At 41.4% G+C, this 215,959-nt stretch overlaps 3 protein-coding genes across 6 annotated transcripts; 2 read left to right on the top strand and 1 right to left on the bottom strand.

Annotated features, from left to right (window-relative positions):
* The first annotated feature begins 11,698 nt into the window (after positions 1 to 11,698).
* TXLNG (taxilin gamma) lies at positions 11,699 to 36,940 on the top strand. The gene is given in 12 exon segments (XM_048286955.1): positions 11,699 to 12,154; positions 12,156 to 12,276; positions 12,279 to 12,499; positions 21,144 to 21,459; positions 22,148 to 22,239; positions 25,461 to 25,631; positions 26,381 to 26,575; positions 28,010 to 28,129; positions 29,135 to 29,209; positions 31,829 to 31,921; positions 32,453 to 32,548; positions 33,558 to 36,940. Coding segments are annotated over 12 exon segments (1,860 nt in total). The 5' UTR covers positions 11,699 to 12,115; the 3' UTR covers positions 33,879 to 36,940.
* A 6,885-nt stretch (positions 36,941 to 43,825) lies between these two features.
* Positions 43,826 to 52,489, bottom strand: RBBP7 (RB binding protein 7, chromatin remodeling factor). Of its 2 annotated transcripts, none has more exons than XM_048286979.1 (12): positions 52,246 to 52,489; positions 51,822 to 51,966; positions 49,862 to 50,004; positions 49,241 to 49,414; positions 48,816 to 48,931; positions 48,106 to 48,266; positions 47,572 to 47,698; positions 47,405 to 47,482; positions 46,749 to 46,825; positions 45,781 to 45,838; positions 45,158 to 45,268; positions 43,826 to 44,358 (listed from the first exon to the last, which is right to left on the bottom strand). In XM_048286979.1, exons 1-12 carry the CDS (start codon positions 52,259 to 52,261, stop codon positions 44,290 to 44,292), a joined length of 1,275 nt encoding a protein of 424 aa, XP_048142936.1. In that variant the 5' UTR covers positions 52,262 to 52,489; the 3' UTR covers positions 43,826 to 44,289. The 2 variants fall into 2 exon arrangements, with proteins under 2 accessions (XP_048142936.1, XP_048142928.1); XM_048286971.1 differs by having other exon boundaries at positions 52,198 to 52,489.
* Positions 52,490 to 80,274: 27,785 nt separating this feature from the next.
* On the top strand, positions 80,275 to 178,049 carry REPS2 (RALBP1 associated Eps domain containing 2). 3 transcript variants are annotated; one of them, XM_048286998.1, is made up of 18 exons: positions 80,275 to 80,550; positions 116,206 to 116,329; positions 118,513 to 118,661; positions 120,170 to 120,293; positions 123,015 to 123,112; positions 124,791 to 124,929; positions 126,412 to 126,475; positions 128,757 to 128,899; positions 132,066 to 132,160; positions 135,479 to 135,545; positions 137,448 to 137,513; positions 141,807 to 141,849; positions 144,746 to 144,882; positions 156,073 to 156,137; positions 167,303 to 167,386; positions 169,973 to 170,118; positions 172,206 to 172,311; positions 172,904 to 178,049. In XM_048286998.1, exons 1-18 carry the CDS (start codon positions 80,326 to 80,328, stop codon positions 172,970 to 172,972), a joined length of 1,944 nt encoding a protein of 647 aa, XP_048142955.1. In that variant the 5' UTR covers positions 80,275 to 80,325; the 3' UTR covers positions 172,973 to 178,049. The 3 variants fall into 3 exon arrangements, with proteins under 3 accessions (XP_048142955.1, XP_048142966.1, XP_048142947.1); XM_048286990.1 differs by having other exon boundaries at positions 80,276 to 80,550; positions 135,476 to 135,545; XM_048287009.1 differs by lacking the exon at positions 167,303 to 167,386 and having other exon boundaries at positions 135,476 to 135,545.
* The last annotated feature ends 37,910 nt before the right edge of the window (positions 178,050 to 215,959 follow it).

The raw sequence follows: 215,959 nt of genomic DNA on the forward strand, positions 1-215,959 counted from the left end.
ATGGAGACATGACATCCCTCTTTCTTACAGTTCTTGGGTTTGTTCTTTTCCTGAATCTGGTCTTGCAGCAGTATGAAGGAAGAATGACCTTTCCTGTGGCATTTACGAGTGTGCAGGGAACAGTATTGTTCCCACAATCTATTAAGCTGCTCAGGGGTATAGGAAGCAGAAGGATCTCACTGATTCATTCCCACCGTTTGGTACAGTTCACTTCCATTAAAATGCCAATCAGTGGCCAGTTACTACTCCCATCGAGAGGTGGCACTTGGGTACAAATCCAGCAATTGTTGTTATTAAGAGCTTTGGATACATTTTGGACTAAAGTCCCACGCAGATCATGGGCCAACCCTGAGTCACGGTTACCAACTGGGCGGATGACAGACATGTAAAGAACAGTTTAAACCATATCATCCTGATTTGTATCAGTCTCTGTTTTACTGATGGTTTCGGGAGCAGAAGCCTTCTTCACTCTGGAGTAGTGGATCCACAGTCCTTTGCCAGCAACCTTGACCGCAGTAAGAGTGGTTAGCAAAACTTGGAATGGTCCTTTTCACTTGGCTTATGAGGGTCACTGTCCCACCATTTAATATAGACCCAGTCTCCAGGCTGGAATGGATGAGCAGGTGTGTCCAGTCCTACCAATCTAGATAACACGATAAGTCTCTGGAGCTTCTGCAAAGTTTAACTTAAAGCTGCTAAGTACTTCCGTAAATCATTTCTACCCTTCATGTGAATTTCCCCGTGGGTACGTGGAACCTGATACGGCCTGCCATATAATTCATTGGGACTTATGTTGTCTCTCTGCCTTGGTTGTATGTGGAATCTCAGTAAGGCTGTAGACAAGGCCTGATCCCATGTTTCTTGACAGATCTTACTGATCTGGGTTTTAAGTATTCCATTCATACGTTTGCCACTTGCTTGGGGCCTGTATGGTGTGTGTAGGTCCCAAGTAATTCCCAGAATCCTGGTAACTTCCCTGACCACTGTTGCAACAAAGTGTGGTCCCCTATCTGATGACATCCCCAAAGGAACCCCAAACCTTGGAATTACATGTTTGAGCAAAACTTACCACCTCCCTTGCTGTGTTGGTGCAACAGGGGTAAGCCTCAGGCCATCCACTGAAGGTGTCAACCAATACCAATACATACCTGTATCCCTCCTTACGTGGCATCTCAGCAAAATCTATTTGCCAATAATCTCCCAGGAGATCTCCTGTTTTCATTATTCCTAACACAACTCTTTTGTTCATGTCAGGGTTGTTCCTACAATAGATTTCACGCTTGCTTGTTATAGAGTGTACAGTATCAGCCATTCCTCTCCCTATTACTACCTTCCTCAGATTTTAAAAGATTTTCTGCTTCCCAGTGGGTACTTCCATGCTCTTGCTGCACTACTTCTTTAAGGAGCAGGGGTGGAACTACAACCTGTCCCCCTGGGGTGACAGCCCACCCACTTTCTTTAACCTCAGCCTTAAGAAACTTAATTAACTTGTGGTCGTCCTGAATGTATTTGGGGGTAAACTCTGACAAATCTATTTCTTTCTGTGATACCACTGCAAGAATGCCTTTTTCTGCAGCCCTTTTTGCTGTTTCATCAACAAAGCGATTTCCCAGTTCAGGAGGTGTTTTCCCCTTTTCTGCAATGCATAATGGCTACCTCTGAAGGCTTCCAAATACTCTGCAGGAGCGCAAGGATCTGTTCAGCATGCTTAATTTCATCACCTTGAGCAGTTAGTAGCCCCCTCTCCTTCCAGATGGCTCCATGAGCATGGGCAACACTAAAGGCATATTTAGAGTCAGTCCATATATTCACCTTCTTTCCCTTGGTCAGTTCTAGAGCTCTTGCTAGTGCAAGGAGTTCAGCTTTCTGTGATGATACATCTGATGGCAAGGCCTCTGCCTCAATCACCTTATCCGTGGTTGTCACTGCATAGCCTGTCACTCGCTTACCATTTCTCATGAAGGTGCTTCCATTGGTATGCAGTTCCAGTCTGGATTCTCCAGAGGCACATCCTTCAGGTCTGGTCTGCTGGAATAGGCCTCTTCTATTGTCTGTAAACAATCATGCTCAGGCATGTTGTCAATTAATGTAGATGACAAAAACATTGCAGGGTTTACAACAGATGTTGTTTTTAGGGTAACATCATCTTGTTCCAACAACACAGATTGATATTTAAGCTTTCTGCTCAGAGATAGCCAGTGTCCCCCCTTTTGTTCCAGCACAGTTATCACTGCATGGGGTACATACACGACAACGTGCTGCCCAAGGGTGAATTCACGGGCCTCTTGTATCAGGATGACAGTAGCCACCACAGCTTTCAAACATTCAGGCCACCCTTGGCTAACATTGTCTAGCTGTTTTGAAAAATAGGCCACAGCCCTTCGCTGGTTTCCAAGGTGCTGCGCCAGTACGCCCAGAGCAACATTCAGTCGCTCATGTGTAAAGAGTTCAAAAGGCTAAGGTAAGTCCAGCTGCCCCACAGCTGGGGCTGACATCAAGGAACATTTCAGCTGTTTAAATGTAGCCCATGTGCTCTCTGTCCACATGATGGTTCCTTTTTTGGCTGCTTTAAGGGCTCCATACAGAGGTTTTACCAGTAGCCCATAATTTGAGATCTATAAGCAACACCAATCTACCATTCCCAGGAAGGCTTGCATCTCTCTCATGGTGTGGGGCTCTGGAAGATGGCAGATGGCTTCCTTCCATTCCCTCCTGAGTTGTCAATGTCCACAGAAGATTTCTAGCCCCAAGCAGTTTTTCTGGCAACCTGTGCTTTCTCTCTCAAGGCTCTACACCCACTTAGTCCCAAAAAGTTCAACAGACTTACAGTGAGCTGGATGCAGTCATCTCGCATTTTAGCTGTTATTAGGATATCATCAACATACTGAAGAATAACCACTCCTGGTTCTTGTCTTCTCCACTCCTCCACTTCCTTTGCCAGCTGGTTTTCAAATATTGTTGGGCTGTTTTTGAATCCCTGGGGTAGAACTGTCCAGGTGAGCTGGGTTTTCCTCCCTGTCTCAGGACTATCCCACTCAAAAGCAAACAGTTCTTGGCTGTTCTTATGCACAGGAATACAGAAGAAGGCATCCTTAAGATCTAAAATGGTGAACCACCCTAATTCATCTGTCAGTGTGGTGAAAAGAGCGTAGGGGTTTGCTACAATTTGGTGTATATCCTCTGTTATTTTGTTAATTTCCCTTAAATCCTGCACTAATTGATAACTCTTATCATGAGCCTTCTTTACTGGCAGGATGGTGTGTTATATTTGGATTCACATTCCACTAATAACCCAAATTTAAGGAACTTCTCAATAATAGTTGCTAATCCTCTACGGCCTCCTAACTTCAAAGGGTGTTGTTTCTGCCTTACCAGTGTAGCCCCTACTTTGAGTGTGATACTCACAGGCTCAGTTCTTTAGGATCTCCCAGGGAAATCATTGGCCCACACTACTGGAATGACAGCATCTTCAACTTCTTTGGGAATTTCTCCATAATTCTTCTGTATGAAAATAGCAGCTGCTTCGACAAATTTAGTTTCAGGAATTATAACTTTCACTCCCCCTTCTTTGGAAAATTTGATTTCTGCTTCTAATTTCTCTAATAAATCCCTACGCAATAATGGCTTTGAGGAATCTGGCATATAAAGGAGTTGATGAGTCACCCAGTGTTTTCCTAACTTCAATTTTAAAGGTTGGAAGAAAGGCCTTGATTTGCTTACCTCTGTGGCACTGATCACATGTACAGTATCTTGACTCAGTTTCCCTTTTAAAGTATTTAAAGCAGAATATGTTACCCCCATATCCACCAGAAATTCGGCATCATCTTTCCCCAGCTTAGCTACAACTGAAGGCTCCGCTGGGGGTGACGCCTTCAGTCCCCATCAGTTCCCATTCACAGCTAATTCAGGAGCTGGGGGCATCTTTTTCGCCTGCATCAGACACTCGTTCTTCCAGTGTCCCTTCTTCTTACAAATAGCACATTTATCTTTGTCTAGAGGAAAAGGAGGAGGAGGGCCCCTTCTTCGTGGGCAAGATGACGTTCCCTGATCACCCCTTTTCTTGTGCTGGTGTCTATCCCTATCTGCTGAATCTCTATTCTGATACACTTCCCAGGCTGCATTCAACAATTTACATATGTCCTGCGTCGCATCCATCTTTTTCAGCTTTTTTCTTATGTCACCTGCAGATTGGCATATAAACAAATAAGCCAGGTAGGTCTGTTCTGCAGGTGCTTCAAGGTCTAAATATGTATATTTTTGTGCAGCTTCTTTAAGCCTATTCAAGAAGTCTGTAGGGTTTTCATTTCTGTCTTGTCTGACTTCATATAATTTGGACCAATTCACTGCTTTAGGGATGGTATGTTTTAGGCCAAATACTATCCAATCCTGATAACGTTTTAACTTTGCCATTTGTTCTGCCACATTAGGGTCCCATCCTGGGTCATTTAAAGGGAAAATATCATTAACTGACCCTTGAAGACTTCCAGCTGTAATTAGAATCTCTATAGTAGATATAACAGCCTTATTAACCATTTCTTTTTCTGTTTCATCTAGTAATGTGTCTAGCACTACATTCAGATCTTTCCAGTCTGGGTTATATATCTTAATAGCCCTTCTCACAAGATTAGCTACCTTCTCTGGATTGTCTCTATATCGTCCAACCAAGGCTTTCCACTGCTGCACTTCTACCAGTAAAAACGGTATTGTTATGTAAATCACACCTTGATTCCCCACAGCCTGCTTTGAAGATGTTTGTATGGTAGGCTCCTCCCTTTCTGATTCCCCTTTTTTAGATCTGGTTTGTTCTGCCACTGGATCTGGTGCTTCTGTGGCCAGAAGAAGCACTCGGGCTGCTTTTCCCCTCTTCTTTCTGGCTACAGTGGCTGCAGCAGCTTTGTCCTCAGTTTCATCTTCTGAAGAGCTACCTGTGTCAGAACCACCCTGCTCGCTTGTAATCGGGGCTGTCCCGCCGGTACTGGGTGTCACACCGGCTGAACGCCAGCTGGGGACAGCTCCCTCAGCTCTGGCGGGGACCGTGCAGCGGGCCGGGGGCAGCGCCCGGGCCCCGGCCCTGTCTCCGGCCCTGTCCCCACCTCTGGGGCAGTCGGGGACCGTGGCAGACCCGTCCCTGTCTCCGGCCCTGTCCCCACCTCTGGGGCAGTCGGGGACCGTGGCAGACCCGCCTCTGTCTCCGGCCCTGTCCCCACCTCTGGGGCAGTCGGGCACCGTGGCAGACCCGTCCCTGTCTCCGGCCCTGTCCCCACCTCTGGGGCAGTCGGGCACCGTGGCAGACCCGTCCCTGTCTCCGGCCCCGGCTCCGCCCCCGCGGCAGGTGGAGGTGGCCGTGTCGGGTCTCCCTCCCACCCCCACCAGTGGGGGTGGCGGTGGGGGTGGCAAGGGGGGGGTTCCCCTCTCCCCCCGCAAAGCCGGTGCCACCATATCCACATCGGGCATGTTGGATTTATCAGCACAGACTGGGCTAGGAAAAGGCTCCCCTTTTTCATCCTTTCTTTTCTCTCTTACGGCCATCTCAAAGCAGTTTTTCTCAGGTTTATTTGCCTCCGGTCTGTTTATGAATATTGCAAATAATTCTGCATATCTTAATTCGTCCCATCTCCTCTGAGACCTAAGATCTAATAACAATTCTGTAATTAATTCATCTTCTAGGCTGCCAAAGCAAGGCCAGCTCCTTCCCCCTCGTAACCTCTGCAATGGCCAGATCTGTGTCGAGAGGCGAATCAATTCTTCCATGATAAGAGGTGTTCTTTCCCTGGTTAGCAAATGCCAATGTTTTAATATTAGATCTAAGGGGCAGTCACGGGGTATCTGCGTGCCTTCCTTGGAATATGCACACCCCATGTCCTTATTTATAAACAGAAAAACCGCTGAGAAAAGAGCTGCTAGTCCCAGAGTCCAGCCCAGGATTCGAACTTATATTCCCCCCTCACCAGAGCTTACAAACTGATCTCTATACTACCCCTGGAGCCTACAGAGAAAGCAGGAGGAGCGCGCGCAAAAAGCTCCCTGGCTGGGATTCCAGCTGCCCCACTGACCCTTCAGCCACCGGAGCTTTACCCCCACACCGCAGGCCGAGCTGTGCACCTGCAGTCTTCATGTCCTGTGAAGAGGAAAAGGGCATCCCCCTCCCCCCCACAGCTTCCTTGCGGGAATGGGATCCCCCGCTACAACCCCCCTGGCTGCTCCCCCGCCCTACCAGGACCACCAGAGATCTCTAAATACAGAACCCCCAGATGCTAGCAGTGAAATACCCCTTTTATCGTACCTTCCTTCTGTGCAGGATTCTTTTGGAACATCGACAGTTTCGCGATTCCCTGGACCGCCGCAAAACCCCCGTTGTAAAATGCCAACAAAAGTCCGTGTGGGAGGGGTGGGGGAGCGGGATGGTTCTCAATCCGAGAAGCTGGATGCAGAAGTCCCTCCTGTCCCACCGAAGAGTCACCAGAACTGATGCCTTTTTCTCTGGTCCTAAAAATATGAGCCAGACACAGTTAGGGTGATAAAAAGGGGTACCTTTATATAAGGATCCTCAGGTGCACAGCTTGTTAGGTGGAAAATGATGAAGATACATACCCCGTGTGGCGCATGTACAATTTTTATAGATCCCGCGCATTAGCATATTTGACAAGAGTCCCCCAATTAACAACATGCCCTGTGGAGTAATCCCCCCCAGTTCTAAATTCTCCCCCCCTCCAGGGGGGACCAGGCCCTGTTTAAAAAAATACGTCTCAAAAAGCTGGTTTCAACCTTGGCCTCAAAGGAGAACCAAGATAGCACAGGGGTCCTGGAATTTGTTTTGTCTTCCTGCCTAGGAAAATGCTGAAGCTAAGCTACAATAAGAAGCTACAAAGCTGCAAATATATGTGTAAAGAACACAGAGAATATATAAAAGAAAGGAAGTAAAAACTGAAACAGCATCACCTTGATAAAGGGCTGGGTTTCAATTCAGCAGAAGTCTACAAGATGTATTGTCTGCCCTGATACTCTTATGTCTCACTAAGTGCTGACTGCTAGATCTGTAGCAGCAGTACAGTAGCCTAGCCTTAAATAACATTATCCATTAGTAGATTTTTCTTCCAAAATACTAATTTTCAATGCTTTTCTCTTTTGGAGTGTTTGTGTGTGTTAGATCATAGTTCTAATATTTTAACAAAATGGCAAGTAAACCAATTAATTTCTTGCTATATTTTCTTTGTATGTATTACAGTTAACTATTGGAGAAAACAACAATTTCTACAAAAATATCAAAAGACATGCATGGCTTTGTTTTATTCTCAGTATAGCCCAGCATTTGCTATAGATAGATAGAGAGATAGAGACCATGCATACATATAAATGCAAAACCACAGGTATCAAAGTGTCTAAATATATTAAAGAAATTATAATGTACTTTTCTGTTGTTAACTTTTAACTAGATACCATTGAGAGACAAGGGGCAACCAAAATAATTAGCATTAGTTTGTCACACTATCATTTGTAATGAGATGGCTCTCTGTAGATATTAAGAATGAAACCACTTGCTTCATTTCCTAAAAGTCTGGTTTTCATTATGGACAGGTTGGTGACATTTTCCTTTGCTAATTCAGGAATTCATGAATCTATGACAAACCTCTCCAGATAAACTTGGGAGGTATACTTAACACAAAACTACATGGGCAGATAGGTTGTCTCCGTGTGATTCTGGCAAAGTAGGGAAAGACAAGAAAAACACCTTTAGTTAAGGGCTTTATATAAAATTAAAAGAGTAAATATTTGATGCCTGCTCTGATATATGATGCTCTAAAGAAAACCATGCTTAGTGGGGGTCTTTTTACTTGTATGCCTGCATAAAACCTTAATTCCGGGGTAGTTTGTATTTCCTTGTTCTCATGGCTATGGTTTCCATATGCAAATGTGAAGGCTTCAGAGCCAGATAAAACTGCAGCTTTCCTGTATTTCCTCTCCTTCCAAAGTAAACCCATTTAACCTCACAATCAAATAATGGTCAGAGAATGGGTTGATTACACCTAGCTTCTTGTCCCACTTACTTCAGAAATGTTTTAATGCTGGCCTTGTGCCCTTTCATGACTTTGATGCCAGCAATTTAAACATCAAACAGTTTTGGTTGTGCTGTATCATCACCACCTTTCATCCTGTATCATGTGTAACAGGACTTTCAGGCCCATCATGTGTTGGGTGGATGAAAGGTCCTGCTGTAAGGACATTACTGGGGTGGAGAGGAGCCTCCACAGATATTTGTTGTGGATGTGGAAACAACAATCCCTTGGTGGGATGTAGTGTCAAAAAAATTAGTGGGCATGTACATGAAAAAGCAGGAACCATTGCCTAAGCAGGTGAAAATACTGGTGCAAAGGATCTTTCAGGTGGAGGAATGTTGTTATCCAACCCACTTGGGGTTTCTCTGGCTATGGATATACTTACTAGTCAGCTGACATGTCTGAGCACATGTTGAAAACAGAATGGCTATAAGCAATTAGAAAGACCACTAATAATGTTTGCCCTGAGTAAGCTAGCAATCTCTCCATCCTGGCCACTGCACTGTTCCCAGTGGAGCTGGCAAGCAACCCAGCTTTGGAGGTCACGTGCCAAGGGGTGTAGTAGGGAATGGTCTGCATCTCTTTGGCCTGGGGAAGAAAAAAAGAAGGAAGAAAATCACCAGCACATTTAAGTCACAAGTGCAAGAGTTGCTTCTGGCTTGGGTGTCAGGCCCCCAGTCCTGGGTGCTGTTAACACAGGAGAGGAGCAGTGTTAGAGTGAGCAATGCCAGGTTCACCAGAGCCCCAGACCAACCACCTGCCTCCTCACCATGGGCCAAGGCTCCCCTTCCTACCCCAGTGGCTGAAATCTGAATTCTATTGCAAAGTATGTTTGCACAAATATGCAAATAGATTTTGGTTTTATTCATTAAAAAGTACAGCTCCTTTTTAAAACAAATTCATTGCGTCCCTGGTATTGTGGGGTATTATTGATGTGTGAAGGGGGAAAATCTTTTTATTGGTTTTGAATATGCTGGGTTTTAATTTACCTGAGCAACGTGTAACATAGGAAAACAGAAGAACTTGACTTTGCCTTCTTTCCAAGGTAATTTATGTCCCACAAGTTACTTTCCTGAGCCAAGCAAGACATTTCAAACTTCACTCTTTTCAAATTTTAATGGGGGCATTTTTCCATACACCAAATAGTGTGTGGGAGCTTTCTTTAAAACTTATTCTCCTTCAGAGGTCATTTTCTGGGAGGGAGGTGCGACATGCAACAAGCACATACAAGAAAGCACCACCAAGCTGACGCATGCTGGTTCCATTTTCTGTATTTCTCCTCGTCTCATTCCACATGTATGCTGGCATCTTGTTTGTTTTTATCTATAACTATATAGTATGTTCAGCCAGTACATGTTTGCCATGTTGTCCACAATGGACCCCAGGCAACTTCCCTAGTAGCCATCACTCAATTTTAGGATCCTGTAAAGTGTGATGGTTTGGGTTGGGGGGTTTTTTTTGTCTGTATTTTTCTGTTTCCCTCCTGCCTTCATTTTCATATTTGATTAGTTACTCTGTGAAAAATAACACTGGAAGAATTACTGCTCCTACTCAGTGTCATGGATTAACGAGGAGGGAAATGTTCCAATAAAAATTCTGATAGTCCCGACCTTCTTCCAAGGTCCAATGGAAGCAATTATCATAATCATCATGAGAAAGGGACAAAACTAAATAGTTTCCTGACTGCACTGTATGTTGTTACAATGCTGCAAGAAAAGAAATTTTATTTTTATTTCCCAGTTTCTCAATTGTCTTGGTTAAAGATTTGAACGTCTTGTTCTAGTTGTCACCTTGCTGATGTGTTTAAACATAATGAAGGAACTAATTTTTCACCCAGTTGCCTGGGAGCCCCTCTGCAATGAGGGCAGTGAAGTAGCTAAGAGATGTGTCAATCTGGCTGATAAGAGTAGAGGGCTCATGAAGACAGACTACTCTTATCAGGGTGATAACCACGTAACTTGGCTATAGTTCATAAAAACAGAGTGCTCCAAAAATTTGTAAAAAGTTGATGACTAAAGATTTCTACCAAGGGATACTTAGTTATATCCTAAATAATAATTTAAAAGAACTAATTTTCCTAGAATTTCAGCTTCTTGCCTGTCAAAACTTGAGACCACTACACCTTCTTGGCAATGCCAATTGGGTGGAACAGCTACTTGGCTGCTCCTGGTGCATAAGATTGCACGAGCAATCTCCAGCAAGGTCATTTACAGGGCACAACTGAAAATATGTTCTCAGTACATGTATTTATTTGCAGGAATGGAATATAAATTTCCCATACTGTTGACATGCGCTTTGTTGGTACGTGCATTTTTGAGGGAAAGCAGTTCACAGGAACACAAGAGACACAGGGAGAGAATGTTAAATGTAATTTAAAATACTAAAAGTAATTCTTGTCATTCAATTTCTCATTTGTGTTCTCCAGAGGACAACAGCACAGCAGGCAAACAGTGCACCGGAGACCTGAGTCCTGAAGCTGATGGCACCTCTCCTACTACACCTGCATCAGCTATCCTCAAAAAAACCTGAACTTCTAGTAAACTGAGTTATTAGGGAGACCATCTTTCTTCACAAAACAATTATAATTCATCTGCATCACTTTATCAGCAGAAAAAAACCCAAAAGAACAGGCAGTTCATGTGTGAAAAGAACTTTTGCTGGAAATATATTCTCTGACATCTGATAATTTTTGAAGAAAACTTTATTCTCCTTGACAGAGCAGCCTTGTGCCTGCTTCTGCTGCACAATGTATGCTAACCTCCCTGGCACTGAAATTCACCAAAACAGGCCTCACAATTAATTTTATTACAGACAGCAAGAGCTCTGTGATTCTTTATCCCATTCTCTCCAAGTAGCTCATACTTGAAATTAATCTTCCTTCCATTCAAAAAGTGTCTGAGAGGGGGAAGGTGCAAAAGTAATTTATGTTTGCTATATATATATATATATATACTTTCATATAATGCTTGGGAGAAATTAAAAATAATCTTAAAGCCCTATTTAAGGATTGCATGAACTATCCAGGGATCAAACAGAGCATGTCTGATGAATGGATCTCTTGCCACTCTCAAATGGAAGGGGTGCATGGGAAAAATACTAAAACAACAAAATTCTGCTGCGGAAGAGGAGTGGGCCTTCTTTCTTTCTCCAAGAATTTTTAGCAGTATTAGGCATGTTTGTAAAAGAACAAGTGTTTTGGGGGGACAAAACTTCCATCTAAAGATTAGGATGGTACCAAAAAATGTAAAATTGTTTTTCATCTTGAAATTAAAAGTTGAATACTTCTGGTAAATATAGGTTTAAGATGTAAGGACAAGATATTTTAAGCAGTTACTGCCCCACTGCAGCTACTTTAGTCAACACTAACTCTAGACCTATTCTCTGAAGTAGTAAGTGCTTAGGCTCAGTAACTCTAAAGTTCCTGTCAGACATGAAGTGGGTACATTTGTTTTCCCGGAAAGCAGGAACATACGTATTTCTAGGATGTTTGTTTCCACCAGTTCTAAGTCATCCCCCTGCAGTCCCCGACACCCGAGGCCCACGTGTGCTCATGGCACGGACGGTGATTCACGGGAGCGCAGGTGCGCCTTGGCAGCTTAATTCCCCGCTTCCTGTGCTGAATCCTTGTTTCCACAGAGGCGATCCTGTATCCCGGCGCCGCCGCCCTCGAGCAGAAGCCCCGTGGCGGGGCGGACGATGGCTCACACGGGCATCTCCAGGGGAAGCGCTGCCTGCAGTCCCGGCCTCGGCTACACCCACAGCAATTCCTGGCACAACTTCCTTGCGCAACTCGCTCTCCCCGCACACACGCCCCAGTTTTCCTGCAGAAGCAGCAGCCGAGTATCACTGAGTACCTCCAGTGAGCCTCCCTGACTAGAGATATTCCAGAACCGCGTGGACGCAAGCCTGTGCTCTGGGATGGCCCTGCTCGAGCAGGTTGGACCAGATGCCCCACTGAGGTCTCCTCCAACCTGACGCACCCTTTGATTCTGCTGACCCTGGCCGCCCCGCCTCCTGTCCCGTCACGGACACGCCGCTGAGTCGGCCCCGACTTCAAAGCCATGACCAAGGCAGGAACAGAGACAAGGGAGGCAGGATGCAGCGCGGGCAGGGAGGGGACCGTCCGTCACTGACCCTCTTCGCCCGGGGCCATGCCGTGCCACCACTCCTCGACGGCGGGACTACAACTCCCGGCACGCCCCGCGGCAAGGAGGACACAGGCCTCCCACGTGGGCCGCAGGGCTGCGCGGCGATTGGCTGCGGCCGGGAGGGAGGCGGGTCCCCGGGGAGCACTTCCGGTGCCCCGCGCTCGGCACTTGTTTGGATGCTGCCGTCACATCATGGCGACGCGCGGGGGCGGCGGCGCGGCGGGACCGACCCGGCGGAGCCCGAGCCTCAGCGGCGGCGGGGACGAGGCAGCGGCGGCCCCGAGCGGCAACCCCGAGGTGAGGCGGCGGCGCGGTCAGGCCCGGCGGGAGGGAGCTCCACCTTCCCCGCCCCGCCGGCTCGCGACGCCGCGTTCCCCGCCTGCCCCGTCCCCACGCGGCCGCCCGGCCCGGGCGCACGGGGCAGGGGCGGACAGTGCCCGCGCCGCCTCCGCCGCTCCCGGGAGCCTGAATCTCGGGCTGCCACCGAGGCCGGACCCTCCGAGGCACCCGCGGGCATGTGTCGGGAAGGTCCCGGCGTGGCCCCCGGTGAGCCGTGGTCGCCCCGAGGGGTCGGGAGCGGCTCCTCCGCGCTGTCCGAGGGTCGCGGGGCGGTCCCTGCCGAGCGCGGGCCGCCGGGGGCGGCAGCACGTGGCGGGCCCGGTGTGCGGGGGGCGGGAGCCGCAGGGCGGGGGGAGGTTTGCCGCCTCCCCGGGGTCTCGCCGGCGGCCCCCCCGTACCCTCTCGACACGGCCGAGGTGCGAGGCGGGAGCGGACGGGGGGCTCTGCCCGCGCGCGTGGCGGGAGCGTTTTCTTATTCTCCGAATTAGTAAAAAAGACAAAAGGCCTTTTTTTTTTCTTTTTCCATTTTCTACCGAAACCACACTGAAAGCAGGGCTGTCCTCTGTGATTTTACAGTAATTTCGGTTTGCAGATCCGTGTAGGAAAAGCTTAAAATACCTGTGCTTGGTCACCCAACGGCAAAGACTTAAAATATGCTGTAATTCAGCTGCTGTGTGTAATATCACCAGCTCGGTGTTTTATGTGACAGAATTGCCTTGCTAATCTCACGTGCTGCTAAAGTATCTCATCCTGTGCCCTTACATAAATTCAAATGGCTTTTTAGTGGTAACTTTTTTCCATGGTACAGAGGGCAGCATCTCAGAAATAGTGACTTGGTGGTGGTGGAGGGTTATGTTGGCTGTTAGAGAGATCTAGGAAGCTACGGAGCTAGTTTTCTTCACTGAAAAGCACAATCTTCTGCAATGTGTTTTTTCTAAGATGTGTTTCTTTACTGAGAAGTAACTTGTAAGTAACTTCAGTGTCTATTATGAAAGCAGATGATGATGTTAAAAAAAAAACAAACCTGCGTTCCATATTATTTCAAATACAGTCAAAAGGGATTCAGTTATTTTAAAGAAATGAAATGTGGGAGGCAATGTTAAGCAAATTTTAGTTTGAACTTTTTTTTGTGAATTAAAAATTGTTCAGCACTCTCTTGCAGATTTCCCTTCCCCTGCCTTGATACTATTTTTAGGTTCCTTGTGACCTGTTTGCGTTGGAAATTCAGAACTTGTCTACCCTGCTTTTTCCAGAATCATACTGTGGTTGACTACAAAACTATTAAGTTTATAGTAAAGAGGAAGTGAAACCCCATTGCTGGAAGTGATTCATGCTATATTAAATGTTTTCTTAATTAGCACCTGTCTCAGATGCTTACATTAAAAAAAAGTCTTGTTAGATGTGCAGCACTTTGTCCTGTGTGTAAATGCGCTGAAAGCTTCCATGTAAGCTTTGGGTTCCTGCAGTGAATTTTTTGCTAGAATTACAGGAGGTGTTTGTCGTTAGTTTTTTAGGTTGCTCGAAGAATCACCAGCAAAAACAGATTTAATATAAAAGCAAAAGCACGACAGAGTTCCTTGGCAGGGTTCACTCTGCTACTTACTGTGTGGTTAAAGCATGCAGAGAAAAAAACGCAATAAAATCAGTCAGTTTAAAACTAAAATCAACCAAAATGATCCGTGTGGAGGTTGGGGATGGGAAAAGGGTAAGGACAGGAAAGGGTAGGGATAAAAAGAAATAAGGGGGACCCTCCTCTTGAGTCACAAGGCTCAGAGTGAATCCCCCCTGCCAAACTTAGCCCCAGGCTTGACTGATGGTTTAGGCACAAAGGTTTTAGAAGCACTTAAGCTTAACAGCACTTAATCGATGCCTCAAGTTAACGAATTTGACGAAAGTTTCTGCAGAATTTACTATCAGTACAACAGTAAGTCACTTACAGGCCTTACTTACTTAAAAATGTAAAGCACTTAAGAATCTCAGAGAGCAGCATTCACAGTACATTTGCTATAGTATAATCACACTCGGACAGACTCAGACTTGAAGAGTAGTACCAGGTACGTATCTGTGAAAAATTCCCCTCAGATCCAAGGAAGTACTCACGTTGGATGCCTGTCAGTCTTCTCAAGGGGTACAGAGTTGAGCCTTGAGGAGTGGTATCAGCCCAGGCTCCATCACCAGCGTTTGGCAGTGGTCCTCCAAGAATAGCAAACTTGGGAGTTGGCTGGGTCTGAGAGATGCCCCCCCGAGAGGGAAATGCTGGCCACAGCCTGCTGCAGTCCAGGAGAGCTCAAAGGATCTCACTTAAGACCACTGTTTATAGGGTTGCAACAGAGGGCTTTAGTCATAATAATTTTTCATCCTGGCGGCAGTTTGGGTTGGTAATTTTCTCTGAAAGTTCAGTAACAAAAATATTGTTCCACTTGGGTTGTTATTCATTTAAGAAAAATAAATTTTCAAGGATGTTTTTTAAAAGCCATGGGCTTGTTAGACATCACTAGTTCCTGGGAGCAGACAGTGTTTTTGATAAGCTCCAGATGAATTTATTCCAGGGTGCTGTTTGTCAAGGCCAAGGCCTAACAAGTAGGCCTTGAGATCATGGTGTGGCCTGGGGTGGGGGTGTGAGAGATGCACCAATACTGTTTTAATGTCTTAAGCGAAATGAGGGAAGAGATGGGGTTTTTTTTCCCCTTTGTGGTTGTGTTTGAGGTAAATTTAAAAGCTTTTCTTAAAATCAGGCATGTCATCTGTGTCAGGAGGCCACTGAAAGAGCAAAAAAACCCAGTGTGGTTAAGTGTAACAGTAAAAAGTAAGGACCATAAGCAGAGGTCATGTGAGAATGTTTCTGAACCAATATTGAAGACGAGGTCTTGAATTATAAGAGGAATCTTAATGGTGCAGTTCTAGTAGCAAAGAGTCTGTCTTGACTTTTATGAAGATAAAATACAAATTTAGGACTATTTCTTAATAGTCCTTCTGCTTTGTTGGGACTTCTAACCTTGCAGTGCTTTGAAACTAGTGATGAGCAATATTGCAGGTGCCTCAGTCCCATGTTTTGAAAGTAGACAAATGAGTGCATAGAACATAGTTTTTAATATAATGACAGAACATGGTGAAATGTTTGTTTGAAATGACTTTCAGATCTCACAGCTAAGATCCTTGTTCAGTGGGGAAGCCACCTCAGAGGCCATTAGGTTTTGAGAAAGGTATAATTAGACTGCATGATCATTCAGGTCAGCGAGCACAGTATAGAGAAATATTGCATGGCGAAATAACCTTAATAAGCTAGTCTTGTGGTCACAAGCATCTGAATAATTGTGTCTAGACCAGTGGATGAAGGTGCGCCTGCTATAAAATTCAAACACAAATTTTATGTCATCCTAAAATGGTGGTTTTCACACAGAAATTGTAAATAAAATTATTACCAAAAATGATGACTTTATTTATCATAGCTGTTTGTTGAAAAATCGATCTTGAGTATTGACACTGAGGAAAAGTATATTACATACATGTTTTCAAAATAAACTTTTCTGTGTTAGCTGGAAAAAATAAATTGCTGGTATGCAGGAAGCCTAGTATTTGTTATGAACCATAAATATTTGTGATAAAAACTTAAGTTTTTTGCCACAATATTTTTTTTTACTGCAATGGGTCAGGATAAGGGGTATAAGGCTTTAGTGACCAGCTGCATGTGCAGTAAGTTTGAAAATGTAGTCAGCTGAACAGTCCTCAACAGATGTTGAGGAATTGGTTATATATTCACTTACATAGTTAGGTTGTTTTTTACAGTTGTGAAAATCTGGTTTATGTACATATCAAAGCTTCCAGGATATTTCTTGAAAGTATTAGCAATTCCAAAGGCTAGGAGTGGAAGAGTCTTTTCACAGCACAGTCCAACTGCTGCTGTGGGGTATGTAGGAGTTGTTTTCATAGATTAATGCTAGTGCTTATGTTTTTTAGGATAATTAGCTAACATGCAGGAGAAAATGTATTCTGGTGCAGCTGCTAATTATGGTTTCTTTTATTAAAAGGTACAGAGAACTGTTTTCAGGTGGTTTAGGGAAAGATTGACTATGTGTATGCACAGGAGTATGGAATACAGGTAAACACGGTACTGATAATAAGCACGGTATATTTTAGGTAGCATTGTGTGCTATAGACCTGTATAGGTAGTAGAACAAAAAAAATAAGTGGGTTTGTGATACGTTTTGGTGTGGTGGTAGGACAAGTTCTGTAGGACAAGTGTCTGTTTTATCCTTATGTGCAGCACATGTTTCTGAAGCAATACTGCTTGAAGGAGAGCTGGCTTAGGCTCTTATGATCATAGCTATTTTCACAAATAGGGATATCTGTCTTGTATGCTGATCTTTTAGGTATGAAGTAAGGTCGAGTTTTCTTGATGTTAATCTTTTTTGATCAAGGTATAAGCTGAAGGTACAGAGCAGTAGTGAAAACTTCGGGGTGAGCAGGAGCAATGTTGCCAGTAATTTTTCTACAGTCATCCTCAAGTGGTTTGTCCTGTAACTCTTAAATAGCTTGAAGATGATGTGCTTATTCAGAAATCTCAGCATCTTGTAATAGCTGGTTTCACAGTTAGGTAGGTAGCAAATATCTTAGAATTTTGATAAATTTGTGGTCTTACGAAATTGCACATTACCTGTGCAACATACTCTTTTTGCTGCTCTGTAAGTCTTTCTCGGCATATAATAGTCTGACTCTGGGTTGTCAGATCATGAGCCACCTGTAGTTGAAGATGGCTGGAAGCTGGGGGAGCATGGTAGCAACTAGAAAAGGTAGCGGCGATTTCAGTAGAAGGTCTTTGCTGGGGTAGTTTTGTTTTGGTTTTATTCAGTCAGTACTGAGTCAGCACTATTATACAATGTGCTGTGGGAAGTGCTCTGTTCTGGCTGGAATGTTAAACTGAGAAGTTCACTAGTCTGATGAGCACACATTTGAAAAGATAAGAGGTAAGAGTTAGGGTTGTTCTCACCATTGCCTCAGTAACGAGGGAGCAACTTCAGTGTTTAATATGGGTTAGTACTTAACATTCTCAATTGTGTTGCTTATTATTGCTATACTCCCAGCTTGAAGCTTGATACAGACCAAATCTGAAACTACCTGTAGTTAAAGTGTTTTAAGAATAGCATTGAGTGTAAGAAGGCTCTTTAGACTTCTGGCTAATGTTTTTTAATATCTAAAGTTACAGCTAATGTAGAAAATTCTTTGTTAGTCATAATCAGGAAATCATTTAGATATTTGTGTCTGTGGCCCCTGTCAGGCAATAGCAGACTTCTGGGTTTTGAAGTTAAAAAACTTTCTAATTTAGGTTAAATAAGTTAGAATTTTAATATGTCAGATTTGCTAGAACTTACAGGCTACAACTTGTCACATAAAGTTTTAACTAAGAAGGGTTTTTTATTGTGGTTTTTTGGGGTTTTTTCGTGTATGCTGTCATTTTGTTCTAGCTGCTGGTAGAACCACTTTTTGAACACAGTATTTTAGCCTGTGGTCAACAATTTGTAATTGTATTTAAGATAAGAAAACTGGATATTTTTACAAAACCTGTCTACTGCTACACTGAGCTTTGGTTTTGCAGGGAGCATACTTGCTTGTCAGTAAGCTTGGATTTGTTCCATGTTCACTGGAAAACCAAAAGAAGGTTGACACGTTCTGTATATTTTCACCATCTTTTTAATTTTCAAATGTGTTGGAGATACACAGGACACTTGTACACAAACCTTTTTCTTCAGTTCAGTATTCTGATAGGTTGTTTCTGCCTTTGCTGTTAGACTTCAGAGAATGAGTCTGAAATTCTAAAAGTCCTTGTGGCTTTTTTGACAAAGAAAAGAGAATACTCAGAGTTTAGAAATTATTATTGTCAGTAAAAAATTGAACTGACACCTAATTTGACTTCAACAAAAAGCTCTGCTGAATTAATGAGGTGGTGGTGTTCACTTTGTGAAACTTCCAGATGCTTTAGAATATGCATGTGAATTGCCAGCTCTGAATTGACGTTTAGGTTACTATGATGGTTTGCTAAAAAAGAGATGGGCGTTTCATGACTTACTGGTCACATGTATGCCCCTGCTAATAGTTGTTCTTTTTTTCACTGGAAACAACAGAATTTTCTCAGATAAAAACCAGTGAACATCTTTCAGTTGACTAGGTTTGAAGCTGTGCTGCTCACAAACGTGGTCTGATTGACGTTCCAGTCCTTCAGTAGCCAGTGTTAACTGCGTACCTGTGCTGAGGATAAGGTATTGTGTGTTTAGTTCCTTGTGCTCTGACTGTGATTAGATTGACTTATTTTTTAGAGGCTCTTGTGCTTTGGCTCCTTTCCAATCATCCTGCTTTACACTTCTGTTGGCAGGATTGCCTATTGCTGTGCAGTGAACTGGGCTGAGGAACTGATCTGGCTATAAGCTGTGTTAGAACAAGTTGCATGAATGTTATTGCTATCCCAGGGAAGGCGGGTATGAAAAAGGAGAATGAAATGATAGTAAGAGCTGCTTGGGCACTGCTGCTGTTCAATGTGTGACTGCAGCCACTCAGACCTCCTCAGCTCTTGTTGGAGCTGCTGGCAGTTTTGTGCTCTCCTTTCAAAAAGAAACTCCAAAGTCTCTTTATGGATATCAGAAAGGCTGGAAATGCTGTGCCAAACCCGAAACTTTGAGTTTAAAGCAGACTTTCCTTTTGTTTTGCCAGACTTCTTGGGTACAAGTATCTGAATCAGAAGTTTGTGTTCTGTGCAAAGGAAAATCTGCTTGTTTCAGCTGTTCTGTTGGTACTGCAGGTACTCTTGGTATCATGTTGTGGTAGAACACGCTGATCTTTCTTGTCTTGTCAACTTACTGTGACACAGTGTCTTCAGCTTCTGTATGAATCATGGGTTTTAGACAACATCTGTACCATGGTTTCAGCCATTGGTACATACAGAGAGGTGAAGTGAGCTATGTTGTTTTCACATTTCTTCTTCTTTTGTGTTTATTTGGCTTACCCTAGGAGGGTAGGCCTTTCCTGGAAGACCCACAGTTCAAGACAAGCCAAGGGGAAAGAAATACGCATTTTACAGATGACTTTTTAGAGGTGTAAAATGTTGTAATTGGTTATTAGTTCCAGCAGTTCAATTACTGCTTGACCTTTGTAGGCATTTATCAGTATGCTGTCTGACATGGTTGGAGAATAAAACTGCATTGCATTTATATTTGTCCATAAAACACGTGCATCATTTCCACACTTGTAAAGAGCTGTGCAATGTGAGTCTTCCTTGGTAAGTCAGAAGTTGTTTCTAGTGTCTATACAGATTATTTGCAGTTAAAAAGCTTCTTGTCTTTTGAGAAAGACACTGTGTGAATTCCATCTACTCAAGAATGAATCTACCTTGAGATAAGGTCTAAAGAAAGGGGCTTACTTTAAGAATAGAGAAATAGAGAACAACAAAGCTGTTATGCATGAATATTGAAAAAAAAATTTGTTTAATGATTTTTAAAAAACTTTTTCAAGCATGCTCAACAAATTTGAAGTTGAAATACATCTCACTGGCTGCATTCCTTTGATGTTGGCTAATTCCTTTTGAAGAGGAAAACAGTCCTATGCAGAACATAAAATCCAGTGCAAACTCCTGGCTTTAAGAATTAGCACATTTTTTAATAAAAAAAGGAAGGTAATCTGAAATTAATTTGTGCTTAAACAGCATAACTGTGTACAAACAAGCTCTGTTTTACAATTCCTTGTGATTTTAAGAACATTTACCTTCAATTCACTAAAAATAAATCAACAAGAATGATCCCTTTACTTTGGCAATGAGTTCAGTTCTGCTTATCATGCTTTTAACTATCTGTGCACATTGTAGAGTGGGATTGCAAATGGACTGCAGAAAAACACCCAGCCACCTTCAAGTATTGTCCTGAGTCCCAGCCTCTGCAGTGTAGCCAAATAAACAAAACAAAAACATGCCCAACCAAACACTCTTGCAATTCTCATCAGCCTGAAATGTTTCTAGAAATTGAGAATGTTGTTCAGGTGGTGGAGAGAGAAGTCTGGAGATGCTTAATAAACTATAGTGTTACATAGAGAATTCTGCTCTAAAATATGACCATATCACAGCAGTGTTATAAAACAACTGGTGATATTTAACTTTTTGGTTAAGCGATTAAGCATTTAGCATTTTAGGAAATCTTTCGAGAAAGGTCTGTTTAATTGAGCAGAAAGAATGTATTGTTAAAAGTCATAGCTAGTAGGAGTCCAAGCCTGAAGCCACTTAATACTCTCTTTTTTTGATAATTTCATTGATGTGAATTTTTTAAAAGCAGATGTCCTTCTGGTCCTGTTTATCATTCTTGTTATAACAACCAGCTTTCTCCAGTTAAGTTTATACAGTTAATTTCTCCAGTTAATGCAGTTGTATTGGGCATCGCGATTGAAGTAGCTCAAGCTTCTGCCCTATGCCCTTGAAACAATGTATTTATGTAGAGTTCCCTAAACTTATCAGAGTTTCTTTTTTGCATTTTACCCTTATTTGTCCATGCAAAAGAAGGGTGGAAGTTGTCATTTTAAACACGTTTGCTTGACTGTTTACATCCACTTCCTGCGTTCCCTTCTGAAGGTGGTTGGTGGTGCCATGGAAGAAGAAGCTGGATCTCAGGAGATGGGGATGAATAACCAGGACCAGCTGGTGAAGAGCAAGTGCACTGAGTTGTCTGATACAGTGTTGCAGTATCCACAGTCCAACTGTTACAGCCTGGAAAACACAGGCGCATTGGAAGAAGCAGAATATATCACAAAGAATAGAAAGCACCCAGGGTCCACGTGCTGCTCCCAAGAGTCCCGTGAGGAGACTCCTGGGAGAGAAGAGGCCCGTACTGATCCGCCTGATGGCCAACAAGATCCTGAGAGTGAAAAGCACAAAGAGAAGACTTTGGGTGTGTTTTCTTTGGCATTTTGATTTTTAAATGGCTTTAATGTTTTTGTAAAATAGCTATGGATTTGCTCTTTGTCTCAAATTTACTCTGTAGCCAAAAACTTGTCACCCGTAACAGGCTATTTTGAGAAACTCTATGTGCACTTCTACTTGGGAAAGACAGTTCTTAATGCATATGTAAGACTCCTTCAGCTGGCAGTGCTATTTTTACAGGAATGTTAATAATAATAACGTGGTAATTGCTAATCAACTTTTTTAACTTTCTGATTTAAATCTGGGGTTGCAGTGTTCAATGCTGCCAAAGCACAGCTGATAATTAAATTCTAAATGCTTATTAAGAACATATGTGCCAATATCCTTTATTAGTGAAACTTAACCTTCTAGATGTCATTTTTTTTCGGATTTTTCTTTTTATCTGTGCAATTATAAAACAAAAATATTTTTGTGTTTTTATATTAAAGTAATTTTTGCTATCCTAGTTGTTGAATGGCACGTAGGGCAAGACAAATTTATTCTTGCTGTGATGACTTCCCATTTGTCATCAGTTAGGATTACGCAGCTGTCAAACTAGGGAACAACTTAAATCACACTAATTTCTCATGGATCTATATTTTACTTCTAAAGACAGGCTGCTTTTCTGGTATGTGGTTTTTCTTCCTCAGTATCATTGTCTTTCATCCATTTCATAGGAAAAGAAGTGTTATTATTAATGCAAGCCTTGAACACACTTTCTACTCCAGAAGAAAAGCTGGCAGCTTTGTGCAAGAAGTATGCTGATCTGGTAAGTAATTTGTAAAGATAGCAGAAGTTATTAATGTGTTAATATTAACTATGGAATGCAAGAACAACTAATGCAGGACAGTTAATGATTTTGAGTATTTTGCAGTGTTGATAAAAAAGACCCTCAGGCTGACTGAGTATTGCTTCAGCCAGACTTTCATGTAATCATTTCACTTCCACATGACTGCCCAAATCCAAAGAAAAAATAGGTTTTGATAACTTGGTGTTGAAGCATAATACTAGGATTAACAGAAAAGTTGTGTTCTTTTGGGAGTAATTATTTTCCTAGTTGTTGATAATGCTTCTGTGCTAGTGTTTTATCATTGTAGGATAAAGAGAAAGAACATACTATCATACAGAGATTTGGGGGGCGGAATGTTCAGTTATATTTAACTCTTTAGTGATTTTTGGGGAATGTGGGATGTTGGAAAGATCTAGGTTTAATTTGGTTTTGTGCTTTCTGATCATGTAAAGGAACGGAAAGAATGGGTTGCATTTCTTCAGTAACAAACCAAAAAGAAGCAGTTCATAAAGTTCCTGCCTCAAGTATGCTAAATGATAATTTATTCTCTAAATTGATCACAAAGTTGGGGAGTTAGAGGAGAGGGTTCATAAGCTTAATTTCCAGAATGTTCTTGGAGATAGCAACACTTGACTCGTTTGTCTTTAGACAGGGACAGACAGGAATGGAAAGACTGGAAGTCCTGTGTGTATATGTTTTCCCACCATATTTGTAGCTATAAAATGAATGTGAACTAAAGAGATTACAAAAGCATAAGTTTTCTCAAGCTGTCAAGTGTATTATATGCAAATATTTCTGAAAATGACATAATGGCTGCACAACATGGCATAACTCTTCTGAAATAATTTTTTTTCCTTTGAGATTTATACTATCTCCAAAACTTTGAGGATGATCTAGGAGGTAGTCTTTTTACTCACAGAGGCAATATTGATTACTTAAGAACAGACTTAGATTAGTTTTGTTGAGGAGATCGAGTCCTCCGTGGAGGTGTTACATTTTTGCTTTGTTTTCCTTGCTCTCTCTCACAAGCTCTTGGTTCACGTGAGTGCATTTCCTTTAAAATTAGTAGCTTCTCTAAGAAGTCACTTTCATTTAAATGAGAAACAATAATAGTTCTGTGTTGTAACTCAAGGATGGAGAACCCACCTAAAAAATGAGCTTTGATATTGTGAGAGGAAAAAAATGCCGTAAGTTAGTTGTTTCTTATGAGCAATTGCTCGTGCATGCGATGCCTTTTCTATTTAAGCAAATTGCTCCCATGTCACCTCACAGTGGTCATGAGGACCTGCATGAGGAGCTAGGCCAGCATGAATCTCTTGATTCTGCAGAAAGAAAAGAGTCGGCCCTATTTTCACTTCAAGTTTTATTATTGAAGGAAAGATCTCAAAACAATTAGGAAACAGCTAGACCAAATAAATTGTCATTTCCTTCAAGAAGCTTGGCAGTCAGAAGAGATGTGTTCTCGTTTTTTGCCCTCGCAGGAGAGGATCAATAGACCACAGGCAGAGAAAGCATTCACAGTCACCATCCTGGAAAACCACTTGCTTTCCCCATGATGCTCAGAATGGCTGAGGAGCTGGGTGGGAGCTTGTCTGGCTGTAAGAATAGCTCTGTTTCAGCTAAATGAGTTTGAGAGATGTTCCTGTTCCACTTAAAATGTTTAGGTTGGATCTGATTGTGTTCCTTTTAAGATGCATTCTTTTCTTCATGCTAGTGGTGGGAACCACTGGCATACGTGTCGGCTTTAATGCCAGCAGAGGTTTGAACTGTTTATGACAGTGCACCTACAATGCTTTTTTTCTTTTTTTAAAGATTCATCATCTTTAAAGCTCACTGTCAGGTTTTTCAGTGGTGTCTCATGAAAAGGACTGTACAATGAAGGTAGGAATGCCTCTCTCCTGGCAAAAGATCTTCCACAATTTTTTTTTCCGTAATTTGGAATCTATCAGGAGATCAGCCTGTGATGCAGGAAGGTTTGCATCCTTGATGATATGTCTCACACCGGCACACTTTTACAGGCCTGACGTTTCATAGGTGTGCAGACAGCACAGCCACTTGAAGTGGTGTTTTCTGGCCATGCAAGAAAAGGGCTTTTTATGTTTGGATGTGAAAATACTCCCCTAATATTCCTTTTCCCTAAACTAGATTAAAGACACATTTAATTTACTGTTGTTGTGGAATCCTTGACTTTATTCTTTCTTCTGTGCTTCAGCATTATTTTGAGCTCTTTCAGAAAACCAGCACTGTATTATTTTTCTGTCATGGTTATGTTCCTCATTGCCAGCCCTCTTTTCCTGTGGTGTCCCATGGCTGAGGCACTATCTAATAAGAAACAGTGTAACACTTAACATTGTTGCCTTCTTTGCAAAGAAACAGACTCTAAATAATACCGTTTCTCAGGGAGCCCAAAAATAATGTATAATGGAACATACTCTGTGAGATACTAATGCAAGAAACTTCTGTTCACTGGATATTCACAGAATAGATTTTTAAGTATGTATGCAGTTTAACTGTGTCATCTACCATGTAGACAGCCTAAAGGAAATAGAACAAAAAAATTGCGTCAAATGGTTGAGACTGCAGATCTCTTTAAGTCATCCAAGTCTGGACTATGTAGTTTTAATAGTAACTGACCTGATTTGTCAGGGCTGCTGGTTTTGTCTGTTCTTTTCTGAAATACCTTAGCATTTTAAGAACTTGTATCAATTACTGCTTCCCTTCGTAGGAGCTCCTGCTGACAAGGAGCTCTGTGGTTTTTCTTCTTGATAGCAAAAACAAGACCTGTTGGATAAACAGTTGCATGTGCTTTCAAGATAAGAGTGGGAAAAGTTGTGACTTGTTGAAAAGCCAGTCTCAGCTGGCTTTTAATTGTATCTGCCACATTTTCCTTTCAGAGGGCTACTCTTACCCCGGAGATGAAAGCAGGCTGATAGCTTGTGGTCAACGACAGGTCCATGCTGCCTGTTCCTCAAAGGCAAATGTTAAGTTGGAATTTGTGTATTTTCATCCTCTGTCCTTATACATTTAGAATTGTCTGTAGGATGATGGTAGTTTCTCTTTAAGATCAACTTGGGGCCTTAATAAAATTTTACTTCCTTGTTTTCATCCAAAATGCTCAAAAGTTTCTTCAGCGTGCTCATCTAGATGCATAAAGATGGTTTCACCTATGTTTATTTAACAAATTTACTCTCTAACTATAGTTGGAGGAGAGCCGGAATGTTCAAAAGCAAATGAAGATACTGCAGAAGAAGCAAGCACAAGTTGTGAAGGAGAAAGTCCACTTGCAGAGTGAGCATAGCAAGGCCATTTTGGCACGTAGCAAACTGGAATCTCTCTGTCGGGAACTTCAGCGTCATAACAAAACTTTGAAGGTTAGTTTACTTACATAAATGACTGTGCTGCTGGTGACTGAAATCTTACCCATCACTGCTTAAAATCAGGACTGCTGCTTTTTTCCTTGTCACTTTGCCCATTACCTGTATATGTAGGAGATGAGTGGCATGTAATGTAAGCATAGCTGATTTTAATGTAAAGAGTACAGGGATAGTTAACTTGCTGATCTTTTCCCTTTCACCCTGAAACGAGTTCATATTACTTGCAGTATTTGATCTTGTCATATTTGTTTCTGGGAGCAGTGCTGATGACTGCTGGAAAACATAGCACAAGTGAAATAACAGCAGCATGAAATAGTAGGGTAACCAAAAAGCTTAATTCTGTCAGAATATAATCGATGGGAGTGAAATGGAAGAGAGCCAAGAATCTGTGATTGCTGTATGAAATTGTATTATAGTAGCAATGCTGTTTTTTGCATCTGGATAATGCTGACATTTGCAAAGGTATTTATGTAGCACCTTAATACCAGCCTTTGAGTAATGTTGGTAGTGGTAAAGACAAAAGTTTCTAAAAGTTTTGCAATTTCTAGATTCTTTGTTCCACACACTTCACATGGGTAGCATTGGCCTATTACAGTCATGGTTTATATTAGTTCTAGCACTCTAGAAATGGAAACTGTACAGAAATGAATTACTGCCATTGTTTCTGACTCAAAAAGTGCATGGTTTGACCTGAACACTTCTAATATTTTATATTTAAATATTTAATGAATATTTATTCATAAAAGGAAGAAAACATGCAACAAGCGCGTGAAGAAGAAGAAAGACGGAAAGAAGCAACTGCACACTTCCAGATCACACTGAACGAAATTCAGGCCCAACTGGAACAGCATGATATACATAATGCCAAGCTCCGTCAGGAAAATATTGAACTGGGGGAAAAACTGAAGAAACTCATTGAACAGTATGCATTGAGAGAAGAGGTGCTTACAGTACTCTTGTAATGGGATTTTATTAGTTCCTCGACTGTAAGGATCAGATAATTATTGAAAGGGGAGCAAAACCCCCTCATGTTTCACAGCCATTTTGTATTTGTAATTTTTTAAATTATTCTTTTTACTTCACTACTGAGGAAAATTTAGGAGCTGTTTGGCTCACTGTCTGCCTTTTCTGACTGGTTTTGAATATCTAAGTTCAGGAAGCATTGGAGAAGGTCTTTCACAATAAAAGTGATCAAATAGAATTAAGTTGTCCAGAGATTGTGGAACCTCGGCCATTAGAGGTATTCAGAACGCAGCTGGGCAAGGTGTGAGTAACCTGTTCAAGCTTTGAAGTTGACCCTAATTTGAGTGGATTAAATGGCCTCCAAAGGTTACTTCCAACATAAATATGTATTAATAGTTGAAGTTCTTCAGAGTTATAATTTCACATTATAATGGGAGGGCATGTAAGACTTATTCTGTCTTATTTCTTCTACTTCATTAAGGTTGGGGTCTTTCTGGGAAGCTCCTTTGTGTACATAGCTGCTCTTGTTGGCACAGAACTGAAGTAAGATACCATGATGTAAGAACATATTTGACCTGGTGTCATAGAAGTGTCTCTACTCTAGGGCTAACTGAGCTGTCTCTAATTGGCACCAGGATGTGAGCTAGCTGCTGTGAGCTAGCTGCTGTAAGCTAGCATGATGGCAAACAGCCAGTTCTCCTTGTCCAAGAAAGAACTGAGCTGCATGGAGTTCTACAACTAACATTAGTTGGCTGCTGCTTAGCTGGCACAGGAGGTTTGGAGTATAATTTCTCAACTGTTTCTGGGAGGTTGTTTTTTTGTTTTGTTTTTAATCTGAATCAGTTAGTTGGAAAGCTCTCTGTAGGCTAATTCCATACCTTGTGCAATCATGGAATATTTGTATCTACCATGAGACTATATGGGGAAGAGAAAAGACAGGAAGCTGCCTTGTGTTACTTTATGGATGGAAGTAATACTGCAAAATGCAATGATCTGTGGGATTTCATCAGCTAAATAAACTGTTGTTGCAAACTTTGCTCATTTTGAGCTTTTTTAATTATGAAGACTAGAGCTTTCAGAAGTAACACAGTAAGGGTTAGAAGTAGATAAACCAACTTCAGAAGCAAGGATGTAGACTACTTGCCACAGGATTTTTGCAATGTCTGATGTGAAGTGACTGACAGTATTGTACCAACTTAGTGAAACAGGCATCTTGCTTCCATGAAAGACAAAAAAGGGTAATTACAGCATATGGAGATAAAGGGGGGGAAAAGCATGTAAATCAGTCTTTTACCACTTTCTCTTTTGCATGAAACTTTTAAACAATGTGCATCTCTCCAAACACTACACTTGCCTTCATTGACCAGCAGACTATCTATGTTTGACTGCTATGATTTTCTTTTTTCCTTTAGCATATTGATCAAGTGTTCAAACATAAGGAACTGCAGCAGCAACTTGTGGATGCCAAACTTCAGCAAACTACCCAACTTATTAAAGAAGCAGAGGAAAAACATCAGCGAGAACGGGAGTTTGTAAGTGAACTCTATATATGTTAAAAGAAATAAAACCCACCAAACCAGACTTTGCCTGATTTAAAGCAAATACAGCAAATTGAGAGGATTTTCTTTTAAAAGTTCAGATAGATTTCAACAAGGAGACTGAGATTTAAGTTTTGTATATGATGCCTTTAATATTGATGTCTATGCTAACAGGCAAGTAATGTTACCTGTTTGCATTTTCTCAGGAAATATGCTGAATATCAATTAAATTTCTCTTAGACTGGGGAACATGCTGTGAAACACCAAAAGTACTTTCTGTGGTCAAGAGTTGTAACCTTTGTTTTTATGCTATAAGAAATAACAAATACAGAATAAAGCACCTGTTTTTTCTACTCTGTTTGCCCCCCAAATTGTGTGTGTTGTTTTATTTCCATGTTGATAATCAGCAATGTACTTGCAGTCTTCTCAGAAGTTTTCTTCCAATGAATCTGTAACTTCTAGACAAAAAACCTTGTTTTTTCTGGATGATCTTAAAATGACCATGCAGTGTTGGATTCTTTTATTTTTTTTAATGTAATTTCTGAGTCGTAAGCAGATGAAAATCTCTTCAAATATGAACCTACAAAATGGTGTCAAGTTGAAGTAAAATTGTTTTGAGCTAATCTGCAAAGATAATATTTTGACTGAAGAAATGAAAGTGGAAAATAAATTCGAGCGGTTACAAGCCAGTTATAAATTACATACAGTTTGTTAATTAACTATTCATAATTTAGCAGTTCTAACTTTCTAGAGAAATAGAAACGCTGACTCATGTTACCAGTTAGAAAAATGTCTCAATAAAAATCTCTGCATGCCGTCACATGCTTTAAACTGTGTATATGAAAATACAGTGTAGTAATAAAAAAAGCCTATGTGAGAAAACATGGTTGAATAGCCCTTAGGTGATGTTAATGTTTGTTCATTTTTAATCATAGATCAAGTTAATGCATTTTTGGGAGTACTTTTGTTCATTATGTGGCTTTTTGCATTATTTTTTAGCTGCTAAAAGAAGCTACAGAGTCCAGACACAAATGTGAACAGATGAAGCAACAGGAAGCTCAGCTGAAGCAGCAGGTATCTTTTTTTAATGGAGAGATCTTCAGTAACAGTTCCAAAAAGAAAATACCAAGAGATTTGTGACTGTAGTGAACATAATGCAACATCTGAAAAAACTTAATATTCATCAGATTCTTGTGAAGAGTACTTTGTATTTTTTAAATTGAGTCTTAAATTTAATTTCCAATAGGTAACTTTTCAGTAGCAAAGCATGAAATATAAATTGTAAAGAATCAATGTTTTGTACTTGCTGTTTAATACATCTGGAGAGTACTGTTCCTGGAAGGTGCTAAACATTGAATTTCTGGAGTTTAGTGCTCTTTTAAATTAATAGTGTTAATACTACAAAGACTAGAATGTAGGAAAGCTTAAGAAGTAAAGCTTAGGAAAGCATGGCTTCTCTGAAAATATTGTTCTCTTGTGGCTGTAAAGAGTTGTGTGGGGATTTTTACTCAGGCAGGTTTTAGAATCTGTTTCCATCACCACCTGTTGTGGAGGATTGGGAGCAAGCAATGTCACATTTATCCCTGTAGTTATTCAGACTTAGTAACCTGACTATCTCTGTCCACAGACCCTGCTGTCTTCAAATTATTTTCTTGTTGTAATGTAAATGCTACAGCAAAATCCCCTCTGAGAGGGGAGAGATGGTCTCCAGTTTTTGTGCTTTGGTTCTGGATCACCTGCAGTCATTGACCACACGTGAGCTCAGCACAAGGCACAGGGAAATGGTAGCTCCAGCCAACACCAGAGCAGTGGGAAGCAGTAGCCATTCTGTTCACTGTGTGTGTTCACTGTGTGTCACTGCTTCATTTGAGGTTTTGTATGAAGTCTCTGTCCTGGTTTCAGCTGGAATAGAGTAAATTTCTCTTCTGTAGCTGTGTTTTGGATTCATCATAAGAATAGCATTGACAGCACACGGATGTTTTGGCTGTTGCTAAATTGTGATTACCTTGAGTCAAGGGCTCTTTTATGTCTTATGCTCTGCTACCGAGGAAGGACACAAGAAAACCCAAAAAACTGGGAGCATAGCTGGGACAGATGACCCTGTCCAAAAGGCCAAAGGGATATTCTAGACCAGAAAACATGCCCAGTATATAATATAATATAAACTGGGGGAGCTACCCAGAAAGGGAGTTGATGTGGGCTTGGGAATGGGGTCTGGCATGATTGGGCAATAGGTGGTGAGCAACTGTGTTGTGCATTACTTGTTTTTTCTTTTTTGTAATAATTATCATCATCATCTATTATTATTGTGTTATACTTTGTTTCAATTATTAAACTGTTCTTACCTCAACCTACAGTTTTGATTCTCCTCCCCATCCCACTGGGGTGGGGAGTGGGGATGAGTGAGCAGCTGTGTGGTGCTTAGTTGCCAGCTGGGCTTAAACCATGCCAGTGTCTTTGAAAGCTGTTCCATGCCCTTTTTTCACACTTACTGGACCCAGTTCTTTCTGAGGCTTTCCAGGAGTTAGGTTTAAAGCATGTGTGTTGTTAGATGTAATCATACACATCTCTATTGGACTTGAACACAGGAATATCCAGATACTTCCAAATATTTTTTTTGCCATGCTTAGTCTTTTATGATTTTTTTTCCAAGTTGATTACCCTTTATTTAAAATCTCACTGCCTTTTCTGTTGTTTTTAATAGTTACAATGGGTATAATTAGTGGTTTCTTGGGGACAACAGATCTTTTTTTATGGAATATGATGAACTAGAAGGTTCAGTGACAATAATGGCAAAGAGCCATGATGTACTGCTGACAAGCTAGGCCGATTCCTCTTAAAAAATTCCCTTTACTAATAGAGCAAAACACAATATTTCTATGCTCTGAATTGTATTGTCCTGCAACCCCCAGTGTAAGAATTGAGAAAACCTACTGTTCTTCACTGGGAGTAAGAAGTTACTGCTAAATGGTAATGTATTCTTAGAACATCAAATCCCACACTGATTAAGAATTATTTTTAAAAACGATGTTATTAAACATATTTTGCAATTCTTTCTTGGTGATTTATCTTGCAGTGCAGGGCAAGATGATTTTCTGTCATTGAATGTTAATGCTCTTCACTTTTCAAAGTGTAGTGCTTTTCACTGTTACGTTAATTTCTTTTCAATATTCACTTTCCATGATTTTTGCTCACTGGGTAGATTACATTGGTTGTGAATGTGTATTTTGATTTCTGAAATCAATCCTGTTTATTTTGTCCCAGCCTTGGTTATTAGCTTTGGCTGGTTAAGGTGGAAAGGTAGGTAATTCCTAAGTTTTAATTTCACTAACCAAGTGCTGAATTTCCTGTATATGTGTATGTCCACAGATTTTTTTTTTTTCCCCAGTGGGGAAGTAAAAATGAGGTAGTGGTGAACTGTGATGTCTTCCAACGTTTAGTTAAACATAATGCTCTCTTTACTTCAGAATACACTGCTGTTCTATAAACACAGACCTCTAGTTCACATATAATTTGAACAGCACATTTTCAGACTAGGTCTGCATGTTCCTCAAATGGAAATTGTACTGTAGTTTAAAAAAAAAAATAGGAAGTTCATGTTTTACTATTTCTAATTTCATTTTGTCTTGTACCTACATATTTTTGTATTTGTATACACTGTTCAGATTAATGTTCCTGCCTCTTTTCCAATAGCTTTCTCTTTACATGGATAAGTTTGAAGAATTCCAGACCACCATGGCAAAAAGTAATGAGCTTTTTACAACTTTCAGACAAGAAATGGAGAAGGTATTTATAGTATTACCTAATTTCATAAAAAGTCATACAGAAATGCATGCTGTTAGTGGGTTGCATTTTAGATTTTATAAGCATTTGCCTTCTGAAAATAGAAGGAGTATTCTTACAATTTCACAATTTCATTTGGATCAGAAGATAGGGTATAAGAATTATGGAAGAGAATTATGTCATTTTTTTTTCTGTTTTTTGACACAAATAATACCTAAATTGTAATTTCAGTATTTTACCAAATATTGCTTCTCATTCTCTTTGGCTGTGCTTATGTTTTAAAACTTTTCCTGGAGCTTTTTATTACTTGTACTTGAAAGTTGATAGTCTGTTTCTTTTAAGACTCAATCTTGTTTTCTTTGAATGCAGAATCTATATTTTTTGGGTTGATTTTGTTCAGAAGCACGTCTCCAAAATAACTTGTTCAAACTGGACTTGGAAAGTAATGCTAAGAAGTCAAATTACTCATGTAATATACTCATGTTGTGTTGCAACACAAGCCACAGAATTAAATCTTTTATTTATCTTTTGTAGATGACAAAGAAGATTAAGAAACTGGAAAAGGAAACCATTGTGTGGCGTACAAAATGGGAAAACAACAACAAGGCTCTTCTGCAAATGGCTGAAGAGGTAATCATGTTTTAAGCAGCAGTATGGCTCAGCTAGAGTCTGAGTCCTAGAGAACTTCATACATTTTTTCAGTTTTAGAGAACTGGAAATAATACACTGTAGCCTCTTCTTGGGTTGTCTGCGTTATATTTCTTATTATGTAAGGTATTGTCAGGCATTTCAGGCATGGGAAATGGAAGGCTGTTATGTAAATCTAAGCTGATGGCACAAGAAAAATTGAACCTCGTCTTTGCTTACTGTGTAATTGGTGGGATAATGTGTATGAAATCATACTAGCCGAAGGAATTGACTGTATTCCAATATGCTGAGCAAAGTTCAACCAGTGCTGTGATAGAAATCTGTTTGAAATACATGCGATTGACATGAAGGAAGTAACCCCTGTGTGAAGGATCGATTGCTTTCTTGCATTGCTGCTGCTTTTGAGGTCATGAAATGCCATTACTTACTTGTAGTCTGGCAGGAGCTGCCCAGTGCAGCTGTGCCTGCGCTGTCCAAGGCCTGGTTCAGGTATGTGAGGTCTGGCCTTGGCAAACTGTACTTGATTTGAGTAGGTTCTGCTGTACTGCTGTTTACCTTTCCCTCCCTTGTTATAAGGAGCTAATTAGGAGAGCCACGAGTATGGTACATTCTGGCTTGGATTCTGCTGATGGATTGGGGATTTCTTACTTCTGTGCCCTTCTCCTCCCTATAGTTGCCATTATTTGGGTTGTAGTTGATTGACAGTGTTATGGGATTTCATAGTTAGGGTCCTGGTTGATGCCCAGCCCTTACTTACAGTTAGCATTAAGTGGTTATGTAGTTCTCATTGCTTGTTTTTAAAGGCATCCATTTCCACTCCAGCTCACGGTTAGGTGAAATATTCTGAGGAATTGGCTCTAGTTCAGCTGGAATTTGGCCTACTGGATTATTTAAGACTTAATATTCAAGATTAAATAGTGGTGATTCTTTTCATTAATTTAGGGGGGGAAAATGGTTGTATCACAGAATTTTTATTTCCTTTGTCCTTCAGAAAACAGTAAGAGATAAAGAATACAAAGGCTTTCAAATAAAACTGGAGCGTTTGGAGAAGCTATGCAGGGCCCTTCAGACAGAAAGGAATGAGCTGAATGAGAAGGTGGAAGTGCTCAAGGAACAGGTTTCTCTTAGAGAAGCAGATGTGGATCTGGCTGTGCAGGTGTTGCAGTCCTGCACACTCAATTCCCATGAGGAGCTGGGAACTCCCATTGACACGGAACCAGGAATCCAACCCGATGCGGAATCGTGTGCGGCCAATAGCTCCGAAAAGACTGTCTCAACAAGTCCTGTTCCTGGCACTGAATCTGTAGACTAAAATGAAGTGTAAACACTGTATTGAGAGATATATTTTGTGTAAAACTTTCTCTGTTGGTGGTAACTATTTGGTTTTGTGGTGAAAATTTTCTTACTTTTTCTACCATATCTGTATTTTCTTAGAACTACTGGACTTATGTGGTACAGGAAGCTGCATAGCAGCTTTAAATAGCTTAAACTATAAATTTTCCACAACTGTGTTGCACATCTGCCTCATTTTTTAAAAGAAAATATTTTTCCATAAAAGGATGCATGTGCGTTTCCTCCCCACTACACAAATCACTGTCGTGGAAGACTGTGTACAGATCTAATATCGTTTGGGGAAAATGGTGACAGCAAGTCACTCTTTTGTTTTAAAGAACAGCACTCTGGTTTTGTTCATTGATTTGCCACTCACTATACTAAAGATGATCAATTTTTCCAGTAAATTTATCTACATAAGGATGTCTAATGGCCAGTAAAAAAGTCAGCTTTCCTCCTATATATGTTTTCATATATATGAATGGAAAAGTAAAGGTCCAGAATATAGTAAAAGATACGTTTAAAGGGTTTTATGTACTTCGTGGTATGAAAAAACAGCTTTGAAATACATTAATTTGCAGCTGGTGAAACAGGGTGTACAGCTTTTTGCAGATGTCTCAGGGTTGTGTTGTAAAGGTTAGTTTGGACTATTTGCCCTACCTGTGAACATGTTAAATATGTGTTGGAAAATGTACAGTGATGCTACCGAGTGGGATTTGGAGCTGTGGAGCTTGTTGCACAGGTGTTGGTCACATGCTTCCTTCTTAGCTGCAGTGTGTCCACCACATGATTATCCTGACTAGAGAAATCCATTCATGTCTGAGCAAACCTCTGGATTACCTGAAGAGCTGGCAAATAAGACACTTCCTGCTGGAGGTGTGGAAGACGGGAGTCTGGCATACAGACTTCCTCTAACAGCCAGGTATGCAATGTATTTAAGTGTTAGTTAAGATTATAGTGGTTATAATTGAACATGAAGATTCAGATACTTTTCCTGAAGTACAACATGGAATTTCCTGCATGTTCAACCTCAAAGCTGCACCAGTTGGCAGAGTGCCTTCCCAGTCAGGTTATCTATTAAAGATGGTACTTCACATTCTTAGGCTAACATACCACAAGCAAAGCCCCCTTGTTAACCTTAAACCATATTGTATTTTCCTAGAAAATTTGATATCCACATTATGACTTCTTTTCTTGAAAGGAACTAGGACCAACGTTTATTTTTTAGCAAGGCAATGTGATCTAACTACAAGCTACCCCGAACTTTAATTCCCATGCATTTACTTTCTAGTTTTGGTTACTGTCATTATAAGAAATATGAACATGTGTAGCCTTTTCTGGTACTTAAAGTTTTTTGCACTTACTTGGGAGGGGATTTCTGAATCAAGCACATCTCAACGAGCTTCCCACCCCCATTGCCCTTGGCAGTTCAGTGGCTAAGTTACTTAAATGTTCAGGCTGCACTGAGCTCCCAGTCCTTTTCCTGTAGTGATGTATGTTGAAATAACTTAGCTGTCTCAGAGAGAATGGTTATGTAAGGCCTAACACATGTGTTAGCTCATACCACTAAGAGGAACTGTGCAAAACTGACATTTCTGAAATGGAGTAAATGGGAAGCTGGCCATCTTTCTCCTAAATTTTTGTGGGTTTGGTGTTTGTCGTCCAAGCACAATGCAGGAATGAAAAGAAGTAGCAGTGAGCAGTCAGGTTAGATTCAGAGCTTTGAAATGCTGATCGTGCAAACCCTGTAGCATAAAAATAACTGGAAAGAAATATTTCAGACTTGCTGTTCAAATTACTTGCTTTATAGATCCAAGCTTGAAAAAAACAGGTGGTGTGAGAACTGGTTTTCAGCTAACACTAAGTATGATGTAATTTTCCTGAGGAAAAGTGCGAAACTTTGTATCTGGTGCATCATACCCTTGGCAAGGTAGGACATGCAGTTTTCTATTTTTACAATTTGTTATTTGGACATTTGTATTCTGAACAATTCTTTCGGTAGTACTTGTTCTACATGGAGGCAAGAGAGTTTTTGGACCCTGCTGCAAGAATAAAATAAAGGGCTTTTAGAGACACGACAGATGTATAGAACAGCAATACAAGTATCTTTGTCACTGGCTAAATATGTAAATGAAGCAGAATGCCCCAGCTGAAAGGCTTTTAAAACGGGGATAGCTTCTCTCTTTTCTACCATCAACATACCCTTATCATAGCAACTTATCTGGCCAAGGCAAGCTGTACTTCGCTTCCTGGAACCAGTCAACAGAGTTTCATGCATTGCTTAAAAAGTGTTGTTTTAAAAAAAAATACAAATTGATGTAAGGGATAAGCTCAGCACTGTCACTGATCTGCCATACTGCAGGCTATTGCACTGCCAGGCTGCAGCCGAACGGGCTCCAGTAGGGTTTTTAAGTAAACTTGTATTACTGCCTTTCTCCCACTACTACAAACCATTTAACTCGGGATGTAAAGTGATGCAGCCTGAGATGAGTGTGTCTGATTGTCAAAACTGGGGCCTGGTCAACAGTTTCACCACGATTAAGCTGCAAGAAGCTAAATTGTATGTGATTCAAGACCCAAATACGTGTATAAATACACACGTAAGTTAGGGCTGTATCTCTATTGTTTTGTCCTTCCTTTCATTACACCTGGTTATGTTACAGTTCAATTCTCAGGTGTTGCAGAAAATCTACCTCTTTGGACTGTAGATGGAAATAACTGTGAAAAAAGTGATGCAGAAATCTAGTTTGTGCTAAACACACTGCTTTATTTTTACAACCCATGTCTGCTTTCATGAGGAAAAGTGATAAATGAACAGGCAGTCTTTGTTTTGCTTTTCAAAAACATTTTGTAGAGATTTTTCACTAATGTGAATCTGAAATTTTATCTACTCAATTCTGTATAGATTAAGTAAATAAGTATGCTTAATATATTGGACTCTGAGTTTTTCTTTCACATCATACTCATGTCTTCTGACTGAATCTGCTGAAACTGTATTTATTTGAAAAGTCAAGAGTGAGAATTAAAAGATGTGAAATTTGATTTCAGGCGTATTGTTGGAGTGAGCTGCCCTGGGAAGGGGCTGTTCTGGGGTCGTGGCTGTGACTTGCACGTTCCTGGTGGTGTCTGGTGGGAGCAGCCCGGGGCAAGGGGTGAGTGGGTGCTGCAGTCTGCTCACCTGACCTGGAGTGTCTTAAGGTGAGGGTCACTTGAATGATGGAGAGCTGGAGCTCTGGCTGAACCTGCACCTGCCTGCTTTGAATTCTGCTCGTGCCTTCTCTCTCTAAAAACCTATCCATCATAGTTCACTTGGGTGCACTGTAAAAAAGTACCGGGACTTAGGCTAAAAAATGTTTCCTAGTGAGTTTATCAAGTGCTCCACACTGTGTCATACTATGTGGGATCATTTGTTCCTGACGTACACTCCCTCCTAGTTTCCTAATACTGAAAAGTGTTCTGTTTGCCTTTTTTTGGCATATTCTCTAACATTTGGCAACTTCCCTAAATTGGGTTTTGTTTTGGAACTCGTTTTGAGTTCAGTTTTCCTTTGTGTCTATTTTTTCTAGGTAGCATTTGGAACTGCTCTACAACAAAATACTCTGATGTGCTCTATGACTCTTTAAAGATAGTATTAATTTTTTAATTTTAAAAAGTTTATTAACTTGTTTGAAGATACCCATTGTATAAAAGGTGAGCAGCAGAGTTCCTAGCCCTGAGCCATTTTTAGAGCTGTGCCAGGTATTTTGAAATCCAGCTATACTGTCTGGTCTTAGTGCTTTCCTTGTACTTCAGAGTATTCCTTTATATCTGAGACTTGTCTCCTCAAAGGTGCTGCCTCTGCTCCTGTGTAAACACCTCTTTCTCTCTTTTCTTCCAGTGCATGCTGATACAGAAGTCAAATCTGTTATTATTTCCTTGGATCTTGCCAGTCTTCCTAAGTTCCTTATCAAAACTGGTCAGATTTGCAAGCTTTTGCTAGAGGGAAGTTTGGTCACAGTTAATAGCTGGGGATTTTGGCTTTTTCCTTTTCTTAATCAAGTGCTAAGTCTCTCCTGCTAATGCACGTGCAAACATGTACACATACATTTGAGCTGTACTTCTCTTGTGAAGAGTAGGTCTGAGGGGAGAACCTCTTTCACCAGCTGCATTCTGAGCCCTCCAGGCACACGTGTTTGATATAGTCAGAGATACTTGGTTTTAGGCCTTTAGAAAGTTACTCCTCACAGATACTTTTTGTTCCTTTCTGGTTTGATTTTGTTTGTTTTGTTTTGTTTGTCTTTTTTAATTTTATGTTTTACATTTAAATTTTGATAATTCCACCTTTTTCTTCTTGTTTAGACATTTCCTCTTGAAGGAGGGTTGTATTTCCTTCTAAGAGCTGAACTCAGCCTCATCAAACTGTGCTAGCTTTTACAGATCTTGCTGACTCTGGCACCCATCTAGCCTGAACTTTTAAGTGATTTAAGAATACTATGCTGCCCCTGAAGACTTTATTTTAATTTCCTTTAAAACTGTTTGTTATCTTTTAGCTTTGAGCTTGCATGTTGTTTTGAATTTCTTGTTCAAACAGGGATCTGGGTTGTGCCTGTCTCATGGACGGGAACACTTGAAGCAGGCCTTTGTGTAATTCCAAACTATGCCAAGGACACTGCTCCTACAGCTCTACTTCAAGAAAGTAACCTCTTAGAGCCTTTACAAATTGAAATACCCTGTTACATCTCATGATATTTCAAGCTGAGGAAATGAATTTAAGTCACTCATTTTTAAACTTAATCTAATACAGCCATGTGACAGATACTCCATATTGCTGTAGTTCACTATCACTTCCACCAATTTATGTCCTGGTGTTAAGGGTCAAAATACCTACCTCAGTTCTGCCAAGTCCATGATATGATACTGATATTTAATTCATGTAATTTGTTGGGAGTTGTTTGGTTGGTTGGTTTCTACCCTTTACACTTGTATTCATATAAAACCATTTGATCTTGGTCATGCTGCCTGTTTTACAAATCCTGCTCATCAAAGCTTTTGCTGGCTTTGTGCCTCTGCTGTTTCCTGCTGGGTGGTTGCTGACTCTCCTCCTAACCCTTTTCTCCAGAATATGGATTTTATGCACTCTTGATGTGTTAAAAGAGAGATCCATTGCCTTTTAAAGGGGAAGAACAGTCAAACTCTCAAAACCTGTTATCCGTGTTTGACTCTGCTCGAACTGGGGGAAGCTTTGGGTTTGACATTCACAGGACAGAAGTTGATGTTGAAAGAATTATGAAGAATCTACTCCACCAAACATCTCAGTGGCTGTAAAGGAACAAGTCAAACTCGGTGTTGACTTAACTACTTGTTCCCTGTAGAGAGTTTACACAGCTTTGTTCAGCTGTTTCAGTGCTGAAGAGGCATCGCATACACATGGAAGACAACAAAGTATAGTATGGATAATGGCATCAACTGTGTAGCTACATAGCAAAAATGACCTGGTGTCCAACAGTATTCTCAAGGGTCTTGCATTTTACAATTAAAGCAAATACAGATCTTTGTAGACAGTAAAGGAAAACCCCAAACTTGCTTTTTGCCACACTGAAGCAAAATGCAGGAATGTTATATGCACTTTCAGGTTTGTTGTTGTATAGGTATTAATCTTCCAAAATACTTCAGTATCAGTTACTCTTAAACCCTTGCAGCTCCTCACAAGTACTTCTGTCAAGTTTATCTTCAGAGGAGTTGGTGAGGCAAACCATCCCATTCTTAGGGAAGAGTGGGAGCAAAAATTTCTGATGGACACTAATAATGGCTCTTGGCTTTATTAGCAATAAAAGATCTCTCTGCCACAGTGCTGCTGCTCTCCCAAAGTACTGGTGTGGTCTGATGAGAGCCTGGCTGAAGATTTTTGTCATTCAACTTCAGAAAAACAGGTCTGTTGAAATAAAATGGCTGGTTTAAAATACAGTATATAGTTTCACTGTCATTCATGTTGTACTTCAGTTCAAAGAGGAATGAATTTAGATTTCCTTGGTGTAGGCTGAAAACCTTGGAGAGAAAAAATACTGAAAAATTGCATCAAATACATAGGTGTTGAGAACAACTAACGAAGTCACCCTAAACTGGCCGTTTTTCACTTTAAATTACCTTCTGTAATTTTTGTTATACCTGGTCTTCTGAGAACAGCCAATACAAAAAAGGTAGGTCTCAAAACTGTATACAGTTCCCTTGAAAAGAAGGGCCAGTGTATGGAAAGCCTGATAGTATGTCCTTTTCCCAGCACATATGAACCTCCAGGAATAACACATTGAACTAAGTGTACTCTGTAAGTACCGTGTGAGCACACCTAAAGTAACTCTTGTCTAATGCAATAAATAAATATCTTGCTGGAGCCATTGTTCAGGTTGAATGTTCTATTACTTTTCTTTTTTTTAAACTTCAAACTCCCATTGTATTTACTACTACCAAATCGCAGTGCATAAGCAGTTATCTACTTCCTGTGGGAGGCAACAGTTTTTAAAATCAAAATCTTAGGCATTCAGCTACATAGACTTCACTATGATGATCTTCCACTGTTTCACAAACATGCTACTCAGGCATTAAAAAAATACTTTGAAAAAACTACTTGCAAATTAAAAGCCATATTGGTTCCAGCACCACATTCTCAGTAATAAAACACTTTCAGCCACTAAGTTGTAGACTCTCCTAATTAACTTAGAGCTGCCTAAAAAAGATTGGTATGAAGTTGCTGCTACTGAAGGATGCTGTGTGTACACAGGTATGGAGCAGGACAATCCAGACTTGGGAGAAAGAAAGCAGAGTAGAGGTTTCATTTACTGCTGTGCTTTGAACTGCAGGTATAGTTAAAGATAATTTTGGTCCCTAATAAATTATCCCATCCTTTCAGCTGTAAGAGCAGGCACTGGCTGCATCCCTAGGCCCCCCAGGTGCGTGCTCCTCTGTGCTCTAGAGGGAAGTAGGGCTTTGTCGGACATTTAGGGTGCCACCAGTGATCCCTACACCTCCAGATCTGAGCTCTTGGTGTTTCAGTAAATAAAATCTAGAACCCTGACAAAATTTGACAGTCAGTGTCAAAGAGGGACTTTTCACAAGTGCAGGGAGTGATGCTGGGTAATTACTTTAACTCCCAAAAGGTAGATTTTGATTAGATACTAGGAAGAAATTCTTTACTGTGAGGGTGGTGAGGTACTGGAACAAGTTGCCCAGAGAAGCTGTGAATGCCTTATCTCAAAGCCCCATCCACGGAAGTGTTAAAGGACAGGTTCAATGGGGCTTGGAGCAACCAGTCTAGTGTAAGATGTCCCTGCCCATGGGAGGGGGGGTGGCAAAACCCATAATCAGAGAATGCATTCATTTCCATTTCCTGTGCATGGCATTTTAGTGTTTGTACACCCAGAACACCAGCTGGACCAAAGCACAGTTAATCAAGCAGTGGCCAAGATGTCCTTTGGCAGGTTTGACCTTTCATGCTGTTTAGCATGTCCTGTCCAGTTGTCACCTGCCTGCTGAACTCCAACAGCATCTCAGCCTTCCAGAGGAATATTCAAGCTCTTTTGCACCTACCTCCATCACTTTAATAGAAACCATTCTTGAAAAAGGTGTGGAGAGAGACAAGTCTGTGCATGGTGACTTAGTGACTACAAAGCAGGGGGTGGCCCCTGTAAGAGCAGGCGGGGAATTAAAAATAAGTAGCATAAGAAAAGCAATGACAAGAGCAGTGCAGTTACTACACTCCACTTTCTCCCTCCCATTCAGTTAGTGAGGCAGTAAAAAGACTTTAGTGAATAACCCCAACCATATTTCACACACAAAGCTGGAATCACCAATTCTAGAGATGAGCTGTTCTCTACATGCTAGTGCCAAGCAGCCAGGAGGTCTCCTTGAAGTGAGCACTGAAGAGGACCAGCAGCAGGGAGGGGTCATGTCAGAGAGCACTGCTCTATCTTCACCAGGAGGAACCACCACCATTCTCTCGGGGAAGTATTTCTGTTTTTCCAGAAAGTTGGGCCATTGACATTATGCTGTGGTGATTTTTTGCCTTTTCTTTTATATACCTTTTATATATTTTCTGTATTCTTAGTATACGTATTTGAAGCCTGATATTGCAACTTAGTTCCAGTATTTTTCTAGGCAGGAGGACAAAACGTTCTAAAAGTCTCCCAGCTGAAGGTCTGAAGCCTTCATGCTATCTTGGTTCTCCATAGGAACCAAGGCTGGAACCAGTTCTCTAGGACATATTTTTGTAAACAGGATACAAGCCTCATCTGAGGGGGGAGACTAGAAGTTGCCAGAATAGGGGGACACTACTTTATCTATTAAGCTTCTCATTGGGGAACCTTTGTCAGATATGCTAATTTGCAAAATACGTAAAAATTGTATACGCGTCAAGCGCCGTGTGCATTCTCCGGCATTTTCCACCTTATCAAGTTGTGCACCATAAGGACCCTTATTAAATGAGGTAAAACCCCTTTTATTCCCTTAATCATTTCTGGATCATAGTTCTAGGACCAGAGAAAAAGGCATCAACATCTTCATTTCCTACTTTTCAAGAGCTGTGTGTGTTATAATGACTGCCAAAAGAATGTAGGGCCTGACCAGAAACCATCTCTGAATTCAGTGTTTAATGCTTATCATGTGCTGTCACTTGCATTTCCCCAGCAGGGCGGTGGAGAGAACAGGAAGAAAATCTCCTGGGTACAGCTGGAGGAGGTTTAGAGCTGGGTGAGGAGGGAATGAAACCACTTGCCCCCTCCCTGACACAGGTCAATGCCCTGCCACCATCCAAGAGGGTCACTACCAAAGGCCCTCTTCACTTTCCTCCATCCGTTTTATTGCTGAGCATGGACCAAAGTAAGGAATATCCCTTTGGCCAGTTGGGGTCAGCTATCCCAGCTGTCTCCCCCGCAGCTCATGTCCCTTGCCCCAGCCTACACAGTGTGCAAGCACTGCCCAGCAAGAGTCAAAGTACAGGCACCTTATCAGCACCATTCCAGCCATAAATCCAAACCACAGCTCCCAGCACCACATCACTCTCAGATGGACATGCACTCCATCCCAGCCAGAGCCAGCACAGGCAGCTTCAAATATGCAGCTTGAGCCCAGCAGTCTATAACTTGTTACAGTCCCAGTGGAGAGGAGAGCAAGGTATCACATTTTCAGTATCAGTCACCACAGTCTTCTTTTTTTCAGCTTGAGCAGAAAGATCAGGACAGCCAGCAGTTCATTTCATTAAGGTCTTAAGTAGGTAAGAGCTATAAACTCCAGGCAGACACTGACATTTGTCTGACAGCTCCCAACGTAATCCATTACCTGTCTGTAGATCCATAAATACGGAGAAATTTTGTTTCTATAGAGTAAAAATTCTTGAGCTTTTCAGTCAGTGCGAGGTTTAGAAGCAAACTGTTGTTTGTCTTCTATTTGTTCAGACACTAATGTATTTCAGACAACTGCCCAGTTGCCTCACTTAAGTAAAAAATGCCCTAATACAGGTGTCACCAATTCACTGAGAGGTCACTGGCACCTTGGCACTTAAGAAAATGATAAAGGATAGTGCTTTTACCACCACCCAAAAAACCCCCATAACACACACACATAAACCACATCAAAACAAACAAAATCCAACCACTAACCACCCAAATACAAAGACGTTACTTGAGTCTGCTCAAGATTTATACTTGAACTTTACAAGAGATCTACCGGCTCGCCCCATGGATTCCCTAAACCTCCTCCTATACCCATTTCCTTTGTGAAGGAGTCAAGTTATCTATTCCAATTTTTTTGGCATGAAGACAACTCTAATCTTCCCAGGCCTTTAAGTGTGGGCTAAGTTATAAACTAAAAAATACATACCTTTATCACCAGGCAGCAATTAAATTATATTCAGGCAAGAAAGCATTCAACTTATGCCAGTGGACATTAAACACACCAAACTTCTTTTAAATAGATTTTATTTATGCAAAGACAATCCAAACGTGGTGTGTAAAAGTGGAAAGCTCTTTTTACATATTAATAAAAAGGGGCTTTTTTAATATAGTTTCTATGTGTGCAGAGTGAGGATTTGACAATTTTATTTACAGGAATCCAGTAAGTTTGTTTAAAAATATAGACATAGGTATCAAGTCATTCTTACTTTCTCTAAAGCTAATTGCTGTACCGTATACAACACCTCAAAGTGCCTACACAACCAAGGGTAGCCCACGACAACGTGATTATACAAGCTTTTTGTGCCTCATTAAGAATATTCTTGTTTTGATGTAATACTTCTGCCCAGTGATTGTGGGGGCTTTTGGTTTTGTTTTTTAGTTGCCCTTTTTTATTTTTGGGGCTTTATTTTTTGTATGCGTAGTTGAATTATGTTACTATGTCATTCCCAGTAGTTCCTTAAAGAAGAAAAGTTACATTCCTTGAGCTTCCAGTTCGGCTGCTGTTATATCTGGTTCTTCATCATTGTAAATGTTTTCTGCCTGAAGACACAAGACATTACATTACAAGTGATACACACAACTGTTTTTAAACAATCTTCTACACTTCATATAGAAAAAGAGCTTGATAATACCAAGGTGGCACAGCTATCATCCCCTCCTTGAAGGGACTTTCTCCCTGCCCTTTCTTAAAGGGCAGCCAAATTTAGGAATGGGCACACAGTGGCTACATTTTGGCAGTCGCCTTCTTGAATTGCTCCATTTCAACAGCAAAAGCCGTAGCCATTTAACCACTAGCCTTATTATGAACATTTTATCTGGAATTATTTCAACCTTAGTCTAAACACACAAAACAAGAACACATATTAAAAAAAAAGAAGCCTGACCTGTGGAACACACTTAAGTCCGTTACAGTTTTTTAATTTAATTTATTCCCAAATTACTTTATTCCACATTTCTAAGATAGCTGTTCCATTTCCTGTAATGTAATATGAACTAACTGGGGAGTTAAAAAGCATCCTGCTTTACAGCCAACATACAGGGGGAAGAATAAGTCTTGGCTAATACTGGATATAAGTTTTTAACTGCTTTAATTAAGAATAAATCTTAACTAGTACCTAGGACTTGGAATCAAGAATTAACTAGCAGTTGCTTTTATTCAAGTTGTTTGAGTCTTGGGTTTTCTTTTTAAAGTCTTACACTGTTTGATTAGAGCAAGAAGTATATGGCACAGACAACTTTCAGTCCTCAAAGGCACAAGCTGCCCTAAGAAGAACAAGCCTTTTCAGTTTCATTTATACACTAAGCTTCAGAGCAACTCAAGAGCTGTTGTGACACTCACCATTTGCCATATCTGCATTATATTGTCCTCTGATACAGAACAGATTACCCAAGGCTCATTAGGATTCCAGCTGAAGTCTGAAATTTTGGCAGTGTGTCCTCCATGAATAAACTGTTAAAAAAAACCCCACAAGCTTCAGTAAGCCATTTCAACTCTAGATAAATCTGTTAAAACCTGGGATTCTTAAGTTAAATTCATCATGCTAATGACTACACAAAGAAAAACTTGCTACTAGAGATTCACAACAGACATAAGGAAGGTGTGTGTTCAACTGCTTCCCATTCACTGGACACAGATGCAGCTGCTGAGACAGCATTTGAGGTAACAGTTCCTATTATTACAGCAACAACTGACATCCTCAAAATGGTCTCTCTTCACACAGGGCTGGGCTGTGAAATCCAGACATTTTTCATTCTGATTACATCTAAGAGCACTTACAGAGTCACACACGAAATGGGGAAACCTTCAGAACTGAACAGAGGAAGCCTACAGCAAATGAGAGCAATGGACTGGAAACCAGGGAGGTGAAAAGATTTACGAACAGCTGCAGTTTTAGCAGCACAGTGACAAGACATCACTGCCACACAGCATGTCAGCACACTGAAACCTGAACAAAAGGGTACCAGCAGCTCAGGAGGCCCATCTTCTGCATCCTCTGCAGACTGCTCTTCTCCAATTTTACTGTAAGAAAGTAGTTTATACTTTTTATTAAAATTACAATTGCATTTTATATCAACTTAACAGTTCCTGGCCTTTGTTTCCCATATTTGCAAATTGTTTTCCTCACTGTGAAATAACTATAATCATCTGGTATAAAACATCAGCTGTATGGCACTGTCATTACTGAAATAGAATCTTAACTTGTGAAGCACATGGAAGCAAAAATCACTTACTGATGTGATGCCTAAAGATTTTTACCCTTTTTCATATGTGTAGCTTTGTAGATTTTTAAAATATAGTTGTATGATTTCTAGTACTTTTCCTGCCCTCTCTCACATTTTAGAATAATGAGCTAACCCTTTCTAATACATTCCTGAAATTCTGTTTAGTCTTATTCTTAAGACCACAATTTCTGACAAGGACATCTTGTTTTCCACCAGAACTTGAGAGACATAACAAGAAATAGGGGAAAGAAACCCCTGGACCAACTCCAAAGGGGCAGACCCAAGAGTGGGTTACCGGGCCAACTGACCTCCTACTGAATATACCTGCAAGATACACTAATTAATTAACCTTTTAAAAACTGTAGAAATCCTTTACCACGCATGCACATACAGCTGTGTTTGTGCACCTGAAAGCTTTCATTGAAGAACTGCTTTTTATCCTACCACTTTAACACTGTTGCAAGTTTTTTCTTTTGAATCTAGGCAACAAATGGACAACAGAAAACAACACTATTAGCAAGAAATCCTGATGGAGAAGTAACTTTAGATGTACTGCGCTGTTTCTATTTATACCCAAAAGACCAGGCCTGAGGTAAGCAAGGAAGGCTTGAGAACAGCACAAATCAAACCTGCCAAATAATGCAGGCCAGCAGCCTTTTTTTTAACCATCTGTTCATATATGCTAACAGAAAGGAATTGCTCCTCACCTTAGATCCCATACGTTAAGCCGACGATCGGTACCACTTGAAGCAAGAATGGTTTCATTATGAGGAGACCAGTGAACCTATTAAAAGAAAACAACTTCAGTGGAGCAGTTAACTGATTTCTAAAGCATATCCTGTATAACCAGCACCCCGGCCACTAATTTTTAACTGTACTCTGCAAATCAGTTTCTTCCAGCACAGAGGGTATCTAGTAGCTCAAATAGACTGCTTTAAAGTCTTAAGGTTTCTCAACCTGAACAAACAACATTATTTCAGTGTTACAGATCTACCATATTTTATGAAATTTGTCTAAAAATCACTGTTACTTGCACCCAATTAATTAGGCAGAGTTCACAAAATTAGGTTTGAACCCAAATCCTCTGTACAGCACATCATTTTAGAGAAACCTTCTACCTGTACTAAAGGTACTTGTGAACACCCCGTATCTTTTTAGCAGCAAGTTGTTGACTACTTGCTTTAAAGGCAAGTGGGGAAAGGCAGAAATAAACTACATGGTACTGTCTGTAATTGTCAAACACAACATAGTGAGTTTTGGTTCAACAGATATATTTGTGTTGCAAGAACACAAATCTACATGTTCTTGTCCAACTCAGTACTCTTCATGGGTTTTTTCTACAGGTTGTGAGTAGTTTACCCACCTGAAAAATCTCATCCTTTTGAGACTCAAAAGAATGGAGTTTCAGCTTTAAGTTTCGAAGATCCCATAGAGCCACCGTCTGGGAGACACAAGTAACAAGAAATTGGTTATACTATAATGGCCTTCATCTGCACTGCTTGGGAATGTAAAATATACACAAGTAAAAACCTTGTCAGCAGAGCCAGTTGCCAGAATGAACTCGCTGTAAGGATTGAAGGACAGACAGTTGACCTCGGCTGTGTGAGCATCTACTGAGTGACTCGGCTTGGACGTGGCATTAGATCTTGTGTCCCAACTGTGGCAGTGAAGGGTTTGGGGAAGGGGTCAGGGGCAGGGAGGAAAGAGGGAGAGCAAACAAACTTCAGTTTTTACAGGAGGTTCTTTTTCACGATAGCTTTTATTACTAAACCCAACTCTGAAGCTACAGTTTTCATTCCAAAACCTTCAGTATTTTGTCTGTTGTACAAGAACAGCTTGCACCAGGAAGCTGACATACATATTAGTTACATCTTCTTTTCAAGTGATGGGAACACATTAAATGGCATGTAGATTTAAGTGATTCTGCACCATCACTGTAGCTGATTGCCATAAAGAGCTACATGAAATCATGTCAAAATTCAGACTTTGTTTTTTATCCAAGTGCTGTGGACTAGGTCCACTGGCAGCACACAGCATGCACTACCCAGAAACCTCCTAACTTACATCATAAGCTTCTGATCATCCGCCACGGATCCAAACAGAGACTCATGGAGCAGGTGCCATGCCACGTCTTCCACTACTGCAGAGTGCCCGGTAAAGATGGCTTTTGCCTCAACAATCTTGCCTTCTTTGGGTCCAGCACTTATATCCCATAAACACACCATCTGTAAATAAGCCACATTCTACTGAAATGCAGACTCTGATTGTACTATCTTTCAAATAAATAATCAATCACACTCGACAGAGACGACACTCCTGAAGCAGTTCTCTGCTTTTGAAAAAGAACACTTAGTATGCCACAAATGAGAGCTAAGTTATCAATCAGTTTTCTGCAAGTTCAAGGCCCAAGGATTATTTAGAAGGCCACAAAAGCAATTTACACTTTTAAAGTCCACAAAGAAATGTATAAGCTATTAGTTCAACTGATCTTTGAGAGTCTTATTAAATTATGGTCTTGACCCAAGCCAGTTTAAAGGGTTTCTTCCAGCAGTAAACTATAAAAATATTCTTACATCAAGAACCTTAAAAAGAACTCGTTGTTGATTACAGCCTAAAGCCAACTGACAGCCCTTAGAAATGTAATTACAATATGTGAGAGCTTCCCCACATAACAATACACAGCTGCACTAGGACAGGTTTTCTCCAATTTTCTACTACAGCATAAATTAGGAGGAGTTGGGTTTTTTAAGTAGGGGAAAAGATGTGGTTTTTACATGATCATCTGATGCACTGAGAAGATGTCCACTCAAATTTGAGTTCCATGATAAGCCATAGCCTTCCTTCTGGTGTCCTCTTAATCTAAGGTCAGGATTACACTCTCCACTCGGGTCTGAAAGACAGAAAATTCCTTCCCTTTAGCGTCTCCTTGCACATCAATCCATAGGAGCATCATTACCACCCAAGAACTTTGCTTCTGTTGCAGTAATTGTATTTTATACATGAACCTCTCCAGAGAGTGCTGCTTCTATCAAGATTCTCTTACAAAAGTGAGCATAACCAGGCAGTTGAAGTCCCTGAAGATATGGGCCTCCTCCTTTGGATTCCAGAGCCCAGCAACTCTCTCCCCATCACAGTCAAACACAAGTTTACCCTTCGATGACAAGAGGCATTTTGCTCAGCTCCAAGGAGTCTGACCCACCTGGTTTCGAAGGATGTTTAGTGTAGTCAAACACCAGCACATCAGCAGAGGGTGTTTTTGTTGCAATGATGCAGGGGTTCTGCGGCATGTATCGGGCACGGTTCACTTCACCCTCATGGTTAATTTTAATCTCCATCTCAATTTTGCCAGTCACAGATCCAAAGCCACCAAATTCTACAGTTGTCAGAAAAATTTCAGTTTATCACACCAATTATTTTAGACTACTGAAACAGCATCTTCCCTACTCCAAGATACAGTGGTAGCACCTCATTAAACACAAGCAAAGACTAGGAAAGACTCACACCATGCAACACAATAGCATTAACACTTTTGATATTTGGAATCCTCTTTCAGACCTTCAGTCTTTATTTGAGGTAGATGTATACCTGTTTTCACGACAACTGAGAGAGCTGGTAGAAAGCCTAGTAGGGATTATATACCATAATGTTACCTAAGCTCTTCTGAAAAAAAGTTTCCTCTTTTTAGTAATCTAGAATTAGTGTAGACTCGTAAGTATATGTCCACTTTAGTATTTAACAGCAAGTTAGAACACCATTATCAGAACAAGTGAAAGCAGCAATGATACTGCTCAATCAGAACCTAAGAATGCTGCATGCCCACCTCCTTTCTCACTGTCATACTGCAAAGCACCAAACTGATCATTGCTGGGAATCTGGACTCCGGCAACAACCAGGTGGTTCTGTTCATCAGACGTGTGTGTTCCCAAAACCAGCCAGTGCAGAGCATAATCCTTTCCTTCTGGCCTGTTTAGAATAATAAATGTTGGAATAAAAGTATGTGCTCAGTTCCAGAAGTTCCATAGCTTGCATTAACAACCCTCAAGATCCAAACCTCTTCAGGGAACTAGAAAAGAGAGACTCTGTAAGAGATCCTCCCCTTTGTTGCAAAGACTTGTGCAATAAAGCAAACTGGACTCTGCCATGAGCAAGCCAAAGAGACAACCAGCAAGGCTCGAGTGACAACACAAGCCAGTGAACATAGCCACTGTGGCTTGAAAGGGACAGTTACAGTTTGCACAGCAGTTAGAGGTGACACCAATACCTACTTCTGTCTAATTTCCCTGGAGTCTCACAGTATTGATTTAGGAAACAAGCAATAATCCTTTCCATAAAACATAAATCCTGAGGGGGCAAGTGGCAACCTGTTTTAGTTACTTCTCCTAGAAGCTTTTACCAGTTACCTTAACTAGAATCAAATTTCTCTTCTGGTGGTTGAATGTAACATTTAGTTAAAAGTGAACAGCTGGATGGATGGTGCCATTTATCTCTGAAAGGACAAATTTGAGCAGTCAAAACCAAGCAACCTTTGCATTCTTGAATGCAACAAATTAATTATGTTGCCTGAATCCAAGCAATCCGGAATCATTTGGATAATCACAAACAACCAGAGGTATTACTACACCACTTCCAAGTGTAAAGGGGGAAAAAAAAATACAAAACCAAACAAGAAACACACAATGCACATGCACTTACTTGCATCAGGAACAGGTGTCCCATCATGTCAGGTGCCATACAAAGAGGCAGTCCTTGCCTTAAATGGCTTACATATTTTGACACTGGATAATTGGAAACACCAGTTTTTAAACTGAATATTAAGTCAATCTGCAAAATACGAGGCAAGCAGAAGTGTTCCTCATAAGGGCTCCACACCCTCAAGTCCCCACTTCATTTTCTCCATGCCATGACTGGTTAGCTCACATCTCTCAACATCATCCCCAAACATTCTGGTACACCAAATGAAGTCATCACCTAACCAACACATATGTTACAATCCCATATGTGAAAAGGAACTTTACAGAAGAAAGAGACCATCCTCTGATAATTGCATGAAGCTTACACATAAGTTTTTTTTAAAATCTACCTAAATCCATGTTACATCACTACCTCAGTGGAGCCCCGAGTGGTTACTGCAACAATTTAAGTTCTGTAGTAGCTGGCACATGAAGAGATTCTATCCCCACCTTCATGATTCTTTAAGAAAAAGAAACTCAGCCCACAATTTTTTCAGGGAGATGGGGAAGAATGGGAAATTTAAATATGTGAAGTCAACAATGAACCAGGGACAAAACCAGAATGTGAAGAACCAGTTTTAGAATGTTCTCTTAAGTAAGCCCAGACTTAAAAGATATCAGGCATATACTACAGATCCTATAGCTTGGACAGAACAGTATATATAGTGCACGAGAGGAAAAACAGTCTTTAAGAATGAGCTAATTTAGTAGATAGATTTCTCAATCAGAATTAACTACAAATGAGCACTAGATCTCTTATTTAGAAATAAATTGAGAAAGACTTCTGTGTTCACGCCTCACAACACCTTCTGATAGGCTAATCTAGACTTCTGTGAAGTATCAACTTGTGACCTTTTTCCTCGATGCTTCTGCACACCCGCGGGGTTTTTAAAGCTGTAAGCAAAATAAAGGGCTACAAGCTCACAAAGAGAAGTTTAACGCAAATTATTCTCGTCTTGCGTGGTTTTTATCCCCAAGTTACTCAGCACACCAGGTTAATAGAAAAGAAGCCTTCCCGGTGCCTTCTCGGCCTCTCTGCCCGTCTCTCACCTGGTCACATCAGGCAGCCACTGCACCGTGAGGCTGGGCCACTCCAGGGCGTGTGTCATCACCAGGTCGTACAAGAAGGGGGTGTTCCTCTTCCAGATCTTGTACTCCTCGCTGATGACACGCTCCTCCACCGTGTCCTCCAGCACTGCAGTAAGGGAAGGCATGAACAGAGCGTGGAGGGGGGTGAAAGGGGGCGCAGCCCCGGCCGGGGCTCTACCGGGACGGGGCAGGAGCGGGGGTCCCGCAGGGCCCTCGGGGGCGGCCGGCGGGACGAAAACTGCAGCCGCTCCAGCCCCGCTCCCAGCTCCCGCGGAAGCTCCTCGGGGAGGAATCCCGGAGCGCCCCAGCTCCGCTGCGCCATCCCGGGCACACGCACCCTCACACCCCAGCGCCCGGCCGGGGAGAGCGGAGCGGGGGCTCCTACCGTCCTTGCTCGCCATGGCGGGCGAGACACGGCGCCGGGAGGGAGCCGAGGAGAAGGCGGCAGCGAGCGGAGAGGGCGGGAAGAAGCGGAGGAGGCGGGAAAGGAGGGAGGGAGCGCGCACAGGAGCCACTGGAAAGGCGGGAGAGAGCCTCCGGTGGCGCGGGGAGACCCCGGCTCGGAGGACCCCCAGCCCCAAAAGGGCTGGGGCTGGGGCGGGGCGGGCGAGGGGAAGGCCAGGAGGGGCCAGGGGAAGGCGAGGAGGGGCCAGGGGAAGGCGAGGAGGGGCCGAGGGAGGGCGAGGAGGGGCCGAGGGAGGGCGAGGAGGGGCCGGGGGAAGGCGAGGAGGGGCCGGGGGAAGGCGAGGAGGGGCCGGGGGAAGGCGAGGAGGGGCCGGGGGAAGGCGAAGGCGGCTGGGCCGCGCTGTGGCCACGAGGTGGGGCTATAGGTAAAGCAGCGCCGCAGAGGACGCCTCTATCGATATGTCTTGTCTAATGAGCCCTAAATCACAATAAAAACTTGGTATTAATCCCCCTTCGCAACTAGAAATGATAGAATCATTGAATCGTAGAGTGGTTTGGGTTGGAAGGGACCTTAAAGATCAGCTCATTCCAACTCCCTTGTTGGGCAGGGACGCCTTCCACTAGACCAGGTAAGTAAATCTCTAAGTAAAAATGGTTACAGTGGCCACAGCTGAATAGTTACTGTTTTTTCAGCAATGGTGCTGAACCTTTTGTAATTTTCTAGAAGAAATGTATGTTTGAACTATTTTTTAGCTGCAGTTTTAGCATAGAAGGCACTGAACTGCATTACTGAACTGTCACACACACAGGATCAGTCAGTGTTCCCAGAGACTTAAATTCTATTGCTCTCTAATGGGGTCAGTGGTAGCGTCTCATACTCTGGCAAGTGACATGGCTTTGTTTGAGCAGCCACGTACAAATCAAACATCCGGCCCTACCACCCTCCAAATCAAACATACAGCCTTACCACCATGTCTGCCCAGCCTTGCTGATCTCTCCTTTCACCTGCCAGTAGACGAAAGATTGTTCAAGGCCAGCTGGATGGAGCTCTGAGCAACCTGGTCTAGTGGAAGGTGTCCCTGCCCATGGAAGGGGTATTGTAACTACACGATCTTTAAGGTCCCTTCCAACTCAAACCATTCTATGATTCTGTGATTTAATTTAACTGCTTTCAATTCAGCTTAAATGAACAGAGCTTGCCTTAACCAGGGTAGATCTTTCTGGCAGCTAATAACACTTTCCAGCACAATAATGGAAATAGAGGCAGTTAAGAATCAGGTTAGATTCTCCCAAATGCCCCTGAAGATTCAAAGGAACTTTTGGTCTCCAAATAGCATGTGTTTTCTTGCCATGTTGTGACTTACAGTCTTAAGATGAATTCTTGCTTCAGAGTTAAACTCACAGAGATGAATCCTGTATCAGTGAGGCTCACATGCTTGGAGTTCCAGAAGGGAAGGAAATCAACTCTGAAGTGGAGCTCACTGTGCTCAGCTAGAGATGGTCGCAGGAGAGAGAAACAGCCAAATAATAGCTGGCATTTAACTTTAATTTCCCCTCTGTGAGGACACTCTTCATGGACTGAACCTTCTAGGGTCTGGACACCAGTTTTTCAAACAAGGAATCTAGTTATGGAAAATGTTTATGTCTAGCAAAGGCAGGAGACTCCAAGGCTGGTAACAGCAGCCAAAGGTTGTAGCATGGGAATCAGGGAAAAAGACTGAGGAAGGCAGCCAGCTCCTCTAACTGGAAGCTTTCCCTAATAAACCACTGCTTTTCTGACCAGAGTGTTAAAAAGCAGAAATCTTTTGGTGAAGTTAAATGAGTATATATTCATCTTCTCCTTAATCCGCACAAATTGGATTTATACCTATGCATGCCTTACTTACTCGAAATGAGAATCCTGTTAAATTGCATGGAAGCTGTACAGTAGCAGGCTCCATAGGAGTGCATGAGTTAACACAGACACAGGGCCTTGTCCTACCAGATGTGGCACCAGCTTCCCTTTGGCACTGCTTATTCAGTGCTTTGGTGGTGGCTGCCAAGTATGTGTCTACTCCTACGAGGTGCTGAGGCCTTCCTAAAATGTTTTCAGAGTGAAGACTGAACCTTTCAGAGCCTGTGTGTTGTTACAGAGCGTTGGTCACTTAAACCTCAGATAATGGATAAAGGAAATCTCTGTCAGGCTTCCTGGCTTTAAGTGACCTCTGTTAGCTCTCACTGAGGGGTGATTACATGGCCCCTTGAAAGATGAAGTGTGTATGAGCATTTGGGTAGGATGCTCTTTGTGATTGTGCTACAAACAGCAGTATTTGTGGCCACTGCTTACCTGGAAAGTGATAGGGAAAATGTGAATTAGTTTTGAAAAGTTATGGACAAAATTGTTCTTCAGTGATGTCTTGTAGGGCTTGGATAAACTATAAGTGAAGAATTGCTCCCCAACCCTCCACAAATTTTTGCTGACTCTGTTTAGGATCTGGAAATCAAGTTGGATTGTAATACGTTCCAGAACTAGTACTAGCTTTGGTGAACAAAGCCCGTCATGTCTAGATGTCAAAATAGTTAGTAAGGGACCAGCACAGTTCTCCTTGTTAACAATTACACTTGCACACAACCAAATTTTCTTTTCATTTAAATCTGTGCACCAAAAATCCTGTTATTAAGTGCTCTTCTCCCATTGAGATTATCATGGAAGAGACAATTTATAACACTACATCTATCAAAGACAGCACATCATCGACTCTTATGTTGCTTATTTGCAATTCATTGGCATGGTCATATCTGTGACCACACATCTAAAATGTATCCTTTGATTCCCACACTTTGTAAGGAAAGCAATTACCCAAGGCTGTTGTTCATCATTTGCAGTATGTGTAAAATGTACCATAAATGAGTTCTGAAGTGAAAGAGTGACTTGAATCATAAGCTTTATTTTTATTAAGCTATATTTCTTTCAAACCTAAGCATGAAATACTGCATCTTCATTTCAGTAAAAACCCACCATCTCCTGCATCCTCAATTGTATGTGCTGCATCATGCTTCAAATTGCAGGTATATTTATGAAAAATTATATGCACTTGTTAATTTTAGATTGAAGACATGTATGCTGATTTATTATTCTGCAAAGAATTAGCTGGCTTGCTGTTGCTTCTTTCTCTTATACATTATGCAGAGGTGATGGATGTTCTTAGCATAACTCAGCAAGTAGATGCAGGTATTACTGTGAACGACCATCTGAGTCAGAAAATTGTGTAAGGTAAAACAAGCACAAAACCTCAAAATTGTCCACTGGAAAAGTAAAATGGCAGCCTCAACAGTTACTATTCTGTAACATATTTGCTGTCATTGCATAGTCTCAGTAGCCTGTTTGGAATAAAGTATCATTTTCTTCAAACATGTAGATAAGAAAAGCACACTTCATTTTAATTGGTGCAAGCATTCCTGTTGGGGAAGATGAAACAGGAAAGCCTTATAAATATGATTGCCTGACAAAAGATTTTGAGAATATGAAAACTATAAGCGACATCGAAATGAAAGCCACCTTTTGAGATACCAAGTCTTAGTTACTGAACAACTGGAAAACAATGGTATGGCCGACTGAAGGTAATCCCCTCTTGATGGAACAATACCCTCTGCTTGCAGGCAGGTCCAAGGGTCAGAGCAGATCCTACTAGCTCAGCAGAAGGGGTCCAAAGAGTAGTTTTTAGAAGTTAAGATGTAACACTCTATGGTAATATAAGAACTCTTATAGGCTGTATGTAAATGCTATAGGATTTGTATCTTGTATTAGATTGGTTAGTGACAATTAGAATATTCAGTACAGAAGATGATTTATTGTATTGTAACCAGGACTTCAGACACTCTTACTACACTCTCTCTCACTTATTCTTCACTCTCATTCCTCTCTCTCTCTCTCTCTTTACTTACCCGCTTACTCTCTTGCTCTCCTGGGCCTGCTCCGAGCTGAGTCTGGCAGCTCTAAGCAGTGCCCCTGTACCCACGCCCTTTGCAATAAACCGCATGTTCCAAGATCTGACTTCAGAGATCTCTCGTCTCCATCCATCCCGACCGTCCGACCCACACCCACCCAAGCTCCCGCACATTCCCTCAGAGTTTCTTGAAATGTGACCATGTTTATTTTCTCCACTGCTCATCCAATATTTTTTTTAAATTTACCCAGCAATTATTATCTCCCCTGTATCAATCACGCCTAACCAATACCCTGCTGTCACAAAAAATCTTGAGCTGCAGCCGTGTCTTGGACATGTTCTCTGTGACTTGCAGGTTGGGATTTGTCTAATGACAGCACATCTTCGATAGTTCACTTCTAAACAGCCATGGCTGTGTTTTATCCTGATGTGCAACATCTGTGTGCTGCACAGCCATGTACAAATGGCAGCTTTTGCTTTGCATTGAATAAAGTGCATTTATGGGAGTGTCAGTTCTTAGGGGAAAGAATGACTCACTGGGATTATATCCAGCATTGTAGACAAATACTCCTCTTGCACCTTCTAGATGGCATTGTTCCCACTATTGGGATGCTGTACTGGGAACTCATGAGCTGCAGGGTTGGGATAACTAGCACTGTTTGTCACACTTTCAGCTAACTGCTGTAGATTGTATTGAAATTCAGGCCACAAATGAGAGGAAAGAGGCAGTCTTGTGGATTCCCTCAGCATTCAGGAATATACAGTGTTTTACCTTTGAAGTAGAGTATGTTTATTCTGTAAGGTACAAACCAAACTTGTTCTTATATAACAAGTCCCTCCTTCACCTCCCAAAGTAGCACTGCACTGAGCTAAGACTAATTCAACTGTGCTGAACACTTTTTTGTTGTTTGCATGGACATGGCAATATTCCCTCAACAACTAGGCTTGCTGGGCTATTTCTGTGCTCTGTGATATTTGTTTAGCATTTTGTATGTTTTGGGGGGTTTTTTAAATAATTCCATGTAGAATAGCAGGTAAAGTATTTGAGAAATAGATATCAACATTTACATAACTGGCTTGGTACATTTTTATTAATTTTGCACAGAGTACTGGAACTGGCTGAATTACAAAAGAGCAGGGAAATATGAGTAGTTTTTAACAGGTCGTCTTATGAAACAGTTGCTGCAATATGTGTTATTTTGCATGCTATATATTTCCAATATGTGTTTTCTTTGTATAGTCTGCTGTAGCTCCACAGCCTCTGGTCTGGAGAGGTTATTGCCCATATGTGGAGTTGCAGATCTGCAGGGATATTAAAAGAAATGGCAGAGAATATTTTGCTTGGCAGAAAATACTTTGGCCTTTTGAAAGATGTAGCAGATATGCAAATTTATACAACAAACAATCTATTTTCCTAGAAGTACAAACACTTAATGCCAACAGGGAGATTTTCAATAAAACGGAAGGAGAATTCTGACTTCTGAAGCTTCCAGCACTTGGCTTAATGGAATTCTTTGTTGCTTGTTGCCTTGGCCTTCCTCTTTGTGATCTTGGAGGAACTTGGGGAGCAGGACTTGGGTAGTTCCAAGCCTGTGTCTGGGTCACAGGAATCAGAGGAGACTGTAATCCAGACACTGCTGTTTTCAGTTATATGGAAAGGAGTCGAGGCAAACTGCTGCTCTCAATGATGTGCTGAAGCACAGGAAAGTCTCAGCCTTTCATGCCAAAGAAGGTGAAAGGGAGTTGTTTATTATAATCCATTTCCTCTTCAACTTCCACTCTAGGGCTTAAAAGCCTCTGCAAGTATTCAGTGAAGGAAAGTGATCTCTGCTCTTGCCTTCTAATCTTCAGGAATGTCTCTCCCCACCTGAGCTGCCTGGCCTTCTTTTTCAGAGACTTCTCTGAGGTCACCATATGGTTTCTTTCTGTGTTCTTCACTCTTACTCTTTTGAGACTTGAAGCAATTAATAACGGCATTATCTTCAAGGTTCTGGATATCTCAGAGGTGAATCCACTGAGACAGGAACCATGCCAAGCTGTTTCAGCTCACTGATCCTGTTTCTGTGGTAATGAAGATTTTTCTTTATGCTGTTTGATTTACTCATTTACATTATGGCAGAACACCCTCACGTGCAGTCTTTGGAAGCTCTGAGATCTTGATTTTTATGTTCTGTCTTCTTTCCAAGTGTTTTAAATACCAAGAACCACAGTCCTGCACAGAGTGTGCATTAATGGACAGGTGTTACATCAGACGTCTGTGCTGCTTTTTACTTTGGGAGGCAGAGGCTGTGGCCAGAGGACTATGGATTCACAGTGTGTTATGGATATCATGTAAGGGAAAAAGGAACAGGCAGACAAATCTGCTTAGACCAGGTTGGTGCCCGTTTACATTTCTGCAGTCAGTTCTAAAATTGGTGGGTACCCAAGCAAATAAACTTTGCTGCTGTTTCTGCTAGTTGCTTCCAGTGGTGACTCAGCTAAAGTGGTATAGCCACGGGTTCAGAAATGGGAGAAAAAGGGACAGTGGCACTGCCCTGTTGTGCCAGTACTTAACACATTCTTACATTCCCTGCACACCAGTTCAATGCTGCTAATGCTGTTTTGCTAAACATTTCAGAGAATGTTTGTATGAACAATTTAAGCCAGTATAAGACCATAATAATGTTAGCTGGTCTCCCCTCTTGCTCACCACTCTTCTGCTTTGCCCAGTGCTAACATTCACAAGGTCAGTGTGGAGCTGAACCAGGTCCCCAAAGGAGCTGACTTTTTTTTTCTTTAGCAGAGTTGATTTTCAGCCAGATGATCAGGCTGAGCATACTCATTGCATGTCTTCCTGGTTTAAAACCTGGCACCAAGGGGAGGACATAGCCATGGGCAAGAGCAGGGATGGTTCATTCAGATTCTGGTTTCAGATTCGTTTGCACCAGTTGTGAGACTGCACCACTGGCCGTGCAAGTCAATAGTTGTAGCACTCTACTGCTGGTTCACTGCCAAGTCTGGAGTGTTCAGTTCTGTGAACTGCCAGGTAGGAGTATTGTCTCTCTACCACTTGTCTGTCTTCTGCAGATGTAGTACCTCAAAAAGAAGGTGAAAACTCCATTCACATGCTGTCATTTGCTGACATGGGGGGAAAGCTTTAATATTCCTACTTAGTTACTGGTATAAGCAGGATATATAATTAGGACTTCAGTAGGAGACAACTGAGCAAAATACAAGTACAGGAACTCGCATTGTCATGGGACACCGTTGGGACCTTATTTGACATGCATTAAAATATTCTTCAAAGAGGTTTTTTAAAGGAAAAGGGTTTAACAAAATTGCTGCTTTGCTGAGAGGCAGCACAACTGGATCAAATTAAATAAAAGCTGAATTTTAAAAGCATCTTGTGATTTGAGATACTGCAGAGATCCTCTTTAAAAGGTATCTGAGACTAAGCATCCATCAACTGAGGAAATCCCTAGCACTAGGGGCTTTAGAAAAATTTAAGCTTTCATATTTGAACTATTTCTCCATACAGCTGGAAATCTAGTGTAAACAGGGCCTAAGCAACTTGGCCAAAGTAATTTAGGAAATCAGAACTGCTGACTGCTAATACTAGCTCAGGTTTCTAGCCCCATGCCCAGAATGCTAACGTTTGGCTTTATTGTTTTGTTTTTCCATTATTCTCTGCTGTGAGGTGCAGTGGGGGAAGAGTAGAGCAGTGATAACTGTTAACATAACACCTCTGCCCTGTTTCTTAGGAAGTACCTGTTTTTTGCTGAAGCTTAGGGAGATAAGTATAGACTACATGATAACATATTTCTGTGTGAAAAGTCATTTTTGGCTCTTCCTTTAAAAACCATTGCACATGGGAGGTTAAGGAGGGCGTGAATAATCTCCTTTCTTGTTTGGAGGAGTGACGCAGATGCAGTGGGTTGGATGTCAGAATAGCTCTGTTATTAGTTATGTGTTACTGTAGCATCTCCATGCCACAGGCACAGGGCAGCACCTCATTCTGTCAGCACTCTGCTGACACGAAAGGGAGATGCCAGTTATTGACCTGAAGATCTGTCTTTCTCTTGGATTCTGGAAACAAGACAGTTGGATACAGGAAGACGGGGCTGTGCAAGGTGGCAATTATTGGTGAGCAAAATAAGCAGTTCTCATGGTTGCAACCTCCCTGGCAGCAAAGAAAATATAGAAAGAGAATTGAAATTTGAATTTGAAAGAGACACAATGTGGCTTTCTGAATACTTATGGGAGAGCTGTGCCTGGGTGAAACAAGCAAGTAGGAAAAAGGGATAGATAACTTTTCAGGTAAGACCGGGTTGTTTCTTTTTTTAAATTTGGTTGCCTCTCAAAGGACTTGTTCCAGAACCCTGACTGCAAGTCTTCTGGGGTTAACATCAACACTTTAGTTTGGACCAGGAGTGAACTTTGAAGCAAACCTTGTGACTGCCCCCACTTAGTGCACTTTGGTTTACACTGCAGGCTGGTCACAGAGCACTGGTCACTGAATCCTTCTCGAGAGAAACAAAATCAGAAATATATTCCACCTGCCAATGAGGGCATCAGATGTACAGAATCAGACAAAAGAGAATCTAAATCATTAACAACCCCATCAAATATATTTAGCATGGAGTCAAGGGCCGCAAAAACAATTGTTTTACTCTACAGATCCACTCCTATTCCATGGTACTACTTGCCAGTGTTAGACATAAAGTACCTTGTTTCTTTGATATTTTTTGTTGAAAGGAATATAGCTTTTTGGTAGACTTTCAAGTGCTCTTTGCTTATATTTCTTAAGCATGTTGATATCTGATCATCTGTAATGCCTCAGTGGCATTTGCTTAGGTAGCATTATATGTTCTGCTTAGTATTTGCAGTGAAATGGCACCTATTTCAGAACAAAGTTTCTGGATTCGCAGTAAACATCTTGTAAGCTAAAATGATGTACTGAAGGTAAATCTCAAATGCCTACTCAGCATTTTGGCAGTGGCACATATGGAAACACACAGTTAAAGATACTGAAGGTCAGAAATTATGTCTCAGGGGATTTTGACTTGAAATGTGAGAGTTTAAAAAAGTATGTTACAGGTTTTAGCAGAACATTTGGAAACACTTTTCCCTCTTTCCCATGTGTGGCCTTGGAGTCATTCATCAGTCTCTTCTCTCCACTTACTTGGCTCAGCAGTGGAAATATCTAGGGGCAGTATACTGTTGATCTTGTATGTATTTTATTAAGGCCTAGCACGCCTTCAGATCCCACAGAAGAGTTCAGAAGAGAAATATTCTGGTAACATGTGGAACACAAGAAGTTGAGGTGGTGGGCTGAAATGTGGAAACACTCCCTGGTCTCCATACGCTTAAAGAAAGGGAAGAATTTACCGCAGGTTGTTAAGGGGTAATGTAGCACATTCTCACAATCAACCACAGGGAAGAGGAGGGCCCCAGAGAAGTGAAATCTGGTTCTTCCCTCAGACTTTTCCTTGGACTGGTACAGCTACCCACAGCCTCTCTTACAGTGAGGCATTTGTGTCTCTTAAGGCTTATATATGTAGGAGATGGTGGTCAGAGAGGGTGGTCACAGAAGAATCCCAGTTTCATTGGGACTGAACTACAAGAATGAAGGACAATAAATTTCCCCCCCTTTCACCACAAATCCCCGACACATTTATTTAACAAAGCTTTTGTGATACAATACAAATAAGTAGCAACATGGGAATTTAGTAGCAAGGGAGGAAAAAAGTAATGCCAAAATTGAAAGCACAGAACCCACCTCCTAAGAAGGGATAAAAGGATACTAAACCCCAGGTTATAAGAGCCAGGTCACACTTGTAATTCATTCTTAAGACTCAAAAGTGTGCCATGAAGACAATAAAGCTATTTTAATAGAATAGAATTCCCCAAATACATTGTATTTAAGTAGTATTTTTCTAAGTAACTGATAACAGTGTTTGTGTGTTGTTTACATAACAACACAAAATTAAGTCTGTGTAAAGACCTGTTCTGAGTGGGGTAGGGCAGCATGTAATAATATGCCATGATGCCTGGGTTTTTTCAGACATCAGCTTGCCCCTCTTTTTTCTGGGATAACAGCAGCTTACAGGAAGCCTGAAGAAGTGCCAAAGTAGCTACTGTCTCAGAAAAAAGTGAGCAATCCGCTGCTGCCTCTGAAATCTTGCAAGTGTTGGGCAACAGAGCTGATTTGGGAGTTGGTGCCGTACAGGAGGCCAAAGTATTATTCAGCATTCTCATTTATTTGTGTTTAGAATGCAGCAGGACCTTGGTAATGCCTACTAGGTGACCTTTCAGCCTAAGACACAGACTACCAATGGGTCTTTGACCCTTTCTGCTAACAGGATCATGTTTGATCCCTTCAGAAATTCTTACTAGCAGAGAGAACTTGTGTTAAAAGAGTACAAAGCCTAAACCTTTTTTGGCACAGGTATTGCTGCCAAGCTAAGAGAAGAGCAAAAGAAGTGACTCCATGAAAATTAATGAATATACTGCATAGCAACTAATATTTGGTTTATTGCATAGAGTAATGCTGAAATACGCAGAGGGCTTACAGCATTCTGCAAACTAATGTTCTCATGGGAAAGTGAGGGCTAGAAGCACTATACATCTGTGCCATCAGCTGGGTGAAGCTATGTCTAACTAAGCTTTACACCAGCAAGTGCTGTGGAGTTCTGTGCAAGTGGGCAATTGGCTATATTTCTAGATGCTTTTGAAGATAGGAAATATCTGGGTTTGTGTGTGTGTGTGCCCATTTCTTTCCACCAAAATTATCCTTTTTTCCCCAAAATGAAGCAGATATGGAAAGAACAAGCAAAGGAATGTGGAAAAAACACATCTCTCATAGCTAAAACATGCTGTTTCTTGTGATGTCCTGTTTCTTTGCTGAAGGGTGAACTGTGAGATAATTTCTGGGCCATTTTGCTCTACACAGCTGTATGATAATAGCATCTGCACTGATAACACCAATTCAGGATATTGATTTGCAAGAGTTTAACAGAGTTACCAGAGCCAGCTCTTTCTCTGCATAAGCAATCATGCCATATATTTCCATCCAAATTTGACCAATTTCACTTTCAAAACCATTAAATAAGTTTGACTTGCTATATATATTGGAAAACTCCATTTGCCCACAATTACTCAAACTTGAAATTGCTGAAGGAAGTGTTGTGAGAACAGAATCAGAATTTCTGATCCATTCAGCTCAAGACAACAACAAGTCCACAGCAAAGTATTACACAACTGGAGATACATAGTCCTCATAGGCTGCAAGTGTAACAAAAGAAAGTACAAGACCTTAGGCAGGCAGAACATGATTTTAATTTACAATTCCCTAAGTAAGTTGATTCTACCCACTCACACTCTCATGCGCACATACTTGCAAGCTCTAAGACGTGTGTGCCTGACCCGTTTTGCCAGGATCACCTGTATGTCATGGAAGGCAGCAGCAAATAGCTTTCAGGTCCTCACTACATCTCTTGGGTTCCTCTTCATTGGTGACAACAAATGGGTTTGGAGAGGTTTTTAAACTCTCTAGGCATCAACCATTATTATGGGACAATATTTTTGCTGAACAACCTTGTGTATTTTATCCTCCATAAATATTCAACAAGGTTGCTACCTGTTCTGTTTGCTTCTTCATTTCACGTATCTTTATGACTATGATCTGTCTCAATGCTGAGCTAACAGGGAGAGGAATGGCTCTTCCACTGTGCTGCAGCTTTGCTGCTTTGCTCTCTTGTTTCTTCCGGTGCTGTTGTAGATTTCCATCCAGACCAATTCTAGTATTTCTGTTATGTAGCTTCATACACTCTAATGGCAAAAAAAGTTTTTCCACTTTTTGTTGTAAAGAAGCTTGCAATACATCTGAGCATACTTGGCTGAGGATCCGAGGCTATGGCCCCAGAAAACTTTGAGCTGCATGCCAGATTTTCTCTCAAGTGCATTACCTCAAGGGACATCATTTGAGTGTAACTAATTATCACTCTGCAGTGAAGTCAACTGAACGTCTTCTTACATGCCTGGATACCTGCCTTTGACCCGAGGCTACTACTGCTTTCTAACCAGTGTTCCTCCCAATATCCCAAAGAGGAAGGTGGGTGAATGTCTCACAGCTTACATGAAGATACAAAGATTATATGAAGAAGTAATACTTTTTCTTGTCAAAACTGAAACTTCCACCCCTCCTCCTCCCCCCCCCCCCTCCCCCCCCCACCCCCACAAACCAAGCATTCAAACTCAGTTCTTTCAGCAGGTCACTCAGAGTACAAAAACATGTTAGTGATAACTAATGTAAGCCTTGAAAATACATATTTCAAGCTATTTCTTCTTGCTGCATATATTCAGGGATGCAGATGTGTTGTGTCAGGTCAGTTGCAGAATAAAAGGGAACCTTTCACACATTTTCCCAAGTTCTACATTTTTAGTGCACATGAAGAAATTTTGATAATGACCTTTTAAAATCTATACTTCATTATTTTCTCCTAACATTAGGCACACTAGGGTTTGGCACTATTTCAGTGTACTAGTTTGAAAACAAACCAGTGGGAGGCACCAAGTCAGAATAACAATTTAATGGAAATTAAAGAAAAGGGGAAAAAAAGGTAAAAGAAAACACTGTCAAACTGACAGAGTCAAGGTACAACCTGACACCCTGTTAGGCAGGGTGGTGGTAGCAGTCTGGTAGAATGGTGGCTGCAGTCCTCTGAAGCAGTGATCCTGTAGTAAAACAGTCTGCTCTTCCTCAGGAAGTCCAGTGGTAGCTGTGTAGCTCCTGTACGCTGGAAATCCAGTGGGAAGCTGGTGTCTCTGGTGTTCAGCCTCAGATTATATCCACGATGGGATGCTTGGTTCCTCCCTCTGGGTGGAGCATCTCACAATGGGGTAGTGAGTCATGAGGCCAAGTGTTGATTAGGCTCATTAACAGAAGATAGTCCGGAGGGAGTTATCTCTGAGTCAGGCAGCAGGACAATGATGGGCAATTAACAGAAAGATAGTCTGGGGGGAGGAGGCAAGGAAACACTGCCCCACCTGATTTCAACAGCTGATGGGGATGGTAATAGAATACACTGCAACCCAGGACATTCAGTTATTAGAGGTTATTGACCATTTCAAACTGACATTCATTGTCTCTGAAAATAAAGAGTATTCAGTTCAAATTGCAATAAATTTTAGTCACAAGACAGGAATTGCCAATGTAAGAGATTTACCTCTGAAAGATAGCCTGATGGAAAATGTTTTGTCATCTGGGATATGGGATTTTTATCCTGGCTTGAATCAGTCTAGTGGAGCTCTGTCTCAACAAATGCATCTAGCCAAGTAATGAAGGACTGTGGAGCCAAAGGAGTAGTTTTTCTTTTATGACTCTTAGAAAGGTTTGGTTTATTAGATTAGATTTATTTAAGTGGCTTGCAAGCAGTTAGTAGTCACTAAAATTACACAGCACTTAAAAAATGTTTGTGCAGTAACTAACTTGCTGATCAGCTGTAGAGTTTAACGCTGCATTTATTCCCTTTGGTTTTGCAAAATTGTAGCTTAGGTCTTAGAAACACATTCAGTAAAGCAATATCTGCAACAACATAAATTGTTATTGACCAACACTTTGTTGTCCTCCTGCCAGAGGTGAACACAACCACAATTTCAATGTCCTCCCTGGTGGAATCAGTAGAACAAAATGGTCCTTCAGCCACTTTGTTGTGAAATCTAAAAGTTTAGTAACAAAACCCAAATTACTGTGAGAGGCAGTTGATGCTGAGCTTCTAGATTTCATATGATACTGGCTTAGAATCACATAAACATTACTCGTAAGGGATTTGGAAAATGTAACTGGGTCTGGGCAGTGAGGAGAGTAAGGATTGGCATCATCTTAATCACTGCAACTGTTTCTGAAATGAAAAAGCACACAAGCCTTGGAATTCTAATCTGCCATCACAGTAATTTCTGTACCACAGCTTTTTGTCATCCTTTACAAACCCCTTGGAAATGCTGATAGGAGCGTTCAGAATAGATATGATGCTCGCTTACATCTGTTCCAGAAGTATGGCCATTAGTCACTCAGGAGATAGTTTAGGGAAAAGTTTCTCTTTTCCACCATCTGGAAAAGGAGATACTATTTGATTTTTGCCTTGAAATGCAGCTTTCAAAATATTGAATTAGAAAGTCTGCATGACGAACAAAAGGCTAGAAGTTCACTGATTCTAAAATTTAACAGGTGTTACGTTTTTGTGCCATAAATTGTCAGTTGTCCTCAATAAGAGGTAAAAAAATGAGTAAAGTCCTCCCTAGGATTTAATAAATTGTAATTGATAGCATGCTAGGGCCATGAAACATCTTCACAGAAATGCATCTAGGAGCAAAAAAGGTACCAGACCAAAGAAGCTTTGAGGTTCATTGAAAAAATGAGGTGCTGTTTCCCATTCAGCACTGTATATGCACAGCATAAAAGCCACAGAAAACTGAGGAGGAAAACTCTGAAAAGACTAGCAGTTATCTTCCACTGTATTTTTAGCGTGGGATCATAGCCAGACAGCATCACTCAGCAGCTTCCCATGGTGTTCCTTGGTTCAGCCAGACAATCTGAAAGCCCAAGGAATGACTTTGCACTTGTGCTTGTACCAAGCAAGCTGCAGGAGGCTTTCCATCCTTCCTTAGCACAGCCAGTGGTACTAAGAGTTGTATTTGTCAACAGCTTTGTATTGCTCTCAGTATCATGCCAGCTTTCCTTGCTCCTGAGGTTTCTGCTGGCAGCACTGTCCATGCTAATGCTGCTAACAGCACTGCAGCTGAATCACTGTGAGCAAGATTCTTTACAGTGCACCAAACTCAGGCTGACTCAAAATAGCAGTGATGCACTGTCATCAAAAAGAATCTGCAAGTAGAAGAGCTCTCATTAAAGCTGGTCAAAAGCTTCCCAGTGGGATTAGCTCTGCTTCTTGTATCTAGCAGGGGTAGAGAAAATTTCTCTTTTTGATACAGTAGTTTTGTCTAGAAGGCTGCAGCTATTTGCAATACTCACAAGTAAGTACACACCATTGAGGGTGGAAACATGAAAAAATACTTAGTGGGATATTTTTAGTGATGCTATAGTCAGAGTATTCACCTTTCCTTCACCAGCTGTGGGATCATGGTCAGGTCACAGAGCTCACTGCATCTCTACCCTAAGGCAAAGACAGAGGTATAACCTAAGTAGGTGTACTGAAGGTAGCTTGAGACTAGCTAGAGACTTTAGGAGATGATACACATAGGTCAATAAAGGTTCCAAATCCCATTTAAAAATTCAGGTAAACATTTGTGGCTGGCCACACCGAGATGCTGCAGCATCTTTCTCCAAACCATGTGCCCCTAAGTTCACTCTGGAGTGTCTCTGCAGGCTGTAGTCACACACTGATTGCAGTATGGACACATCCTCAGTACTTTTAGTGGTCAAGCTCTCTACCTGTTCATCAGGGGTGACTGGAAATCAGAGGGTATTTGTTAAAAGGAATTTTACATTGTCTGCCTAGGGGACTCTACCGACACAAGATTATTCTCAAATGATATGTGGAATAACAGTTCCTTTTCCTGCATTAGTATATTCAACTTTGCTAGTGAGTAATACAATATTAACAAACATTCCTAATTCTGTAGCAGTAGTTGTGCACACATGGAATCCCTCTGAAGAACTAGCCTGCAAATTCTCAGTGTTTTACTCCAGACTCATTTACAGGTTCCCTGGCTGGAAGGAGGTAGTTCACTGTTATTTCTAGAACAACTCCCCAAAACATTTTAAATAACTTTGATATGGCTTCCTCCACATATCTCCCTCTTGAGAGACCCCGACTGAAGGCCTGTGGCTCTTCTGCTGGTAATTCAGGATCTTCTTTGCTGTAAGTCCCATCCCAGCTTTTCTGTCTGTGCAATTTATTAAATACAACGTTTACTACCTGATTAAGACATTTGCCTGCTTCCTCACACCTGCCAATAGTAACATTTACATACTATGTGAGCTTTAGGGGCTTGCTTGAAAGCTGAGGTGTTACTGGATCTGAGCAGGCAGGTATTTTGAGAGGAGAGCTACAGGCTCTTACCTTGCTTCAGATCCCTGCAGCCTTCTCTACTGTCAAGGAAAACTCTGTGCTTCCATCCACATCCTGTACTAGCCAGAGCCAAATTGGCACTCCTGCTCTGCAGCAATTAACCAAAGTGGCATCTCTTATGATGCTGCCAGTGAGACAGCACAAGGATATTAAGTGCCTGCAGTTTATGCTCTGCCTCGGGTGTGTGTGTGTATGTGTAAGTATGCCAAGGATCTGGCTGGATTCTAGCAAAACCATGCTCCAGCAGGTGTTTGCAACCCACAGATAAGGTGCAGAACCACCCCGGAACACTGGCCCTGCTGAGCCAGCTCTGGGGGGAACCCCAGACACCCCTCAGGAACACTCAGGAGGGTGTCCAGCACCACCTCATACTAAAAAATGGCTAAAACACCTTGTATTCTGCAGTATGCAACTTCAGCCATATGTGTAAACAGGCATAATCTGTTCTTTTTCACTGGCCACAAGCATTTGTAATCTATATACCTGCTGAATTTTTTTACTTTGCATTATTTTCCAGAGTACTGAACTCAAGTGATTTTTATATTGAAATTACTTAAGGGGTACTGATAAACAAAAAGTTAAAAAAATTATACTGACATTAAATCCCACCTTGCCACCAACCATAATTCTCTGGGGTCTCAAAGGGAACCAACATAGCCTTCCTCCCGAAATCCTCTCACTGCCCTTGACAGGAGGCAATTTTATTTAATGAAGACACCCATACTTCATTATAAAGGTGTCAAGTGAATTATTCATGAGCTCCTTTGTCTCCGAAGCATTCCAGCTGCTTCATCTCATTGTAAAATTGTAAAAGAAAATTAAAGTTTTTTGTGAAAGTGCAGCTGTTGCTTTGAAAAGCATCTGTTTACCAACTATTACTGAGAGGCAGTAACATCCTCAGCTTTTGCTGTTAAGTAGCAGAAGTAAAAGACCAACAGAACTGGGCAAACAGATACACTGGAGAGAAACAAGCATAACTGATAGCATCAGCGCTGTGAGGCAATCAATATTCAGATATTTTTAGGTGCTTCATGTTCTGCAATTAATATCTTGAGCAGTATTGAAAAAAAAGGAAGCAGCTGAGCTTTTTTCCTTTCTGTATTCCCCTTTCTTTTAACATATGACTGTGCTTTACTGTGAGGAATGTTGTTACAGACCAGCCCTGTCATTAGTGCAGTACGTTGATAGGTATCTTTACTCGTGAGAAAACCAATATAGTCAGCACGGCTGTACGTAAACACAACAGTCTGCATTTCATCTGATTCGAGAGCTGAGATCCACATGGGCTGATTCAATTACAGAGTAGAATTCCCGGCAGCAACCATGGTCCTTATTCTTGCTGCACTGGCTACATAGTTACTTAAATTTGCACAGATGTGCAAAAGTGTTGCAAAAGAAAAGATGATTTTTTTTCTTGGTGATATTTTAGTACTGTGGAAGTAGAAGTAAGCTGTATTTAGAAATATGGTTAAAAAAATTACCATACCTTTAGAAGTCAGACCAGACTGCAGATATCTGTGCCTATGCATATTTCTACAGAGTAAGGCCACATCTACCAAACTGCAGATAATCTGGTAAATGCCATCACTATTTAGCAAATATGGCTGAAAATTAAGGAATTTATTTTACCTTTCACTTTTCAGCCTCTGTGCCCATAAAAGGCCAGAAATAACATTGTGTAGGCTTCTTGCTTGTGACATTTCCTAATTGTGAGGCACTTTATTTCTTAATCTCAATATTTATTTTTTGGAAGATGTTTTATCTAAAACAATCCTAATACAATGACATCTATCATCACATATAATTTTCAGTTATCAAACCAAAGTAACATTTAAAAATGTGATCATAATCGTAAAGGTTCAAACATAAAGATAAGAAAATATATATTCATAAAAAAATTACTCTCTTCAGTGTGGAAGTATATTTCAATTACTCCTAATTAATTCTGGTTCTGCCGAGATTGGTATCTGGTTTAATATATGCCAACTGCATGCTAGTTTCTTCCTCCTGAGCATGAAGATTTTTCTCAGTTTTAATTTAACTGATAGTATAGGATTTGGCTAATTGCTGCTGTGGCAGCTATAGTGCTTTCTCTTCCTGTAGCATAGAATGCTGAATTTCACAGATGATCCAGAGAAGCTACAAGCAAGTGCTTTTTGAATCCAAGCAATATACATCTGCCCAGGACAGAACTTCAGGAAAGGAAAGAGGGATCAACAAGCTGATTCTTTTCCATCAGCAACCACTGGACTGCAGAAAGCAAGAAAAAAACCCTGAAAGTTCTACAAAGGAAGAAGAAAATGTTTCAATAACGTTATGAGATTGCCGTGCACCGGCTTGAGTGACTGCTGCAAATAAAACCTAATGCTGACATCTTCAAGCCTTCAGAAGAGAAGAAGCTTTTTGACTAAAGCTTTCTGCCACTGTTGTGAAGGTAGAGACAGACCAAAATTAGTGTTCCTACTGGGGAAAGTCTGGGGGCACCCGAGTATCCAGAACAGATAAAAATGTGGGAAAGACACAGTTCAGAAATTTTGCTTCCCAAAATTCTTGGGGTTTTGCGGGATTGGTTGGTTGGTCTGGTTTGGTTTGATTTTCTTTTTTTTTTACATTAGGAATGCTGATAAGTAAATTACTTTCCATTTCCATATCACTGCTGAGTTTTCTCAGGATAATAGGATTTTTCTGAATCTATAGGATCAAAGATTACTACAGCTGACATTAAAAAAAAATCCAGAAAGGAGAATCTGTCCTTCTTGCAGACTTCAGCAGCTATAATATTTCTTGCACAGTTTTGATTTGTAACTACTCCAAGCAGCAGACTCTCTGAACATCTGTTCTCTGAATGTCCCAGAAAGACTGGTTTTCTAATGCAAATTTCAAGCACATCTGATATTACCCTGCAATACCATCATCTTTGCTCTCCTTGCTGAATTTTTTTTAATGTGGATATCTTAGAAGAAATATACTTGTCTGAAAGCTGATAATTGCCCATATATTTTTTAAATTCCTACACATTTTTTAAATATTGAAGGATTTTGCAGAACTCATACCCAGTCATCCTGCTTAGCTATTCTTTTTAGCTTTCCCTTTTGTTTGTATTTAATTTTCTTTCCATGGCATTTCTTATAACTGGAAAAGTTGTTCCACTTTTTAGATGAGGACTTTTCATTTAGATGCCTGCTCAAGATGCACTGTTCCATGAAAGCCTCAATGACAATTCACTAAAATAGAAAATCATATTGAGATCAAGCCTCATCTGGCATGCTCATTTATTATGAATCTATTACAGTGCTATCTATCTTTTAGCAAATTTTTAGACTATTAACCAGCACATGTTTAACCTAGCAGCTGTGTGTAGCCCTGTGTAAATTCAGTATTCCTTCATGGATTTTAAAGGTAAGCAAGTACAAAAAGATCTTGCTCTCAGGGAACAGGATTACCTGACTGTGTTTAAGTACCAAGAGCTAACACAAGAAAGACTCAGTTATTCTACAAAGCACAGTAAAATTTCCCTCCCCTCTGCACCCCCCCCATCCGATACTCTAGTTTTGACTGTAGATATTCATACTTTATGAAATTATTCATATTTTATTCCAATATGGCTAGTTAATACAACATTGACAGCATAAATATGACAGTCACTCTTTTCTAGAAATAAGTAGACTCTTCTGTAACTATATTAGGACATACATTTCATAAAACTGTATCTTATTTACCTTGAAAGACAAAAAAAAAAAAAAAATTAGCAAAATCCTCCACCAAAAGAAACAATCAACCAACCAACCAACCAACCAGCCAACCAACCAGCCAACCAACCAACTAACCAACCAACCAGCCAACCAACCAACTAACCAACCAACCAACTAAACCCCCCAAAAAACACAACCAAAAAAACCCAAACCAGGGTATCTGAACAATTCTTACTCCTTCAAATCAACTACACTGCAAATACATTCATTAAATTATAACCAACATGTTGGAAATGTTCCTCCCATAAAATATCCACAGTTTTAGAGAAGGCAAGTCTTGCCAAATGTTTATTATTTAAACTAAGTGCAAAGTACAACAGTGTTCAGAAATACAACTGTTCAAAAATGCTTGTCTGCTTGCTAGGAAAGAGGGTACATATTCACTAGAAACCCAGGGATTCCAGGAGCAGGGGCTTTGCTTTTGAGCCATCCTAGTTTGAAATGCTTCACCTGTCCTTCAGCAGATGCCTTTGAGGTTTCCACAAGGCTACAAGATATGGACACTTTTAATACCTTGATATGTAAAAGCAAAACCACCAGACATCCCTGGAAGTTTTAATGTAGAATGGGAATCTTTTGTAAAACCTTTTGTCACTAGCTGTGATTTTTCAGGACAGACTAATCCTGAATTTCACTGCAGTGTTCCTGCACCTGAACAGGAGGGATTGAAATATCGGTTATGAGCAGAACTGGAGTGGTATTGTAGGAAATATTTGTAAACTTCTAACTGACCAAGCATGAGAGAGTAGCTACACATCCTGTGGCCCAATTCCAATTGTTTTTCTAATATTAGGGCCAGGAGCAGCTGATGTACCACACCCAGAGCAGTAAACAGGAAAGGCTGCATCTATTGCTTTGTCCTGCTGTGCTGTGTGACAAGGGCAGACACAGGATATGTCCAGGCAGATCCATGCGTGCAAACCTGAGCTCTTCAGTGCTGTGCTCAGACAGGAGACAGGTTGCACCAGTGGAGAGAGCTTAAACTCTGCCTATGCAGAGATGTCTTTCATTCTTTTTTTCCTTTTTTTTTCTTTTTATTTGCTCCCCTTCACCCTTTCAGAACACCTCAATGCCCAACAATCTCACAAGAGATTGCATGTATCTCACAGGAGATTTCCTGTATCTCACAAGACTGGAGTATGATTGGAAAATATTTTCCTTTACTACTATTAAATAATGTCTACAGGGTTGCACAGCAAATGTAGCAAATGTTGGAGCAGTACCACACTCTTCTGAGTCTCACTAAGAAACACTCCTCAGTCATAAGACTAATTTATCTTTCTTGCACACACATTTCTTCACCATGATGAGATTTAATATCTCATCTCTGTACTGAATAATAATATGTCAGCTGCCAACTGCCTGGAATTCTTACACTGAAAAAATGGTGAATGTATATAAATGACAAAGCAAATAGTACTCTAACAGTATTTAGTCTTTCCCAGTCAAATACTGGCAATAAGAACACATGTAACTAAAAAGATAAGATTTTTTATAATAATTGACATGATATTGGCTCAATAACAAAAAGTATATATGCACAGACTAGCCTTTATTTTAGGTCTGATTCTATTCCTATTTTAAATTCTGGCTTTAGATACCTCAATATCAAATCTTTGAAGGACTTTAAATATATTGCAAAGAACAGAAGCCATTTCTCTTCTCACATTGCTATAAATTAAGAATACCTTTGGTGAAGCTGGGCCAGAGTGAGGAAGCAAGCTGGCAGTACTCTGTGAGGAGTGGGTCAGCCACCTCTATTCCCTCCTGGAGTCTGCAAGCAGGAGACATAGCTTGAAGTGGGATTTGGGGAGACCGTCTTGTTCAATGCCGCAAGAGGCTCCCAGGGGAAAGCCGTTCCTGGGACCATGCCATAAACCATTTGTGTTCTGTCTTCACTGTGGCCCAGGTCAAGGTGTGTAATCCATGTGGGACCTCTTGTGTTCAACTCTGCAGCTCTGCCTTCTACATGAGACAGAGGCAATGAATTACCTCTGTGGTACCTTCCCCTGCTTGCTGGCTGCTGACCATGAACAGGCTGGTGATGTCTGGGCTGGAAGTGACATTGAGAGGCCAGCTGTGGTCTATGTTATTTTTCCTGTGTATCTCCTGTTTGTGGCCTCAGGGGCTCTGACTGTCCGACGCTGCCCCTGATATAGGAGGGCTTTACTAGAAAACAAGAAGACATTCTCCTGTGCTGCTGAGAAACAAAGCCTGATCCAAGCTAACACCACTCAGGTCTCTCAGGTTTCTTGTCTTTGAAAACAATATCCCAAGTATCTGTTGTGAACTTAGAGTGGTGGTAGAAGGGAAAGGAGGTTCCCATATGACAGTGTTAGAGTGGCTGTGCAGCCAGGCTGTGGCTGGCACATCTTGGAGCTGTTCCACCAGCCCATCCATGCTCCTGAGCCCTGCCCTGCCGCCCTGCACCAGGCACAGCTGCCCAGCTCCGACAAACCCCACTTTGTGAGAGGTTGTGAAGAGGTAGCGAGGCTGGGGCATGGTGCTGCTGGGAAATATGAACTGGCTGTGTCTTTCTCCATCTTTGCATGTGGGATTTGAGAGTTGGAGGTTGCTATCACATTGCAGGACTGGCTGCTGTTACAGTGCCTTTTGTATAAAAAGCCACACAGTGACAGTACAGGCCCTCTCAGGCTGATGCTGAATGAAAAGCTTTGTCATGTGCAGGTTACAAGCTTTACAGCACAGTGCATGCTCCTGCTGAAAGTGCCTGCCACGATACTTTCTGCAGCTGCAGTGGTGTTGTTGAAGCTGGTTTTAGTCTGGGAAAATGAGTCATAAGTAGAAATTATTGTTGGTATATGTCCACTGTCTGTACCAACAGCAGAAGCCAGAGTGAATTGCAGCTGATTTGTTTGTGGTTAATATTGAGTTCATGAATGAACTGGAGGACAAGGTGGACCACTTGCTATGTTAAAATGTAACCAGGAAAACGGCATACGGGCATATACTATTTGCCCAAAAGACAACTTACTTAGGTCAAAACTACACAGGAAACTTGAGACTGCAGTAGCAGCGCTGAAAGCCCTTTATGGTCAATAGGTTATCTCATAAGTGAACACTTATTAGAACTTGTTTCCAAGTCTAAAGGCAAAATTTTGGGAGGCAAATTAGCTGCAGGACACACAGATGAGTAAACGTACAGTGATTTTTTTTACTTGTTATTTCTTCAAATGTAAAATACCCATTTTACTTTGCATTAATGGTTCAATTGTAGTGATTAATGTCTCTGTGCCTCTCTGTGATTATTTTTCACTTAAGAGTGTGGTTACCAGTAACAGATAAAAGAAACAAGCTATGGTACATCAGCTGCCACACAAAGCACTAAGAAATTTTCTTTAATTATTGTCTGAGCTCTTATAATAGCCCCTTCTTCCTAACATGTGTTTCTCTCTTTGTCCATGAGAATAGAGTTAACTTTCAGGATATATTGAAAGTTCTACATTTTATCTTGTGTCTGTGGAGGAAGACATTCATAAGTCCCTCTTTTATTTTATTTATTTATTTATTTTTAAATTTTTCTGTGTGGGACTTCCAGGATCATGTAGATTTTCCCTTAGCATCATTTCTTGGTTCAGGATTTCAGGTGTCTGATGATACGACCTTTAGGAACCATCACCCTGCAATACAGTAAGGTTTGTTGTGTTCTGGTTGAAACCTGGTGTTTGAATAGTTGCTGAAGGCTTTGTGAATTTCCTAAGTTAAAGGACAAATGATAGAGGAACAACATGTTCTAGTGCTTGGTTTGTTGAGTGACCTTTTGCTTCTGCAGAATACGAAAGTAAGTGGATAATATTCCAGAACTAAAACTAAAACAAACATGCACCTAAATTGTTTTTCAATTTCACATGAAGTCTTTATTTTAAAAGAAATAAACTGGAGGCACTGTGATGCAAATCAATGGAAATGTGGCTGTACCTCCCTGGAAAGTTACCTAAAAAGCAGTGTACTTTTTTTGTCCTTGCTCTTACAAAGATGTGTGCATGGGCTTTGCCTTCTGCCACTAAAGCTCATACTACATGCATAAATCTTCATAAAAGGACTTTATAAAAAGGCTCTCTAAACACAACTGGTTGTGACATCATTTTAGGTTACAAAGCTTTCCTGGAACCAAGAAACTGCACATACCAGTAAATCAAAACAATTCAAGTATTTATTGTTTGCTAGAAAAAATCATGTCAGTTATGTAAACTGGATTGAAATTTTACTTATGAAAGTATGGCTTAGATCTGTGTGTGGTCCTCTTTCCCTCCTTCCCTCCTCTTCTTGCCTCCCTTTCCCTCCCCTCTCCTCCCAACTAATTAATATATGGATATTTGTCCATCTAATTCTCGATTATGTATTCAGTTGCTTACAGAAAACAAACGACCTGCCACGAATTGCATCTTCCACAATGTGCAGTTTATGATGCCATCTAGATTTTGAAAACAATTAATTGGTCAGAGTAGAAAACAGTTACTATTTCTTAGGTTTTTTCATGCATTAAAGGTGTTAACAACCTGGACAACAGGGAATCAAATTTTACAGTTCATTAAGCATTTCTCCTGGTTTTCTTAGAAATGGGATCTCTTCATGTAAGCAACAATGCAAAGAAGAGTATGAGTATTTGCATGCTGAATCTATACACTAAACAGCAAGCTTGTCAAGTATATTCCAAGCATGTCTGATACCATGGCCAGGAAACATGCCCCACCAGTTGCTTGTCATCAAAGTCTTCTTTGATTTTGCAAAGAAAGTAAATAAAAATTGTTATGAGGAACAATGGGTGAGATTCACTTGAGCTGGTTTGGGAAAAGCTAAATCACAGTTTTCCAGCCAACCATTTGCATGAGTTTCCAAAGCTTTGCTTGGCGATATATGGAATTTTTCCACTGTCAATGGAAAGCAGCTGCCATCCAGATCTCATGCCTTTTGGACCAGGACAAGTCCAACATGATCTCAACCCTAAGACTAGTGAAATAACACATGAATTTGAGTGACTGGTGTTTGGTTGTACTGCTCAAATAAAAATTCCCAGGATCTCCTAAATACTAAAGTATTGGGAGAAATCTTTTACTGGAGGTTATACATTATGTCATATTATACATGACAATATATATATCAATATATATAAATTATTCCAGTTTATATCCTGAACAAAAATATACCTGTCAGAGACATTACTATTTATTTCCATTAGCACATCTTTGGAAGTAGTATTTATTTTGGTTTTATTTTTTTTTTTTCTGTGACCTCGGTCTCCCTCCCACACGTGATCACACAATTGTTTGCAGGACTGCTGCTGGCTGACTTCAGAGTAAGTAATTGCATTACTAGTTGGGTGGGGAGGGAAGGAGGACCACACACAGATCTAAGCCATACTTTGATAAGTCAGATTTCAATTCAGTTTACATTACTGACTATTTTTTCCAGCAAAAAATAAATACTTTAATTGTTCGGACTCTGATACTGATATGTAGCATTTCTTAGTTGTAGGGAAGCTTTGTAACCTTTAATGACATCACAACTTCCATGTAAACAGGAAGGTTGAATCTCTCTTCCTACGATATTTGTATGGCTTTTGTTATCATTAAGTGCTTCTTAGTCTGAGCTAATGTACCCCCACAGGAACTTTAACTTTTTAAAGGCTGTAAATGTCATTGCACAAGGCACACTGGACTGTACAGAAAGTGGCTCTGGCACATGGGGCGGATTAAAGCTCCCCATAAGCAGTGGGTGCAACAGAATAAGGCAGTGTGGTTGGCACTGCTGAGTGCAGAACACCTGCAGGGAGCAGGCAGACACCTGAGCACCCCAAAGGCGAACAGGGGTGGTCAGCTCACACCTGGTACACCTCTAGGCTCACACTTACTTTGCAGACATAAGAGGCATGGATTTCTCTGCCTCCTCCCTCAGCTTGTGGTGGTTCACTTCTTTCATGTCTTGGAGACAACATGTTGGAGATTACAATACTGGGGTAGACTGGTTGTGAACACAGCCACTGTGTCATTTCTGATGAGAGTGGGCTGTATGGAGAGAGGAATGCAAGTTTTAAAGGTCAAGGAAGAAGAGAAAATTGTCCAAAGGAGAGAAAAAAAAAAGCAGCTGTGTGTGTTGGCAGTAAGAGGTGTGGCTGGTGAGACAGACTATTGTGTTCTGGACAGTGTGTGTTTCCAAAATCTTCCTGCCAGGGTCCACCTTAGAAAAACTTCGAAGAACTGGCTGACACATCAGCAAAGATCCAATGGTGTTTGCTGGAGTGTTGGCAAAGGGCATATTTGTCGTGATGAGACATTAGCATCACAAGTATTGAGCTGGTCTCTTATCAGTGAGCATCTTCAGGCACATGAAAATGCACAGTTAACACAAATTATTCACAGTGTTTTCTTTTGTGTGTCAGAATAACATCTCTCCTGTTCAAGTTCAGCTGGAAGCCAGCTGTTCTTCCATAAGCTACTTTGAAGATATTTTATCACGAGAGTCATATAGTTAAATATGGCAACAGTTAGGTATGGCCCTACATCCTCTCCACATGGCTGGCACCATTTCCTCAGAGCAGTACCTTGTACCTGGATGAAGATACAGAAAAAGGCCAGTGACAGGACTCTCCAGGTTGAGAGTTGCAGTTGAGGGGTCATCCATTCTTTGCTCTGCAGAGCCTTCTCAAGAAGACTTGCTTAATTTTTTTTGAGCTACTATGGATATTTGCCACTTTAAGTGTGGCTACAAGATTCAGTTGCTGAAATAGTCTTACCCTCCTTCATAACAATATGCTTTAAAATGAGAAAATACCATGACAATCTTCTGTCCCTAAAAGAAAAAAGATTTCTCCATAACACTCCATCCTTAAACACAAGTATCAATTATTCACCTGCTAATAGCTGCATCTAACAACCCATTCAGCATTCCACACATTGAGAAGGCAGGAACAGATCTTCATTTCGAATTAGAGGAATTAAGACTTTGCATGTTTTGTGCAAGTGAGAAGGAGGCACAGATGTGTGGTGTGAAGATGATAAAGTAGCTTAAAAAAGATTTTAAAAGGAGGTAACGGTGTTCAGTTAACAAGAACAGAGGTGACAAGTTTATAATTTTTGTTTGGCCTTACAGACCATAAATGAACTATTTTCTAGTATAAATGTTATGTAAAATTATTACATTTGGATTTCATTTATTTTTAAGAGTTAATAGTAAAGAAGCATATAAAAGTTAAACCACACTGACTTCCCAAGTATTTTGCATTCAGTAACACAGGTAACAACGCTAGCCCGACATTGCTAACGGTACAGGACTGAAAGCAAACAGCAGGTGGTCTGATTTCTCCTGGGCCAGGCCATGTCTCTGCACCAAAGCTGCTGTGAAGAGAACTTGTTGACTCCTCTGTGGGTCACCGATATTTACAAGGATCGCCTTCAGGCTGATTAGCCTATTCTTTGAAATTCCCCAAAGAGCTACTGGGAAGAAAGGCTGCAAAAACCAGTACGACACACAACCAACCTCCTGGCTGAGATGTACCCAGCCCTCCCAGCTCGGTCGTGACCTGCCTGGCTTTTAAGGTGTTGCTCAACCTGTAAAGGGAACATTTACAGTGTCACTGCTGACAGAGGAGTAATAAAGAGGAATCTTGTCTCCATGAATAAGGGGCTCTTTGCCCTTCACCTTAAAGCAAAGACTATAGAGAACACAGTGAGATGCTTCTCTCTCAAACCGTCATGGCTAATTGATTAGGTCTCACTGCAGGGTATCGAATTATGGCATTTCTTTTCTGCGGTGCCCACGTGGGTGGGCAGTAGGTGGTACTTCGAAAACGCTACTGGTGAGCGATGCCCCGTCCCCGGCAGTGTTCAAGGCCAGGTTGGATGGGGCATTAAGCAACCTGGTCAAGCGGGAGGTGTCCCTGCCCATGGCAGGCAGGTGGGAACGAGACATTCTTTAAGGTCCCTTCCAATCCAAGCCATTCTACGATCTGGGGAGAAACCCGCGTGCTGCTGAGCGGTGGGCGCCGTCCCGCAGCGGGGCAGGAGCGGGAGGCCCGGGAGCGCAGACGGGCGCTGCCAGCCGGAGCGGCCGCGGGGAGGGCAGAGGCGGGGCCGGCGGCAGCGGCCGGGGCACTGCGGAGCCGGCGCGGCGCTCACCGGGCGGGGACTGCACCTTCCCCGCCGCAGCGCGGCACCGCCCCCGGCCCCCGCCACACCTCCCGCCCCACCTCCCGTCCCCCCGCCACACCTCCCGTCCCCCCGGCCGTCCCCCCGCTCCCCGGCGGCGCGGTACCCGCTGCCCTGCCGAGCGGCTCTGCCTGCGCCGCCCCGCCATGGAGCAGGGGCCGGCGGGGGGGTCCGGCCCCGCTGCTGCCGCCGCCGCCGCCGCCGCTGCCGCCGGCACCGGGGGTCTGCTCCTGCCCCTGAGCGAGACCGAGCAGCAGCGCTACTCCGAGCTCTTCTCGCGGTGCTGTCCGCCCCCCGAGGCGGCCGCCGGGGGCAGCAGCGTGGGCGAGCTGTTCCGGGCCTCCCAGCTGCCCCCGGACACGCTGCACCAGGTGGGTCCGGGGGTGTCCGGCTCCAGCTCCCCCCGGAGCTGCGGGGTGCGGGCGGTTTGGGGGGGTGCGGGACGGGATCTGCTCCCGCAGCCCTTCGGGAGAGGGACTGGCGCTGCCTCCGCCTGGAAGTTGGGGGCTGCGGGCGGGCCGGTGCCCCTGCGGTGCCCGCGGGGCCGGGACCGGGCACAGCCCTGTTCGCGGCGGGGCAGAGCGGAGCGGGGCCGGTCCCGCCCCGCAGCGGCGGTGCTGGAGCTGCTCCGTGCCCGCTTGCCTGCTCCAGACAGGCGCTGGCAGGGTCGGCGCGCAGCTCTCAGGGGTTCTGCCCTCCGGGTGTGGGTGCGTGAGAGGCCGCCCGTGCCCCTCTGTGCCGCCCGGTGCCGGGCTGGGCACCCGAGAGCGCTGCGCACCCCGCGGGCTCTGGGCGGGCTCTCCCTGTCAGGTCGGTAGTGCCGTCGCCTTTCTTGAAAGGGTCCCGAAAGTCATAAAGGCAGTTGTATGAAAGGACGTGCCATGTGCTAGATTCCTGGTTTACCACTGAGGGTTTTTCCCTAAATGTTGTTTCAATGGAAAAAAAATCCGTAGGTAAAATGATGTTGCGGTGTTTGTCAGTTCTTGAGCGCGAATACATCAAGGTGCGAAGTGCGAGGGTCTCACCCGTCAGAGCAGCAGAGCCCCAGAAGTGGTCCCCAACAGGGGCTGTGTGGCGGAGCCCTCCTGCTGTTTGAGGAAAAGCTTCTCCGGCGTGGGAGAAGGCTTGTGCCAGCCAGTTTCCAGGAAGAGGGAAGAAGTGGTCTTCTCCACCTGCAGATTAGTAATTTAGCTAACACACTATAGTTTCCTAATACTTCCTGAACAGAGATAGGATATTTCTGTTTGTTTGTTTATTTATTTATTTAACTTTTATTTTCAGGAATTTTGTTCTTCAACAGCTTTTACTTATCAAGCAGAAAAAAGTTAAGTTGAAATCGAGCTCATGTACCTTGGCACTGCCTGAGAGTATTCAACTCTACTGCTGTCCTGATAGCTGGTAGATCATTTCTTAATGGGTTATATAAATTCATATTGTACAGGGGATTCTGAACGAAAATTGTGGCGTTTCAAGAATATTTTTCTTCCTACTTGTGCTCTTTACCAGATCAATAAAACAAAAATATTACCAAGCACTGTATTACTACCTTGTATTGAGCCTCACTGTGACCTTGGTCTTGCAGGTGAATCAAGTGGTGAAAGTAGAGATTTCACATAGATACAGCACTAAGAGTGTTCTTCCTCTTTCCTCTTTTTGCAAAGAGGAAGCATGGGACATTTAATTTAAAGTAAGAAGGCTTATCAGAATAGTCACTTAATTTTTCAAAGAAGTATGGAAAAAACCTCTTATTTTCACGATTTTTCTTATTCTATCACTTAAGTGAAATTTATGATCATGTTATTATCACAGTTTGTTTTCAGGGTCGTTTTGATAGTAATGTGTGATTTAAGCCCGGAAATGGTGAGGTACCGATTTTGGCTTTGTTTTTGGATTTGTTTGTTGGTTGCTTTTAATGTTCTGGAGGTTTTTACTATTTTAGATTATTTCCAGGTATATTTATATGGTGAGGAGAACATTACTAGCAAACAAGCGTGTAATTGTCTTCAGGAATATTCAGATAATAAGGCCTGTGGGATCTGGGTCTGCTTCTCTTTTTCCTTCCTTCCTTCCTCCTCTTGTTTACAGGGTACTAATCACAGTGGCATTCTGCTCTACTGCTGGTGTGTCTGTCCTCAGAACCCACCGCTGTCAGGTATTCTTACATTTACTCAGACTTCAGGAAAAAATGAATTAAAATAATGAGTTAAAGAAAATAAATTGCAAATGGGGATTTTTTTGATAGGGAAAATCCCACAATGTTGTTTAAGATATTTTTCTGATGTTTTGTCTTATTATATTTCAAAAATTCAATTTAATATTTTCACTTTAGAAAATCCGACTATTCTAACAGTTAGAGGAGCAAGACACACAGATTCATGGTATATGTTTTCTGTTAGTACAGGAGACACCTATTTTAGGGTAAGAGAGCTCATTTGGGTTAAGATAACATGTTTTCTTTGAAATAATTTTTGACTATAAATGTTTTTTGGGGTTTTTTTAATGCTTTTAAAAATCCCCATCTGTCACTATTAGTGCTTCATATATAGGCAGCATCCCTACTGACCAACTGAGAAATGGTCATGCTGAGCTTATTCATGTCAGAAATGGGGAGATTTGGTTTGGAAAGCAATTCTGGATTTTTACTAAGCAGAATCTGCCCAGTCCAGAAGGTACTTAACGCCATTCTCTGGCCCTTGCATGGGCTATAGCAAGAGACAGTTGTAGATGGTTTTGTAAGCAATGTGCAATTTGCAGCTTTTTATTCTCAAGGCATTCACTGAAGAGTAGTTTTACAAATCAGGATGCTTCCGGAACTGACATCTAGTGCCGTGGCAGTTTCAAACCTGTGCTGTTGTCTTCAGTGTAATAAGTGGGATAAATCTTTGAGAAAGAAGGAGCTTTTCCTTATACATTCTTTGATTGAGATTTATTACTCATCAGGATGGTACTCACAAGCATTACAGGAAATCTCCTTCCACTTCTTTACCTGTAATGGCAGGGTTTGCTGTCTAGACAAATATCAGTGGGTGCATCCTAGATGGAGTAGTGCTGCTGATGTCAGTTTCTGTGGGAAAAGCAGTGGTGTGTGCTGTCAGACAGCAAACAGGGAAGGGTTTGGTTTGGTTTAAAGGTTAGTTGGCTTAATCCAAGAAGTTACATGGATGAAAGATGCTAGCTAACAAGAGAGCAGGTAGGGAATGCGAGAGCATGTGCCAGAAGAGGAAATGCTGGAATAAATGGAAAAAATCCAAAAGCAGCCGGGTCAGTCGGAGCAGATGGCGTGCACCCGAGAGTCCGGGGTCTTGCTAAGAATGAAGTGATTGAACACAGATTCATTACACCCAGGCTCATTAAAGCCAGCAATTCTGCTGGGCAGTAGGGTACAGCAGAGGTTATTCTGATTTCGCTTTACTTACAGACAGGAATTGAACAATGAACTCAGCAAGAGTTATTTCAGTTCTGGAAAAAAGGTTGAAGTTAGCACTAAAATGAAAAATGTCAGACACTTCACGGGACAGAGGCGGCCATGACAGGGACAGAACAGCATGGGTTTTTCGGACTGTATAATCATACCTCCCCCGTGTACTTAAAGTCTTTGGCTAGACATATTGTGTGGTTAAAGACAGAACCATTAAGATTTTATTTAGAATTGCACAAAGCTTGTGGCAGATCTTTTACCAGGGGCTTTTAAAGTAACTCCGCAAAATGTCTGTAATTATTTGCCTGAAAGATCTGTGCTGGGGTTGTTTTTGTTTTTATTTTTTTACAGTATTTATGTTGAAGGAGAAGGAGCAGACTAGTCATGCACCATGCACTTATGTACACTGTCAGAATTAGAAGAAATTCAGCAGCATCAGCTGGATTTATATATATACATCTGTGTTGATGAGATTGAAAATGGTGTTATCTATGCTTTAGGCTCCTAACAAAGGGGGAAAGAACTGAATTTGTGCAAAGAAAAACCAAATTTTGAGAAAAGTAAATGTTTTTGACTTACTGGGGCCACAAAAATACTGCTGAAGTGAAGGTGATCTCACAGCATGCTTTGTTACATAGATCAATATCAGTAACCCTTCTAACAAGGGGAAACAGCAGGCAGAGGTGAGGGAGGAAGGCAGGAGGTACCACTGTTGGCCATCAGTGGATGACAAAAACAGGTTTGCTTGCCCATGTGGGCAAGCTGTCTGGGGTTTTGGGCCTATTCCTTGGAAGATCTGTTGGATTATGCTCCCTGAGTGCATTGGGATGTCCGTGCTGCACATGGACGGCTGTGCTAGGTGCTGACAATGCCTGGTTTGCCTTGTCTCATTTGGGGCAGTTGACTTGTGACCCTATTTTGAAGCTGGTCACCAGCAAGTACATACAGCCTCTGCTGCTTGAGTCTGGGACCCCAAGTGTGTTTGTTGTGGGTGCCAACTACCAATGGGCTGATGTCTGCAGGCATTTTAGATAAAATAATGCTTTACAGGATCACTGCCCCCTGATCAGCAAAGGAGAGGTACCTTGTGCTAGTTCTGCTGTTTGTTGACATTACCGTTGTCACTGAATATTTTGTCGTAAGAAATTGAGGAGCAGAATTGGACTTCAGATTTACACTAAAATGCTTATTTCTTTTCATTAGTTTCTAACTTACTTGATTAATTCTCACTTGGTTTTCTGGCAGTATTTTTAATTCTCACTTTTATAAACCTTAATCTTATTTGTGGACTTGGCACTATCAGCGCAGAGATCCAATTTCCTAAGAAAACGCATTCTTTCCTCTGCAAATGAACACACTGTGTTATTATGAGCTCCAAGATGACAAGTACTAATTGTGTGATGCTGGAGCTGTACAGGCACTGCATTTTTAGCTGGGACTCTCCTTCCAGTACTGTGTGAATAGGGAACACAGACAAACGGTCGTGCTTTTCTTCCGCAGACTTCGTGAGTTAACTTGTGTTTATTGTGCCTTGTCTCTATAGTTACAATTCTACATTTTAACTGTATTATGCATTCAAAAAGCAGAAGTGTGAATAGAATAATAATAATAAAAAAGGTTAAGTTGATATTTCTTTGGAAAAATGCCAGTAAGGATTGGCTTTCTGAAATTTATTTTTCTTAATTCCGTAAGGATAAATTATCACCTGTGTGATAGCTGGGGTGGAACTAACTGTCTGCCTCAAATGAAAAGAAAAGGAACTGTAGCAGTTGCAATGCTAGCTGTTTGAGTGAGGGAAGTAACTCAATGTTACTTTATGTTACTTTACAAAAATAAAGTTCACTCTGTTGCAGCTGTTGACAGAATGTGGCATTATGCTTGTGCTGGCAGTGTGATTTTGCTGACTGAACAGTAGGTCCATCAAAAAGTGGTGTTAGAGAGAAGTTGCATCCTACTGATGCCTTTGAGTCAGGAAGAAACAAAAGTGTGGTATAACTTCATGTAAGCAGTGCAGCAAGAAGAGGAAAGGAAAACTGACATTTCAGTATCAGTACTTCTGACCACAATCTCCTAAACTGTCGTTGCCTTTCTAGAGTCACAAGCGAACTTGTGTTTATGTAAGTAGGAAAATGAAAAACTCCGATGTAAAAGTCAGGGTAGTATTGTTATTAAAAAAATTTCTAAATTGTAATGAGGGAAAGGGTAAAACTTCACATGGAGCGATCTTGCTGATGTGTTCTGTAAAAAAAATAAAATTGATGTCTTAGTACATCTTTAAATGTTTTTTTATGATGTAAACTATCACTTCATAGTCATTCCTTACAAGATTAGTAGTTTTGAGTACCTCAATGCTGAGATACACAGTAGATGATTTGTAGAAGCCATTCCTTCCAAGTGTGTTTCAAATCACATTGTAAAATAGACTCTTAGACCTGCTTGCCACAGACATTCAGTGGGATGGTCAGAATTAGCCTGGTCAGGGCCTGCAGCCTTCAGTAATTAACCCTCATAATAGCCAAGTGTCAATTAATTATGTAATTTCCCAAGAAAATAATGCTTTGCTGTGCCAGTGATTTAAAATGATGCTACAAAAGGTATGGAGGAAAAAGATCCATTGGGATTAGAAAGAGTTAACTTTCTTCATGAGGCGTTGATGCAGTATGAAGCAAGGACAATGATGAATGGTTTTTATGTTTTCAGTAAGTGGTTTTGTCATGGTACTTACATAAGTGCAACCAAAAAGTTGAGTATAACCCCTCCTTAGTCATATGTGTATCTACAGCAATCTGTTGTCAGTATTGTGATGTTTATACACAGATTGATGATGTTGCCACAGTCTGTTTTGCAAAGGAGATGTTGAATACAATTCACTTCAGTGGCTGAATCTGGCTCAAACAGCCCCTGTGAAAGAGGGATGGTATAAAGTCTGAAAACATGAATTTAGCTGAGCTGAAAAACTTAGCCAAGATAGATTCATGAAAGATGGAACAAGCATTTCTCTGGCAAGGAATCAGGATAAATGACCTATTTAAATTTAAAATACTACGATTTGAGAAATACATCTGATATAATATCTGTAAAGCAAGATTCTTTGATGTATTGACACCTAAACATACCAACAGTATGGTAAAATAAAACATTAATGAGCCATATGTACTAGTTCAACTTTTGAGACAGTCAAGCAGTTTAACAGCGAGTTAGTGGATAATTAACTTGAAAAGGTTGCTGGAGTAGAAAATCAACTGTGGACGAATAGTAATCCCCTCTTCCTGAACAGAGGGAGTATTTTCTTTATCTATTGTATTCAGCAGCATTATTAGGTGACACTGCATAAAATAGAGAACTCTGTTGGGAATAACATTTTTTTGTTTATCTTTTTTTTTTTTTTTTTTTTTTTTTTTTTTTTTTTTTTTTACTCCTGCCATTTAGATATGATGATGAGGTGGAAGGATATGGTGGGATGTGATCTGGTAGGACACAGTGACCAGAAATAATCAGAGAAATCATTAACTGCAAATTATATTTACTTCATTTATCAAGGTGTTTAAAAGACAAAACATGTGTTTATAAAGTTCCAAATCTTTGTATATATAAGAAATGTGTAGCTTTTGGTTTTTTAGCAGATGAAGACTATGTATTTTTAAATGAATTCCAGTTTTCAGCTAAATTTAACTTTGCATATGTCATACATACCCACACAAGTAGGTTAAAGATTATAGTGGAGCAAATTTCTTATAAAATAAGAATTAAGATGTATATTAGGTGATGTGGTTGCTCAAATACGTTTTAAATTATTACTTTGTTTTAAGAACAAAAATGCTACCATATTTATTTTTAAAAAGTAAGAATCTTGTTTTAATGATGACCAACTGACAAGACATGTCTTTATCTAGATAATTATGAAATTAGGGTCTTATCTCTTTGGACTTAAATAATGTTTTTAATAGCTTATTTTTTCCAAAAATCTGCCCTGCAAACACTGAAGTTCAGACACTTGGTGCTGCCAGTTGTTTCAGACGGGGTGGTACGTTTGCAGAGGGGTGTTGAAGATGCTCCTCTGATATGTGCCCTGGGCACTCTCTGGTCAGGAACAGGCTGCTTAAAACTACCCCAAGGTTACACAGTGGCTGTCTGTTAAATCATCTCTTGTGCCTATTTGAGCCATGCAGGCCTTTGCACCGAGCACACGGTGCTGAGCAGAGCTACAGGAGTGCCCCACATACATCACCGTGAAGCCCACAAAAAAAGGGGGGTCTTGAGAAACTTTCGATAGCTTGACTACCAGAGCACATCTTCGGTGTTTTCTTCTGCTTTATTTTTTATGTCTGTAGGATATTTTTTCTGCCCTGCAGTCTTTCCCCCCTCCAAAAAAGCTGCAAATGTTGGTTTTAGTATTTTACCCCTGCACCTGTGTAGTCCTACAGTCTGAATAATGCAGGACTGGGTCGGTCCCCTTCGTTATCAGGAAGTGGTGGGGAGATGCTCCTTTGGGCCGAGCCATAATAAAATGCTGGATTTGAGACTCATAATTCCCACTGTCTTGGTGTCAGTAAAATTTTAGAATTGGCTAATGGGAAACACTTGGCTGAGCTTGAATTCAAACTGTCTGAACATGGTCCATGGTGTCTGCTTGCTCACTCCGGTATGAGTCATGGAGCTGAATTCTACTTTCAATAGCAAATTTCTGTAGCATTACTTTATTATTATGATTATAAATTTCAAGTGGTTTTTTGGTGTCAGCCTTTCAAATCAATTTACCTTTTTTTTTAATCTTTTCTTTTTCTTAAAGTCTCTTTCCATACCAAGAAACATTAGATCAGCTTTGGCATAGGCAACATTTCACATTTCATGCATTATTTACTTCTGGCATAATTTACACAATGATGTCCTATGGAAGCCAAGATGATGGTATTCGGAACAAAACAATGTGTCTAATCATTTGCAAAACAGGGTGACTGCTGTGGGCTAACAAATAGAGTCAGAATTATTTTGTTGCGAACAGTAACAGCAGTGGAGAAGTAAAAGGTGAAGTACTTTGAGGTTCCAAATGCCAAAAATAAGAATAAAAGGGGAGGGAGGCCAAAACTCAATCCTGTGATTCTGTATGTATTTAAAACTTTTTTTTTTTTGCTTTCCCTCCTCTGAATAATTGCTGTCTTTATAAGAGCATCTGTATGTTTTAGTAGCCATAGGCCACTTTTCCTTTACTGGGTACAGATAGAAATGCAAATACAAATCATGATAGAAGATGTGCTGTAAATGCTGGCAGACTGTGCATGGGCTCTGGAGACAGTGTTGTCTTTGACTCCAGTGTTGCTGCTTTGAAATCCTATGCTCTTTGGCTGAATCGAGGGAGAACTCTTGGTTTGGACAAACAAGTAGATTCTCACCGACTGAATGATGCATTTCTGCACATAAGGTGCCAGCATGTTGGATGAAATAGTGATAATTTTAGTGTTTTGGTGTGGAAGAGAAAAAATTTAACCTGCTTTTCCAAAAGATGTGTTGATTCCAACTACAGGTAAATGTGATATAAGATCAAGGAAGGACAGGAAGTGTCTTCTGCATATACCACGTGCAATGGAATTAGCTATTAGGGTATACCTTCAGTTAAGAAAACTTTTGACAACTCTTCAGTCTTATAAAAATAGTCCATAACTCTCAACTAAAGAAGGGTTTTAATGATATTGATTAAGATAACTGCACAACTGTAGGAGATAATGTTTTGTCTGTTTGCTGCATTGCCTTTAAGAGGACCTCTGTAGTTGTAAGTGCTAAGGCAGTGAACTCAGGAAACATGCCAAATGTGATAAAAGAGGAGGGGTACAGGAAGCATCAAGGTTTTTTGGGGTAGCCAGTCTAAAAAAATCACATAACAGTAACTGTGGAAGAAAGATGCTCATTTTAGGAAAAAAAATATTTTGATGGAGTAGGAGATATATCTGTAAGAGATTTGTTTGTGGCAAAAATGCATCATATGTCACAGAATTTCTGTTTTCTTTTATTAGTTAAGTCTCATTTTGTCTGAAAGCAGAACAAAACCCAGAACTGCATTATTATGGGAAATGCCAGAATGTCTTCTGGTCTTCTAGGGCAAATTTAACAATGTTTGCAAGAGAAGTTGCTTTGGAAATGTTTAAAAACTTGTAATTCGTTGAAATAAAGAAAAACACTTTTGTTTTGAAGTGCTTGGATGTTGAAGCACTGTGACATCTTAAACACATGTATTTTGGGCAAGAGATTGTTTGTGTGCATCATTTCTAGTTGCTTTCTGTTCCTTATACTAATTCTGCCATTACAGATAGAAGTGATGGTGGCCAGGCAGCCTGTTCAGAAGGGAGACTGTGGTGCCTTGGATGTCATCTGCTGAGGAACCACAAAGCTGTGAAACATCAAAACAACAGCTTCCATGGGGCTCTATGGTACCTTTGTATTTAGGTGACCTGGAAAAAACCCATTTCATTTCGTGGTAGAAATTTGGAAGGTTCATTGGAATTGTAGTGGATTGTTGGTTTGGTTTTTTTTTTTTTTGTTTGTTTGTTTGTTTGTTTGTTTGTTTTTTTGGGAAGTGCTTCAAGATGTTGCAGTATTTTCATTTAGTCTAGGTCAAGGTGACTGGATCTCATGGCTGCCATCTAGCTGGGGAGGATTCCTCACTTTTTCGAAGTGTTCGCCACTTCTGGATGTTAACTCCAGTGGTTTTTAAAAACTTTAAATGCTTTCTGCCACTGCTTTCAGAATGATGGACACCAGCTGTCAGATCTGCCATGCAGAGTTGTCCATAACTCATTCTGATAAGCAAGAATCAAATGTTTTAATCTCTGAAGAACGACCTTTTTCTCTATTATTGCTGAAATTTGTGGAAGACCTATATAATTGTAACTGCTATAAGTGTTCTCGTATTTAGCTACCTGGACTTGTCCCATATGTTCAGGCTGTCTCTTCTGTAAACTCTGACTTCAGTATTAGTGGAAACAAATTTTCCTTTGTACCTAATAGACAGTAATACCCTTTTAAAGAAGCGTGAGAAGGAGAAACAAACCTATTCCAAAGTAGGTAGCACATTTCTGCAGGTCATGGTGGGCTGATGTCTGGGTTACAGGCCGGGTTCCTTTCTGTGTTTGGTACCTGCAAAGTTCATGCCTCCCAGCAGCTTTTTGTGCTCCTGGTACTTACAGGAGATCCCTTATGGTGCTGGTTGGAAGCATGAAGAATAGATAGGCTGAAACTAGTTTTCTCTTATAAGAATGTATAAGCGGAGACCTTACCTGAGGTTGAGGGAGGTTAAGTAGAAGCAGGACAGCAGTGAATGTCATTGGAAGCAGTGGATGTGAAAGAGGAGAAGCCTGAAGGAGTCATTGAGGTGGCCAGTGTTTATTGGGGCTTGTCTGGTTTGGGAGGAGATCAGAAGGCAAAAATAAATAAATCCCAATTATGTTGTTAAGAGCTGTTGTCTGTTGTTGAGTAATAAAAGGCAGGGTCCAGGAAGCTGCTTGTTTCTGGTTTTTATTAGATGCTGTAGGTATCATGGTGATGAGCAGGTTATAAATATAAATGGCTGCTGCAGATGGAAGATGAAACAGGCTAGAACCCAGTAACCTTTAAAGAGGGATAACATGAGGTTTAAAACTCTGCTGAGATCTGAAGCTTCCTGCAAAGTCTTTGGGTAATCTCAAGGAAAGCCTGGCAATAGCAATAGAAGGACCAAACGCAAAACAAATAACCAACCCCCCAAAATGCCCCAAAACAAAATTTGGAGCCAAAATCTTACCCAATTTTTAGGTTGAGTTTTTCACGAGGTGCTGCCAAGGTTAGAAATGAAGAGAGCCTCAGCTTTCTGTTTTCTATGCCTGATATATGGTGGAGATGTACCCCTGTATCAAATAGTATGCTTGGGGTTTTTTTGCAATTGTATTGTTTCCTGTTGCTACTCTCGCTAAACCATGGACTTCTTTTTAAAAACAGCACTGTATTATTATTCTGGAGATACAGTATACCTCTATAATAGTACAGCTGTGAAGTCGTGTCTGTCAAAACATCTTTTAAGTGTTGTGAGAGGAAGGAACCAGGATGGGGAGCCTGGGGTTGACGATGTTACAGCACCTGCTACCTCACAGCATGACAGGTCCCAGGTTCACTGGCCAGAGCAAATGTTTCAGAACAAGAAAGAACAGCACTGGGCAGTGCTGATGTCAGCAGGAAAATAATTCTTAGTGTTATTTACATCAAGTTATCAGTCCCTCATTTTCTTTCTCACTCTCTCCACCCCCTCCTCCACCCACAGCTGTATTATAGTAATTATATCTTTTATTTGATCTAGTCTAAATCAGGACTGTCCTTGAGGAGTATACTCTCCAAAGGAGTATTTTTCCATAGGAAATACTCATTAGCTGTTTTTAGATTGCATTACTTACTATGCATATATTTGATTGCAGGGGAAGTGTGCAAGAGGTAAAGCTTTAGTTTACTAAAGTCTGGCAAGGCACTTAGTTTCAGTATAACTACTGAATTAAAGCCCTGCAACAAAAGAGGTTACTCTGGAAGTGGAATGAAGGTCTTCTGTTCAGGTACTGAAGGACAGACCTTAAAGTAAGCATCTCTGAGGGAGTGAAACATCCAGAAGGGCGAAAGTAAAAGAGACATTTGTGAATCTTTTTTCTTTCTTTTTTTTTCCTTACTACACAGTTTAAATTTTATAGTTTAAATTATTTGGCAACATATAAGTGCAAATATTAGTAACCATCTAATTAATAGTTGAGCACCATAATACTTTTATAGTCCTTCTAGTAAGTTGGTCTGTTGGGGTCCCTCCCCTGCCGTGTAGCCCTGGGAGAGGGGCCCTGAGGGCACAGACATGGGGCTTCCATGTCCCTGCTCAGCCTCGTTCCCATTGGTTGGTTTGTGTTCCCTGCGCGGGCAGAAGGACCCTTGGTCCCGTGACTGGGACAGTTCCTGAGCAGAGCTCCGGCCATGCGGCTGGAGAAATAAACATCTCTGAAACAGCTATCAAGAATCTGTCTGTCCATATATATTTCCTTTCCACGGGACTCCTGGTTTGATATATGCGTGTTGCAGGATCCCCACTGCAACAAATGGTGGAGATTTGTGAGCAGAACGATCCCCGATCCCTAAGCGACTGATTTGTGTGAGTAAACCCTGGAAACTTTGGATTCCTCTTCTTGGTTTTGCTTTGCTATTCCATATCTAAACTATGGAGGAACCGTGGGAAGACTCTTGGCTCTCAGAGCCGCATATGGACATTTATCTTAAACTTAAAATGATTCTTGAACAACGATTTGTGAATTTTAGCTTGATTCAAGCTCAAAAAGAACTGAAACACTTCCTGGCATGGTTGTTTAAGAACTTTTTCTATGTTTCTTGGGATTTAATTCTTACCAAGGGCTTTTGGAAAACCGTTTGGACACAGTTAATACTGGAGTCAAAATATATGCCGATGGAAGAATATTTTCGTGAATATTATTTAGTTACCGAGACTGTTGAGCAATGTCAGCTGTGTCCTGGTGAAGGGAAGCGTGGCGCAGGGACCGTGCGGCCCAGGCCACGTGCACCGAGCGCTCTGCGAGCAGCAGCGAGGCAGTTCCCGCGCGCGGGCGGAGCCACGCGAGCCGCAGTGTCGGTGGCGGAGCGAGGCGCGGCGGGACCCGGCGGGACCCGCACGGCCGCGTGCAGCGCGTGGTGGAGCGAGCCCCGTGAACGCCCGACCGAGAGGGGCGGCACGCGGGCAGCGGCTGGCGGCGATGGCGGTGGAACGGAGCCGCGCCCAGCCGAGACGCGCGCTGGAGCAGGGCGCGGGGGAGTCGTCGCTCGGGGGCCCGGCCGAGACGTGGGTGCAGCGCCCGACATCGGCAGCGAAGCTGCGACCAGAGGAGGCGACGCACGGAGAACGGAGCGGCACGGCCCGGCCCGGCCCGCGCAGCCCCGAACGCGACCCCGGGAAGAGCGCGCAGGCACCAGCAGCCCCGAGAATTCCAACACGGGAGCGACCGAAGGAGAGAGCAAAGACGCAGCGAGACAGAAAACAGCAGCCACTCGGAAAAAGGAAAAGATCATAGCAACTAAGACCTTAGGGATAGTAAAATGGTATAATGTTAAGCAAAATTATGGTTTTATAACAAGGTATGACAACCAGCAAGACATATTTGTGCATAGAACTGCTATTAAAAAGAATAACCCTGAAAAATGGATCCCAAGCTTGGGAGATGGAGAAGTGGTGGAATTTAATATTGTACTAGGGAGAAAAGGGTTACAAGCATCGCAGGTCACTGGGCCTGATGGTGTTCCTGTAAAAGGCAGTATATATGCAAAAAATCGTAGTCATGTTAGACAGTATCTCCATTGTAAGCCCCCCCTACAGTTTCCCTTTCCTAATCCCACCTTTCCCTTTTACCCTATGTCCTATTACCCCCAGTGTATTCCCAATCCGTTTTTTCACCCATGGTTTCCCTCACAAAGCCATGCTTTTGCCAATTGTTTCCCCAAAAATCCCTTTCCAATGCCGAGTGGGGGATGAAAAGGGGGAGGGAAGAAGTTAAACCCTCTCCTGCCTCAGTTTCCCCACAAAGCATGCTCAGAGAATTCTGTCTCCCTTCTGTCAGCCCTAAGATGTTCCAGAGAATCTGTTTGGACATTTAAAGACTCAGGAGGGTGGCTTGTTTTGTTTTGAAACTGTTCTTGTTATGTTTATCCAGTTGTTTTCATTCTCCTTTTATTAAAATAAAACGGGTGAGGTGTTGGGGTCCCTCCCCTGCCGTGTAGCCCTGGGAGAGGGGCCCTGAGGGCACAGACATGGGGCTTCCATGTCCCTGCTCAGCCTCGTTCCCATTGGTTGGTTTGTGTTCCCTGCGCGGGCAGAAGGACCCTTGGTCCCGTGACTGGGACAGTTCCTGAGCAGAGCTCCGGCCATGCGGCTGGAGAAATAAACATCTCTGAAACAGCTATCAAGAATCTGTCTGTCCATATATATTTCCTTTCCACGGGACTCCTGGTTTGATATATGCGTGTTGCAGGATCCCCACTGCAACATTGGTCAAGTTAAGTTTCAAATTATGAGTGTTTGACATTTTAATGAAGAGAAAGAGGAACGATGTGTCAAGGGCTGCAGATGGGAAATACATTTAAATGAGTGGATGAGTAGTGCTGTCTAGCTTTATGTGTTCCTATTCCCTTCCATATGGAGAATTCTGGTAATATATAGGGCCCTAAATCTAGAGTTGCAGGACCATCCTATGGTCAAATTGGCATTGGCCCAGAACAGCATTTCTACATTTTCCACAGCACTGTCTCGTTGAGGGGCTTGGGTGATATGTGACTCTGTGGAGAAAAACTTCTTTTGGAGCAGTGATATTATTTGGGCCAACTTTAAATACCTGAAAGTTTGCTTTGCTTCCTGATGACACTTTCAAGACAATATGTCTTGCAAGAAACATTGTACAGAAATTTTCCTTTGTAGGAGAACATTAAGCCATTTCAAAAACAGTTCACCACTGCTGTAAGATGGCCAGTGCTATAGTTTCTTAATGAAAGAGCTTAATGGAGTTGTGTTGTTCCAAGGAAAGGTGTTTGAATCATAAGCTAATATATATTGCCATAGTGAACCACTTCCCAAACTTTACACTTAAAAATTTTTTAACCTCAAATGGATTTTTAGTACTATGTAATATAAAATGTTTCTTTTGCTCTGCTCCTGATGTTTCTGTTCCGTTAGAATTTTCTGTCAATGCTTTTAATAATGATAGTCTCACTCTCTGTTAGAGTTCCCCTTTTCTTGTGGTCTGTCTAGAAATGCTGCAAGCACAATGCTAGAAGTACTAATTTGCAATAGAACATTCAGTTTACCCCTCTGTAGCAGCAATAGCTCATTTATTGCCAAGGTTGCAAGGATAATATGAAGGCTATTTTTATCCTTATGTGAACACCCATCAGTCTCATTAACCATTAAATGGTCAAATGGCTGAAGACACCTTTGGGTTTCTGAATGTGTAATGTATACTGCAGGAAAGGCATCCCTCATCTGGTACCACATTAGGGGTTGGCTTGATGTGTCACCCTGTTCTTTATTCAATTCAAGATTTTATCTCCTGCTAGGAATGACCTATCAACTAATGGTCTTTTTGTTATCACTATATGACTAAACACAAACCTATATTCCTGAAAGGTTTTGCCATTTCCTATATAGCTGTATGCTTTCAGCTAAAAAAAAGAGATGGTCTCCTTTATTGCTACTTACTCTACTTCACCTTTCTTACTGTAATGTAAAATTTGTCAATTTCCTATGTCATGGGCTGAGGTTTCTTTGGTCCGATTTTCGAAAGAGGTGCGGCTTGTGCAATGATGCTATTAATTCAGCCCAGTAGTAACTTCTGAATTTGTTAACTATCTCAACAAAATTTCAAGAAAATTGAGAGACTTTGAAGAGTTCCTGAGAGTTATGTGGAAGACTAAGTCATTTGGTAAAAGAAAACCCTATTAATTTTGCTGCTGAGAGGAAGGTTCCAAAAGGAAATCAGCCCATGTTAAACATTAAAGGAATGTCACCTCAAGACAAGGGTCTAGAGAAAGCTGGGGTTTATTGGTTTTGCTGCTCAATGACAACTCCTTGACTGATGTAGGCTGCCCAGGGAAGTGGTCAAGTCACCATCTGTGGAGCAGTGTTGGGCTAACAGTTGGACTCAATTAGGGTCTTTTTCAACCTAAATGATTCTGTGATTCCAAAGAGTGGTGTGGGGATGAGATAAAAGATGGCTGTAAAATAGCATTTTAAAAATCACTGTAGTAGTGAGTGGAGAAGAGCAGAAGGGACAGGCGGGTGTCTCCATATCTGCTCTGTGCCGCTGTTTTTGTGCCCGTCTTTGCTCCCCCTGTCTCTTCCCACGCGGCTCCACCTGCACTGCTCTTTGTTCCCCTAGTTTCCAGCTGGCGACTTCCACCAGCCAAGAGAGCTGCTGCTTCAACACTTCTCTGCATCTGCCAGGAAATAAATAAATAGTGGGATGAGAAACGGAAGGGATGTGTTCTTGTTCTTTTTGTCAGCTTTACTTAGGGCTTTTTTTTAATTGTATGTCTTACTAAAATGTATTACTTTGAGAAGATTTCCTTGAAACTAGAGCTGAATCCTGTCGCCTCCTTGGTTTCCTTAGTTTTCTGGCATTAAGAAAAATGCAAGTGCTTGGACACTGGTGGAGATGGATTCTCATATATTCTGCTATTTAATAGGTCACAGCCACTGAGAGGTTTAATGTTGTCCCCTAAGGGCTTGCCAGGAGTTCTGTTTGCAGGTACCCCTTGCCCACGGAGTGCTTTGCAGGATCACCTGCACCCCCAGCTGATCACCTGCAGAACCCCCAGCTGTCTGTTCTATAAATTCCCTCTAACTCCCCGTGAAGCTGGAGACAATGTGCCCCAGCACTATTCTTGTTCCTTTTGTGCCAGTTCTTTCTGCTAGTGTTTCCAGCCTTTGTGACTGCCATCTGCCTGGGAGCTGGAGAGAACATGCCTGCTCCTTCCCCCCCCCCGTTTTTTCTTTTAAATTGTACTTAGGCCCAGGTTCCCTGTGACCCCAAATGATGTATCATATTGGGGATTCAGATGAACAGGTGGGTTATCCTTGGCACAATAAGGAGATGAGCCCCTCACACAGTGGGCCAGCTCAGCATGTTGCAGCTGATGGCTGCTTCTAAATTAAATACCCAACATCTTTGCCATTTTCTCATTCCTCACTCACTTGTGTGAGGAGGCATTAATTTCTTCAGCTGTGTCTAAGAAGTCTAGATCATTTAGCAGTGGTTTCCCTGCAGGAAGTTCCACTGCCTGTGGTGAGGAAACTGCCCTAGTTGTGCTGGTGTGCAGGAGATTCTTCTGCTTGCTTAAGTCTCCTCAGCAGCAAGATTGTCTTATACAAAACATTTCTTTTGTGATATATCTATCTCATTAATTATCTCCATATCTATTTCATTCTTAATTAAGAGGATTGTGGAACATTCAGAAAGTATTTACAGATTATTATTTTTTTAATCTTTAAAAAAACAAGTGTTTTTACTATGAGTAAAAATGACTTTGCTTAATTTCTCACTATTTCTCTGCTGTTGTTCTTAACTTGGAAGGAACATTTGTCTTACCTTTAAATTTTTCTTATAGAAATGTTTAAGTATAAACATTGCAGGAAAATACTTTCTTGTACAAAACCTGCACAACTACATCCAGTGGAATTTAAAAATAACAAACTCCACCATTCATTTCATGGCAGAAATGTTTTTGCTGATACCAAATCTTGGAAAAAATTATGTAAGGTTATCTAATTATGAGCCAAACTTTCCTTGACCGTGTACCTTTTGACTTTGTAAATGTGTTCCAGGTCTTAAGCTGTATAAAATGCTTGCAACGTGGTTTGTTTGAAAGACTGTTTGGAATGGAAAATAATTTCAGAGGATGTATGCTTGTGTTTAACCAGCTTCCCCAGTCTAGAGAGATGTTTGTGCATGTTCTGAAAATGCCAGGGCTGAACTTCCTCTGAGAAGCAGGATACAACTATGGGCAATGCACACCGTTGTCCCTGTAGCCCTGCTCAGCTGGGTCTGAATATTTCTCTGCTCTTATTACTGGCTCTGCTGCTTTTAGAGCAAGAAGCCAGTAGGGAGGAAGACCCGTGAATCTGGAGTGATCGTGGATCCTTTTAGTGTATAAAAGGAAGAAGGTTTGATCATTAGTAAGAAGGCTGCCCAGTAAGACAGGACTTTGTAATTTTCACTGTTCAAGGTGTGACAGGAAATAAAAGAAAGGATAATCAGTAAGAGCATGTCTGAGGTTTTTGTCGATGTTAGGTGTTATTGAAAATTAGCAATCTTTCTGTAGTTTTTTCTTGAAATGGCTGCTGACGTAGGGACCAGTGGACACAATCTTATCTTTCAGGACTTAGGACTTGTGTCCTAAGAGTTGCCACTGGGCTGCCATCCCTTGCTCCTGGTTTTCCACACTGCCTTTTCATAGGAAAAAGGCAAGTGGCAGCGTGAGCACAGCATAGCACTTTTCATGGGCCAGTGGTAGCAGAAACATTAACTGGTTCAGAAACAACTCGTGACATCTGATGGCTGTGTCAGCATAGGGAAGGGGCTGAGCTGTGTCAGTGGTACTGATAAGACCTGTGAAAATCATGGTCTGGGAGATGCTTTTCTTGACACCTCTGCCCTTCTTTCAAACCAAGTGGGCACCAAAGCTAATGAGTTATGAAGTGTATTGGTGAGAGTATTGTGTGGTGTGATCACATTAGCCACATCTTTAAAGGAGGCTGAATAATCTACAAGCATGGAAAGAACCTTGGATGATCCCTAAATACCCTTTCCTGTCCATAGCAAAATCCCATTTCCATGTGTTGAGCAATTTGTTAATCCTTGTGCTAACTCTAAAACTTTTATAGGTAATGGACTCTACTGCTGCCTTACCTTTGGGTTTAAGGTTGTTTTTAAGCCTTATGTTGTTTATATCCTGTGTACAGAGGATATAAAGAACAGATTATTCCTCTCCTTTTTTAAGCCAACTGTTACCATGCCTCCTTTTAGTTTAGTGCTGCAAACTGGAATTTACATTTGGACATTTCTCCAGGAAGTCTTGGGAAGGTGCAAGTAAATAAAGTTTTTGGTCAAGAATCCTGAGGTAGCATTTGCTAATAAGACAGAAAACAGTACAAATGGTCACATTGGACAGAAGAATAAAGCCCATATGGGAGTGATTCTTCAGAGAAGTGGGAATTTCACTGTGGCTTTCCTCTGAGTTCTCAGGGGGACTCCCTTGTGTCTGAGGCACACTGGTATGTTTTCAAAGGCCCTGGGGAGCTGCAGTGCCAGGAGAGGTCCTCCCTATGGATAGGGCTGTACTACCCATTCTGGTGATCACAACCACAGATCATGACTCTGAAGACAGCCAAAATGCATCAACCAACTGCAGGATCTTTGCTGTCCGTCAGTGAATTGTGCCTGCCCCAAAACTGTCTCCTTGCCCCAGTGGGCTAATGCATAAAGAGTTCATGAAGATTTTGAGGTTCATAAAAGCACGTTAGTTTCCAGCAAGGCAGGGTTGAAGTTAGAGCTCCTACAGAGATGTTGAAATGGTGTATTGTGTTGCATGGTGTGTTCACCTGTGTCTGTTTTCTTTCCTTTAAATTCTAGTTTTAAAAACATACAACTGCTAGTGGCTTCCTCGTGTGGTCACAGACACTTTTTGTCCCTGAAACCAGCATCAGTTGTGGACCAGAAAATAAAAGCCTCATAACAGTGCCCAGTGTTCAAAGGGCCCTCAGCTGGAACTAATGGCACCAAACTGAAAAAAACAACCCCAAAATTAAAATTAAAACTCCCTCTGTAAGGGAATAAATTCATAGTACATTCCTTTCTGAGTAGGAAATGTTTCTTATTAATTCCTTTAAAAACAAGTCATATAATAAATTCTTGGGGGCAAAACAAGTTGGATGATTGCCATCTCAATGTCTTTCAAGACTTACAGAAGATCAGCAATTACTGTGAAAACAATTTCATTACAGAATGTTTAATAAGGAGACTTAGCAAAAATGTTAAACTCTAGAATTGTTTGTTTTGTTACCTTCCATTCAGCTCCTCCTATTCTCAAAGTTTCATCTGATGTGGGCTTGTTCAATGTGTTGGGTTTCCATATGCTGTGCTCTCATCTGTGGGCTGTGTTGTAGGTTGGGACCCAAATGGATTGTAAATGTCTTGCTCAGGAATCCAAGCTGAACCCTTCCCAAAGTTTTTGTAGAAAATCAGTTTCCTGTGGGGGTGTCAAGGTTTTTAAGGTTAATACTACATGGAAATGCCTCCAGCTTTTTTAGTAAGCAGGAAAAAATAATTCTGGTATTCTTATGCAATCTGGGTTAAATTTGTGCTCTTGATGTGCAATAAGTACAATTATATACCTCATTAAAATGTCTTGTTAAAAAGGACAAAAGGTTTTGTATTCTTTGAGTTTGAATTAATTCCTTTTGACATTAAAGTATAGTGCCAAAGATTTTCAGTGTTGTGGGAATTATTATTGTGAAAGCAGTTCTGAGGGATTTAAAACAGTAAGAGCCTGGGTATGCTGCCCAAATATTGTGACATTAAAAAGAAAGGTACAGAATACAAATAAATTCTATTATAAACTGTAGTTCAATTGAGTCATTTTTGTGTGACTTGTTCATTGTGAACGAAAGGTTTTCTATATTTCTGCATCTGGAAGGATGAAACATACAGGTAAGCAAATAGGTTTCTAAAAGGGCATGTGTATTTTAGGAATAAGGTTATCTTTCTCAAAAATATTTTTTAATTGGTGTTGATAAACTGTATTATTTATGTGGCATTTTGAATGCTTTTTGCTTCTTAATGCATTGTGACATTTGTGATTGTCACAATGTTTTTGTGATTGTTTGCATAGGAACATACCAATTCTCAGTAGGTTTATGTAGTTCTTAGGGTTTATTCGTGAGGAAAAGGTAGCACAGTTTGTCATTTGTTGGAGTTAAAATCATCCTGGTTTTGCATGTACCTCAAGATCACCTGAATCTATAGGCATAGGACTCCTCACAGCTGTATTTTATGTTTCAGTATTAAATACCCTCTTTGTGCTAGTAAGATACATACAATGCTGAGAGTCAGAATTATTTGTGACATCAATCCCAACAGGGTTTTGAAATGTAGTAAATACAGTGTATCTGCCATACATGTTGAGAAAAGGCTTTTATTTTTTTTTAATTTTTCTCCCAAATATTTTAAGAATCTCTACTCACCAGAATTTTATCTGAGAGTTAGGAAGTTTACATTTTTAAAAATGTATAATGGACAGTGCTGCTTTTAATTTCTTGTTGCTAGTTAGAGTAGGCAAGTTGTTTTAATTCAGAACTGGTGTCATAGCATAGATTTTTAAAAAAATCATTTTATCTTGATGTTTCACTTTTTAATAAAATCTGAGAGTCTTTCAGATAGCATTGCAAAATATGTATACACTGATTTGTTTCTAGGGAGAAAGTTCTTGTGGGCAAATAGTTTGATCTTTTTTTCTACTTGAAAGAATTTTTTCTAGAGGTTGAAACTCCTCTGTACAGATGCTGTAGAAGAACTTAGAAAGTTAGTATGTCAAAGGACTTGAAGAAAGAAAAAACTGCCAGTCATGCTTGTCAGCAATGAGCCCACAACTGTGGGGAGAAGCAGATCATCAGTGGAGGTGCTTTTTTGGTTTCTTGGTGGATGGGTCACCAGGAGAGCAAATGTAAAACCGCTCTCCCTCCCCTATGCAAGCCCCAGCAACTTATAAGGCCTCCCTCTCCCCCCAAAAACCTCCAGTATCTTGCATCAGCCCTTCTTTCCCTACCCTCAAATCTAATGATGAAATATAATCTAAATCTATTATAAGATTTTGTAAATATTACACATGGAAAAATCACTCTTGCTTTCTGACTGTAGACCCAGTTTCAACAGCAAAATAAAACTAAGCCATAGTTGAAAAATTCCAAGTGAAGAAATGTGGCAATAATGTGTCTTATGTTGTATTCAGATATTTTCCTGTTCCATTTAAACTTGCTTTCAGTAAGTTATCAGTAATAAGAGCATCTGAAATTTAATTTCCCAGTGTAAAATAAAACTTGAGATAATCCCAAACTGACAGCACTTTCTGTGGCAGTCTTGCTGGGCAGCAGCTGGGGTGGTAGAGCAATATTTGTTAGGTGGGACTGGAGTGAAGGGGAATGTTGGGAATAGGACTTTCCTTGTTATCTTGCTTCTCGTGCCTAACAAAGTGGTTGTTGTAAGTCTACTAAGCCAACAGATTCCTGTGCAAAAGCACCAAGGGAATTAAAAGCTTAAGCAGTTTCTGCACTCTGAGGAGTTTAAATGGTTTAGTCAAGGAAAATAGGGGAAAGAATATATATTTGCTAAGCACTTTTGCTTGTTCTCAGTTAGGCTTCAAACTTACATAGTAGTTAAGAAACTCAGGGGTTTTCAACCCTTGAGCTTTCCTAGTGAATTCACATGGGGTTGTTTTAATGTGAATCTGAGAGAGAAATTTAGAAGAAAAGAATTTCTAGCTCAGGCATTCAAAGAGTATGTGCTTAGTAAAATATAATTTCTGTCTTCTGCAGTTTGGGTTATTTTTTAAAGCTGCTGCACTTTGGCTCCTTTTGTGAGTGTGTTGTGGGGTTTAATTGCACGATAAACTATTTGCACTGCAGGACTCTTGTTTCATTTAGTGCAGAAATTGTGCAGAGTATAAGGCAGAGGGTTTGGAGAAGGAAGAGAGGCTGCTGCCTTTAAGACATGAATTGGCATGCAACACAGACTTGGGTTCTGGTATTTAGCTTTCATTTACTTTAAGCAATAATTTGCCTAGCGACTTCTGCCTAAATATAAAACTTCCCAGTATTAAAGAACAAGAAAGAAAATAAAGCAATTGAAAGGAAAAATGATTGCTAACTAGTTCATTCACTCTCCTGGTGCATAGGCTTAATTTTCAATATTGAAGCAAAATAATGCTAAAAATGAGCAGATATTTAGAAAAGCTGCATGTGACAAGCTTTTGCAAATAATTTTTTATTCTGATATGTAGTAATGTATACAGATGTCCTTTTGTTTTTCTAGATTAATTGAGAAAGTCCTGTGAAAGTCATAAAAGCCTTACAGCTAATATTCTTAAATACTTTGCCTGCTGTGTTTTCTCCTCAATAATGGAGGTGCATCAAAATAAGCATGTTGTTAATTGTTGCATTAAGAGCAAAGAAATGAGAAACTGAATAATTTTGCATTTCAAGTACCTTGTGAGCTCCTCTTGCACACACAACTGTGCCGAGAGCTGGAGAAGGTGTTTCAGCAACAGCCATGAGTGGAAGTGGTACATGGTTGCTCTTTCCCAGTGCATCTCTGCTGAGCTCCTTTTTCTTGAATGATGGGGCAATGCAAAATAATTGTTTAATATAGTAGTTATTAGAGCAGATTGTAAATACTGAGTATGCAGCACAACAGAAGACAAGCATGTAGCTGTCTTCCTAAGGCAAATGCGGACTTATTGTCCTGTTTTTGGGTTATGCTCCATTTGTGAATTGTCCCATTTGATTGCAGAAGGATTTCTTGCAGGGTTAAAGATAAGTGCTAGGTCATGTACTTTGTGTCAATCACAAACAGATATGAGCATAGCTATTTGTGATCCAGGTCTCATTTGATACAGAATTCACAGAGTGTTTTGAATTCTGTATCAAATGAGACCTGGATCACAAACAGCTATACTCATATCCTTATAGAATCACTAAGATTTGACTGGACCTTTGTTTCTTGATTTGCAGATAGTAGTATGTTTCCTGAAGTGATCATCAGTGCCTTTGGAGATCTGAAATCAGCATGCAACACTGGTCACAGATCACTCTCCATTTTACCCATCTCTTCAGAATCAAATAAATCAGCAGTCTTTTTTCTGTGCAATATTTTAATTTCTCCCTTATTTATTTGCTATTTTGAGCCATAAATGTTTGTTGAAAGTTGTGCCAAGAATGGAGAAATGAAACTGGGATTTGTGTATCTATAGCAAATCTTGGCCATTGGGTTGCTCCCCTTGGCTGTGCAAGTGTGCGAGTTCCTTGGTTTGGTGCACAGATACCCTGTGTGGAGAATTATTGGTGTCTTAAAAGTCCAAAGCAATTTTTGATAGTCTCTTGCAAGTGCAAGTTAGGCCATCATTATCTTTATCAGAATGTGAGAGAAAAGTTGAGCAGAAATGGCTGCAGCAGTGATGTGTGATGGATCACGCAGCATCTCTGATAGCTGAAAAATAGGCTGCACCATTAAGTGACTTTTGCCTTTCCAGAGTGAACCAGCCTAAGCTGTTCCACACAAATTGCCACTGACCTGGTGGTTAGAAAATCCTTTTACAGAATTTCACCCCTGACTTACCTCTTTGTCAGTGAGTTATGCCCATTTCAATTGAGTGCAATGCTTCTACTAACATATCAATTAATTTTAAACTGCACAAATCTTTACTCTGCTACCACGACTTGGAAAACACGCTTCATCAGTTACTCCCTCTGGGGTTTTGGAAAAGGCATAATTTAGAACAGTTTGTAGGACTTTTGGTCTCCTTTTTTAATGTACAGAATTTAATTTTTGTGAGTGGTTAAAAAAAGAATAGCTTTTCTAAATAGTGTGCTGAATCTTTAAAACCATGTTGCTAAAGTTTAATTCTGGACCATTACCTCTTTCTGTAATGCTAAGGAAGATTTTGCAAGACAGTTGGTGTTCTTAGGTGATATATTATTTATTTTTGAATATTGTGATGTTTGGGTCTTAGAGTTGTTTTAAGCCATTAAAGATTTGGGAGGAAATTTAATGAAAACAAGCATAAAGGTGTTGCTGAACTGAATGTTTCAGCACTCATCTGTGTTGCACTGGCCAGAGTGAAAAAATCTGGTGTTATAAATCATATGTTAGACAAAAATGTGTAAGAAAAGCCTTATTCTATTTTTTTACTGGAACCAAGGCCCACTGAAAACAAATAGATCCAGAGGGATCAACGAGAGTTTTGTCTTGTAGAAAAATCTTGCTATTACAGAGTCTTGCGTGGGAGAGGCCATCCAGTTTTGATCCATGTGCAAGTCTTTCTGAAGTTCAATCCAGAAACCTGGAGCTGATAACTTTGCTGCTGTATTTTTTTGGCCAGCTCTTCTATGTTTCATCGCTGGTTGGGTTTGGGTCATTGTATTTTGGGAATATTTCCCAGATGCATGTCCTGGGAATGCCTTATGCATGGAAGTAGTGAGAGGTGCTCTAGGAGCCTGCCTGTCCCCCTGCTGTGGGCTTTTGGCAGGGCAGCCTGTGGATCCCATGGGCAGCCACAGCCACCAGCAGTTGTGCAGCCGATCCACAGTTCAGCACGGGTGCACAAAATTCAAGTCTCAGCTCAGTTTAGGGTGACTACTTCTGCTTTTATTTCTTTCAATAATAGTTGAAGCTAGTTACTTCTCCTGCATTTTTAAGGGTTTATCCCAAAAGTCATGGGAAAGCTGACTCAATTGCATATTATTTTGAGCAAAGTGATTTAGGTCTAAGCCTTTGTCAGCACATCTTCCAAGGGAGGGGTTTTCCAGTCTCCTCTGCAAGCCCTCACTCAGGGATGTGAGCTCACGGAGGTGGAAGGTCTGTAGCTGTGCGGGCGCTTCTGGGTACAGCCTGGCCATCTGTCCCCTGGACTGCTGGGGCATTCTGGAAGGGGCTCAGTGCTGGCAATGTGAGAAGAAGTGGAAGTCTCTTGAGCTTTGGGCTAGGATTTTGTAAGAGTGTGTGGGAGGAAACCTGAAGAGTGAATCAATGAGCTTGTAGTCAGCAGTGCTACTGGTGCTTGCGGTCAAAAGAGCTTGGCAAAATGAGTAAAGTAGTGATGACTGCTGAAAGTGGAGTTTTGATTACTGCCTCTGCCAGTGACCTCTGCCTGTGTCTTTTTAGTTTTTCACACTACCTCGTTATTTGGGTAATATCCTGTGTATTAGAACTCAAACAGCAGAAACTCATGTTTGTGCTGAAACTTAAAAGATTTTGAATTTCTTTACAGGCCTTGTACTGCAATGATGCAAGATGTCACTAAAATGTAAAAAGCTAAACATTGGATGTTTTTCTGTAATCTTTCCAGACTACATTAGATGTCCTCTGTGTTTGATCTTTTGTCATCTACAACCCGCACAAATTTATCCTGCACAATTAAACCATGACCCACGTGGCTCAGCATCCAAATATTTTGTCCCTGTGCAGAGGGAAATTGTGTGAGGTGCCTTATTTGAGTACGATCAGAGGTGAAGAATTTATTTACATCTTGTTTGTGACTGGGTACATCAGGACTGCAGTGGTGGCTGGAGGGGTTGTGTCCCATCAACAAATAGGAGCACGCTTGCTAAGAAGAAAAGGCTGCACGCCTTTCAAGATAAGTAGAGAAATGTTTTTGCCTGGATATGTAAAGATAACAGCAATTGTCATGAGGTTTGCTGTCGGTCGCTCTTGGTATGCTTTCAGCTGTGAGAACGGCTACAAATGGAACAGATCATGAAGTTATCCTGGCATAGCATCTGAGAGTGAAACTCCTGAAGTATTTCCATGTAGTTACAAAGAAATGTGGAAATAATAAGGCAGCTGTTGTAGAGGCAGCAGGAGCATACTGCAGTACTACCATCTGTAGGCAGTCCTCTAGACCTCTCAGTGGTGAGTTAAAACAGCTTTGTTTTCTGGGGTTCACACCTAGCAATGCAGTTACTTGGACAGAATGGGAAAAGAAAGATTTTTTGACTGTAAAGGCACATATTTTGGGTAGCCTTGGCTTGAGTTTAACAGTGGAACTGTTGAAAGAAATTTCTGAAAACAGTTAATTTTTATACTTTTGCAAAAAAGCTTACAAGCCTTTCTGCCCGTTTTCCTCACTATACTTGACTTCAGCATTTATCTAGCAGTAGTTTCCATTGTTTTTCCTTAGGTGTTGAAAGGGTCTCTGATTTTGACAAGATCTTTTGACTGTTCGTAACGAATTGTCCGTGTGTCCACAGGAGATGTTATCTCCTTAATGCTAAGCTTTTTCAGCCTTTTTCAAGATAGCCTTTGCACTTTGGGTGAGTTTGGCAAGCTTCTTTATGGGTGTTTGGGCAATGATTGCACAGATTGTTACTTATACTGAAGCTTTTTATGATGATGTTTTAACATGAGAACAAAACAGTTGTATTGCAGAGCTTCATAAATTACTCATTTACTGAAGAGTAAGTAGCAGCAAAGAATTGATGTTTGCTTCTTCAAAGAGTAAATTAAATCCTGTCTAGCAACACCTTGTGGAATTTTCTGTAATACACATTTGTTTGGTATGAATAATACCCAAACTGAATTTTTAGTCCAAGAAAAAAAGGACACCAACCCAACCAATGGGGATTTATTTTTTTCTTCAGAAAAATCTTTAATTTCTCAGTCTGTGATATGCTGTTAAGAGACTGAAATTTAACAAAGGTAGGATAAGGATTCTCTGTATGAATTGCAAACTACAAGATTCATGCTTCTGTGCAGACTTGGAGAGTCCAGCATTTTAAATGGCTTCAAGTTCCATTATAAAATGTCAGTGTTTTTCAGGGTTTTTTTAAAAAAACCCTCATGTTTTAATCCATATCTAAATTGCAGCAATGGAGAGACAATTTTTCGTTTTATAAAAAAAGGCTTGGACAGATTGCAGAAACCTTTCCTTCAAAGGTTTGATTTTTAAGGCTGAGTTTCAAGTTACATTTAATTTCAATTTTGCCTGTGTATATACACATAGCATTTTGAATAGATTTAAAAAAAACATGCATTTTGAAATACATTGGACTAATAATGAACTCAAGCTTATAAATGAGTACCATATTTTAAGTCAGTGAAAATGTACTCTCAGGATCAAGATATGCTAATGGATACGCTGCTTGTGTAAAGTATTATTTGAAATAATTAACAACTTCATTGCTGAAGTAGTCTAAAATGCCCAAACCACAAGGATTTTGCATGATAAAAGTAGTGTTGGCCTTTAATATTCCATGATCATCCTGTATTTTCATTCCCACAGGATACTGGTGCAGCTCCTGTGCAAAACATGGCATTTCCACTTGAGCTAAAAAGCAGCTCCTCATTCACTCTCACTAGGAGTAAGATTTAGACATTATTTTCAGTTCAACCACCAGAAAATGAAAGTTTTAGGAATAGATGAGTATTTTGGTTGGCCTGGTTCCAGCCCCGGCCACATTTCAGTGTGGATATCCTGCCTCCATCAAGCTCTTGCAATATCAGTTGCTTGTGGGTTAGGGGAGTTCAGGACAATGTCTCTGCTGAGTGGACAAGAATTAGAGAGTCTGGGTTCTATTCTCTCGTGTCCTGGACCTTCTCTGTGTTATGTCCCTAGGTGTGCTCTTGAAAGAGATGAGGTGAGCAGGAAAACGAACAGAAATCCTGGGATGACTAGTGCCTTTAAAGAACTATACTTGCAATGTATAGCACATATAGTGCTAACCATCTGTAGGATGGGCTTTATGAAACTCATGGCCAAGACAATGAAATGCTCTTGGCAGTGACATGCATCAGAAGAAATTTGGATAGCCCTTGTGGGAATTTTCTGCTATTTACTTGTTTGAATGGGGCAGTGTGACAGCTCCGTGCTTGCCATTTTACTTGCTCTTACTCTCTTGCTTCCACAGTCAAGATTTGAAAAGCAGATAAAGCATCTATAACTCAGTTCTGTGTACTTTGAAAATTTCTGTGGGTTTTCAGGTTTTAACAGTGATATTTGGCAAGGCTGTGCATGCAGCATTTCAGAGAGTGGCCTGCTGAGTATCTGTCTTGCCATATCCAGATGCAAACTGATTATGTACAAAGAATGTGAAGCAGTTCAGTGAATAAGTGGATTTAGCAAATGTATGTAACAACCTCTGACCTAATGCTGTAGGCACTGTTATAATGAAAATAATTTACTTGGTGTGGCAATTACCAGATATTTCTCAGGAATGGGGCTTCTTAAACTCCCCTGTGAGACTGACATGAGATCAAAGTGTAGCTTTTCCACGTCACATGCAAGTAAATGATTGAGTAGCCTTTGTATATTAAAAAACAAAAGGTTGAGCATAGGGGATAGCATTTCTTTCAGGTATATTTCAACGGTTGTAAATACTAGCATGTATCAGCAGCCTTTATTCCCTGGCAGACTTTTTCTTGCCAACACTCCTTAATAATTGGAATCTTTTGATTATCAGTGCTGACTCACATGTCCTCATAGCTGCGTAATTCAGATCAATGTTTTTGTGACTCGTGGTATGCTGGCATTACCAGGCTTCCCACTTGAAGAGAAGTACTGGATGATTCACACGCTTGGGTTTCCTCAGGCATCCACAGCTCACTGTTCTACAAGAGAGAGGACTGGACAGACCCTTGCACTGACCAAGTGTGTCAGCCCTGCTCCAGCCCTGCTCCTGCTCACAGGCTCTTTACTGATTGAAACCACTTGTGTTACAGGTTGGGGTTACTTTTAACCTCTGCTAAGGAATCAACATTTTCTAGTATATAAAATGGTTTTACTGTTAAGCTTAATTGTTAGAGTTGTTTGAACCTGGTTTCGTGTTTGTTTGATGCAGTTCTGTCAGTGGTCAGTGGCTGCACATGTGTGCACGCACAGCGGGCCCTGAATCATGAGCCTGGTAGTTCTCGGTGTTGGCATAAAATGCCCTGCTTGGAGCTGACAGAAAAGTGTCTCCCTGTTCCCGAAGTGAAGTGCTTTCCCCCCAGATATGCAAAGGTGAGATGGAGCACCAGTGCAGGCAGATGTGAATGGTTCTGGGTTGTGGCAGGAGGAGGGAGTTTAGGGAAACCCTGATGGTGCTGTCGGCAGGCTTTTGCCTAACTCAGGGGGTTGCTCTCTGCTGCTTTTAGCACTGTCTTTGTTATGTGAAGTTGTGAAGCTTTGGCAGTTTATCTGTTGCTTGCCTTGCAATTTAAAATTAACGGTTGTCATAGGTTAGCAAGCTGGTGTTCTTAAATGTAAAGTGATGATCATGCAGAGCTTAAACCATGAGAATGTATTATAGTTAGGTCTTTAAAAATATACTATGTACGCATTGTCTTTTGTGCATAAACTAAGCTGTTTTAAATTTTGTTTTAGACATTGGAACCCTGCTTGTTCAAAATGGCTTGATTTTTAGTAAGCATTTCATGTGATGTTTAAAAAAAGTCTAAAATAGATGAAACATCTGTTTTTAAAAGACAAGATGATGGAATAAAATAAATAGTTACACTGATAGGAAGGAGCAGAGGTAAAGAACCTAATCCATGGCAAAGCCTCTTCCTATGTACATCTGGGTATGTAACACCCCAGCATGTTCCTGTTGTCTTCCCAGTCAGTAATCCTTGATGTGTTGTTTCTTACTTTGCTTTAAATATTGAAGAAATAGATGTGTAGCCCTGGGCTCCAAGTCATTTTACAAATGTCTGAACAATGATCCATTGAGAGAGAAATACCTGTTTAAGAATGTAGCAAAACTTGTCTGTAACAAGCAGATCAAAGAGTCTGTAAACACAAATTAAAAAAAAAAGAAAGGGTAAAGTGGGTCAGATGCATGACACAATTTTGAGATAAGCTGTTGATAAGCCACTGCTACAAGTATTTGTTTTTGAAACTATTATAAGCAGCTGGTTGAAGGGAGCCTTAGGTCACTCTGTGGTTGAGGTCTGAACAGTGGCATCAGAGTTGGTCGTCCTTGGGAGAGCGCTGGGTGAGGCGTGCATGGGTAGTGGCAAAAGCTTTTCAACACCTTCCCTAAAATTCAGAGGCAGTTGATAAACTGGAAAATATTTCTATGTCATCATAGATTGAGCAAGGACAAGTAAAATAGCTGTGCATTCTGGGGTTGGGCTGAGATGGAAACTGTAGCAAGAAAATTTCCTTTAACATAGGAGCCAGTGATGGTCATCTTCTTTTTCTCTCTGAATGAGGTGACTGCACTGAACTCACACGTGCTCTCACAGGGTCCCGCATGGAGGTGTGAGCACCTTTGAGCTGGGTTTGCGCATGAATGACCAGCAGTGACCATCTATGTGGCAAGTAGCAGCAGGGTGACAGAGAATGGACAAAACTGTGTGCTAGCCTGATACAGAGGCTGCCACAGCAGTGTTAATGGCTGAATGAAAAAGCAGAAGTCCCAGGTCTACCTTTGCCTTACAGGTGAAAACCTTTCCCTTGAGGCTGCAGAATGGCCATTTCAGCCTGTCCACAGGATTAGAGTATAGTTATTTCTGATTATACTTCTTTTTCTACTTACGGAAAACAATCTTTTTCTACTTACGGAAAGCAGCTCATATTCAGTTTTTGAAGTTTAGTTCTTGCAATCTGAATTAGACCTGCCCAGTGTGTTTGCGAGGTCAGTGCTCTTGGAGACTGCAGTGGAAACTTGTCTGGAGAGAGCTGGGGAGAGCTGGAACAATGTCAGATTGTGCTGGGAAAAGCTGCTTCATGTGGGATGTCTTCAAGGAGCAATTATAAAAATAACACTTGCTGTCAGCCAATAGAGCAGAGAGTGAGTGGATAAAAAGTACAAAAATCTGCTCTGTGTTCTAGTATCTGAAGATGTAGGGCTTTTCTATTAGAAGTTTGCATGGAACACAGTAGTTTAAAACAGCAACTCTTCTGAACAGAACATTTCAGATTTTAAGATTTATGAATCAGAGATTTGTTTTTTAATAATTGCTAAAAAGTATATATTTTTACAACCATAGAAAAACTTCTGACCTGTCAGAAGGCGTGTAGGCTTACAGATTTTGCTCTTTCTCTCCTTCTTATGGATGTTTGGTAGGGAACGTGGTGCAATTCCTCTACAGAACAAGTGTGTTAAGGCTACCTGCTGAAAATGCATTTTCCACTCAGCATAGTGTTCTTGCCTCACAAACCATTGAACAGGGCAATTTTCCATGACTGGAATACTGCTGCAGGCCACCTGATCAGGAGAAGGAGTCGATGAGGCCTTCTACAGACAGCTGGAAGTACCCTCATGATCACAAGCCTTCACCACTTTCTTCAACCACTCTGGTATCTTCTGGGAAGACAGCATAGCTGGGCACACCGGCCAGGAGAGTCCTGCAGAGCTATCAAAAACTATCCTGGTGATAGTTTTTGACAAAAGTGATGGAGAAGCCAGCATGGAGAGGTGTGATGCTAGATCTTGTACTAACAAACAAAGAAGGACTGGTTTGGGATGTGAAGGTTGTGGGCAGTGACCATGACATGGTGGATTTCAGGATCCTGCGTGGAGGAAGCAGGGCGAAAAGTAGGGTCCCAGCCCTGGATTTCAGGAGAGCTGACTTTGGCCTCTTCAGGGAGGAATCCCATGGGTTAGGGCTCTAGAAGGTATGGGGTGAGTCCAAGTGGTTAAAGTTCAAGCATCACTGCTCCAAAGATGACCAGGAGACTGGAGCATCTCTTAGGAGGGGACTGAGGCACCTGGACCTGTTTAGCCTGAAGAAGATGGAGAGGGCATTTTATCAATGTAGGTAAGTATCTGAAGGGAGGTGTCAAGAGGATGGAGCCAGGCTTCTTGGTTGTGCCTCGTAACAGGACAAGGGGCAACAGGGACAAAGGAAAACACAGGAAGTTCCATCTGAATATGAGGAAAACCTCTTTACTGTGAGAATGGCAGAGAACTGGAACATCTCCTTCTCTGGACATATTTGAAACGTTCCTGGGCACAATCCTGTACAACCAGCTCTAGGTGATCCTGTGTTAGCAAGGAGATTGGACCTAGAGGATCTCCAGAGGTCAGTCACTTCCAACCCCAGCCATTCTGTGATTCTGTGTGATTTTTGGACTAATTCTGTTTATCATCCTGAGGTTAGATTTGGCAAGCAACATCTGTAACCTACCACCATGAAAAAATTATTTCCAATACACTCTTCATTACACTTTCCTTAAAAATTTTGCTGTCACTGGAGGATTACAGTTTTCTGCTGGAGAATTAAAAGAAAAATTGTAATGTAAATTGACAGCCTTAAAATGCCTTGAAATATCAAGGCATGCAAGTTGTTTTGATTTATATGTGTGCCTGTTCAGCAGTGCACAAGCAGAAAATACCAGTTCTTTCCTTGCTGGCTTGCTGAAAAGCATGCAGCCCAAACTGACAACAGTTTTAAGGATTTAAATGAAAAATTACCATATCACATTCATATGCAGTGTCTTTAATTTGGATGGATCTTGGAGACTCCTAATAGTGTCTCATACAAAGTAGCTTAATTTCAGAATTGCATATCACTAAGTGTAATCTGCCCATCAAAAAGCTATGTGCACTGACCCTGTGAAAGGTAAAACCAGGAAACAAAAAAATAGTACAGTGTTCAGTTTAAGCTGCTGGGGAAATTTGAGTAGGCAGCATGTTCTGAGGATTTACTTTTGGATAAAGGCTAATCTGCCACTAACCTCTGTGGTTGCTGGTTCTGTTGGCACTTCTGAGCAGGGTCCTGATGCAGACAGTGTGAAATGCTGGCTGGAAGGAACCCAAGACCATCTCCTTTAACTGGAGAAGGAACCTGATGAGAGTAAATACCTGTACCTGCAATTAATCTGTATAAATACCCTTAATTAATTGTGTAATAAATTTGACTACTCTGTCAGCTTCCATCTTTTGCTTGGAACCATTAACAAAGAACTCAGAGTCTGGTTGCGCAAATAACAGAGAAGCTTGTGTCTACAAAATTTATTTCTATTGTTATCATCAAAAAGCAAAATTACAGAGAGGCAGTTTCAGGTTGGTTGGCTGTATGTGTGCTTGAGAAACATCACTGTATTTTGAGGGATGGTATATCCTTGCTAAAAATTTTTAGTCTGCTTGTTCAGAATAAAATGTTCATGTTTCCATATGAGGAGCAAGCAGAGCATTTGCAGCATTAAACAGCCTTAATATTTCAAAGTATAGAAAGTATATGGAAAGTTAACTCTTCGGGAAGATAGTAGCATCTATGTGAAAGTCCAAGCTGCTCAATATTGCCTTTTTCCAGCAGCCAGCGAGAGGAAACACATCATGGAAATGGTGTTGCTCGGTGTCAGCAAGCATAGGCACAACAGGAAGCGTAGCCATGACAGGAAAAGAGCCCAAGAGGAGAAAAATCCCTATGGGGTACATCCCGGGACACCCAGGGGCTTTGTGTGCCATTTCTGCCTCACAGCAGGGGCCATCCCAGGCACTGCCCATGGGTCACACAGGAGCTGAGCACCCATGGCCTCCACGGGAGGGCCTGGCTGCCAGTGGGTGCCCAGCTTTTGCCAACTGCTTGGTTCAGCGCTGGCATTTTTTTAACAAACGTCTCCCATAACAGACCAGAGCTGTGAACTCAGATTGAATTTCAGCTTGGTTGTGCCTCTTCTCCATCTGCTTCTCCCTAGGCTGTTGGATAAGCTGATGGCTTCTCACATACCTGCCATAGCAGCGTTGTCCCCAGAGCTGCCAGAGCCTGGTGTGCCTGGGAGGTTGTGCCCATGGGGAGCAGTCTGAAGTGCAGCTGCTGTGCATGTTCTGTGTCTGGGGTCCAGTGCAGTCGCCTGTGCTCCACACCACTGCACCAGGCAGAGCCAGGGCTGCTTGCTGGGGAAGGACCATGCAGGAGCGGGTGGTATGGGCAGTGAGACTGAGTGAATTGGGAGCATCCAGGGACAAGGGGAAGAATGCTGCTTTGAAGCTCAGAAAGGGTACCAGTAGTGTGCCCAGACATCCATCTGGGGCGCATCCCAAGTGCCTTGCTTTCCCGCCGGAAAATAAAATAAGCAAGGCCAGTGATAGAGGGAAGGGCAGAATAAAAAAGGCCAGAGTAACTAAAGAAAACAGCAGAGGAAAGAGAATGGCAAATACTGCTGGTTAATTGAAGCTGTCCTTATACAGAGACTCAATCTTGCTTTTCATCAAGCAGTAAGATAAAAAAACTATTTGATGTATCTTGTGACCAAGTCTGAAACCTGTAGGAAGAGAAAGTAGCGAGAGCTCATTCAGCTCAAAGCAGAGGCCACATCCAGAGAATAAAGGGCTTGCTTGAAGACATTTGTCTTTGATTAGAAAGAATTACCATTCCAAAACATTTGATTTTTTTCAGTAATTGTTTGACCTGACATTTTCCCACTGTGTATGTACGTGTATATATACATATAAAAATAAATCAGAAAAAATAGACTATTCAGTTGTGCTGTTTGCTTATATGCAACATAATACTTTCTGTCATGCTGTTGTAGCTTGGGAGCCAATCCACGAATGTGGCTTTTCTGAAGCAGCCCTTGCCCATGGAGAACTGTCACAGAGACTGCACCTTGCCAGCCAGGAGACATTGCTAATCTAGGTGTATTTTCAGGAAAACAATTTGAGATTTCCTTTTATGTCTGGGGCAAATAGGCTTTGTTCTAACCCCAGTGCCTGTCTGAGGTTTGTTTGTGAACATCTGGGAGCTCCAGCCACGGGAGAACTGGCGCTCGTGCTTAAAACCTTCTGATACCTGTTGTTTGTTTGGGCGTTGTCTGAGTGTGTGAACATGGTGCTCTTTGCTTCATAAAAGTGGCAGAGTGAAGCAAATAACAAAGTTAAATTTCAGTGCTGAGACCATGGTAATTTTTCACACAAGAAATAGTGTTTGCTCAAGTGGTGTGCTGGGGTCTTTTATTTTGTTTATGTTCCAATAATGGTAGTTACCTGAACTGTTGTTGTTAGGGCTAACATTAAGTACAATTTTCTAAAGATATCACAGCTTCTGTGGTGGAAATGTTTTACTAGACAGGGTACTTCAGAAATTCTCGTTTCACCTGCGGTTAAAATCTTACATAGTATGAAAACCCCTAACTTGCTTAAGGATGGCAATGTTAACTAGCAGTGCTTCTGAAAAGCATAGCAACTACCAATCTGTCTCTGGTGTACTAATGTTCTGAGTTGAAACAAATATGCGTAGTAGAAAACTTCAAATACAACAAGCGTTTTGTGGGGGTTTTTTAAGAGTTTTTTCTTTGTTTGTGTAGAGATGTTGACATCTCCTGGAAGAGTGAAATGCATTTAACCGACAATGTGTCTCTTCTCTCTTAGATTACAGAAGTTTGTGGAGCCAAGCGCGTGGGTTATTTTGGTCCTGCTCAATTTTATATTGCTTTGAAGTTAATTGCAGCAGCACAGTCAGGGTTCCCAGTACGGATTGAGAGCATTAAGAATGGTAAGTAGCAAATTTTGCTTGCAGTGCTATGCACTTGTTTCTCACTTTCTTTAATGCTTGTCAGCTCTCCATGGTGGTAAACTCTTTCTTCTTATGTTTCTATCAACAATTTTAAGGAGCAGAGAAAGAGTGGAAGGTAATGTTACTTGCACTACGTGAGTGGTAGAAAATTTCAGTGAATTACATATATGGCAGATCTGTGATGACATCCACCTCTGGAAAAGGCATTACAAAGGAATGGCAGGAATGACAGATGATCAGTGTGGGAGAGGCATTTCTCTCTCGCCTTCAGCCTCTAGTCTTGACAGCTGTCCAGAGTAAGAGCTGATAGGTGCTTTGGGTGGAGGCACATGGTGGGGGACATGGGCAGGTCAAGAAGTCTCTCTTTGCAGGGCAGATTGTAACACTTGTCTGCTTCAGCAAATAATCCCACTGAAATAAACGGGTAATGCTGATAAAATCATAGTGCTTACTGTGAATAGGTATGAAAATGTGTATTAGATGTATTTTAAAACAGCTTTATTCTTCCCGATGAATTGACAGTAATATTAAATGTACCATTTTTTGTGGAGAAGAAGGCTTTTTGAAAGAGTCTTATCTAACTCAAGCGATGAAGAGAGGAAGCAGGTCCCTTCAGCTGTGAAACCTTGATAGCACCTTGGAGGGAACTCTGTGTTCTTGCCCTGGTGATGCACACTCTGCCTCAGCAGAGCTTGGGCTTCAAAACACAGGGCTTTTTGCTTGAGCTTGAACAGGTTTGAACCCTTAGCTCCCATATCCCAGGTGGGCATTCAAGCCATGTCCTGAGGCTGTGCTTGCACCATCTCAATGGATGGAGGAGCAATGCAACCGGCTGCTAGATCAGAGAGAAGGCCGGAAAGGCAGGACCTACTCACAGTCCTGCAATCAGGTCACTGCTCCCAGCATAGCTGTCCCTGGTAAGGGCAACGAAATGTCAGATTCATGTGTGTTGCAAGGCACAGGGAGATGGTTCCCAGCTCTGCCCCATCCCAGGGAGGGAAGGCCAGAATGACAAGCACATGCTGACCTGTGTACGCTGAGCTCCCACGGTGCAGAGCTCCTGACCAAGTGGAGGGGATCAGATGCAGCTGGCACAGTTTGGTTCATTGCCTTGCTGGAACAGGACTTTGAATCAAGGGTGAAGAGGAGTGGATTTGTCTGTCAGTTTTCCTTACAGACAGTTTGTGCACTCTCTCTTGCATTGCTGTCCTTTTTAAAGATGTTAATTAAAAAGAAAAAAAAAAACCAAACCAACAAAAAACTCTCAACAAACTAAATTAGAAATCTGAACTGAGATTTACTCGGTTTTACAAGTTCAGCATATGCAAATAATCCACAAATCTGAGTGAAAACAGGTACTTGCAGTCCTTGTATTGATATCCTGCTGACTTACTGTTTCAGTACAATTTCTGTACAACTGCTTCCAGTGCTAATTACTTTTTTTCTAGAAAATATATGAGTGCCTTTAGAATGGGGTGAGTAGTGTACCAAACTGCAATTGATTCTTTTTCTTCGTGGTTATGGATGAATGGCTTTGCTTGGTTTTGAGCATTCTGTTAATTTTAATTGTATTGATCTTGTAGGGTGACTGTGCTCAAAAATAAATGGTGTTTCTGCAAAATAATTGAGAATTGTCTTAAAGAGTGACAAAGTGTCACTCTCTTGCTCTGCACAGCAGATGCAACATGGGACCTTTTGACACAGCTGTCTCTCTAGGCCTTGGTGTGATCCCTGAACCCTACCATTTTTGATTTGTTCCTTTTATGATGGCAGCATTAAGCGTACTGTGATCCTGACTGATTAATTCATCCGTCCCGCAGTTTCTGTGGGAAACTATTCTTTTCATTACAGGCAAGGTTTTGAAGGCAGGAAATGAGTTTGCTGCTTGCTTTAATAACATGCACAAGGCTTATTTCTTTCTCTTTCTCTTTGCATGAAGAGATTATATATTAAGCTAGTGAATGTAGCTTTGTGTAACATTCACATTTTTATTAAGACATAAAATAATCAAAGGAGTCCCACACTTAAAAATGTTACAAAATATAAGTAGCAGTCTTTTATAGATAAACTTTTCATTGGTTTTACAAGACGATACTGCTTAAATGTTCTGTAGTCTTCTTATGTCTGTAGTCTAAATTGAATTTTTCTCTCTCTTCATAAAGAGTTGCCTCTGCCGCGATTTATGGCGCTGAAAAATGACACTGAAGTACGATATGAGACTCCAGCAGAATTCCACGGAGTTAAATTTCAGGTTCCACATGCAATTTTGGAAAAAAATTCTTACAAAAGAACAGATGAAGGGGACAAACAGGTAACAGGCTTGTCTCCTTCAGGCCAACATGTCATTATGCATCCTCCTTTTGGGTCCAGTCCTGTAAATGATTACACTCACAGGGGCTTATTCAATTTTCCAATACTAGGCAGGAGATGAACTCCTGATGTGCAAATAATCCCCATCACGCTTGTATTCTGGTTTTGATGCATCCCAGTTGCTTCCCTGAAGAAAATTCTCTGTATGAGCTAGTATAAAGCTGTCAGCCCTGTAATATTCTGTGTAAGTTCTTTCAGTGTTGTCCTCCTACTTAATCCAGCACTGTTTCTTGGAGAGGAGTAAGCAAAAGCAGCAAAGAGAAATCTGTCTGTGAAACAGAACAGGAAAGTGAGTGATTTCCCATGGCCAATATGGTTCTTAGTCACTCTAGAAATACTCAATTGGAGATGAGGTATTGAATCATGAGCCGCTATTTTTGGGTGGGGTAAGGCCCCCAAATTTTTTTTCATTTCTCTCTGCCCAAGGAATAGTCCAGAAGAAATCTGCTCTTCTTTTGTCCTGAGTGAAACATTGTCCCAGCATCTGTTGTTCTGAGATGCCAGTTTCATAAAGCATCCAAGGGACATTCGTATTACCTGTGTTTAGGAGAGTAGAGAGCACTTGTTCAGATACAAGAAGCTTCACAGTGCCACATAATTTTCATAAAGACTGATTTGCATAATTTTCCCCAGGCTTGACACCTTCTCCTCTGGTACTGTATCAGGTCATGTTGTAAGTGCCTGATGGAAGCACTTTTATCTTCCCAAAACACGTGCTCACGTTTATCACACGGTGCGTTGGCATCAGTAACAGCATTCCCAGCCTGAGGTCAGCCAGCAGGAGCAAGCTGATGACAAGATACACAGGTGGAATAACAGGATGAGGAAGATGAGCATGTATGCCTGTCTCTCTGTGTACTGACACCAGGGCAGAACACTGCCCTCAAACCCCTGGCTCCATCTGGGTTATCTGTGTTGTGTTGTATTTTCCTCTTTATTTGGTAAAACCTTTCAGGCTTATATCCTTTTCTCAAGCAATCTCAGTAAGTCAAAGGAAAGAGAAAGCTTACCCAGTGACCCTACAGATCAACAGTGTTTAAAATACTGATTCAGAGATATAGTTTAATTTTTTTGTACATTTTTTTTGTACAAAAAATGATCTCCCACAAAGAATGCACTCACACTATGTAAATTTAAAGCTATCCACTCACATTGAGCCTTCTACATATACTACTTCTGGCACCTTTGGAAGTAAAATATATTGAGTGGATCATTGTAAAGCTTTGCTATAGTACTGCCATGCTTTACCCCTTAAAGGCTCAGTACCAAATCCTGTCTTGTCTGTTTTAAGCCTTTTCTTGGAAATAAAGGGCCTAAGGACGCTGCAGTGTTGGTTTCTTGTTTGTCCATCGTCTTGTATGCACTTGGACCACTTTGCAGCATTACTTGGTTATTTCTTACAATTTTTGTCTCAGAAGTGTGTTTTATGTTGGTATGTTTTTGAAATAGGAACCCAAGTCTCCTCCGATGTCTCCAATTTGCTCACCTCCTGCTTCTCCGTCTACCTACCAGAGAATACCCCTAAGTTATGGATATGGTAAAGCAAGAAGTGGGCTGGAGCAGCAGCATGGAGGTAGGATAAAAATGGCAATACACATTGTATTAATATATTTTTTCTTTTTTTTTTCCCTTATCAGAAGTATCCAAATTCTAAATGCAAGTGACAATCAGCCTAATGATTTTAAAATTCAATTAGACTTGTGTTTTGGAAAATTATTTGATCAATTTATTTTGATTGTTCAATCCTGTCTTCCTCTTCCCTTTCTATTAAATTAGATTTATGTGTGACTGCTCACAAATGCTAATACCTAATCTCTGACAAGACTACATGCAATATACCCCAGTGTCAGAGAACCTGCAAATATTGTCAGAGTGCACGATGGTTTTGGTTTCATTAGAGGGGGAGAAAAGCCTGCTCCCAATTTCAGTAGCCGCATATTAATTTTCAGATTGGAAGCAAACCTTCCTTTGCAGGAAAGGATAATAATATCTCTGTTTTTGTAACAGAAATAATGGTAGGATGAGAGTATAAAAGCAGCCCCACAGTGTAACTTAGGCAATTCAGACAAATACGAGGCACTGCATAGATGTTCTCTCCTTCATTTTGATGCCATTTGAGTAGGAGGCAAAACATTCAGATTTTAATAAGAGGCTAATGGGGCAGAATACAGTTTAACTATGGCTTTACAAGTTCATTTTAACAGTAAAGCACCTGTGCTCTCATAATTGCAACATGTGGTGACCAAGTTGGTGGCAATAGTAGGCACTGGTGTATGCCATCATCCCTCTTGCTTTACATTAGTGTGTTTGCAGTGAGTGAAGAGTGAAGCACGCTAGTAATTCAGCTTTTGTCCTTATTTATAAATGAGTGAAAAAAGAGCTATTCAACATGTTGAAACTCAGTACACCTGTGATAAGGATGTGTTTGACGCTATAAAGTGGCCTCCACCTGAAAATTGTACCAATACTGAGTCACAGGCATTCCCCTGCTGCTTAGGTAAACTGCAGCTTGTTCAGAGGCAGGATTAATTCTGAAACAAGCACACTAGTGTGGTTGTTTTCTGGTACAATGCATGTTCTGCCCCAGTGAAGAGGACACGTGGCAAAGAGGCCACACTGTGGTGAGCCAGGAAGGGTGCATCCGTCGGGATCGGCTGACCAGGTACCTGTCAGGTGCTCTGCTGGTTTCTGGGACTCTGTCCCAGATCTGTCAGTGCTATGAGGGAGTATTTTGGGTGTTGGGGTTTTTTTTTTTCCTTCTGAATTTGGTTGCAAATATAACTTCCGTGAAATTTCTCATGGACTCAGCAGCCATGCAAAGTGAGCAGGGACAGCAGTGTCCAGTCCAGCTGCCAACTTCTTCCAAAATTAATTATGTTAAATAATTAATTTTGGAAGAAGTTGGCAGCTGGACTGGACACTGCTGTCCCTGCTCACTTTGCATAGCTCAAATTTTCAAGGGAATAAAATTGCTCAAATTTTCATTTCATTGCTCAAATTTTCAAGGTAATAAAATCTTAGAGGTATAGAACAATGGTTATTTTTCAGAAAGGATTTCTTCCTGTTTTCCAGAACAGTGATCTGTCCTATTTTAATCCTGCTGGGAATACTTCAGCCAAACATGTTCTCAATGGCAGTGAGCAGTTAACATTTTATGGCCTGTGCTGTACCAAGTGCCAGGCCTAATGCAAGACCTGCTGGTTCTTCCTGTACGTGACTGTGTACATTTTTCTTTATAGTTTTGGAGGTTTTTCGTGCTAGCAAGCACACAGCAATGTGGCTTCATGCTTAAATGTCCCCTCTGAGGGCATCTAAATGTATCCCACGTTCCACCTTCCTTCCTTTTCTTTTTTTAATCTGAAATTAGTAGTTACTTGTGCAGGAATAAAAATAGATACGTATACAGGATAGGAACCCTTAGGAAAACAAGGGGGTTAGGGATATAATTTTTAAGGTCTTCCTGAGCTCAAAATTTTTAAGATTTCTTGGTCTCCTTTTTCATCATGAGTCATTAAGGTTCTGACTGTCTAATGCAGACTTTGTAATGGTAAATTTTAAATAGGCTGGCAGCAGTTCTCAGCTCTGTAAAAGTTTGAAAGTGAGTTGCCTTTTTGTTTACATACTTGCCCTATTTTTAAAACATTGTTCCTAAATGTGCTGTTGTGTCACTGCTTACTGTATTTGCTGCAGTGGAGCCTAGGTGACTTATTTTAGCAAAAGAAAAAGAAATTGTTACTTTCCTTCACTAACTTTATTCCAAACAGTGCCAAGTGGTGTGTCATGTATTTTGATTTTCAACAGAAATTAGGGAAGGGAGAGGAAGAGTATATGGAAAAGTAATGATTTGCTACTTGATAACATTGTCAAAACAAATTTTTTTGCAGCTCACTTGAATTACTTCTTATTTAAAATATATCTTGTGCTATATGGGGCTATACATATATAAAATGTATAAATGCATGGACAGGCTATATAAATGTATATTTAAACATGATGAACACTGATTTCTGTTATCTAGAGTATATAACTGGCAATGTCTCAGTAATGTCTGAAGAATGATGCAATGGGAAAGACAAGTATGTGGCTGGAATTTTGTTGCATAAGACAAAATGGACTTTGATACTGTGATACCAGGTTCACTTGGTAGATGCTTGACAACACGGACTTTGATGCTCTGATACAATGTTCACAAGCTACACTCTTGATCTTGTGGTATTTATCTATTTCCTTTAGCCTAGCCCTAATTTTTTATTATCCCATAATTTATATATTTAATTTTAAATGTCTAATGTAGCTCCTTATGAAGTCAGACACTCTGCTCACCAGCAAGATGGACCATCATCAGGGAATTATGGAGCCAAATCTGCACCCACCTGTTCAACTCCTAACCGGGTAATGAATTGCATATTTTTCTTTAGTAGTACTGCTAACAAAATAATAGAGAAATTCTTTAAAAAGGCAGAAATATTCTCGCTTTGAAAGTGAAAAATGTTCTTAATGGTGTTTTTAGACTGGAGACTGAAGCGTGCTTTTTTAGTATATGAGGAAAAAAAGCTGATGGGATGGAGAAATTAAAATAAATAATTAAATTAATTAAATTGCTAACGGTAAGTAGAAGTAAACCCTTTTCATATAAAGTACATGTGATTTCACAGAGATTCCTTCTTGATTTAGATTCCCATCTGTAACACGTGCGTAGTATTTATGGCTAACATTCTGCATATTTTGGTTTTTTACCCCAAGTGGTTAAATTGCACCTTAAAATAAATTAATTTCTGGGCATTTGTTTGTTTTTATGAAAATGGGTCTTATATCTTCCTGCTGGTTGCAAAAGCAGATCTTTCCTGTGTTCCAGTATGCCTGCTGTGCATTTATTATGCAAACAAGTAGTTTGCCCTAAGGAAGGGCAAAACTCTCTTAAGCAAGAGATTTTCCTGAATAAGTAAGACTCAGAGACTCTACATTTTCCTGTGTGCTTAGCACCTCACACCCACAATAAAATGTCACCTGAGCTTCCAAAAGAGATCTACAGGTAGTGTCACATAATTTGTGCTAACTTGAAATGAAATTGGGTGCATTTGTGTAGCACTTTGAAATGAAAATTAATTTACGGCTTCATGATGTTGCCTGTTTCAGAGATCTTTTGATGTATTTCAGAACTGGTGTTTTGCATTTGATTCTTGGGAAATAGACAGGTATGTCAGAGAAATGGTTTCACAGCTGATTGTTGTTCATTCTTGCCCTCCCTTTTTAAGACTGTTATCATCCCTGCTTAAATATTGAATACTAATTTATTCCATTTTAGCAAAGTCACCAGCTGTATGGGCAGCCCTCTTGTAGGTACCTCCATCCAACCTTGCAAAAGTTACTGGGCTCCCCTTAAGCAAGTTAATCAGAGAGCAAAGACAGAGCAAAGATGTAATTGAATTAAATACCCTTCTCCTCCAGAATATTCCTTTACCCAAAGGAGGATTTTTACTTGAACTTTGGGAAGTGACAGAAGTCTGAGGGGGTCTGTAGGGGCTTGTATGTCTCCCTGAGTTGGCATAATGAGTGCTGAGTTACTGGGGTGAGCAGAGGGTCCAGAAAAAGTGGAATATTTCCATAGTTACAGCACCATTCCTAGATTAAATATGTAGTTTCACAGCAAAGATAAATTTTCTTGCACAAAGCTGCATAAATGCAGCTTTAGGTCCTTTACTGGCTCCATCCATTTGAGGTGTACAGTGTGCAGTTCAAGGTCGTAATGCATGGCAGCCAAAGTGGACCCCCAAAATGAATCTAGAGGTAATAAAGTATGACTTGGACTTCTAGTGGTCAGCAGTACCAAGATTTCCTTTGAGCTTTGGTCATGTAAAACTTCCTTTAATTGCCTGGGTAAAGATACATGATTATAGCCTCAGTTTTTCAACAGGTAAGTAGTGGGATGGTCATCAGTGTGGCCATTTCTGCTTCTTGTCTTCTGAAAATTTGTCTCTGCTAAATAGAAGAGTGTAAATCTGGTTTCTTGAGGTTTCCAATGCCCTTCTGGTGCCCTCCCTGTGGCTGATGCCAGTGTCCCTCCCATCAGTCTCTTTCAGTGGAGCGGGAGCAGCAGGACAGCAGCACCCAGTACTCAGATGACCCTTGGAGGATAACGGAGGAGCAGCGAGATTACTACATTAACCAGTTCAGGTCCCTGCAGCCCGACCTCAACGCCTTTATTTCAGGTAATTTTTACCAAATACTGTGCACATCAAGTAGGGGGACCAGGCTGGGAGGTGAGAATGTTAAGTAAATAAATGCTTTTTTCTCTGGCAGTGCATTTTTAAGAGTTGATTGTATCTTCTTTTAAAAGGCAGACTATTCAAACCAATACTGTGACCCTTACATTTCCTCTTAAATATCCTGATTTTAGAGAAATAATTACATCTAAGAAAGAAGTATTGGCAATTTGGTAAAAATTAAAATGAGCTCTCTGTATTTGATGTGCTGTATTTGTGGATCACACCTGCAGTGTATATTGAGTTGAAAAACCCCTGAGGGCTGTGCTGGCTTATCCAGCAGAACTGTGGCAGTGTCCATCTGGTGACAGTGAAGCATGCAAAACTGCCCTGTGCAGTCAAGCCTGAGGGTTTATGGTTCTGGGGGACTGAGATTTTGACGTTTAGGTAATTATAAAACAATCCTGGAGAGCACACACATCGTAGAAGTATTGTTAAGAGCATACTTAGATGGCTCTGATCATAGTCAGATTTCCATCCTGAATAGAAGGTCCAGGCTGGTTGTGAGAGGAGACTTTGCCGTGTACAGACAGTTGGTCTGGCAAGGAATATGTCACAGGTTTTAAATTGAGGAAATTGTAATGAGCCCTGCTGTATCTCCGGGGCTTGGATCCAGCCAAAAGTTTACAGAAATGCTCTGCTGCTAACTGAAGTTAGTGCTTCAGCAGTTCTTCACCTCCCTTAAGTCTCCTTTATGCAGTTTGCTTCAAAGAACAAATGGTTCTTCAGTGTTGGTTCTTTCCCCAGTGGTTGCCCTAGGGGAAGAGGATTATCATCCCAGAAGTCTGTGCTTTGCTTCCTTTTGATTTGTAAGCCTGTACCCAGGAAGGGCTTCCAGGGTACCCCTAACAGCCTGTGCATATGAGATGGTGAAGAAGTGGATTTGTTAACTAGAAGTATGAGAAGGGCTGCTATGGCAGGGTGAGTGAGGATGCCTGCAGTAGGACAGGAGCTGTGTGCAATCTGAATCTTCTGCAGTTTCTTTTTTCTTTTTTTTTCTCTCATAAAATTTTCACTGCAGGGAAAAGTCATAGTTAAAACAGCATCTTGGGAGAGCAGTGCAGTTGTCAAAGCACTGTACTGCCATACACATGGCTTCTGGTGAAGCAGGGCTGTTTGTGCCTGTTATTTCATCATTGGTGACATACTTATTATGCAGGTTAGAGTTACTAGTACTAAAGTGGGTTTCCCTTTATTTATTTTTCCCATATGGAGGGAATAGAGAATTGAGGTCAACAGCTTTGTCGGGCTTTCTCTATCATTTACTCAGAAGGAGACAAATGGTCCAACATCTCTAGTAGCATCTGATTAATCTGAGCATCTCTCACATGTAAATTAACTGTCTGCTTCTGGCACGTCAGACCTGGTAAAAGGGAAGAATTTGGAGAATTAATTTCCAATGGTTGATGAAGCATGCTTTCCCAACAGGTTCCGTAGCAAAGAATTTCTTCACAAAATCAAAGCTGCCCATCCCAGAACTTTCTCACATCTGGTGAGTACTGTAATAGTGTTGGGGGTGCATATCATGTTTGTTTTTTTTAAATACACTTAATTCAACAGTTCTTGTTAAATTTTAAAAGTGTCTTCAATTACAATTACTGCTCTTATCTCCAGAATCACTTTGAGGCCCAAGCAGCAGGGTGCTCATTGATCTTCCTGACACACTTGTTTTCTGGAGAGATGTTTGCCTACTCAGCAGGACTGGGAAGGTTTGAACGGTGACGTAGCTGAGAGCTGTTCTTAAGTGTATTGTAAGCAGCATCATTAGCTCAAAGAACTGGTATTTTTCGTGAAATGACACAAAGGAGAAGCACCTCTGGAATGTTTTAGATGTGTTGTTGGTTTTATGTTTCTGTCTCTGTTCTGTCAAAGGAGGCCTAATTAAACAACTACATAATTCATTAGTGCTTTTCTAATGAACCAGTGCATTTACTTTTAATGAGCTTATTGAGAAACAATTGCAGATGGAACTGTACATGATAAAATTTGACAAGAATTCTTTTATATTTTCATAAACAACATGGTGCTTTGTAACTTGTTGTCATCCTTGCATCTCTGTTAGGGGGAACAAACAGTTTTAAACATGGATCAGAAATGCTGATAGTGATTTTATTTTTATATATGCTTTTATGAAGAGAGATGAGACGAAAAGCTTGCAAGAGCCTAAACATCTGTCAGGGTCAAAGGATATGTCTGGAATCTTTTCAAAGCGGATTGTCAGTTGTGAAAATAAAAAAAAAAAAACAACTCAAGAAACATAGTGGTGGGGGAAGTGAATTTTGGAATTTAAATTTAAGATTACTTAAAAAGAACGGCTTAACCTAATATGGTGGCAAAACAGATTTTATTGGTGACGCAACTTGTTCTCTGTCCAGAATTTCAAGAAAAGTATTACCTTCTAGTAGATAGTTGTAATTTTGTGGCAGTGTGATTTATCAGGTTGTGTTGCTCTGTTAAACACATGGGATGTTTCAGTCCTTGTCACTATAACCTCAACAACTTGAGAAATGCTGGTTACTTTCAAAGAGCAAGAAATTATATGTTTATTTTAGACCATGTGCCAAAGATAAAATATTAGTCAATTTTTGCAGAGTTAATTCACAGAATTGAATTATTGAATTCAGTTTTAGTGTTTGTGAAGTGTGCTAGAATTAGAGGGAACTGCTTAGTGAGAAGTTAACAACAATATTTAAACTTGCTAAGAGCATTAATTTTGCTCTTGTTTTAACGTTAGTCAGTGGTGCTAAAGTCCATATTTAACTTTTTCTTCTTGAATTGTTTTAAGATCGTGCATGGATTAGCCAAAAGTGCTTCCAAATATTGGAAGGTTAATTTCACCCTTGGAACAATGTGCACTTGCAGCTCAGAAGGCCAACTGTGTCCTGGGCGGCATCAAAAGAGGTGTGGCCAGCAGGGCAAGGGAAGGGATTCTGCACCTCTACTCTGCTCTGGTGAGACCCCACCTGGAGTGCTGCATCCAGCTCTGGGGTCCTCAGCATAAGAAGAATGCGGACCTGTTGGAATGAGTCCAGAGCAGGTCCACTAAGTTGATCACAGGGCTGGAGCATCTCTCCTATGGAAACAGGCTGAGAGACTTGGGGCTGTTCAGCCTGAAGAAGAGAAGGGTCTGGGAGATCTTCTACCAGCTTTCCAGTACCTAGCAGGGTCCACAAGAGAGATGGAGAGGGACTTTTCACAACGGCATGTAGTGATAGGACAAGGGGGATTGGGTGTAAGCTAAACTAGGGCAGGTTTAGATTAGATATTAGGAAGGAATTCTTTACTTTAAGGGTCATGAGGCCTTAGAACACATTGCCTAGAGAGGTTGTGGACTCCCCATCCCCGTAGGTGTTCATGGCCAGGCTGAATGGGGCTTTGAGTAACCTGGTCTAGTGAAAGGTTCCCTGCCCATGGCAGGGGAGCTGGACCCAGATTATCTGTGATGTCCCTTCTAACCCCAGCCACCCTATGATTCTGTAAGAATAGGTTATGTATTTCACATTCTAATACACACATACCATCATATTCATTGGCATGATGTATTGAAGAAATCTACTGAAAAGGAAAAAAGTGGCAAGTCAGTACTAGAAAATCAGCTTCCTGCATCTTTCCTGAGACAACTGTGCAAGTCAGGATCAAGTGTACATGACAGAGGTGCTTGTCTTGGGTTAAAATACCCCTTCTTGGGGTTGCTTTTTTGTCTCCCTTGTGATGGCACGCATGTGTTTCCCTGAGGTAACACCTTGGAAAATGTGTGCCTGTTTTATCCACAGGGAGCTGAGTGACGTGGATTGTGATGGGGCGCTGACACTCCCAGAGTTTTGTGCTGCTTTCCACCTTGTGGTTGCGAGGAAGAATGGTTACCAGCTGCCTGAGACACTGCCAGAGACACTGCTGCCCGAGTACCTTCAAGCAGGTAAAGTTTCTGCAGCAAGTCATGTCCCTGTAGCCATCTCAGAAATCCAGCGTGTGTTAGATAGGTTCACTTTCCATCTTGGAATGGGCTTCTATGTCATGTAATGATTCTCCAGCTGCATTTAAGGCATGTGTTTTTAATTATGCTTATGAGGTGATTGCTCAAGAAGTAATATATCAAAGCACAGAGATAGAGATGCAAAGTGCAGCAGTTACCTGCCTCTTAATGTCTGCCTCTTTCTCCATTGTGCTTCAGGTGTCAGGACAGGTAAAGAGGCAGATGAGTACCTGTAAAACAAAGGCAATGGCTTTAAACTGAAAGAGGACAGGTTTAAGTTAGATTTTAGGAAGAAATTGTTTATTGTGAGGGCACTGAGTCACTGGAATAGATTGCCCAGAGCAGCTGTGGTTGCCTCACCCCTGAAAGTGTTCAAGGCCAGGTTGGATAAGGCCTAGAGAAACCTGGTCTAGTGGAAGTGTCCCTCCCCATGGCAAGGGAGGTTGGAACAAGATGATCTTTAAAGTCTCATCCAATCCAAACCATTCTATGAATCTATGATGTAGCTTTTAATTCTTTTGATGATCTTTCCTGAAAGTATCTGTCTCTTTAAGATTTGTTAAAAATGATACTGGACTGCATTAGAACTTAATATACTAACGTATTTTGTCAGATGGTTGTATTTTTTTGTAATTTATTTTATGTAATCTACAGATTCTTCTATGGGTAGTTTGCATTAATGACAGGAGGATTACAACAATTTGTGTAGCACAAGGATGAATTAATCCAAAATATAATATACTTCAGTAACAATGTGCTGTGAAAGACCTGCCCTTTCATTTGTTCTCTTCAGTTATGTCTATTTTAATTATAAATGAACGTTGAAATATATACTATTACATCTAAAAAATGTGCATGACTCTCGAGGGCAAGAAGGATTAATCACAGATGATAATTACAGTGCTCAGGGATAATATTTAAGACCTAATAAAATCTCCATTAAATTCGATGACACTGAATATATTAAAAGGCAGGAAAAGAAAAAATCAAGCTGCAGTTAGGAAAAATTAAATGTTGACCCTGTATCAGATTTGTGAAATAATTTCTGATGGAGTCATGTTCCCTGTAATCCACTATATTCATATCCAAAGCAATAAGCTCCTGGAAAACCTGCATTTCCAAATCTTCATCATTTTTAGTCTCTCTAATTACATTCCCCTGTCATAATTACAGCTACTCTTTTCCCCCCAGGACCACCACTTTGTTCACTTCTTTCATGCCTGGTCTCATGATAAATTGGCTTGTAAGCTCATCCATGCAGGTTCTTCTTGGCGTGTCTTCACATTAAGCTCTTTTGGGTAAAACCGCAATGGAAATAACTATCTCTAGTAGCAGGGAATCATTATGTCAATGGGAGAAACAGCATGGTAAGCTGCAGTTGTTCCCTGGGAGTTGTCTTTTTCCCTATTTGTCCCTTTCAGCACTTAGTTCTACCATTTTCTTAGACGATTATTGTTTCATGCTATTGCATGAAACCAACCATTTCAAGCAAATCTACGTGGAAGAGGTGAAAGGACTAATTGTTTCTTGTGGTTGCTTTAAATACCCCAGCTAATGACCTAATTCTGGTTAATTTGAGGGTCTGAAAATATCTCGTGCTCATTCTGCTATCTGGTCAGGATTCATAAATCCATCTTTTGAAAGACTTGCATTAATAAGAAGCAGAACGTCTCAACGCGCTGTAAGCCTGTGAATCACAGAAAAGCATAGAGCCCTGGTTTTATTACTTCTGAAATAAAAGCATTGATAAGTATGCAAGTGCCTCATACATTTACCTAAAATGTAAAAAGCAATTTTCAAGAGAAATCTTATGTTTTCATATTTTTGTAATTTGTTTCATGTGAAATTTATAAATTCTTTTCAAATATTTTTGGCTTCTTAGGACCCCAATGAAGATTACTGAAACTTTTTCATTAGATTGTTGTATTAGTTTCAGAATGAAGCATAATTTGGTTCAATTGAAGTATTTGCATCAATAAGGGTGTTGTTAAAGCTTGAAGTAAAATGACTTGGAGGAAAAAAGCATTTAAGAATGCATTAATCTTGCTAGTTTTATGACTTGTACCATAAACTAGGAGCACAACTGGTCCACATGCTCTCCTGGCACAGGTCCATTGACAATTTGACCCACCACCTTCTTTTTGGAAACTTTTTATTAAAACTAATTTGCAGAATCTCAAAAGCTATTTGCCCTGTGCACAACCCACTGTACTGTAAATTAAGACTGATTTCCAAGAGGTTAATTTATTGAGATAAAATAGATAGCCAAAAACTAGAACTGTGGTTATTCTGCCTTTTGATGTATTGATCCTTAAAAAAAATGTTTTCCGCTCATAAAACAGATTTATCTCAGAGGAACTAATCCCAGAGTGATACCAGCAGAAGATAGAAATTAGTTTGTTGGGAATATTCCTTTGAGAAGTTAGATTTGATTTTTTTCCTTTTTTTCCCCGTGTTCTCAATGTTGTTTAGTTGAAGATAGTATATGCTACAGCATCCACTGTATTTAGTGCTTTGATTTTGCTGGCCTTCAATTTTAGTGTATAATTTAGATTCTACACTTTTCAGTATTCAAAAAGTCAAAATTGCAGCTGAAGATAATGTGAGTACCTTTAACATTGTTAAGAGAACAAGGTATAAAGTATCAGATCAACTCAGTTGATACTGGACTGCAAGAAGGAAAAATTTCTTCCAAATTTCACGATTATTTCTATAACAGAAATTATACATGCTGTCCCTTTCATGACACGGACCTACGATGCAAGATAGAAAGATTTTCTTCATGGTGTTTGTCATCCATGTCTTATGGATCGTGTCTGAGATGTAGAAATGAAGGGCAAAATTATGCAAGAACAGGCTTCTAAGAAGTGTGTATTAACCAAAGACTTGGTGTGTCTCTGTGTTTGGTTTTGGGTTGGTTTTTTGGTGTTTTTTTGAGGGTGGATGGGTTGTTTTTTTTTATTGTTGGGTTTTTCTTGGGGGGGGGGGGGTGACCTTTTTTTTGTTTTGTTTTTTGTTTGGGGTTTTTTTGTGGGTTTTTATTAGTTTGGTTTGTTAGCTTGTTTTTTTGTGGGTTGTTTTTTAAACTTTTTTTTTCTTTCCCCTGCAGCTTGTTTGAAGCCCATGCGTGACTGTGCGTTGTTTGATTCTTATTCTGAGCCATTGCCAAGCAGTCAGCAGTCTCGGGACTTCAGTCGAACGGAGGTGAGAAGGTGTAAGCTGGGTCCTTACCTTGCAGAGGGGAGGAGGCTGGACCAGCTTCATAGAGACTGTGCTATGTGAGCAGCAGGAGTGTGAGTCTCTAAGAGGACCTTAGGAGTCTCTAAGCTCCCCATTAAGCCATCTCAAACCCTCATCTCAGCCATTTCTTCTGTGTGTGGAAAGGCCTGACAGGCTTTTCAAGAGATATTCCCACGTAACAGAGTTCACAGTAGTCATTGAGGGACTTGTGAGATGCTGGAATCTGCAGAGAAATTCACTCTACCTGTTGGTGTCCTGCAGGGCTGCTGCAGGAGAGGCAGAGCGGCACACAGACTGTGTTTAGGTGAAGTATCTCCTGAGTCTGAATTGGTTGAAAATAGGAAGCTTCAGCACAGAGCTAGAATGATAAAATCCTGTCGTTTGGAAAAGACTTCCAAGATCATCAATTCCAACTGTTAGGCCAGCACTGCATTCTTTCAGATAGTTGTAGAGAGCAATAAGGTCACCCCTGAGCATCCTTTTTTCCAGGATAAACAACCCCAGCTCCCTCAGCTGCTCCTTTTGTGCTCCGGACCCTCCACCAGCTCCACTGCCCTTCTCTGAACACATGCCAATGTCCTTTCTTGTAGTGAGGGACCCAGAACTGAACACGGTAGGTTTGGTTGGATGGAACAGGGGTTTTGGACTAGATCTCCAGAGGCCCCTTCCAAACCCAACTGTTGTATGATTCTGTGAAGACTGCTGCAAGAAAAACTGAATTGAGGAGAAGAATTTAACACTGAGGTTAAAATCCAAAATATTTAAAGACCCTATAGAACTGAACGAATGATGGCCACTGAGTTGTGCCTGAATATTGCAACTCTCAGTATATGTGCTGAGGAATTTAAAGGTTTAGTGTTAAGGTAGTTAATGAAATGGCAGACTTCAGGAACCAGCCCTTCTGACACTGCTTCCAAGTTTAAAAATTATGGTATGTTATGGCAGCTCAGCAAGGCTGTTCTCCAGTTATTTCCTCCCAATGCCTTGCTCTGGGGAGTCCCTGGGTCAGAACCTAGCTGCTCCCTCATCAAATCCTTCTTGGCAGTGGTACCACCAAACAGAATCTCCTAAGCTTCTATGGAGTACAGTGTTCACTTTGGGCAATGCTGCAGCCAGTGCGTTGAGCACCCGGTGTATCTTCTGGAACTGTTAAAGTATATGTGGTATCCCTAGGAGGTGTTGCTCATCCTACAGCAGCTTGGCCAAAGTGCAGCAGTCACACTGGGCTTTGGAAGCAGCACTGCAGATCTGGTAGTGCAGGGTTCTGGTATGCTGGCAGTGTAAGCAGGTCTGTTACCAGAACAGCCTAATCCCTTGCTTATGACCTTATTTTGGGTGGCTTGCAACATAAACTATAAAAGAAGATATAGATATAATATAGAATTAAATTATATTTGAAATGTAAACAAATATATGATTTTGTATCTTTCATTTGCATAATTAAAAAGCTTCAGTTTAAATTGTCCAAGATTAATGGACTTTAAATCTCCTCAAAAGTGATTTGAGAATAATTTTGACTTGATTTTTGTTTTGTTCAACTTGTGTTTTTACATTCAGAATTAATACACCGAATGAGTATATTTTGGAAGGTCAGTAATTCGTCTTCCATTCATCTCCCTCAATGGGAAGTGCAGCAATTCACTGCTGCCATTTCATTTGTATCTTGGCTAGTTGAGGAATTATACTTTAGATACTTGATCACTACTTTAAAAATATTATATTGTCAATGCAATCTGTTATGCGTTACCTCCATGTCTTTTATAATTTCCATCTATCATCCATTCAGGTTATTTAATTTCATTTGAGATGCCTGTTTTTACTGTGACTGCTGAACTATAATACTGCAATAAAATGGAAGCAGTTCCTGAATGCATTCATAAAGAAAATAATGGCAGGAGACACGTCACCTGCATGCTAGGCTTTGTTAAACTTGCAAAACACACCAAGGCTTATATTGTGCTTTGAGAATGACGTGGGTGGCTGATTTTTGTTTACCAAGGAAGTTTTGTCTTTCACAGGTAGTTTTTGTCTCCCACTCTCCTTTGGTTCTTTTCGACAAGCCTTCTCACTACCAAAATCTTAAAGTTAAAACATGCATAAAATGACTGGCTGGGGTTCCTCTGAGCTCCCTCTGAAATGTCATGCTCACAGTTCATTGAAATTTCTGAAAGCTGTTCTATCGATTAAAGTGTGCACTGAGTTAGGTCTGTGGTCTCATGTTCTTCACTTGAGTGTCAGGGCTAGCTATGGGTGTGAAATGTTTTGTTCATACATTTTCAGAGTCCTCAAGCCATATTTTTGCTGTGTTGCTTTCTCAGAAGTATTAGGGTATCCCATTCCTCAGAAACTTTATAAAACACATCTCACAGACCTTTACTGTGGAGTTTTCCTTTTTGAACTACTGACTTGAGATTTTTGTGGTCTTTTAAAAATGTCTATGGAATCTAGGTTTCTCGACTCATTTGCTTAGGCCCAATTTATTTCAGGACATTTTTAGGTCAAACCTCTTCCATGCTCCCTGGGAAAAAAACAGCCTCACTTAATATTTAGAGAAGTTTAGGGTTTCTGGAATTGGCTTTAATGTTTTATTTGGTTGCAGAGTGTATCCTTGTTCTTACAGATAATGGAGGTAGAATTTGTTCCAGGTTCCATCTTGTGGGCTACACAGCAGAAGCTCCAGGAACAATAAATTCCTATAAGTTGCTGCTGAAATAACAGAAAATTAAGGAATAAGACTGGGGAGAAATTCCCTGTTTTCCTATCAAAGGCCTGAATGAGCCTCCAACAGACTTGCTAATGAAATTTGATTTTCCCATCTTGATGACTGCATGTTGGAAGAAAGGAGTAGTTCAAGGATCAGCCACATCAGCCAGGAGCCTTTAAAGCATGACCATCAGGCTCTGCAGTACAGCTGGAGTTTTTGTCAGAGGCTTTCCTCATGGACACCGGAGAAGGTTTCATCCGTCCTAACACAAGTGTTACATGTGGCTCTGCTGCGAGAAGTCTTTCTTTACACATAGTCCTTATCTTCTTCAGTGATTCACTGTTGAAGTGTTCCTCTAACTGATTTCAGGTGTGGAATTGCTGTACCTTGAAAAGCAGAGCTATATTGTCTTTCTGTAGGTCCTTTATGCTTCTTTACGTAACAAAGAAATTGTGGTGCAAGAGCAAATGTCGCCATTATTTGTGTTGATCTGTATTCTTAAATATTTGACTGTGGAAAGACACAAGTATGAGCTATAACAATGAGTGTAATTAACAAATCTTTCTTCTTTTAAGAAGTCATCAGCTGAAGAGGTACCTGATAACTCTGCCCTGTTACAAGATGGAAAGAAAGATGACAAACAAGGTATTCAAGTAAATAACTTTCTTTTTCCCATTGGGGATTAAATTGTGTGTTTTCAGTAAGCCACGGTGTTTGCTGACAGAAGCAATGGTATGTTTAATTTCTAAGCTGGCTATGTGTTGCTGTAGATTTAAAGAGGCAACTCACAACAGCTGAGTTGAAGACAAATAAATGGAGGGGTATGCTTCAAAATTAGTTCTATCATATGTGAGTGATATGAAATGTACCTTCTAAAATATGTCTAGCCCTAAGGCAACTAGTGTTGCACTTCTTACTTAAACAAAATTCCAATTATCAGGAATTTTTTAAGAGTAAAGATTACACTGTGACAAATTTTGAATTTCCATTTTTGCATCAACACTCAAAATTAGGTTTTGTTGCTATTTGAAAAAAATAATCCCTGTACTTTCTTGCAAAACAAAAGTTTTAGTCAAATTGGACTGAAAAGACTTGATTCATTCATTTCACTTGAAATCCATCAGCGGCAAGCCATGTGAAATTGAAGTGATCTTTCCCTTTTTACATGCAGTAGCTTCTATGGCTTCCAGAATTGGCACTGGATCATCACACAGCCATTCATTGCCTTTTATGCTCCCTTTTCTCAGTTTTTACTTGCTGTCCCTCCGCTGTAGAAACAAAAGAGTTGTGGGTATTTTGTTGCCTGATTCTCAGAGCTGCAGATTATGTATTAATTAAAATAAAAAATATTTTTGCCTCCCAGATGTCCACATGCTAAGGTTGCATCAGAGCTGTTAGACCAGGTAGTCCACATTCCTGATTCACCTTCAACACTCAGGTGTGACAGAGTTTGACAGATTCCCAGTGTCCCTATTTCAAAGAAATTTTGTCAAGAGTTGACATTCGTTAGTAAAACATTTTGACACATCAGCATATGCCAAGAAATCAGTGCTTTGTTGACAAGGTTTGTTTTGTTGTAAAATGTATAATGAACCAGAGAAGGACTTGAACCTTGAAGGTGATTGCTCTGAAATGTCTAGGGAACATTTACCTTTTACTAAGGGAATATTTTTTCCCTGTTTAGATGATGAAGTCGTGCTTTGATTTTTGTAGCTGACATGTTAAGTCACATGGGAACCTGTTTTGAGACATGCAGTCCTCCTACAGGGCTGAGGATATGCTGTATTTATGACACAGATTGCTACCTTTCCAGCCAAAGAACAAATACTTTTGTTGTACCTTTTATTACTATTCTGACAAACATGAGAGCAGATCACTCTCCTGAGTGAGGGGATCTCCCCAGAAGTCAAGTACCTGCAGTTCAGGACAGTAGAAGCAAATTTTCTTGCATTTTCAAAAGTATAGAAGTAAATTAACTTCACTTAGGTTATAATGTAGTTGAATTTGGAAGATAACCTAAACTGAACTGGGTTACAAGACCCAGAACTTTTTGCACGTTTTGTTTGAGAAAGGCAGATGACAGAATCATAGAGCAGGTAAGGTTGGAAGGGACATCTGGTTCAACCTCCCTGCTAAAACAGGGTCATCCTAGAGCAGGAGAGGTTTCATTCCAAGTGGTCATTTAACACAGAGTATTACAGTATATCAAAATACACTATGGTGCATTAAGAACTCCTTCAGAAAGTCACTAGAAAGGATGTGTAGGGGAATGTGGAACGGGAATAAGCACTCAATCCCACAAATTCTCAAAATTTGAGATTACTTGGCAATTTGAGCATAGGTCTTTCTGTTCTTGACTTTTGTGCTCTTAGAAATTGTTACTTGTTTGAGTGCTTTGTTTTTCTGAGGGTATTTGGCTACTTTTCAAGTATGTTTGGTGTTATAAGATGTCTAATACCAGTTTAGGTGTTCCTTTCTCAGGGGTGATACTTGTAGATTTTACCCACACATACTTAAAGTAATTATCATTTCTTTATTTTTGTTAAGCTCTTAAAGTAAGCACTACTCTCAAAACTATACCAAAGGAATTTCAGCACTTGACTGTGAAAGCAGGTAAGAAAAAAAAAAAAGTCCATGTGTTACTTGCATGAGAATTTTGATCAAGTATTTGTATATCACAGTAAGCCTAAATTAACGTATCTTGATTAATTTTTGAAAGAACTTCTTGCTGTTGTACTATTTTCCTACTGAAATTAGCTTTTACCTCATCATGACTACTATTTGTAAAATAAATATTACTTACTACTTCAGGTTGTTAAAAGGTTTTCTTGCTTTCTTTCCCTCATTGTTAGTGTATGTGTTCTTCCTGTGTGGGAAATATTTTAACCCAGCCGTTTTAAAGAATCTGAAGTTTTTCTGTGCTACAAGCAAAATGCAAGAGCGTGAATGTTGTACCTCTTGGTAAAACCTCATTGAAAGTATCAAACAACTATGTAATGTTGTAGTAACTATTCTGAAATGCCCTGTTTCCTTGTGAAAGCCCAGCTTTCCTATTTTGTGTCAAGGAGTTACAGGACAGAGAGCCTTTTGGAAACACAGACATTGAGGCACTTAAGATACTGACGCAAGCTTTTGACTCAGGGCTTGTTTCTTTGTTGAAACCACTCCTGATCTTTCTCTCTTCAGCTCTAACATACACTCCTTGTTCCTATCATTCTGGAAAATGTTATTTTTGGAACAGCATATGTCAAAATTACTTAGTTGCTCCAGAAACTTCCCCTGCATTCAGTTCAGTTCATCAGACCTCCCTTGCCTTCTTCTTTGTTAATCTCTGTCCTACAGTGCTAAGAATGTTTGTAAGCCCTCCCTGGTCCCAGTCAAGCTAAACTCTTGCTTTCTTTTCCTTTAGCATGAATGTTTTTACTCATGAAGATATCCTTGATTAAGAAAATGGACCCCACATGTCTGTCACAGCAGTTTTGTCTTATAGCTTGATTTATTTGTGGCTGCTCAACAGCTGCATGCCTCATTTTCCGGCTCTTTTTTTTCCTGGCTTCTTCCCAAACACTTGGCAGCTGCCAGATTTGCTATCTTCAGCTCCTATTCTCAAAAGATTGCTGCTTATCCTTCACACACACACACACACACACACTCTTGCACATCCCTCTCAGGGAAAGGGGAGGGTGGTTGCATGACTTTCAGTTCTGTTCTCATTCCCCCTGGTTTTGCCCAGGAGCACAGGGGAGTTATACTTTCAGTTCAGCAGTTCCATCTTTTGTACATTTAGGAAAAAAACTTTCCGTCACCTGCACATCTCCTTTGCCACCAACCTCTTTTCCTCCATGTCTTTCATTTCCTAGTCAGGGAGGTCTTCCCAATGCTGCTGTGCTCCTCCAGTGGAGTTGCATATCAAGGGGGACAGTGGCAGAATTTCTCTCCATCAGCATGGCCCCTGTAGGGGTTCCACTCTTGCTGTGCTGCACATTGAGGATTTGAGCCAGCACGTTCTCAAGTTGCATGCTACAACTGATGTGAAAAGCAGAAATGTTTATCTATCCAGTGGAATAGATGCAGCACAGTAATTGAGTGGTTATTCCAGAATCACTCACCATTCTGAAAGGTTATTGTAATCATTAACCTCCAGCATGAAAACTCATTTGGGATAAAGTGGGAGAAATTTTACATGCTTCATTGGTTATTCATGTGGGCTGTTTATGTAAACTCGGGAAAGATGATAGTGTGTGAAAGTTTTCTTTGCCATCAGAAGGTCTAGAAATTTGCAATCAGTGAGAACTTTATATGCTCAGCATCTCTGAATATCTGGCCAGTTTATTTAGACTCCTAAGTGCAGGATCATTGTTGACCTTAACCTTTTAAAGGATTGAGGGCCAAATTTCCAAGCTTTTAAATTGTACATTTCTCCCTAGATGACCAATAACAGATGAGTCACTGAGGTTGATTTTGACCAGCAAGGAATGCTTTGGTTTTTTTCTTTAGTCTTTCACCTTTTATAGCACATTTTCCCACCTGATCTTAAGCCTGTAAAGCAAGGAGGCAGCTGTTGAGTGCAAGATGTTAGGCTACAGTCAAAAGTTACCAAATCAGCATCCTTTGAAATGTTAAAATGAAGTTGTCCTGAAAGAGGGCTGTAGGAGCAGCTCAACACCCAAACCAGGAACCTTCACACTCTCTCTAATTACTGCAGACCAAGCTGCTCAGTCCATCAGGCTCTACTACTCCAGGAATCGTACAAACTTTTGAAGAATCAATGTAAATGATTTACTCAACAGCTTCAACTTACCTATTTCATGAAAGTTAGGCTTGTGTAACCATAGCAGTAGAAATATGGAAACTCAGGAACTGGATAAATAGTTTTGTATCATCTTGAATGATTTTGTCATGTATGTGTATAAACCTGCACCTCAGATATGAAGTGTGCACAGACTGAATGTACCAAAGAGCTGCACGTTTCTTGGAAATCCTGCCACAATTATTCAATAATGAACTACCTGCTTTACACTATTTTTTGTATTATACTACTTCTTTTGAGAGGAAAGCTAAGTCTGGGTATTCTGTAATTGTAGCCTTGAATTCCCTAGTTTTTCAAAAGCTTAAAAGAAAATCCTTGGCAGTGGTATTCTGTTGCTGTCATTTTTTATTAGTAGTCATTTCGGAATTCTCTCTTCCTTATGTGCTTTCCTGTTTACCTCCACAGGATGTCCTTGGAGAGTTTGAATGTCAGTTTTACCTATGGGTTTTTATATGAAAGACTTTCTGAAAGAAGTATGAATAGAATTACAGTCTCCATAGGAAAAGGAAAATTTGAAGATTCTTAAACATGGTTTAGCTTGGAAAGGATTTATACTTTCTATTTCTAAGTGGCATATTTAATAACTGTGCATGTAATTTAATAATCAGCAATTTCAGCATTGGAAAATTGGGTCATATGGCTGTAGGGAAGCAGTGTCTGAAGTTGTATTCTCTGGGAGTTTGACACAGAGAGACGGAGGAGGATTATCACCACTGCATATTTTAATATTAATTCGCTCTCCCTGCTTTAGTTGCTAGGAAGAGTTTGTTGCAGAGAAATCTGGAATGACTGTGAACCAGTTTGGTGATGACAATCTACTAGAACTTGGTTTATAAGTGGTCATTCTTGTTACTGCCAGCTGCAGTGGGGTTTATTCCATTCAAAACACCAACTAGCTCTGCACAATCCTGAAAGCAGTTTCTTTTATGGAGAGCTGGTGTGTGGCTGTACATGTGCCATATGCTGCTACTTGTTTTCTGTGAGCCTAAAGCCTCCTATGGAGGGTCTGTGCAGTAGTACAGTGCAAGCCATTAAAAACTCAGTATTTGCCAGCTGCTGCCACAGGCAGCTCCTGCTCTGTGGTTTGGAGGATCTGTTGTATTCTCAGGAAATGCTCTGTAGTAGCTGATAATAAATGTCTGACGTGAAAGCAGGCATATATCTGAAGGAAGCAAGAAATTCTGACAATTTTTTTTTTCCCCAACCTACTTGTTTCTCTTGAGTGTTGTACCTTGATTAGCAGACTGGGAAAAAGACAAGGATTCACTTCGTGTATGCACTGGGATCACTGATGCTGCTGTTATACCTTGAGGATATCTCAGTGGGTTGAATTTGAAAGCAATCATGCAGATATGTTTTCTCAAAATTATCTGATACTAGTAAAAAGAGTAACAGAGAAGACAATGCAAACCAAGGAATAGCCTTGAGGAATTACCCAGAGAGGATAATTCAGCACTGTTGTTTTCCTATCACATAAAACCTGCATGTGGCAGGATATTTGGAATTCATGCAAATAAAAGAAACTCATTTTTACATTGATGGAAATGTGTTTGATCAACATTTAGACTTTAAAGCTTTCTACCTTCAAATATCTTTACTTCCCAAGGTCAAAACAGTCTTAACATGACATGTTAATTTTTTGTAATGGGTGATGTACATTTATACTAATTAGTAAAGTATTTAGGAAGGACATAAACCTTTGTGCTTTTGGAAGCAGGACAACTAATAGATACCTAGACTAAGAGCAAGATGTTTTCTGTAAAAATTTTATGCTGTTCCTTATGTTGCTTTATCACAACTACATCCATGACTACAGGTCAGAGCTACCAGACCTATTGCTCTTCCTGTGTTCTGGTAACCAAATTAAAAAGGTGAAGCTCTCACTACATGGTGGCTTTTGAGTTCTTGGGACATTCACACACTACAAAAGCAAAGGGGAAGGAGAAGTGAAAATCAATCCCCATTGCTTATGTGAGATGAGCATACTCTCGCATCCACATTTGCAACACTCACATTTAATGGATGCTGATTCCGAAGCTAAAGACATTTATTTAAAATGTGATGTTTTAGCGGTTCTTTTTTCTTTTCTGTTCCAGCTGCTCAAGAACCTAATGCACTCAGAGCCAGACCACGATCCAGGTACTGCTTTCATTCCTATTTCAGGAAAAGGCATATGTTCCTCTGGTGTTAGATACAAGGTGTCAGAACTGGTGTTGGATTTTTTTTTTTTTTTTAATTGGTGTTGTGCTGGAAGTACAGCTCAGATCAGACAGATTTAGCAGGAGGAATCTGTAAGCTATAGACCCTACATAAATACTGTGCTAGGGCCCCATGATCTCTGGTCATAAGGTGCTGGAGGTTTTGCCTGTCTGCCCAGCCCTGCTGCCTTGTCAGGGTGGTGACTGCCTCCAGCCCAGCCCCAGGGGTGTTGTGGCAGGACAGCTGGGACCACCCCATTGCAGGGAACATCCTCAGCGGTTCCGTGCTCTTGCAACCTGCATGGTGATTTCATATGGAGGGAGGCACTGCACAGTCCCACAGAAACAGCAGCAGTAGCTCAGCTCTCAGGTGTGGGTGAGTGAATCCTTTTGTTGGCATGCATGTGCTTGGCTATGGGTGGTTGGTGTGTGATGGAAGGACTTACAGACTGTTGTGTGCTAGAAGTGACACCTGCTGAATTCGGATGTTCGAAAGGAAAGGGAAACCTGTGCCAGAAGATACTGTGTATAAATAGATTACATCTTGGGTTGGTTGTCACCTACTGGTGTATAGCCATATTCTTAATTCACCTTAAACTTTTCATTTTTAGTGCTAGTTAGAGGAATCTGCTTGGGATTTTTTTGCTTGGGTAATGAGAGTATAATCAGAAGCTGTCTGCTTACAAGCTTGTCAAAGCCTGCTAGTAAGAGAGGATCAGCTGTAAGCATGATGATTGAGGATTGAAGTCCTCTGTTCCTAGGACCTATATTCGGGAAGGCTGAACTGCCTTGTGTGCTGTTTTTCTGCTGCTAGCCAAAGCTTTTTAGTTTCTGCAGAGTTTTATATTTTCTTGCTGTGTTACTAAATTGCAAATATGCAAAAAATGTGCACAAATACATAGAATACCAAATGCTTAAACAAGCTCAAAAAAAGTCACTTGAATGTGACTACTGTGTCACATGTGGCTGTCTCACATCTGACTGTATGTCACTGCTTCAATGCAGAAGTTGAGACTAAAGGTGCTTGAGCACATCCTTGAACTCAGGCCTGCTGTGCTTGTTGGAAATGGGATGAAATACCATCGGGAGATTTATTTTTCTCTTTAAAGAATGATTGGCATATTAGGAAAAAATGTGTATTAATGGACTTCAAAATCGAATTGGAATATATTCAGTAATGAGAAAACAAAATGGTGAAAGAATTGGTGGTATTAAAAGTAAATCTCATTGGTGGTGATAATGAACAAGTAGAATTGCTGGTGCCTCCTCTGGTCCTAAAAACTGATTCAGAGGGTGAGGAGGACTCTGATAGTTCTATTAGAGAAAGAAGTAAATCAGGAAGTCTTGTCTCTAGCAGAACTAGGGCAAGAGGATGGAGTAAACCAGTGATTCGGGCTCCTTTAAGACAAACAAGTGTGACTGCTGGGAAAGCCGTGTATGTGCATGTACTGTTTACTCACTGTGATTTATTGACTTGGAAACAGGATGTAGCATCTCATTGTAACAATCCAAATGATATGCATAGCATTATTAAATCTGTGCTGATGACACACAACCCCAGCTGGGGAGATACATAAGTTTTGCTAGAAATTTGTTTATTTATGAAGAAAAAAAGAGCAGTTCTAGAAAAAGCAGAGGAAGGACTGAGTAGGAGAAAAGTTGAGGGGCTAGATCAGAAAATTGGGGGAGTAGGAATACCAAGTCTTGATGATCTTCTGCCTAAAGAAGATCTTGAATGAGATTTGAATAAAGATGTTGGATTATAAGGAGTAAAAACGTTGATTTTATATGGAATTCATAATGGAGTGGAAAAACCTAGGAGTTTTGCGAAGTTGTGTGACATAAAGCAGGGAGACAGAGAACGTCCATTAGCTTTTTGTGAGTGGTTGTGTGAAGTGGCTCATAAATGGACAAACTTGGACCTGGAGAGTGAGGGTAATAAGATATTGCTCAATATACTTTTAATTGGACAGCTGGCACTGGATATTACGCACCTGTTTGGCAAAGAAAAATCCGTTTGCCATTAGTGGGAGTTATTTCTGTTCTACTCAAATGTGCTTTTGGTCTTGTCCTGGCACGCAGAATGTGTTCTATTAAGTGTAACATCTCACGTTGTCTGTGCTCGTTTTGAACAGTCTTGGTCTTGCTTGGTCTTGGTTTTTCTAAACTGATAACTACAACAGCTGAAAAATATTGGACAGTATTTAGCAAAATCAAAATTCTTAGCAAATGCACCACATTGGGATAAATGTGCTGTGGGAAGTACTGAGCCATGTATTTGACCAGTTGCAGTCACTTTGGAGCCATACTGTTTTGCTGGATTTAGTGGAATTTGGCGACCATTTCCTATGGAAAATTTATTCTAATAGTTAAAAATTTATTCTACTAGTGAGAATATTACAAATTATGAAATGTGAATTTGCAAGAGGTAGGTTGAATCTATACCTGTATAAACACTACCCGTGCAGTTGGGAAAGGCAACAGAAACTCCAAGGGGTGTATGTGGGGAATTCTACTTTGGTTTATTCAAAATAGTTGCTACAATTATCCTGCTGGCAAGGTTACATAAGAAGGCCTCAAGCTGTGTTACTAAAAGCCTTAAAAAAATACTAGCCCTGTAAGCGTGACTCGTTCCTTTCTCCACATGCTTAGGTCCTTCTGTTGCCAAAAAAATCTGTGTTGTTATAAGAGGGAACTCTTAGTCATTAGGGCAAGGAATTTCCACCATGAACCTGAGTTCTGGTCAGTGTATTTTTAGGTACTATTCACTATAGTTGTTTAAAATTAATTTTTGAAATAAAATATTTTCTGCTTTTCCCTGACGTGCTTTACCTTAGGTCTTACTCTAGCACATCAATAGAAGATGCCATGAAAAAGGGAGAAGAGCCCCCTACTCCACCTCCAAGGCCACAAAAATCACATTCCAGAGCTTCCTCTTTGGATCTGAACAAAATATTTCAGCAAAACACACAAGGTAAAGTTTCCTTTCTCTGCTCCTTCTGAGACCATTCAGGTTAGCTGTGTGCTTGGCAGTTTGATCTGTTTGCAGAAATGCTTGGCAGTATGTGCATATGCTGGCCTTTGCTGCAGACAGTAATGCACTGCAGAGCAGGAGTTCTGCTTGTGCACTTGCTTGTGTTACATTGCCACTGAGGGGAAAAATCAGTGTTTCTATAATTAAGGTGATTATAATGTTTTCTGGCACAGTAATGGGAAGCTTAACATATGGTAGTCTGTCATCACTGACTGTTTATAACTAGTCTGGCTGTTTAGACAACTCTCATCAGTAGCTGCAATACAATTGATTTTTATTACTATTTAGTTTTTGTAGTTCAGAAACAGGAAGAAAACCCTTAATGTTTAAACTGGGAGAAAGAAAGCAAACATTTTTGATGTTAAAGTCGAACATATGTGTGGGAACAATCAGAAGCCACTCTGAGTAAAAACAAGGGGTAATTTCTTTTGACACGGGTGCACATTGAGGGGAGAGAAAGAAAATGTAGAATAGCAGCTGGGGTGAACTGAAAGAAAATGGCTTTTCAGCATGTTACCCTTCGAGTGTGCCTCTTGCCTTCAAGTGGGAAGAGGAGCTGTTTGTTCAGGGCAGCAGTCATCCAGCATGACTGTGCTTCAGCAGGGTCCTTGAACCAGATCAGAGGTTTGTATGCTGCACACCAATCATGACTCAAGGACTAGCTTAAACACGGTCATGCTTATGCTTCAGAAGAAAGCCAAGGTTTGACTGTGTCAAGGAATGTTTAACTGGGCTCTCTAATGTGGTTCCTGGAGTAGAAAAGAGTTTTACCTCTTGCTATATGGACCTTTTTTTGTGCAAACAACAGAGAGAATTCGAGAGCCCTGCTATGTGTGCTGCACCCTGAAACTCAATAGGAATAAACTTTTTTTTTGCCTTACACAGAGGAGTAATTCTTTATCTTTGTTCCTGTTGAGGGATTTGATGCCTCCAATTTTGATTTTGTTATACATCGAAATAAAACCCCCAAACAGAGCCAAGTATACATTTTCTACTGCAGCAGGTCTTCTTGGAATCCAGATAACAAGTGTAACTGGAAGGAAACTGGAAGGAAATAAACTTGGATTAAATTTCACTTGGAACACAAATGAAAGAAGAATGTAAATTCTGTGAATGAAAATTAACATTTTGCTTTTCCTATGGATCATTTTGAAAGTCACAAAGTGGTTTCTTTTGGGGAACTTAGCAAACTGTGCAGTTTTGGGTACCACAATATAAAAAAGACATTAAGCCATTAGAGAGTGTCCAAAGGAGGGCAACAAAGAGCCTTGAGGTGAAGCCATATAAGGAGCAGCTGAGGGCACTGGGTCTGTTCAGCCTGGAGGAGAGGAGACTGAGGAGAGGCCTCATTGTGGTCTACAACTTCCCCATGAGGGAAAGAGGAGGGGCAGGCACTGATCTCTGCTCTGTGGTGACAGTGACAGGACCCAAGGGAATGGCCTGAAGTTGTGTCAGGGGAGGTTTAGGTTGGATATCAGGAAAATTTTCTTCACTCAGAGGGTGGTTGAGCACTGGAACAGGGCCCCCAGGGAAGTGATCACAGCACCAAGTCAGAGTTTGAGAAGCATTTGGACAACACTTTCAGGCACATGATGTGACTGTTGGGGTGTCCTGTGCAGGGCCAGAAGTTCGATTTGATGATCCTGGTGGGTCCCTTCCAACTCAGGATATTCTATGCTTCTGTGTATATCCAGCATGACTAGAATAATCCTATTTTGGTACATTAATTTTTGTCCTACTAATTCTAGTTGAGAAATAATTTTAGTTTGGGGAGATTGGTGGATAATCTGCTTCCAGACCCACAAAGGAATGCTCAGTAGTATTGAGTTTTGTTTTCAGTTCCACATGGGTCATGTTGATGTATAGGTATCATTTCTTTAATTGTAAAACCATCTGTGCTTTGAAGCATTTGTTTTGTTTATTTCCTTTTTTAAAGGGCAGAAAAAGAAAAATATCTTTTCTCCAAGTAAATTCAGTTATAGACTGGCGAATCCCTGTTGTGGGCACTGGGATTTTTTGTTTATTTTTTGTGATTCATTTACTGCTGCTATATGATGTTTGTCACCATCATATTATGCCTTTCTCCTGGCCAGTGTACACACAGAATATTTATATGTGATGGCTGGGATGTCCAGCAATGCATTAGCCACAGAAATGGGCTTTAAAATTGTTGAATTGGAAGGTAACTGGACTTGAAGAAGGCACCTTCATTCATACTTTATAGCTGCACTCCTCTGGGATGCTGTAATGAGTGTTACCCAGGAAAAACATAAAAAAGCATGGGAACTTATAGAAAGGCGCCACTTTCTGAAATATCCAAGTGAATTTCTGTTAAGAGACAGAAATCTCTTCTATTTTGTTTTTATTTATGTAGTCTTTATGTTAGCATCTGAGAAAAATTCTGTGCTGCTAAATTCTCAATGTATTTCTTTTTGTTGAATATGTAATCTCTGGTATTTGGCCTGTGTTCATATTAAGAAAATACTTGGCTAGAGTTTATGCATTCCTGGAAGGACAACAGCAGGTTTTAAGTAGAAACAGAAATGTCACTTTAAATGCATACATGACCTAGTTTACTTCTTTATTTCTCCCCTAGCCTAGTCTCTAGTCAGATACAAGACAACAGCTCCCAGAGTAAGACCTGGGTATTGATGGGGCCAAAATTGGGGCAGCTCAGAGTCCAGAGATCCTGCAGCAGAGCCCCAGCCACCTTCTAGCCTCAACAGCAGCAGTAAGCTTGAGTCTGCCTTGGGGTGACTCTGGGGCTGGGGCAAGTCTCAGTTTAAGTATTAAAACCTGAAAATGCATCCATTGTCTTCTGATGTTTTGTTCAGTTCTGTTTGCTGCCCATGACAGTTGTTAAAGAATCACTTCTGGGCAGTGACAGCAGTCTGAGTGTTGTTAGGTTTATACAGTTGCCCCTGAAATACATTTTATTTCTCATTTAGTTTCATTTCTGAGTCACATAACTACTTTTAATTAACACTTCTGTTGAACAAAGGATACTTGTTGGGAAAAGAGAATTTGCTTTGATGAAACAACAAAATTGTTATGAACAGTGTAGTTTTGTGTTATCTGGAAGCAGATTGAACAAAACAGCCATATAACTATTTACAAATGAATTTTTGACTGGAGGTTTTCAGCACTCATTTGCTTTTGAAACTCACCTCCTGCTGTGGCTGTCCCTGTGGTGAAGAACGCGTGGAATGCAGGCACCATTTTTTACATTGGCTCCTAAGGAAGCACTCACTGTAACCTGGATTCTCTGCTTCTGGGCCACTGGTTTCAGCCAGCAACAAGGGGCTAGTATTTTGGAGGTTTTCTCCCTTGTAAAATGTGAGGTGTTAAGTTCCACACTCGGTCAGGTGGAAACACAACAAGCATTTTATTGCAAGTGCAGTATTTTCTGTTACAGATGATGTTTTCCTGACTACAGTCAGATCTGTAACCTCTACTTAGCATTGCTGGGTAGTGATGGCTGCCAGATAAGAAAACGTCCTGTTTGTTCTAAATCTGTTGTTCACAGGAAAGGAACAAGGGAACAGATTTTACTGGTGTGCATCAGCATTCCCATCAGTGATGTAAGTGTGTCTCCACATCACTTCTGTATTCCTTCATACATGTGTTTCCCAAGCAGTTTAAAGTGGTACTTTTATCATTAAGACTGAATTAGTACAACTGTCTTTCTGCACCCTCCATTTTCATTACTGCTAAAGGAAGACTGTTCAGCATCACATTTTACCCTCTTTTTCATAACTTTGAAGAAGACTTGTCATTACTTCTTTACTTCATCAAACTTCCATTACTTCATTCAATTAGCACATCCTTTCCTTGAGCTTACAGGCTTGGTGGGTTTTGTTTGCCAAATGTAGAGATTTGTGAATAGTTAAATGTGTTTTGAGATATCTTAGTTTTTTCATATTTGCCTAAATCAAATTTGTTGTATTTCTGAATGTTTTTAAGTCTACATGTAAAATGAAACAGTTCATAATTGTGTAGGAAAGAAAATTTTGAGAATTAAAATGATTGTTACTCTGATGTCATAGATGTTTTGATACAAACAGGTCCAAACAGTAACCATAATACTGTTTTTCCAGTTGTTTTCAGGAATATCTTTCCAATTAGATTGTCTTTTTCTCTTAGTGAGCCAAATGGAAGTGACTTCCCCTTTTGTGCACGTGAAACTGAGTGCAAAAAAACCTGCAAAACTTAACCTAGATAAGCATGATTACTGTAGTATTATCTTCTGTATTCTTTTATGCTTAATTGTATTTGTTAGGAAATGTCTGTGCCCATTGAGGTTAGCTGTCTGAAAGATGTAGTTGCTAAAGACAAGCTTTTAATGGGTGGTGCAGTTATGTTTTTGTATTACCATAAGTGCAGATTTCTTAACTAAAATTTTATTGGAAAGCCAAAGTGACAAGGGGAAACTTAGAATAGTTATGTTCTTTTTTTTAAGGATGAATTTAATTAAGTAGTTAATTTTCAGGACTCATTCCTCTCATTGCTCTTACATTAGTCTTGATTTAGTAAAATTCAGCTACTTTCTTGGGATTTTGTTCATGCTGTAATACTGTACTGTCTTGCATGTTACTGTGTTGTGTTTATTAATCAGACCATTAAACATTAAATTAGGAAGCTGAGAATTCTGAAGGACCTTTATTTTAGAGAAGAGATAATGGCAAATACCCTCACCAAATATGCCACTTCCTGAATTATTGCTTGCATGGTGTACAAGAGCTCTAATATTGCAAGCTTCATCACGTGAGGAGTGTAGAGTTAAGTTAGTTACTGGTTGTAAGGGTTGTGATAAAATTAAAAATGTCTTATGCATAGAGCACAGGGAACACAAAATTGAGCTGCTATTCATATTTTTCTCAGGCTATGAAATAAATTTTTAAAATAATTGCTGAAAAAATACTTTTTAAAATCAGAAAGTATTTTTTTTTCTTTTGGGACTAGCCCAGCCCCTGATCTGTTACTGGAACTGCTGGTTTTTTCTAGTCTTGTTCCCCTTCAGAATATATTTCATGACTGAACTTACTCTGAATGAAATATTCATGTCCTCCTTCTGATTTGAATGGAGGAGTTTTGTGCCTCTCAGCCTTTTAGAATTTTATATGAAGGATTTATGTGTTTACAACTGTGTAACTTACTTCTTTGCCCAACTGGACAGGAACACAATTAAGGTTAAATAAGATGGAGAAAATAGTAATGATATAAGTGGATGAATAGTTATTAAGTGATAGGAACCTGATGGGATAACTTATTTTTGCATTTTTAGATTTTTATGTATATCTCTAAGGGCTGAGTCCAGAGAGTACTTTACTGGGGTAAATCTTATCAGCCTTTCAAGTGTAGCTGTTTTTTTACAAGTTGTGTCAATAAATTGAACTTTTAAAAAATTGTATTTTCCCATTTATCTAATCTTAGCTCTTTCAGGAGTTGAGGAATGATTTGCAGTCTGTTTTGATCCTGTTGCAGGTTGTTAAAAATTAAATTTTCATCCAAAAACTCTTCTACAGAAAATTGTGAAGGTTGAAATGTACTTGACTAGCACTACCAGCCCCACTGAACTTTTTTGTGATCCCATGTGGGTTACTCTGTTCTGTGAAAAAGATGTTCATCCATCATGGAACAGCTTTGTAAGTTAAACAAGATAGGATCTGCTATGTTTCATGTGGAACAGGGGTCAAGCTGCCTCCCTTGTGGGGAAGACCCTGGAGATGCAGATGTCCCCAAGAAGTGTGTGAGCCACAGGTGGGACCAGAGGGGTGATGGCTGGTAGCCCCCTGCTCGTCCTGGCTCCCACGTGCCTGTTCCAAGTGTGTCCATGTTGGAAGTGGTCACAGGTGGCCAGTGCTGGAACCTCCACCACTACCACCCAGATCTCCAGAGGGGAGAAGCTCTGGTAACATGGATCTGTGGGAAGTAGGTGGAGGGACTGTGCCTCCCTGTGGGTGGAGAATGAAGCTAAAAGTGAAGTGAGACAGAACAAAATCTTGGGTAGTTTTGTTTAAGGGTGAAGGGAGGAGGGAGAAACAGTCCCCAAATAGAAACATGCAGAAGAGGAGAGGGTAGAGAAAACAGGAACTAGAAAATGCAATGGTTTAAGGAAAATGAGGGACAGGGAGGTAAAAATACAGATGTTGTGAATATGTGATGTAAACCAGAAAATAGATGTTTTAAAAAAAAATCTATTTTACAGGTTTTCTTAACACATGCTGAAGTTCATGGATAGGACATTAAAAACAGACATAGTAAGAAAACCTCTAGTGATATTTTGCTTGTTTGATTTGGAAGTGACCCATCAGATACGTTAGCACACAGTGTCCTAAATGGTCACACCTGTGAGTTCATAGCAGAGAAACATTAATTACTTAAGGTCTGACTAAATCTCTTCCTAATTACTTGGAAAGTATGTGGATAATTCTCCACTCACTTAAGGTACAAATGATGTTCTGTATGATGAGCACATGAAACAGACCTGTAGCATGACTGTGTGTCTGTGACATCAGGTGTGTGTATTATCTGCTGTGACACATGAAACTGCCTGCTGAGTGGGTTCCTAAAACTAACTGTGGGAAGAGAGGTCATTCTGCCACTGGCAATGCTTTCTACAGCATTTCTACAAACCTGGTAACAAAGTTAATGTCAGGAGTCTAAACCAGTTTTTTTGCAATGCTGTTACCTTCCGAGGAGACATTAGGAAGAATTATTGAAACAGATCCCTGGATCAGTAGGGATTTCACAACTACCTTACTAGAATCCTTTATTAAATTTATATTCCTGGCTACAGCTTTACAATTTTTTTGGTTTGGGTTTTTTTTTTTTTTTTTTTTTTTTTTTTTTTGTTTGTTTGTTGTTGTTGTTGTTGTTGTTGTTTTTTAGATGTAGTAGTGAGAATTAATAAATCAAATCTCTTAAGAAATGGTTATTTCACAATCACTTACTAATGCTGCTGTCAGGAATGTATATAAATGAAGTTGTGCAAAGAATGGTGTCAGTGTTAGGGGATAACCAAGTACCAATTTCACTGAACAAGAATAGAAGTTTAGTAAGAAGGAGGTAAACAGAAACCAGCTTAGACACAGGACTTTTCTGTGCTCTGCCTTTGGCAACAGAAGCAGGAAAAGTGTTTCAAAAAGCTCTCTGGAATAGTGTCAGAGTGGTGAAAATGCTGGCTTCCCTGAGGAACCAAAGCCTTAGGTAGTTGGGGGAACTGAAGAATAATTCATTCTGTTAGCTTATCTATTTTGAACTGATTGCAGTATCTAACTCCCTTTGCTTCCTGATAAAATTAATTGGTTGGTGTTTTGTTAAACCTGATCTGGGAGCTCAAGACTCGGAAGCAGCATAAACTGATGGAAATCTACCATGCAACCAGCCTCTCCTTTGATCCAGCTGTGCTGTAGCATCCACTTGAAAAATACCAAATACATCAGCCAGACTCTCTCTTTTGACTTGAGATGAGGTCAGTCCCCTTTGGGAGGCAAGATCTAGTTTCACCTTGGCCAGCAAGGTACAAAATGGCCCTTGACCCAAGAAAAGCACCCTTCTTTCAGGACACTGCTTACGTATGTATTCAGTTCAGACGGGGAGGAGGGTATACATTTTTTCCACCCAAAGTTTAACCTGTCTGAGGTGATACTCAAGCTAAGGTGATAGACATCTAAAACCAAGACGTCATCCACATGTAGGGAATTAATATTAAATATCTGACATGGAAATATTTCAGGAAATGTAGTTTTGTATGCTGCTGTTTCACTATTAATTTTCAAAAATAGCAGGCATCCAGAAGCTCAGTGTATTATGGTAGTTTTTTCTTCAGTACTGAAAACCAAGAGCATAAGTGACTGTCATTGGGTAAGAGAAGTACAGCACCTTGCTCTTATATTGCACTGAAGAATCCCACGCACCCAGACTTGCTCATCCTAGTTTTGTGAACCTCCACTGCTGCTGCGCCTAGTGACTTAAAGATCTACTTCCATAGGTTTGTGTGGGCTGTTACAACATTTATTTTTCCTCCATCTCCTCTTCCTACATCAAATAAGTAAAAGAGCTATCTGAGTGGTTCCTAGGATTGTTATTTTTCACTACCACAAGTAATGATTAAGTGCTGAGTGTTGTTGTCTGCTAGGGAGGCTGGAGGCAGAGTGGTCAGATAAGACGGCATAACCAGTTCTCAGAGTGTACAATTGCAGCCTGGTGTTTGTTTTAAAATATTAATCTACCCTCAGATTGGAAAACCTGTTTTTTTATCTATTGTGATGTCTTGTTAGTACTATCAGACCTTTGTGGTTGCCAAAATAGGGCAGAAAAATGGTCTTGGAAGGTTCCCATGTGGATAATCCGTCTTAAAGTGTAAACATGCTAAGTAAAGAGCCATGATTTTTGAACTGAAAACCCTATCTTTGTGGGAGTAACTAGTGCATGAAAGGGCTGTCATTTACTGGAATACACGTGATATGGATACTTAAATCTGTTTTACTGGTACCTGTATGGGCTTTCTACACTGCTCTCTGTGGGATTTGCCTTCCATGATGGGGCTTTAAGCAATCTGGTCTAGGGGAAGATGTCCCTGCTCGTGACAGGGGGGGTTGGACTGCGCTGGTCTTTAAGGTCCCTTCCAGCCCAAACTGTTCCGTGATTCTGTGGCTCAGCCTGGTTTGAGTGCAGCAAGTTGCTCAATAGCAAGAGGACCTGTGCAAGGCCCATCCAGCTCCCTGGGCTTCTGCGCAGGGTGTGAAGACTTCTTTTCAAAGATCAGGGACATCAACTTATCCAAGCTCTGAGCCGTGCACGTGGAAGCATGACATTTGTCTATTTGTCTGTTTGCTGCTCGGCACCAGGGTACTTGCTTTTATTTTGGAAACAGACCTTCCCCTGTGTTTTGCTCTGAGGACTAAGTAGTGCTGCCATCTCTAACAGCAAGAGCCGAACTGTGCAGGGCACTCCCAGGAAGGAGAGTATTCTGGAATGGTAAGAGTCACCTGCCAATGCACATGAAAACCTACAGGTATCTGTTTATGTTGTCCTCTTTTAGGGTAGGGACACTAGAGAAGGCTGAAGCCTGGGGGTTTTTTTTATAAGTTGTTGTGAGTCCTCCGAAGTCAGCTAACTTTCGCTAGTAATTGTGCTCACATAAGCATGATTTCCTTCTAACAACAGGCCAAAGATCTTCTGCAACAGCAGGAATTCTATGAATATTTCATGAGTAGCTTAAGTTAGAATTTTTAGGATTAAAAAGAGGAAACTGGGTCAAATGCACATGTTGTAAGCATGTAACTTCTTTAATGCTAGATTCATATATGTTGCATTTTGAAAGCTGCATTTTGTGGTGGCTTTTTTTGTGTGGTGGTGTGGTTTTTTTCATTTGACTATTTTATGGAACAATTACTTTTCCCTTTGGAATTTTGTGGGCCAAATCCCAGAAGACTCATGGAGTTTCACAGTGTGTCCGCCAACTTCAGGAGATGCTTTTCCAGCATGTGGTGTCTGAATTGTTGTTTTCAAATATTGTCACAAGCTGTAACTGCCAAAACCACTGCCAGTGCCCAGATAAATGAAGTAATAACCTGAAGCTCAGATTAAAGGAAAGGAAGGTTTCTTCCTTTGTAAAGATCAGTTGCATGGGAGAGATGGAGAATGTATTTACCACATCATGCTGTTATTGCAATGGTCTTACAAACAGAACTAATGAAATGCAAGAGAAAGGATCCTGATGACTGTTTTTTCAAATCTCTCTAACACCTGTAGGTGTGTTAGTGACTTCCTTGCATAACTTCAGTTCTGTTTTAGTTGTTCTAGCTCTCTCTTTGGTATTGTGTGCAATATTAGGTTTCATTTTACAAGAGATGATGAAACAGACAATGGAAAGAACCTCCCAGTGTATTACAAGTCTCTTTGGAGCTGTAAATAGTCAATTTGACTGTTCTCAATATTTTCACACACAGTTTTACTCTCATGCCATAATTATCTGTAATGGTTAGTATCTTTTTTCTTCATATTTTCAGCCATGTAGACATTTTTAGATTTGGTGTATAAAATATATAAATGGCTAAGCTATAACAAGGCTCTTAATGGTCTTTGTGGTCTTTTTAAAATATGCATGGAAATAAAAAGTGTATAAATGTAATTGATTGCTTAGCATTATTGTGGTAAAGGGCATTTCTAAGTTTAATACTGTTGGGGGTTTTTTGTTACACAAAAATACACCAGTGCAAGATGGACTGTCTGGTGTTTTTGCCAGAGCAAGTGCTGAGCAGTCAGTGCAACAGGAGCTTGGGAAGGGTAACCCATTTAGTCCTGGTTGATGTCTCTGTGCCAGCCTAGTGCTCTCTGTCTGCTCTCAGTTGCCTTTGGAAGCTGTCATCTATCCTGTAGTTTTGTCCCAAATGGGTTTTAGGTATTTTAAGAAAACTGAGAATTACAGCATTGGACCTACATGATTATTACCCTCCCTTTTGCTGGCTCAAACTCAAAGCTGACATTATATTGTCTTATAAGGGCTTGAACTAACTGTTAGGGTTTGTCTTCCTCCTCCCTCTGAAATACCTCCACTGAGTAATAGCATGCAAATACAAAATATAAAACCAAAGAAATGGGTTTCTTTTTGGTTCATTTAGGCTTTTGTGCTTTAATTACATGACAGATGTTTTCTTTTTAAGGCTATACTCCATCACAGAATGTGTTTTACCCAGAGTGACTGCTAGTGTCTACGTTGGGAGCTAAGGTGTCACTTTTAAGAAGGGCGGTATTTTTAATGACAAAGAGCAAAGTCCAAGAACAAGTGGACCCTGTTTCTGGGTTTCTTTAACTGGAATTGGATTGCTTTACCTACAGGTTTTTTGGCTGACTGGCTTCTTTCTCTGCTTTTTATCATAACATTGGGGGTTTACAGCAATTAGGTCACTACTCATTCACTACTCATGAAGTTATTTCAAACCAGCTTTTGCTCAGTAAAAATCAGGTTTGGGTTTTGTTATTAAATGTTGAATACTGCCTCTTCATTAGGAGGAATTTCCACTTATCCTGGGAATTAATTCTGGGTTTATTTGGAATTAAATTACAGTGGATTTGTTTGGTTGGGGTTTTTTATCAACATCTTCTTCTTTTCCCACTGTTCAGCTGTGAGGTCTGGCTGGCTGCCCCCGCCACCACCTGCACTGCCCCCTCGACCATCTGTATCTCAGGTATGGACAAAGCTTTAGTTCTTTGCTGTGTGTTATTTGTTTATTTATGTTACCATCACAGTGGTTAGCACAAGTTGGCTTGGACACAGCAGCTGTTCTTGCTTCCAAGTTCAAAAAATCGGCAGTTTGCAGTTCCATGTCCTCCTTCATTGGTCTGTCTGGCCAGCGTGTTGCAGTGTCAAATTACAGACTAATTAAACCTCTTTGCAGTGGAGCTGACATGCATCCACTAGACCTAACTGTAAATTAAAGGCTAGCAAAGCTAGTCTGTTAAAAAGGGTTTCATGCCTGAAGGCATGGGCTTGATACCTGCTATTGCTGTTTGCTTCTTGGGCTTCAAATGCACTGAGGGCATCTGCTAAGGGAGCCACGGCATAGAAGAGTGCATTGCACCCATTTTAAACCCATTGCACCATGGGTTTAAAAAAAATAATGCTGAAAGGAAGAGAATGCCATGTCAGTTATGTTTTAAAGTTTCAGACCATTAGTGGTGTGCTTTTATTTTGCATTTTGGGTAAGTTTTTGGGTTTTGTTTTTTAGAGCATCACACAACTGCAGCACAGCACAAATTGACAAAATCATGCATGTCTGCATCCAGATAATTGTTCATGTTTCAGGAAATGATGGAGGATCGTCATCTTTTTCTTTCTGTGTTGTTGGCTGTGTTAAGTCTTAGGCAGCAATATGCTTCATATAATACTCCTTTAGATGAAGTGTATAATAGGAGCGAATCCACAGGGGAGCTGACAGCCCTTACATACAAAAAGCTGGTGAGATACCTTCCTTGGGCCAGAATGGTCGTCACTTGAGTTTTGGATCTACCCTTAAGAGTGTGCTATTGAACATGTCTTACTGCACAGTGCTTATGATAGAAATGTTTAGAGGCCTGTTGCTACCCCCAGCTCCACCAGCAGCTTGTTGTGCTCTTCCTCCCCCCAGCCCTTGTTAGCACTGAGTGCAGTTTCTGCCTTGAGGACTGTAAAACACTGGTTTGAGCTGGCATGTTTCCCCAGTCAGGATGCCATTAACCATGCTGCTAACAGCACACACCCCTTAGTGCATCCATCATGTTCATGCTTTTTCTGACACTCCCCAGAGAGCAGCATTTCCCTCTGGCTTCCCCAGATGCCACAGCACAGCCCCCTACCTCCCAATCCCAGATCCCACAGCACAGCTCCCTACTTCCCAGCCGTGTGCCTGCAGCAGTTGCTGCTGCAACCCACGCCAGCCCTCCTGCTGCTGCTCCAGCTTCCCACAGTGCAAGCCTTCTTGCTGCCATTGGGAAAAGCACTAACTGCAACAAATCCTGCTCTCAGAGAACAAAACCATTGGTTTCAAGCAAGGTTCTGTTAATTGTCCATTCTCTTGTCCTGTCATCAAGTTGTATCTCCTTAGCAGGGGAGTGACAACTTGATTTGTTTATGCATGTCCAGCAGCTTCCTAACCAAATACTGAACCAAGTGCTCACCCTACACTGGGACATGCAGAATACAGGGCATTTCTAAAATGATAAACACAAGAAGATTCTCATGTGAAATTTTTGATCCAGTCCTCTCAATTACAAAGGTCTGGTTTCTAAAAGCAAAAAAAAAAAAAGTAGTTTCTGTGTCTGCTCAGTAATGAATATGCAGCTGATGCTTTGCTAACATGCATCACTTACGTTTACTTAATTTATTTCTGATTATATTTAAAGATATTGAATCAAATGTTAAAATACTATTGTTCTCATGTCTCTCAAAACTGTATATAAAACCAGTTCTTAAAAACATAATAAAGTTTATGCTCATCACACTGTTTATTTTTTATCCAAGCATGCCTTTCTGTGATAAAGGTAACAGACAGTAGGGAAGTACATGTGATGGGGTCATAATTCAGCTGAGCTGACCTTTGCAAATAGCATGTAAGCAATAGTGAGCATATAGATTATGGTAGTCCAGTGGGGCCCTTGATTTAAAGAGCACAGAGAAGCTGGAAGAAGGGATCTGCTTTCAAAGCTGAGACAGGATCAAGAACTGAAGAAAAGTCATGAGGCTGAAATTGCATATTCAGCTTTTTCTTGTTTCAAGATTTACCAAACTCATCTTAAATTTCTGTTTTAACTTATTTTTCGACAATGTTATTGAAAATCATTCTTTGGTTCATTTTGCTGTATGCCTGCAGTGAAGCACTGTTAATGACAAATGTACCTTGGAAGTGAAGCAAACCCTGCATATTTCAGGTGGCTGTGCACCTTATAAGTATTCTCATGATATGCTTATTTTGGCTCAGCTTTGGAAATTAGTTGATGGAGGAGAAGGAAATAATTTCTTTCTGAGGACTATGGTTTTCTGTGGATGACTGAGAAGCAGCTTGAATCAGCTTGCTCTTTAGAATGAGATTAAAGGGCTCATGGGATGTAAAGACCAAAGTGCATAAAAGAGAGGTACCAAGGGGTAGGTGTTACATTTCAGTGGAGCAGAAGTCCTCCTATGAGCTTAATCAATAGGAGTATAGAAATGGCACCTTGACTTTGGTTCTGTGTTGCAGTGTTTTTTAGTAGAATGTAGTTCAGCCTTTCGGAAAATGTTATTTTTCCTGTCAGAATCTCCAAGGTAATCAACCTTGGTGGTTATTGAATCACTGGTTATTCAGAGCATGCCAAACATCTCTGCTCATATTGCAGACTTTCTAAATTATGTCCACGTCCAACTCTGCTTCCATAGTCCAGGCAGTTGAATTTCAAGGGACAAGGACTGTATCACTGGCTGAGCAGAGCACAAGGTGATACTTAGAGCTGATACTGTTGTGGCCTTGACTTCACAGCTCAGGGGATGCACAGGCTTACTGTGGCAGGCTCAGATCTTGGGATGCTGTGAGGACCTGGCCAGTTTATGACAAATAGCAGCAGAGCTGGCTTCTCTGCTCAGCTTGCTGCTGCCAGCCCATGCTGTTCCACACCTCTGCTGGGCAGACACCTTTGCAGATGGTGGCTGCATCTCCTTTTACTTCTAAAACAGCTTTTGGAGTTGGTGGATTTAGCTCTTTTTTCTTGATGGCCTCTAAAAGGCTATGGTAGCTCCTTCTCAGGATGTCTCCATTGCCAAAGTCAGCATTTTATTGACTTTGTATCAGTCCATAAGCTGTACTTGAGATTTCCTCAGAGCTTTCACCAGACACTTTTCTGATGCAGTGATGCTTTTATCTGAGGTCCCTATGGTGACTGTTAGTAAACTTAATAAAGAAAGATGGATGAAATGTCAGTTTAAATTGTGTGGACACACCATTATCTTCAATTTGTGATCTTTCAACCCAAATTCCAGCCCATACCTCTCTGCACTGCAAGCCATTTTGAATTTATATTTACAGTAAGACATTGTGAATTGCAGTATGAAATCTTTTATTAGATTCATCAATTCATATCGCTTTCCTCTTAAAAAAATAAGTAATTCAAGTTTTGCCTAAATTCCATAATGAGTGCTTTGAAAGATTATGTATGGAAAAACTCTTATACATAGATGAGAGGGTTTTTTCTGGATATGTTATTTCGAAGTGCTTTCCTTTTGTGCATAAGCCTGTGTGTAACTTCACTGACACCTTCTGTGATCTCTAGTAGCACATTTCACATCTAGCAAGTCTGCAGTAGCTTCTTGGATTTAAGGATAATTTTCTCCGTATCAGTTTCCCAACTTTTTTGACCATAAATATTTAATATACTACAAGCTGTTGTAGACTTAGGATACTAGCAGTGCCTTACCTCTGCTTATTTCCCATGGCATGCTGTAGTATATAGAACAGATAACCTGTAGCTTTTGGAAATACCTACTGTGTTTTTTTTCTGGGCTTTTAGAGAATGGGATGCAGTGGCTTGGGTAGGTCTTCCTCATCCTGTGTTCCTAACTTGACAGTAAACTTGAGTCATCAAGGAGGAATGGCGTTAAGGTGGCCCCAAAACTTCTTCATGGATCCAAGGCTGTACAGAGAAAATTTGTGTAACATGGAGGTGCAAGAATCACAGCAGGAAGGCAATAGCTATGCAGCTGATTTGCGGTGACACAGATTTCAGATAGAAAATAACTTTGGGTACTCATGAATAACGTTCCACTGGAGCCAAACATGTATGCATGTCTTGTATAAGCCCCTGTTGTTATTTTTTTAATGGAAAACAAAATAATACTTTATTACTGTTGGCTTTTAAGCCTACGGAAGTCATTTACCACAGCTGCTTTCTCTGGGAGATTTAGTAACATTTATGGTAATAGGAATTATGGATGAACACTGAAGAACAAATATAACTTTAGGATTTTATCCAACATCAGCTAATTATCTGCAACATTGCCCAATTATATCAACATCCCTTTATTTAAATTACTGCATTTCAGTACCTTCCTGTCCAGTAGTGAAGATGTATCTTCAATCCTGCCTGTGCTGTATAAGGGAATTTGAAAACAGTGGGCCTGGAAGAAAACTCTGTGTATCTTGGCTGAAAAAACTGATGTTCCTGATCTCTTTTCCCAGAGTCACAACTTTAAGCCTGTTGGTTTTGTAAATTCACACTGGTTTGTGCTGCACTTTTCTTTCTGGAAACCTTGGGATGGGTTTTTCCCACTGATTCCATGCCGGCAGTTTTGGCTGGCACTGAAAAAATTGAGTGAAGGCAAAGCATTCAAGTGAAGTAGAGTAGGTAGGCAGCTGTTAACATTATCAAATTGAAGTACCCTGAGTCCAGTGCAGCTCTGAAGATTAAAATCTCACTGGGTTATATGAGCTCAGAATTTGGCTGTCAGTTTAGTAACCATTGTTACCATTAGATGTTACTGATTTGGTGAAATGCTGAAAATGAAGCACTCTGAGGGATGATGGGTGGGTCACCCTGCCCAGTTACAGCACCTGGTGGTGTTGGAAAGCAAAGATGTTATTCTTTTTAGCATATTGAATGTTCTGCTCTCCAAATGTTACTTGATACTTCATAACTCCTTGAAGCTTTTTGGCCATTCATCATGCAGAATTGCAAGTGAAAACTGGGACCCAGCTCAAGAAGTTGTCTCTATTAACATGCCTCCATGTCCTGCCAAATCCATGGAGAGCCACGAATGTGGGGTATGCTCAGGCTGCGTTTGTAACCATCAATTACACGCGCCCATGCTGAGGCCAGGAGGTGGGGAAGGACGTCCATCTGTCCTGCTGAGACCTCTGGGCCTCCAGAGCAGCATAGCCATGTGCAGGCTCCGTGTTGGGAGGTGGTCCAGGCATCCCCCCCACACCAGCATCTTTGGCTAAAGCAGAGATACGTGGAGGATGAGGTTGGGCTTGCTTACAAGGTTGTTTGGAGAAAATACTCAGATATTCCTTTATTCTGTAAAATTACATGAGGAATTTCAAGTGCTGGCAGGATACCTGGAATTTTACAGGAAGGAAGTTTTCTGTTACATAAATAAAAATTACCCCCCTTTTACCTCCCCCTCCAGAAAGTGAAGATTTTGCTTTTGGTACCCTGCAATTTTATACATGATGGTACTCTATCAAACAACTATTTTACATTAAATGAAAGCAACACTTTTTTAGCTTGCATTTACAACTACTGTGCAAGGAAGGGTTGAGGGTTTTTTGATCATCTCCACAGTTTTGGCTGCAGAATAACTTATGTTGTATAAGCTGTGCAATAGGTACTGAAGAAGCCTGTAACAGTAATGAAACTGAAAGTCTTCTATAACATGAAAGATTTTGCCATCTGCCACTTTAATATAATACAAATGGATTATCTTCCTCTCATGAAAATTATATATTAAATCTAAGACACCCAGACAAAATAAATTACAGTTTAAGAAGTGGTGGAAAGTAGCACAGTTAAAATTGAATTTGAGGAGTAGTTGATGGATGCTGTAAAATCCTTTCTAAAGAGGTTTCTGGAAGAGTGGAAGAAGGCGAGTATCTTAATTAAAATGTGTTGTAACAAATTTTTAATTTGGCTTCACATTTATCATAACAACAAAATAAGAAGCTAAGAGCCCAATGCCTGTATCTCTAGTGGAATGCACATATGCCTTTCTAGCTTATGTTAATCTGGTTTTGTGGAAGTTGAAGTATTAAAACAGATTGTTAATGCTTCCATCTGGGTCCTATTCTTTCCTTGTGAATGAGCTGAACATTGCAGCAATTTGTTTGTATTTACTGCCTTTCTCCTCAACCTTATCACCAGCCCTCAGATAACTCCGGGAAAGAAAAAGCTTATCAAAACTTCAGGGCTGCACAGTGCTGAGAAAGCAGGCAGCACACTAAGACCCTGGCAGCTTGTTGCATTTGCAACCCTGTGGGGTTTTTTTCTGTCTTACCATTTTCAGTTTTTCTAATAAGCAATAAAAAGAATTGATGATTCTGGGTGGGATGGAGGAGACTCACAGAAACTGGAATTGAGATGTCTCGACTTCCCAGAAATTTGCTTTAAGCACAGAAATACGAGTGTTTAGAAGGGAGCAAAATACCTCTTAAATGAACTTACGTAAAGATGATAGAAGATTGCAATGGGCACATGCAGAGTGTTAAGCATATTTAATATCCTACTTTTCCTTACAGATAAGCTGTTCTCAATACTTTTTTTTTGCAAAGCTAAGCAGTGGCACTATACAGGTACTGATTATGGGCTACTCCAGTGAATGCACAGAGATAATTTCATTTCTGTGAGTAGTACCAGTGACTACAATGGGTCTATTTCCATGTGTAAAGTTAGCCTGGAGCATAAGTGTGGGCGAAATTGAATTGTGGGAATGATTGAATATATATACTTCACCTCTTGCAAAAAGGCTATCAGGTAACAGAAATATGAAAGCTTGGTGTAGATCTTCCAGAATGGAAGATCAGTTATGGATTGTCTTGAAAAGTGGGTGTGAAATTTACATATAATCCAGCATTGCAAAGCAAAAGAACTGGAAATGTAAGTGAAGAACCAGTTAAGATATTGTGTTCTCTTATGGTTATGAAAATCTTCCATCCGAGGCTGTCGAAGCACTCAGTGCTCAAGTAAGAGTTACATATTCTTTTAGAAAGGTACTGGTAAGTATCGTCACATGGAGCAGTGAGGAGATTATCAGTGGCTGGTTAGGGATCATGTGATGAAATAACGAGCATTTGCAACTCCTAATACTCTCCTTAATGATGAGGAACTTTTTGTCCTAATGCTCAGTGTTGGCCATAGGCTGCAGGTTGGGCTCTGTCTGTGGCCATTGCACAGAAACTTTGTGGGCCAGTTTGACCTTCTGCCAGGAAGAATGAGAAGGGTATGGGTATTCCTAGAAAATTTGAGGCTGTGCTGACAAAACAGGAGATACTGTCTGTTAATAATTGGACTGGTTAGACAGTTCTAAAGCGGTTCTCTGCAAAGAGAATCTCTTCAGAAGATTTGGAATAGGACACTCTCATGCTCTTTTCTGTGGTCACTTACCCTGCTTCCCAAAATCAAGATACCATTAGGCCTGGTCTGCAGACTCTGCGCTGCTGATAGTGCAGATGACCAGGGTATTCTTTGCCCATCTCCTGTAATCCTGGGTGTGTTAGCAGCCATACCAGGCAGCACAGCAGCATTCCCAATGTCAGTAGTTTACTCTGTTCTGAGGATGTGAGACACCTCCAGCAAAGCACTTCTACACTACCATAAATAGAGTTTCCTTTGGAAGACCATACTGCATAATATATAATTAATAAACCAATGGTGAAGAATTTAAATGCAAATATAATTGTGCCAAGATGTGTGAAAATTTTAAGACATTTCTGTGGTTGGAGGGAGGTAGTTTATTGCCACGTTTCTGAATGAGTTGCCTGCAGACTATGCTAAGCATGGCATTAAAATGATGAAGAACTAAAGGGAACTCACCTCAGCTGCTCCTGAAGGATCTCCTTTTCCTTGTACTCCACTATAGGACCAGAGGACTGTTGAGCCAGGCTCTCTCTGCCCAATACCAGAAGGCTATAAAATACTGACTTCCACCCACGTCCAAATCAGTGAAGGGAAGGAAATCTGCAAAGAATCCCTCTGCCAAAAGAAAAGGCAGGAGTTATTTTTCCTTTAAAAGCTATGTGGGGAGACATCAACTTGCAGATGTGTTCGTAAAGCCTCTCGGAGAGGACTTTGTTGGTTGGCTGCACCAGCAAACCTTTGCATGGATGCATGATGCATATGCCAAGCACTCAGAAATGGCCTGTCCCACGTGCCACTAGGTGGCAGCTTAGGGACATGGCAGTCACTTGGTTTTGTTGGTCGTGCAGGAGCTGCAACACCAGAACTAGGGTGGTTTTTTGGTTTGTTTTTTTTTTTTTTTTGTTTTTTTTTTTTTTTTTTTTTGTTGGGGTGCGGGCAGATGTAGCTATTTCTTTATTTTTACCAGCCCCTGCACTGCTGGCTGCCGAATTTTGCCATCCTCATGTCCTGGCAGCAGGGAGACGTGGCCAGCCCAGTGACCCAGCCTCAGACAGCAGGTACCACAGCCCTGAGCATGGGCTGCAGGCTGTGCCTGACAGACACATCACAACACTCAGCTTGCAAAAAATGTGTCTTGCTCTCACAGATTGTGAAATCTCACCCTTTTTGACATTACCACCACAATTTATATTTGCTTTCACCAGAACACAAGGTTTACCCTTTTTTTCCCTTTTCAGTTCCCTTTGGTTTAAAACAGTATTCTCCTGCAATGAGAGCAATTAAAAAAAAAAAAAGAAAGAAAGAAAGGAAGGAAAAAAGAGAGGGTGGTTCTGCAAAAGTTTGGGTTCCATTTTAAAAAAAATTTTTTCTTTCTACTCTAGACCCCTTATCTGACTGTGATTTCAATTTTTCTGATTTTTTGAAACTGACATCATAGAATACCAATCCGTTCAGTTACTTCTACACTGTTTGAACACACTGGTTCTTCAAAAGCTGCATTTTTTTATCTATACAAAAATAACATGGAGTTGGTCAGGGTTTTTTTTTCCTCTCCATTCTGTGGAATAAGTGAATATATTTTTGCTTTTGATGCAAGGTAGGCTCAAAAAAGAGTGTGAGCCCCAGAAACTGCCTGCCTGGCCAGGTTAAGGCAGGTACCTAGTGCTCCCTGTCCAGGAAACGTCATTAAGACCTTTCTCTCCTGTATCCTGGCACTGCTCTGTGTTGTGCAGCAAAGCTGTGCCATGAGGACTTCATAGTGTGTGTATTACATGTCTCTCTGAAGGGCTGGGTTTATTCTTGCTGTCCCTAAATGAATGAATGGGTTGTCAAATTGATGTGGCCCAAACTTACTGTGTGGTTCTGTTCAATATTTGAGTTTTGCCTACCCCAGTCATTCATGAAACCCTTGTGGATTTTGCCAGGCTACTGTTAGCTCTCCTTAGAGTCTTCATTTCTTTCAAATATATAAAAAGTGGTTCTAGAAATCAGGGAGGTTATGGGCTATTCACCTTGCTGATAAAGAAATGTTCTGTTGCATTCAATGGACTTTTAAAGGTCTTTGATTTTTATAGACACACAAAAAAAGATTGCTTTTTTCCATTTCACTCTATTTGACCAGAAATCTACATTTACAGAGGAAGCCCTTCAATATACAAAAAGCTTTTCAAAATTCAAATGTTAGCATCCAATAGTTATTAAAATTAAAAAAAAAATTAAGATATTAATATTCAAATACTGGAAAGATTACAATGTGAGGGGTTCTTTGTGGGGTTTTTAGCCATCAGGTAATAGTACAGATGTAGCACACTTAAAAAAGGGTGGGAGACAAATCTTGTCAGTTTTTCCTCCCTCCTGAGGAATTTCACATGCATTTAAAAAAAATTTATTTCAAGACTTCCTCCTCTGTGCACATGTTTGATACAGTATGGTTGGAGAAGAGCAGTACCACAGAACCACATTTCCCCTGCACCTTTTTCTACAGCTCTTATTGTGTCTATTGCGGAAAAAATGAAAATGGTATGGAAAAGTTCCTCCTTTTTAAAGATACCAAATTCTGTGCTTTCTGTTGTTTTTATTTAACTTAGAGTTAAGCCCTTGGAAACTTGTGACTGCTGCAGAGCTTGGTGGGCCTATGCAGAAGCCTCTTGGCAACAGTGAGTTAGGTTCTTCGGTGTGCAACAAATTATTATTATTATGGCTAAAATCCTGGCCCCTTAAAAGTTTGAGGTTTGCTTTGGACTTGGTTTTAAGCACAGGCTTTCACCTGTGTAGAAACAAGCCTGTTTGAGGAAGGAACAGGATGGCAGATGGCCCTTCCTGCCTGTGGACCATTGCCAGCCTGGCTCCAACTTGGCAGAAGCTGGGAAAGAGGAGAAGAGGCTGTCTGTCAGTGCCAAATGCCCTCAGCCTCCTGCTCCTGCCTGCCTTCCCCATCTTGGAGAGCCAGTCCTTACCTTCTGGACAGACAACAGCCACACCATGTTTATAATAACCATGTTTGCTGCTGTGCACCTGGGGACAGGCAGCTCTGAATCCTGCTGCCCTCCCCAGTGCTGTGCCCTGTCCTGGTGGAGGAAATCAAAAGGTACAGAAAGCTTTCATGAGAGGCATAGCAAGGGATTAACCCTCTATTTTAATTTGCTTCTCGGTCAGATATGTTGGGAATCAGGTGTTTTGTTTCACAGATGTGTAGATCTGGGTGGTGAGTGTTCAGCTGGGTTTCTGTTTGAAATGTGAGAAGGGAGGAGGGAAGACTTGTCTGCTTTTTTATGACTTGTGTTTTCAGTAACTTTGCTGGAATTTTTGATATGATTTAGGCTTTGTCACTCCAGCCTCGCAAACTTCAAAGACAGAAGCTCACTCCTATGAATTTTCATCAGTTTCAGGTGATAATAAGGTGACAGGGCATATCCAAGATCTTTCTAGCTTTTTTCCACACTCTTAGTTTTTATCTGAGTATTTAGGCCATAATGGTAATTCTAGAAGAAATTCTGGGTACTAGATTGTTTACATTCAGAGACATGGTTCCTAATGCTTCATTAAAAAACTTTTCTCCTGTTTTCCCAGCACAATAAAATGCAAGAATATGGTTTCATTAAAAATCTGCAAAAGACATATGTCATCCACTCAGCTGTCACTCTATATCTCCGTTTTCCCTACTGTTGAATTGTTAAAGTAACTTTCCTTTTGTGCATAACATTTCCTTTCATTGACTTTATTGTATGTGACTGCTAGTCATTTTCAGGGTGTAGCAATGACTGATTTGTTGTTGCAGACAGAGCAACCATCTGAGGTTGAATTACATCCTCAGATGAACAGACCCCCATCCCAGGCAGAAGAAAACAGTTCAGCAAAAAAGGTGAGATCTGCACACGTTGTACCATTATGGAGTGACTTGCCTTCATCAACAAATGCGGTTGTTTAAAGTTTAAAAGCAATTAAACAGAGGGTTAGGATTATGTTTTTACATGTTTACCTGCTCTGGAGGTCAAGATGCTGAAGAGAACTGTGACATCAGTTGTGTGACATCAGCTGAGATAAATTGTTAAGAAACCTCTTAGAACATACACGTTGATGCTTTGAGAGAGGCAGCTTGCCATTTATTTCAAATCAGTAGGGGCTTGTGGAGCCATAGAGAAAACAAAAAAGGGTTTTACTGTACTCAACACCTGTCTCGGTGGAGTTCCTCCAAATTGTGATGCACTTCTTGGTCTCAGTTGCTGAGGATTTGATTTTGATGTATACACACCTGTTTGCTAGAGATCAGGATCTGCCACTAAATGTCCATAGACTGGGAGAGATTTGTTCAAGATGTGCAGTTTCTAATATGTTTTTGTACAAACCTACCATTTGTATAAAGTAAGCACTGAAATTAAAATGGCACACTTGAAAGGGCCTTGCTTAGGGATGGAGTGGCCTTAGCAGTGGCTGTGAGCATTTTTCCTCTCCTGGTCATGCTATGACCACCTCTTTCCACCAGACCCAACCAGAACAGGTTTGGATAGGGGGCAAATACAGGTCCTCCCCACTCTGGCCCCTCCTGCAGCCAGAGAGCACCTGCAAGACATTTACTCAGCACAGCCAAGAACTTTTGGCAGGTGCTGAATGGAGTAGGTACCTTGCCCCGGGAGCATCATCACACTTCTTACTGTAACAGGGCACAGACAAACATCCAGTGTCATCATTTTCTGTATGTGACAGGGCTTTCTGGGCAGTGGCCTTGCTCTGCTTGTGCTCATGATATGCTACTTCTAGCCTGGCCCTGCTTCTTCTTTGCTCTGCTTTGTAGCCCTGCTGGGGAAATGAAATCCTTGTGGTCCACCTACTTCATGCTCACCCTCATCCCACCTGGTTCCCTAAAAAGCAGCAAAGCCTCAGGCTGTGGGGTGTGGGAGGCAGGTGGTTGATGCAGTGCTGACCCACCTTCCAAAGCCTGGTGCAGGAGCAGCCAGCCAAAGAGCCCCTGCAGAGGGATCTGCTTTTAGGTATTGGACCATTGCTTATAGCATTGTGTTTGAAAGGGAAGAGGGGTTTATCCTGTGGATTTGGTAGGGTTTGGGCAGTTTAAGGTAGACTGGGATTGTGTGTTTGGCATTATAGTTGTGGAAGGCATATGCAGGTTCCTCCCTTGCTGTACATGGTGTGTTTGCAGGGAGCTGTGCCTGTGCAGAGGATTTCAGAGCATGGCATTACCAGAGATCTGTGCAGTCATGATGTGCTGACATCCTGACCAGAATATCTGATAGTATTTTTAGATTTTTTTTTGCAGTAATTACAGAACTGTTTTTTAATGTTTAAACCTTTTTCCTTATAATTAAAATTCTTTTAAAAATTGCAACCCTTCTAATGTGAAAGATTGATGGTCTTATATCAGTTACATTTTGTATCACTTGTACTAGTCTCTTCTCGTGAGTCAGGCTGCTTTCTACAGCATTGAGTTTTATCCTTGTTTTTTTATCCTTTGCAATTGCTTTGTCATTAAATGTTTCCCCATTAATTTTTTTCTTATTTTATTAACATTTGGCCAAAACACAGTAGTGAAGATAATCTAGCCCAGTAAAATGTATGATAGTGAAATTTGGTCTTTGGTTTTGTCTGTGATCCTGAAAAAACCTCAAGTCAATTCAACTTTTTGAGTCCTAACTTTCTCATTTATGAAATGAGGCAGTAGTAGTTACATCCCTTGTAAAACAAACCTAATAATAAAATACACTGAGGAGGATACATTTATATTTATAATTTCAATCAGCTGTAAGGTGGTAAAACTACTTCTCATTGCAAAAGAAAGGCTGTCTTAATTTATAATAATGAAAACACCACGGAAATCATAAAAATCCAAGGCTCTGCTTTGCCTGGAAAACCCAGACTATTTCTTTGATGTAACTTATCAAGAGAAATAGCTGGCCTTCTATACTTCCAGCATGTTAATTTTGCATGGATAATTTCATGTATTTTTATTTCAAAACTATATTCATTGTTGCTTCATGTAAGAGAGGAGGGGAGAAGGGAGAGGCTCCATGCCAGACGTGTGAGGCAGTAAGTTGGGATGCAAGTGATTGATTATTGATTCTTTCTGACTGAGCATAGTCAAAAATAAATCTTGCTTTGTTTTTAATGCTTTTGGGTCAACTGGGGGCTAGTACCTGTATTTATACCCCCTCCCTCCACCCAATGCACACTAAGTTATACAACCCAGTTCTGATGAGCCTGTCATCCAGATGAAGGCAAAACATCCTTTCATTCATGAAGGGATTGCAGGAGTTGTTGTTCCTTTTTCAAAGTCAGAAACCTTAGAGGCTATTACCAAATTTGAATTGTGCTCTGTACCTCTTTAAATTATGAAATCTTAACTAGCTGTCAGCAATTTATGTGTCACAAGTATTCTCCAGCCTAATGATGGGACGCATATGGCCTGACTTAACATTGCTGTGCTTTTTCCTTTCAGGAGGTTGTTCTTGCTCAGCCACCCTCCAAACCTGCCCGCAGGAAGCTCCGGACGGAGGTGCAAGGGCTGGAGACCCCCGAGCTTTCTCCCACTATAAATGTGACTTCTTCCCTGCCAGCAGTCAAGCCTCACCTCCCAGTCCAAAAGTAAAAACCTGACCCAAGCATGCCAAACTGCAACATGAGATCTGATGTAGCAGGGTTTGCTCTTTGCGTAGCTCTGTGCTTAATAGTTCTGTTTCTGAGAATGCTTCACAAGATACAGGTCTCTGAAATCTTCATCAGTCTTCTCAAAGGCAGACTAAGCCTGTAGTGACTATCAGTAGTATTTAGAGGTAGATAGAGGTAGATAACCTCTTCAAAGGTGTCCTACCTCTCTACCTGGTAGACACAGCTGAAGAGCAAGCCTAGCTGTTCAACCATCTCCAACACCAACTTCTCTAACACAACTCCTTTTATATGTGAAGGTGTATGTTTCTGCCTTGCATGTATCTTCTGGAATTTTGCTCCTTCACGTGGACAGATATGACCAAATAAATGCCCAGGAAGCTGAGTCATGAAATGCTTGATGTTGGTCATGTCCTTGTGATATTTCTTCATTGCAAGGCATGTTGGAAACGGGCTTGTCACTGGTGTGAGTTGAGCCACAGACCACTTGTGGTCCATCCCATAATGGCCAAACCCAACATGTGTTACTTGCTCTCATAAACACAGCTGTTGAAGCTGTCAGCAACAAAGACTTGTAGGAATTTCACTCTATGTGTATTTAATAGTGGTGGAGAAGGGGCTGTAGAAATGGTAAGTGAAGGCACTTGAAACCCTATTGGGTCTGTGCCTCTCCCTCAGTTGAAGCACTGTGCAAACATCATACCCCACCATCACCTAGGGTCTTGCAAAGACATCTGACTGTCTGAAACAAAATCAAGCTGCCCAAATCAATTGAGTGTTTCTTGGCAAACTGCTTATCAGTAAACTGAATCGGTGCTGCATAATTGGAGATTAGAATAAGTAATAAGACTCCTAGGATGCTCTTAAAGTACTATTTTGTGCTTTGGGAGTGCATATTCCGTAGTGGTTCAAAGATGTTTGTTAACATCTCAATCCTGTCTTGTCTATATCTTTCCTAAAATGTTAAAATGACCACAGAGCTATATAGCCCTGCTTTTATTTTTTTTTCCTATCATTTATTACTTTATAGCCTATGGATAGTAGTTTGCAGCAAAATAGTGAAGCAGAAAACTGATAGTTCACTGGAAGATAACAGCATAAGTCCTGTTGCTGTGCTGTGAGAAAGAGTCTATTGCAAAAATCAGTGCCATCAGCTCTGTTAAGAGAGAAGAGCTAATGGGGACTGTGTGCCACTGGACCATATTTAAATAGGGTATCTGTTTTAGATCACATCTGGCATTAAAGAGCTCTTGTTTACTCATGTAAAACTTTAAAATAATCTATTTGGAAAGGGGCTTGGATATTCAGTCAGTATTTTTTGTATTTTCTTTCTTTTTTGCTGTTATCTCTCTTGCTTTGAATAGGTTGGTCCTTATGTACAGCTGTCTCTTTTTATACCTGTTGGCATAGATGTCATTTCCTCCAGACCAGTTACTACAGGCTATAAAGTAATAAAAATTCTTAATTAATAAAATAAGTTCTTAAAATAAAAAAGATACATCCTTTATTTTATCAGCAAAAGACATGAGGGAAGTCCATCAGTCATCTTCCTGTCTGTGATGTCAGACGGTTTTGGTGGAAATGACTGCTTTGAGTAAAAGAAGTATTAAATTTTGAAGTAAAGAAACATCAGAAGCAGCAAAAATCTGAGACAGCATTTTCATGCCAATGTCCTTTCTTTCTGTATAGAATGATTTTTGTATTTTCTGTTAACCACTCCTGACTCTAAAACTCTACAAATGTCTGAAAACAGCTAATGCAAAGATGCTGCAATAAGCACAGCTCTGCAGGGATCATTCTTAAGCTCCATGAGAATGCAGTGATTTTGAAATTGAGACAGCCTAAAGTATTTCTGTCATTCAGGTTAACAAGTTTCAAACACTCCACCTGATTCAGCCATCTCATTTCAGTGTTACATTCTTCTTCTCTTAAATCTGTAGTTTGTACCTTGTCTTTGAAGCCTTGTCCAGGGTGCAGAGAATTATGCAAAATGGGTGGGTGCTCTTCTGGCATCAGCCAGTGTCGAGGCTCTTAATTGAAATGTTTTGTATTTATCTGTCTGGCAGGCAGTCTTCCAAGCAGAAAAGGGCTATTCAGACTGCTATACGAAAAAACAAAGAAGCCAATGCTGTGCTCGCCAGGTTGAACAGTGAGCTCCAGCAGCAGCTGAAGGTAAGGAATGCATTTAAAATCAGTGACAAAGCTCCCTACAATCAGTTATGTGTTACCTCCAGCAGTATTGAAATCAGAGCAAAAGACAGGACAGTAATTGAAATAAGCACAGAGATGAAAGCTTTCAGTGACAGCACATTGCCATCATTCCTTGGGTCAGGTCTTACTTGCTTCCATCTTCAGCAGGCCAGTGCTGTTACCTGTGTTTTACGGCAGGAAAAGACAGAGCACTTTGCCTAAGTTCACACGAGAAGAAAATTGAACTTGTCCTTCAAGTTACATTGCTGTTTTGGAAGCTTTCTGATAGAGCAGAGCTCTGCTGTTTTTATGGAGACCAGAAGACTTGATGGGTACTCCTCAGGCACATCTTGCACTGAGGCTTAGGGGGGTTCAAGTGCACTCCCATGCTGGGGCTCTGAGCCTGCCCAAATGAGGAAGCAGACACTGGAGGAGTTGTAGTCCAGCCCAGCTCCCACACCTGCAGGGAGCCCTTTCATGGGGGTCAGCAAGAGCCTGCCTGGCTGCCCTTTACTGGAGCAGGGTGGTGCCATGCAAGCATCCTGAAAGTTCTAATGCACCTCTCCTCCTGCAGGAGGTTCACAAGGAGCGAATTGCCTTGGAAACACAGCTGGAGCAGCTACGTCCTGTCACCGTCTTGTGACACGCACGGCTGTGCATGAGCAGGAGCAGAGCAGTGCTCAGCAGCTTTGCAAGGAGAGGAGTTCTGTGCAGCTGAGCAGGGTCTCTTCCAGGGCAATGGGGAGGACTGGCCTTGCTGAGTCTCTCTTCACCCTATTATGCACATTTTGCCTTTGCAGGTGAGGAAGGTACAGAAAACAAATACCTGACTGTGGAATATTTCTGCATGGGGGATGCTTTGCCTTCTTTCCTCCCCCTTCCCAGCCTAATGTGTAAATGTGGTTTATCACTGAAATGAATAACTGGGAGTATTTTATTTATGTAAAGAATTCCTGATTTATATGTGTTTTGGCAGCACCTCCTGCCCTGATCATTAAGAGGTACAGCATTCCTGAATTCTTGCTTAAATTGAAAACTCATCCTCTGAGTTGTGCATCTGGATGGTACTGATTCCTGTAGGATTGTATCATTGTAGAGTACCTGTGGATTTAACATACCATAGGAATGGAACTTACAAGATGTACAGAATCTTTATCCTCAATCACATGTCAAATAATTATTTTCTTAGTACTGTTTATTATGCAATCACGGATGTATTTTAATGTTAGAGAACTTGTATTTTATTAGTTCAAATCATATAAGAGAACAGTAAAAAATACTAAAATATAATTATTTTGGAAATTAAGAAAAAAAAAAATCTTTTTGAGCTACAGCTGTTTCTAATCACCAGTATTTGAGCACTTGCTTGCAACTACCAGTGTCTCTGCATTCCTTTAGCATGTTTGAGATGGCTGGTGTATAGCTTTTTTTCTTTTCTTCTTTTTCTTTAACCAACAGTATATTTCTAACAAGAGGTTAAAAATGCATTCAGGGCATTTTTATAAAAGCTATTCTATGTACATTTGTATTAGTCTGCTTTGTTGTCTTAATAGCTGCTGATTTGTTTTAAGGATGTGTGCAAGAACTGTACTTCCAGAAGAGGAAAGATAGCAAAAGTGCTATGTATGAGGCTATAAAATGTGAGATGGAAGTAATTGCCTTTTACAGCAGGCTTTTGTTAAGATTCCTTTGCACATCAGTGGAGATGCTACTGATAGGAGAAAGCTGCTAATGCCCGTCTGTTTTCTAAGAGAAGAAGCAAAGATTAATGTTTAACCTGCGTTTGATCCAGGACCAGCTGACTCCCGTGGGGATTTTTCCATGGATGCAGTGGTTGGTGGCTTTGGTGTCAGTTCTTGCAGTGGAAGCTGGCTAACTAATGTCACTTTATTTCTTGGAGCAATACTGTTGGACTGGGTGACTTCAGACATAATGTCAGCCCTGCTCCCACCATGGGTATGATGTGCTTTACTGCAAGGGCATGTTGCCTACTGTTGTCCACCTTAAACATGACACTGCACGTTTCACTGACCTAAGTGTGTGTGTTCACCTTGCAGAAACAGTGCAGCAATTCTGTCACCCTTGTGGGTGTGGTGCTTCCTCCCTTTAGCTGTAGGATGGCCCTGGGGCTGAAGAGGAAGGAGAAGCAGGTTTGAAGCAGCTGGGTAACCTCTCCTTGGGGTGTGTCATGGAATGGCTGCCGTGGCATATCAGAGGGCACCAGAGCAGCCAAAAGTTTTGTTGAGAGATAAGAAAGGCATCACTGGGAGTGTTTAAAGTGATAAGGAAACAGTCTACTCTTGCTGAAAGGAATGTGGATGGGGGACACGAATCCAGAAATCTGCAGGTGAAAATCAGCATTTGCAGAATTGTTACTGAAAGTCTGTTTTTGTGATACACTAGTGTTGATTCAACTAAAGATCGCTATGTCAACAAGCAACAACTGTTCTTCTGGATTTGAGACTTCTCTCATGTGACTGTTGCATAGCTGGGGTCAGATGGTCATTCCTGGTCAGCGACAAAATGTGAGGAATGCAAGCTTTTCTGGGAAGCTGCAAAAGAGCCACTGCCCTCTTGCTAATAGTGGTATTGTTGAGAGTTTATCATCATTTATTTCATTTGTTCATAATACTACTGAGTCATTCCTGAGATTTAATGAGGTTAAGTGCTTGCCCTGTCTGCTTTTTAGTTCATACATTGTAATTTGGTTAATAAGCCCTTACTATTTCATGGGAAATAATCATATGGCACACTTGTTTTTTCTTTTATGGGTGAGTTTTTAAGGAAAGCTTTTAAATGATTACAAAGAAGTGTGCACATTGCATTTTTAAGGCAGTGGAGGACTTTTTCATGTTTGAAAGGAGCTTCCTTTGAAATAATCTCCCATTTATTTCACCTGAGTTATTAATGGAATAGATGCTGTTCAAGGGAAGAGTGAAAGAGTCTGCTTTATACTGTCAGTTTCAAATGCCTCTCTTCTAAAATCCAGGAGGTTTTTTCATTCACTGGAAATTATGATACTTTCTTAGCCAACAATGAAGTATTTGCTTGGCTGTTACTTTACCATTGGATTAATAAATAAAAGTATTTAATAATCCCTGCACTTTTAGTGTTGCAATCAAATACCGCACTCAGCTTCAATGACTGGAATGTGAGTAGATTTGTATTCTTTCTGGTGAAATGTCAGCTATGATGACGATACACTGCTTCACACATCAGTAAAGTGAAATGTTCAAGGAGAGGTGTCAATGTGTTATACATATGATGCAGGAGGTTACTCTTCTGTATGTCCCAATGGTTAAGCATTTATGATAGCCCACACAAAATGAAAAAGTATGTCTGTTCTTGGGAAGCTGTTAGCATTTTGAGGGGTGGAGGTGGCATCATGAAACTATGACAGTGCTTCTGGCAGTTGTTCTGTGCAGCCGTGCTCATGGCTACTGTTAACAAGCCCTGGCTGGCCCAACTTCACGTCTAAATCCAGTATTACAGATTTTCTTCAAAATTATTTTTCCTTTAGAAAAATGTGGATGTAGCAAAATCATAATTTCTTGCAAAAACCTTTACATTCTCAAACCTTGGATGGGAGATGCTCCTGCATCCAAAACCATTTAGTCAGAGAGGGAGACCTCACAGGCTTAATGTTCAGGGTACTTTCTTGAGCTACAGGTGAGTGATTAGCTTTAAGCCTCTGGCATGCCTGACCCAGAACAGCAACTAAGGTCTGCCTGCCCCAGCTGTCAGCCTGACCAGGGAGCAAGATCATGTTCCCATGCATGAGCTCTCACTGTCCTCAGTTCATAGTTTCTGTAGGTACTTGGGCAGAGCACAACATGCCCAGCAAGAGAGGATAATGGGAACAGGAGCTGGAGCACGGCATCCTTGCATCTGAGAGGATATGCTGACCGTGAGCCTGGTGCCCCTTCTCAAGTCTTCAGTGGGCAATTAAATATTTTTTGTCTGCAGAACAGGGCTAGGCAGAGCAGATAAGGATCTTCCTCAGTGTGAGTGTAAGTGTGCACTCACGTCTTCCTTTTGTTCATGCATTTCTTTATGGGTCTGTTAACACTCCTATCACCTGATACCTATATTTATTTCAATCTACAGTAATTCCATAGTGAAAAAAGAAAAATGCCCAGCTAAGTGTAGTGACTGGTTGCCTTTGAAGATAAGCCATTTTTATATGAGCCTTTGAAAATAAATAATGACCTGGTAATTAAGCAAGGAAAACAGTTTCCATTTCTGAGGCATTCCTTTATTAAACAAACTACCTGTGAACACACATTAATCCTTAAGGATCAATGTCCTTCTCCTAGTTATTAATTTTATACTAGGATGCAGTGGAAACATTACCAACTCTTTCCAGAAAGTCCTCAGTTCGCTCTTCCAGAGAGTTTTGGTGATGTAACAAAAATGTAAATGTTTAGTCAATGCAGCCTTGTTACTGGTAAATTGTTGGATATCCTGTTAAAGTCAAAATATTATCTTCAGACTGCATGGCAGTAGTTTTGCTGCTGGGAATTCTGTATCCACATCAGGGAGAGGAATTTGTTTGCTATCATCCAGACAGTTCCAGCTTGACAGATGATCAGAGGGCTGGAGCACCTCTCCTGTGAGGACAGGCTGAGTTCAAGTTGTTCAGCCTGGAGAAGGCTCTGGGGAGACCTTATAGCACCTTTGGGTACCTAAAGGGGCTACAAGAGAGCTGGGGAGGGACTTTTTACGAGGACATGTAGTGATAGGACAAGAGGGAATGGCTTCAAACTGAAAGAAGGCAGGTTTGGATTAGATACAAGGAAGAAACTCTTACTGTGAAGGTGGTGAGACGCTGGAAGAGGTTGCCAGAGAAAATGTGGCTGCCCCATCCCTGGGAAGTGTTCAGGGCCAGGTTGGATGGGGCTTTGAGCAACCTGATCTAATGAAAGGTGTCCCTGTCCACAACAGGGGGATTGGAACTAGATGATCTTCAAGGTCCCTTCCAATCCAAACCAGTCTCTGGTTGGAAAACACTCCCAAGGCTAGCCAGCATAGGGTGATGAGGCTTTGCATGGTAAAATGACCACAAAGGGATGGCTGAAATTTGGAATCCTTCACAGGAAGCATTTAGGATGGGCATAATGTGAAAATTGCCTGTTGGTGATGCATAGGTTGCTTTCCTCCCAGCTGAGCTTCCAATCAGGAGGAAGAGATCCTGTACAAGTTGCTAGCTGGGAAATGAGGGATGTCCACTTTCCAGTACCATCAGCCTTTCTGTCTTCAGCATACACAGTCCTTGACAAGGAAATACATTGGTTCATGATGCCACATATTTTACTGACTAAAGAGTAAAATACTTTTTTCAAGAAAAAAAGTAAATCTTAGTGATTTAGTATCTTTGAAAAGAGATGACGTATTTTGAAGCTTTTTTCAGCTATCTTGATATGTGCTATGACCATATGCATTGTTTTACTCTGTTACTGATTTTTTGATATAAAAAAGTTGTATTGCAAGCATTATTGTTGTTAATCTAAAAAAAAATACCCCAAGATTATTATATATTTGAATTTTAACTTATAAATTAGATAGCCAGATTTAAGTAATTTGTTTTCACAGCTGCAGACTGTCCCCGTGGTAAGCTGCAAAATGTATAGTGTTCTATACTATGCCCATCTAATTTTGGAAAATGTATGTGATATAAAGCTGGGTGCTACGTTAAAATAAAAGTGTCCAATGAGTTCAAATTGCCTTGATTTTGTGTTTTATTTAGGATGTTGATGGTGCAGATCTGCCAGGAGACCAGAAACTGTGACACTCAGTGGAAAAAATACCATGTTGAAATGGCTGACCTTCAGCTTTGAAAGATGAAATCACTTACATTGGGATTGTGTGTACATGATAGAAACAGAGATTTATTTGAAGTGAAATCATATTTCCTTAGGCTCCAGTTAAGTCAAAACTTCATCTTTGCTTTGTCAGGCCTTGCTTTGTCAGAATTCAGACGTTAATGCCCTGATTTAGCCCGAAGAGGGACACCCTTTCACCACCATGAAGGAAGAACCGTTCCCAGCCTCCAACAGAGCCTTAGTCGGAGGGTGCCCAGGCAGGACCTGCAAGAGAACTCCAGGTGTTCCACCCAGCATCCTTGTGATCAGTGGCTTTGGCCCCTTGTCAGCTGCAAGAGTTGAAATTAAGCTGGGAAAAGGAAACCATTTGAATAGCTGCCTTTGTGGCAGGGAGCCAGAGGCGACAGAGTATTCTGCTCTTTAACTAGTGTGATTTTTAAGAATTATGTCACAGCTATCCAAAGAGCAGGGCTTTAAAAGAGGAAATAATGAGTGATAAATTAATTCTTCCAGCATTAAGCCATGACAAGGGATGTTTTATTGGCCTAAAAGTATGTCTCTGGTGCACGTGAGGCACAAGGCCAAGGCGTTAAAAACTTGTAAATATCCTGTGGGGAGCTATTCTCCATCAGCAGTGGGATGGATTTAGATGGCTCCTCCATTCTTAGTTTTTACAATTAGATGGTACTTTGGGATGCCTTCATGCAAATCTAGATTGGCTCTCTGTATTTAAATTCATGTTCCCAGTAATCTTTCTTAAAAATTAAAAATGCATCTTCCTGCTCCAGAGAAAAGTTCTTAGTTGAAGTGGGAAAGAAAAGAAGTAGGAGAAGCTTCAAAAGTCCTTTTTTATCTGTTTTTTAAGGTAGTGCTGCTTTACAAGCGTGCCTCCTTCAGTGGGATGTTTACATGGATTCTGCAGTAAAGCAGAATAAAGGAAAATTAACAAAGAAATGGAATCCCTGGGTATCTGTAGCCTGTAGCCAGATCAGAGCTCCTTCACCTCATGGTCTGATCGCTCCTCCTGTTTTACAGTGCCTTCAAATGCATCTTGGAGCAGGAGGCCTTGGGGACGTGAGCTCAGCTTGCAGCAGGCTCTCATGTCCTCAATATCGCCTCAGTACCCACCATTTTGGGCACACATCTGGAAGCAGTGCCATTAGCTGTGTCCCAGATGTGTTAGCCCAGTAGTCCCCCAGCTACATGCCTAATCAGTATTTCCAGTTAAGTCCTGGGTTGGTTTATGTTTATTGATTGTTAACTTAAATTGCACGAGGTAGGAAAAATATCTTACCTGAGGACGTTTTGAGGATGCTTTATGCATCAGAAATGTGATGGGCTAGACAAGACTAAGGCTATATATTGCATCTAGTCTGTTTTTTGTGGGAGGGAGAGAGGACGGGAGGGAGAGGGGGAGATTGCTTCCTTAGCCTAGGCTGATCCCACAAGAAATGTTGTCTTTTTACATGCCATCCTTGGTTCATGTAGGGAGCTCATCAGTGTGCTGTGGTTTTCAATAAAACATGGGTATAACAGCTGGGAAATGTGCAGGTAATGCCTCACTGCCACAGGCCCTCCACCAGGACCTCAGTGCCCTCCAGAGATGAGCAGGAGCAGAGCAGCAATAGCGTGACAGCCCTGTGACAGGAAATGGCATCCAGAGCCCAGCAAGGAGGAAGGAGGAGAAGGAGGCAGTATGCCAGCTCTGGTAGGACCATGATGGAGAGAAAATGTGAGTCCAGAAAGTTATCATGCCTCTAAGGTGGCAGGGAAGTCAGTGTGCCTCTGCCACTTTGCTCCATGCTTAAAAACGCTCCACTGGACACCTTGCTAGCAGGACGCTTGGAGTAGGGCTGCCACGTGATACATGAGCTATTCCCTTCCAAGGTCACTTAAGGAATTCAGGAGTTTGTGCTGCCTGTCACAGGTTCAGGTTGTGTTAAGGCAGCGATACCGGTGCTGAGCAGACCGATACAGAGCCCGCATTGTTTACTGCAGTTTTCACACTGAGGGGAAAAGGCCAGCACATAATTTCACCTGGGTTTGTTTTCCAGCCCTGTGCTGTTTGTAAAGGACACTGTATACTTGGTCAGAAATAATGGCTTCCTGTTTCATTAATGAGTTCTTACAGCTATTTCCCTTCAGAGTAATCACCTTGGGTGAAGGAGGTGTGCGCTTCCAAAAGCAATTGGCCCTCCCAGTGGGTCATACTGGGGGCACCATTCTCTGCCAGCAGAAAAACCACTCCCTTTTGGGTGTCTCAGTTTGGATGCTAAAGAAACCAGTGCTGCCAGAGTCATCAGTCACCTGAATCTATCAGTCAAAATGTCTCCTGGGATTAAAAAACCCTCCTTGAGAAAGGTATGTTTCCAGCGTGTAGTACCACAACACATGGGGGGAAAAAAGCTGTCACTTTGATGGCTCTCCAAATATCTGGTTGTATTACTCAGAGGGTGCCTCTTCAGGGCTGTACTTTTTGAATTTGTTGATGCAAAAATCCTCAGGAACTTTGATCCAGGCATCCCAGGACTTTTGACATCCCGGGACTTTTAGGCGCTCTGATTTGGCACTGACCTTCCTGTTTCACTCCAATCTATTCACTCCAATCACTCACCCAATCACTCACATTAGAGGAAATAGTAACACATATGCATTTATTCTTACAGCCTTTCAAACTGCTGCTGCACGTATGTCATGCTCCAATTAGAGCTGGCCATTAAGTGCACTTGGAGCAATGTCAGAGTGAGAGCAAACAAGTTATGGGTGTTTGGGTCAAGTGTGGCAGACTCCAGAGCTAGTGCTGGACTGCAGGGGCTGAGGTGGAGGCAGGCCAGCAGCATCTTCCTCCTGCTCTGAATTTTACCACCATAGGTAAGCTCTAATTTGAGGAAGAAAAATGCAGTTTAATTTCCCCCACCTTAATTATAAATCTAACTTAGCCTAATTCATATTTTAATGAGTTGGATCCTCAGCTGTACTTTATTACTCTTCTCTCTAGTTTGATTCATTGCCTTATTTTCTAGATTTGGCACGTGCTTGGTGTAGCAGAAACTGGGAAAGCTGGGCAAAGCACAGGTGCTTACTGGCTGGTCCTGCTTTCAGCCCATAGCCTGGGGGACTCATCTTGCTTTTGTTCTCCGGTAAAATTGTATGGTAGGGTTTACGACTTCGCTCTGATTTAGTTGTCTCTGGAAGTGGCTTTGGCTGCAGGTGATGGAGCAAGGGGCCTCTATGACACATTGTCTGGATGGACATGGTCTTATTGTAGACTCATAGCTCTGCAAGCTGAATATTGCAATGGTCAGTGGAAACCTGCACTCAGCTCAAACTGAGCACAGAAACCTGAGAGTGCATGACACAGTTTGGGAGAAGTTACAGAAATAATAATATCTGAGACTAATAGCAACACTGATGCAGGACACACAGGGCTGCAGCTCCAGCTTGGGGGAGGACCATCTCATTCAAGATGTCACTCTGACATTATGCAGTGCTAAAAAGTGTTAGGGGGAAAAGGAAGAGCCATAAAGTTGTCAAAAACAATTCAGTAAATAGAGTTTGGGTGACCACTGCCTTGGCTGACATGCTGGTGTTTCTTCTGGCATCCCTGGAACCTGAAGCGTGTGCTCAAGGCCAGCCTCTGCTTCACTTCTGACCACAGCCATTTCTGTCAGCCTTGAGTTGAAATACCTGTACTGCACACTCAGCAGTATAACCCCTATACAGACATAGATACAGAAGTTTCTGCTTTACTTTGCCTTTTGCAGTTCATTATTTGATATGGGGTTTTTTTATCTTTTCTGGTGTTATTTTTCTCCAGTATAGACAGAAGAATTCCCATCTGTTCAGCCTGTCTTCTTCCAGACATTTCTTTGTCTCTAGTTGGTTCTGTTGCTTCTCTCTGGGGCATTTTTCTGCTTTTTTTTTTTTTTTTTTTTTTTGTAGTAATAGTATGGTAGCCAAAATTGAAGCCAGTTTGTTGTCATCTCATTTCTAAAGCGGTGACTCTGTAAAATACAGCATCATGACACCCAGGAGTTGATACCTATTTTCTTTCTTCCCTCTATCTGGCAGCCCTGCAAACATCAGCTGGCATCCTGGAATGGTGGGATCATACTAATGAATTGAGAATTTGTAAATAACACTGTACAAGTCTGTAAGAGACAGTGTTAATCTCTGTCTCTCACTCTTTTTGCAATGTTTGCATCAAACCTGAGGCATCATTTTAAAGTAATAATATTTTTGTAAACCATCAGATGCATGTGTGAGCCACCCTGCCCCATAGCAGGGACATTCTGTAACTGCATTTTTCAGAGAACTGCATTGAAAAGTTTCTGCGAGAGCTGGAGAGGCAGGCCTTAGCTGACTGAAAGCCTGTATCTTCCTGAAAACAGTGCTAATAAAAGGTGTCTCTTCAGATGGATAAAAACTGTCCTCTGGCCTTGTGCTCTTTGATTTCCAGTCCCTCAGATAACAGCATCTCTGTGTGCGTCTCCTGAGAAGGCAAATCCCAAGCTCATGAGTTGCTCTGGAATGTACGGTAATGGTGACTGAGTGTGGGCTTGGGAAGCTCCCAAGGAAAAGAACCATCTTGCAGGTAATTTTACATCCTGAAGTGTCTCATTAACAGACTAATCTATTTAGTCTCAGGAAGAAGAAGTGAGATCAAAGGCAGAAGAGGAGTGAGATAACAAAATCAGTTCTAATAAAAGTAATGGATGTCTCAATTTTCACTTCCCTTGAACAGGAGTATTTATTGCTCCTCTTTGAATTTTGCAAAGCCTTTTGGGAGTTGCACTCATTTTTGTGCTCAGACATCACAGCACATTTTGCCTTATGCAGCTGTCTTTTATCATTAGGGAAGAAGTAATAATTCAGGCCTCAAATTTAGCTTTTGTCTAAAAGAAATGAGGTTGATATATGCACTGCCTACACAATTGGATACCATATAATCCCCTCATCTGTTAGAAGGGCACAAGTTATTTATGTTAATCCTCAACCTAGATGTATATGTGTGTAGCTGCTACTTTCTGACAGTAGTTTCATTGTGCAGCTTTTACTGCAATCAGAAGTGGGTGATACACAAGGGAAATGTGAACTTGTTTGCTGGATGTGTAAGTTTGCTGTAGGCAAGTGCTTTAGGTTTGAAGCAGTAACTGTGCAGGTCAAGGGTAGCCACAGTACTCAGAGGGACTGGTCTTCTTTCATTGTCTGGGTTGACTAAATTGCAAAAGTCAATACACATCACAAAGTGGCAAAATTAGATTAAATTCTAGAAGTTCTTTAGGACCTTAAGAAATTAGCAGGAAAAACAATTTTACGTAAAAGAGGTTTAATTTTCACTTTCTCTGTGTCATGTTGGCCAAGGTGTTACAAATCTCAGTGACTGATATTTATCAATCCAGCTTTCAAAACCATGAGGTGAGCTTAAAAACAGTGAGATCTAAAAATTTGTTTAAGTTTGCTTAATGTGACTTCTGGCCCCTGAATTTTTACTTGGGGCCCCTTTTTTATTCTTGACCACAGATTTTTCTGAATTAAAGCTAAGCTTACTCTTTTTTTAATGCCTTACTTCCAACAGCTGGAGCTTTAAGAAATACAGTCAGTACTGGGAGAGAGCAAATAGGCAGCAGTGCTGTTCAGCTGTCAATACTCATGCAACAGCATTGCTCCCATCCTAAAGCATCATGTTCAATGCGTAATAACCTAAAGGTCCTTCTGCTGGTGGAGGGTTCAGTAACTGTGACTTCCAAAGACCTATTGCAAAGGGCTAAACCTGTGTGTCCTGTACTTTGCTCTAGGACCAAGGCTTACCTTCTTAGAGGAGACTCCCAGAATGTTTGGGACCATTAGGTGCCCAGTGGCAGGATGAGAGGCAATGGGCACAAACTGAAGCACAGGAGGTTCCCTCTGAACATCAGGAAACACTTTCTCACTATGAGGGTGACACAGGTTGCCCAGAGAGATTTGTAGAGATTCCCGTCTTAAAAATATTCAAAAGCCATTTGGACATGGGTCTGGGCAACCAGGTCTAGGTGGCCCTGCTTGAAGTGATTCCCAGAGATCCCTTCCGACCTCAACCAGTCTGTGATTCTCTGATAAAATAAGGTAGATATTGTCCCATTAGAAATGGGAACATCCCATCCACATTGACCACCATATCTAGCTCTATAAAAGAAATTAGAAGACATTCATTGCTGTATTTTGCTTATGATTTGTAGCCTGTATGTATCTTATGTTTAGGCAGCAGCTGATCATAATTATTTAGCTGAGTGTTTCTCCAGGGAAAATTAATGAAACTGAATTCTTGTTTCTGTGCCCTGGAGAGGCAGGAGAGCAGTGATCTTCCTTGAGGCAAACAGGATTGGCCTCAGCACATAACCCACTTTTTTGAGGACTGTAATTTTTCAGGGAGACTGAATTATTTAATCAGCAGTGACCTAATAACATGTATGTGGCAGGTGCAACAGGGCTCAGTGAACTAATGAAGTATGGATGGCCCTGGCTCCAGAGTAGAGGGGATGAATTGGGAAGCTAATATGGGATGAGCCATCCAAAGAGATTATTTTCTTGCACAGGCAATAGGGAGAGCTCCACAAAGCTGTCTGAAATCCTGCCTTCCTAGAAATCCACTCCTTTAAGCTTGTGGACCGGATTCATTGGCCTCCAAAGTGAGACAGGATGCCTTTCCCCTTATCTGTAACCAGCTGACAAGGAAATAGAGACCTGGATTTTATTCAGCACTAGCATGAAGACAACTGGAAAACCTAAACTGATGGGACTGGCTGGGGGCAGGTGCTGAGCATTGCCAGCCAATGTCCCGCACAGTGCACAGCAGCAGGAGCCCCTGACAGGAAGCCGCTAGTAAATGTAGGTATTAATGGGGTGGGTTCCAGTTACATTCATAAAATATTACCCTGAGGAAATAATCTGTTTAATTCTGGGAGGGAAAAGTGCTTGAGGCTGTCTTTGCTGTCATGATGTTTGATTCTTTGCCACTGACACTGCAGACAAGAGTCTGGCTCCCAGACGCCTGCATCCAGAAAGGAAAGATTGTTCAGGCATTAGGGCATGAGCCACGGAAATCTGGATTCAGATCCTTTTCTGTGGTCTGGGGAAGCCATTGGAGGTCGAGTTAACCTTTCTTGATTCCTCCTGGTTAGGAATTAAAGTTCTGGTGTCATCTAGTTGCCTGGGCTCCCTCTGCAATAAGAGGGAGAGGAGAGCACTTTTGGAGGGCAACGCTTGCAATGCCACCTTGTTGGTGAGCACGGGAGGGCTGCCAGCACCTCACCTTGGCCTGTCTCTCTTGTGTCTTAAACCAGCACTGCTCTCCTGCCTTCCCAGCCCTGCAGCTGCTCCTTCCCGCCATGGCAATGCCCCGTGAGCCCTGCTGCCGCCACGACGGGGGGAGAAAAACGAGCTAACACCAGCCTGGCAAAAAATGTACTGTCTTACCCCAAACTGATTGCTTCCTTTGGCTTGCTGTGAGGCCATTCGTGCAGCCAGGGCTGATGAAAGGATCATCAACCAAGCCGAGGAGCCCATGCCATCCCCATGTCTACACTCAAAAGCCAAATATCTTCTTCTGCAATCAAGGCCATTATCTGTGATGGGCTCCTGGAAAAGAATTAAGGGTATTTGACCAGGTAAAGGCAGAGCCACATCCTTGCCCAGCACTGCAGAGATTTACAGCAGCACGCTGTGGAGGAGCCCTTCCTCTCGGCGTTTGTGCAGAGGCAGGGTACCACAGCGTGGTGTCACGGCAGTGCAGCACCATGACTCATCGGCTCAGCTGGGCTGTGTGTGCTCTTAATCCATCCCAGCCTGTTTCTCACATCGAGTTGCTTTGAAAGTTTGAGAAAGTTTGCTTTACTCCTGATTCCCCATTTTTGCACAGCTCACTCCATCTGGGCCTGAAAGTCAAAGCACTGAAATGTTGCAATAACAGCTGTGCTTGCAAGCCTCCTATCCCAGCTGATAATTAAATGCAGAATATCTCAAGAAAAACTCATATCTAGAGAAGACAAGCCCAGCTGTTTAAAAAAAACCAAAACAACTGAAATAAACATCTGAATCTGCAGGTGCCTGTGCAAATTAAAGCTGCTCTCCCCTTCTCAGGTTAAAGATTTAGCTGAGGTCATGAAGGACCTCGCCTATTGTTTAAAGCTGCTGGTGCATAAACTCATAGTTGTGTTAAGCAGCTATTGGCAGGGACACAAAGTGTCCACAGCCAAAGGCATCACTCCCAACATCTATCGCTTGAAAGCATGGATTCTCTGCAGGCGCTGCCTGAGCTTGTTAGCTCGCCCTGTACCTTCCCAGCCTGACAGCCAGTGCAGGGGCATGGATCAGGGTTTGCAGGCCCAGAGCTAGAGGGAGAGGTTATTTACTCAAGGCTGGCTGAGGGTAGGGCTTCACCTAGAGCCAGCTGGCTGCAGCCAAGGTAGGATTTACGGTGCCTGCATGTTAGCGGTAAGAAAAGACGCACTTGATTATAGATGATGTCTGTCATGTATCTCTATGGCTTGCATGGGGCAAAACATGAGCAGATCAGAACAGCTGACCTGAACAAATGTTTATTTTTCCTCTATTCAGCTGGGTCTTTTTCTGGGTTTAATTTGCTCACAGACTGCAGTACAGTGAGCAATACCCGAGACTGGGCTAGCACAGTGCAGTCCTCCCAGCAGTGGCAGTGGGGGACATAAGCAGCACTTGCCATGAGTGAGTACATATTGTCTAAAAAATATGTGTGTCTTATCCCTGATTTCCATGGTCTGTCTGGGGACAGCTCTAAAAGGTGGAAATGGCCTGGGACTCCTCTCGTGGAAGAGTACGTCATTTTCTCAATTGTGACATTTCAGTGTTTCAGCTGAAAAGCAGGGTTCTAGGTGTGAGCAGTGTGAGCAGTCTGGGGTCCAGGTGAGAGATCAGGCTGCTGGGGGCACCCAGCACCCCCAGGACAGCTCTCCAGGCAGCACCTGACAGGCTGGAGGGTATCCAGTGCCCACCAGGGTGGGTCCAGGCAGAGCTGCCACATAGAAGTGCTCCAGCTTCTCATGTATATGCAGTAAAGACACCAGAGCATTTTCAACAAGAAGTCTTTCTGTTCCTGCAGTCTATAAAATCTTGATCTGTTAATTTTTGGACAATATTTATTCCTTCAGGCTTATGTGGGTGGGAAGAGGATGGTTTGGTGGGAAGAATGGCCAGTGCTTGTTCCCAGGGGCAGGAAGGGCATTTTGAAGGACATGCTGCACATCAGCGCTTTTGTGGAAGGTACACACACTTGAACTCTTGGAGTAGTGTGCTTCATAAATCAAGGAAAAGCTTTCCTGAAAATAGAAAGTTGGAGCAAACAGGGGAGGTGATGGGTAAACACTTGTGTAGTTCATGGCTCCCTCATGCCTAAACAGAATTAACTGTTTACCTCAGCATTAAAATGTTCTGCAGGAATTAAAAGGAGACATATCTAGCCTTTTTATTTGTGAAATGAATTTTGAAAACTGTGGATCAAGTTTAAACTGCCATTGGGTTTGCTTCCCAGGTCTACAGAAGTCTTGAAACCGCAGTTTTGAGAGAGGCAATTAACTCCTTAACCTCAAGATGTGCATTGACATGCAGCGTTGTTAAGGGTTCCCTCACTAATCACTTCTGTGGTCTTTAATCAGCTGACACACACATTCCTCAACTCCAGACAGCTCCTCAGACAGCCAAAAGTAACGACCCTCCTCTAAAGCAACCTCTGCAACACATCCTTAATACTTTCCATATTGCACATATTTTCTTAATATACAAAGCTGTGGTATACTGAGTTTGTGGGGGCAGCATAAAATTAGTATAAAAACAAATAACACTGAATCTACCATGCTTATTTTATTACTCTGGTTGCATTTTATTTTTTAAAATGCCCTTCTTTTTTTTCCTTTTTTTTTTCACTTCAGTGAGCTAGCTGACAAATTCCCCAGCTCTTACACTTAATCTTTGCACAACTTAGGGGATTTATTGGAAAATTTAGTATGAACTTACAAACCTCTTGAGACAGAGGGCTAAATTCCCTTTCAATGGTGAACTCTAGATGACAGGAGACTTCAGCAGGAACCTCGATCAGACTGTTATCACCTCCACTAACTTCCCCTTTTCAGCAAGGCTCCAGGGGGTCAGGTGTCTCCTGACATAAAATAATTCCACCTCCCAATGCTGAGCTTCTGGGTGTTCTGGCTCCCATAGGGAAAGGTGGTCCATGGGTTGCCATTGCTGTTCCAGTTGCCTCTCCAGGTAAAGGTTGCTCAGATGAGGCTTTTGCTGCAGCTGGTAAATGCTGCCATTAACCACCACTGCAAGCTTTGGGTCCTGGGAGTGGAGAATGATTGGCATTTCTCAAGGTAAACACGGGGATTTAGTTGAGAAGTAGCTGCTGCCACAAATGTTAGCCTGGCTTTCAGCACCGATGGTGTGATTGGTGTGTAATGTCAGCTGAAGATAAGAGGCCAAAACTCTCCAGGGAAAAAAAAAGAAAGAGGCCAAATGAGCATGAATGAGAAATATGCTGCATGCTGGTTAATCCTCCTTGATTTAGTACTGACTGGAGGACCAGGAAAGCTCCATTTTGTTTCCACATTTAAATAAAAGACAATTGATGCAGTTTTTTCCAATATATGCAAATCATTACTGATTTAAAACATTAAAAAAATACTCAGTAGATAAAACTAGTTGTAATTTCAAAATAAGATTTTCTAAAAGTAGATATATTTGGTCATTCCCAGAGTGGCCTGTAACTTTAGCTCTTTACATTTTGCCTTTTCACTATGAGGTGCCTTAAGGGGACTTGAATGTGAGAGGCTTTGAAAATTGAAGGCTTTTGCTTTATCTGCATGACAGATATGGAGGGTGAAGTCAGGGCTTTATGATCTTCATCAAGCTCATGGCGATTTATTTTTCCTCAGCCTGTCCCCTATCTTGCCCCTCCACCTGCCCCCAGCCCCTTGTTGCTTTTGATTTGGATATCTCTGAGGGTCACTAGAGGTTTTAAAAAGCTCTTTTTTACCAGTCATACCTATTGAAAGGGTGCTCAAGTTTTGTTTTCCTCTCATTCCTGATGCTTTTCTCTGACATTATTTTCAATTTTCCTCAGCTTGCACAATTAAGTGGGCCACTGCCACCTCCCAGTTCCCCTGCATATTTCCTGCTGATCCTGATGAACTGTCAGTAGTTACCTGTGTGGGTTGTATGTACACAGGGCAGGGTTTGCTGGCTCAAGGCATTCTATTATTTTTCCTTATTAGAGTAATAAATCCATAGGGAGAGTTTGCTTTTTGAACTAGAACTTGTTTTAACTGAAAACTTAGGAAGCCTTGAAGCCTATGAATAGCACATGCTCAAAAAAATATGGGAAGGGAAGGGAAGGGAAGAAGGGCCACTGACAGCTGACAGCAGTGGTCCTCTGCAGTCCTCTACATTCCTGTTTTTTTCTTTGACCGATTCTTTAATGACCCTGTTTGATGTCATCATTGCTCATGGTCCTTATTTCTTCTTCCCATCAAAGACTAACCTTCTCAACATTAATCACCTCCCGCAAACTGGTTGAGTATTTTGGGTGCTTGGGAAGCAAAGCCAAGCTGGCCTCTTCTAATTTGCTTTTTCAATAGCTCACAGCCTTTCTCTCGTGAGACTCCCTTCCCAAAGAGAGGAATGAACCCTAAAATAGGGTTAGGAAAAAAACTATGCCAACAGCTTCTGTGGTCTTTAAAAATACATACCCATTTCTACACATTTCCATCTTATCAGGGGTCACCCAGCTTCTCTAAAGCCAAGTCTATGGTCTGAAACCAAAAAATTCTGCTCTCTGGAAGATATTTCCATGTGCACTTCCCAGATCCACCACACTTTTGCAGAAGCATTACTGCTGGAATAAAGCCCTAAGGCAGACTCCATGCCATGCAGGTGGGAGTAGATAGCAGCAGGTACTTGAGCAGGGAGAGCAGACTGCTGAGGTGGCAAAGGGGGTACCAGGGACAGAGCAAGGAGGCTTTATGGTCTGAACACAGGGGAGATGGGAACAAAGGGAGACTGCAGTAAACTTTCTTGCAAGTCTGTGTTCTCCAGTGAGCGGCTTCATATGTGAAGGTTAAGCCCTGGTATAAGCACATGGAAACATTGAGGATGCACCAAAAACCAGTTGTTTTTCTGTTAAACCTGTTGTGTTTGTTTGAAGGGGTTTGCTGCATTGCCTTGACCTGTTATGGTAAATTTAGCACCGGCTTGTACTTTTACCACGCTGAGTTTTTCACATCCTTGCTGGCTCCTGTTCTTAGTCAGGGCATACCTGCATATGGCACAGGTGATTATGCCACAGACAGACAAATTTTTCTCAACACATGATCTGCTCTGGGACTTCTTTCCCTGTAGTACCTGAATATGCAGCAGTCCTGAAGGTGAACCAAGCTCTATCCCCTCTGTTTCACCAGCTGTGAAAATGAGACTCCCAGGGGCTGCACCAGCCAAGTGCAGGTAAGGTGTCAGTGGGTGGTGAGCCCTTGCTGCATAACCCTCTCAGCACCAGGGACCCCAAGCAACAGGTGGCCTGAGCACCCTCGATGGAGGCAGGTGCCCAAGGCAGTCTGCCAAGGGACACGGGTGGCTGCTGGCTCAGAGGATGGAGATGGCCCCACCTACCTGCTGCTCTGGCCAGTCTTCTCTGGGCAAAAAGCACTTGTGGTTTGGAAGGAAATGAGAGACACTTATCACACAGAAACTATCTTGGCTATGTAATTCCTTGCTAGAAGAGGTAGTCGGGCAAGATAAACATAACCGACATAATTGGGTCCAATTTCTTTAAACACACTGCCCTGTATAATGAGAATAACTGAGGCCTTTTGCTGCCAGGTTGTTGAGTCACAAATGTGAAAGGAAGAAACTCAAAATAAACAAATTACTGAGGGCCTTGAGCTGGCTACTTTGGATCTATTTTTAAGCAAGACTTTAGCTGTAAGAATCTCGAGCTTTAAGATTCTGCCTGTATCCTGTGTAAATTGCATTTGGCACTCCAGTGAAGTTCAGTGTTCAAAATTCAAGGAATAGCTTGGGTTTGGGCTCATCTGTAGATGTATTGTCAGCAATTGTTGGTTTTTTGCAACACCCACAGCATCTGCAGTTGTGTAAAGCATGTGAGTTTGTGTTGGCCTTAAGTAAAAGTGGCAGCTATAGCAGCCAAGTGCTGTTCACAGCGTCAGCTCAGATAAACCTCTCTTTCTTCCTCGAGGGCAGCCCCATTTCCTAAAAGTGCAAACCCCCACAGTTTGCATGGGAGTGTGAAACACAAACTGCTGCACTGTAGCTAGGACACGTTACCCTGACCCTTCGCTGCTTCTCAGCTCCTTCAGCAGAGAAGGAGGGTGGGCTTGAACTGTCTCGTCTGAACAGCTCGGGGCTGTTTTTTGAGCAAAACCTGACAGATTTGTGAATATCTACAGAAAAGCTCAGATATGACCCTAAGTGAGATTTCCTCACTTTTACAGACTCAGAGATGAGGGCAAAAACCATCCAGCCCATCTCTCTGCCATCTCAGGTTTGTTTTCACTGTATTTCCTCCAGCAAATATTGCATGAGTTGTCCTAGTTTAAGTCAAGGTGAAACTTGCCTGCCTGTATAAAGAAATGTTGCTTTTTTTTGCAAAATGGCAGTCTTGCTTTGCAGTGCCAACACAGCTGTCACTCACCACTGGCAGCTCACACTGAGTGGCTGCAGGCCGAGGAGCCCATTCTTCAGACACAGAAGGCAGCTCTGAATCCATCCAACTATTTATTGTAATAAAGCTTTGAATGTCATAAAGCTTCATTTCTTGGCCTGGGAGCACTTCAGATGGTATAAAGGGCAACAGACACACAGACATCCCCCCTCATGGCTCAAGCCCACTCTCTGCTCCTTAAGGCTGTAGCAGCAGGGTATCTCACTGGTCTCGAGGCAGTTTTTATTTCATGTGGGAGCAGAGTTGGGTTCTATGCAGTCACGAACCTATCCATGGGACCAGGTGGCCAGGATGCAGCAGCCTGGGTCCTGCACCAGGTTCCAATCATCAGTCTTTGGCTTGCAGCTATTTAAGGGCAGACAGGAGTAAAACAGATTTGGAAACAAGTTATAATTTTTTACCCTGTTCCTTGCTGCAGCTCATTGCACATCTGCACCAACATGGGCTTGAGTGGGTCTGGGCCCACAGAGACCCTCTGGCCTCAATTGTGTGCCTATCTTTGGGTGACACATGGCAAAACCAAGACTGTAAGTGTTCCAGGGGACCTTTCCTGGCCTCTGTCAGGTGCCACAGGGCTCTCCTGCAGCCGTGGCTGGGGGCACTGCTGTATGCTGACAAAGCATTCACATTCTGCAGGATCATTCACTCTTTCTGAATATTTGAAACTGTGAAGACTGCTTTTTATTGATCATTACCTTATATTGGCAGGCAGCAGGGGCACATAGTGAGGGTGAGAGAGGGGGTTTGGACTCTGCCCTTCTCCTCCAGCACCCCATGGTCAGGTGCCCCATGGAGACCTCTCCTACAGCAGGGAGCCAATGATAAGGGGAACTGGAGCTTGCTTCTGTCAGGAAGTGTTTGCAGAGCTCAGACTGACATACCGAGGCAAACAGCAACGCTCCCGGACCACATAAATAAGCCGTCACTTTGATCGAGTATGTAACTGAAAAGGAAGCAGATTGGAAAATTATCTAAAAATAGTGGAGCAAAGATTAGCAGCACAAGAATCAGCTCAGAAGCATCAGGACACTCCTGGGCTTATTCAAATCACAAGTTCTTACAGGAGGATTGCAAAGATGTTGAAAATACACAGACATCTCTACACATTACTTGGGTTTGCCTGAACTCCAGGAGAGCATAATATTCCTTGAAGGGCACAGAGGCTACCTGGGAAGTCTTAGCATTTTTAATGAGGGTTATGAAGAATTTTATTATCATGGAAAGGAATATAATAATTTTCTCAATAAAAAAAGCTCCTTAGTTAGCAACTACTGCCTAGCACTTAGAGGCAATTCAGCCGTCTTTAGCTGTCATTTCAGAAGACATATGGCAAGAACAAGATCAAATTCATATTGCATTTCATATCAGGAAAATTTCCCATTAATAATAGGTTTGTCTTTATAATGTGTGTCTTGGAGTAAAATAATTTGAGCTATGTGGGATTTTATGAGACACTCGAGAGAGAGAAGTCTGCAGAAATTTCTGACCATCTCCCCCCTTTACCTTCCCCTCTTCAGACTTCATTAAGATTTTCACAGTCTTCCAGTTCGTTTCAGTTGCACTTGCATTTTCTCCCACCTTTCTGCAATCCTGTTTAGTTTGGTTTTGTTTTGGAATCATTATCCATTAAGTATTTATTGCTTTATTGAACCAGCTTGGCTCAAGAATGCATATTTTCTTTCCCTTGTTTTTCCCTACTTTTTATAGTGTATCCATTAAAACTTGCATCCCTTGTTGTGGGAGTACAACAGCAGCCTATAATACTAATTGCTGTTGCAGGATCTTGCCTTTGTTTTCTCCTGAGTAATGAGGCTTCCAAGCTGACACCTCTCTTGCAGTTCTCTTTGAGTCCTCACCATGGTGGCCTGGAGCAATGAGCTTGCCATGAGATCCTTCAGAAGCTTTCCCCCTGCACCTGTAGAAGTGACTCAGTTGTCCAGACACTGCTGTGATCTGATCTCTCTCTCTGGTCAGTAATGGCTTGGCTATGGATGAGCTGAACTAGAAGCTACTCGCTGCTACAGGAGGGGAAAGCCTGCTCTCCTCCACCCTGGATCCCCTCCACGCCCTCCTCCAGACTCCAGTCTGCACTGCACACTCCTCACCTCACAGATTCTCCTTGCACCAGCTCTGGCACTCATCTGATTGTAAGATAAGCCAATTTGGACCAGCAAAACAGCAAACCTGTGAGTCATTCATTCAACTTGAGGTGCCTTGTGAAACCATACCCTCCAGCTAAAAGCACAGCTGGGCATTAAGTTATATCTGGACACAGTTTGCACCATAACAAGAAGAAGTGTACAACCTTTCATTTCTTAAAATTGGAACTATAAGTTCTGGAGGGTATGGAAAAACATGTCAGCAGTGGATCTGAAACAGCTACTAGATTATATGATCACTAAGAGCCAACTTCTGTGTCATTTCTCATGAGGTGACATTTCAGTGGGCCAGCTTGGGCAGCTACACCAAAATTACCCACCCCTGTCAGCAACACAGCTACTTCTCCTGTTGGTTTGCCCTGCAGCTTCAGATGGGATCCCTTTCAGGCCGTCTGTGTCTCCAGCTGTGAAGCTGCTTTGCACCAGGATGCTCTATAGTCTCTACAGCAGGCTAGGAACAACACAGGTGGCAAATTTTTAAGAGTAAGATGTTGTAGTCCTTTCTCTCTTTTTGACTTGCTCCCATTGTCTCATGCACACCCTTAGTTCCCAGGAGAAAAATCTCCTGAGCTCTGGCAGAAATTATTAAGAGCACAGCAGATAAGCAGTTTCAGTAAGCTGAGCAGGGATCATAGGCCAAAGTGTGTACCTGGGAAGTTATGGAACTACTTTTGAAAAGGGCTTTAAAGATGAAGCATGCTTCTTCGTGATGTGTTCTCATTATTATGGCCAGTCTTTCTATCCACAAAGGAGCAATGGCACCTGCCAGGTCTTGCTATTGCTCTCCCTGTGTTGCTATCAAAGTAGGGGGAGTCAGTTTAGAGAGGCTGTGCTGACAGCTGGAGCTGGGTGTGCTGCTCTGGCTGCACCACTGCCTTCCCTTGCTGTGCAGGCAGAGCCTTCTGTACCTCTGTTTAAATGGGGACAATAGTTACCTACAGCTTGTCTCCTCGGTGCCGTGAGACCGGACTCATTAGCACTGGCAAGGCACACAGCCACCTGGATAAAAGGGAGAGACGAGTGCTCGGTTTCGTTATTTGAAGACCCGGATCAAAGAACCAAGGGCGGCCTTGATTTACCACTGGAGGTACACCTGCAAGAAACACCCGACTAGAAATCAAGCAATAAAACCACTGTCAGTAAAAACAACAATGAAGGCATGAAAAAAGTTTGCAGCTGGTCAGCTGGAACACAATGAATCAAGGAAAACCACAAAGCAACCGCTGGTTTTTTTTCTAACACTTTTTACCATCTTGTTGCAAAGACTTCTAAAACAAAACAAACACTCCACAGGATATGTAGCTTGGGTTTTTTGGGTTCTTTTAGAGGAAACAAGGAAAGGGCATAAAGGGCTTTCCTTCCCCTCTAATAACTGCAGCTTTGGAGGAAGGAGGTTCTACGTAAGATGTTAATGATTGAACAATAAATTCCTGGTAGATAAAGCAGGGGTGAAGCACAGATCTGTCTCTGCCTCTATTCCCTGCCACTCTGACAGCCAGCAAAGGTTGTCAGGCCTAAAGCCACCAATAAATATTCATGCTCCCCAGCAGCATACTGTAGTCTTCATGCCCCAGTGTTTCCAGGTAAGCACTTTCACATGATATTATGTAGAGGCTGACTTGTTTTAAACATCCCCTCTGGTCAGTATGCACTCACATTCCTGCAAGGTTAAGAAAGGGCATTCATCCCATCAGAGAGAAGTAAAAGCATGCATAAAGGTAGGTCATGGTTATCGAGGATGGGAGAAGAAGTGGCATGGACTTTTCTGGGGAGCAAGCCCTGGGTGCTAGAGGGATCTGCAGATCTCTGACCTCTGAATGGCAGGCATCCCTCCACCTGGGCTTGGGGCAGGGGGAAGCCATCATTTCCCACCTCTAATGCCATCCATCAGCATGACACAATGAGTTTCCTAGTCTGTAAGACACCTCAGGACAGACACGAGGAGCCACTGTCTGGAAAACAGCCAACTAACGAGAAGGGAGAGGTGAAGGGGAGCTGCTGGTCATGTAGGACATGAGCTGTAAATCAGAGCTGAGTGTCAGGGAAAGGGATTTTTCCCTTGGAGCAGCAGAGAGACACCCTTTAGCTTTACTCTGTCAAATAATCAAGCCTACTTCAGTCTGTTTCAGTGCCTTATGAAGGGAAGACCAGAGGGCTGGGATTGCGTGGATTCAGAGGGTTGTGTTAAAGATCCTTGCAGGACAGGGAGGAACAGGCAAAGCAGACATGAAAGCTGGTGGTCAGGAAATGTCATGGAATCACTCAGCAAATCTAGGAAACTTGTTTTGATTAAGTTTATACAGAAAGACTTAAAGAAAATAGAGAGAAAGAGACCACCAACACAGCGAATCCAAGTTGAGCTAATGGAAAGAAATGAGTTTTTATTATTCTAGCAAATATTGGTGGGGATGTGATTGAAACAACCCACTGAATCTAAGCTCCCCCCCTTCAGGAAGCTGATCAAGCCCCAAATTTCCCTGCTGGCCTCAGCTCCTCTGAAGGGCCAACCCAAAGTCTTAGAGATGAACAGTGGGAACTTGAAGAACATCAGGAGCAGATCCAGCTCTGTGTGGCTTTGGCTTGTGTCCCAGCAGACACAGTAAAATAGGGGAGAAATCAAACCTGTGGAGGCTGGAAGGGGTCGAGACACCAGTGGGGCTCCTCTCTTCCTTTAGCAGTCTGAAAGTGGGGTACAGGCTGCCAGGCTGTCTCAGCTCTCTTTATTGGACCTGGAGCCACAAATACCTCCACAGGATGATTCATCCCAACAGCTTGAGGTGCCTTTGTGCTGTCAAATCCGTCACCCACAGTGCCAACATAGTAATTCATGTTGAGACCCCCCCAGACACCATCTAAAATAAATTTCAAGAGGAAAGTTGGCCACAGCTAACAGGACAGGTTGCCCCACACCTTCAGGGGCTGTCCCCCAGTACTGCTGTGGCAGAAAAATACTCTCTCATATCCCTATGCACATCCTAGGCTCACAGTACCAAGCCTTACCATCCCATCACCAAACACTGGTGTGACCCTGACGCTCATCCTCTGTGGAGCAAGAAGGGCATCTTGTCCTTTCATATGAACATCTTCCCATAGAGACCATAGAGAGAGGCCACATGGCTCCCTCAGAGCAAACACCCTGCTTGCTCCTACCCAAAAGGTTTAGAAGTTGTCAAGGGGCAGCCATTCCAGCAGCATTGCAGTGCTCTTTAACGGAGCAGCATTTCTGTGGTGCTTAAAATAACTGTCCCTGACGCTAATAGCACCTAGACGGCGTCTGTCCTTGGTATTGCAAAAAACCCCGTGCTTCATCCACGGAAGGTCCTGCTGAAGAGGAATGAGTATGGCTGGGGTTTCAGATCTTCCTGGAAGAGGTGGATTTTTCATGAAGCCAACCCAATAAACTCCTTCCACAAGCAACGGCATCAAGGCTTAAATGATGATGAGGAAACACAGGGAATGAACTGGAGGGGATATGAAAGACGGCTGGTTGATCTGCCATTCCTCTAATTGGAAAGCTGCTGGATTTTACTCTGTGATGGTTTTACTAGACACCAATAAATTTCAGTTGTACTGCCAGGAGGAAAGAAGGCTCTCTAAGTGTTTCCTGTACCAGATGGGACTAAATAGGTCGTGCTGATGGGAGGGGAGGGATTGCAGGAAGCTATGCTGCTCAAACACTGAACACCCAGGCCTTCAAACATGTGGGGCATGTCAAGGCTGCGGAGAAACAGTGTTTCTGAGGGAGTTCCTTCACACACAATTTACCTGGCCTTTTGAACACAGTCCAGTGAGAAGTGAGAATAGCTGGTTGAGAAAAAGGTTGCAATATGACATAAATTCCTAAAAATAATAGACACATATATAACTCTCTCCCACTGCAAACCCATCCCTGCTCACTACTTCCTCATACTTCAGCTAAACCAACCAAAACCAAAAAGAGACTGTATTTCAAGAAAAATAAAGTGGCATAATTAAGTAGATTACCATACACAGAACACTATTCAGGAAATTACAGTGCAGTAAGTTACTGTAAAAACATGAGATACATGTGCTCTCAATGACTACCCATATTTGTACCCTTATCCTGTGCCAAATTTGGCAAAAGCAATATAGTGTCCCCTTCCCAGCTGAAGGTAAACTTCCTCATCTTAATGGAGGATTAAGAAGTTTCCCCCTAGGGCTATGCTTATGTCACTGTGCTCCTTCTGCCATAGCTCTGTGGGCCTGCCAAGAGCCGTGGATGCTGCTGGATCTGCTCCCTCCCTAGGAGATGGAGAGACCAGTATTAGCAACAGGTTATCAGTGTTGCAGCCATTTTTAATATCTGCTTTTAAAGAAGACTATTATTGAAACAATGCATGTGATCTTAGTTAAAAATAGCATTTTTCTGTGAATTGATATTTCCTCTGAAGTTTATTTCCCTCTCAGCTTATATTCCTTTCTAGATGCAGTGCCTTTCACTGAAGAATATGGCTGTCATGGTGCACCATTTGCCTTTATGCTCCAGCCACTTGTAGCAGACACTGTGTAAACATGTCAAAAAGAACTTACAGTGCCTCCACAAGACCAAGAATGAAATCCTTTCAGGATTTCAGGTCTTGACAGCATTCGAACCAGTCTCTTCCATAGCCCAAAATTATGGGTACATAGCCAAAGATGGAAGAGCCACATTTCTCCTTACATGCTTATTATTCCCCTCGAAATTAATATGAATGAAAATGAATCAGATCAGTCATCAGATCTGATAAGCTCTGTGATACAGATCGCATCTGAATGAGCAGTAGCCGATAAAATACCTGTATTTCAAGACACTAGCAAATTCTCTTTTATAGTATCAGATCTCCTTTTATGTGCTTTCCACCAACATTCAAGTAGATGAATTTTCTTATCTTTTTATTGTTTGTGTTTTTTGGTTTTGGGTTTGTTTTTTTTTTACCAGAAAATAAGCCTGTAAAATGAAAAACATGTGAAAACTCATCTGAGAATCATCACCTGGGGACTCTCACTGGCAAGGCTGGTGGCACAAGACTGAAACCTTTTTTATGGTCTTGGAATTGTTTGGTCTGAGAGAATAGATATGAATTATATGACCAATTACACGGATCACATTTCAGATAATAACCAAATTGTAAATAGTCCCATAATTCCCATCTAATTCATGAATGAGAAAATAGTTGAACTGTGCAAGCAAAGTTGTGGGTTTTCACATTCCCTTCCCAGTTATGCTTGACAGCTAGAAGGGGAAAGCATTGGGCTTGATAAAAAATACAGTCTGCAAGAACAGCAGAGTTTCTGAGCCTGGATGGGAATACTGTCAATTTTCATGGAGCAGTATTTTCAGTGCTCAAGAGTTTGACCTTTTGTCCACTTTGGACTGGCATAATTTTTTTTTTTTTTAATATTTTCAGATAACCTCTATAAATGAGGAATTCCTCACCTATGAGTACACAAATATAAAAATATTAATGACCACAAGATGAGAAACAGATGAAGGACTCTTGAAGCCAAATATTCACATCTCTGTACAGGGATCTAGCCAACATAAGCATGTAATTTGCATCTACATTTTTGGCACCTAATGAAATAGTCTTTTTAAAGTAACCACCTAATTTCCCTATTGAGAAGTACCTGCCTTTGAAGGTCTCCCAAGGAGATACACTCCATGGAACAGAAGCACCTAAATTTCTCTCCTTCAGATGAGTAGGAAACTCTGGCAATATTTGTCTGCTCTCAAGACACCTCTTTGTCAGTGGCTGGAGCCTCTGTGGAAGATGCCTCTCAGTTACTGACCAGGAAACCTAAACTAGTTTTAGCAACCACCTCAGCTCTGCAGTCTGCAGCCCTCCCTACCTGTTTGCTGAAATAAAAGTATGTTTAGGATATTGCATGAATGTGTGGGCATGAAAAACTTTGGCAAATCAATGTTAGTTTTAAATACGTCAAAATTCAACTGCTGAAGAGAACACTGATACCATAATGCTCACATGTATTATTCCTTTTTTTCCTTTCACAGCCAAGAAGTTTAAAATACTCAAAAGCATTAATTGAAATAGGGTGGGTAATCATTACTGCTTTTATGCCTATAGTTGTCTAATTAAATGCCTATTTATGTATTTATAGGACAAGACCCAGCAAAATACACACAGACACACAAACATACAAACTCATATACTCATATTGCTGAAATTGCATAACAAGTTGGGAGATTAGACCAGAAGTAGAATCCAGATCTCTTGATGCAAAACCTTTTGGTTTAACCATTCAAGAATAGATCCCCCTAGCCTCACAGACTGTCAGATTAAAATGAAAGAGGAAAAGAATCACAGAAACTTCAAATCAAAGCATGAAATTGAAAATCTGTCAGATCCATAAAATGAAAATTCTCTCCAAAGAAAAAATCTGACACGATCATATTTTCTCATGAAATTGCAGCTGGAAATAAGGTCATTCTGAGGAGAAAAGAAAAAGAATAATATTAAGGAAAAAACCCTCCAGAACAGCATCAGCCACTTCAGTAAGAGAGTCTGAAGGGTTTTGACAAGTACTGTGTCTAAGCCAAAAAACCCCAGGGCTAGATCCTCCACTAAAATCAGAAAACTTAAAGGGACATTGTCAAAGTTGGTAGACCAAACATTTGAGCTACTTTAAACTCAGAGTAATACAGAAAAATTCATCTTTTTCTTTATTAAAAAGAACGGCTGAAAGATATTTATTAAGAGTATGGTGACATCGTTTACATATTTATTTTGTAACTAAGGATAACAGGCTTTGCAACATTTTTTTTTGCTTGGCTTTAAATCCTTGCTTACATTGTAGGTTGAAAGATTACTTTCTAATTAAAACTTAGCAATTTTTTTCCTTTACTCATACCAAGAAAGTTATGGAGAAAGTCAAATGAAATAAAGTAAGTTAAAATGGGACACAGAGAGGGGGCATGAGGGGGAAATGTTTATTTTTAAGTGCAGCATGGCATCATTCTGTTATAAAAATCTGGTACAAACTGATTTTCTGAAGTGCTGAGAACCTACAAATCCTTTGAATTCAACAGGAGATCTGAGCACTCAGCTGACTCTCTGGGAAATCAGGCCACATTTCTTTAGCTCCCCAAGTCTTAATCCTGCAAGAATTTCTTCACTTGTCCAGTTCAGTGTATGTGGTACTTCAGCTGGAGTTAAAGTGACTTCATGGTGGCTCTGTTGGTGTGTGTGCAGAGCTCAGTGTCTGGATATCTAACTGAGATAGCACACATATAACTCATCTGCTTAGAGATGAATAAAGGCTAAAGCCAGCAGTGTGAGAATCACTTGGCTCCAGTTAATGGAGGAAATCAGTACTTAGTGGGCACAGGCCATCCCTCCCAAGCCCAGCACACAAACTAAAATGCCAAGGCATTGAGGAGCATGTGTGAAGCCAAACCACTGCAGGAGATGGATCCCACTGACTTACGTGAATTTCCTTCTGGGTCTTGATGTATTCTCTGCAGCATTTTCTACAACATCTATAAGGAGGGTCAGTACCTCAGATGTACTTCTCAAAAGCCACCATGTTAACAAGATTAGACAAGGATTTTAAATTACAATATTGCTAAATAATCTGGCAGCATGTAGTTGGTCCAGTTGTTACTGCTGAATTAGTAAATATGTAAACCAGCATTTGCACTGATTGGTACCTTGTGTATTTATGCACATTTTCCCCATGATCCTTTTTCCACTGGCATTTCTAGCGCAATTTAAGTTGTGAGCCCAGCTGCACTGTGGGGACACTTACATAAGGAAGACCAAAACCTTCATATTAAGATAAGACCTATGGTGGGACATTGCACCTTGGGACTGCAAGGCTTCTGTGTCTTTTTGTTTTCTTCACTGAGAAGAGATCCTAGAAGATTGCCTGGCTCCTGGCCAGGAGTCTCTATCTCTACAAGTGGGTCTTCAAACCAGGAGCTGGAGGGTCAAGCGGCCACCCTATTTCCTGTGGCAGCTTCAGCCTGTGGAAAACAAGGCGGATGTGGCCTGAAGAGCCACCTAGCTGTAGTGAATATTGAAGTGAAGCAAAGCAGGGCACTGGAGAGGCCATTTACCAAGCTGGCATCCATCATGTGCCACAGTGGCCAAGGGACAACTGATGGGGTGACTGACACTGACAAAGTGTCAATGAGTGTGTGTCACCCCTGAGCTCAGCTCAGGGAGCACCTCTGAGCATTGAGAAGGATGCCTTCATCTCTTCAAGTGCAAACCCCATTGCCAGGGTGCTTGGGAAGGCAACAGCACTGCCCAAAGCTGTGACTTAGTAGTGAGGTGCACCAGCAGGAGCTCCTTGACCCACAGCACTGCAGAGATACAGAAGACCATTGCAGGCTTAGCACACAGAGGTCTTCTCCAGGGAGTTGATACAGCTGACTGACACCCATCCCCTTGGTTTCCAGCCTCAGATTCTTATGAGCAAAAGGACACACGTTTTGCCACTGGGAAAACTGATGGAGGAGGCAGGTCTTACTCTCGCTCCTCTCAGAGATGTAGGCTTCGTCAATCACTCAATGAGAAAGTTCTTCCAAGAAAAGATCTCTCAAGCTTGAAGCTGTCTCACTTCACATGTAATCAGTAAATATTAATTAGGCAAGGAAGAGAGGTAAAAATAACCCCCTCACCATGGAGATTTTTTTATGAAATTTACAGATAATTTTTTTAAGCAGTGCCTGGATCCTCTTTCTTCTCACCAAATAAATGTCGAATTCTCTGTGATGAGAAGAAGCTATTCTCCCCAGTATAGTCCATCAAGGCAGGATTGAATTTGATTGCCTCAGGCTGTCTGAGGATGAATTGAATGCAGATCTCTATTTTTTTGAGGGGTGGTCTTCAAAAAGTGACTGTTTCCACCCCATAGCTAGAAGGCAACCATAGAGATCTCCTCCTTTCCAAAGCAAGTGCTCATATTCTTTGCCCACTCAAGTCTCTTGTTTGGAAAAACAGGGAAAATAAAAAGGGGGGTGGGGGGGAGGCAGAGGGGAGGACCAGCTGTAACTAGTGCTGCTTCTAAAATGTCTTGTGAAGGGATCTTATACATAGATTTCAGCTTGTGGGTTCCTAACCAGAGCCTGCTGGGAGGATTTCTTTGCTCTGTGAGTATTTGAGGAGAGTGCTTGGTAAGTCCTTGTCCTAGTCCTAGCCATGGGCTGTCTTCCTCAGCTGGTGAGCTCTGCATTTACAAAGAAACATGGATTCCATCTGAAATGACTTTTCTTCCTCTGTGAGGAGTAAATGGTATACTAAAGACTACACTTTTCCCAAATGCAATTCCACCTGTAGAGACATGGACATGGATCAAAACATAGCTCTCAATTCACACAACATCACAAATGCATTTCTTTGTGCTGACCTAATTGTCAAGTCTGATTTGGAGGATAAACTCAGAAAAGTACAGAGCGATTTTTTATGAACATTTGTATATGGTCTCCTTTGTTAAACTGGCATTAACTACCTCCTAACCAAAAAGTGGAGATAACTGGGACACCTTGGTTGAAATAAAAAAATAATCAGACATCTATGGTTATGTCAAGTCATGCTGGAAAAATAAAAAAGGACAAGAACAGCGTAGCTGAGTCTGAAGCCAGGGATGCAGAGAAACCTGGATTTATCTAAACCTTAGGAGTATGTTAGGATATACTTATGTTGTTGTAGTAAAGCAATCCCATCTATGGCTGTAGTTCAGGTTCTCGTGCAGTAAAAAGATATGAAACAAATAGCAAATAAGGTGCTTGAACTTTAAGAAGGTCTTGAATAAAGATGGTTGAGAGACCAAGAGATAAATTATGCTGAACTTTGAAAATGAGTTTATTTAATTTAATATTAATCTGGATCTATTGTTTTTTCCCCCTCCCTCATTTATCACTGGGATCATTTGCATAAGGTTCACCAGGGACCTCTGTGTTGCTGCCAGTGAGCAGCCCATGGTGCTGTATTCCCAGTGGGGTGTGACACGTGTCTTGACTCCCAGATGATGGGAGAAGAGCAGTGGCAGTGTATATGGTGTCATCCACCTCTCTGCTGCACGCAGAAGGGTTCTTTATGACATTATAATTACTTCTCATACCCCAGACATAAAGGGAGACACAAGGGAGAAGAGGAAGCCTACCTTATAAAACTAGGTTTTTAGAAGTATTTTTGGCTTCTGGAACCTATAGGATTTTTCTGTGGGGGTAGGGATCCCTGCAGGGGGAATTTAAGTCTGCTGAGAACTCTGTTTTTTCTTTTTTTCTTGAGGAAGAGGCTGGGAAGCTGTTTATGGGCCTTAGAGGGTCTGTTCATTTTAATCTAATTTTAATTTATTTCTTTGAAGAAGTACACCAAAATCCACATGTTGATCTTGACCTAGTGATCAGTGTTAAGTCTTCAGTCAGTGAGGTCACTGATTGGGGTGAGCGGGAGCAGAGCTTGCATGTTTTTATGCAAAATTGCTGTAGCAATAGATTTACACAAAATTACTATATATGAATATTTCTTTACAAATATTATGCAACAACAGAAAACACACAACCAGAAAACACAAATTGTTCTATGTTTTCCTCTTCTGAAACAAAATATGATAATAACTCTTGAAACATTTTCTCAGTTAAAGAGAAACCTGCTGCTCAGCAACAGGGTTTCATCAACCAGAATCATAGTCCTGTTCCTGCTGGTGAGAGTGGGGATGACAAAAAGGTCTTCAACCCCCTCTGTAGTCAGCCAACAGAGTTCATTACTCCAAGAATGTAAATGTTGTTGGATTTTCAGACTTGCAACTGCAGAAGCCATGTGGCTGTTGGCCTTGGAGTAGATCGGCCCATTTGGTCCACAGCCACTGTGGTCAGCATGTGCTTCATTTGCTTACAGGAAAAACTGCAGTTCAGATCTGAGGTTCACCAGGAGCCTTGGCAGGATGCCATAGGAAAGCCTGTTAGGCTCAAAGGCAGGATTTTTTGCTACTCTTTGGTGTAACATTTATCCCACAGTAAGCACCTCACTTACCTAGCACCACCTACCAAGGAAAGTGCCCTTCCTTGCAAGTCACAGTATTCCCAAGAGGGTAGAGATGTATACAGTATCCCTCCAGCTGTGGGCACCCCATGGGTAGCCCTGCTGTTTACAGGCTAATTCCACTGCAACACACACCATAGGCCTTGGGCAGACGCTGTGACACTGTGTCCTATGGACGCGTGGGGGAGGATGCTGTGGTCTGGAGAGAGCCCACAGAGTTCAGCTTCCAGGGATTTCACTTCTCAGTCCTTCAAACAATAATTGCACTCATTGCCAACAAAGCAAAGACTGTGCATGCTCCGAAATGCTGATGGATGTTAGCACTGGAGCCGGTCAAATGCTCCTTTCATTGGCTCAGGAAAAATAAATGTGAAAATATTTTTGAACTTTTTATCTTAAATTGCCACAGATTGAGACAAAAATTTTGCCATTTGTTTTTGTGTGGGTAGACTTCTGCAAATGTCAGGCAGCAAGGAGGTTTCTGCACAGATGCTGAGCTGGATGAAACCATTTGAGAGGTCACAACTTCCAGTCCTCCTGTAGGCTTTCAAACACAGGCTCTACTTTTCTGTACAGGGAGCAATTCCTCTAAGCCAAGGAGGCTGTTCACAGTACAGGAGTTTAAACATGGGTGTAAACTTCTGCATGACCAGGTCTGAAGTTACCATCTGTGAAATGTGGCTGACGCATTGTAATTAGCAATTGTTAAGAAAAGGGCTTAGAGATAGAATCACAGCTCTAACACCAAGGATTATACAACAAAATAGAGACAAAAGGGGAATTATTTTTCTTTTATTATATTTCTCAGTGCAAGAATTATGAAAGGACTCTACATGCATTTTTCATAATTTTCCCATAGTCATTTATAATAATCTCTTGGAAGAATCAAACTAAAACTTCAGTCCTCACAGGGAAAATTTGCTGACTCATGCATTTGTTTTGTTATGTACAGTTGTTCATGTGGGCTCAAGATGGTGCTATGAAATGAAGTTTATATCTGACCTTTGAAAAGTCAAAACTAGTTTGGGGAAATTGCATACAAAATAGTTAAAATGGTCTCACAGAGTGTACCCTAAAGCAGGTACTGAGATGCTAAATCCAGCAGTTACAGTGAGTCCTCTACATCAGACTCGAGACTGTAAGATGCATTTTAGAATTGCCCAAGGGAAAAAAACCAACCATGTTTTTCCTATATGGGTCAAAAACACTAATTAGCTGGAATTGTTTCTCATGATCACTAACTCAGCAGTTCTCTTTCTGCCTCTGTTAGAGAACTGAGTTGAAGAGTGGTTGCATTAAAATAGCAACAAACAACATCCAAATTCTAAACACTAGTCAGGCTTAAATTTATCTCCCGTAGTGCTTCCTTGTGACAGTGGCGATGACAGCGTCGATTAGATAGGGCTGGCACTTCACACCATGTGTCACTCCTCATTATCTGATGAGAGTCCCTGTATGAGGCAGGTGCTGGGGAATGAAAGATTAGGTGCAGCTCCTGTAATCAGGCTAAATCCTGCACTACCTCCACCAAGCGATAACAAGCAGCTTTCTCCTTTCCACAAATTCTTCCCCACTTTTGTGTACTCATGAGTCTGTGGGTGTAATTATCCCAGCTGTGGCTGAGAAACGCCACTGCAGAAACCAACGTTTCCAGGATGAGGTTGATTCTGGATTGCATACCTGTATTCCAGACAATTTCTGTTTTCCCAGGAGTACATACAGTCCTAGTCATGCAGCCTTAAGCCAACCTGAAGAAGTGCCCCTCCCTCCCTCCCTCCCATCTGTGCAGATGTTCAAGCTTTTCTTCCTCAGTTTCAGCAGATCCTCTTTAATTCCTCTTAATGGCTCTATCACTCTCCAAAAACAAGCAAACAAATTTTGCAAGTGAATGGACATAATGAAAAAGCAAGGTGTGAGGCTTGGAGACATAGACTGAATTTTGACACTTGCTGCATTTTTCTAATACTTCTTAGTGTGCTGATCAACATTTGGCAGCATGGCTATTAGAAATTAAGTTCCAGTAATGAGATCTAACAAACTTCATGGAATAAGGACAGCCATCTTTCAGTGCCAGTAACTGATGAGAGCTACTTGGGCTTTTTGAACACTTTCAGAAACAAATCACTCCTCAGATTTGAAATGAGAACACTGGCTTTTTGGGAGAGAGCCAGGTCATGCTGAGTAAGACTCAGACATCTGGGTATGGGAAGGGATTCATGTATGCTAGATACAGAAAAGAAAATACACAGCTAGCTTTGGGTAAGAATCAGCCACCACTTGCTGCCTTCTTGAAGTGTCCCAGATAGAGGCTGTCTGCAATCAGCTCTTCTATAGAGATACATTTGGGAAGCCAAGAAGGTGGCAACCTAAAATGAAAATTTACAGGCCACAGGGAAGTGAATGGGCAAACCTGAACCATTCTGTACTTGCCAGCAGTCACAGATGCAGGTTACAGCTGGTGAAATGGCAAGTGTGATGAAAGTAAGTGTTTCACTGGAGGGCTGGGATGTTAAAGAGGAAGAGGAGCAGAAAATACTTCTGTCTTTCAAAGAAAGTAGCCTAAAGCCAGCAAGGGAGAAGCACGGTGGTGTGTGGGGAAGGTAAAGAACAGCACTGTGGCAGTGGCCAGAGGCATTCAGAATCACTGGCGACAGTCAGCACCTGTGGGCACCCCTGCTCTGTCACGCCAACAGGGTCCCACACCACTGACCATACAGTTTAACCATGACTGGATGAAGCACTAGAGGATGCACTGTGGAAGGCTCACACTTCTGGGAGCTGAATCCCAAGCTAATGTTGACTTTTTTGTCATACTAAATGTATATCTGTAAAACCCACATGGCTGCTGCTTGGATAGAGGGTCCCCACAGTGCACTGGTGACACTGTGGTGCCAGGCAGAAGTTTAACTGCCTGGTTGAAATGCCTCTCTAAGCATGCCAGCCTTCCCAGGAGCTCAGATGTGCCAGCAGTCTCCTTCCAGAGACTGAAAGCCAGCCAGGGGCTCCTGTTCTCTGCTGGTGTTCTGGAGAGTTGGCTGAAAGATAAAAGGATGCTTCTGTTTTACACTGTGGAGAGGTAAATAACTATACTTATTACAGTGTTATGCCTGAGCCATGATTTGGGAGGAAGAAGATTTTTCTGCGTCACTCTGACTCACCTCATGCCCCACATAGTGGGCTCAGAGGAACATCTTCCCCTCCCCAGCAAGAGGCCATGGCCTTGTGCTCACTGGGAGGCAGGCAGGATTTGGCAACAGCTGATGCAAACATTTCCCAGACTGCAGGGAATAACATTTAGTCATACAAAAATCCCAGTTGGTTCCTTCATGCTTAAACCACTGCCCTCTGCAGTTGGAAAGTTAATTTGGGAAAAATGACTGGATGACAAAGCAAGGAAAATATGGTAAAATGGTCTTAATTTTATTTTTAACAATTGATGTCGCTGTTGAAGTAATACTGGACATAACCCTTATTTAGTACTCTACTATTTGATCTTCATGGTTACAAAACATGTGTTTCTGTGTACTGAAGTTGAAAATAGGGGGAAAAAAAATCCACTGCTGACTGTCTGCTCAGGAATGGGACATGAGCAAGAAGAATGCATGAAGTGAAATACATGTTTTTATACATGGAAATTTCTTCTTTTTTGTTTTCTTGCATTGAAATCCAGTCATTTCTACTCTGCGCATTACTGCTTTTCTGAGTAACTGTAACCATGTATTTTTAGAATTGTGCTTACTGCATCTGACACACAAAAAGAATATTCCTTTTTTGGCATTTATTAAATTTCACTGGTTTTCCAGTCTTGCAACCTGACCCATCAGCTGAACACCTCTGAGTTCCTCTGAGCTCTTGCAAGGTATTAGACCAATTACTGCAACCTTCTCAATATAGGAGTCTACCTCTTCTGCATGTGCAAACACTGTGATACCAAAACAATCCAAGACTTTGGAAACTATGCTTGGGCTATGCTCATGAGAGGAGAGGAACCACTCCTGCACTAAGGCATACTTGTTACTGATCAAGCTGAAAACTGACTCCTGAAACAATCCCTGAAACAGGGAAACATTACCGTTCCACTTTCCTAAAATATCACATGCAAGTAGGTAGGTTCTTCTGATGACACAATGGGTAGTCTTATCTACAAAGAACAGTTTGGCACCACTGTAGAAAAGCAGACTGGCAAGCAGGCATACAAATGTCCCAATGTACAAATCAGCAAGTAAAGCCCTTTTTCTACTGTCAAGAGGTGGAATAGGCAGATATTGACTACTCAGGCCTTATTTCACTGCCATGTCTTGACCCTAAAGGTAAATTTTTTTCAAGGGTAAGTAATGGAAATGTTCAAAAGCCAGAGTATGGGAAAGGTAATGATAGTTTTGTCTACATAGGAAACTAAGTCTTCTCTCCAGGTATGAAAACATATCAGATAAATGCACATTTGACCACTCACAGCTTGAAGTCTTTCTGCTGCTCCAGCGATGCAGTGGGTAGAAAAAAACATCCAAGTCTTGAGCACAAGTCACAATGTGTTCACATGAAAGTCACTTTTAGAATAAGTTGTATGGATACACAGAATGTCTATCCCACAAACAGATGTTTGGGATCTTGAACAATGAGCTGTGTCTCAGCATTCATTCTCATTACATGAGCATGGAAATCCCAGAGGAGCTGGCAGTCATCATAAGCTTTGTGGCATGTCCAGTGGAGGCGGAGAGTCTGTGAGTTTCTAGTGGCCTCTTACAAAGCTGTGGAAGAGAAAAACAAAATCTAATGCATACAAGAGAGTAGTGGAGAAAGTACATTTTACAGAAATTTTCTAAAAAGGTCCTCAAGACTAATTGTATGAAGTGGTTAGAAAAGCGTAACAGCCTTTAAGACACTCTCACCACTTCTCAGAGAAGAATGAGTATGAATTGGCTAAATCCAGTGTAGTGCTCTGTCCTTCAGCTGAGTAAAACCTATGGTTTTAGCCCTAGCACATTGCATACTGTGCACAGGATGCCCATGGAATAGAATGTATATCACTTCATGTGCATAAAAACTGGAAGCAAGACGAAGAACTGCAAGACGTGATCACAGGTGTCAGTTTCTGATGTACCTGGCAGATGTGGTCCAGCCTAATGTGTGTTTGATTAGCCCCAGAACCACAAGGATTTCTAGGTTTTAGCAAAGCAAAGTTCTGTGTGCCAGTCAGACTAAGACTAGTCACAGACCTGGCCTTTTCTTTATTCTGTCTTTTATTTTAGAGCCGACAAACAGAAAGGACTCCTCTGTGTCCTTTGGAGGACTCTGACATGAAAACCACCTTCAAATCTTCCTTGCCATCTGAGGGGCAGGTAGAGAGGGAATGAAGGGATGGATGACATGTCCTGTGTGAGTGAAAAAGTAGCTGGAAATGGCTATGCCCAGGGTTGACTCAAAGCTGACTCAAAACTGCTGTGCTGTGTCAGCTGACGGCAGCATTGCTGAATCCAGGAGGACAACACCCCAAGGAGGGAGCATGCCAACCTGACCCACGAGCTGCAGTGCACCCTGTCTTACCCAGATTGCTTTCCCACATGGTTAAGGGGCTTTCACAGACACCAGCTGTTTGTTTATCTTGGGGCTTCTAATTGTTGTTATGGTAATACTTAAAATTTGCATTCCAAAACTTAGTTTGTCCTAACCTACTCAATTGCCTAGACAGCCCACACTGGAGGAGAGAAATTATCCATGCTATTGAAACTGCAGCCTGGATCCCTGGATTTTTTTTTTAGAACCAGGCAAACACAAAGTACTTGTCCTACTTTCTAGTCAGTAAGCTGAAATTCAGCATGTTTAATTATAAATCAAATAATTGACTACAAAGCTATTGTGGTATGGTCTTCCATGCTGTTGATGGTTTTAATTGCAAACTGTTACATGATGTACTTCAGTAACAAAGAATGAGCTCTGAAGCAGCAAAGGAAATGTCCTACTTTGACTCTATTTTTACAGGCAGAATGCAGGAAATTTTCTGGTGTGTCACTCCTCTCCATGATGGACCTGGACAAGAGAACTGTAGGCCACACAAGATGCCAGTGGGGGCCATGCTGTGTTCATATGCCCAGGAGCTTGCTGTAGATTGTTCCTGCTGCCCCCTCTTCAGGACCCACTCTCATGAAAATCATGTTCCTCTGGATAACCAAAGAGGAGCTTGCATGGCTCATCCTGGAGCTGAGGATGAGACCAACCATGGTTGTGCACTGAGCACCCTCATCACACCAGCACCCCTGGCTGACAGTCATGGATGACTAGAGGGTGATGCTAAAGCTCACAGACTCCTCAATGCCCACGGTGTCATTCATTGCATGAGAAGGCAGGGGCTGCTCTCTCCTCTCTCTGGACATAAGGATCCTAATGCCCCCCCACTCCCCTGTTAAAAAAGAAAAACAAGTGACAACACTTAATGCCAGCATGTGTAAAAGGAGTCCCAGTGGGAGCTGGAGTCTTTCCTTCTCTTAGGCCTTCCAGTGGTGTCAGGCCCAGGGTGGGCACATATTGTGGGAAATGGTGACACCTGCTTCTGCTGGACTAGACCACCACACTGGAACAGACTGCCCAGAGGCGTTGTGGTTTCTCCGTTCTTGGGCACACTCAAAACGGAGCTGGACAGAACCCTGAGCAACTTCTAACTGCAGTTGCTCTGAGCAGGGGATGTCCTAAAGCCCCCTCCACACTGATTTTTGGGAGGATTTTATAACCTGGAAAGTTCTTCAGAAGGCAGAGAGTAGGGATGTTTTCATTGAATTCTGTCTTCAGTGGTGAGAAAGAGACACAAGTTTGGGTCCTTACGCACAACTGCACCAAGCAGCAGCACCTCTGTCAGCTCCTCTAGAGGTCACAGCTGCCCCTTTCCACTCATCTAATCAATGAATTTCCACCCTCCTCACCAAGCACCCCACCAGGCTGCAAAGTATTATCTGGAGGATGGTTTTGGGAAGGTGCTTGTACAGTATCTTGAGCACATTGAAGCGAGAAAGACAAATGAGATTTTCCCTGAGCGGATTAATATGAGCTAGGAATGATCCTCACCTGCACTGGAGCCAGGACCCATCACATGCTCAGTTTGGGGCAATGAGTGCTGATGAGGGAGGGCCATCAGCCCCTCTAGTGCCCCAGGAGGATAAGGAGGTTGGGAGGAGGTGGGGAAGGTGCTCGCTTGGACAAAGACATCTCAGAAGGCAGTGCTGGTGGCAGGTGTTTTTTAAAGATGAGGACAGGTCCAATTTCAACAGATCAGGAGAAGTGAGGAGGGGAGAAAAATTGTGTAGCCAGAGAGGCACAGGACTTACTAATAGGAGAGAGCAACTGCAAATCTCTTAAGTTTTTCTCCCTTTCTGTCCACAATTCTGCTCAACCCTGTGAATCTGTGCCTGGATGGAAGGCCTTCTTAGAAATAGCTGCAGACTTATTTGCCTTCTTTTTATCTTTTTCTTTTTCTTTTTCTTTTTCTTCCCAGTGGGATGGGAAAGAAAATCAGAAAAATAAAAAGTATTTGGAAAAAATAAAGAAAAAAAAGAGAGAACTAAAACCCTGATGCACAATACAATTGCTCACCACCCGCTGACTTGTACCCAGCCCATCCCTGAGTAGCAATCAGTCCTTTCTGGATAACTCCTTAAAAAAGAAATCTTGAAAGCTACTACCAAGATGGACTGAAGAACACTGTCTCTTTCACCCATGGACAGGAAAATCTGGAGCTTTCCTTTGTTGAATGCAGAGACTGAGCAGAGCCGATTACCTGCAGTGACAAATAGTGTTACAGCAAGTTTTTGGGCAGAATAAATATAAAATCCTCCAAGTCAGCTATGACATATTTCAGGCATATTTAGCCATTGAAGCTGAATATCCCCAGCTGTGTTAAACTGTTAAGCTGTTGAGTTTCTGTTTGCAAACCACTAACAAAAAGTAAGCTAAAATAGTCTTGCTGTGCCTGCTCTTGCCTAGCGTTGCTGAGGAAAATGAAACTTAAAGCCCAGATCATTTCACGTTTCTTGGAAAAACACCCAAGTCCAGCACATTGGTGATGTGTTCCAGTACCTTCCTGCTAGAGAAGATTTTTTGTTTAGCAGTGTCTACGGATGTGAATCCTTAAACAGGGACAAGTAAGCTGCTACTTTATTGTATTACAGATTCTCTTTGATCTTACTCTGCTGGGCCATTGATGTGGCCATGCTGAACAGACCACCTCTGTGCTCAGGGAATGGTTTTGGTCCTGCATTTCTTTAAGGACAGAGATCTCTTTTCCTTTCTCTTGCTTGCAACAACAGTTTCTAGGCAGTACTGACTTAAAATCCTCTATTTTTGTATGACTAACTATAGCAGCTAATCATTTGTAAAGCTAAACAGTTGAGATTATTGTGAGAACTTGAAGTCCAATCTCCATTTTCTTAACTGAACTGCAGCATATGCATGCCTGAAGACAAAAGCCCTGGAGTGTGTTAGAGGGGAATCAACAGGACCAACTAGTAGACAAATCTGTGATTTAAGGCTAATATGGAGAAGTATAAATCTCCCTGAGCTTTTGTATTATTTCAGTGTGAAGAGTTTTTGGGGGAGAGCTGTTTTCCCCTCTTTCACCCTCCCTCCTGGGCACTGGTCTGTGCACACCCTGTGCCAGTGTCTTTCCACCTGTCACAGGCATGGTGGAGGCAGATGATCCTCTGCCAGTGAAGATGGGTATTTTTTCTTGATGGGTGGCTTTTTAGCAAGGTCACCCGGTGCTGTGAGGTGCAACAATTCAGGGAGTCTGGATGGCAGCCCAAGTCTGCTGGAGCTGTGCTGAAGGAAGGTGGCTCCTGGTGAGGAGAATAAGGAGGAAGAGAAGGAGGAGAGGATTCAGGCCTGAGCCTTGCTTGCAGGCAGTGGTGGCTTCCTGTCTGCCAGGGGCACAGCAGAGATACCCAGCTGCAGAGCTCCCTGTCCCCGGGGCAGCTCCCTGTCCCTCGTGCTCTAGTGGGGGTCCAGTCACTGCTGAAGCAAGAGCCATGTGTGGAGAAGTTTGACCCAGCAGAGCAGTGGGTTTCTCTTTTCCAGCCATATTTCTCTGAAGCCCCAAGAGCAAGTGACGCTGGCTACTGTGTTGTGTGAAGAACTATTACTGTGATAATATAGATATATGTGTATAGATAATTACCATAACCTTTCTTTATTAATCTCTGGTTAAAATCCTAAGTAATTCATATGCAAATTAATTTCTTTGCTTATGATCCTGACAAACGGCCAAGCTGGCCCTTGGCATGGCAGAGCTGGCTATTGCCCTTGGCAACCATGCTGCCCTTGGGCCATCTATACCCCAGAATATGTTGCTGAAAACTCCTCAGCTGCATCCTAAACTCTCTCAAGACGCAAAACAAGCCCATGCCAGTGAGCGGTAGGAGGGACCCAACAGCTCCCTGGCTGGGAGAGCTGAGTGAAAGTTCTCCCTTTCCCTCTTGACCCAAAAAACCCTATGCATTGTCAGCACAGTCTTTGAGGGGCTGCAGACCAGGCCACGAGTGCTGGATGGTTTCCGAAGGATGCTCTTTGCACAGCAACAAGGGAGGAAGCTGGGGGCAATTTTCTTTTTTTTACAAACTTCCGCAGGGTAAGTTACCACTTTGGCAATCTTCTCAGCCATGAAAGTGAGTGGGTAGCCCAGCTCCTTCACAGCTGTGTGCAAAGATAGGGAAAAATACACAGCTAGAGCCTCATGAAGGCAAAATAAGTTATTTTAAATTTTTTTTTATATTTGTGGTTAATGAGTTTAAGGTAAGATATTGGTTAGATGGATTTTTGTTTTGATAGGTGAGGACACTAATACTGATCTATATTTTTCAGAGTTAAAAAAAGGTTTCAAGTGACAGATTATTTCTTTCCAAGCCCTTCCTGGTGACAGCTGGAAAGACTTGATTCTAGAGGCTGAGGCAAGCCTGTGATGGTTGTTGCCATCTTTCTGCAATGCCTGGAGATTATCAAAAGGCATTAATTCCTATTGTCTGTAAGGGAGACTACACCATCCCTGTGTATCTCAACAAGAGAGTGATGAACCACTGGTTTCCAGCCAAAAAGCACTTGAAAACTGCAGAGGCCACATCCTGTGCAGTGCTCTCCTGCAGGGGTGCAGTGGCAGGGCCAATATAAAGGACCTTGGTGCTTGGATGGTGGTGTGAACAGCAGATTTGAGAACTGAGAACTGTTTTACAGTGCAGGTAGCAGTTTGTAATGGACTCACTCCTAATTAGAGTCCCATGGGATAGGCATAGGAAGGCACTGTGCTCCTGAGGGACCCTTTCCTGCAGGTCTAAGCTGCGAATCCTTTGGTGCCTTATGGGGACTGAACCACCTCATGGATGGGAATGGGGCACCTGTGGTTGTGCTGGGCAGAGACTGCAAAGCCCTGTCTTCAGTGGGGCATTGGCATGATATCTCCATCACCTGAATGCCTGGTTTCATGGCATGAGTTGGACTAGATTTCTGAGATGTCCGTGTCTCTGGGTTGGATCCAACCCTCGTGGAATGCTGGGAAGCTGTGGGAAACCAAAGGAAGAACATGGCCCTGCATCATGAGGGCCAACATGGCTTTTGCCTGGTGGTCAATCGCTGCAAAAGCTCCTCCTCCTCAGCACCGTGGTGCTCCTTCAGTCTCAAATTGACGTCAGTGGCTGAGGATACATCATCAACTTAAACAAGCTTGCTGGGTTGTATCAGAGCCTAAAAATTGAAGATTCATTAGCTTTTAAGAGCACAGCTCAGTAATGGGAGTGCACAGGAGCTCATGGCTGTGCTTGGGATAATAGATTTTCCATCAAAATGAGAGTTTATCATTCTCTCTGAGGCCAAATAGAATTGGGCCTTGGCTATAGGAGCTTCAGGCATGGAAAAAATGACTTG

The sequence above is a fragment of the Corvus hawaiiensis genome, chromosome 2, assembly GCF_020740725.1.
Source record: "Corvus hawaiiensis isolate bCorHaw1 chromosome 2, bCorHaw1.pri.cur, whole genome shotgun sequence".
Classification (NCBI taxonomy): Eukaryota; Metazoa; Chordata; class Aves; order Passeriformes; family Corvidae; genus Corvus; species Corvus hawaiiensis.

What these genes read in the sequence shown, in the direction of transcription:
- RBBP7 (XM_048286971.1), bottom strand. Translation starts at nt 52,261, where the DNA reads ATGGCGAGCAAGGACGGTAGGAGCCCCCGCTCCGCTCTCCCCGGCCGG. An exon ending in CCGGGCGCTGGGGTGTGAGG is followed by an intron (nt 51,967 to 52,197) that starts GTGCGTGTGCCC and finishes CCCTTACTGCAG; the next exon opens with TGCTGGAGGACACGGTGGAG. An exon ending in TAAACATCCTTCGAAACCAG is followed by an intron (nt 48,932 to 49,240) that starts GTGGGTCAGACT and finishes TCTGTCTTTCAG; the next exon opens with ACCCGAGTGGAGAGTGTAAT.
- REPS2 (XM_048286990.1), top strand. Translation starts at nt 80,326, where the DNA reads ATGGAGCAGGGGCCGGCGGGGGGGTCCGGCCCCGCTGCTGCCGCCGCC. An exon ending in CCTGTTCAACTCCTAACCGG is followed by an intron (nt 123,113 to 124,790) that starts GTAATGAATTGC and finishes CCCTCCCATCAG; the next exon opens with TCTCTTTCAGTGGAGCGGGA. An exon ending in CCTCAACGCCTTTATTTCAG is followed by an intron (nt 124,930 to 126,411) that starts GTAATTTTTACC and finishes CTTTCCCAACAG; the next exon opens with GTTCCGTAGCAAAGAATTTC.